At 44.4% G+C, this 281692-nt stretch overlaps 24 protein-coding genes and 1 long non-coding RNA gene across 47 annotated transcripts; 15 read left to right on the top strand and 10 right to left on the bottom strand.

Moving 5' to 3' along the window:
* Nucleotides 1-349: 349 nt before the first annotated feature.
* Nucleotides 350-5991, top strand: LOC106750175 (frizzled-7). The gene is made up of 3 exons (XM_014630312.1): nt 350-2455; nt 2512-2891; nt 3066-5991. Exons 1-3 carry the CDS (start codon nt 1626-1628, stop codon nt 3602-3604), a joined length of 1749 nt encoding a protein of 582 aa, XP_014485798.1. The 5' UTR covers nt 350-1625; the 3' UTR covers nt 3605-5991.
* An 11-nt stretch (nt 5992-6002) lies between these two features.
* On the bottom strand, nt 6003-10552 carry LOC106750176. 2 transcript variants are annotated; one of them, XM_014630314.1, is made up of 4 exons: nt 10125-10552; nt 8425-8880; nt 7804-8011; nt 6003-6659 (listed from the first exon to the last, which is right to left on the bottom strand). In XM_014630314.1, exons 1-4 carry the CDS (start codon nt 10186-10188, stop codon nt 6401-6403), a joined length of 987 nt encoding a protein of 328 aa, XP_014485800.1. In that variant the 5' UTR covers nt 10189-10552; the 3' UTR covers nt 6003-6400. The 2 variants fall into 2 exon arrangements, with proteins under 2 accessions (XP_014485800.1, XP_014485799.1); XM_014630313.1 differs by having other exon boundaries at nt 7741-8011.
* A 106-nt stretch (nt 10553-10658) lies between these two features.
* On the top strand, nt 10659-12695 carry LOC106750177 (INO80 complex subunit B). The gene is made up of 6 exons (XM_014630315.1): nt 10659-10870; nt 10962-11127; nt 11208-11394; nt 11773-12006; nt 12095-12267; nt 12370-12695. The coding sequence occupies exons 1-6, from the start codon at nt 10825-10827 to the stop codon at nt 12500-12502; spliced, it is 939 nt and encodes a 312-aa protein (XP_014485801.1). The 5' UTR covers nt 10659-10824; the 3' UTR covers nt 12503-12695.
* Nucleotides 12696-12787: 92 nt separating this feature from the next.
* On the top strand, nt 12788-24469 carry LOC106750168. Its single transcript, XM_014630304.1, has 12 exons — nt 12788-13368; nt 13914-14016; nt 14563-14674; nt 15214-15424; nt 16321-16493; nt 16729-16906; nt 18389-18792; nt 19470-19866; nt 22854-23240; nt 23454-23675; nt 23977-24195; nt 24269-24469. The coding sequence occupies exons 1-12, from the start codon at nt 13293-13295 to the stop codon at nt 24436-24438; spliced, it is 2652 nt and encodes an 883-aa protein (XP_014485790.1). The 5' UTR covers nt 12788-13292; the 3' UTR covers nt 24439-24469.
* Nucleotides 24470-24573: 104 nt separating this feature from the next.
* On the bottom strand, nt 24574-25574 carry LOC106750180 (intraflagellar transport protein 20 homolog). 2 transcript variants are annotated; one of them, XM_014630317.1, is made up of 3 exons: nt 25359-25571; nt 25046-25200; nt 24574-24962 (listed from the first exon to the last, which is right to left on the bottom strand). In XM_014630317.1, the coding sequence occupies exons 1-3, from the start codon at nt 25480-25482 to the stop codon at nt 24849-24851; spliced, it is 393 nt and encodes a 130-aa protein (XP_014485803.1). In that variant the 5' UTR covers nt 25483-25571; the 3' UTR covers nt 24574-24848. The 2 variants fall into 2 exon arrangements, with proteins under 2 accessions (XP_014485803.1, XP_014485804.1); XM_014630318.1 differs by having other exon boundaries at nt 24870-24978; nt 25359-25574.
* A 272-nt stretch (nt 25575-25846) lies between these two features.
* LOC106750179 (BTB/POZ domain-containing adapter for CUL3-mediated RhoA degradation protein 3) lies at nt 25847-28355 on the top strand. Its single transcript, XM_014630316.1, has 4 exons — nt 25847-26452; nt 26641-26953; nt 27213-27411; nt 27484-28355. The coding sequence occupies exons 1-4, from the start codon at nt 26290-26292 to the stop codon at nt 27685-27687; spliced, it is 879 nt and encodes a 292-aa protein (XP_014485802.1). The 5' UTR covers nt 25847-26289; the 3' UTR covers nt 27688-28355.
* Nucleotides 28356-29765: 1410 nt separating this feature from the next.
* On the bottom strand, nt 29766-38388 carry LOC106750181 (probable protein phosphatase 2C 11). 2 transcript variants are annotated; one of them, XR_001374921.1, is made up of 7 exons: nt 38156-38388; nt 37249-37525; nt 36252-37098; nt 36057-36174; nt 35498-35953; nt 32860-33152; nt 29766-32775 (listed from the first exon to the last, which is right to left on the bottom strand). XR_001374921.1 is itself a non-coding variant. In XM_014630320.1 (6 exons), the coding sequence occupies exons 1-6, from the start codon at nt 38264-38266 to the stop codon at nt 32919-32921; spliced, it is 2043 nt and encodes a 680-aa protein (XP_014485806.1). In that variant the 5' UTR covers nt 38267-38388; the 3' UTR covers nt 29766-32918. The 2 variants fall into 2 exon arrangements, 1 of the variants encoding a protein (XP_014485806.1); XM_014630320.1 differs by having other exon boundaries at nt 29766-33152.
* Nucleotides 38389-38977: 589 nt separating this feature from the next.
* Nucleotides 38978-70632, top strand: LOC106750173 (heparan sulfate glucosamine 3-O-sulfotransferase 5). The gene is made up of 5 exons (XM_014630310.1): nt 38978-39248; nt 52646-52740; nt 65526-65619; nt 68629-68842; nt 69029-70632. The coding sequence occupies exons 3-5, from the start codon at nt 65561-65563 to the stop codon at nt 69890-69892; spliced, it is 1137 nt and encodes a 378-aa protein (XP_014485796.1). The 5' UTR covers nt 38978-39248; nt 52646-52740; nt 65526-65560; the 3' UTR covers nt 69893-70632.
* A 21567-nt stretch (nt 70633-92199) lies between these two features.
* LOC106750182 (rotatin) lies at nt 92200-105383 on the top strand. The gene is made up of 29 exons (XM_014630321.1): nt 92200-92245; nt 92335-92519; nt 92713-92883; nt 92952-93094; nt 93210-93468; nt 93552-93710; nt 93927-94031; nt 94107-94628; nt 94716-95174; nt 95285-95494; nt 95581-95787; nt 96211-96384; nt 96453-96588; nt 96687-96911; nt 97014-97275; nt 97388-97563; nt 98055-98300; nt 98443-98666; nt 98960-99247; nt 99691-99928; nt 100016-100184; nt 101280-101476; nt 101548-102284; nt 102925-103129; nt 103283-103494; nt 103864-104004; nt 104058-104187; nt 104288-104554; nt 104712-105383. The coding sequence occupies exons 1-29, from the start codon at nt 92200-92202 to the stop codon at nt 104774-104776; spliced, it is 6558 nt and encodes a 2185-aa protein (XP_014485807.1). The 3' UTR covers nt 104777-105383.
* Nucleotides 105384-106639: 1256 nt separating this feature from the next.
* LOC106750185 lies at nt 106640-112212 on the bottom strand. Its single transcript, XR_001374922.1, has 2 exons — nt 111013-112212; nt 106640-108145 (listed from the first exon to the last, which is right to left on the bottom strand). It is a non-coding gene; the product is annotated as an uncharacterized LOC106750185 (long non-coding RNA).
* Nucleotides 112213-117669: 5457 nt separating this feature from the next.
* On the top strand, nt 117670-126204 carry LOC106750184 (inositol-trisphosphate 3-kinase A). 2 transcript variants are annotated; one of them, XM_014630325.1, is made up of 5 exons: nt 117670-118428; nt 123858-124184; nt 124387-124595; nt 124663-125134; nt 125429-126204. In XM_014630325.1, exons 1-5 carry the CDS (start codon nt 118309-118311, stop codon nt 125630-125632), a joined length of 1332 nt encoding a protein of 443 aa, XP_014485811.1. In that variant the 5' UTR covers nt 117670-118308; the 3' UTR covers nt 125633-126204. The 2 variants fall into 2 exon arrangements, with proteins under 2 accessions (XP_014485811.1, XP_014485812.1); XM_014630326.1 differs by having other exon boundaries at nt 118296-118428; nt 123842-124184.
* A 2745-nt stretch (nt 126205-128949) lies between these two features.
* LOC106750183 lies at nt 128950-167861 on the top strand. 3 transcript variants are annotated; one of them, XM_014630324.1, is made up of 7 exons: nt 128950-129848; nt 158715-158827; nt 160274-160422; nt 161322-161511; nt 162035-162333; nt 162817-162982; nt 165269-167861. In XM_014630324.1, exons 1-7 carry the CDS (start codon nt 129773-129775, stop codon nt 166547-166549), a joined length of 2274 nt encoding a protein of 757 aa, XP_014485810.1. In that variant the 5' UTR covers nt 128950-129772; the 3' UTR covers nt 166550-167861. The 3 variants fall into 3 exon arrangements, with proteins under 3 accessions (XP_014485810.1, XP_014485809.1, XP_014485808.1); XM_014630323.1 differs by lacking the exon at nt 128950-129848 and adding an exon at nt 137261-137848; XM_014630322.1 differs by lacking the exon at nt 128950-129848 and adding an exon at nt 157429-157830.
* Nucleotides 167862-168953: 1092 nt separating this feature from the next.
* Nucleotides 168954-172266, bottom strand: LOC106750193 (polymerase delta-interacting protein 3-like). 2 transcript variants are annotated; one of them, XM_014630343.1, is made up of 7 exons: nt 172103-172266; nt 171254-171672; nt 170631-170845; nt 170441-170496; nt 170114-170285; nt 169842-170050; nt 168954-169545 (listed from the first exon to the last, which is right to left on the bottom strand). In XM_014630343.1, the coding sequence occupies exons 1-7, from the start codon at nt 172174-172176 to the stop codon at nt 169467-169469; spliced, it is 1224 nt and encodes a 407-aa protein (XP_014485829.1). In that variant the 5' UTR covers nt 172177-172266; the 3' UTR covers nt 168954-169466. The 2 variants fall into 2 exon arrangements, with proteins under 2 accessions (XP_014485829.1, XP_014485828.1); XM_014630342.1 differs by having other exon boundaries at nt 170114-170333.
* A 1859-nt stretch (nt 172267-174125) lies between these two features.
* On the top strand, nt 174126-176508 carry LOC106750196 (F-box/LRR-repeat protein 3-like). The gene is made up of 4 exons (XM_014630345.1): nt 174126-174434; nt 174882-175101; nt 175396-175647; nt 176010-176508. Exons 1-4 carry the CDS (start codon nt 174245-174247, stop codon nt 176179-176181), a joined length of 834 nt encoding a protein of 277 aa, XP_014485831.1. The 5' UTR covers nt 174126-174244; the 3' UTR covers nt 176182-176508.
* An 18-nt stretch (nt 176509-176526) lies between these two features.
* LOC106750194 (transmembrane protein 185A) lies at nt 176527-179427 on the bottom strand. The gene is made up of 7 exons (XM_014630344.1): nt 178886-179427; nt 178398-178743; nt 178003-178302; nt 177757-177880; nt 177355-177580; nt 177147-177228; nt 176527-177043 (listed from the first exon to the last, which is right to left on the bottom strand). The coding sequence occupies exons 1-5, from the start codon at nt 178921-178923 to the stop codon at nt 177369-177371; spliced, it is 1020 nt and encodes a 339-aa protein (XP_014485830.1). The 5' UTR covers nt 178924-179427; the 3' UTR covers nt 176527-177043; nt 177147-177228; nt 177355-177368.
* A 334-nt stretch (nt 179428-179761) lies between these two features.
* LOC106750187 (40S ribosomal protein S3a) lies at nt 179762-181646 on the top strand. The gene is made up of 5 exons (XM_014630331.1): nt 179762-179870; nt 180283-180386; nt 180537-180859; nt 181124-181285; nt 181439-181646. The coding sequence occupies exons 1-5, from the start codon at nt 179809-179811 to the stop codon at nt 181589-181591; spliced, it is 804 nt and encodes a 267-aa protein (XP_014485817.1). The 5' UTR covers nt 179762-179808; the 3' UTR covers nt 181592-181646.
* A 100-nt stretch (nt 181647-181746) lies between these two features.
* LOC106750186 (putative fatty acyl-CoA reductase CG5065) lies at nt 181747-190871 on the bottom strand. Of its 3 annotated transcripts, none has more exons than XM_014630328.1 (9): nt 190747-190871; nt 187458-187701; nt 184853-185016; nt 184567-184702; nt 184148-184347; nt 183227-183479; nt 182953-183143; nt 182310-182567; nt 181747-182227 (listed from the first exon to the last, which is right to left on the bottom strand). In XM_014630328.1, the coding sequence occupies exons 2-9, from the start codon at nt 187674-187676 to the stop codon at nt 182053-182055; spliced, it is 1596 nt and encodes a 531-aa protein (XP_014485814.1). In that variant the 5' UTR covers nt 187677-187701; nt 190747-190871; the 3' UTR covers nt 181747-182052. The 3 variants fall into 3 exon arrangements, with proteins under 3 accessions (XP_014485814.1, XP_014485816.1, XP_014485815.1); XM_014630330.1 differs by lacking the exon at nt 190747-190871 and adding an exon at nt 190602-190646; XM_014630329.1 differs by lacking the exon at nt 190747-190871 and having other exon boundaries at nt 187458-189511.
* Nucleotides 190872-194039: 3168 nt separating this feature from the next.
* On the bottom strand, nt 194040-206709 carry LOC106750169. The gene is made up of 15 exons (XM_014630305.1): nt 206049-206709; nt 205699-205748; nt 205181-205391; nt 204771-205022; nt 204019-204268; nt 203741-203933; nt 203380-203619; nt 203047-203304; nt 202819-202954; nt 200088-200321; nt 197352-197591; nt 196329-196593; nt 195944-196246; nt 195410-195617; nt 194040-195316 (listed from the first exon to the last, which is right to left on the bottom strand). Coding segments are annotated over exons 2-15 (3084 nt in total). The 5' UTR covers nt 205701-205748; nt 206049-206709; the 3' UTR covers nt 194040-195024.
* Nucleotides 206710-208294: 1585 nt separating this feature from the next.
* LOC106750189 (putative fatty acyl-CoA reductase CG8306) lies at nt 208295-212091 on the bottom strand. Of its 2 annotated transcripts, XM_014630337.1 has the most exons (9): nt 211989-212052; nt 211099-211185; nt 210630-210846; nt 210260-210511; nt 209594-209843; nt 209316-209508; nt 208963-209202; nt 208630-208887; nt 208295-208537 (listed from the first exon to the last, which is right to left on the bottom strand). In XM_014630337.1, the coding sequence occupies exons 3-9, from the start codon at nt 210819-210821 to the stop codon at nt 208399-208401; spliced, it is 1524 nt and encodes a 507-aa protein (XP_014485823.1). In that variant the 5' UTR covers nt 210822-210846; nt 211099-211185; nt 211989-212052; the 3' UTR covers nt 208295-208398. The 2 variants fall into 2 exon arrangements, with proteins under 2 accessions (XP_014485823.1, XP_014485822.1); XM_014630336.1 differs by lacking the exon at nt 211099-211185 and having other exon boundaries at nt 211989-212091.
* Nucleotides 212092-216809: 4718 nt separating this feature from the next.
* LOC106750188 (putative fatty acyl-CoA reductase CG5065) lies at nt 216810-235545 on the top strand. Of its 4 annotated transcripts, none has more exons than XM_014630333.1 (9): nt 216811-216970; nt 222632-222861; nt 230654-230903; nt 231143-231213; nt 231328-231549; nt 231664-231912; nt 232738-233087; nt 233350-233946; nt 235041-235545. In XM_014630333.1, the coding sequence occupies exons 5-9, from the start codon at nt 231337-231339 to the stop codon at nt 235180-235182; spliced, it is 1551 nt and encodes a 516-aa protein (XP_014485819.1). In that variant the 5' UTR covers nt 216811-216970; nt 222632-222861; nt 230654-230903; nt 231143-231213; nt 231328-231336; the 3' UTR covers nt 235183-235545. The 4 variants fall into 4 exon arrangements, with proteins under 4 accessions (XP_014485821.1, XP_014485819.1, XP_014485820.1 ...); XM_014630334.1 differs by having other exon boundaries at nt 222638-222861; XM_014630332.1 differs by lacking the exon at nt 222632-222861.
* A 3238-nt stretch (nt 235546-238783) lies between these two features.
* LOC106750201 lies at nt 238784-245309 on the top strand. Of its 6 annotated transcripts, XM_014630359.1 has the most exons (6): nt 238924-238999; nt 239775-240177; nt 240675-241159; nt 242151-242428; nt 242528-242878; nt 242970-245309. In XM_014630359.1, the coding sequence occupies exons 2-6, from the start codon at nt 240167-240169 to the stop codon at nt 243624-243626; spliced, it is 1782 nt and encodes a 593-aa protein (XP_014485845.1). In that variant the 5' UTR covers nt 238924-238999; nt 239775-240166; the 3' UTR covers nt 243627-245309. The 6 variants fall into 6 exon arrangements, with proteins under 6 accessions (XP_014485847.1, XP_014485845.1, XP_014485843.1 ...); XM_014630361.1 differs by lacking the exon at nt 239775-240177 and having other exon boundaries at nt 238784-238999; XM_014630357.1 differs by lacking the exons at nt 238924-238999; nt 239775-240177 and adding an exon at nt 239182-239443.
* A 452-nt stretch (nt 245310-245761) lies between these two features.
* On the top strand, nt 245762-248357 carry LOC106750200 (CUE domain-containing protein 2). Of its 4 annotated transcripts, XM_014630356.1 has the most exons (5): nt 245893-245969; nt 246673-246764; nt 247173-247509; nt 247591-247764; nt 247867-248357. In XM_014630356.1, the coding sequence occupies exons 1-5, from the start codon at nt 245955-245957 to the stop codon at nt 248125-248127; spliced, it is 879 nt and encodes a 292-aa protein (XP_014485842.1). In that variant the 5' UTR covers nt 245893-245954; the 3' UTR covers nt 248128-248357. The 4 variants fall into 4 exon arrangements, with proteins under 4 accessions (XP_014485840.1, XP_014485842.1, XP_014485839.1 ...); XM_014630354.1 differs by having other exon boundaries at nt 245762-245897; nt 247173-247764; XM_014630353.1 differs by having other exon boundaries at nt 247173-247764.
* Nucleotides 248358-251377: 3020 nt separating this feature from the next.
* On the bottom strand, nt 251378-256590 carry LOC106750191 (chromatin-remodeling complex ATPase chain Iswi). The gene is made up of 2 exons (XM_014630338.1): nt 253129-256590; nt 251378-253061 (listed from the first exon to the last, which is right to left on the bottom strand). Exons 1-2 carry the CDS (start codon nt 256155-256157, stop codon nt 252905-252907), a joined length of 3186 nt encoding a protein of 1061 aa, XP_014485824.1. The 5' UTR covers nt 256158-256590; the 3' UTR covers nt 251378-252904.
* Nucleotides 256591-257363: 773 nt separating this feature from the next.
* On the top strand, nt 257364-265387 carry LOC106750192 (probable cytochrome P450 301a1, mitochondrial). 2 transcript variants are annotated; one of them, XM_014630339.1, is made up of 10 exons: nt 257364-257586; nt 260423-260848; nt 261220-261336; nt 261854-261930; nt 262158-262359; nt 262929-263091; nt 263615-263784; nt 264098-264176; nt 264592-264795; nt 265040-265387. In XM_014630339.1, the coding sequence occupies exons 1-10, from the start codon at nt 257495-257497 to the stop codon at nt 265145-265147; spliced, it is 1638 nt and encodes a 545-aa protein (XP_014485825.1). In that variant the 5' UTR covers nt 257364-257494; the 3' UTR covers nt 265148-265387. The 2 variants fall into 2 exon arrangements, with proteins under 2 accessions (XP_014485825.1, XP_014485827.1); XM_014630341.1 differs by lacking the exon at nt 257364-257586 and adding an exon at nt 257986-258129.
* An 813-nt stretch (nt 265388-266200) lies between these two features.
* On the top strand, nt 266201-269036 carry LOC106750202 (nuclear RNA export factor 1-like). The gene has a single exon (XM_014630364.1). The coding sequence runs from the start codon at nt 266367-266369 to the stop codon at nt 267951-267953; it is 1587 nt and encodes a 528-aa protein (XP_014485850.1). The 5' UTR covers nt 266201-266366; the 3' UTR covers nt 267954-269036.
* The last annotated feature ends 12656 nt before the right edge of the window (nt 269037-281692 follow it).

The raw sequence follows: 281692 nt of genomic DNA on the forward strand, positions 1-281692 counted from the left end.
TCAGTGTGTGGAAAGGAATGATTTTGTCCCACTGCTATCTAGTGAAGTATATACGTCACAAAAATATTGAGTACTATTAAGGCCCTTATATGAGAAAGAAATGCAAAGACTGTAAAATAGAGGGAGATAGAGAGAGAGAGAGAGAGATGATAATTTTTTTGTAGTGAATATTCATTTATTACAACTGATTTGCCGATATACACAAGATAATGGCGTTTAAAATATCTTTAATATAATAATCGATATGAAAATATTAATAATATAAAAAATTGTATCTCGTCCCATCAAGCGCTCTGCATTGATCGATATTTATCAGTCAAATCTTACATTTAAGACCATCTTAAGTTTATCTTCAGATGTTCCACGGTTCATTTCATTGGCTACGAAGCATCTATAGATAAACTTAAAATTTATCTGTAAAATCCAATTATGAATACCGGCCACTATATTTACGTACGAGTCTGTAAAGGCTCGTGACAGATTGTGACGTGTGTTAACGCACAAGGGACCGATGGAATAAAATCGTCTAAGACATCCTCAGATTGTGTCCATTTCTATAGTGATATCGGAAATTTCAAATTATATTTATTATTTAAATTGCATTATTTATTAATTATTTATATTAAATTTCATATTATTTCTGAATACTCGTGCATCATGACTATTGCATGATTATTCTGCGAATAGATCAAGCTCCAAAGCAGCATGATGTACGAATATTCAGGATGGGCAGAATGCTCTTCAAACATCGATGTTCGCTCATTGAGGATGATATTGCATCTAGAGAAAATATTAGGGACTCTAGAAATTCTCTATCCGACCAATCGGCACATTCGTAATCTAGTAAGCTAGATAAAATAATAAATAAAGCAGAAACCGTCGATTACCAGCGCGAGTTTTGATTGGCTGCTGCTTTTCTGCCATGATGTGAATTCTGCCTTAATCTTCGGCTCTAAGCACTGACATTGTAACATAAATTTCAGCAAAAAACGTTCCCAACATTAGCAAATATCGCAATTTCAAAAGTTGTTATTATGAAAACGCCTTTTATCAGGAACTATATTAGATCTGATCGCTCAGGTCGAAAGAGTAAAAGCTTACCACACCTGTATTCATCTAATCAACGATTTAAAATCGCTGTCAGTCTCAAATATCACCCGCTCTGTCTAGCTAATGCAGAAATCACTAACTTCCCGATTATTACGGTTAAACAAATGACAGGACTGGAAGTTTTCATTATTATTCATCGATTATCCTCATGAAAATTAGCCGAAGTTCCTCAAGCTCGTGAAAGAAATTGAATTTGAAATGCCGCATTCGAGCGATCCTTTCGCAGGGATGAAACGTCGACCGATGCTCAATCGAGCATCGGCCCATTCGGGCGGCCAATCAACGCCTAATCAGCAGGGAGATGATAGCGCGGCCACCATAACTGTTTACACCGCCTGCTCGCTTTGGCGAGCGCCTCCGTCATCCGTCGTTATCATCCGCACCACCACCACCGCCGCCGTCGCTCTCTCCTTCACCTCCGTCGCGCTGTACGCATCGAAAATGAACGGCCGACGCTGGTGACGCACGCGGATTGAGTCGTGCTCGCGGAGAAGGGAAGCTAGGACACACGCAGGATGCTGTGGACCACAGCGATCGGAGTCCTGTCGAGCGTGCTGGCCGTCACGGCCACTCTGCACTCCACCGCCATGGACGGCGGCGGTGGCGATCCGCTCGCTCATCACGGCCGCTGCGAGCCCATCACCATTAACCTCTGCATGAACATCCCGTACAACGAGACCATAATGCCGAATCTCATGAATCACCAGAAGCAGGAGGACGCCGGCGCTGAGGTGCATCAGTACGCGCCGCTGGTCAAGATGAAGTGCAGCCCGGATCTGCGTTTCTTCCTGTGCACCGTCTATGCGCCGGTCTGCACCATCATCGAGAAGGCGATACCGCCGTGCCGGTCGTTGTGCGAGAGCGCGCGTTCCGGCTGCGAGGGCCTGATGAACACGTTCGGCTTCGCCTGGCCGGAGGCCCTCGACTGCTCCAAGATGCCGGAAAACGGCGGTCCCGATCTCTGCGTCGGGACCAATGACACGTCGACTCAGACGGAGTCTGCCGGTCCGGCCTATCCGCCGCCTCGTATGCCGGTGGCGGAGTTCCAGCCGTCCTGGAACGAAGGATCCAAGTCATATGGCGCTGCCGCCGGTGGCTTTGCCTTAGGCGCCAGGGACTTTGGCTTCGTCTGTCCGGTTCAGTTCAAGGTTCCCCACGGGCTGGGTTATTCGCTGAAGGTCGGCAACAAGGTGGAACCTGATTGCGGAGCGCCCTGCGACGGTATGTTCTTCACCGACAGGGAAAAAAGGTTCTCCAGAATATGGGTGGGCACCTGGGCCTCCATCTGCGCAGCCTCGTGCTTCTTCACTTTTCTGACGTTTCTCATAGACACGGATAGATTCAGGTGAGATTGTCACCTTTCTGTTCGTCGCGTATTTGCTAAAAACCGTTGAATCCTAGGTATCCTGAGAGGCCCATCATCTTCTTGTCGGTGTGTTACCTGATGGTATCGTTGGCTTACGTGGTCGGATGGGCGGCTGGCAACTCCATATCGTGCAGAGAGCCCTTCCCACCGCCTATGGGGATACGCATACAGATGGCGTCGACGATAACTCAGGGTACCAAGTACGAGCTGTGCACCGTGCTCTTCATGGTCCTCTATTTCTTCGGCATGGCCTCGAGTATCTGGTGGGTCATCCTCACCCTCACGTGGTTCCTGGCAGCCGGCCTGAAATGGGGGCACGAGGCGATCGAAACGAACTCGCAGTACTTCCACTTGGCCGCCTGGGCTGCACCAGCCGTAAAGACCGTCACTATCTTAGCTATGGGAAAAGTGGAAGGTGAGGAGATCAAGTTTGTATTGTTCGAGAGATTGTAAGGAAATGAAAGAAAACGTTTGCTTACTATACATTGAACAAGAAGAACTTTGAGATATTTGTTTCTTGAGGATGTGAGTTTAATGAAAGTAGGATTATTAAATCCAGACATTACACAGGAAGGATTTTTGTCCACAGGTGACACACTGTCGGGCGTGTGTTACGTCGGTCTCTGGAACGTGGAAGCGCTGCGAGGCTTCGTATTGGCGCCGTTGTGCGTCTACCTTTTCCTGGGCACCCTGTTCCTGATGGCCGGCTTCGTGTCGCTTTTTCGCATACGCACGGTCATGAAGCACGACGGCACGAAGACGGACAAGCTGGAGAAACTGATGATACGCATCGGCATCTTCTCCGTGCTCTACATCGTGCCCGCCATGATCGTAATCGCCTGCCTCTTCTACGAGCAGACGTATTTCGATCAGTGGATGCTTACGTGGAATATGGAGATATGCTCGCGACCGGGACTGCAATCCCTCTACTCCCTGCCGTGTCCGGTGGGAGAACGTACGCGCGATCTCGGCTACAGGCCCGAATTCGAGGTATTCATGATCAAGTACCTAATGGCGATGATTGTCGGTATCACCAGCAGCTTCTGGGTGTGGTCCAAGAAGACGCTTACCAGTTGGAAGCAGTTCTTCCATCACATACAAGGACGCCGAAACGAGGCCTATGTTTAGTAATCCCCCCTTCGATAAGCTTACTATGGCTGATGTATGTAGGAACTGCCAATCTTGAATCTCTTCGGGGGAGGATTTCAGCGTTTCTCTACGTTTTAAGGCCTCTGCTGTGGCGTGTGGTGCCGCAAAGAGATAACGAAAATGATAATCGTTCGACTTTGCGCAGAATAACAGTACTGGCGCGTTGTGTCCCTCCGTAATCCTCCTGCGTAGATCTTTGCGATTATAAGTATTTGCGAGACAAAGAGGGAGGAGAATTCTCTTGACGCTAAAAGTACGCTCGGGATGACATCTCGCGAGCCTACTTACGATATTATTATTATTGAGATGTGTATATTTAACGAGATGACTGCGTTATTAGCAGCAGAAGTTCCCCCTCCCCCGCGCGCCTTCCAGGGACACGTTCTTCCATCCGAAGAACATCTAGTCTTTATTCTTTTTTTATCACGACTTATGAGCGAAAATTCGAATCGACACCGCGCTTTACGCTGATGGAAAAGTCGACGGATTTCAATTGTCTTTACATTTGCGGTCTCTGAAATTCCGGGGAACTCCTGCTTTATCGATGGCAATCGTCGTCGAATGCTGCAATATTTCATTATTACGTTACGTTCGTCGTTTTTCTTGTACGTACGTAATCAAAAGCACGTATCGATAATGCTGTGCCAAAATGAATTTCTCCGATTTTCGGAGCCGAACGCATGTGATATATGCGAATCTGTGTAAAAATATCTCTGGGGGAGACTGTGAGTACTCGAAATGTGTGTCGATCAGTTCGAAAGTATTATTAGACGATGTTTGTTCGTTGTTAAGTAACGTTCGTTTATCTCGTCCGTCGTTACGAGCTCTCGACTCTATTTTACGTTTAAGTTGAATATGCTCAAACGACCGTCGTCAACACATACACACGAGCCGCGAGTGTCCAAAGTTCGTGAAATAACCGATATCCAAGGACGTTTAACGCATTCTGCGCCGGATCAATTTCATGCGACTCGATATCTACGCCGCACGATACGTCGGTGGCGAATCCACGAGACGACGACGAGATTTTTGATGAAATTTTACTTGCGTCTTACCGTGTAAGTCACCGTATAAAACGGGTAACATTGAATGTTTATAGATGCATCTGACAAATACATCTATAACATTGATTATTCAAACGTTTCCCTGACGGAATAGAATTTTATCAGACGTCATCGCAAATCAAGTCGCGAGTGAGTTCGACTTTTGTAAGCTCAAATCTAAGAACGCTTAATAAGTTGATCGTAACGATCGATCCCTGCTCTACGTTATTTTCCACCGTCGAATTCTCCCGTTCTCTAATTTTCATCGATTACGCAGAACTGAATTCTATTACGCTTAATGTTTTTTTTTTTTTGAGGCGCATTTAGAAGACGCGTAAAAAACAATAATACTCAGGCGAAGAGACTCTCTGACGGTTCTCCGTTCAGCTTCTTTTTACATCTACTCATTAAGAGCCCCTTTTGCTAAGGACTGTCAATTCTTTTTCACCGCGGTGACAACGGGTCTACTGCTGTAATAATAATACGACAGTATTTCCGCCTCCCGACGGAATCTCAGCGAGATTGTAAAACTTGAACCCGTAAGAAGTGTAATACCTTTTAGATTAACAAACTGTATATAATTATATATGTTTTTTTTTTTTTAATTCTTTACTCTCTCTATGTATTATAATATATTTTTAAAGAATTTTGTACATATATATGCGACGCGTGCGCGTCGCCATGAAGGTGTACGACAGCGTCACACATTTCCTACGCGCGATTTAAAACGATTATGCGAACAAACCGTGAATTCGTCCATCGAAACTGCCGAGCTTTTGTGTACGTCGTGCAAAAAAAAATTCGCTCTGCGAATAATACGTGTATAATTAGACATAAAAGCATATATAGTGTGTGTGTATATATATATATATATATATATATATCGAATGTGTATATATATATATATATATATACATCACGGTACACGCACGTAACATACGAATACTTCACAAGAACATCAACGAGAAATATTGCAATTGCATCTTTTTAGCGTTTCCAATATTGACTTTTGTTTCAGTCGTTCGGCTTTCATTCGATGAATGAAACTCCAAAAATATGATCTTACAAATATGTAACTTTAACATGCAATCTGCAATATTTCGTATGTATCGTGCGTGCACGTGTAATTTATAATAGAAAGCTCCTGCAAAAGAAACGAAAGTGCAAGACGGTTCTTTTGGGAAATTTCGATTTTGCATCTGGAATGCTTTTATGAGTGCCGTCAAACTTGAATATTATCGTGCGAGAAATATATTACGTGACGATATGTAAATTATGATCGCTATATTCTTTATATAATAAATGAGGTGCATATGTAAAGAAGCTTTCTCGTGCTCTTTTAACATATTTTTTTATTTACAGGTAACGATCTTACAAAAAATATCGATAACGCCCGAATATTCATGTAAATTCGTGTATCTCTTCACACTCGCTCAATCGTGCAATGATGCGTGTACGACGTATGAATTCAAATTTAACAAATGAAACGGGAAAAAAATAGATCTCCTCTGTTTCAACTTGATAGTACTCAAATGGTGACAAGATTTGCAAACTTCACGAACTACCAATTCGATTTGAATTTGTAAAAAATACGCGGCTAATTACAAGCGATCTCGTAGAAAAATCACATTCGTGTTATTTACTATTATAACACCGATATAAACTAAATATAAACACCAGTTACCGGTTAGATAAATTTTCTCCTCGCAGCGACATTCGTGGTTTTTTGATGTTATGTTTTGTAGCGAGAACAGCCGTAGGAACGACTAGAGCTCGAAGATGTCGGTCGTTTCGGTATTTTGAGCAAGCCAATTCTCCTCAGATACTTCACGAGCAGCGGTGTTACTGCCAGGGTTATCGATATACGAACAGGCGCGAGTATTTTGTGCACGGTGTATGCTATGACGAAATCCGTCGACACTTTTATTATTTTGTCCACCTCCTCGCTGCCGCCTGTAATTTTTCGCGCGAACGACATCACGTCTACTCCGCTGAAATCAAAAACAAGCGAACATCTTCGAGATGCTTTTCTGAAAAACTGAACAATAAAAATTAAATGATCAATAGCATCTATATGATCATAAAACTAATCTACACAGGGTGTCTCATTTTAATGGAAACAGTGAAATATCTTGAAAACAATTGATAAAAAATGGTTTGGACAAAAGTTGTAGGGTTTTGAGAGGGCTATAAATTGATGACCTCAATTTCGTCATCAATAATTCAAAATCAACATCATTCTTTTAAATAGAACTGTATAGTTTTTTTTTTTAACACAAATCGATTTCTGTTTATTTTACGTATAAAAATACCAGGATGAGATCATCAAAAAGTGAGTACTTTTCAAAGTATTTCACTTTTTATTCCGATAGTTTTCAGCACAAGATATGAGATATGTCTCGTAAAGTATTCGCCTTATTAACATTTTTGTACGTAGAATGACAGGTAGAATCGATCACTGTGAGCAAACATAGAAGAAACTTTTGAGAAAATTCATTGCATACGACGAAGCGAACCTACGAACATAGCGCAGTAGATGGTCAGACAGTTGTCAAGATTGTGTATGTAATTTTGACATGTACATGTCTAATTTTGTCAGCTGTCTGACCTCTGTGCATATTCGTGAATCACAGGTTCGCTTCGTCATATTTTTCGTGCGTTCCGAATATGCAAAAAAAGAACTGTTGCGACCGATTATGCAACAAAGTTAAGATCACCAACTTACGCCCCCCCCCCCCAAAACCCTACAACTTTTGTCCGAATTTTTTTTTGTCAACTGCTTCGTTCTCAAAATTTTCATCTCCAAAATGGGACATTCTGTATGATAAAAATGAATAAGAGACGAAAGAGAAGTCAGATATTTTATCCTGCAAGTCGTACCATGAAGAGTACAGAAAATGTTAAAGGGAAGATGCGCGAGAAGCAGAGTACAAGGAGTGCTCCAGAGGTCGCCCACTCCGAGGCATTTGGAATCCACTTTGTCTTCCGGAAAAGATCTCTCTCTTTCTCTCATTCGGTCGAATGTCCAGAAAGTGGGCGATTTCTGGATCGTCCCGGACACGGCAGACTAACCTAACGACCACCATGTAGCAAGCACCGAGGCTTATCAACGAGATAGTTATATGAAAGACGAACATGGTGACTCCGTAATCCCTTAGCATTAGTCGGAATCTGTCCCGCTTCGACACTGCGAGCTTTGACGCCTGCGTCTGGTCCTTCACGCCATCCTTGAGCGTTTTGGACGCGTCGGTCGAGTATGTCACCCTGATGGTGTACCGCACCGGCCCATGTGTCGTTCGCAAAAGCTGCCTCATTATGGAAATGTTAATTGCAGAACCTGAACCTGAACGGCAACACAATTCCACCATGTGAGTCTCCAATGCCCTAGTCACGGTTCGCTCGGTTTCTAACGTTATCGCTTCGGATGTAACTGAGTTTCTTTGAGTCCTAGATGAGGAGCACAGGAATCGTCAGATTGTTGTTAGTTACAAGAACGCAAATATCCGAAGATCTCAATGTCGAGTTTACTAGCAATGTGTGTTCATATATAAGGTGAGTCCAGTAGGAAAAAAGGACGAGTGAATAAGTTAAAAAAAAGAAAGTGACTCATTTTTAGAGAGAAGAAAATTCGGAATCCACTTAGAGGTACGTCCCTTTCTATCGGATCCACCTTGCTCGCTCTTTCCTTCCGATATTTCGAGAAAGAATGAAAGCACCTCTACCCAGAGAGAGAGAGAAAGCAAAAGCGGCTCTTACACGACTCCGGACGCAGGTTGCGGTAGTGGGATCTCTGCATGTCCTCGGCGATGTACTTGCCGCCGCGGGTCCACTGACCGCCGGGCATGTTGAGATGGGTGGACCTCAGCACCCACGCGTGCGTGCCGCGCGAGCGATACGGCTTGGGCACGTTGGTCTGCATCGTGCCGCAGAGACTGACCGCGCCGAAGCAGTCGTACGAGTCCACGTGACCGTTGTCGTGGATCTTGGGGTAGCCGGTGGCGTTCGCGACCGCCAGGCCGCCGTTCTCGCTGTACAGGGCGATGTCGCGCGCCCGTTCCGGTGTGAAGCGGCCCGTCTCGTTGGCGAATATGTCGCGCATGTTGCTCGGCAGGTCCAGCTGCGGCGGCTCCGGGTAACGACGCACGCTCGTCACATGCAGCTGCTCGCGATGAATCGCCGCCGGAGTCGCGCGCTGCATCTCCAGAGCCATCGCTGGAATTTGCAATGGACGGATTGGAAAACGACGCGAGTGAATATCATTTCTCTGACCCGCGAAGTCGCACGAAGAAGGAAACTGACCAATCTAATATAGAATTCTTCCTCCGCACGGATCATGATTGGAGTTTGCTTTGACCTTTATGATGCAAAAATGTTATTAGAATGATAAAGCTATTAAACGATATAGGATGAACCATATGATAGCACAAGATATCTCAAAATCATCCAGAGTGCGTTCAGGATAATCTTAGGATGTTTTGTGAAATCTTGATATATTTCCAAAACTGATAGTCGTCAGAATATATTTGTACTAAATTTACATCTGCCTTATATGATTTATTCTATGTATTATATACATATAGGATTATTATGTAATTTGAATGTCACCGCTCAATGTACATCTTGAAGAGACATAAGAGCTTGATAAGATAAAATATTTCAATAATAATTAAAGCAACAATTGTGGTAGTGTAATTATTAAAAGTAATCATTTCTATTTTGGATATATACATATCTGTTATAGAGAAAGCTAAGAAAGCAATATATACTATCTTAGTTGCCAATGCTGCTACAATGCAAAATAAATTTTTGTGGTTCCAAAAACAATATGTAAATGCGATTTTATCGTACTTTATCACACTTTGCTAATTGAGTAATCAAGTAATCACACGTATATATTTATCAATTTAATTCCTGATCTTTTTAGACACTCCCTTACAAACAAAATTCCGTTATGAACTTTGCTGCTCAAATTATGGATCTTTCAAAGTAGACCTCAAATACATATCGTAATCTAAATATTCTTCAGAAAAATATGCAATTAATTCTACAAGAAGAATTTGTGAAGCAAATAATGAGCACAAGGTAAGAGACAGAAAAAAAACACATTTAGACAAGCATTCGGATCTTATATTTAAGACTATCTAAGTTCATCTTCAGACGCTTCGTAGCCAATAAAATTAACAGCTTAGCATCTGAAAATGAACTTAAATATAAGATTCGACTACGAATACCGGCATTAGTTTTTCTAACTACTTGTTTCTTCAAACATTTGAAGTGTAATAATCGAAATACATAAAATAGACAATATAAATAGATAATTGTAGTTTACTAAGACACAGAATGTTGTGTTTAACAACGATATTTGATATACAATATCAAATAATAATACCTAATACACGGATATAAATTAAAATTTAAATAAAATGTCGAGGTATATTTGCAAAAATAATTCATACCTGCTCGTGAGGCGCGAGTCAGAGCGTTCATCACATCTAAAGCGTTAATTCTCGACAATGCCATGGTCGAATCTGTCCGATGTGCTATGCACTAAGAATCACCAATGACAAGATCGAATAAATTGGAGATGCCAGACACGTAACCTTCGTCTGCCAGCTGGTCACAACTGCTACAACCTCGAACATGTACGCGATTGGAAAGAAAACGTGAAGCTGCAACTTTGAGCAGCAAGTTGTCAGACAGGCAGAGTGCTTTACGCGCATGCGCGCGTCGGAGGTAGCTCGATGAAGTATTCACATCGATAATAAAGATTCAGACAGTGACAATGTGTGTTTAGATTATGCGTATGAAAAAAACGGTACAGTAATCGTCGACTGATCAATCAAATTGAAACGAATTTGCTAGACGTAAAAAAAAAGCAACCAATAGCACTCTCGCCCTGCCTAGCGTCATCTAGCGGTGCTGCACCGAGAATTAATCGAAATACTTGTAATCGAGAAGATAATCGACTTGCATTTCGATTATCGACCAAAATTCAATTGACAACCTAACCTCCTCGTGTTCTTCTTCCGATGCAATAGTTTTACTTATATTTATACAATAACGATCTTGATCGTAAATATTATAATACGTGTTACAACAATATTCATTGTTAAAGTAATTATCAGATTTGACGGCTCTCTCTCTCTCTCTAATACGATGGGCAAGTCGAAAGACGTAAGCACAGAAGAGGAAATAAATTTAGGTAAATTTCTACACGATGTATTATTATTATTTGTGAACAATATAATTTATTCTCTGTGACTCTCTATATTGAAGAAATATATGTGTATCAGATACGAGCGATGTCCCGCCGCAGAAGAAACACAAGAAGCACAAGCATAAAAAGCACAAGAAGAAGAAGCTCATGCATGATGACAGCGATAATTTTGCCGATATCTCAGCTGATGTCGATAGGAAGAAAAGTTTTAGAATAAAAGTGAAGAAAGAAGATGAGAGGAGGTATCGTGTGAAGCAAATAGAAATTATTCAAAGTTCCCAAATTCTTATCATGTTTATCTTATTAATATTGATATTTATAGTAATATAGACAAACGAGAAAAAATATTAAAAGCATGCAGTTTAAATACACCTACAACAAGTACCGCGCCTTCTCCAAAAGCAACCACAAAGAAGAAAATTCCCAAAGGTAACAAGGGCAGAGATAGTGGCACCAGCAGTGAAGAAGAAAGATGGCTGGATGCTATTGAATCTGGTAAACTTGAAGAGGTATTTCGCTTGCATAGCCCAAGTATAAAAACTATTATCTGTGTCTTACACCATACCTACATGAACATACTTTGTTAACACTTTGACGGCTGTATTTAAGGCAAAAAATTTTAGCTAAATGTCAGCGAGATGAACCATTTGATTGGACCATATCTAAAGAGAAGAACGTCCTCCTTGTACATAAATCCGTAAATCTATCTATACATCCTTCATAATCCTCCATAATATTGCATAGTTAAATAAACGGTTGTTATCGACAAGTATTTTTGTTACAAAGCGGCAACCAATGACAGAAAGAATTCAAACATGTATGACAACAACCGTCAAGATGTTAGCTATAATAGAACGTAACGAGTTTATCTGAACATTTCTCCTCAGGTTGACGATGAATTAAAGAAAATTAAGCCAAAGGATCCCAAACTGATGACAGCTCGACAGAGAGCAATGTTTGAGAGGAAGACTGACACGGAGCCGAATCAAAGTGTCGAGCAGCTGATGTCATTACCGACTGGTTATAAGGAAAAAGTCATGACTGCGGAAGCTATACAGAAAGCCGCTTTGAAGTCTCTGAAACGAAAACAATTAGCTGATGAAAAGAGGGAGAAGGATAAGGTACACATTGCTTGTGGTTAAGTTTGAATTAACTAAACTTCTATAGCCAGTTAAGGGACAAAAGATGAATACGTTTCTCGAATTGTAGAAAAAGACAATGGAGAGACTGCTTAAGAAGCAAGAATCCAAAGCGTCCAAAGTCATCAGCAAAGGAAGATTGTCGAGGCGGCAAGTGCCATTGGTCACTTATCGTTTGACAATCGAGGGGAGTTCTATATCACTACCACCTGGTGAGGATTTCCCGCTTCGTTCTGCCAAGGAGTAAGTATAATAAAATTACATCTTCTCTGATGTTGATTTAACCCTAGTGATTATACAGAAACAGAAATTTTACTTATGAATCTTTATTTCTTCTTGCTTTAGAAGAAGTCCACCAAAGCAAATTCTCTGTGGCGTTGATCAATGCAAACAGCCAAAAAAATACACTTGTTCGAAAACCGGAGTACCGTTATGCAGTTTAGAATGTTATAAAGCCAATCTTCTTCTAGCGACTTGATGTAAACGGTATCTCAAGGCTGTATCTCAATATGATTTTATATCAGGATGAATAGACGACAAATTATATCGCGATACAGCCGAATGGTACGATAGATTAGAAATACATCGATAATAAATGTACATATTTATATGCGAATGTCATCTTTTCGATCTTCAAAATCTTGCAAATATAGCCTGCCAAATCATCATGATCTAATTGAGTCCTCTGTACAATGTACATTTAATAATCGATGAACAGAAACGATACACGTGTGTATGCGGCAGAGTCTTCGCACAGAAAGGCGATTATCGTTAAACAATCGCCAGCTGTCTTTCGCGCCTTAGATATCGCCGACTCTCGCTTTCCACAGCCGAGTGAATTTCTCAGAGAGCTTCGCTCGGCCACACGTTAGTGCCGGCGTCAGTCAAGCGGAACGTGTTTTTTTTTTAAATTTCCAAAAGAAGAAATTATCTCGCGCGAGTCGCTCGTGCAAACTCGCGCGATGGGAAGCAACATGGACGCCGACAAACAACAGTTTTGTTCCAATTTTCTGCGATGGTTTCGGCGAAAAATGGCGGCGCGCGGACGGAAGGTGGGAAGAAACGAGTAAAGGAACTGGCCTTTCTCCGCTTGCGTGATACTTCGCGTCTAGTCTAGCCTAGGCCTTGCTTTCACCCACTCGTAACCTCTAAATAGCGGGCCGTTCTGACCGTTCGCCGCGGAGCGTTCACTTCCTGGTCGTCGATCGCTCGCGAACCTATGTACGTGCACGCGCCCGACACCAACCCAGGAATTCTGGGCATCCAGCATGTCGAGCCTCTGCAGTTTCCTAACATTCGTATTCCTCTCCTGTTGGATCTCGGATCTATGTCGCGGAACGTTCGGTGAGTGAAACATCCCTTTTTTTTTTTCTTTTTACCACGAACGTGTTTTATCTTCGGAGGAGGAGACCGAGAGATCGTTTTTAATCTCGCAAATCGAGAAGTTATAATTCAACAGTGCTTAACAATCGGCGGTATCCCCAGGTAGAAGACATTTTTTAAAAGACGTCTGAAAAAAAGAATAGAACGCCCTTTAAATACCTTTAAGACATCTCTTGGCCGCCTGGGATGTTTATAAAAAGTAGAAGAATAAGAAATTGAAATGTAAGGAGAATAATCGATTGGTTTTTTTCTCGGTCTCCCTTCATATAAACGTATGCCGTACTGCCCATTCTAGATTTTGCTCATGTTTTTGTCGTCGACGATATGTCGATCGGTCTCATTGAAATTGTGGAATTTTTGGCGATCCGTCCGTTGCGTTCCGTTATTCGGCGGTTTCGACGATGCCGCCGCGAGCTTTGTTGAATGACGAAACGCTTATTACGTAGCTTCTAAGTATCGCCTATTTGTGTGTGGCTTAAACATTCCTTTTAACTTTCATAAAACAGATGACGATGATCACGAGTGCGCGCGTCCTTGTTCCGACGAGCGATCTTCGCGAAAGACATGCATCTACAACTTCTTCGTTACGGAAACGCAAAGCGCGCCGAGGTGAGGCGATGGCGATATATATATATATATATGTATGTACACGCTGCAACGGTAAAACCGTTCCTTTTATTTTACTTGTAAATTAGCGGATTCAGAGACACGTGTCAGCGTGAGCAAAAACATTCGGTTGAGTCGAAGCTCGCACTGAACGAGTTACGATTCGCGAATGGAATTTATCGCGAATATGAATTCGTTCGACAAACGACATTTTACAGCTCCCATAAAATTCTGCTTTCGCGTCGGTATGCGTCTGATTTTCTACCTCGGGCGCCGAAGCGAATTGTTGTTGTTCAGCAACAACTTCCTGAAAATTCGAGAACTAAATTCTAACGGTTAATCACGACCGACATCTTGGGAGCATCACCTGACGTGTTTCGAATACCTGAAATCATCGCCGAGAGCGCCGCCTACATAACTATAGGACTCACTATAAATCAAAGTAGACAGCGGACATCGTTAGATGCGAACATATCACCGCCGCACTTTTTCTCACCACGGCGTATTGACCATTCAATGTCAACGTTGCGTTCTTTTGCGATTTAATAGTTTTTGCAAAGGATCCGAGGACAAGGACGAGATTTCCATTTGCGCGAGAAATCGCAGCGCAAGATGGAGCCGTTTGGCGATCAACGGAAAGAGCCCGGGGCCGGCTGTACAAGTAAATATCCGCAGGAATTTCCTCGCGTAACATATTCGCCGGATAAATAAAATCAAAATAAATAATGTGAAAATAGAAAGTTACTTTATCGCGCACGCGATTGAACGATAATAACGAGCCGGTCTAGTTGCCGATCGTACATTTGCATGTATTATTTCTTGAAATAATCTCGCATAATGACCAAGGTAATTATAATTACCATTAATCGCTTCTCTTGATCACAATCGACATCGACGATCGATGGAATTAGCTGGGAGAGAAAGCGTTACGATTTATCAAAGAATATTTCTACAAATCATATGTATATATATATATATATATATATATATATTTTTTTAAAAGCTTAAAAAACCGGTTTTTTCCATTTTTTCGGAATCTGTGGCAGATTTTACAAACAAATTGAATTTTTCCAAAGGCATTTTTCTATCCTTGGATCGATAGAAATCGAGAAAATTTGCGGAAAAATAGGAAAAATTTCCAGGGTTTCTCCTCTCCGAGCTCTCTGAAAAGCACATGGTGACGTATCTTTCTGCGAGCAGGTTTGCCTGGGCGACACAATCGAGGTGGTCGTGCACAACAACCTGGGGAGCGACGAATTGGCCGTCCATTGGCACGGGATCCGGCAGAAAGGCTTCAACTATATGGACGGTGTGCCCATGATAACACAGTGCCCTATCTTACCCTTCAGCGGTTTCCGCTACAGGATAAATCCGGAAAGCGCGGGGACGCATTTCTATCACGCTCACTCAGGTACGCGAATAATCCCGAGTAACTTTGAGCAAATACGTCTCGCGTCTGCACGGACGAACGGATTCGAAGCTATTGATTCGTGAGTTTTTTAAACTCACGAATCTTTCGGCCGATAGATACGATTTGTCGATCGCTCTCCCGTCGTCGTAGACGACTCTTATCTGCGTAGGCGCGAAAATTTCACAGGTGAATAACAATAATCGAAAGTCTCATTTACGGATTACATCGGAGTCGCGAGTAAAAAGCGGTGTCAAGAGTTGCAGGGAAAACGCTCTCTCTCTCTCTCTCTCTCTCTCTCTCGAGCGCGTTCGCGCGGTTTCGAGCGCTTACAATCGACTCGCCCGAATTTGACTCCGGTCTACGCCGTAGAACGTCGTTCTGTCCCCGGCGCTCGCATCAAGAAAAGCAAGATCAATAATGTCCGTGGTCTCGAAAGAGGAGGAACCAGCGCGTTTTCCCGTTTCTCGACTCTCTGGTACCGCCGCCGTGTGATCGAGCTTCTCTCGCCACGTTTCATCGCGCTCGTGAAATCGTCCTCCTCGTTGGAATCGTGGCACGGATTCACCGACGAATCGTCCGAAATATGAGGTGTCGGTTTTCGCGCGTCGGCGATGCGTCGTCCTGCCTGCGTGTGCCCGCGCGAGAGAGACCGGAAATCGCTCGATCAGTTCGCACCTTCGATCCGGTGAACGGTACGTGACTGGTGTGTCCGGTTCTTCCCGTGGTATCTTTTCCTTGGCGAGAGAGAGAGAGGGACGAGTCGATACCGTGGAGCGCATCCCGAAGGACGACGCCCCGGGACGACGCGTAGTTCGCGCGGCTACGCCGGCAGCCCTCGAACGAACCAGCTCTCCGAGAACGAGAAAAATAAAGCTACGGGGGGGGGGGGGCATTAGTCTCGCAACAGGGCGACGGGGTGTACGGGTCGTTGACAGTTCGAGGACCACAAGATGACCCCGGTCTGGAAAGGATACTTGTACTGTCATCAAGGCCGGCAACTTCGCTGATACGACGACAGTCCCGCCTGCTGTATCCACCTACACCGGGCGAGCTCCTCGTAAACGGCCAGGTACCAACTGCTCTCTCTCTCTCTCTCTGCCATTATCTGCTACCCGTCTCTCGGGGAAAGCCTCGCTCTCTCTCTCTCTCTCTCTTTCTCACTCAGCCGGAAAAACGTATCGCGAGGATAATCGCGGCGTGTACACTCGAGCTGCACTCGATAACGCCGTGGAATTGAAATAAGAATATGTAGGCGGGAACCTCGGAGAAGAGCTATATATATATCCTGGATGTATTTTTTGCAGGCACAGGAATTAACGTTGCGGGTGAAACATGGGCAGCGCTATTTGCTGCGTCTCGTCAACGCCAATGCACACGATTGTCCCGTGTTGCTGTCCTTCCACGGGCACTCGCTGCGAGTATCGGCCGCCGATGGCAACCCTGTGCAATCGATGACGGGCACGCATGTCGTTTTATTTCCAGGTACGTTTCACACCCCGCCGTTTTTCCATCCATCCACCACCACCGTCGCCGCTTCCGAGCGCGCGCTTTTGTATCGTTGGGCGTATAAATCGATATAAGTGTTGCGCGTGTGTGTTTTTGTTTCGCCGCCGCTTTTGTTGCTCGTCGTTGATATCCGTTGCGGCTCGCCGAACAGAAATTGCGCCTCGAAAAATCTCGAGGAACCAGACCCGTTCCTGAATTTGTTCTCGATTGGCGAGAATCAATTCGAAAGGTCCGGTATATTTTGCGTATATTGTACGTGCCAGATTAATCGATCGTTCCCGACAATTCCCGATGAATACTTTCTTCATCGAATCAAGTGCTACCCTTTACATCGGAGTATATACGGTGGTACCATTTTATAGTGAACTCGGGTGTGGTTGTTCCGCAGACGGTGCGATAATGAAATAGCGTCGATTACGCTTACGTGACGTGAAATCAAGCCCCACGCTTCGGTCGGCTTCCTGCCGAATTAATTATTGCGAAAAACGCATGAAATGGGCACGATGCGCGGCATCGGCGCCTAACACGAGACAAAGGCGTGTTCCGTGCGCGAGAAGAGGAAGGAGAAGAGAGGCGAAGGGAGAGACCGATGCATCGGGCCGGTGCATGCACCTTCGCCACGCGTTGCTGATTCCGATCAATCTCTCCCGCACATATTCTCCAGCGCGACTACACACTCCCGTTTCAAACGAGAGAGAGAGAGAGTTTACCTAAACGCGTTCCACTGTGCGCACAGGAAGATAGATTTAAAAACGCATATCGGTCCCTGATCCTCCCCGGTACGTTTCGCCGACTTCTCGATTTAAATGCCGCTAACGCGAGTCTCATCGATTTACAGCTAGTCGCGGAAAGATCGGAGAGAGAGAGAGAGAGAGAGCAGAAAAAACGAAATAGATACGCGTCGAGAGAGCTGCGGAACACATTTCGGCGGGAACTCCTCGTCATACAGGATTGCGTTATAAGAAGAGAGAGAGAGAGAGAGAGAAATGAAGCGTTCTCAATAATTCGACTCAACCTTGACGCGTCGGTGCTCTTAACGCTCAACGGAGCGGACAAAGAAAGATCTCTCGATCCGGAGAGGAGAGGAGAAGAGAGGGCGATCCTCTCTCTCCCTCACAACAGCACGCTCGGTGCGCTCGACAACGTGGCGGAGGAGGCGGACGGGCGTCACGTTCGCGCAGACTCGGCCGTCTTCGGCCGCGCTCTCGCCGGGGTTTCCGCAAAGGGAAATAAAGAAAGGAAGGTGGCCAAGCGCGCGCGAGAGCCCCGCGCAAAAATCATTAAAACGCGTGCTCGTTTCGCGGCTGCGGCTTTCGTTGGCTCCGGGTCGCGATTTATTAGCGGTAGACGCGCCCGCCGACGAGAGAGAGAGACCGCGCGCGCTCCGGCCGCGACGCGTCGCGCGCGAGGCGACGCGCTGCCGTGCCGAGCGTCGTCGCCGCGAGGGAAAACCGTGAGGAAACCTCGTCGCCTCGTACATGTACAGCCACGGGCTGTGGGACGGCCTGGGCACTAGTGGGACGCGCGTCGGCATGGAGTGGACCCGCGACAAGACCCTGGAGCTGCTGCGCGAGTACCAGCAGCGGCGCGTCCTCTGGGACTGGAACGCCCGCGGCTACCGGGACCGCGCCAAGCGCAAACGGGCGATCCAGGAGCTCGCCGAGATCCTCTGCTGCAACACCCTCGAGGTGGAGAAGAAGATCACGAATCTCAAGTGCCAATACTCGCGGGAGGTGCACAAGATTCAGAACAGCCGGGACGCCGCGACCGGCCCGGACGACGTCTACGTCTCAAAGTGGTTCGCCTTCAAGGCCATGCAGTTCCTACAGTTCGGCTCGCGCAGATACAGCAAGCGGAAGAAGGTAGGCAGGAGGAGGAGTGTTATTTTCCGACGAGCGAGAGAGACTCCCCGAACGTTCTTATTGATTATTTTCTCATTTTCACACACACTTTCTTTCGTTTCCTCAATTTCGATTTCGAGCAGGGAAGTGTCGCCCTTGAGCCGGTCAGTCGTTCGTCGAGGATGAATTGTCGGCTGACGGAGACGACTTCCCCGATGCTCCGCTCGATCTTCCTCCGGAAAATCATACACACGCGTTCTTTCGAAGAGAGCTCTCGAACGGACGATGGCTCAACGATGGGGCAAGGTAAAACGCCCCATCGATTCCTTTGTACATGCACGATCGCGTCGCCGATCGAGATAAATATTTCGTTGGCTCGTGGCGACGCGACTTCCGGCTGGAGGCTCGAGTCGATATTTATCTGTGCCCGACTCGATCTGTAGCTTCCTTTTGTCCCCTTTGCCCTCGAACTGTGTCGTAACGGAACGTCGCGATTCTCTCGGCGACGAGAGACAAATATGCGTGAAAGTTCCTTCCTCGGCGCGTGAGATTGGCCGAGTCGTGCGAACGGTGCGCGATTTGAGTAATCGCGAGAAGCTGTGAGAGAGAAGTATATCTCTTCTCTGTCGCTGTCTCGCGTTGTTAAAACGAGAGAACGCGAGATTCCTGATCGAGCCTGATATCCCCCTTTTGCACAGAAAGTCGAGGTGTCGAAGCTGCAAGAGGAGTACATTGTCAGCGACATCGATCCGGAGAGCATTACGTTCATCGACAGCAACGAGGAGACGAACGGCTCCGGCACCGGCTCCTTCAACGCCTCGCTCAGCGAGGACGCTGAGGAGTCCTCGTCGTCGAGCCTGAAGGCGATGGAGTTGTACAACGGCTGTACCCTGCCGTGCAGCCCGCCCAACGAGGGGACGAAGCTCGAGGCCGACGAGAAGGAGCGGAAAAAGACGAAGGAGGAGTTCGCCAAGTTCGGCGAGAGCATCGCCGTGCAGCTCGCCGAGATCCCCGACTCGTACTCGAGGTCGGTCGCCAAGCTCAGGATCAATCAGATCCTCTTCGAGGCGGAGATCGGGGTGTACGCGCAAACGCGCCGCTAATCCCCTGCTTGGCCCACGGAAAAGAAAGAGAGACCACCACACCTACTATCCTCGATTCATCGTTCTAACACTTCGCAGCTACGGATTGAGGAGGAGAGTGAGAAGGCTCGGCGGGCTCGTTTTCCGCGTCGTTGCGAGACCCGTCGAAATAAATGTCGTACGATCTATGTGTTCCCCATACCCCCATTCGTTCCGCTTCCAAGCGCGTTTTCCGATAGTGAAAGATCGTTGTTTCTAATTGTCGCGCAAATATTCTTAGGAGGAGGAGGAGGTTTTGCGTGACCGTCAACACGGGAAGCCCATCCGACGATTTCCGATCGAGATTGTAAATCATAGATACCGTAGGTATTGAGCGGATCAATCTCCCGAATTCTGATAACGGAATTCTAATGAAGACTGAATCGATGATGAAGACTGTAGGCGATGCTGCTCCGAGACGAAGAGAAAAACACGCGTCTTTGTAAATGTTTGAACACGTCGAATAGGTCGACCTGTTTTACTTTCGAGGTTAATATCACTACACTTATCGCGTCACTTTTCGCGGGGAAATGAAAAAAAGCGTTAATATCGGTGTGATAAATCGTAAAGGACGACTCGCGCCAAATATCGAATTAAACTGATCGACGAGTGATGTGATAAGAGAATGTTCTCCTCCTGGCTGAGGCAGTATTTTTCGTTAGTTAATTATTGATTGGATAATTGGGGAAATTTAATTAGTAATCGGGATACAGGGTCGATCGGAAGGGAGTCGAAGTGGGGAGAAACTGTTTGTAAGGTCTAATGAATTCGTGAGCGACAACATTGTTACATTCTCGCAAGTGTATTCGCACCGATAACCGGCGCTCAGCTCTTACATGCCTATCTATATTCTTTCTTTATTTAATTAAAGAGAATTGCCGACGGCAAAATTTTAAATCGTCGATCAGCTCAATCGGTGGAAGTCGTCCTCGGTGTCCGTCGCCAATGTTTCCAATTAGACAATCGATCGTCCGTTGTGGCTCGATAATTCCCATTAATGCGGAACGTCTTTCGGCACGTAAGGAACTGTCGCGTATTTTTCCGACTTTTCGAAGAGTGAGACACGTGAACGCGAATTGACGTTTCGTGATGTTTCGTTTGTAAATCGTGTCGACTGGTTGCTTCCGACTTCCTGCGCGCGGGAAAAGAGAAATTCCGTTGGTGAATTTTTCCCGCCGGACCAGACGGCGAGCTCGGGGACCGGAAGATTCCCGCGTGAAATCGATCGTGGTATCTTCGTCCTCGATCGTTTTCTCGTCTCGTGTTAACAAAATACGCGCAATTGGTTGAATGCAAAGTGAGAATACGGTGTCTCTATACCGAGAGAAAAAAAGCGGACAAAATCAGCCTCGAGTACGAGAAAATATTGTGTCCACTGAACAAATTGACGCGTCGAGTTTGAATACAGTTGTCGTTGAATCAATTAACGACTCTTTATAGCAGCGACTGTACAATTTGTTCAATGGACTAAGCGTTGTGCTTGAAAACATAGTCCGTTCAAGCGAAATTTCTTCATTGATCGTATCACTTTTTTTCCCCTCAGTGTACGACCATCGTTTGATGCCATTCGGCACGTCACTTGTGTGTCGAGCAATCTTGCGCATCGCATTTTCATCGTGGCGAAGGTTAGCTGATCGGACAGCTTACTTTTGTCATTCTCGCTATGCTTTCAGATACACAGAGAAAAGGGTTTCTTTAGATCCAGTATTTCTATTTATTTGACTAAAATTGGTTTCATAAAAACAACGTATATTTACACGAAATATTGTTTGAGTGAAAATGTTATTGTCTCATTCAAAGAAACTCTATTATTTAACGCTGTTATTTGAAATAATATCTTTTAACCAAATAAAATATTATTTGGTTAGAATAAGTATGTAAGATGAAATGAATAATTTCTTTATAAGAAAATTATCTTTCGTTTCAAACAAATCTTTTATTTAAGATAAAGATACATATTCAGCGACAGTCACTTCCCGCAGTCATCGAATTTCCGCCTGTTCAGCCGCGATCTCTTCTTCCGCGCGGAAACAAAAGAAGAACGTACTACAATCCTCGATATCACTTTCTCTCACGTTCTAGATAAATAAATAAGTAGTTTTACGCCTTCGTTAGCGCTAAGGTCTTAAGTGTCCCGAGCCGAGGACACATAAACACAAGCAGCGGTGATTACAGGTTCAGGATAGTTTGTAATGCAGTTTTACTCCGATAAACGAGATCATCTAAATACGAATTACTATTATTAGCGGATATTAAACTTACGAGAGTCTCCTTTCGATACCGTTTCTATCGACGTTTTGTTATTTCGGGACCCCCTCCCCCCCATGAGTGCTCGCGCGAAACGAAGAACGAGAATTAAACATGAGCTCACGTAGCGTCCGTCGGCTCGAGTTTATTAAAAATATCAGTGGTGTGTATGCGTGTGTGCATATGCGTCGCGAAAACATTTAGTATTCGGTGGTAAGCGAGACTACGAAACTGAGCAGAGTAAATCCAACGTGCACGTTGAGGGAATTCATCGAAGTGTTGTACATTCAGTGTAATTTGATCGGGTCAGCCGAAAGACGATTATTTTGCGGTTTGGCGCCCATGTTAGTTTCCTTTCCTCGAGAGAGAAAGAATCCGGTAGCATCTTTCGCTGTAATTATTTCGATATATTTTATGTAAACTTTTATTATTATATATACGTTGAACTTTGTACACTTTTGTTCAATAAAAATTCTAGCGTTAACGTTACGCTCGTCGAGAATCGCTCGTCCGGTGTCTCTCAGACCTGCCATGCTTTGCCGGTATTTACTTGCAGATAGATAAAATGTAGAAATACGTATATAAGGATACCGTCCAAACAACTGGACGGTTTTTACCGCGACGAATTGCAGCCGTCAAATTGTTAAGAGAGTCGAATAATTGAGGGAATCGTGGAGAATCGATGTATGAATCACTGGTTGAATTTCTTTTCAGGCGAGAGACTCGACGGCGTTCTTGCGGCGGACCAGGCGATCGGCAAGTATGCGCTTGATGTACAGGGTCTCCGGGATTGCCGGGATATGCGTCACGAGACGTACATCTTTTACGAAGACGCGGCAACGGACTCGTACGCGTTAAGGGCCGCGAAAAACTTGGACGAGCGGGAACTTGAGATCGCCGAGAGCGGCCATCGCTGTCACAGAATATCGAAAAGTATCATTTGTTCGTTGGACCTGAGAAGCGCAAAGTTGTCGCAGCTAAAGGAGAAGGCGGACCAGACCGTCTACGTGCCCTTCGACACGAACACCTTCTCATTCACGGACGAGATGACAGATTATTCATACAACTTTTACATGTCGAGATACTATCCGGCCTACTTGAGTAAGACAATCCTTTCTATGTTGTCCTTTTCTGTCACGATAAGTGTATTCCATTCAAAACAGCCGGGCATACTTTAATCCCTCGTATATGCAGAATCGAACTATGTTAATTCTCTCACATTGATAATAAATTATTCGCTAATAATAATCGTATCTCTCCATCACTAGAATGTTTGTTTTCGCGATTGAGAAAATGTCAAGCATCCTGTTTCAGGCTTGGAGAAAGGCGCGGTGAAGATACCGCAGATCAACAGCATGTCTTTCAAGTATCCTTCGTCACCGATACTGTCGCAACCGGAAGACACCGTGAAGAAGTCCGTATGCAATCTCGACGAACGCTCTGACGAGTGCACCGACACGCCGTTGTTCTGCGAATGTTTGCAGCTGATTCAAGTCCCGTCGCGAAAAACGGTCGAGGTGGTGCTGATAGACGAAGGTAATTACTGAGAAGTTGAGTCGCTTCCTTTCTGTTGGCTTTGTTTCGGAGACTGTAGTAGATCTGTAGAAGCTTCCCAGTCAGAGACATTCAAAATGTCTTACTTACAGTTTATGACTATTATAATCGCGCCTAGAACAATCCGCTTCGTTCATTCCGTAATATTTGTATAACGTCTAATACATTATCGCTAAACTGTTCTGAAAATTAAGCATCCCTGCAATGTATTCGATTCCATCACTGTACTTCGCAACAGAATTACCACTTATAATTTTACACAGACGTATTTCTCTTCTGGCAGGTTTTGGTGGCAACGTGTCGCACACGTTTCACTTACACGGTTACAACGCTAGCATCGTGGGCCGGGAGAGTTTCGAGCAGCCAGTTACCAAAAACGACGTCGTATCCTTGGACAGTGAAGGGAGGATACACCGTAATCTCGTGAATCCGGTGCAAAAGGACACCTTCGTCGTGCCAAACAAGGGCTACGTCATCCTTCGTTTCTACACCGACAATTTAGGCGAGGATTCCTGTTAACTGTTATCGGACAATATCGAATATGGTTGACAATAACGATTTTTTTCCCCCAATAGGGTATTGGTTGTGGGAGGCAAGAAGCACTGCTGTATATCCTCAACTGTTCGGACCTGGAATGCAATTCCTGATGAGAGTCGGACTCCATCGGAATCTGCCGCCTGTACCGATCGACTTTCCTAATTGCGGGAGTAACAAGGGCATGGATCTGCTGTTTGAAAATACTTAATACCTATCTATGTTTAATGCAACATAATAAGTTACACTGAAATACTGCCACTGATTATACCAAATTGTTGTTGTTGTTAAATTAGGCTATTTTCTCTCCTGTTCTTCCTCATGTTCTCAAGAAACATCAGAATGATATTGACAAGGGACTGTGTATTTATAGTTAATTAATTTTGACTTAAAAAAAAATATGTATGTGCCACTCGTCAGTCGAAGAATAATACAGACAAAATCCTCCGTTGAGAAAAGCTGAGACTAAAGAATACATATGTCGCTTTTTAATTCCAATCCAAGTGTTTGCAGGTCAATGTCAATTACTTATAGATGGAATTTGTTAAATATTACGTGTCGATAAACTCATACAATCGTAAATTAATGACAAGGAGAAAATTGAGAAGCAGAATGTTACAATTAATTCACTGATAAATGTTCAATGGTTTCTAATTGCTCCATTTCAATCTTTTTTAAAGACTCGTATTGTATCCGTAGTCGTTCTAATTCCACGGACTTTTCCAAAATTAACGCCTGTAACAAGAATCAACTGAAATTGATCGATGTCAACAGGTATATATACACGTGTCACAGTTCCTTTCAGATTATCTCAGAACCTGCATTTGCTGCTTTTGGGACTCCCTTTGCTTGGCGACGGAACGTAATAGATTCCGTGCACCGATAGTTTTCATTTTTTCCTTCTCTACTTCTCGCGCCAGAGTATCCAATATTTTGATAAAGTCGTCCGAATTTTTCTCAAAATCCGTGATCTCTGCAAAATTTCCTATCGTTGTAACTCACACACAGGTTCTCAAGCGAAATGATATTTACAGCGAGAGCGCGATTTTTTTGTTAAATCAATCGTTTCGGAGCCGTGCGTTTATTTTGCATATGATTCTTCACACAAGGAACATAATTAATATGACTTACTCGAAACGAAATTCTCACATTCCTCCTTCAGTTTATTCGTTTGATTAGCCGTTTCCGGCTCTAGAACGCGTATTTTGCTTAAATCATCAATGTAAATGCCATATTTTGCCAACGAGTCGGACATTTTGTTAAGTCGCCACTAATGAACACAACCATGATTATTGGGAAAGTTGCAATTGAATTTCACCCAAGTTTTATTAGACGGAAAGCACGCCCGACCAGACTTTGAGTCATACTACTTGAGAAAGTACGGCCGGCTTTATCGTTCAGTCATATCACGTCCTCGTTAAGTATAGTGACGACTCGTAGCGGAGACTAAATTACAGAAATAACGGGTTTACGGCATCATTAGACCCGGAATCTCCGCCACTATACGTAAGGAGAAACTGGGTCGCGATATATCGACTAAACGACTTCTATTTCTCAAGTAGTACGACACAAGGGCTGGTCAGGCGTAATTTGACAGTTGTCAGATCGCGCATGATCGTCAATTAGGATTGAGATTGGATTGCAATTTAACGAATCAGAGGGAAATTCACCAAATTTAAGTTAAACTCACTCCGATTGGTGAAATCTCAATCTGAATCCTAATCCGTAGTGCGACAAGGGCCTCTTGAAATTGGTCGAGCGAGGGCGCAGACGTGGTGGGCACTTTCGCGGTGGCTGTCATTCGGCGCATCCGCCGTTAGTTCGCTGCGCCCGAGGTAGATCGCAATCAGCAGCGGATGCGGGAAATGGAGCGAGATGGTAGCACGTTAGAATGCGCGTCCTGTTCCGATGTCAGCGGACATAAGTGAGAGCGGTTCATCGACGCGACACTCGGCAGCCCCGCACATCGTCGTTTCGTCGCGGCCTCGGTAGTCCGTCGGTCACACGCTGCACCCGATTGCGCGATCGATACTCCCTCCTCGCTCGCTCCGGATCGTCCGTAATGTCGGGTGACCACAAGACGGTGATCAAGTATCCCTCGGAGTACGTGAAACTGAACATCGGTGGCTCGCTTCACTACACCACCATAGGCACCCTGCAAAAACATGACACGATGCTGCGCGCGATGTTCAGCGGGCGCATGGAAGTGCTCACCGATTCCGAAGGTGAATCACGATGGCGGGGATCGTCGCGAGTTTCGTAACAACGCGTTTCGTTCGAACGATGACTCGGAAATTTAACGATTCGAATCACTTTATCTCTCGGAGCTCGTACGATTCGATATCTCGTTTATCTCGGTGCGTACGATTTGATACTGTGTCGTGTCCACTCATCGCATCTCCTCCTCCCGTAGGTTGGATACTGATCGATCGCTGCGGCAAGCACTTCGGGACGATTCTGAATTTCCTGCGTGACGGCTCGGTCCCTCTTCCGGACAGCTCGAAGGAAATGGCGGAGCTGCTCGCCGAGGCCAAGTACTATTGCATCAGCGAGCTGGCCGAGTCCTGCGAGCAGGCGCTTCAACGGAAGGAGCGCGAAGCGGAGCCCATCTGCAGGGTTCCCCTCATCACCTCTCAGAAGGAGGAGCAGTTGCTCATAAGCAACACCACCAAGCCTGTGGTCAAGCTACTCATTAACAGGCACAACAATAAATATTCCTATACAAGGTGATATTGAACGTTGTTTTCAATAGCTTAACTCATATTTCACAATATTCATTTCGGAGAATATTATTGGGGGATATGATAGTTTCAAGTGAGTAAGAGTGGTCAACAATTTCTTTCAGAAATATTTCTTACGTGGAAATAATTTGCAGTTGTAGCGAGAGCGATGAAACTTAGCCGGCGTAATTAGCGATTAGTATTTCTAACAAATCTTTTCCGCCGAAGAAATCGTGCTGATACAAACATGCTGATACCTCTGTAGCACATCGGACGATAATCTGCTGAAGAACATCGAGCTGTTCGACAAGATGTCGCTTAGATTCAGCGGTAGGGTGTTATTCATCAAGGACGTGATCGGCTCCAGCGAGATCTGCTGTTGGACATTCTACGGACACGGCCGTAAGGTGGCCGAAGTTTGCTGTCACTCGATCGTATACACAACCGATAAGAAGCATACAAAGGTAAACATCGCGCGTTTAGTCATCGGTCGTCGTCGATCTTAGTGATTTTAGTGACACGTCTCCCTCCTTCAGGTTGAATTCCCGGAGGCTCGGATATACGAGGAAACGTTGAACATTTTGCTGTACGAGCACCGGAACGGCCCGGATCAGGAGCTGATGCAGGCGACGTCGTCGCGCGGCGCGGTCGGCAGCGCCCTGCCGTGTACATCCGACGAGGAAGAGGGCGAGCGTTCAGGCCTGGCTCGCCTCCGCTCCAACAAACAGAATACCAACTGACACACTCTTGTCAGTGGCAATCCGTCGCATCCCGCGATCCTTAGCGTCGTTCGCTCTTTTAAGATACGAGTCCATATAAAGTAAGACGAAACTCCAGAGACTGGGTGTAACAACGCTCCAGCAGCCTCGGCTGAATCTTCTTTCCCCTTTACCCCGTACGGCTATCTCTTACATCACACACACACCATACAATTCATACACCCTGTTCCAGTAATTTAACATGTAACGCAAGACGGAATGACAAATTCGTGTGTCTTTGAATTTCCTTTCCGCCACTGTTTCTTCCTATAACGAGTGTGTTTGTGTAAACGTGCAAATATAAGAATGGCATCTTGATATCATTCTCGTGAATCATGAAGAGAATGTAAGTGCGTCACGCGCTCGCTGTTCATGTGCCAAATCGTTATTAGATCCAAAAAAAAAGGAAAAAAAACGAGAATAAGCCAATACACACATATATATATATGTTGCCATTCTGCGTGACTGATGATAAAATTATTTATACTCTATAACAACTTTTAAGCAGTCATTTAGATTAATCAAATTGTTATGAAAAGGTTTTTGTGCAAAACTAGGACTGTGTTGTTACCTGTTGTAAGTATTATTATATTGTAAGTATTATTATTTTATTATTTTAATATTCTCATTTCTCATTGTCATCATCGTTGTCGTCGTCATTACTTTTATTATTACTATTATTATTATTATTATTATTATTATTATTATTGCCCTTATGTTTATTAGTTATTGTCGTTTATTATTCTTATAAATATCGTTGCGACAAATTCATCGCGTTCACTTACACAATACCTTTTCTTACAAATTTGTATAAATTTGATATCTCAATAAATCACTAAGGTTACACGTTTATTCGCTTATATTTTTCTAATATTGTCTCCGAACTCTCTGTTAACCTGCTTAAAGGATGATGTGGAGTAAACACTGCCAGTAAAGCAACATCTCAAAAGCTATCGTCAATTGGAAGCATAATTCCGAGGGATGTTTCTTGAACGCGCGACTTTGTTATTTCGAATCGAATTGTAAATATACTGATATGTACGTTACAATTATTTCCCCGACTCCTTGATCGAGTATACTTGGTACGATATATCTAATCTTTTGAATAAACGAGCTTATACTTTTTCCACTAATACACCGAGTCATTTGGAACGTAATTTTCTTTCAACCGTTGTCGCAATTCCCGTGCTTCTTGCAATGATAATTATTTTCTCCTTAACGACTTTCACTTACGCGACGAAATCCTTTCGAATGGCAATCAAAACCAGAGCGCTTTCATAGTAGACTCGAATCGATTCGATCTATTGATCGTAATTATGATAATGGAGATGCCACAGAGTCCCCTTTTTATTTTGTAATAGAATATAATGGAGATAATATAGATAATAGTGGTAAGTTCGTTCAGTCGTTCAAACATGTTAGAAGATAAGCGATCGTTGGTGGAGTGCGCAACAACTACAGACTTTTGAATGTTGGCTATACATACACGTATATATTTTCATCGTTGAGAACGTTACGATTCGTAATTCTACGAAGGGACCATGTGTATTGCGTTACATATCTACGACTGTTACATTGTAGAATGTCTTCATTTGTGTCTACTTTGTGTCACACACACACACACACACACACACATATATATATATATATATATATATACCGGTAGTCAAATTTACAAGAATTATATATCTTAATCATACATTCGTCGTATTTACAAGTAAATGCTGAGATAAAGGACAACTTGGGTTTTCTATAATTTCATGTAGCATAATATTCGTCTGATGAAGCGATGAATATTTAATTAATATATTGACAATTGGCCAAATTTGAAATATATTAGAATGTCCCGTGTTTCGGACAGAGTTTGTAAAATTATGTATATACATACATACATATATATATATATATGATTGAATCGAATATATATCTATGTTGAGTAAAATGATCGGGTTGTGAGTTTCCCTACCTTTGCGATCTCGGGAGAAGAGAAGAATTGAACGATAGAGAGTGAAAAAGAGAGAGAGAAAGAGAGAATGAGAGAATGAGAGTGAACATCAAGGTTGATTCGAGCGACATGTATATTATGAAACAAGATATTATTATACATAGGTGTATGACGGAGTTTGCAGCTAAAGACAGGGTGTTTGGGCGCAAACCTTTTCTTCTTGAGACGGAGTCGAATGTACATACACACGTGTTGCGGAGGAGGCTGTCAACCCCTGAATTGGAAAGGCACATCAGTTCATTCCGAGTGATACCAGATATCACGCCTAGTATCGTTAAAACGCTACTGATCACACCTTGCGAACGGTATTTACACACACACACACACATACAAGTATCGTAATTGCGCGTTCAACCAGAAGTTCGTTCTTCTAACCGAAGTTACCGTCTAATTACCAGCTGCGAGATTACACACGCGAGTATCGACGAGCCATATTTATATATATATCATAGCGGAAAGTCTCACGGATATCGCAAAGATGTCACAGCTGATCAAACCGGGTCCTAGCGTTTCAGTTTCAGTTCCCAAGTCAATCTCGTGTATCGATTTTCGTGCTTTTCAACTCTACACGTATTGAAATTTTCTTATGTATGATTTTGTTTTTTGTCGTGTTATGTGTGTGTGCGTGTATGTATATATTACAATTTCGAATGATCGAATTTTAGAATCGCAAAACAAGTATTGTGATTAGCGTCGGACAACATCAGTTGCTCGATAAAAATTCAATCGAACCGGCGTGTAATTGTATGTCAGACCAAAATATTACAAAGCTGGTTCCTTAAACACACATACACACGTTTTTTCATATTTACGTTACGGACAAGTACAAAGTGAGCAATATTACGCGCAAACGAGTGAATCGGAAGGCAAGAACATCTTTCATTTAACTACCGCAACGAGAGCCCGCTCACAAAGAGAACCTCATCGTTTTTCCAGCACAGCTGCATAAACCGTCGGTTTACTCCAAAGTACAACATGCTCCGCCTGCGTTTGTTCACCACGAGTATCTCCATTTCGTAACGTCGCAAAATATTTCATGCGTTCGGTTCAAATAGAGAAAATTCCGCGACTCTTCGTAATATCATAAGTAATTCCGCTAATTAATTGATATCCAAGTACCAAATATTGTAATAATAATATCTTGAGTTTGTAGCAAAATTTCTTCGCGATACCTTTGCTATTTCCCTGAAGAGCTACAGAGAGAAGAAGAGAATGTGTGGCCATACTGTGTATGTGTGTGTGTGCGCGCGCGTGTGTATCTATACAGGTATATATAAATTTACAAAAACATATTTTCGACATTTACGCAAGTTTCCGAAGAAATTTGGATCGTTCCGAAATCGACATAGGGCCCGATATGGCTTGACGCCACTTCGAGAGAAAGAGAGAGTCCTTTTTTCTCGTGTTTCCTTCCTCCCTCAACGTCGTTGGTAATATAACATCACAAATTGGTAACGCGTCATACAGTTGCCTTCGTATTACATAGTATAGTATTCGAACATCTTAAAACTATTCGCACACCCGTCATCCATTCAACACCGCTATATTATACCCAGGGATTCAAAAATAAATTCTATTTCGTAAAAATAAGAGAGATAGTGTGTATTGAATTACAAATATAAAGTCCTATAAGTCTACATTTATAAATATATGTACATTTATATACTATGTAATCTAAAAAACTCAAGAAATATATTCTTTGTAAGTGTAGCTGGAGCAAATGGGATGATACATGGAGTAGTTGATAGTAATTATCATTATTATTGAACTGAAAAAATATCGAGAGATTAGCGCATTTATGATTAACGTGACTGTGTCACGTTGTAGCTTCGAACAAATGACACAACGATACGAACGTAATCAATGATTGCATCCAGACGGGTCACTAATAAACGAAATGCAGAAGTTCTCTCTTCTTGATTAAAATAAAAAACGCATTGCACTCTTTAATTATATCAATATCTGAATCATTTTATTCGCCTTCAGTTCTCACAATTCGAAAAGTACTGCGATACTTTATAGTCCGAAAATACTATTAACTTAGAGAACCGAATAAGGAGCGAGAGAGAGAGAAAGAGAGAGAGAGAGAGAGAGAGAGAGAGAAAGGACAAGGATCGGGTGCGTACGGATAATAAACGGAAATCAAATTCAAAGGTAAGAAAAAAAAGGCAAATGGTGTGGACTTGAATTAATGTTATTACTCACATAAGCTTGTCAGTATCATTGCGTCATTGGTATAAAATTCACTTCGATCGACAAATGAATATATGAGACGTATGAGAACTAAAAGTGAAAGAGTAGAAACTACCAGTTTTACAACAACGCATAAAGTTCTACGAGAAAAATTTATACATTTACATTAAATCGTACGTTATTACTTATATCGTATGTGTATTCTCATAAATGTAGTACTCGCGTAAATGCTTCCGAAGAGGTGGGGGAGGGGGGAGGGTATACAAAAAAATAAAAACAACAACGGACGACGTGAAATCAAAGCTGCTTGTAGTTCCGTCAGAATCTCGAGCGTGTGTGTGTATTATTGCTGACTTGCTGAAGCTTGCGAACGACAAAATGTATTAGCCCGTTGTGTTGAACGTTTTCTCCGACACATACATTCACACACACACACACACACACACACACACACACACACACACACACACACACACATATATATATATATATATATATATATAACTAAACATTTTCATCAGACGATCTTTTAATACTTCACACATTCGTACATGTGGCGACACACACAAATGCCGGAGACACGCATGTAGATCTTCGAAGGAGGAGAAGAAGAAACGAATTTCTCTCCGTATGCGCGACGCATACCGCTTTCACGCACGCACGCACGCACGCACGCACGCACGCACACACACACACACACACACACAAAAGCACGGTGTCGTTCACGACAGGTAATTGAAAAAATCGCTTGCGTGTCCGTTTGCGAGAAAGATATCCGTATCATCCTCATGTGCTCCAAATCGATTTCAGTCATCTGCCATCAACGGTCAGCACTAACAACCTTACATCAGCGTTATATTTTCCGCGCACACCTATGTGTGTTAAACCGCGTGTAAGCGCCGTCGTGTTAAAGATTCGCGCCGTGTAATAGCGGCTAATTTGACATTTAAACTCACATTCGTCCGCTTAATCGTCCGGCGACTATCGCTCGATGACGCGAGATGTTACCCTTGCTTCATATAGCTGCCTCGGTCTTGGGGCGTTTGCACGGATTCATCGGGTTCTCATCCGCGGTACACTCGTTGTTCTCGCCGGCCGGCGAGACCGATCGCTTCCTCGCGGCGACCGTATCGTCGCTCTTAGCATCCTCGGCCACCTTCGGCAATCTGAACTGAACTATCACGGCGGTCATGTTGTCGCAGCCCGTCCCATCGCCAAGAGTGTCCGGTGCGAGGCAATGATCGAACAGCTGTGACACAAGTTGAATTTTTAGCGATAGGAAGAATCACGAGATCATATGAGAACATAAATGTATGTAACTTCAAAATCGCTTCTCGCTGTGATCAATAGTGCCAAAATCCCTTCGATTTCGATTCTGACAAAGCGAAATGAGGCTCGGCGAAATGTAGGAAAAGCGTTATTCCCATGTTGACTTATGCATCGTTTTTACCAACGTTATGAATTGAAAGGGGCGAAACGAGTTTGATGAGAAATCAATAAAACTTACATCACGTTACATACGGTGAAATATTATCTAACTTCATAAATAAATTGACCACCGTTCGAGAACTGAGATTTGCAGCTAAAGTTAACACCGTTTGAGAACTGAGATTTATAGTTAACACCTTTTACATGTGTCCTTTCCTAAGGTGTTATTTGTAATTTCTATCTTTAATGCCTTTCAAACTAAAGATACGGTTTTGATGAAAAATTCCTATGATATTAAAGATATGCAGACATTGTGTTATTAATATTAATATGCAGACGCTGTACAAAGTGGTCCCGATATCACATTATTCTGAAATGGGAATGACGAGATAAGTGCTGCGGCGAACGATTCGGACATGACGAAATTTATGAGTCACGCGTCGTACAGTTGATTCGTCAAAATCCGGGCTTCTTCTGCATCGGTATTTGCGATATTGTCATGTATCGCTATTGTCTTTGGACGTGTGGCTGCCGGTCCGAGAAAAGAGCATGCTTTTTGGATCGCTGCAAGCCAGAGGTCTACACGATCGTGGATTCCGCTCTGAGCGGCTGTGAGTTCGCGCGAATCTGCTGCCCAGGAGTCTTAATGTCCGTTCGCGGAATGATGCCGCAATTTAACATTCTCCCCGCGTGAAATAAGGATATATGCGCGTGACCACGTATAGAACGGATCACTACGACGTCGACTCTCTTTGAACGATAGTTCGCACAATCGGCGGTAATGCGACATGACGGAACTCGCCCCGTCACGTCTGACGAAGACGATGTCGCGACGCATACATTATCTTTCGGACATACCAGCCGTCTTCGGGGGACAGTCTACAATGTCGTTAAACGCGTTCCGCACGCAACGAAACCGGCAATTCCCGACACATCGACTTGACCGTCGCAACACTTTCGAAACCAGCGTCGGTTTTTTTTTCATGCGAACGAAACTATTCTCGTTCACTCCGATTTAATAGATAACGTGGCTCGCAGCCGCCACGTTGTCCTCGCAGGGTATTGGATGTATTCGGAATTTGATCGGCGACACGATCGGATGTAGTCGATTGCACAGCGACGCGTCGTTGGGGTCACAGTATTCAATTTCGCGATCAAACTCTCGAGGTATTTGCCGAGTGTCTACACTGGCACTGAATTTTTAAACTCATCAGTTTTTTGCTCCAATTTACGAACGAAGGTATTGATTTCTTGCGCGAAATCGTTAATTTTTTTCACTTTATCGCGACACGCGGATCCATTTCGAGGAACATGGCCGCGCATTCTTCCAATTTGCGACGCGCTATTGCACAGCCGGTCGGTCGGCCTCGCGACCAGCAAACGCTTGGGACGGGGCAAGGCGAACGTGGAGTAGCGTTGGCCATCCTGAGCCTGAAAATTTCTAATCCGTTATGCGCGCGGTCACGTAATATATATAGCTCCATTTTATCGCGCTCGTCGACGCAATCAGAGCTTCCACCGTTCCTTATCGCTTCGAGCACGGTCGTTACGTATCGCGCGCGTTTTGAGATAAGACAGACGCGCGATAAATGCGACGTGCCTGATCGAATAATGACTGGCGCTTTGACCCGCGCCTCGTCAGTCGCTAGGCCGTCCGTGAGTTTCCAACCAGATCGCTGTGTACCCAACATTCTTACGGAGACCCGAAAGGGCTACGAACCCTGGACACAGCGGCGCAAGTAGACCACGCGTACGCATGATGGAACTTGCAGCAACTCGTAGATTCTTCGTCAGAAGGATGTGATCTCGGGACCAACTTTGTATATCAAATATCGTATCCGCATGTAACTCATTGCGCAACCGTGATGGTGGATTTCTCGCACGGTTCATATCTATTGATCATAGCAGACTCCGATTTGTTAATTACGACGTGATTAGTCTAAATTGAGCAATCGGGATTCGCTGTGGGTAATCGTAACGTGGTAAAAAAACAGGACATTGCAAAAAAAAAAGAAGAAAAAAAAACATAAATCCAAATATCTCTTTGATGACTTTTTTTAAAGAATCTTCCAAAGTGAAAAGGGATTTTTTCCTTTAGAAAAGTAGTTTCGAAAACAATAAAAAAAGAATAAAAACATCTTAAAGGAAGGAGCATTAAAGACGCACCTCTTCGCAGATCTTGGACAGGTTCTCGTAGTTCTGCGATAAGCGAGAGCGCACGAACTGGACGACGCTCTGACTGGACATGAAGTTCCAGATACCGTCGCACGCGAGCACCATGAACTCGTCCCTCTCGGGCTCGATCGTCACTTGCCTCACGTCCGGCAGCGCGGAAATCATTTGTTCCTGGGGCGGCAACACCACGTTCTGTTTGTACGCGTGATCGCCGAGCGCCCGGGAGAGATTCAGACCGCCGTTTACCCTGCCGTCGCTCGTCACCTCTCCGCCCGCTTTAACTATACGCTCCATTTCCGGCTCGTCCTCGGGCTTGTGGTCCAGACTGAGCTCGACAGCTTGGCCGTCTCTGCAGAGAACACAGCGGGAGTCACCGGCGTTCGCCACGTATAGTTCGTTTCCCTTGAGTATCGCCACCACGGCCGTGCATCCGCTGTCGGCGCCGGGCTACGAAAAGAGGCATCGAATGAAGAGAAATGGCTGTATCTCGCGAGTTTTTACGGAGACAAGTTTTGACAAGTTTGTCGCGGGGAATCGATATTACATATACCTTCTCTGTGTTCGTCATGAAGTCGTCGGCTTCGTCGTCGGAGTCCTCGTCCATGCCCTCTTCCCCCTCGATCTCGTCGTCGTCGCTCTCGTCCTCATCGACATCTTCCGTGTCGTCGCTGCGAAACAAAGTAGATCTCAGTTCCATCCACGCGAATATCGATCAAACGGTGATTACGCAGTGTAAATTGCTTACCTCTCGGGAACGCCGTCGAACGTCTCGTCGTTCTCATCGTCGTCATCGTCATCCTCCTCGGAATCGTCGTGATGCTTCTTCAGCAGACTTTGGTAGAGATCCACCGATTGGATTCTTCTCCGTCCGCTGCTGGTTATCCGCTCCTGCTGGCCGGCGTCCCCGTTCTCCACGGGTGTACAGGAACTGCTGGACACATTGTCACCGCCGCCTTTACTACTGTCCGCGTCCTCGATCCTCTTGGTCTCAGCGCCGTTCACGCCGTCCGTCGGCTCTGCCGCCGGCTTGACGCACGCTGACGTCTTGCTGAGACTCGACACTTCCTCCTTCACGTCCCCCGAACTGTCGGGCATGTCCATAGACTTGGCGGGCTCCAGGTCCGCGGTCGAGCCGACCGGTGTGGACGCGTGAGAATTGCCGTTACTCGTCGTCGAGTCCAGCACCTGTTCGGCCTCATTGCTCGCCGGACAGTCGTCGGTATCCTTACGCTCCACCGTGCTGGACGAACCGCACGGCTGACTGGAACTACTCACGTCCGTCTCGTCGTTCGTATTCCAGGGAGCGGTGACCAGGCTCGACTCGGCGGCGGATGACAGTGGCGGCGGCGGCGGTGGTAAGAGGAACGACGGTGAGGACGAACAGCCAGCGCCGGACGACGAACAGCCCGGCTTCTCCCGTCCTCTTCGGCCGCGCAGATACGGGCTCGCGAGGCAGGTGCGTTTGCATTTCTCGCTTCCCTTCGGACTTTTCACGTGAGAATTCGAGATCTCCGATTGCTGATACTTGGCCATCACCTGCTCCAACGGCATCTCAGCCTCCATACACAGATTACGAACATTCTCCTCCTCATCTGTACGCAACGTAACGCACCAAGACAGGTTTATTAAGAGTTTGCACACGAGACTAAGCGACGTGAACAAAGTAGAGCTCGCTAACTGTGCGACCTTTACGAGGGTATAACCAGTAACAATGCATATCTCTAATAGTGAGAGAAACCCACCGGATTCGTTCGAGTCACCCTCGTTCTTGTCCGATCCGGCACCTGCGAGTTCTTTCAGCATATTCACCACTTCGGGTTTCGTTAGAGTAGCGTCGAAACCCAAGAAGGCGTCTATCAGAGCTTGTGCCACGTCACCTCTCTTGTAAGCTTCGGTCTGCTTGATGAATTCCGGTAGATTGCGTGCGCAATACGTCGCCACTTCGTGACCCCCGTGGCCGTCGTATACGGCGAATAACGAGGCATCGTCGTCAAAATTTATGCAACAGTTGTGTGCATCCTACGAACAAACCAAGAATCTGAATTCTCAACGATCGCTTCGTTCTCGAACCTACCTAGGAGGCTCTTGGATTAAGGAAAATCTGAGTTTATCAAATGATTAAGTTTGCCTCATCTCGTTAGCGATGACAGATTTCACAAGACACTGCAATTACTATGCACGTAAAGCTTGTCTCAACAATGGAATAAATATTGACATTCTGTAATATGTATATAGAGAAAACAACACACTATAGGTACAATTGTATATTGTATGTACATATATATGAGGTATAGTACATATATATATAAATATATATATATATAACAGGCACGCACGCACCAGAGAGACATTACCGACCAAAATAATAGTCGCTGTGAAATATCGGCCAATTTGTCGCGAATATCTCGTTCGGTTGGTAAATAAATATTGGTTAACGCGGCCGGCGAAGGCGAACAGTCGCGGGACTCACGGGCGTCGTCGGTCGCTCGCCGTTCAGAGCGCGTCGACGAGGGTGTGCTCGTCGTTCCGATAGCCGGTCGACGACGAAGCGCGAAAAGCGTGGACCGGCGGGTCGCGCGGCCGAGATGCGGGTTCGCCGATGACGCGGTAAAAGCGCGCGCGCTCGCTCACTCGCGACTTCCCGCTTACCTCCTGACTGATGCGCCAGCCCTGCATAGAACTCGCGCCGTACGCGACGTTCTTGCCCACCTCGTCGCTCGAGATCTTCTTGGTAATCGGCTCCGACAAGTACGCTCCCATCTTTCGAGGTACCGGCTGCCCGCGGCGTCCGCGTAGTATAAATCCGCAATATTCCGCCACAAAACAGAAATTCACAAGCGCGGTGCGTGTAGCGACTTACTAGCCTCTCATGACCGGTTTGGCTTTCTGTTTTCCAGCGCGCCGCTGGCGCCAGCTGGGCCGCCGAGCGGCCGACGCGAGGGCGCATGCGCGCCGGCCGTGCTTTCGCGCCAAACCTAAGAGGACGTGCGCATGTAAGCTGCCGGCGGTTCGCGCATTCCCCTCTTCGAAAGTGTCTATAGTCAATGCACTTGCCGGAATTTTTCACACATATTTCATATTAATATATTATTATACGTTTATAAGATATATTTTGACGGTCGGATACTCAGGTATTCGGATATCTTCTAGATACTTCCATGACGTACTTCGCCATGCGAGTTGCCTACGTGAAACAAATCCGCGCGGACAACGCAATACAAGTTATTCGTGTTGAAATTAATCGTAAAATCTACGGCCTGCAATCCTGAGAACATGGAATGCTCACCGAAGCACGTTGGGCGTTGGAAAATTTCGCGCCTGTGGACGTCCGGCAGATGTCGCGCGCAATCGCGAGCTTGGTGGGAGGCAGTGCGCGCCAGGACAAGCGCGAGCCTGTTACGGACGGCTCGTCAGTTGTTCGGCGAAGCTCGGAGAGGTTAGGTCGGGCCGCGTTCCTCGGTGAACGTTCGGGGCTCCGAAACGCCGCGACGACGACGATCGACGCCGAAAACGGATATACACGCCTCGGAATCACGGCGATCGCGCCACGCTTCGCTCGGCTGAGAATCTCCCTCGCTGGCGAGTGTCCTCCGCTCCGGGGGTGACTCTCGTCGCGCGCGGCCTCATCGGAGGAGGAGGGGGTTAGTGTCATCGTCCGACTCCTATCATCGCAGCCGTCCATATATCGCCATCGTGTCTGTCATCAGCGGCCCAAGGAAGCCAGCATCGGCCCGACCAAGAGGTATGTGAGCACTTTGTCACTCGCGCGACGTTCGCTGTGAAGAGAGAGAAAGAGAGCTCGTCTTCGAGATGTTCGATATGGCGTTGGTGGGAGGGGGTTGGCTATCGTAGTACGCACGCACCGCGCTAATTCGGGGCGATTAACGTGTGTCGCGCGGAGGAGAGTCTCTGTGAGATGAGCCTGATGAGTGCAGCGGAGACGTAACCTCGCGGCCGGCGTGTCGTCGTCTTCCGACCAACGGGTTCTCCATCGTATATCGATCTCTTGAGAAGCGGCATCCCCCATGTCCGCGAATTTTCACAGACGATCATAAACACGCTGTCCAGCGCGTGATGTTATCCCTTGTTTATGAGACATTCGCCGTGCGAGAACGATCGACGAAATTCTCGTCAATTCGAAGTTTTCGCGCCAATTGATCTGTTTTTTTTTTCAGCCGAACTGGCTGTGTCAATTCGAAAAATTTACGCACACTGAGAAGCGTGAGAATCGCGTATGTACGCTTCGTATTCTTCACACTCTCGTGTGCGTGTAAATTTCGTGAACCAATTCAGCTGAGAAGAACAGACCTCTTGTGGCTGCGCTAAAAAATTTACATACATGCGCTTCTCAGTGTGCGTAGATTTCTCGAACCGGCCAATTCAGATAAAAAGGAACAAATTATACGGCGCAAATTCTCCTTCGACGCGGCGTACACATCGCTGCGACGATCGTTGCGATTCGTGCGAGGTATTAAGCGAAACGAAATGAATATATCTCCTTACAGCGAGTATATGTTTGCAATTAAACTCTTTCCCGAGCGTTTATATCCGTTATCACGCGAAGCGGTTAGCAAGCTATTTAACTATCGCGTATCTCCGTTCCGTAGAGCGACGTGTCTGACTCGGCACGCCGTCGTCCACTGCCGCCGCTCCGAAAGTCTGTTTCCACTACTGTGCAAACGGTCGTTGATCTCTAATCGTGCAAAATACCGCCTCGCTCGGGCTTCTCCTATTTGCGGTGAAGAAGAACCTCCACCCCTCTCTTCCCCTCTCGTGTGTAGCGTAAGGTCTATAATTCGTGAGATCCGGGATGAAATTCCGCTTGTGATTCTACGCGCGCGGAAAACATTCGTGAATTTATCGGCACGCATGCACGTGCGTTCCTGCACGACCTGTAATAATAATTAATAGTAATGTCCGTACACAATCTCTGATAATACCGTCGAGCAATCCCCACGACTCTCTCTACGCGCGCGTTCTCCCACAGGGGGATGGACCTGTGTCTCGAATTTTGTCGCTCGAATTCTGCATTATCGCCTTAAGAGTGAATTTAAGGAGACTGGAAGAAGAGCGCTACTCTTTGCACTTTGGGGAAAAAAAAAGGATCGTGACGAGCCAATAAACGCGTTCTCCTCGCGAGGGAAGCAGAATTTCCAGTTCCTGCCAACTAAATTCGGCTCTTAGGGCGAAAAATTCCCTTCGATTAAAATGTGCTCGATTCAAGTTGCGTTAATTCAACCAATCTTTGCAATACTTAGCGATATTTGCAACGGTTATTGGCGAGTAATTGCACGGTAACTGTTCCTAATCTCATCTCTCTCGAGTACAACGCTCGTCGTCGTTTATCCGATCGATGTCTCAAGGTGACGCGAGCATTCGCGGTAGATAGATAATTCGAGGACATCTGGGAATGAATTAAGTCGTACGAAATAAGACGTAAATTGCGCGGATGCACATAGCGTGCTGCGCGCGCCGCGAAAGATCCGTTCAATTTGTTCGCGCGTCGTTCCCCTCCCTCCCGCGACAAGTTGCGTTTATAGCAGGACGATGGCAAGTCTCCAAATGCGAGGCAAGATGAGCGTACACAAGCTTTACACGACGTCGGTTTTAATTATCCACCGATTTGATCCGCGCACCTGCAAGTCATTATTCGCTCTGTGCAAGCTGTTGCATGCCGTGGCCCACGTATTCGGATCGATAAAGTGCGTCCAGAGATACGTCGAGGAAAAACAATACGACGTTTTGTTTTCTTCCTTCTAAAGTCTTGTTGATGATATAAAATGTATGCGCGTATAATGCAAACCAGCTTTACAAACTCACCTCACCTCCTGTAACCTTGACGTATATCCATAGAGGTCGCCCTCCCGACTTTTCTAACCATTGACGGCTGTTGTTCATTAAAAAGTTATCAACAGAAGAAGTTTTATTAATAAGACGTAGTTTTCCTGGAATTATCGTGCATATCCAAGGGGAAAACATGCGGTTACGTACGAATATCTTTCCGAGTAACGTTTTAACTGTCGCTCATTCATTAAATACGTTTATTATAAAGTTACTAACAAAAGATCTTTCATAAGTAGGACGTATATTCTTCTTGACACCGTACAGATAGAATTTCTATAAACAACTTATGTGAAAAGTTACCTCCTCACTTCTTTCTGACCATCTTAAACAAACAAGCGAGAGAAACGATCGGTTAGCTTCAACTATATTCTGTGGGATGATATTTCACAGCAAAGTTCAGATGTCGGTTCGGTCGATTCACAGAACAGCCTAATCCCACATGTCTCGCGTGGTAGGTTCGATAACAGAGAATAGAAATTGGCACAAGATTCAGAGTGATTTGAAAAATTCAAGACTCACGCTGCAAAATAGCATTCACGATCGAATAAATTACTCATCGCTGACAGTTTTAACGTTTTTCCTCTGTGTTATCGGTAACGGATCTTCCGAGATTGTTTTTGCTCGCGTAAACGCTTGGAAAGCAAAGCGCCGCCCGGTGTTTACAAGACTCCTGCAAATCGCAGTAACGACGTGTTGACTCGCATCAACTCTTTTTTTTCCTCGAGGACGGAATCGGTGGAAACAACGCGGACATACGACCGATTTAGAATTTCGCCGTATTCAGAAACGGGAATAGAAGAGATCCGGTTGTCCAATATGAGAAAATAATTCGGAATTGTAGAACCACTGATATTTACGGACGTTTGACCTTTGCTATTCTTCCCGCTGGCTTTCCCGCCCGCCTTCAGAAGCATTAATTAACGGTTGGCACTTTAATAGGTATGAAGCTCCGCGTCGCGAGCTCCCCATGTTATTACAGTATCGTCTCGCAAATCATGTAAACTAGCTTTATTGTTCCGCTGTGCGCGCGAGCTTCGCGTATCGCGAAAATTGCACGGTTGCTGTGTCGCGCGCGCGCCGTGTTCGCAAAATTAATCAAACCTATTTGCGCGAATATGTTTTTCCCCGCATTTATTATACGCGAAACACAACGAGCCGCAACGACGACGACGCCGCTGTCAGCGGTGGCTCGGATATTGATAAAAATATGCGCGCGCAATCGAATTGCGAATTAATCTCGACAAACACGAAAGTTTGAATTGCATTCGCGTTTTCCTATTAAAATCCCATTCGTTATTTGTTATTTTATCAGGCCCATTATTATTTCGACGAATTTGCATCGCGTGCGCGCATTGGTTCCGCGCGATTGTTAAGCTAAACATACACTTTGTCGCCGTACGAAAATCCCCGCATCTGTAATTCCTTGTGTTTTATTTCGCGAAGAATTGTAATACTCGTAGTGTTGTTCGTGAGAATGATTAATTAAGTCTCCGTGTCACGCGACACGGAGAGAAGAGAGAGGAGGTTTAAAATTCGGTACAGCCTGGCGTTCGTGAAAATATTCAACGAGCTCGCGTAAGACACGAAATCCGCTTTCCTACAACATCCGCTTCCTACAAAATTCGCAAACTAAAAACGATCCGCTTCGAACGTCCGATCCACACATACACACACGTGAAGCCTCACGTTGCGTGAGCTTCGCTATTGTCACGAAGCTTGCTGTGAACTATAAACGATGTAAGGACACGGTACCGTTCCTACCTTCGTCCTCCTGATCCTCCGAAAGCCCTGGGATCTGCAGGAACAGACGAAAGGTCAATAAGAAGAGCAGTTAGCACGAATATTCAAACCACGCGGAAGATAATATGTTTTGACAGCGTGACAACGCACGTCGAACGATTTCCAGGTGGAAATCCATACTTCCTGCCTCCTGTGTAATTATTTCCTTTTCCAATTACTTAATTGCGCGTTTCCTTCTTCAATATTCGATGCGTACGTTATCGCACTTTCAAAACATAATTACTCTCATAGTTTGAATATTCTCCCTGATAACCGCGAGCGGGTTTTAAGCCCGTATTAATGATTCTTGCTCGAGACTTGTCCTACGTGAAACACTCAGATTCGAATTTAGAGCTAGATCTGAGTTTTTTTTCAATTAAACCTCTTACGATGCACGCAACATTACACTTGCAATTGCGATATTAAATCGTCAAATTCAGATCTAATTCTGGATTTACATCAGAGTATCTCACTTGAGACGAGTTTCAAATAACGACTATTAATACGAGCCCTATTGATTTTTCGTTTTTTTTTTCCCCCGGTCATACACATTTATTGGAGAGATACTTTGTTCTGGAATCGAAAGTTTTAGATGGCTCCACATTGGGCTGTACTTTAAAAACTGGAAGGATCGAGACACACGTTTGAAAAAATGTATCTCTTCAATTCGCTAAAATTGGTTCCGGGATCTTCGAAATGTACGGTAAAAGAGAGAGAGAGAGAGAGAGAGCTTGGTCGAAACAGAGGTCGAAAAAAAGGGGTTAATGCTTTCCTGAGCGCTCGCAACGTCGTCGTATACGCTGTACGTCCGCGTCGTTTATAAAGCGGGCGGGATAAAAGGTTTAAAGAGGACGGTCGCCAAGTATCGAGGAATATTTAAACTTGGGACGCGGGGCTTTTTCGAAGGGCGTCAGCCTCCGAAGTTACCGGTACGTGACGCGCGATCGTGACGATATAAAAGTAACTTGCTTCCAATCGAGCATGGGGACACGCTCTCTCCCTCTCTCTCGTGATCCTCTGGCGCTTCCGTCCAGTGTATACACGTGCGTGTACGAAGTTGTAAGGCCCGGGCTTTTCCCCCTACCCCATCTCTTCTTCGTCCTACTCCTCATCTTCCTTTTTTGCCTCAACGCTGAAAAGAGAAGATTCCGTAAATCACGTCTCGTTACGCGCACTGAAATTATTTAGCAATATTCAATAACTGACGGTGTGCGAGAGAGAGAGAAAGCGATCGTTATCGCGGCGCAACATTGAATATTAAAGCCGTTATCCTTTGTGAACAGTCTATAATTTGGAATTCAGCGGGATGAGATTCAATTCTGCCGAATACCGCCGATAGTCTCGCGTGAAACCTTCGAAAAGGAGGAAAGAAAGCGCCGCCTTCTTCTTCGGGTTTCCTACGGGAACATTTAGCGCTATTTCATGAACTCGGCGCGTTCTACTTTTACACGTAATAAGATACCGTCTCTCTCTTGGAGCATTGTACATTTCTCGCTTCGTTACCGGCAATTTCCTCCTCGCGGCGGCGGCGACGCGCGCTGCGAATCGCGAATCGGCGCACGTCGCGCGAGCACACCGTGATTCAGCTACCAGAATCAATTTTTAACGCACAGTTCGCCTCCTTCCTCCCTTCTTCTCCTCCCATCTTTTTAGTCCTGGATTTTCCTCTCGCGCGGCGTGAAAGATATCCTCAACGTGTACGGAACACTGAGTCGCCGAATGTAGCTTTAACGATAGGCGGAAAAAGAAATCGCGTGCGAGGGAGGGAGAGAGAATCTTATCGGGTCGAAACGTATTCGAGGCAGCGGCGAATCGTTTAATCGAGCCCCCGACATATTTACCGCACCTGCCGACAGACTCGTCGCTCGATCGACCGCGTTTTTCCGTCATGTCACACGTCACGTCGCAGCGGCAACGCGCGTTTCCGATCGCTGCGTTGCGATCAGGTCAGTTTGCGGGCTTTGCAGCTTAACGTACGACGGGATTGCCGCTTGGCTGCTGCCACTACGTGGTCTATAAATGACCGTTTATTCGATAATTCGGACTTTATACGGCGATCAAAACGAACCTGACGGCTGTTGCGGAGGAAAAGCGTCGAAAGCGACGTTATCGTATTGTTTTTGCACTTTAAAGCCTTGTCGGCGTAAAATTGAAATTCACGCGCACGAACCAGAAGCTCTTCTCTATCAAAATATATGATGGTCTGGCGAAAATTATCACATGTTTCTTTGCAAAAATTTGTCTGAAACGAAAGATAATTTTCTCATAAAAAAATCATTCCTTTCATTTTACATATTCATTGTAACCAAATGATATTTTATTCGTTTAAAAGATATAATTTCAAATAACAGCGTTCTTTCTGCTAAATAATAGAGGTTTCCTGAATGAAACAATAAAATTCTTAATCAAACAAATAATATTTCGCACAAATATACGTTGTTTCTACGAAATAAATTTCGGTGAAATAAGTAGAAATATTAAATCTAAAGAAACCTTTTCTCTCTGTGTGCTATGCATAGAAGACAGAGTTCGTGTACTATCCGACAGGGTTTAACACATACTTCACGGCCGATAAACATGGGTAAATATCGGTTTACCATACTTACGTCGCACGTTTTGACGCTCTTCCCCCGTAAGCCGATGCCGAATTCAGCGTGTCGTATCGTCAGCCACGAACGGCATTTACGAATATATGACGCCCGTAGTGAGAGAGAGAGAGAGGGGGAGAGAGCAACCTGTTGTGCCGTCTCATCGGATAATCCACCGGGACAGCTTTTTACGCGTTCGCACTTATCGTTTCTTTACGCGTTGAGCGCCGAGCCGACAGCGGAATGCATCGTTGATCGGCCGCAAGTGCCTGTGTGTACTCTCCGGCTCTTCGTTTTCGTTAATGATATATTTATTACCTCCCCTATTGCAGTCGGGCGGGCGCGACCTTTCTTAAAAGCTTCGCGTGCGAAACGTGATAGCACCGTCGATTAGCATAATTTTTGTCAAGAAAGAAGTGCCGGCCTCCGTCGGACGGCGAGAATGACCCAATTTCGTTCTCGGGCTCGGAGATAAAAATATCTACTAGCGCGGCGGCGTTCACCTTCTCGCGCGCGACGTCGCTCTTGGAAAATGCACAGTAATCGCCGTAATAGATTTTTGATAGACGGATAGAAATAAGGTTTCTCGATAAAAAGGACGGAGAGAGAGAGAGTGGCACGGAAACGCGCGGAACGCGAACGCCATTGCACTCTCTGTCGCGATGAATTATTTATGGATTTATATTGCGAGACACGAGTCTTACAGCTAACGCGAGCGAGCGTTCTTCGCGATAACGTACGTCTCGCCGGGCGTTGCTGAAATCGCCGAGTAACTTGGACGAAACGACTTGCCAGTACAGGACGAGCTCCCCGGGCGCCGTTTGTTCAAGCAAACACGATGCATCCGTTTCCTATACCGGGGACACTATCGTAACACCTGACCGCGCGCCGCTCGAATGCGCTGAGAAATGGCGGGATTAAGATCGCGCAGTTTGTCTTTGGTCTCCTCGTCGGCGTCTTACGGACGCGAACTTTCGCAGAAGTTTCACTGCATAAGTCGAATTGACAATAGTCGTCGCACCAAATCCCCTTCCCTCCTCTCTGAGTTCTTTCGCGTTCTTCGTCTTATGGTCGTCTGTTTTTTCTTGTCTTTATTGATCCTACACGGCCAGTTGAGGGACCTCTGAGAACTGCAGAGTATTATTTAGGGTTACTAGAGGGTATCATTATTTTGAGACGTCAAAATCATTGTGTTCAGGATAAAACCTGAATTCTCTGTCGTTTGAAAAACCCGACCCGACACGATGTCTCAATGCGGATTTCAATAGTCCGTTGTTGCCCTTAATTTCTTTAACTCGTTAAATGTTGGTAAACCGCTCGGCCCGGGCCTCTCCAGTGATCCTTGTCGAGACACCATGTATCCGTATAGAGGCTGTATGCGGGGTGGATCATGTCTACGCCGTCAACAGCAAGAGATGGATCCGTACATCTCTTCGCCCTCTCGCCGCACGAAGTCAACCCTGGATTTTCCCTTAGCTCTTCTGTAGACCCTTAAATACATCTTCAAATATCTCTCAGCCAGTGAAATAACCTGTGAATCACCCGTGTGGATTTCATTGGCTAAGAAATTTTTGAAGATGATTTAGAATTACTTTAAGTAGGAACAGACTATGAATAAGTCTCTAGTACACACTCAGTGCGTTCAGTCGAATTCGCCCGACGATACGTCGTAACAACATATCATTGATTTATGAATCCTCTCTTCTACCCCCTCTCTCTCTCTCGCCTCCTCCCCCGGGAAAGCCGGCTGTGCTTAAATCCAGCACGAGTGTCTTCTTATCTCGAGGAGATAAATTTTCTCTTCTTTTTTTATCTCGAATTTTACCGACGATTTTTCCGTCGCAGCTGTCTCACGGAAACCGTCGATTCTCGCCTGAGTCATCGCGAATTTATCCCTCTTTTTTTTCTTTTTTTACTTTTTCTTCTTATTTTCTTTTTTCTCTCGTTTTTGTTCGCGGAACGCGCGATACTCTCTTCATCCTTGAGATTGACTCCGACCCGAGCTTTGCCCCGTCAATTCTCTCGTTACGTAAATTTATCTAGGCGTCGTCTCGCGGCGAGATTGGATGTAACAGAAGGTGTGGAAACAGATGGTGAGAGAGAGAGAGAGAGAGTGGAGAAACGGTTTCGGTGAGCGCAGAGCAACGTCTTTATCAAGCCCTCGGCGTTTCCGTAGAAATTCCAGAAGCGTACGTAATTCGCGGCAAGCCCTGACGTAAAGGGTCGAGGTATGACGAATAATTCAGCGATACCGCGCCGAGCAATTTGTCTGCCATTGTGTGGCACTCCTTCTACGATGGATCCTCCGCGCGTGACTTTATACCTTAATAGTCTCACTCCGCAGCCTACTTACGGTACGCGAGCACTTCAGTATCGCAATGTTTGTCGGCCAATTAGCGACGAATAAGTCGACTTATGGTGTTCTTCCGGCTTACCCGCGTCTCTCATCATACCTTTCGCGTTAAAACCTGCCCCTCCTTGCGTTTATTCGCGATCATCCCCTTTGAAGGCGCCGGAGCGTCAAGGAGATGCCAAAGTCGATGACGAACTCGATAAAGCATCGGTAGAGAGATCCTCATCGTAATATTATGTTACATAAATATTGATACGATCACGTTATATGTTTCTTATATGATCAGTCATTAAAAATCGCGATGTTTTTTTTTTCGACGAGTTTCGCCACATATTTGATATTTAATAGGAAAATGTATCTCTTGCTTATCTCTTATCCGGAGTTGTCGACAGACGGCGATAGATTTTTGGGGGCGGCTATCGAGCCCGCCGAGGATCTTCGTCCGGATCTTCGAGTTTCGTCAACATAAAGCGTGAGAAACGATGACGTTGCGACGGACACGAAGAGAGACGCTCTTCCTTTGGTCGTTCCCCCCTCCGGAGTGATTCCGTTAGCTGAATTTCCGTCTACGTTGCGTTGTTCCGTCTCGTTTTAGATCTCGCAAATCGTTTCGAATCGCCCAGTGCTGGACGCCTCGAGGAAAGTTCTCTTCGCAGTTTCCCCTCTCAGAATTGCGAGACGGAGAGAAAAGGCGCGCGCCCGCGTGATCGTTCGCGGACGCAAAAATTATTACGACGAGAGAGAGACGTTATTTATCGCGCGGAAGTCGCGAAGAAAAATAATCGCGGATGTCTCTTCGCCTTCGCGCTGGAGCGTTCTCGGCGCAAGTAGATGTCGCGCATCGCAAGAAAAGAGAGAGAGAGCAGGCGTTTCTTCTTTACCCAATCCATTAAACTCGATATCTGGGCTCGCTGTATACGCGACAAAGGCAAAAGGGATCGAGAAGCCGGAGAATAAAAGAGAAACAGGCGGAGAGAAGAAAAGCAGCCCGAGGCACAGTTTCGCAGCGCGTGCGTGCGCGCGGAATCATTGCCTCGTAAAAGGGAAAAAGCCCCCGGACGATGAAACATCAGGGGGTACGGCGGGTAAAATATGACGTGATATCTCTCATCGGAGGGAAAACTGCCCGCGGCGTAATCCTCCTCTCGTGCTGCGTTGAGATAACACACCGTGGAAGTCGCGAAAGTCGCTTCTATCTAGTGATCCTTCGCAAACGCTCGTCGATCCCCTCTCCTTCTTCTCCTCTCCCTCGTCATCGATTCTATTTCCCATCTCCTGGAAACGATCGCTCTCGCAAAACTCCCAGCTGCTACGAGTATGACGAAACGTAAGGAAAGGATATCTTCCCTGGTGCAGAGGACGTCGCGTGAGCGCAACGACATCGACAATGGTAACGACGTCGTCAACAGCGGACACGCGAAATTATGCGATTACCACAGACTCCGTCGCGTGTCGCGATCAAATGTTTTATTGCGGTGTCTACGGAGGGCTGCGATAATTGCGCGATTACGCGCGCCGTCTGCTGTTGATCAATCACGAAGGAGCCGGCCGGGAGTTTAGCGGGCTTGTAAATAACGTCCCGTTACGGCGCGCGTCGTAACTAACTAACCGACCAACGCGAACGCGACGCGTCGTTTTTCATTCCGCTCCAACACACTGAGGGCCGGAAGCGTATCTCGTATTTTTCTCACCTGCGCCACGCGGAGAGAGACGCGCGCGTTGTCGCCCGGATTAACGATATTAGCGCAGTTCTCGTCGGCCGTAAAAGAAGGCGCAAAAGTGAGCCTCGTTTTTATCGTCTCATTGGATTCTCCCCGCCGAGACCTTTCCAACGATATATCGCACTTGTGGTCTGAATAAGATGATCGGCCGAAAAGTCACGCTAATCGTGGCACCGACTTTTCGGCCGCTTTCAATCACCTATTTCAGGTGTGAGAGTGTTTCATATCGTTGGATACGAAGGTCTCTGCGAGGAAAATCTAATGAGACGACAAAAACGCTTTTGCTTCAGATCCGAGGGTACTTCTGTGTTTCATTTGCTCGCGCATCGTTGTCACTTTGAATTCAGGTATGCTGGTGCGGGTCACCTCGAGACGACATTCTTATCAGCCAGAAAGTTACTATCGATCACTGCGGCGGCGTCGACATCGCTCGTATTTCACGCACCACGCGATACAACGATTTTGTACGCGCGACCGCCGCGTGACGCGGCCAGTTTGCGATTAAATTCGCGTGACAACGATCGAGGCCATTAATTTTCAATCGACCCGGCCCTAACTGATTACACATTAATCGGACCAATTTATTAATCACACCAAGCGTCCAAGGATAACGGCGGAACGGAAGGGGAAATCCATTCTTGGATGAGTTACGAGCCGATCGCTCTCGCGGTATTTATGCTAATTCGCGTATCGTATCGCCGCGGAGGTGGCGGAGATTAAACGCGCGTTCTACTTTGTGGGTGACACGTGGCAGCGGCGGCGAAGTATACACGATAATGGCGATACGCGGGCTAATGACGGAACGATAAATAATCTCGGGCGCTGCGGTGAGAGAGGGATAATGGAGCCGATATCGTAAGAATTCGAAAAAAATTAATCGTTGCACGAAACAACGATTTCGTGTGGAGCGCGCTCTTTCGGACCGGAGAAATTCCGCGGACCTTCCGCCATCTCCCTCATCTCCTCGCCGGGGTTTCTCCTCCGTTCCAATTTCCTCGGAAAATGTTTTTCCTCGCGCCGTGACTCGAAGCCGCGAACGGGGACGACTTGAAAATTGTAAGAACGTCTCGCGCTAAGAACGGGCTCGCCCGTCCGTCCGCCGTAAGAAATGTCGGAGGAAGACTTCTCTCCGCCGACATTTTCCTCGTACATACGCTTCTTTGCCGTGAGCGCTTCCGACGAGCGGCTTCGAGGGGGCCGGTTCGTTGCGCCGTGACGATAACTGATTCGTATCTCCCGCGAAACTTCTTTACATTCGAAGGAGAAAAAGCACCAACGAACATTATACTTGGACGGTATTCGTTGGTAACCAATTAGGGGAAGAATTGAAAAATCGGCGAATCGGTTCGAGAAAAAAATTTGATAAATAATAAGGCAGTTATTAATTGCTTATATTTAAATTATCAATAACATGTTGGAATTCCATCATGTTATTAATCATTTAAATATAAGCAATTGACAACCGCTTTATTGTTTGGCTCTTATTGTCGAATTTTTTCCTAGTTAACGATAACTAGGGAAAGATAGAACGGTCGCAGAACCGTATCGTGGCTGTTGTAACGATACACTAAACATTTATGTAGGTCTCCCGCTTCGATCCGTTTTCGAATACTGGTTTAAAACGTTCGGCGTATATCCGTTCAGAAACGCCTGATGGGAACCGTTTCGATATAACTAAACGTTTAATCGTTTAAACGGATTCTATGATACGTATACACGTGTATATATTTGCCAACGATACAAATAACTGCTCGACTACGAGCATGACTCGTGCGAAGAAAAAACGCGGTGTAATGTTATTGGCGATTGTCTTCCTTACCTCTAACGATCGTCAGAAAGGGGCAACGAGACTAACGTTTCTCTTCCTTCGTGTGAATTTGAAGCTGATAAACGGATATATATATTTTCAAAAACTTCGCGTAATTGCGATTGCTTCATTATGCGCGTATCTGTAAACATGTATGCAAAATATACGTTTGAACATTTTCTAGTGTGAACGAAGTAATAAACTAATTCATATCCTCTCATTAAAATGGTAACTGACTGGATACAGTAAATCGACATGTCCATGTTTCTCGGTTGTAAAGTACCGAACTCTGTCGAACGGAACATGAATTTCGCTTACTGTGTGTACGATAGTTGGAGCTGAAGTGGCAGTTTCTGTTTGCAGGGTGCGTCCGTTGTTGTTATTATTACTGTCGTTTAAGTTTTCGTTTCGTTGTGAAGTTTTGCTTGAGCTATCGTTCTTGCGAAGATTAAAGTAACAAATCAGCGGTGAGTAATTTATTTGGCAATGGTTTGCAGGATGAGTTTTGAACTTCTTAAATCACTTCGGATCTTGCACCAATTTCTGTGTTCTGTCGCTGAATTACGCGAAAAATGTTTGGGTTAAGAGTTGTTTTGTAAACTAACCATATCACCGCGTTTATTGATCTTTGAAGCGATATTCCTGAACCTTGCTATGAAATATCAACGGAACCAGTTGAAACTATCGGTGACTGATTTTCTACTGTTTCTCTTGTTTGTTTGCTTGAGACAGTCGGAAAGAAGGAGACAGGGAATCTCTTTTCACATAATAAAGGAGCAATATACATTATACGAATTTTTTCAGTTTTGAAAAATACATAAAATTAACATATAAGAATATCAAATATTACTATAAATTATAAACTCCCCACCACTGTGTTTTCTAACGAAATGGCCAGTAATTCTGAAATTCCTCTTACAATGTCAGTATATTAGTCTTTAATATTATAACAGTTTTTTAATATTTTTATATGTATAAATATTTGTTATAGTTATTCTTATATTTGGTTGAAACCCCTGCAAAAGGTCAATTTTCGCGCTGTTGCAGAATTCGCCGTGTCCTCGGCGTCGACATGATGCGCGGGTTGTGAACTTCCGTCTTCGATGCGAGGGGACCTCTTGAGTTAGACGCGGCACAAAAAGGTAAGCGGGTGAAATCCTTGTTCAGGAGCGACGAGGATCAAAGTATCGACGCGCGACATTAACGCGAACGACAATGGACCATTTGAGAGAAATCACGTCCGTCGATTATTCCGTCCGCGCCTGGCCTTCGAACGATCGAGGGACGAGGGAAAAGAACAAAAACGAGGCATGTATGCGGGCGCACGCGAGACAATGTACGTGTCCGCCACCGGCGGAATAATTCAAAGAGCCTTCGAAACGTCCCGGCGGCGATGCAACACGGTGGTGACGTATATCGATTCGAATCCGCCGAACCGCGAGAGATTCCCCGCTCCCGCGTCGTGTTCGACGACTCTCTTTGGAGAGACGAGACCCTTTTCCCCCCGCTTGTTCGTGGTCCTCGTAATTGTCGGGTATCGATTAGCGGGTAAAACGAATAAACGAGAAATTATACTCGAGGCGCGCGAGAGAACCGCGCGGCTCTTACCGCGGTAAGGTTTACCGGATTGAGTTCGCCCGTTTGTCCGGCTCGACCGCAGACGTCGAACGGCTTTTCTCTCGTTACTTATACTTAATTAAGACGTTTCTCTCGAGCGAGAGTCTCTTCTCGTGTTTTCCCGCTGGTTGCGGCTTCCCACTCGGCAAAGACGGTGACGAGTCATCTTCGTCGTCGTCGTCTCTCGCGAACGAAAAGATGATGATCGCAGCGCGACGACTCTTAACTGCGATCTTAATTAGAGGTGATCGTTCATTCGAAAGCGTCGACAATTAAGCGCCGATGACGATGACAGAATTTAGATTTCCGCGTGAGGTAACGGCTGGTTGGTGAGGAGGAGGACGTCGTTTGTATCGTTAATGACGACGATGAAAAGTTTCGACGCGACGTCGCAACTGAAGATAAAGAAAGAGAGAGGAGGAGAGATGCGAGAGAAACAGGATCGCACGATCGGAAACGCTGGGGGAAATCCGGGCACGCGACACATCGGCGTTTTCGAGGATAAACAGAGCCCCGTAATAGGATATCGAGCGGTGGAGGGTCTATCTTCTTACCGGAAGCGAGGAACACTTCTGTCGCGCGGTGAGCTACAACAGGCGGGAGAGGCTATGTATCGTTGATCTAATTTCAGATTATTGTACCCTCGCCTGATCGTTATCCGGGAGTAAGGGAGCGCGCCCCCTTTAATTCGACCGTTAGATAAAACGTGAAATAGCACAGGACGAGACCGATCGTGTCCAAGATCCCCTTAACGAGACCGAACGTCGTCCAAAAATGCGAAGCCGCCGCCGGGCTCGCGCGCCGTTCATCAACGACGGAAGCTCGCGTGTTCGCTCCCGCTCTCTCTCTCTCTCTCTCTCTCGTCACAGCGGCGGCACACCGGCTAATTGAATAATTGCTAAATATGAGACAACGTTGCTGCTTTTTTCTCAGCTGTTTACCAGAGAGAGAGAGAGAGAGAGAGTGGCTCATGAATATTTCAGTAGCGCCGACCGGAGTCTCTGAACGCGGAAATAAGAGGACCGGGAGAGAGAGAGACAACGAGAAGCGCGCATTTCTGCAATAAAAGGAGAATTAAATGCGCTTCTCTTTTTTCCACGAAACAAATGGTACGTGCGGAAGCACGCGTTTCTCTTCCACGGTGCATCATCTACGACGAAAGATTCTCAAAGAAAACGCCACTCCGCCGCCACGCGCACGCGGAACTCGCTCGCGGTCGGTACGGTTTCTTACAGCTCTGCTATACGTATATTCTTCTCCCTCTTTTTTTCTTTCCTACCAAGCGCACACACGCGGAATGTACCAAATACGAAATGTATCACACAAAATAGTATATCACACGGCAGCAGAAAATTTAATTTAAAACTAATTACACGTCATTTAGATTTATCCGATTCGCGATGGGGAATATTACAAGAAAATCTCAAGACGCTGTTTCATCAAAGAGTATCGGAGTAATCATTTTACTTGGATCAAGTGAATATTACTCGAACGGTGACGCTTTTTTCTCGATGTAACTCGGTTGCTAGAATTGGAATGTAACATCAAAAGCCGTTTCTTATATCTGTGATATACGTAAATAGTGCCAATCTTGACTTCAATTAATTATTCTCCGCTTCGGTACAGTCAGTCTTTTTCTAATTTCACACATATGTAGGTCGTGTTCCGATTAATATGTTGTTAAAATTTAAAGAGGTTTTTAAGAAAATATATTTACGGGCCAATTGTCGTAATATGTAACGCGTTCGTTGAGACCGAACATTAGTAACATGTGTGTATGTAAGAGTAAAAAAGAGAGAGACTCGTCGATGTGTAAAATTAAACGCGTGGGTGTGGGAAGTACGTTTCGTCGCAATGGAAGAGACTCGAGAGAGAGAGGGAGAGAGCGGACGCGTATCGGAAATATCACGGCTTCTCTGCGGCGTTCTTCCGCGGCGCAACTCATCGCTCCGATAAAGTCGATCGCTCCGTTGCGGCCGTTCGTGTGGGCGTCATTTGTAGGTGGGTTTCCGTGGGGTACATTGACCTATTGGCTTGACCCTGCACCAACTCGATGTCGCTCTCTCCGTTATATTTTTTCGCTCCTTTCTTTTCCTCTTTTTTTCGTCCGCTCGACCGCCCACGTGATTTCCCGGCTGGACGTATCTTGTTTCCTTCGTCGAATCCGCGCGCTCTTTTTCGTTCCTTCGCAACCCTCGAAATCGAAACTACGAAACGCCACATCGATATCGCGCTCGATAATGAAAACGAAGGTGCGCGCGCGCAGGATGGCGAGTAATAAAAGGAGCGGAAAAAGAAAAACAAAGATTAATAGAGAAGGAGAGAGAAAAAAGCGCACACACGCGAACGGCGCGTGCGACGGCGACCACTGCTTTTAGCTTTTAACTCTCGAGCGCTTAAGCTCGCCCGTTTAACGATACTCCGATTAATTAATCACGCTCGCAACGAGCTAAGTGAGCGAACGCGTTATAGTTTCATTATGCATCCTGTCTGCGAGTCATCCTCGCGGGGAGTAGATTTTCGTGGGACAATATTAAACGAGCAAGTTGCAAAATGGCCGGGAGAAGTTGAGCCGGTAGCTGAATGGATTAAAGCGCTACTACGGCCGCGCGCGCGATATCCTTTCTTTGGAATCTTCCCCCTCTTCCCTTCTTTCTTTCTCCTTCAACCTTGTGCCGAACTTTTCGTGATTGTTAAAGTATTAACTCACTTTTGAAGCGACTTTACCTTTGCGTAATTTTTTCCCGTCGGCGACGGTGATCTCTTTCTCTGCTCCCCTTTCCCTCTCTCTCTTTCGCGCGCGCACGCTTCCTCCGTTGAATAATTAACTTGATTTACGCTCCTGTACGGAAGATAATATCAAGCAGCGGAGGGCGATAACGTCGTGACAATGATGTTTCCGCTCGTCGCCGTTTCTCTCACAACTTCTATCGGGCCGAGAAATGAATTTTCATTCGGGAGGAGTCATCGGGGTGAGCTCCGATGAGCTCTCGCCGCCTCTACCCTCGTCGAAGATACTCCATATACTCCTCTCGTTGTTTCCGAAATTGTCTCCACAGTACGTGTTCTCCAGGTTCCACCACGGGCGCGTTCCGAAACCAAAAAAAGAAACATGAAAGGCAGAATTTTAGCCATACGCGTGTTCTTCTCGGGCATTTCTAACCCCCGCTTGGAAATACGATGGCCGGCGTATGTACAATGCACGTGTATGTGCGCGCGTACCGAAAGATGCGTCGTGCGAATTTTCGGGTCGATCTGCCGTAGCTGACACACTTCCCTTCCCTCTCTTGCCCTATTTTCTCCCCCGTTTCTCTCGCGCGTGAAACTGGCGGCAAAACGAGTTTGACTCGCGAGCAACGCTGCTTTCAGGGGACGACGAGCGCGAGATTGTGTGCGCGGGGGAAACGACGTTGCTCGCAAACGGACGTGTTAACAAAAGGTGGTGTACGGTAAGCGAGGTGTGTGTGCGACACACGATTTGTGCTCGCGGTGTCGAACGCGCCGCCACCGCGAGAGCGGTAATTTTGTCATCGCCGCTTCGTGAAGGACGCAACTCTTCTCTGCGCGCAACGTCGATCTCTAAATTGATTTTCCTCCTCCTCTCTCGAGACATCTGTCACCTTTAATGCCGCGTCGTCTTGCACTCGAGACGATTTCACTTCCTTTCAACGTGTGCGCCGGGCTAATTTCACGTGGTAATTCCGACGCTACTCTGACGCGCTCTCAAGGATAATTTGCGTCTACTTACAGACGGCCTGTAGACTGATGAAAACTTAATTTCACGATATTAAATAAAATCTTTCACAAATTATCGGAACTTCCTTCACGCTTGAAAACCACGTAGCTATTCTGTCAACAATAAATTGCCGGGTATTTCACTTTTAATTACTCCTAAACGAATACGGATAAAAACGAGCATCTTATTAAAAGTAACAAGTAATATCGTTTCCGTGATTAAATCTCTCTTCGATGGGAACGGTTGCCGCTATTAACAGATTTTCGCAGCGAAATTTTACCGACTTGCAGCGCTATACTTACAGCTATGATCACCAATGGACTGCTTCTCAGCGATAATACACTGATTGCACTTTGGAGAGTTCTACCTTCGTTCTACCGTTCTACCGTCGTTTACGTCAATCGTGCACTTCCCGGGGCTGCACATAAATTATCAAACAGACGCTTGCAAGTTCAGCTGCAGTAGATATGTATTAGATATAGTACCTATACATCTAACAGCAGCGGAACATTTCTAACTGAACGACGATTAGCTGCACCAACAGGATCTTTTTTCTTCCTGTAAGAGTTGCATGTTCCGCATGCGTGGGAGCCTTCGCGAAACAATCGAAATCAATTCTCGCACCGGGCGCTCACGTACGTACGTTCGCAATCTCTCGCGAAACAGCCACGAGACGGCGCAAATTCAGCTGGTGACCGGTAAAATACACCTGACGTCGTAAAACGGCAGGGGAGAAGAAAAAGACAAGAAACGGATTGTAAAGAACACGCCGCGGGAGAATTTAACACACGGGGCCTCGCCCTCCGATCGCCGTAAAGCACGATGATAAAACTAACCATTCCGCCGATTCCCCGGGGAGGAAACGATAGAGTCCGGATCTCCAAGTCGATTTCGCAATGCTCGCACTACGTCTTATTTAGCCGCGGATAGAGACACACGCGGTTATCCGAGCGAGATGCATTAACGTTTTATCGTGCCGTAATGCACCGGCGCGCTGCAAATTGCAACCTAACTCGCTCCGTGTTGCATTAAATTTGGAAAGTGAGAGGCTTACTCTCGAACGCTCCGAAGCGGCGGCTGGTTATCAGTGTCATCGAGAGAAGGCGCGAACGGACGGACAAAAGGACGACGCCGGAATTTGCGCCGAATTATTATATACACACGCGTCGTGGCTTCGCACGTAACCTACTCTCTCATAGGCACTACGCCCACGCGTCGCCGGAAGGACACGTGAACTTTTGACCCGACGACCCGAGACTTTAGCTTTAGCAATATTCATAAATTCATAAACGCAGCTCGGTTGGCGTGGTGCTCGGCCAACGAATTTACCGGGAACGGAGCACGACGATGTCCGACTTTGTTCGCTTTAGCTCCCCCCTCGCAATGAATATTTACTCACGCTCTTTCGCCGCCGTTTTTCGGAAATTACGGGGAATTAATTAAAGGGCCGTGTAAACGACGATGTCAGCCGAGCGGAGCGCAACACCGTGCGTGTGTGCGATTTACTCTTTTCCCTTCTCTCTCTCTTTATTTTTCCCAAATATTCGCGCGAGAGCGGTAACAACAACGAAATAACGACGAATTCGTTGCGCCACTCGCGAGCTTTCGCATCGCGCTCGTCGTCGTCACGGACGATTGGGCTACAATATTCCAAGCAATTGCCGTCTCGTTTTGAGTAACCGGCGACGAACAATGGCGGAAACTCCCGGGCGGGCGAAGCGCAGTTAATCGAATATCTGCGAGCGAATGGGATTTAAGGCGACCTGTCTTAGTTAGCCCGGTTAACGAGGTGGGGACTCAAAAAAAAATCAATTGCCTCTCGCCAGCCGTCGTTTACAGCGGTAAATGCGTTAATTCGCACGCGCACACCACCCACACACTAGGCCGGTAGTTGGCGGTTTGGATAAGCGAAGGCCGTCGTTTACGGGATTACTCGGGTTAATCCGCGTCGTCCTGTGCGTTTATCGTCGCGTCCACGACACGCGCTCGCGCCTGTCTGATCAATAAGCGACCGTTACTACTCGCAGCGAGCGAGTAGTTCACTCATTCATTCGTTACGCACTCATGACTCGGTTACGCTTATCTACGCGCCGAACTACGAGACACCACTGTAAACCAGAGCAAGAAGAGAGAGAGATACGAGCTCGGAAACCCTGCAGCATAGAACATTTCTTGCGATCTGATTGGGAGATTCAATTCGATCTCTCAAAATAGTTAATATGATATATTCTGGTTGGGGAATTTATGCAGGTTCTGGTTAGAAGTGTAATGTTTTAAATATATGATCCTAAGTGGGAAACGCAAACAGATCGTTCTATTTGGCCCTCCTCGGTGTTGTTCCAAAGAAGTTTCCCAGTTTTCCTAGTTTCCATTTTATATTACGAAATTGAATGAAACGTGCGAGACACTTTAAATATTTACATTTTACAAGTACACACACACACACACGTATATATACGCTACGCGTGCGTGCTTTATTGAGCGTAATAACATTAAAAATATAACCAGGGTTGACCGGAATATTTTGGTAAGTGGAACAAATCATAGTAAATTCCGGTTTTTATCGTCTCGAACTTTGTAACTAAACTGGTCAAAACTATGAAAAGGAGAAACTAGTATGTAACAATAAAATAAATTTATGATTTATGTGAAAAGATATTTTTGCGTTAAATAGCAAATCATACTAATTGTTATGATTTGAAGAGAAACGAAGCCAATATAATAATAAAGTCTTTTAATTTAAATTGATGTGTGATGGAATATTTTTAAAACAAAAGCTTTAGAAATATGAAAGTTAAAATTTATATTAAGCTGAATTTTATATTAAGCTATATTTTATATTAGTTTTTAATAAGAAAAACAATAGTAACAAAATTAAAAACTATTACCAATATAGATCTGGTTCGCGTTTACGTTTATTTTATTAACCTTATTACACTTTTGAAAATGCCGGTTAAATCGTAGAGCTTTTGTGTTATACTGATGTTTCCACAAGCAATACATTTCTGCTTATTGACATTATCAGTAGAATAGGACACAAAGATCCACACAGTGTCTTCTTTCTAATGCAATTTTTCAAATTATTTAGATTAACTGACTACTTTATCAGTAAACGACAAACGTATAATAATTATTTTAACATAGTTGCGCGTGAAAAGATTCACAGGAAGTATGAATACATACATAGTCGCGTACTTTTCATTTATTTTTTACAGATTCTTACGTATCATAACTAAGGTTGTAAAGTACTTTGAGCTGCCTGTGAATTAGAATATTGATAACAATTGGTAATCGTAACCTATATCGAAAACCAGCTTTGGCTATTTTAATCGGAATCTACACTGTATATATGAGAAAATGTCTTATACGGCCCGCAGCAGCGGTGCCATCGTCGAGTTTGACTCGGCATCTCCGCGTTTATACTCAGCGCAGGCACAGTTCTTTAACACATTCCGCGCCGAGAAAGATCATCTCGAAGTATATTTCGGAGTCGTCGCGACCCTCCGGCAATCGATACTCGCGAGAAACCGTCAGTCGATGAACGTCAACGTTGTTCAACACGCCTGCACGTCCGCCAGGTAGATGTACACGCAGGCACGCGTGCCTCCGGTCAATGTTTCTCGCGCGGTCGGTTACTCGTTTTAAGAAGAAAAGCGAGGTCAGGTCGATCAGACCGGTCGAGACCTTGACTCACTGGCCGCACTCAACGGCGAGTGCGCACGCGTTCTCTCTCTCTCTCTCTCTCTCCCTGGCGGTCCGGTGGCAATAAGCCAGGACCAGAAAGGGGGTAGAACGCTACTACTGGCCGCCCACCGCTCTACTATTACTACTACGTTTCCGCTCGCCGCCCCCGCGAGATCGCGTCCGTACGCCTACGTTATACTCCTCTCTCTCTCTCACGTGCCCGATTCTCCTACGCAACCGATTAATGAACGCGTCACGAGGCCTGCGCCCGATACCGACGTCACACGCCCGACGCCTGACCCGCTGCGTGAGGTAAGGTCAAGAGATAAGGGTGGTGTCGCGAGATCTTGAATTCGTAATAATTTTTTCGCTAAAAATTAAAGGTTCAAGAGAGGAGTCGATATTGTCAAAGTAGGTTTTTATTAGTCTGATAAGATAAACTCAGTAAGCGCCAAACTATCCTTTAAGAGCATCGAAGTGGCATCCAAACTCGGGGACGGTCCATTTAATCCGCTCGCGGGGAATTGCTAACCGTTCTGTTTTTAGCACACAGCGTAGCGTTATGTGTACGAGGCCGTCAGCCAATGCCGGTGCCGCCATTAGTATGCATAACCGATCTCTCTTTCTTTCATTTTCTTTCATTCTCCTTTATTTCTTGCTTCCTCCTGCGCGTATTCTGTTTCGTACGGCCCGAATAACGAGAGCCCGTGGCTCGAATATCACTCGCTCACTCGCCGTTAACCCATCGTCGTCGTCGGGGGTGAGTTCGTCGCGTCATCGGCCATTAGCGAAATCGACTGCGCGAATTAGATATCGAGCGCAATTGAGCCTCGGATAAATTCGTAATGAAGGAAAGCCGCTATGTGACTGGCAACGCGCGCTATATATCTCTCGCCGTAACGGCTTGCTTTTACGGCGCTCGTGTTATGAATAATTATGTAATTTGCGGGATGATGCCGGGAGATTCTACCGCGGAGTATATCGATCATACGTCACGTGCCGATATCCCCAGCCTCGCTCGCGCGCGCTGAAATTACGGCCAATTTGGAGATTTCATTTTCTCGTTTGATGTAACGCGAACACGTTGCGTGTCCGCGTATATAAAATAAAGCGATAACGGCGCGTGATATCCGATCGATACGTGTTTGTCCGGACACACGGTCGGGTCATTTTTCGACGCAAGAGGACGGGGGTGGGAGCGCGCTGATTGCTCGTCGTTCATTATTCACGAAGCGCGCGAGTCCCTTGAACGTTGCTGTTATTTATACGTTGTTTATGTGGCCGGATATACTAAATAACCGAATGACCACACACAGGTAATGTGGAAAAGGTCAAAGGATGCACCACGGGGGAGGGTAACGGAGCGCGTCTCTGTCCTTGAAAAGACCGAGAGGTATTCTAGTTGCAACGGCACCCTTTCTAAAGTTTTCAAGCGCGAGCTGTATCTAACCCCGCGCAAATTACCATAATCGGGTTTGCAGCATCGATTATGCGGCCGGAGCTTCGTTTCATGCTACCTTCGAATTCACGTCTGCGAGTGTGTGTGTGTAACCTTCTACGCCGAATGCGATCTACCCGGGTTAAATTAAGGGCACATTGTCGCGCGAGGTAACCGCTAAATGTATGAAAAAAAAAATATATATATATATATTAGTGGTTATTTATTGGTTGATACATTCACTGGATATTTTACCGGCACGATAAACAACCGGGAAGGGAGCGTGAAGGGTCCATAGATTTCAAACTCTTAGAAAAGAGCCGGACAAGTTCAAGGTCCGACCTGTGTGTCGAGAGCGCGACCAAAATCCGTTTGACCTCCGTGTACAGCCGCACAACGGAAATGTGTCACGATGAAGAGCACTCGATGATGAAATCGGAAACTGTGTCGAGCGTCTCGGATAAGAAAGGACGGAGGGAGAAAAGGGAATGAAGAGCGGGCGGATTCCGGGGAATCCGCGTCGAATTTGATGGAGTCCCTCGTTAGCTTTCAGGCGGAAATCAGTTAAGACGTGGACGAGATCGAATTTTTCTCCAGAAACTCTCTTCTTTTCTTTCATTTCGGCACGTGGCGAAAATACGCACGGCGTTGCGGCCGACTTTGTGCTTGCGTTTACGAAACTCCAGGTCAACACACAGATAACGTTTATCTATAATAGAACGCGCCTTCTCCTTTGAACTGACAAATGGTGCCTTATCTCTCGGTGCGATAGCGGTCTCTTCATTGGTCCACGCGAATAATTCGACTCTTCGATAAGGGAAAGTAAAGTTCGGGCGCGAATCTTCTCCTCGCCGCCGTTATTTAAGCGTCTCGTCGTCTCCGCTTATTATCCTTGCTGTCTTATCTGGCCGCGTTGAATTTGCGAGCGAGAATCCTCTAACCCTTGGCCGATCCGAAACGGCAACCTGAATGTATCTTCTCTGGTGAGCGTTTTCTAACGAGACGCTCGCGACACGCGGTGTCGATGCGCCCTCTCTCTCTCTCGCAGCCGCGATCTGTCAAATTCTCGCGACACACTTGGAAGTTTCCGGGAAAGTATCGATCCGTTGCGAACTTTTACCGTTTTCGCGTGCTTCGAGCACATCGACTGGCGAAGCAGTCGTTAAAGCAGCGGCGGTAGCCCTCGAAAACGATTCTCGCGCGGACGCCACCGGGGGAATCATGCGATCCGCGCGATGGAATTTGCATTTTTCGACCTCTGAGTCAGCGCGGTTACGCGGAAGGAGAAACGAACGGAGTTCGTTGAAACGACGACGACGACGCTTCAAGTGACGACCCTTCGTTTCCAGCAACTCGGGAGACGACGATGGAGAAGGAAGAACCGCTTCTCCTCGCGTTTTCCTGCCGCGCATCCCCTTCGGACGATCCGCGGTTGATTTTCATTTAAACGGACGGAAAAGGAAGATAAGAGACCGGCGGTGGCGAGGGAGAAAATTATCTCCCCGCCTTGCGCTCTCCTTAGAGACAATCGCGAGACGTTTATGTTTTGAATTTTTAATAGTCTCCTTATCATCTCTCGTGCGTCTTATGCATAAAATTACTCTTACTCGCCCGCCCGGTGAGAGCTGCTTGTCGAAAAGGCAGCAGCTTCCGAACACAGAGAGAGGGGAGAGATGTGCGCTGCAATTTCCCGTAGAACTCTAATCGGCGATTCCACCCGAATTTACTTCCCACGCTCGCTCGGAGGGTCGATGTTACGCAAGCGGAAGACCGCCTCGGGGGTTACATCACAACCTCCTTCTGCTTCGTCCGGAGTCACCTCCGAGCTTCCGGGCATTCGATATATCGATTTTGTCCAATCCTGACGCGACGCCTGTCCTTGTTATTTCGTGCAACGGTCAGACGGTCGTCAGACCTGACGTGGATGAAAATAGGCAGGCGGCGTTTAAAGCTCACGTTTAAACGAATCGACAGCGGGTCGCCGCCGAGTCCGCGAGGGTCGATCGATCCCGGCGCGCGTTCCTCGCGATGACGCGAGGATTCAAGGTCGCCGCCGGAAAATTCGACCTCGGCGTCGCTCCGTCGTTATTTTATTTATCCCGTTTTCGCCATTCTTCCGTGCAGCGCGGTTTTGACGGATCGCGGGCGAACACGAGTGACGTGTGCGCGCGGATGGTCGTTTTTCTTTTTTTTCTTCGTCCTTAAGTGCTACTTTGCGATACGCATCGTCGAGAGAGGCGTAACGTCGCTGCGCGAGAAACGCTTGCTGTAGATGAATCGGATGGATACGCGTGTTTTCAGAGGAGCTCGCCCGCGAAAACAAAAAGCGCCGAATGCGCCCGATAAGAATAGCTGTTTCGCGGAAATGCCATTTTTGCCTATTTACGAGACAGATAGAGGAAGAGAGAACGAAATACACGGGACGGCAATCGATACGCGAAGGAAGAGAGGAGGCGGGGAGACGTTTATTAAAGTTCCAGTTTTCCGTCCGTCTAGGAGGCTGGAGTGTACGTGTACAGCGTATTGACTGGGCCGATATCGATGATTACGTAACAAACATGATGGTAATTTAACGCCGTCGTGGACGAGTAGTAGTAGTCGATATTACTCGCGGCACGATTTCAAGGTAGACGCGCATCCGCAGCACATCCACGGTGCTTTTAATACAGCACGTGGGGACGGACAGTTTAGAACGAGAAAAGTTGCGGTTCCACCGGGTGATTCTATTTACGCCTCTATGCAAGTTTCCGAGTCGCGCAACTGGGTCGTCGAGCGGAATCTCTTGAAAGGCGTTTGATTTCCCATAGTGCGCGCGCTCTCGCATTTTCTTCCCCCGTCACCTTTTCTCGCTCTCTACCGCTCTCATACAGAAACTGTATTATTACTTTATGCGATACGATCGGTGTAACGGGCGTAAAACGGCGAATTATCGCATCGGTGTAATAACGCCACTTAAAATGCTTAATTATTGTACACGGGTAGTTACAGCGCGCAGGGTTTAATGTGAGTTTAAGTGCACACATATTTTTTACTCTCGTAATACTTCAGACAGAATTAACAAATAATTATTCATAATCCCGTTTCTGGTTTCATATCTGTGCCATCTTTTGGCATTTTGAATTTGCAAACATCTGACTTTCATCGTTTTGTGAAGAGGGTCCAAATATTTATATTTATAGAATTATAAAATGGAAACGTTCCATTTTTAATGTAAATAGAAGATATTTTTTGAGATTTATTTATAAAAAATAAATTTATTTTATAATCGTTTATTAACTATATTTTCTCAGTAAGATAAAAATAAGTATATCAATTTAAGTAAATATACGTGTCATAGATATTAAGACTCACCGAGTAAATATTTTTTGTTTTTCAGATATTTTTTATTTCGTTATATTTAGGTTCAGGCTTGATGATTTCCTTAACGATACACAGTATTTGCGCTGTTTCAGGAACTGCGACAATGTGAACGTACAAGCGCACGCAAATGCCCAACAAGGCGCGGCCTCATCAAGAGTGGTCTCCCCAATCCCCCATAGATGTCTTGTGAGTACCGATTCGGATCGCTGGTGCGATCTGCACGCGAACGCACGCGATAATATATTTCGAAATACCGACCGGTAGATTATATTTTGTATTCTGCAATTTCTTTGGAACTTCGGAACTTAAAATTGTATTATTTTTATTTAGATATATATCTTGCTCTCGGGAAAAGTAGTTTTTATAATAAAAACTTCTTTGTCTTATTGCAAAAGCAAGAATATATCGAGGCAGGAGTCTAGATCAATGGTAAGGGCAGACGCCCGGCAAGCGAAAGGTCTCGGGTTTGAGTCCCGGTCCAGCAACTCCGGCTTCCGGATTTCCCTCCGACTCTTATAATAGCCAGGTCTTATATTTAAGATCATCTTAAGTTTAGATCCTCAGATACTATACGGCTCGCTTCACTGGCTACAAAGCAAATCTGAGGATGAACTTAAGAGTCTTAAATATAAGACTTGATTTATATTACGAAGTAAAAGCATTCATATTATTGGAAGAAGATAAAAATTTTATTCAAATATTTACTAAAAAAGAATTACGAATTACTCAAAATAACACATTCATTTTTTTGCAGTGAAGCGTAGAAAATGTCACCTATGTACGATTAGACAATTTTAATCGCTTATAATTTAAAAATTATTGCAGTCTCGCCATTTTTATACTTGAACATTCATTTTAGAATGTCCCAAAGAATCTGTCACGTTGAGGACATACGATGGTTCTGGAGTACTTTATACTCATAAAAAAGACTGAAGAGAGAGAGAGACTTTCTACTCAGAAAAAAGACTGGTTGGATTAACGTGACGTAAATGAGCAAGGCGAATATACTTTGGTTAAAGGAAATAGAATTTCCGATTCCAAGAAGCAAATTTAGTTCGCAAGAGGTAGAAATTCTGTTTTTTTTTTTCTCGAACGAAAACGCGCTTGGCTCGTTCACAGCGATGTTAATTGAACGAATCTTCTTTTTCTTTCTGTGTAACCGCGCGTTGATACGCCACGCCAATAATGAATAAATAGCAGATCGTCTCTCGATAGTCACGGGCGCGCGGGACTATCCCGGTAGAGGAGCGCAACGACGTGGAAGGCAACTCTGGAAATTGCAATTTGTTCGGATAACACGGGCCGCGTGTTTCCCACGGAAACACCTCGGCCTGCCGCGCCGTGCCGCACCAAGCCACGCCGCAACGGCGGCACAAAGCAAATTTTAGCTGGAAAACTTGCGCATTAAATGGCTCCCGTTTGTGCCGAGCAACCGACCGTCCGACCAATTCGAACGTTGTCCCACAGCAATCCCCAAGTGGGAGCAGGTCTCGTTAAAGATACAATATTAAAGTCAACCGGGGATACGCGCACCGAGTCACTTTGTCGCATTAAGTGCCTATTTACAGATAAAAAAGTGAGAGAGAGAGAGAGAGAGAGAGAGAGCGTTTTTAATCCTGGAATATAAATCCTAACCTTACATCGTGGAGATATGTAGTGATTGTAAAAAAGAAAATTCGAAGACTTTTTAATGTGACATATATATGTATATATATATATAAATTTTTATGTAAAGCTTAGAAAAGTATTTCCAAAAGTATTTGCCTTTACAATGAATAAAACATCTTATTTATTTTTCATAAAATATTTGTATACTTATATTTTTATACAATTTTTATACTACTAAATATATATATATATATATTTCAAAGATGTTACATAGGAGAAAACTGATAGGGTGAGAAACCAAGGTGAGAGGGGTAGGTTGATAAAAAATATCTATTTTCTCGGAGACGCATGTTAGTATTCTAGATTGAAATATATCATCTGCGCTGTAGTGCACGTGACTTTTCATGAGATCTTCTCGCGGCGGGCGGGGGAAAATGGAATGCGAAGTTCGTCAAGAAAATTCACTAATTGCGACTACGGGTAACGATTGAAGGGCCGAATGGTGGAAGGGAGGCCGAGATAGGCACGGCGCGCGCGAAACCGATGAGGAGGGGGTTGCGTATCGCCGGCGAGAACGTTAGGAGAAGTCATTACGCCGGAATACAGCCGCATCAAATTTAGATTACGCTCTGTCTCAGGGGTACTGACCTTTCTGCATCATTTATAGCGGATCGATCTTACACTCGCTCTCTTCCTCCCTTTCTTCACCCCATCCTGCTTCGTCATCGTTTCGGGAGTTCGTTAGCTATTCCGAGCTTAAGAGCTCTCTCGACTGCGAGTTTCGTCACCCGCGAATCCCGATTCGTCCGTGAGCGACGGTCTCTCATCTCTCTCCCTCCCTTCTTCGCGCGGCGAGATCTTTATTCGCCGCGAGGACACGCAATTTACATTGCGCCTGTTGCGCTAACGTTGCAAACCTCATCTTACATGATGATGAAAGAGCCTCGCCGACAAACGCGAGTTGGCGCGAAAGTTTTGCAGTATGGCGACGTCAACGTCTGCTTTCGCGATGTGTCTTTAATTTTAACGACGCGTCCAACGACCGGACACGAGAACTCGTGATGTACTTACACGCTATGTAAATATCTGACGTGCGATATATCTTATGAGATAGTTGGAGCTTAATCGCCCCGATGAGAGCGTTACTTTTTGCCGACGGACGGCATGCGGGTTGATGATTTATCGCTGTTGGCGAGAGGTGAGAGTACGAAGAGAAAGAGAAAGATAGAGAAAATGGTAACGCGAACGACTTCGTCCGGGAAAAGCTCGTCGTGGTCGCTTAAATCCGAAATTTTTGAGCCCGCATTGAATGGGGGAGAAAAGGAAATTAGCAGACGCGGCATTGACAGCCTCGTTCGCGTCTGTCACGCGATAGCGGCGATAAATTTGTGCCGACAATTTCGCTCGTCTCGTGTAAGTCAGCTTGCGTGATTATCGATCGCGAGCCCGGCGCGGTGATTGTTTAGAGTGGGAATGATCTCGCGCGCGCGGCGGAGGAGTCAATCTTACGTTTTGCCGAATTTTTTCACTTTCGATACAATGCGCCTTTGGTTCGGGGAGAAAGGTAAATAAATGCTCTTGTTGCAGATGGATGCCTCGCTCCGCCATGAGGCCGGCCGAGGGTGACGCGTCGGATTGCATCCTGGTGGTCGGCGTGTCCCGGCCGAAGGTGGCCGCCGCTTTCTTGTCGGTCGCCCTGTTGTCTCTCTTCCTCACTTTTCACATGCTTTACGACAGCGCGGTTTACAGCCTGCACGCGGTCTCCGCCGTCGAAGGACGCACCGTCGAGCTCGTCTCCCAAGTATGCTTTCGCGTCACGACAAAAATTTGCCACTAACGACAGAGGAGAAGCATCATCAAATCTGCGAGCAGAAAGCGTATTATCATTGTGTACACAGGACAGTGACTTCTTCATTCGTTGATAAATTTTGACGCTTCTTCTTCTCTGCTCACGTTGCCCGACGACACTATCCGATCGACGTCGCAGGTACGTGCGACGCCGCCCCTGCTCTTCACCAACAAGGTCCACTTCCCGCGCACGAATCGCCATCTACCCCAGGCGATCATAATCGGCGTGCGCAAATGCGGCACGCGTGCCCTGCTGGAGATGCTGTTCCTCCATCCGCAGATACAGAAGGCGGCCGGCGAGGTGCACTTCTTCGACCGCGACGACAACTACGGCAAGGGTCTGGAGTGGTACCGGCGTAAGATGCCGTACTCCTTCAAGGGGCAGATCACCATCGAGAAGAGCCCGAGCTACTTCGTCACTCCGGAGGTGCCCGAGCGGATCCGCGCGATGAACAGTAGCGTCAAGCTGCTGCTGATCGTGCGCGAGCCCGTCACCAGGGCGATCTCGGATTACACCCAGCTGCGTACGCACGCGGCCACCGCGTCCACCTTGTTGACCAATGGCACGCCGCAGCAAGTGGCGCGCAGTTTCGAAGAGCTGGTGATGCGACCGGATGGCAGCATCAACGAGTCCTACAGGCCGGTCGCCATCTCCCTCTACCACACCTACATGCACCGCTGGCTGGAGGTGTTCTCGCGCGAACAGATCCTTATAGTGAACGGCGACCAGCTGATCGAGGACCCGGTGCCGCAGCTGCGACGTATCGAGAACTTCCTCGGGCTGGAGCCGCGCATCGGCAGGCACAACTTCTACTTTAACCACACCAAGGGTTTCTACTGCCTGAGGAACGAGACGTCGGAGAAGTGTCTGAGGGAGAGCAAGGGTAGACGTCACCCGCGCGTCAGTCCGATGGTCGTGACCAAGCTGAGGAAGTTCTTCAACGAGCACAATCAACGCTTCTACGAGCTGGTTGGCGAGGACCTCGGCTGGCCGGAGGAATAACCATCGTGGTGAGTCCGTTCGCCTCCACCTCCTGGCGCAGCCACTGTGGGATCAAACGCCGACAGACACCGGCGAGGATAAGTAGCTCTTTATCATAGATTATCGATTTATTTACTCTCGACGGCGTCGAGATCCCCGTGAGGAGGTTCTCGTTAACAGCGCGTCTCGTTGATCAAACGTGTTGGACAAAAGTATACAGAGACACGCACACATTCTCACGTACACATACACGCATACAAGTTACAGTAACGCCGGCCAAAATAAGATGGGGGTCCGCGCCGTTTCGGACCCGCGCGCGCGTATCCCCACGACGCGCGGATCATCACGTTGTTGGTCCGTGGACTTTACATATCAATTTTACATATCGATAGTTTACATATCAAATAGGTTAACTAGTTGGTACGACAAAGATTGAATATTTTTATAATCCACATTGGAAGTTGTTATATCGCTTACGTCGTTAAGGATATATATATATATATATATTACGTAACGCGGAGAGGAGGAGGCACTCTCTCTCTCTCGCGCACAATCGTAGACACGATCGCACGCACGACTCACGATCCCCGTCGTACACATAAATAAGCACTCGCTGTAACGCCGATGATTGGTTTCCTCCTCTTGCTCCGAGGGGAAGAAGGTATCGAAATTTATGTTATGCGATCCCTCTGAGCTCCCTTTTCTTCGTGCGCCTCGCATGAAGAAAAGTGCACGACGAGCTTCCCTCCGCTGTTCTCTGAGTATCGGCGCAAGCGTTCCACATGAACAGGGAGAGGAAGAGAGAAGTAGGGTGAAATCCGACCAACCGCGAATAAACTCGTCAACGGCGGTGTAGAACGGAAGACACAGGCTTGCCGCGGCTTTATCGCGGGAGCCTTTATAATCGATTATTTTCTAAATACCGCCGGGGAGCTGACTCTTTTATATATAAATTCTATCGCGGAGGAGAGAGAGAGAAAGAGGATCGGCGCAACGCAGCGCAGGTGGCGAGCGCGAGAGAGCGCGCGCGTTCAAAAATTCATGTCGGCAGCATGGTACGTGTTCTCGTGGATTATGGAAAGGCTCGTTAATTATTGCGCGAGCGATTAATGATTCAGCGTCCGACGACGACGACGTTGGGGGCGACGAACGTCGCGCGGCGGGAGTTAATTAATGCTCCTTCGGTTCGCGCTCGTCGTCGCGGGAAGCGTCGAAAATCGGCGTCAACGGTGATCGTTACTTCTTCTTCTCTCTCTCTTTCTCTCTCTCGTTTTTTCTCGACGATCCCGACGATTTTCAACGAGAATCTCGAGAATCTGGCACGCGTACGATCGCCGTCGAAAAGGGGATTATAACGTGGACTGAGAACACCATGAGGACGGAAAGGAGATTAAAGAGACGACGAGAGAGAGAGGAAACAAGAAGGGCGTCGACGACGAGTTCTTCTCTCGTGAGCATCCGGCGTAAGCCATAAATAATCCGCTTTACGGCGCAAGTGAGTCGTGCATGCGGCTGTAAAGTGCAGTCGGTGCGCGTTAATTCCCGCGCGATAAATACCGGCTCGGTCGGCTCGCTGCGTTTCAGCGGGGACCCCTCGTGAAACGGAATAACCGAAGCGATTTCCTGGGCGGCCGGAGTGTGTGCGTCAGTTTTCCTCTCTTCCGCGGCTACACGAGTTCGATATCTCTGAAAACTGCGAGTGAGGCCGAGCGAGTCGTAGGTTGCGATCTGAAGAAAACAACGCGGAAAGTTCTCGGGAGGGGGGAGAGCTGAGCAGTGGAAATCTTCTTTGTTCTGGATTTCGAGGCGGAGCTCGACCGGACCCGTTCGGGTTTTCCCCGTTGACACACGGTACTGGACGGAACATGCGGCAAGATTTCTTTGATCTTTCGGGTTTAACGGAAAGGGAGAAGTGAATATATAAACACGGATCTTTCTATTGTCTTTACTTTGGTTGACTTTTGTCTAACAGTAGGAGAAGAGTAACGTATTCTTACAAGTTGTATATATCTTTTGATCGTTCCTTTTAAGGTCAAAAGATTTTACCCAATTTACCCCGGGATGAACAAGTTTTTTATTTAAAAAATTTTTAATTTCATTTTCTCAATCAAGCTCATTCCGAAATCTGCAAATTCAGAATTCATACGAAATGAATATTATATTAATCTGTTCGAGCTCGATACTCAAAAAATAATCGTTCTTTAAAAAATAAATGTTGCTTCTTATTCTTTCATACAACGATTTTATATCTTTAATTGTTTTTAAAATAAAAACTTTGATATGAAACGAATTAAAATTTGCTCAGAATATTTTTAATTGAAAGAATAGAAAACAATGGTTAACTGTATACCGGCAAACTTTTAAATTTGACTTGTGACCTGACTGCATGTCAGTTGAAGATTGCGGAAAGGCAAACCGTTTGGCTAAAGTGGGCCATTGTAATACTTTCTTGCTGAGTGGTTATCGACTTAAAGGAATTTTTCTAACAATAAATATTTCACTTAAGAAATAATAGACTTACCATTTACAGTCAGACATACAAAATCTTTGCGTGAAAAAATAATCATTTCTTGAGGATTGAATTTCAACAGATTTATGATATCGATTTTGTATGCGCAACACTGTAAACGTCGCGCCCCAAACTGAAATTATTACACATACGTAGTAATTAATTAATTCTTAAAAACGATTTCTACTTTACTTATGCAATGTATTTATCGTGCAAAAAAAATATATAAATTTTTAAGCTCTCGTGGTTTCCGTCTGCGTGAATCGCTATTATCCGCACATCTTCTCGTCTCTTTCTACGTCCGTTGATACCATTTTTGATGTTCTATGTTCCGTCTAGTATTGCGCATCAATGATTTTCCCGATCGATGCGCTCTTCATTTGAAAAATTACTTGCTCGCGCCATTAATTAGCCACGCGATCACACCGGGGTCAGGAAGTTAACGCAGGCTAGACCTTAGCGACGATAATTTCGAGCGATCCGAGAGCTTCTCAAAGAGGCGTTTCCTCGCCGTTCGTCTACCTTTCCACGCGCCTCAGCTTTGATCTTGAGGCTTCAGCTCTCGAGGACTCGTCTGTACTTTCGCGTAAGTTGCAATTTCCCCGAGAGCAAGCCTCGATTCCCCGTAAGATGGTTCGCAGTATATAGTTTGCGGCGGCGGCGGCGTTCGGCACACATAAGTCCCTCGCGATTGATCCTCCGCCGGCAACGTGCAATGTAGTACCTTCCGTCAGCAACACGGGGCTTTGAATGCCGGTTTTTACACGGAGCTGTGTAAAAATCTGAACAAAATTCTCGTAAACGCCTATGGAACACTTTAACAACGGAGTTTTTGCTATCATAGAAGTCAGAAGATTATATTCTATTTATTTCCAATAAATTAAAATGGAAGCGAACATATTGAAAAAACGTAATTTCAAAGGGGGTATAAACATATATCCTAACTTATCTTAGGAAACGAACGGCTGAATATTCGCGTCCTTATACACACATAATCTCATTTAATTTATTTTTCTCAGTTTTCCGTTCTACACGTCGAATATCGGAACGCAGCTGATGATTGTTGGTTGCGTTTCGACTCTAATATACGACGTATTGTTGAACAGGCCTTAGGAGGGAACCCCGGTTATCTTGTAACTCGTAATCGACTGTGCCTTGAAAGCTGCATATCGCCGATTAGAGGATTAACACCAGAGAGGAAAAGAGGGGATCGGTTTTTCTCCGGGCATCTTCGGGCGATTTCGACGTGAGAGAATTTTCGCTCATCGATTACGGATTACGCAACGTACGGAGCGCGGAGAAGGGAGGGGGGAAATTAATTTCGCCGGAGTCGATCTTCGCCCCACGAGAAACATGCCCCTCGTCGATCCCGCGGGCGAATGTCGGATTTCACCTTGAATCGTGACGAGGCGAGTTTTATTCGGCGCGCGTCATCCTCTTCCCTCTCGATTTCGTCGGAGCGCACGCAACAAAAACGCACGTACCGTTCGGTACTTCTTCCTCGCGACAGGATCGAAAGGACGACCTCTCCCCGCACCCAATTAAGACCTTCCTTGGGAGGAAAGTCACGGCTCGATAAGCTGGAGGAGAGCGCGCGCGCGCTCGGTCACGTTATAGAGCCTTTCGCACACCCGGGGTTATTTAAACAGCTGGGGAAACGATGAACTCCGCATTCTAACGAGCGACTCTCGTCTCATTTTTCTATCCGAATTCTCACCCAGACCTCAGCAATTAATCGTGTAATTTTCAAGGAGAACTGACGAGGTCCTTCGAGTTTGAGAATTAACGCGGACGAATGTTTCGCATTCCACGCTCACGATTGTAATAATCGGCAGTGTGAGCGATTCGAGAGAAAGAAAGAGAGAGAATAGAAGTCCACCCCCGGCTCGTGACCCTAATAAATGACACCCCCGTCGAAACGTCTGTCTGCTGTAACATATCGTTAAAATTACGTCGCGAAAAAATATCATCTCCAGTCGGCGCAAGATAAATATTGTTCCTCTCCATCTCTCGCCGCGCGGGTTAAAAGTTGGATCCTCTGCGCGGGCGCGCGCGATACTCTCTCTCCCCCCGGTTCTTCGGCCGTTCACCCCGACTTTAGCGGAGTTAACACACCCCCTTTTTCCCTCTCGGTGAGTGCGATTTTTCTCTCTCCGTTTCCCTCCCTCCTTCCCTCTTTCTCCCTCTCTCTCCTCCGCTCACACTTTTTTTCTCACCCGTTCGTTTTTTCCTTTCGACGTTCGGCCGATCTACGGGGATTCCGCGCGCGGTCCTTTCATTCGCGCGATGTTTGCGAACGTCGAAACAAATATTTCTAACCGGCCGGAGTTAGCGCGGAAGCCCCTTGTAAATACGCCGCTTTATCCGTGCGCGCTTGCGCTCACGCGTTTTCGATTGAAATATAACGGCGAGAACGGCAACAGCTGTGATAGAGAGCGATATCGGCGTAGTATCGAAAACGGTGGGCACACTTATTCGTCACGCGTACCCGTAGAATCCAAAACGGCGGTGCCTGTCGTCGTTCCGCTGATGTAATACACATACACACGTATGCGCACAAAGCGGGACCGGGCAGAAATTGAATCGAGCTCTTCCCGAAACAGCTGGCGGAGCCGCGCGAAACGACTCTTCATCCCCCTCTCTCTCTCCGACTGATCGATATTGCTCGCCATTCACGCGGACATCCGGCGAGAAATGCACGCAGATCCGGCGGATCCCTCCTGTCCTTTTCGTCTCTATTACGGATGCACCCTCCCCGGCACGGCGGCCCCGAGATGAATATGTATTTTCCGCCAAGCACTCGAGCGCGCCACGCGAAAGTACTGAAATTGATAGAGAGAGAGAGAGAGCGGAGATCCTGAGCCCTCCCCGAGTGTTCCCAACCTATTCTTCCGCTCTTATATACCGAATAACGACGATCCCGAACGCGGACCTTCCCCGGGTTATCTTGCGCGGAAAGAACGACCGTCGATCGTTGAGGATCCTTCCTCTTTTTCAAACGTCTCCCTTTTACTTTTCGTTTACGTCTTCTCCATTAATATCGCAACGTACGCGAACAAAGAAGTGTCCCGAACACGCAAAGAGAGAGAGATAAGAGGAGAAGGAGACACGCTTCTTTTCGCGTGTGATGAATATGCATTTTATGCAAAACGTATCCGCACTTGCCAACTTAAGTCGAGGAATAAGAGGAGTGCGCGCGATGCTTCGACAGTGAGGGAAGCTTCCATCTAACGATCTTTCTTTTTCTCTTTCTTTCTCTCTCTCTCTATCTCTTTTTTTCCTCGAGAAAGGGAAAGAAAAGGGAATAAAGGAATCCTGCGAATTTAGCGGACGCGGATTCGTCTAATTACACGTCCTCGAGTATTCAGGGTCTGGGTGGAAGGGGGGGGGCAATCGACCTCGTGAAATTGAAGAAAATATGGTTGCGCTGCGCGACGACGACGACGGCGGAGCTGGGTCGGCCTTCCTCGAGGCGATTTTACAGCGCATCGACTTATCGAGTATCTAAGCGCGTTACTACGCGGCGCGCGATAAAATTCAAGATCGATTCCTACCAACATCCCCCCCCCCCCCNTAATCGCACGTGTATTACTATGCGATGCGGCCGACAGTGGGTGGCGGCGGCGGGAGTTACTTCGGCGGTCTCGGGGGATAATAATAACGCGGTAATCAACCGTCGAGAGAAGTTCAGTGGGATGGAGAGAGGCGGTTTAATAATGCACGCGAGACACTCCCGAGATCTATACTCGCGTCGAACAGGGCGGCGGGCGAAATTGAATTTCGGTCTCGACAACATGTGGAGGTGTGCGAGGGAGGTCGCGGCATCTGATTGCGATTCAATGTGGGGTTTATTTCGGCGGTGGTCGAGCGACGGATTTCGCCATTCCTTTTCGTCGGGGAACTCATTCCGACGGAGAGGAGCGGAGGAATAGGTTGCACGCATGGAAAGAGTATCCACGCGAGAAATTTTGGGGGTAACTTTCTTATCGCGCGATTGCTTAGCTTGTTAAACGAATATTGTTCTTAGCAACAACATTGGCCCCGCGCGCATATTTTCCGCTGCGCGGAAGTAAAAAACGGTAACGGGGAACAACGGGGCGCGAGTATATACGAGGGCCGGGAGAGCGGCGGAGAGCGGCCGGGGAAAAAGCGAAAAAGCGTGAAAACACGGCTGTTACTCCGCGAAAAATCTAATTAATTGTTCCGCGCGAATTTTTTTTTTGTTTTTGGATTCAGGAAGCTCGGGGAAATTTTTCGACGCCTCCCGCCAGCCCGAAAGCGCGAGCGGACACGAAAGTCATTCATTTGGGGTGTTTCAGCGCGTGACAGCGATCGCCGGAAGTCGCATTACCCTAACAAAACGAGCATTCGGACTTCGTTATAATTCGGATTTTCGCGCTCGGCCGCAACATTCTCGAGAGCGTTCCATCGTTTTTTTTTTTTCATCATCATATTAGCGCTCCGTGAATAAATCAATATGAGCGCGCGAACGGGGTCGCTTCTCTCCCCGAGATGTCTGTCCTCCCCTACGCAACGTGGAGGAGGCATTCACAATTCAGACGTGTTATCAGAGATATCGAATGACATTGTTAGTATTGTTGCCAGAAGTATCGATTTGCATCGACATCGTTATACTCGCAAATCGCGAGGAAAAAAACTCACACTCACCCTCAAGTGAGGTTCTCAAAGATATCGACGCACACATTCGAATCCACGGAGGGCGGCAAGGAGGGGGGAGNTGATGAGAATAACCAAAGATATTAAACGGAAGAGAGGCTATCGCGCGAATCGTCGCAAGCATTCTCGCGTTCGACGCTAGTCATTAAAAGGAAGAAACGACGTATCATAAGGATTTGTCGCAAATATTCGCGATAATTTCGGTTCCTCCTGAAATATGTTGTCAAATATAAGATAAATAAGATTCTAGGAAAAACCACGTATTTTTTTATATGTGTGTCTATCTTGAGACATAACTTGCCCCAATCCCCTGAAATTGTTTAAATATCGTGATATTTATGGTCATTTTAATGGACTTTTGATGCTTTTGCAATACAAATTTTTGGTTGACTTGAGCAAATAGGTCAACACTAGACCCAAATATGTCATTTTATTCTTATGATACAATCAATAAATGTGGCGAAGATTTCCCAAGATGAGAAATAATTATTTGTGTCGCGTATGAATGCGTAGTCGATGATATATACTACGTGACATGTTCTACAATTCTCAATTTTCGTTCAGACAGTAAGCGACCATTTTCTGAAGCAGATTTTTGATTGAAATCTGTTTTGATCGGAATTGGAAATTTCGAGCCTTTCGATAAGAGATTTCATTTTCTTGAGAAAATTCTCGTTTGTTTGCCGTAAGTCAGTAAAATCTTCCAGTGTTTTTCTGATGATAAACTTGGTATTTCTTTCTCAGTATGATATAATGGAATTTTTTAATCTCGATATCCGAATAAAAGATGAATTGTTTTTCCCTTCACTCCGTACTTCATCATCTTTAATTACTTCAAAACTATACGACTGGCAAAGTTCTTCATAATTAGATATTTCTTCTGTTGTTTCAAGTTCATTATAATGAAAGATATCCAACAATAACTTTTGTGTTTTCTTTCAATTCTTTTTTCACTCATCTTTCTGAAATTTTTTTTACGGAAAAATGATAGCGAGGCAGGCCTTTGAAACTGAGCACATTTATTTATATAGATCTGAAGTATATTGTGACGTTGCAGCGCCGCTGCCGTCTCTCCGCGCGTCACAAAACGCGAAATTATTGTCGCGGACGGGGAAGCCACCAGAAGGCGTCGTCACTGATCTCTAGGAGAGGGCCAAATTATTGACCTTAAGGCCTAGTTTTAAGACTCTTTTTATCTTTATAATTGGCGTCTACCGAACCTACGAGAGGATTGTCGCGCGCGCGACGACTGGCCACGCGGGAGCGTCACCGAGCGCGTCGACTGCTATCGCTTGGAAAGGCACGCATGTGACTTTTATACAAATGCTGTATAAAAGAGTTATATTTCTTTTGAAGTTTTATAATATATATATATATATATATATACATATATATTCAACAAGATATTAAATCAAGGCGAGATTTCAATGCACAATTGCAAAGTCGCAATAATTACGATGAAAACTTTCATTCAAAACTTTTTCAATATCTCTTGCCTTCAGCGACGTTCACCGAAAGCCGAATTCACCAAATTAGCTTTGAAGGATAATGAGGGGGTTGTTTCATCCTTCGAAACTTAAATTGACCATATTAAAAAGAAATACGATCTCTTAGATTTTTATATTCGGCGACACAAACGAGCAGAAAAAAAAATATATATATATATATAATCTGTTTCGGGGACGGTTATGACAAAAACACTTTGTTAGACTTTGACATTTGACAACACATTTCACAAAAGGAACGAATCGAATTATTTTCGGGGACACCTGTGACACGTTAGTAAGCATAGAATAAAAAACGCTCGTTGGATCTCGAACGTTGGTGCTTCGACGGATCCTTGGATCATTCGATCCTCTCGAATTCTCCGAGTTCTCCGTTCAAATGGACCGTCGACGAGTCGTCCACGGACGAATCGAATCGCGTTCTTCCGCGTTGCGCTCGCCACATCACCGATTTGCCCTCGTCGTGCGTGCAATTTCGCGAAATCACACGCCCTTTCGACTGACTTGATTGGTATAATTTTTGGGGCAATTTTCGAAAACCCAGTTGACGAACCAATCGCCGAGACGCACACTCGGGAGATCGAAGAAATATCGTGATTGGGAGTGAAAAGTACAAGAGGACGCGAGAGGCGGGAGCGACAACTTCTCAATGTAACGGCGGAAATCCGAAAGGCCGAGAGAGAGAGAGAGAGCGGCGTGGAGGAGTCTATGAAAAGAAGCAGGACGTGTGTGTGCTCTTGGTGAATCTCTGGGACACAATGTGTGCACGCGCGAAGCTCACTCACTCTGTTCTTTCTTATCGGCTTTCGCGAGTCAACCGGCGGCGGTAACCCCACGGAATATCTCAACGAGAGCCAAGTGTCCTGCCCTGTACAGATTCGTCCTCTTTCTTCCCTTCACCGTTCGTATCTGCGCGCCCCACAGAGGAAAGCGCTGATTTATTTAAAAGACGAAGCCGTCGCGCGACTACGACCGTCCCCGGCAAGAAAGTTGTGTTCGGTGCTCCTATTTCCATTCTCCGCCTCACGCCGTGTATCCGTCGACATTTATTTATTTATTTTCTTCCTCTCTCTCTCTCTCTCTCTCTCTCCAAAATACCAGGATCCTCGTTTCCCGTGACACTCGCGCGTGATCATCGTCTCGATTTAGGAACGTGTTAATTGAATTTCGTCCACTCTCTCCATGTGCGATAATTTGGGTCGCGGAAGGGATGAACATCTCGCGTATTTTATCTGATAAATTAATTCCTCTTGTTATCAATGTCCTTCGTAACCTTACATAACTCTCCGTTTCTTGTTGTTTCTTATCAAGAGAGAAGGAAACGCGAAGCCACATCAATCGAATCGTTTAATTCTCGGTCTGCTATCCGCGACCGAAGATGATTAAAAGCCATGCGCGCTGTGTCTATGGAATATTCTTCCCGAGATTTCTCCCGTGTATCTGATAGCCGCCGGTGATAGTAACTGCTGCGAGCAGCAGCGAAAACGTATATGATCCTCCGAGAAAATACCGCCGATCAAAAACAAATGGCGGGAAGAATAATGCATGTGCGCCTTTGTTCGCCGCCGCTTCCGCTGTCTATATAAACGCGAGATTCCGCGTTTCACAACGATACCGCGAAACAACGTGGCGAGCGCAATCGAACGAGATATCAAATATTTTATATCGCGCTGCTGGCGCCATTTGAGCTCCTTTGACGACTCAAAGCCGCCGGATTATCAGCATTGATTCCCCCCGATTGTTCGATTTCTAAAAGTTTCAGCACGCTCCCAGCTCTTTTTCTCGAACCTCTGGGAAGCTGCACGCGGTAGACAAGATACTTGATATCGCTCGGCCTGCGCGCGCGAGAGGAACCTGCGGAATTGGAGGCGCGCAAATCGTTTCGCTCGGCGCAGACCAACTGCCTGTCACCGTTCGCTGGAACTCGTGCGGATCGAGTTATAAGTTTGGCTGCGATATTTTATAAATCATTCTATTACACACACAAATATATATATATATACTCAGAGATATGCGGGCGAACGTGCTGTTATGTTAAGAGAAATCAGAGATCACATCGTGCCGGGTTATCTTTCCGTAATGTTAAATTAGCGAAGCGCATATTCGTCTTTTTTCTCGTTCGACCACGAGAGTCCCCTGTAATTGAATATCCACCGCGGTGCGTGTGTACGGGATCTGTTTCTATAGTGATAAACAAATTTGACCGGGCCGGTTAGATATCGGTCGAATTCATTAGCGCGACGAATGAGGGATGGCGGAGAGGGAGAGAGAGAAGGAAAGTAAGGGGGAAGGGAGTGGAGCCTCTTGTCGACGAAAAGATAATCAAGAGGTACGCGAAGGGACAAATGAGATAGATAGACGGGGGGAGTTAGAGATAACTGTTTGCGTTGTTTTACTTTACTAGATGTGTGTGAGGAACGATGCGAGAAACGTTCCCGAAATATTTGCCCAAGTGTCAAGAGCGAGCGTGTTGCGCGCCGCTGATGAGAGGCGAGTACGAATAGACGTAAGACACACACCTAGAATAATTACAAAACCGTAGCTATAAGCGTTAAGCAATAAGCCACGCTGGATTAAAAAGAAAAGAAAAAAAAGACGATACATATCAACAATTGCCTGCACCGGTGTACACGGTGTCGTTTTCAGCGACACACGTGCGCTGGAATTAAGCGAAAAACAAAAAGAAGGACATACGAAAAAAAGCGAGGTGTCGGCGCGCGCGGCGCACCGAAAACGATCGAGAAGCGATTACGTAAGATTACAGAGCGACATGAATGTATTACGCCGATTGTGCGCGTGCGATTCGCGATAATGCGATTATCCATACGTATATGTATGTGTATACGTGTGTGGTGTGTATGTATATTTTCCGATTTCACGGGGACGTAGCGACCGAAATTTGGGAAATGCTCAATCGAGCGCCACGCGAACAATGTTACAGCGTAATCGAGCCGGATACTTGACAAACATTTGCAAAACGTGTTTCCACATTGATTCGCAACGGATATTTTTCCTCGTACATTGCGAAAAGGAAAAAAAGGGGAAAAATCAGGAGATCTCTGTGGGTTGAAAATTTCCGATAGTGTTTTCGCATTAAAAATACAGAACGCAGAGCTCGTCGTTTTCCGGCGAGGATATTTTTTCCGGACAAACGCCTCGGAATTCGTCGGATCGAAACAACAGTGTCAGACCCGGGTCGAAATTTTATTTCTGCCAATTTTAAGTCGTACTCGAAGAACAGACAAAGAATCTCGAGGTATAACTCTTTATAGACTTTGCATACTGTTACTTATCGCCGTTTTACTGAAAAAGACTTGTGAAAAGGAACATTCGCAAAAATTACGTAATATATATAATAATATTCGATTATTTCAGCGATCTGTCCTCATTTAATCCCTTTTCATTCTTAATTTCGACAAATCATTTATGTTCATCGTACGTGATTCGCCCAATTGCAGCTAAAGATGAAGATTAGAATCCACACCGAAAAAAAAATATCTAGTATAATGTTTACTTGGTTTACACATATAATACTCGACTTGAATAAAAAGTAAATTTATACTTAAGTAAATATCACGTGAGGACCCATCAAAGAAATGTTCGTTTGTTCTTAGGTATTTTTTTTCTCGGTATACCGCAAAGCCGATGTTTATAACCCGTTATCGTTCGATAAGTAATCGTAACTTTACGAATCTATGATTAATTGTTAACTTGTAGTAGTTATTTCCGCGAGAAATATTGACAGTCGAATTGACGATCCATGAATGTGAATTTGTAATTAGCGCGCGGAATATCGTAGATGGTCACCGGTGATCGACACTGTGATACCCGCGTTTTGTTCAATTACGTATAAAACGTATCGGATAATTAATTGGATATGAAAAATCAATTATATAGTCAATGGAAGAGCCAATGAAACGGGGTAAAAGATACATGCGTCTTGAATGACATTTATTTTATATAACATTTACCGCGTATGGGATAACATTTGTGCAATTATTATAACGTATCTTTGATAATTTAATCATCCGCTAAAATTTCATGCGATCCGCGGGATCAACGAGGTGATAAGCGTGTTAATTATGCCCTCAATCAAGGATTACAAGTAATTTACGATTACGATTATGACAGTCCAGAAGTCTCACACTGCTTTGTTCCTCTAACAATGCTCTAATAGAAAGCGAATTTCATCTTGAGTTCGTTCCTCTTCGTTTCACGTTCGTTTAGCTCCGTTATTGTCAAATCCAAATTTGAAAGCTTGTTGATATTTACGTTACTGCTATTTTCTACTTTACGGTCCCCTCTCTCCTTTCTCTTTACTCCATTTGAATATATCCAAATCTTATCGCAATTTCTAATTTCTAACACACGTCGCGATGAAAAGATTATAATACAAAATTATAAAAATGGAAAGTACTACTTGTCTATTAACTCTCTATTATTTACCCACGTTAATTAATATTCGTTCATCGCATATTCTATTTATGCAATTGAATAAGTTACACGATTAATGCATTGATTATTGAAATCAAGATTGAATGTTACATGCGGGTAGCGCAATTGATACAATCAAATATTAAATAATACGTGAATAAATACTTCCTCAAAAGCCTCAATATTAGGAAAACGTATATAACCGTAGTGTATGTAACCGATTGTGGCGCTAACGTGAGACAATAGCCTGTACAGTATATATTGTACCTCGATAGGTTCCCCGATAATCCTTCGAGTCCGGCGATATTTGCGGGATTAATGTGAAACTAAAATTTCGACTCGTGTATCCCAAATGGTACTACGTGCGTCGATATGTATCGACCGGATGGGCCATTATTCAAAAGTCGGTGAGGTTTGCGTTTGCGCGCGCGAATCGTTGCGAGAGGAGAGCGCGAATTAATAGATCGCGCGGAAACATTGATCGTCGCGCCGCCTCGTTCAAAAAAACTGTCGCTGCCGGAGAAACGCGAAAAAATAGGAGAGCGCAAAAAGAAAAAATAGAAATGGGGGAGGAGGAGTCGTCGTTTGCGAGAGAGGAGACGAGGCCACTTGGCGCACGACAACCATGTCCGTCTCGCGGCCGCATTTTCCCTCCGGAGGGAGAGTAACCTCCGGCGGAATACAAAAGGCTTTTGTGCGGTGACCCGGCGAAAATCGCTCGCCTAATCGGCCGAGGGTTGATTCGATAAAACGCGGAAACGGTGCGCGCGCGTTGCGACATTTTTCGCGAACTGTGATCTCGCGATTCGGAAAAATACACTTTTGAGAGACAGCGCGCACTGAGTCGCACGCGCAATCGTCTTTTACCGGGAAGGAGCAGACCGATGATCCTATCTCCACCGGGTCCTTTATCTGCCTTAAAAGTCGTTTCTCGATCGTCGTGGGGGGAGGGGGAAGGGGGCGGTGCGCGATGACGAGCCGCCTCGAGATCGCATCAAACTAACGCTATAGTTCAAAACAAGTACATATCACTAGTTGTTAACACGGCGCATCGTATATACAGATAGATTTATAATAACGATATTAATACAATTAATTTATTATACATTTACCGTACGTCTTATATAAATATATTATTATTATATATATACGCATATGTATATGTATAATATACATGTGAATTGATATATTGTATGTATACATACGAGATCTATATACATACATGTGTGTACACACCGTACATATACACAAGTTAGCGCGTAAGTTTTAATATTAAAAGGAAAACAAATATAAAGAGAGAGAGAGAGAGAGAATGAGAGAATGCGAGAGAGTAAGAGAGAGTGTGTGAGAGAAGCGCGAGAGAGACGTAACGTAACTGGACGGTCATTCTCGTCGCGAATATTCCGGCTTTATGTAGCACGGAAGCACGAACAAAAGCTAACTATTCCATCGACTTCGACGGAAGTCGATCGAAACCGGACAGTATTTTAAATGAGTATATAGATAGTCATTAGTCACGTATGTATATTGTATAACGTTTAACGTTCGAGATTATCGTTTCAGTCAGATCCTTTACCTTTGACTTACTTCGTTTTACGACATGACTTTTCGTGTGTTTCTTGTTTTTCTTTTTTTTTTCCATTTCTTCCCTTCCTTCTTTTTCCGTCCGAAGTAGCTGCGAACAGTTGAAGACTATAAACGCGGGCCACTCAAAGAGTCCACAAAGGACGATCGGCAACCGATGAATCTGATTTCGTTTCTTCTTCTTCTTCTTCTTCTCGCGCGCGCTAATTAAAGTTACCGTGATCAGCCGTTCGGCCGATTCACGATTTCGCTAGTAATCAAAAGAAGAAATCCCCCAAAGTTCCACGTCATTTGTTTAATTGTCGTAGACGTAGGAACCCCGAGCGTTCTGAGTAAGCACGACTAACTGCGCTTCCACGATTGAATTTCTACGACGATGGTGTTTATTGTTGACGAGTCTCAGCGACGAGTGTTACGCATATATATATTTATTATATACACGTGTTGTTGTTGATTTGACGCCAAATAGTTCCTCGTTTTAATTGATTGTCGGTAAGGCGACTCTTCCTCTCGTCGACTTTGCTCTAGATCGAATGTGAACACGAAACACATTAAAATCACGCACATACACACACAACACATACACATCCACTCAATCTCAACCAAAAAAAATTATCGTTATTGATGTCTACGATATAGATTGTTAAATCAAGGGACGAGGTGACGTGCCGATTTTCTCGACGGTTGTCGTCACCCTCGGACCGATTTGTAATTAACGTCTAACGATACTCACATTATTTTTTTCGTAATAGCGTATACCGTGTATGTGTTACCCGTCGTGATCACCTTTCATCTTCCTCCCTCCCTCCCCCCCCCTCCGCGTACTTCCTCTTTCTCCGAGGGGAGGTTCTCTTCCCCTCTTTCCTCGATAGGGAACTTTAAAGACGAATTGTCGTGTCGCTTTTCACTCTCTCGTACCTTTTAACGGGCCGCTGCCGCTCTCATTAGAGCTCAGCCGTGCGCCCGAATTAATTAATCCCCTAATACGTTAATAATATACTTGGTCCGATTGTTTAACTGCATATATCTAAAAGAATCTAAAGTCGAAATTCTAGCCGTTGTTGTCTGTGCGATTGTTGATAAGACCATTCTAAAACTTCGCTTCGTCGGATAGCACACTTGCGAAATCTCGTCCCGTTGCTGTCTTTAATCCGCTCGCCCCCCTGCGCGGCGGCGACGGGCTGTTCAGCTTCATTTATTAGAACTTCGCGCTCGCGCGAGAAATGTTGGATTCAGCGGGGAGATTAATCATTGGCAAAGGAGGATAAGGAAAAATCTATAAATAAAAGGATAGAGCGCGCGCGTGCTAAGCTACCTCTCTTTCTCTCCCTCTGTCAGAGATAAATTAAAGAAAAAGAGAGAAAGAGAGAGGGAGTGAAACAGTGTTTGTATATCCGACGAGTAATCGGGGATCGACGGATAAACGATTAATCGTCACGTCGAGACAGGGAAATCAAACCGATAATGTTGTTGATCATCGAGATCGACGACGCGATTGAGTTTTCAGCCTCGGAGTTTTTATTCCCGGGCCGAGATTTCGCAGTCGTAGTCGAATTAACCCCTTCCGCTCGCGTGACATCGTGCGATTATCGGGCGACAATTATGCACCATGCGACATGTGTGATCGAAAGACAGTCGCACTGAGCTGCATCTCGCTCATCGTCTCGATAACGCATGTTTTGCACGGGAGAGAACGGCTCTCGGTGTTACGAGGCTATGTGTCCTTCGGCTCGCTAAGCTCAAATAATTCAATGTATATGATATGCACGGTTGATAAACGCAGATCGGGATTGATGGGGCGAGAGAGAGAGAGAGAGAGTGAGTTATGAAGAAATAATAACTGTGTTATATATATAGTAACCGAATCGCGAGGTCGGGTCTCGCCCGACGGGGCGAATCGCGACAAAGAATTTTAACGTAACGTTATCGAGAAGGGGAGTGCAGAGAGAGTTATTCTAGATCTGTATTTATACATACGGGTGTTACATGAGAGGAGAGAGAAAAAGAAAGAAAGAGAAAGAGAATTCGTAGAATTAGAACATGTAGCGTTAAATAGGTAGATGAATTGTTGCGATTTGCATAATTTTACGTCCTTTACATTCCTTTTTATATCGAGAATCGATGAAGGAGCCTCGTTTATACCGAGAGAGAGAGACGCGATATCTATTAATAATACGCTCATTGTCCTGTCGGAAGGGGTTAAAGGGATCAAAGAGCTCGTAGCTTAACCACATATGTGTACACACGACACACACGTTTGTACACACACACACACACAACCTACACGCTTCTATCTCACGTTTCTATGCACGTTGGTGTAAATCGCGGACGGACGCGTTATTAGGGCGCTGAAACGAGACCTGCGGCATTTTCTCGACCGATGTAGCAGTTGACGCCTAGTCCGTTACTTTCAGTAGCGCACCGATAAGCGCGACTATCTCGGTCTATTATGGTATCCCTTTTCCCTTTTGAAATAGAAAAAAAAATAGAAAAAACGAAGAGAGAAGGGATATAAATCGGAAGACCGCGTGGAGATTTCGTTCCATCGATCTCTGGAATTTCGGTACCGCGTCTCGAAGACACGAAAGATGGTCCTTCAGCCGCCTCAGAAAAGAAAAAAGAAAGAAACCAAAAAACACGCGACGGGAATATTCGTATACGCGCGCGTTAAGCCATAAATTGCATTTCCCGTTACCGGATACTTGATCTTCCTTCCGTTGTTTTTCCTTTTCCCCCCTTCAATTGGGATCGTGGAAATTATTCGCCGTGAAATGAAGATCGAGCGGCAAGAATTTTCTGAAGAAACATCTTAACGGTTAAGATAGATACGGCGACGGTGTGTCGCGCGGATTTCGTTCTCGACAGCACGGGACGATCCGAAAAGCAATGGGGACGGCGGAGAAAGAGAGAACCGAGGTAATTGACGAATTACCGTTCGTTCATCGCCACCACGACCAAAGCAACCACGTCGGGTAAACTGAAAGCAATAATTCTCATGCGTTTAAGAAAAATCGACCTCTGCGACCTCTCGGCTGTGAGCTCTCGCGAGAAGCGCGCTTGGAACGTGCGATTGTGCGAAAAAAAAGGAAAAAGAAGTGTTACGTTAAAGATTGTCTGGAAACGAAGGAAAAACAAAGTGTGAGAGAAGAGAGAGAGTGTGTATGTGAGAGAGAGAGAGAGAGAGAGAGAGAGCTTCGTCTAGTCGAGAGTGAGCGAGCAAACATCGAGATATGTATACGTGTATTCGTGTAAATCGTCGTCAGGAAGCGTCAGAAAGAGATGTAATCGATTTCTGATAACATGATGCAGACGTGCATCACTAAAAAATACAACGTGTATCGCAGTTACAGCGCGATCAACGCCCACGCGATCCGCCCGCCTGCTCGCACTCGTTCGTTCGTTCTCTCTGGAAGCACCCAAAGGGATCTGTCCGTCGAATAGTCGATAATAATATCAAATAGTAAGGCAGAGGGAGGAGAGAGCATCATCTCTCGCGTTCTCGCGGGCGCGCGGATAATTTCAGATAATAAAAAGATAAAGGGCGATATCACGGAGCTGGCCGTGCTCACGTTTCGCGCGCAGTTATGTGATAATCGCGTAATTGCGCGAGAAGCGTGCGAACAGCGCGCGCGTCGCGATCGTCCCATTTTGACGACTTATTTCTGACCTGAAGTCGAGTCGTAAATCACGGTTTTTACGGCAGTTTTCGCTAATTAGCGCACCCGTTCGCGCGTGAACGGGGCGAATCGCGGGAGCGTGATTTGCCGATCGCGTTGAATGCATTTATTATCGTTTAGCGACATTAGGAACGCGACACGCTTTCATTGTAATGTCTCGAAAGCCGGTGGCAGGAGGTCTCGATTGTGTATCTTGAAATATAGTGAGAATCGCTGAAGTGAGCTCCCGTTCGATCGGCTTGACTTTCGCGACAAAGTGTAAATGCGACGCACGTCTCGCGTAAAATCGTTCGATAAAGTAATTTCGTGCACAGAGAGAGCGAGAAAAGGGTTTCTTCAAATTTAGCGTTTCTATTCATTCGACTATGATTTGTTTCACAGAAACAACATATATGAAATATATAATTTGTTCGAGTAAAAATTGTATTGTCTCATTCAAGAAAACCCGACTGGTTAACGGAAAGAACGCTATTGTTCGAAATAATATCGGATAAAATATCATTTGGTCGCGATAAATATGTAAAATGAAAGGAATAACTTCTTTGCAACGAAGATACACAATCGACATCCCCCGGTGGAGGAATTTCGTTTAATCACGTCGAATGTCAAGTCGAGAGATAATCGGCATAACTATCGACACAATGCCGACTTGTTCGAACACTTGCGGGGATGATTAGTATGTCTACTGTGCGTACCGTGCGTGAGGCCGATTAGCCGCGCGCGCGCGGCTCTGATGCGTCATCACGCGCGTGTTAATTTCACAATTTACGATTATTTCGTTGTTCCCACATACACACACACAGGTCGATGCACGTCCGTCGTACAGTCCGTGCTCGTGCTTCTGCATCCCCGCCCGCGCGAACGGAAAACTGTCGATTGTGTCTGCGCGTTCGAGCTCGCCCGGACGATTTATAATTTTCGCGGCGAAATTCAGCGCGGAAATTCAGCGCGGACTTTTGCGTAGCTCTCGTAGCTTCACGTTTTGCGCAACGCAGAAAATTTATCCGGAGTGTTGCGTACAGCGTGCGTATGTATATATATATATATATATATGCCCGGGGAAAAAAAAGATCGTACATGAAATTTGCCCATGTATGACCATGTATAATCAAACATGTCCATATCGAAAAAAACACTGTTGTTTGCAAATTATATGCAAACACAAGCAAAGTAAGTGCTTCCGGCTACCTGTGCTTCTGACAGCACGTGATATCGACGTTTAATTAAATTACATCATTTTTTTCGTATAGACATGTATGATCATATATGTAACCACATATACACGGGCCAAAATTCATATATGATTTTATATAATTATGTATAATCATATATAATCACTTTTCCCCGGGTGTATGCATACATATGTCGTACACGTGAAACCCCACCGGGCGACGTTCTTTTTTCTTCTCGTTTTGCCTGCGACAAAGCTTCGAGCTTCACAGAGGCACACACACACACTCATACAGTATTCCGGTATATATATCCGGAAGGATACCGAACCCGATGATTCGCGAAGCAGTCGATTGTGGTGCTAAAGGAGAAAACGGGATTACCAACGACTCGATTATTAATCTTAAATCTTTTGTATGTTTATATGCAGTTAAATGACGACGATGTTTGCGACAATTACGTAATTCAGTGTTGTAAAATTAATAATCCGATTGTAATACCTTACACACCTACCTACACACGTACCTCGTTAGCGAAAAGCATGTGCTTCGAATTATTATCCTTGTAATTTCGTAAGATGATTAAACGGACCTTGGAAAATCTTCAAGCCTTTTCGCTGCTTCGCTGTCGATCTTTGAACCTGTACGCATCGTACCACTCTCTCCTATATGTTCTTATGTTATTTTTAACATTCGGTGACAATATAAAAGTTCACTGTCGAACATTCATCCGGACTTCGCATCGAAATACAAAACGAATATCTTCGTTACTTAATTTTCGTGCTATTTTTCCCGGGCCGTGAAAAATACCGTGGAAATTCAGCGGGCTGTATCTTCTGTAAAAATAATAGCGATAAAGTGGTACGAGAAACATTTTGCAGCGCGAGGTCTCTAGTTCTCAGATATTTTTATGTGAATACGACGTTTATTTATTTTTCACGGCGTTACACGAATAAAAATCGAAATCCGTCAAATACTGAAATCTATGATGAAATTTGAGATGTGCCGCTTAAAGAAAGAATCATACACAACTGTCACTGACATGATTTGAACGCGTAAATATTTCCCTTTCATTTGCGTATATGCAGACTATGGTGCAATTTTTTCCATCAAGTTGTTAAATATTTAAACGAAAACCGCTCTTTTGGCTTTGGTCGGTCACGAAACGGCGCACGACATTTATTACACAATGAATATAATTTTCAAAGTTTCATTTTTAACACACATTTATTATATTTTTATAAAAATATGTTTTTAATGTAAGCACTTGACTGGAAGAAAAAGTTGAAAAATTGTTTCTCATTTATTTCCAAGTATCTTGACAAAAAACCATAATAATATTGTAACACTACAACGCGAAAACTAAAGATTGCAAGTTCTAAGATGTTTCTCGAAACATTTCAATAGTGTTATTTTTGTTAGGTTTTATTTTAAAATGAACGTCTATCCAGTTGAATCGTATTATCTGAAAAAAATAAAGACTCACCTGATTTGTTATGTTATACTGCGACTTCGTTTTTCTTTTCATTTGGTATAAAGTGTAGAAAAAGTGTATAAGGACTAAGTCTATCCGACTCTACTACGACTTTGAATCTTAAGTAAAATCGGTGGCGACTCGTAGCGGAGATCTCGGAACTAATAAACATTACGGGTCTTCGATCGAAAAGAGTCGAAAGAAGTGCAGACGCTTTTAGCCGAGAATCGAACCTTGTCGAAAGACGGAACAAGTTTCTTCTCGGCATGGCTAGATGGCCGCCTAGTGTAGTAGTGACTCGTAGCGGAGATTCTGGAACAAAATTACGGAAATAACGGGTCTAATAAACCCGTTATTTTCTGCTCAGAAGTGACGGGTTTACGGAATTCTTAAACCCGTTATTTCCGTAATTTAGTTCCAGAATCTCCACTACGAGTCGCCACTATACTTAACGAGAAAATGAGGTCGTGATATGACTAAACGATGGAGTCAGACGTACTTCTATTTCTCAAGTAGTATGACTCAAGGGCTAGTCAGATGTACTTTCCATTGTATTAAAACAGGCGAAATTCAACAGGCTGTAACTTTTGCAATAATGATGCTATCGAGATCGCTCAAGAAGCACTTTAAAACTCGAAGTCTTTAGTTTTTAATCACATTAGCTATATTAACACATTAACGGCGGGCGATATTTTGTGTGATCATAAAAACTTTAAGGTACAGTCGAGCTAAATTGTTTTACTACGACTCCCGCCTTTAAGCCGCAGTCGAGCTAAATCGTAGTACTACGACTCCCGCCCTTAATGTGTTAATATTGTCGTTAATTTTTGTCAAGAAATTTCGTTAAACGAAAAATGGCGACCGTTCAATTTCAAACTTCGTCTTTCAATTGAGCTTTCAGAACGAAAAATTATTTGATTCAGGCGAAAACGTAATACAGGCGTTTTAAAGAGAAAACTTTACACTTTTTACGTATTTGTTAACGGGTCATCGATGAGATAAGAATAAAAACCACTAGTCCTACAGGATTTAGCCAGGTGAGAAATTTTTCTATTTAATAACCTCCTGTCGGTAAATTTTGCGCCGTACCGTCGCAGATGATAACCGCAGCAAAAGCAGATCAGACCCCATTTTTCACGCACCACAAGTTCACCCAAGTCCAGCGATCTTTATCCTCTCCTCATCGGTGTTTCTACGGGGAGAGCTTTAAAATGGCGCTGCCTCTGAATTTGGCGGTTAAATATTCAAAGCCGGCTGTCATCTAACCTGCAATAATCGTGTGAGCTACGATTGTTTACGATGTTGGGTGCCGCTGGAATAACGTCCGTACATGTTGAGAAATTGGGTGCGTACAGAGACACTAGCAAGTAATTTATTATTTACAAAAATATTGACGCTGTCATGCTTATTTTCTTACATACATATTGCTTTCAGGTCACACTATCGATGAAATACGACTACGCGCCTTGGACAATATTATCTCCAAGTACGATTTCGGTTTCGGATGCGACTGCGATGCCGTGAAGAAAGAGATAATTCTGCGGCTCTTCAACTGGTTTTCCTTCGAGACCGCTCCGCAGCCAGAAAAAGTGCTAGATTTATTGTTGAGACTGATGAAGGTACTTGAACTGTTTCATTCGTATCAGTACAAATTCCTGGATAGTAGATTGTGTAATTTAATGAGAACTTAATATATTTTTTATTAATCATTAATTAACACCTGGCTAAGCAATGTCAATGTCTGACCTCATCTGATCGATATCTACTCTCACATCTTGTGGTATTTTTACTAACGCTGATTTCTATTTTCAGACAGATACTAAAAGTTACTTGAATGCATTTGGAAAATTAAGGTTCCAAAATGAGCTTCACGAATTAAGAAGGAAGATCTCGTCCGAGTGGCACGCAAAGTTGAACAAAATTGAAGAAACCGTTCTACGTCTAGGAAACAGTGAGACGGACGAATCGAATACATATGTCAAGGTATATAAATTTTCATGTGTTATCACTACTTGTATAGGGAGAAGGAGATAATTACAGTTGTGTTCCAGGATTTTACGGCATCTTTGGAACTTGAGAGAGACAGGTATAAGACGCGAACACAAAATCGTAGCAAATATAAAAATACGGGTTATGAGAGGGAGAATTACGAAGAGTTATCTGGCACGTACCATCTACCGTCAATTTTGGATAAGTAAGTATATCAAAACAGATATACAACCAAAAAATATCCTATATTTACGTTTTTCGTTTCGATAGAATATCATATAAATTAATATACATACATCGTTTGTGCTTGTTATACATAGTACGATACCGTTTGACACAACATTGGAACACGAGAGCGATGCTCCGGTTTCCAAGACAACGGAAGGTGGCATCAAGTGGCTGATGATGCCGTGGCAGCCGCTGGTCACGTCGGACAAGGGAGTGCTCACCGCCGTCGAAGAGGCTCTCAATAATAACGTCGACACCAATCTCATATTACACACGTGTCAGTTCATAACGAACGTTATGATGCAGGACTTCCCGGCGGAGGTTTTTCTGCAACGACCGGCGATAATCACCGTAAGTGTTTTACTTTAATCAATTTAACGTTTCGTACGATACGTGGTGTGCTGACGGAATACGTGATTGAGATGATATTACAGATACTCCACGGTCTCCTTAAATCGAGCGTCAGTGTGTCAGAAACTAAGGTCGCATGCGTGGTTCCGACCGTATTGAAGACCTTGCGTAAACTCACCCGTTCATTGAGGTTCCGCATTTACTATTACTGTGAACCTTGCGTGGCAAATAAGAAGCAAAAGGTAAGTGAAAGTAACGATAAGTTTTAATCAATAACAGGATCAAGAACGTGGTCTACAAGTCTAGAATTAAGGGTAAGAAATCACAGTCGGTTATTCTCTTTACGTTCGAATATGTTTGGTCGATCTCTTATTCTCAGGAACATATTCCATTGCAGGCTGCGTTGAAGGTCCTTACTTCCCCCTATTTCTGCTTGATAATTTTCATCATTTACCTAGTTACTAGCTAGTAAACTGGATGGCAACGTCTACGCGTCTTCGGAAGCGGGAGACGGTCCCGACGGTGGTGTGCCCGAAGCCAACTACCAAGCGTATCAGTCGGCGGTGAGTTCCGTCTATCGATCCGTTTCACTTCGCACTTCCGATTATTCTTTCACGATTACGTCTCGCTTGTTCCAGGGGACCAGCGACCGGAGTCAAAGCATCAGCGAGAACATCGACGACTCGGTGCTGCAGCTGCAGCAGATGCTGCTGCCTGTTTACTGCGTGGAGTCCCTGAAGCTGGTGCTCTCGCAGTTGAGCGTGCCGGTCGACCCCAGCTATCCTCTGCGGAACGTCAAGTATGTGATGGATCTGACCCACGAGCTGGTGCAACTGTTGATCATTTGCGTGATGCCGAACATCTGGCTGTGGAACGACGGCACGGCCTTGAGAATAAACGACGACCTGAGGACGCTGCTTCGTTTAATGGGAGAACTGATGGAATACTTCGCGAGCTGCAGCAACGTGGACCACTTGAGGATAACGTACCTGCATCTCATCGCCGTCACCATGAGATTGCTCAGCAGCATCGTGCCGTTGGAACTGGCGGACGCCGTTATACCGGACACTCTGAAAGTGTCGATAACGAACGCTGTAATGGATGCGCCGATATACCTGTTGCATCCTGCGCTGCACTCCATGTCTCTAGAATATGCCCGCGTGAGTGACCGGTTATCCGGTTTCGCGCGTTCGCTCTATCCTCTCTCTTTCTCTCCAACTACTTGATGCAATCTTCTTCACTTGCAGCAATTTCAAGGCGCCAACGAGCTGGCGTCGGTGAAGCTGTTCGACGAAACTAAAATCGTGACGAAGTCCGTGCAGGCGTCCATTTCCATATTGAAAGGATCGTCGGAGCGATCGCCTTCGGAAACGTTAAGAGTGTTGTACGCAGCGAAACAGAGTTTGCCTTACCACAAAAATTTATCGGTCGTTAAGACGGCCGTCAAGTTTCTGCAAGATCTGCCGAGATACCGCCTGAACTGCGAGGACCGCGCGCTGGCGACGAAACTGACACTGTACTTGCTGGCGAATGCGGACTCGGACGTTCAACGTGCGACCTACGTCGAGTGTCACGCTCTGGTCGAGAGTATCCTGGGAGTTGAATATAACAGGGAGAAACTGTCGTGGGAGAACCTGACGTTCCTGCTCGAGCCGGGTGTCCTGACGGAAATTGTCTCGCACGGCGCGACGAGCGAAGACTGCGAGGTAAACGAAAATGTTTAATCGCTCAAAGTACGTTTTCAAAAAGAAAACGAAGTTGTATATATAGTGGACAAGATCTTGGCCGGGAGATTTGCTTGATTTTGCACTCGCAGATAAATGAGATGTCGAGAGACATCCTGGTGCTCGTGCTGAAGGGAAGAATGCAGATGGGCGAAGCCGGCTGGCTGAAGACCTTGGAAGTCCTCGTTCCTGTGTTGCATCTTTTACAGTGTCACGCCGATACGTTCACACCCTTAGGTCAGTGTGTGACCAAAATGTTCGATCCTGATGTTTCCAATGATATACAGCTACCGTTTATTGAGGTAACTTGAGGATTTATCGAGGTAATTTCACCTCGTAATCTCTTTTTTTTTATTTCTTGCCTGCTGTACAAGCTCCTCAATTTTAGGTGTTGAAGGGCAATTTGAGATTTCTCTACGCGTCGGACGGCGACATTCGAGAGGAAGCGTTATGCCGGTTAATTTGGCTCCTGGGCAAAGAAAAGGATTCCGTCCAGAAATTGCCGCGTTTGTCATCCTTACATGGCTTGCCTCTTAATTCGCTCTGCATATTCGAACGTAGAAACTTCTTCAAGCGATCAGAAGGCAATTATCAGGTTACACGTTTTATATTTCAAATATTTAAAAGTCTCATATATGAGACTTACTAATAATTGTATATAGTATAACATATAATGTCGATATTATATGCTACAAGATCAAGTTGTTCCATTTGAGAAATTAGTCGCATTTGCAATTTTTTAGAAGCGACGACATCTACGACATGACTGATCGGAATCATATGTCCCCTCTCGAACCAAACAACTTTTGTCTGAAGTATTTTTTCCTACAATCAAAAGTAAAAAACAAAAATAAAAAAGTTTCTTGGAGTGATAGATTAAAATGGGACACCCTGTATATATTATATACAACCCTTTATACTTAAAATTCTATTTTTTTTTTCATTTTCCCCAGCCTTTATTCCTTTAGAAATATACGTGTCATTAGAAATGTTACTCAAAGGAATATTTCCTTTGCAGAGGAGCAATATGTTATCGGTGTTGGAAATGCTGAACGAGCCGAGCGTAGATCCAAAGATACGGAGATCCGCGTTAGTGCAAATTAGTGTGATGCTTTCCGATACATCGTTGCACAAATTGTTCATCGATCAAGGCGGATTATCCCTGGTTTTGGATATTTTCAGTCGAGCCCTGGTAAGGTGTGCTACCACTGCGAAAGCAATTAAGTTTCTTACTTGACTTCAAGACGGTATTATTTGTAGGTGGAGAAGGATTACGTGAATTATCCGGATTCTGTGATACCGATAATCGGCATATTAAAGCAACTCGCCTTTTTCGAGTGCTCGGTACGATACGAACTGTCTATTCAGATCGACATTCTCTTCAATATCATAAGAAGTATGTGTACTTCATTGTATCTTTGCTGCAAATACTAAAATCAACATTTCAAAACGATCTAATGTTCTTTGTTTATTGGAAACTCATTGTATTTACAGGTCTCTTCCTGTTCCCAAACAACGAATACGTGAAATCTGACGGCGCGCAACTGCTGTGCCTGATTCTGTACAACGAGTACGTTGTGAAAGTCAACGGGAAGGACACGGAGAACGGCGTTACTTCGCACATCTCGCTGCCCCGTATCGTTCTGACGAACATGAAACTGCCGTTCGCCTGCAGATCCCATTGGAAGACCAGTATACACAGGCGATCCAACATGTCGTGTGAGTAACTTTTCGACTGCATTCGTGATAAAGGTGTCCCGATCGGAAGCTGCGAAATCGGCAATTCAAACGAAGCGTCTGTCTTTTCATTTTGTTTCACAGTACTTCACGGCAGCGATCCGGTAGCGCTGACTTTTATCCGACAGTATTGGGCGTGGGAGTGGAACGACGGCGCGGACATGTTGTGGAAATCTTTCGAGGACGCGGACGACCCCGAAATCGCGCGGAAACTGATGATCCTCGAGAGCGATTTTCTCTCCTTGCGCCACAGCTTCCTTCAGTACTGCTGCCAGCAGCAGCTCTACAACATCCAAAACTCCACTACGCACTATAACGTGATATGTGCGTTAGATTACCTCACGATGTAAGCTTTCATTATTATTGTTGATGATTATCGTTACTACTAACGTTACTGTTATTAACGTTCATTGATTCATCCGTTCAAACCAATTGGTCTTATTATCGGCCTGTTTTAGGTACCTGAGATTTTACAAAGCGGTCGCACGCGACGACGAGAAAGACGTCGACTCGTTGCCATGGCAGCAGACGTTCGAACGATTTCTGTCTTCGCATCCCTCGAGTAAAGAGGATTGCGACCTGTTCGTGGATGTTCTGATCTTTTTACAATTGTACCTAAATGTCGCGAAGAGCGGTAAGATGATCTCATCAGAGATCAAGGGGATAAAGAACTCCCGTTTTCCTCGCCGCAGCCATCTTGATTAATGAGGACGTCAGAAACGATAAATCGTATGTTTAAAGCGGGATTTACAATGAGAATTTGAACTCTAAGCCTTAAAAAATTTACCGATCACAGTCGTATATGAGAATAATCGGTTGTAATTAGTCAATTTCTTAATGTTTAGAGTTTAAATTCTCATTGTAAACCCCGCTTAAGATTCTTGCGAAGCGCGTTGATAGAAAATAATATGACCATAAATATAATGATATAACTTATGATAGACTCGCTAAATATCCCGAGAACTTTCACATTTCGCGAGAATTTTGGAGTGTATATTTTCTCGCTTCTGGTGTCGTTAGACAAGACAACTGCAATATGGGACCGATGAGAGCCTTAAGATATATTTCGTTTCTTCGGCAAGAAATATAATAAGAGGACGCTAAATTCTTCTCCGATGTTCGCAGGGAAAAGCTCGTGGGTTGGTAATATCATGAAAAACATGACGAGGTCATTGGCGGATCTGTTTAAGAATTTGGAAATTGACAATCAAGACGTACACCAGTCGATACTGAAATTAGTGCGCACGTGTTCGGCGACCGAGAAGTCGGACGACAAGTCCAACGACGAGCTCAAGACTACGTGGATCCGATTCGTAGAGTTCGTCGTTTCGACGTTGTGCTTCGGCGACCAGCAACATTTCTACAATCTCGGTTGGTATCCGTTCTCGAATCCCTACTGTTTGAACGCCAATAATATATCGGTCCTCACGTTTATTTACACGTCCAATTGTGAGAAGAATTATGGCGCCCGAATTATCCTTTCTTTTTTCTTTTCTTTCTCTCTTCATTATAGCCTATCTTGATTGGTTGCTAACATGTTTGACGTATTTGATCGGACAGTGCGAGTGGAAAAATCATAGGAACCTATTGGTATCTCTTTGCAACACCCTCATAGAATTGATTATATCGTTTCATGGCGCCGGCACGGTCAGTTTCATGGGTCTGTCGATAACGAGGAACTCGATAATATGTCTCAATCACTCGTTACACCAGATGCAGGTGAATTTTAACAAAAGCGTAAGTACTTCTCAATTGTATCAAGTGTCTTGGTATGTGTTATTATTAGGGGTCCTCATAAGTAACATCGCTTTTTGATACTTGTACAAAATTTTATTTTACTTAACATTTAGTTCTTTCACAAATCTCACAATAAACACACTAAATGTCAATAATTTAATTAATATATAGATTATGTAATAATAAATCAAGGACAAGGTGGCGACATTTAATCAATATGAAATGAACGACATTACCGATACCATTCGTCATTACGATCGTCCTCAATGCGAATTTCTGTCGAATGGTTGCAGTCGTGGATAGTGTTTTGGTACGAAGAAGGCCGATCGTTGAACTGGTTGCCCATGCTGTGGCAAAACCGGGACCCGTTGGTTCGCGCCTCGGCCTTTCAGTTATTGGCGGGCCTGATGAGTACACTGCACATCGCGTCGCAACTTCTCAACGCGATCGCGATGGCCCCGAGCGATCTCTGCCACACGTTGCTCCAATGCATCACAAACCGCGAGGAGTCCTGCTTGGTGAGGGAACAAGCGTGCATCGCGTTCTGCAACATGCTGAAGAACTCCGTGGCCTTCCAATGTGTAAGCGAACACATTGTCCGCTCGGACAACGTCGAACGACGTCAGAAGCGAGAAAACCTTTGCCCGAAATTCTTGCAGTATACGATGATATAAAAAGATATATCTTTAAAATAGTACTTGCGATTGAGCATATTTGTAAAATATGTAGCAAACTTTCCTTTTGCTTTAACAATCGACGCATGGCTGTAAAGTTAACAGAGTCGTGAGGAAAGAAAGATCGTCGCGTTAATTTCATTTTTATTTATTGATCGTTCGAGTGAAAGTTCTCGGGATATTTCACAAATGCGCTCGATCGATCGCATATGTCGATCTTCGTCCTTTCACTTCAACGTTCATCTTGCAAGAATTCTGGATCCTCATGCGTTTCCTCGTTTCCGACGTCATCAAGTAAGACGAGGATTGCAATCACGAGAGATGACAGAGGACGATCTCTTTACGCGCAGGAGGACTCTTTGCAAGCGCAGGCTATCCTGATATACGTCGAGCAGTGCAACACCTATCACGAAGTCAGCGTTCTCTGCGCCAATGTCTACACGTTGACCACGTTGGACGCCGAGCAGTCCGACTGTCAGGGGAACGACGGCAAGGCAACCTCCGTGCGAAGCGTGCAATCTGGTTGCATTTCGCTGGTACCGCGCATCGTGTCCCATCTGTACAATTGTCAGGACGAATTGCAGCCCTGTAATTACCACGTCGTTCCATTTGTACGCCTGTATTTTTCCGAATTATTATACATTTGCGCAATTGACCCATCCCGTTGTCTTTCAGTTTCCGTCCGGGACTCGGAGATAACGGACGTGGACGCTTGTATGCAGCTTATCGCGACGCCCTCGCTCATTGCAACCGCTTGCGCCCTGTTGAACAACTTGATATTCGTCGGACAGCACGAGGTAGTCGCGCAAATCTACGAACATTCCATCGATAAATATTTATTCGGGTATGTGTATTACGTACATATTTATGATAATTGTCCAGGGTTGGGTAAGTTAATTATGCAAAATCATGTGTACATGTGTATGTTATGTGCGTAAATAACATTTTCATTGGTGGATGAATCTCGTGTGAAATAGCGAAAAGATAATTTGTTATAATAAAATGTCGATCATTTATCGATTGTTTCGCGTTCAGGCGTTCATACAGAAGAAAAAAAAAATACTAGCGCTCAAAGAAACGAAAAAAAATCTGCTGGCATTTATCATTTTTTTCATTCTCTGCTGTAAAGCAGCTCGTAGTGACTATAAAATATTGAGAGTATCACGCCTGATTTTGATCTGGGAGTTCACACTTATTCCTTAAGATTTCCTGTGCGATGAAACGGACTTCCAAATAGTTAATCTACCTATATCGATCCATTTTAAATGTTTGATTGCTTTTAACCCGCGAGGGGCGGATCCGATTTGACGCCAAAACAAGCTGAAGGAATTATTTTCTGCCGGAACGCTAGAATCCTTCCCTCTTCAGCACCTTCGCGCGTCACCCTTATCCGCGTATCGTGAGCACGTATATATTCCTAGAATCACGTGTACGAGAATTTCCGACCGGTTTTTGCCGGTCGGGAAAACCACGTGGCATTTCTCGTGAATTAATGTATCATTTCAATACTCGGAATAAGAACGTAATTACCTGTAAATTATAGTGTAATTACCTGTAAAAATGTCATATCTACCTTACATGCTGAAGTAAACAACTGATGTATGATAAGAACAAAACTGATATTTTTCTCGAATTTAAATGAGCAAGAATCATTTATTCTTTATACAACCCGCCAAACATTCGCGGCCCTCCGAACGTGTTGTTTGACACACGTTCGCGCTACGTTCAACGTCACATGTGCGCGGCATTGATAATTTTTCTTATTACTATATCCACTTGAGCAAACTAAAGTTTCTTGCATAAGAACGAATACAACGCGGTCTGCCAGGCGAGTTCCGCAAATAAATCGTGGTAGAGAACACGTTATATACACCTATAATCTGCAAAGAATCTTATTTTACTTGTGATACATTACCTTTCTCACCCCGTCTCGTCGAAGGTGTCTGGCTGAGATACCCAAAGATGTCGGAAGCCGGCGGAGCTTGAGCCACTACTCCGACACGCTGGAAATGTACATTAACATCTGCACGGTCCTCACCAACTGCATCACTCACAGCAACCAGTACACAGCCGTGGTTCTCTTCTCCGCGGACTCGCTTTACACCTTGTTTTGTCTTCTCGACGTCGATCTCTACCGTACGTATCGCCAGCTCACTCGGTTAGTCCTAAAACGATATCTTCCAATTCGTTGGTTGATCAATCGGTAGAGTCAACCGAGCCGCGGCTGGTGCACCTGCGCAACCGGCTGTGGACAGAGATCTACAACTTCGTGGCCGTGCTCTCATTGACCGAAGACCAGCACTTGGAGGCCGTCCAGGGCGCCCTGGAACTGTGCGGCGCTGACACGGTGATGGCTTCCGTATGCTTCGCGATCCAGGACTCGACGACGGATCTCCGAATGAGTGCCATCGGTTGCCTCGCTTTTCTGCTGTCGCAGGAGATTCAGAAAGATCCCCTGGGACGAGGCAGCGTCTCCCTGCGAACGGCGATGGACGACAGCAGCGCGAGGTGGCGCGTCCTCACGGAGGACGCCGAGGACGACGGCATCCTGCGCGACGTGATCTCGAGCGTGAACAAATTGTCGATAAGGGACGCGAGCGTGCACTCGAAAAAGCCGAACGAAAGCGAGAAGGACTCGAGAAGGCCGGACGACAAGGCGGCCGACAGGCGAGAACAGGCCACGATAGGAGGTGAATTGTGCGAGCTTCTGCTGCACCTCTTCATCGCGCACAGTTACGCCAAGTCCAAGAAGAGTTGCCAGCAATCGGAGGACAAGGATCTCATCGTGGGCGCTCTGACCAACCTGCTGTGCGTGTCGCAGGAAGCGAAGCGCACGGCGCTGCGGGGCAATCTGCCCGAGACCGCGCTGATGATCCTGAAGGAGCAGTACGTCAAGCTGAATCTCCAGCCGTTCGAACTTTACAAGAAGCAAGCGGAAAAAAAGGTATATCCGGGGTTTTCCCCGGACTTTCGTGCATATGCATCTCGCGTATAACGGAATTTCCATTGTGGTTTCCCGCGCAATTGCCGTAGCGAAAGAACTGTGTGTTTTCTTCAACGATGTGTAAACACATAGAGCATTCTTCGCTCACCGAGCGAAGCGACAGTTGGAAGCGGAGTGAGAAAGCTGTGTTGATTCTGTTTTCTCACTCTGAGTGCGGTCACTGGTGTGTTCCGAAACGTTCTCTCTTCGGGAGAAATTTTATTCCGGTGGTTGTTCCAAACGTTTTTACAAGCTATTGGTCCTGTCTTCTGAGATTTTGGAACGACCTCTGAATAAACTTTTTCTCTGAAAAAAAAAAATATTTCGGAACATAAGCTTAAAGCTATCAAATATTGTGTGTAAAGTGACTAAAATTAAAAGAAAATAATAAATTATCAGAATTGAAAGAGATAATAATAATTATCAAACTAAAAAGGATAATTAAAAAATAATATAAAAATATATAGATAAAAATGATTTTAAAAAATAAGTAAAATCGTAAATTTTTTATCTGGATGCACAGTATCGATATTTATAATATTTCATATTGATAAATAATTATTAAAATGCACATATCGTTGATTCTCGTCTACCCCGACAGACTCATCCTCTGTTGCACGACATGAACTGCATCTTCATGCTTCTCATGAACTTCATGTACGGAGATACGCGCGTCAAGGAGAGCCTGACGAAGGAGGGTTTAGCGGACGTGGTGCACAAGTTGTGGGCTTGGGTTGCGTTGGATAAAACGGTATCAACGTCCGCCTTGAAACTGCTGGCGACGTTCACGACGAAATGTACTCTTGGTAAGCTCGGCTGACTTAGAACAGAAATCGATCCGACCTTAAGTCGAGTTCAAACTTCCCTCAGACAAAGGTTTAAACTCGGGTCAGAGTTCAGTCGACGTTAGTGAAACTACCGGCAATTGACTGGACGAACTCTCCGTCCGACTTTTTCAGCCGCGCAATCTTTAACGTTAACGACGATATTGCCGGGAAGCGGACTGAGGAAGACGCCGAACACGCTAGCGTTGATACACGTTGTCATGCAGGTGACGTGCAAAGAAATCGACAGAGCCGGCCAGCTCTTCGACAATCACAAGATGCACTTCGCCTTCCATATCCTGCGAAACGCGGTGCATGTGCACGAGTGTAGAGTCTGCATCTCAAAGGTATAATCATTGTGTCCGTTTTGTTTTTCATATGTCTTATACAGGATAAATGTGAGATTTCTACGCCGCAATCACATCTTGATTAATGACATCAAAAGCGAGAAAATATATGCTCTTGCGGAACACGCAGAAGGACACGTCCGTAAAATGATACTTGTGATCGATTAAGTACATCTGTTGAATAATCTGAGAACTTTTCTTTTATTATAACAATAAATCAGTACATAATCATCGTGGAAATTAACGTGATAGAATCACGAGGAAAGATAAGTTAGAAAGAAAGGTCTCGTGTCGTGTTAATTTATTGACTCTCCCGACGAATACGCGCCGTTCCTATAATTATCGGATCGATCGTTGGTTCCCGCGCAGAGTAATCTCCTTCAATTCTTCACCAAAATACATCCCGCCGTGACGAAGCGAGCGAGACCGTGGCCACTGGTGGAGACGTATTGCCTGGAATTCCTGATAGACTTCACTTATTACGAGGAGGGACAGTTGTGTGTGCCGAAGGTAAAGTATGGGCGCGCGTTAATTCCTTAATAAATACGTTAGCGATATTTCAGGCCGTCGACGCATTGGACGTGTTGATCAACTTGGCGAGGTGTTCCTCGTCGTCGAGCAAAGTCCTCGCTGTATCGATACTACGCAATTTGTCGTTCAACATGACGAATAGGCCGCGGCTTCTTAGTTCAGGTGAGCAAACCGGTGCAATTGTATCGAGATGCGATGATAACACGTGCGACGACGCCACGTGACGCCACTTCGCATTCTTCCATCGACTTTTTTCCCACAGTGGACTTCATCAATCTGCTCCACGACATTTTCAAGAACGGCTCGCCCTGCGAGGTCAACCTGGCCGGCTCCATGCTGTGGTCCCTGATCAGCAACAATCAGAAGGGGAAGCTGATCGCGCGGAGCGCCGGCTTCTCGCACAGCATACGGGAGGCTCTCGGTAGATTCACGCTGGTGAGCGTCGACATTACCAAACAGCAGCGGGAACTAGTCAAGGTTTTGCAATACGTACTCACTATCCTCAGCCCGGCCGAAGCGAAAAACAGCGGTACGACCTAGAGCCGACCGACCGACCACGAATGTTGTATATAAATTCTCTCCGACCGACCGGGTTATATATATAGCCGGTGTGCGTAACATGTGTGATGTAATACTCCACACGCACGCACGCATACACACATGATTGATATTAATATATTTTGCAGAGACGTTGAATATATATATATATATATATATATTCGTACGACGTCGATCGTTCGCGACTGAATAAGATAATAGACCTCCCTCGCCATACGCGAGCGCGCGCTCCTCGGATTTCATTTGCAGGCGTTCGACGATTGAAGATAATGCGACTTAATTTCTGCGATGAGCGAAGCGCGAGCGAGCAACACTCTCCCGGTGCGCTGCGAACATTCCGCAGAGACCTGTTCGCGTATCGCTCGTGGATCCGAGAATCCGATCTCACTCGCGCCCGATATTGCGCAAGCAAAGGTTCGGACATAATGAAGAGAATGAGGGAACAAGGAGTTAAATGTGAGGAATTGGAAATTAAATTTCGATATATGGGGTCTATTCTGTATTTTCAATTCACGAGAAAGGAATAAGGAACTAAGATTAAGGGCGTTTTAAGCGGAGTCTACAGTGAGAATTTAAAGCGTAAGAAATTGACCGATCATAAGTGATTTTTCCCTTTATACTTCGCCTCTGTGATTGGTCAGTTTCTTTTAAGCCTTAAATTCTGATTGCAGATCCCGCTTTATTTCTTATAATCTTTAAGGCGCATAGAAATTGACCGATGGTTAAATTTCAAAAATATCCAATGATCATCGATATTCGAGTGAAAGTCAGTTCCGTTCAATTGATAATCATCAAGAGAATAATAGTTCCGTTCAATTGATAATCATCAAGAGAATAATATTAGCGTTGACAGTAGAGATTCATTGGAAAATAGTAGAAGAAAAAAGAAGAATAGTAAGGGAAAACGGTGATCTCGGTTTTATAGTTTCCTATTCTTATTCTCTGTTCCGTGTTTTCAGCTATAGCTTATTTCTAATATCTTTTTCCTAATTCCCCATATTGAATTCCTCCCGGTGTACTGCGAACGATAATATTCCTCGCAGAGGGCAGAATCCTCGGGAGAATTCAATTTTCTCGCACACGAGAGTCGCTTGATATTCATTCCCCTCGATTTCTCGAGAGACAAATTCCTCCTCAGCGAATTATCATCTCACGCGCGGCTCCGATCTTGGAGGCGTGTTCACCGGCTGCACGACGTCGGCCGTTGCATAATGCCGCAGCGTTGCAACACCATTGTGCCATCTGCTGTTAACGCCGTCGGCATTGTTGCGCCGAAGAAGCCATTTGTTCTTTCCTCTCGAGCATTCCTCGGCCGCTCTAAAACCTCGGACGTTCCGTCTGCGACCGGGAGAAGGTCGCGCAGACGGCACGCGGATGATCTTTCGGGAGGCACAATATCCTTCTCCCGGGTGAGGAGTGGTCGGCTGCGTGAGTCGGCATTACATTAGCAAGCCAACAATCGCGTGACGCGTGAAATCTTGTTGCCAAGTCGAGGAATGAGAGACGCGGAAGATCAAACACACGACGATGAGCGGCCCGTGAGATAAGAAGCCCCCTATTTGGCGCTTGGGAGCTCGCAATTGTGAGCGTCACGGTACAGCGATCTGCATTCACGGCTCGTCAAACGTATATAATCGGTCCTTTCCCGGCGAACCAGCTACCGCCTTTTTTTACCTTTAGAGCGCGAAACGATATCTCATCTAAGGAACGAAGCGCGCAACGTTCTTCGGCTAATTGTAAGGAGAAAGAAGGGAGTCGATTGTGTGCGACGACTTTTTTCATCCCATCTGACGAATAAATACGCGCGACTGGCTGGTGCACGTAAAGCGAGAATCCCTTCACCGTTTAATGCCGTTCAAATTACCTGTCGAGCAATCGCACATATATTGCATTTCCATTATAGTGAGAGAATTGTCCGATCACGGGAGAGCTTACTTGTGTAATTCTCGCTATGTTCCGAGATATACAATCGACCTCTCCGCCGAGTCTATTATCGAGAATGCGGATATATGCACCTATTAAGCAGCTAAATGGCTGCGTTCAAAAAACACAAGCGATTAGTCAATGATTTATTGGTTTTTACTGTTAAATCCATAAATTTAGGCCGATTGAACAAATTACTCGACCGTTGTACAACCGTTATGTTTCCCGAACGCAGCCAGTGTTGGCGGAAGATTCGATCAGATCGTACCGTAACAGCCATCTGTATTAGACGTTAAGCTTGTGTTTTGTCGATAGAACCTGCTGACATAACTCGACAGCGGGTCGGCGGCAGAAACCAAGCGGGATTTGTAGCATATCTCATTTCAGTATAAATAGCGACGATACGACAGATCATGTCCGGTCTCTATCGCTAATCATCGTCATGATGTTCTGCTGGCAAGCTATCGGCAAAATCGACAAGCAGACACGCGCGAGTTCTGCAGACTCGGCGAGCATCTCTAGATCCGGTATTCACAGTCGAATCTTATTATACAAGACCGTCTTAAGTTCACGGATGCTATACGACTCATCAGTTACGAAGCATCTGGAGATGAACTCAGATATAAGATTCGAGTGTGAATACCCCGTCGTTGAGAGGAAAAACACGCCACCCTGCGGAGGAGTCGCTCGAGCAAGCGACTTTTAGGTCAGCAAGTACCACGGCGGTATGTACTGGCTGAAGAAAGAAAGCGTCGTCGCATGCGGCGGCGACGACGACATTGACCCAATTAAGAAGTGATAAGAAGCAAAGGATACGCTCTACCGTCGCGTGTGAACGTGCACTATCACGCAGGACTGGAACTAGGTTGGCGCAAGGTCCTTGCTGACGTACCGCGATATGTATATGCATGAAGTTCGTTCTCTCCGTCCTTTCGTCGTCGCGAAATGCCGCGGGTATTTGAAAACCGCGCTCGCTCGCTCACTCGCGAGCGAGCGGAGAAATGCCGGAGAAGCGGACACGAAGAAGTGACAACGAGAGAGAGAGAGGGGCTCGTTGAAAAATCGAAACGCTTAAAAAGGCTTAACACGCCTCGCGTACGAGAGCGTGGTGCGTTCTAATTATAGCCGAGACCTCTCTCGCGCGAATCGCGTCGCCATATGGAGAGCACGAATCGAGCGAGCGGACGGAGAGGAGAGAGAGAGCGAAAAGGGTTAAACGGGAGAGGCTTCGTCGTCGTGGCCAGCGTGGCGCTTCCCGTGGCCGATTGGCATTCAGCGGATCGGCCGGTCCACTGTGGCCATTAATTGCCCATTATATCGTAACGTGGGTGGGCCGCGGAGTGCATACCCACTTCTCTCTCTTTCCGCCTCTCCTCCGGTGTCCTCCGGACACAGCGATGGGAACGACGCTCGGCCGTCGATTTTCCCGAGGCGGCGCTTTCCACCCGAACGATTTTTCCTCCCGAAAGCTCCCCACGGACCTCCTCCTCTAGGAGGGCAGATATTCCGCGGAAATATACGCGCAGCCTTCGTTCCCCATCGCCGACGTCCTCCCCTCGAAAAGGCGAAATCGAAACCTGTTTTCCCGCGCAGTTCCGCCCGTCGTTCTCAAGGCTCGTCGGCTCGGTCCCATCGCTAGCTGTAAACACACACACGGAGAGGCATAGATTTAATGGAATGGTGGAGCGGCGGCGGTAGTCGTCGTCCATCGCGTGTATATTGTGTTCCAGCGGGCGCGCTCACGTGACACTCGGATAGATTTGCGTCAATGGTGACCTCCGCGCGCTCGCTCCGCGGCCACGCATACCGCGCGCGCCGCCTTGCCCCGTGCACGCGTACGCGCGTGGGACCGTACGGCCGCGGTCGAATGAGAGAGAAAGAGAGAGGCGAACGGAGACAAGGCTGGGCTCGTTTTCGACTCTCTTCCTCCGCCTCGCCGGCAATTTTTCGGCGTTAGAACACCGGTCTCCTTGTAAGCTAGCAGATCTCTTCATCGTTTGAGATCGTCGTCAAGTTCGGATTGTTACATTGTGTAGATGCCTAACAGCCAGTGAAACGACCCGTGCGGCATCCGAAGATGATTTTGAGGCGGCCCTTGAAATATATGGCCGATGTTCACGGTCGGGTCGATTCAGATGCTACACGGGTTGTTTCATCGCCTGCGAAGATGAACTCGAGATGAAGACGAACTGCATAAGCCCCTACAATAGATATTTTAAGCCATAAGCCTTAAGAAATTGACCAATCACAGTTAGTTATTCCCGTCACATTCAACTGTGATCGGTCAATTTCATAAAGCTTAAAGCACCTATTGCAGACCGGGACTAAAGGGAGCGGCAAAGTTTCAGGTCGTTCCTTGAGCCATTGAGGTGAATTGAAATGTTCATGAGACGTCGGGGAAGAAATCGACAAATCGGAAGAGTCACATCCGAAGGAAAGCCTTAAGCCATGAGAAACTGACCAGTCACAATCGATGGTTCTCCTCGACATTATTCGACTATAAATAGCTAATGTCTTACGACCTGAAGCTTGCTATTGTGAACATCATTTAACCCGAAAACCCGAGACCAAATTAAATGAACTTGACTGGAGCGATCTTAAATACATCTGACAGAATATTGTTCCCGTGAATACCGGCCGTTTACGAGCGTATCGGCGCCGACTGGGCGTTAGAATCTGTCGTCGCGTCCGTCGAACCTGAGAAACGCGAAATCGCGAAGCTCAAAAATTTCCACGTTCGACAGCGTGGTCTGTTTGTCGTGCCGGTTCGTTAGCGTTTTCGCGCGAGCCACTGTTCCTACGCTGACGCACGAATTTCGAGCCGAGGATTCCGCTGGCAAGAGAGTAGTCGGGTCTCTTGATCGTATTGCCACGCACGTATCCGCGCTTATCGTCGTTCGGGTCGCTTGCGAAAAATTATGCGGGATAAAGGGCGAAAGAGAGAGGGAGAGCATCTATTGTCGTCGTAGGGCATGTCTTCTAATGCACCATCACGATTTCAATCTAATCGGCAATTAACTCAATGAAGTTGACCGATCAGTTCAGCTAATTGGCCAATGCGATTGATCAATTCCGTTAAGTTAATCATCGATTAGATTTAGATCATAACGGTAGAAACGGGCATAAGGATGAAAAAGTAATCGTATACATATTTTAAGCCTGTTCGTTTTAGCTGAACTGGAAGTGCTGCAGTAGAATTTCGTTCCTTTTTCTCTTCAGTGCTAGATTATATACTTGTTTCATTCGAAAGGCAAAAAATATAATCCAGTCCGGCTGAAACGAGGAAACCTATTAATTTGCGAGATGATAGTTGACGTTACAAAATTGAGAAAGGAATGATTAGCTAATAATGAGAGATTTATAATTAGGATTGATTAGGTGGCAAATTTACATAGAAGAGAGATGATCAACATATGCTAAATATATAGCAGTCTCGTAGAGCGAAAATGAATAGCAAAAAGAGGCTGATGGTTTGAATATGAGTCAAGTATTTTTCGAAATGAGAAATTGTCATAAAATTGAATAGAATTCAGTAATATGTGTGAGAGAGAAGGGCAGAATATTGTTGAGAAAAATAAGGGAAATAATGTACGTCGACGTCAATGGATATAATTGTCGAATGGGCGCGGGCGATCGCCGTCCTTTATTCCGTGCGAACGATGCGTCACGTGTACATATGTGCAGTGTCTAAAGTCGCATATCACAGAGAGAGAGAGAGAGAGGGGACAGAATTGATATCGTCTGCCGATTACCCGCTCGGTCGTTTCTATACATGGTGCGTAAATAATATTGCAAATAACTCGCACGCGTTACATTGTCCGCATCGCGTCTCTCTATGCTTTTGCGATTGCGAGCAGAACGCTGGCTTATTGTTATTATTATTATTCTCGCGTGCGTATGCGCGTCGTCCGCCGAGATTCACCCGAGATCTCCGATCAGCCTGCGGCCGATGTAGCCCGGGAATCCGACTGGGTATAATCAGCGATTGTAAATTCAACGGACACCGGGATCCCTACCGGGCAACCTGTTCCGATCCGGCGCCGAGCTTTATTTTTAAACGTCTTCGATGCAATACGATCCGTCTTCCCCCTTCTCTCATTAAATTGCTAATCGCGCACGAAGATGTTAACGGCTCGTAGAAATAACAAGAGAGAGAGAGAGAGAGAGAGAGAGAGAGAGAGAGATGTACGTGGGAATTGTGAAACTGACGACGTTGTCCGCATTGACGCGCGGTCGTTTGTCAAAAAATCTGCTCACCCCGGGTACGTCGTTGTTGAGGCCTATTTTCGCGCGTAAGCAAAGGGGAACATCGCAATCGTGCGTTGCAGCAGTTTTCCGTCGCGCGGACGCAATTAGATAACGAAGTGAGAGGAAGCGAAGGCAGGAAAGAAGATAAATTCACCCATCACGCGATAAAACAACTCTATCGAGACGAGCGAGAAGGTACTGCGTATTTTACGGTTGGCCGCGACTTCCGGCGAGCGGTAGTCGCAAATTACGAATTACCTCATCATATTTTTCCGATATGAACGTGTACGACGAACAAGTAGACACATATCGAACTAATCCATCAGCGTCATCGGGTCAGCAACATAAACTCGAATCGGTAATTATTGTTGCAGTTAATTATGAAACAGTCGTCATCGGATGTTCGCGCGATGTCCTTTTCTGAAAAAATACGCCGTTCGCTAGATTAGATTTTACTGAATCTGCAAATTACCTTGCTGTAGGGACAAATTAGTAAATGTAGGAGAACACTATTTTCTTCTAACGACCAATTAACATGTCCTAAGGGGAAAAATGTACTCGGCAGAATATTTTTTATCCTCTATTTTATGTCCTTTGTAGCGCGAAACGGTGCCTCGATACGGTGCGATACGGCATATAACTCGGCCAAGTCTTTACGAAACATTTTGAAAAAATGTATATTTTTTTAATTAAGTGTTTATAAAAATGTTCTCCTAAGACTTCAATTTCATCGGAATTACAGTTTTCTCTAAAAAAAAAAAAAAATCCTAAATTTATCTCATTTCTTAGCACCAGGATACCCCCTTAAGCAGACCAGTATCGATAAATGATTCTTCTCTCAAGATCGATATTTAATATTCGTCATCTTTCCGTTTTTTTCGTGTGCGTTTATAATCGAAGATCGATTTTGATAGTGACTGGCTACTGATAAGTGATAATTCACCAGCTTATCAAACTCTCTTGCGAGGTGTCACCACGCATGGACACAGGCAACAGGTTTGTGCCAAATTTTCACCTAATGTTTGCTTAATTTATTATCTACACATTTTTCAGACGGTCCTGAATTTGCTCAGTAAGATTAAGATCTCCATTTTCAAATATCTCGCACCATATTCGTATGAAATAATTCATACGGGAAAAAGATGCTACTGAAGCTGCTGAAATGATACAACGCACACGGAAAAGATAACGCGATAACATTCTACGTGATATCGCACCTTTTCCGTGTGCAATATATATCATTTTAGAAGCTCAAATCACAATCGGTTATTCTCCTTACATTCCACTGTGATTGGTCAATATCTTAAGGCTTAAAAACTTCACCTATTATAAACCGGAACTTCGAGTTTCTCAGTTGAATCGCACAACATACGCGTTATATTTGCAATATTTGCACAATTTCACTGAAAAACATTTTGAATCAAGTATGAGTATCCCACCTGAGTTTCAAGTAACATTATCATTATTAATATAGACTATGGATTTTCAGAGTTTCTCTCGGATCTCTTCCCTATATTTTATTATTCAAAGGAGTTCGACGATCGCTTCACTTCGGACCTCCACTTTCGCTCTCGAAGCCGCGTCGAATCCTTCGTCGTTTACGCTTTCGTCGATGCCGCTAAAGGAAGAAGAATGCTTCAGCAGGATCGGTCGAAGACTTTATTTGAAGCTTCGGTGCAACATTCGTGACACAAGACACACATTTGCCGGCACGCTTGTCGGACATTGTTATCATCATTGTCGGTAGCAACGTGCGCGTGGGCGCGCGTACGTCCAAGGGCGAAGAGCCGAGCGGCGAAATCGCGCTCGATTAACGTTAAGAGGAAGCAGTCTCGTTAAAGATGCTTTGTTAAATTACCTGGACGAACGTCGGCTCGGAGGAAAGTTGCGGGAAGTGTCAGCGCGGTCACCATCGTTACGCACGTCACGCCGTCAAGCTTTCGCTCGTCAACTTGCCTATGTGTGTATACATTATGCGATAGTTGAACGTATATACACATACACACACACAGTCAGCAGATTAAAGGTCGCAACACTTTTTTCGCCGGCTTTCGCAATGAATTTTATATTCAATAAGAAAATGCATCTTCTGAGTATTGCTAAATAAACAGATTCTTCTATTGAATGCGTTGCGAAATTTATCGAAAAAGAAAAAATATTACAACTTTTAATCTGTCAATTATGTATGTGTGTATATGGAAAAAAAGCTCTCAGTTTCTGTAACTGAATAAGAGCTAGATAAAAATTCGGCGACAAGAAGCGATATCTCTGTTATCACGACTGAAAGTGTTCGTGTGAACATTCAGCTGAGAACAACCGAACACTCGATTAAAATAACTGAAAGCAATTGACCGAGCATAGTCAGTCACAAAAAGATTGCAGTACTTTTTTCCGATAAATTTCGCAACGCATCTCGTTTCCAATAGGAAAATATTTCTCTTGAGAATTACTGAAAGACAAATTTTCTTATTGTGTACGAGATGTGTTCCTAAGCTTATCAAAAAAGTTTCAAACTTTTTGCGGCCATACAACTAAATTCCTCTCCTAGAAATTTTTCATATCTGGTTCACAGGCAATGAAACATTCAGTCACACCGATGGAATTGTTTTTTCCCGGATATGGGGAAAAAAATGTCAGTTCCTGCGACTGAATAGAGACCGAATGAAAACTCGCTAACAAGAAATATTTCTGTTATCGCGAAAATGTTGCTGTGTACATTCAGCTGCATCGAAACTCGATCGAGACAGGATTATGAGGGGTGAGAGCGATTGACCGAGCAGAAATCCCTCCTACAGAACAATCTTTCTGTTCCTACAGCCGCGTTTTCGTCTAATTCGACAAAAAATTCGTTAGGTACACTACAGCGGGGAGTTGTTTTTTTTTTCCGTGCATCAACTCCGATAGCGAGTGCCACAGCGGCCGGACACACGTGTTTCATTGTGTATTCTCTCACGGAGAGAAACGAGTGCGAGAGAGCGACATATATATTTTTAATAACGACGTCACTGCCGATCATTCTATTTTTAACGGTCCTTTTTCATTTTCAAGCAGTCGTCGCGGCATGCACAACGACGTCTGTAATGAGCAAATTTTCCGTATCGGGTGACGCCAATAGGCTCGTAAACACCGATATGGATGCATGGCGACGCAGTGTTTTGAACTATCGCTACCGCGCGATACCTTGCGTGGACGAAACTCGCGCGCGCGCCAGATTATTCTCGCGTCACACGAATCGCGCTGACGGACGAATTCAAATATTTCAGGTGGCTCTCACGAAAATCACGATAGTGTCTTATTGACACTAGAAACGTTATCAAGACGTAATTGTCATTTGATGTCACCTTGTTACTCAGAGAATTTCCTCGTCATTTTGACGTCATCGATATTTCGTTATCGTCATTTTCTATTCTATGTCCTAAATCTCTGTCCAATTAATTTTACGTTTATTTTATTAATTGTTAGGAGTACTTTACAAGTGTGCTGAATCGATAACAAAATGTCATTTTGTAGATATATCTTCTTACTTGAACGTTTATATCGCAAGAATTCTCGGCACGCGTTTTCTAACTTCTGACGTCATCAAACAAGATGACTGCAGCGTGAAACGAAAGAGCCTTAAGACTCCAGACGCAAGACAATTATCGTGTTACTTAAGACAAAGACTTAAGGCATGGTTGTCTGATAAGTCGAGCATTCTATTAAGGTCCTCAGCAGAATGGTTGACTTATGTAATTTTAAGATTCCATTTGATTTTATGATCCAAGTCTTTATTTAAATTATCATTTATTTATTTATTTTTATTATACGATGCGGTTTGTCATCGACCAAAACGGCTCTCTAATTTGAAAATACAAGACAGTCATTGTGCGTTATTTAAAAACGAAGACTCAAGGCATAAAACACTCGTCTTAAACCGATAAGTCAGCCATTCTGCTAAGGGGCGAGAGGGAGCCTAAGACCCTAAAATCTCACTACATTTAGTGTAAATCTAGCTTTGGTATCATCTCGATGTGTTCCTCGTAGAGACGCGCGAAGACACGCAAGATTGTACATCAGTCAAACGGTGACAGGCGCACCTCAGGCGTTCTCGTTGCGATGTATATTTCGCGGTCGATCACCCCTGCCGGTTTCCCGCAAGTCGGCGCAGCTGACGATAAAAGCGATCGTCACGTTTTCCGCGACGCCGGGAATAAGAATCAGCCCGTGTTCATCCTGGCGAAAATGGAGAAGCGCAAGCTGGCGCGTCGGCGCACCGTGTGCGCCCGCGGATTTTCATCAGAAACGACGTCCGTGCACTCATTCAATTCGAATGCTCGCGTGCTCGACGCGGTTCCTGGAACGCGATATTGTAACGTCGCTTCGAGGAAGGTCGTTTGAATCACGAATTTCATCGTCGATGCGCGATCTCGGGGAAGCGGATGAACGAAAGGAGGAGGCTACTTGACACATGTCACCCACGTGTCTGCTCTCCCGAATTAACCGGCGAAATCGACGCGCGCGCGTGTGTCTCAGCCTCACGGAGAAAAAAAGTTTACTTGAATTAGCGTGACAATGAACGAATTAAGAGGCGTTTTAAGAGGGTGGAAGGAAACAGAATTTCTTTCTATGAAGCGAATCCGAGCCTTAAAGTTCCTCCGTGCTCGTCGCAGCCACTTTGTTTGATTGTTATGACGATCGAACAATTAATAAACAATTGTAAAGTTAGATCTATCCTTTTTCGAAATGCACTAGCTTGTACTAGTTCTGTTTTCCTTTTTCTTCCACCAAATCTTAACTGTACTTATCTGTCACTTTTTATGTTCTATAAGTGTATGCTCCCATACAACACGAGTAAATCCTGAGAATGTTCCACGAATATCGTAGAAGTATATCGCATATATTCTCAGAATATTCGAGATATATGCCAAATGTACGGAGAACATACTGAAAATATACGTAACATACTGAGAATATCATGCCCTAAAAGCTTCTGTATCCTGAGAATGTTGTAGGGATGTTCTTAGTATGTTGCGTGTATTCGCAGTATATAAGAATAATATATACGAGTGTTATCATGTCTGGGCTAGTTCAGTGAAAAAGAACAGACTTATTGTAACGCAATCGTGAGGACAAATAAATTAAGAAGGAAGATTGCATGTCGTGTTAATTTTATGGTTATTTCCTGATAAAGTTGGAGCAAGAAAAAGAGATTCGGAGTACTTTATAAGCCGGATAGAAATTTAAATTAAAATGGAAGTTGAAAAAGACTCTGCTCAATCTTTCCCCACTTCTACCTGCACAGAAATGTAACCGCTCGTACAATTTAAGGTCAGTTTAGTAAATCTATCTAACTAGGCCCCGACCGGGCCTTATGAACCACAGGCCTTGTTAGCGGCATCCAGGTCAGTGTCTATTCACGAAATCCCGTTCAGAATTTGGCCTTTCTGGGCCAACGAAGACAGGCCTACTTTAGGGCATGCCTACCTAGGGTCGCTACAAAGTGGGACACGTCAATTAATCCCGTGAAATAAGCCTTACATTTTCCAAGTAAATTTTTCAGATTTTTTTTCCTCAATGCGCCGTCACGGTTCAAGTGTAATCAACTCGACGGAATTAACCAATCGTATCGATCAGTTCAGCAAATCGAGCAATGCGATTGGTCAGTTCCGTTGATCACCGGTGAAACCGTGACAGTAAAAACGGAGCGGATTCGAGCGAACTTCTTTCTCCGCGCCGCCGAGGCGTTTCTCTCGCTCGCTTGTGACGTGGAAGTGGCGCGCGCGCGTTTCTAATTTCCGAAAATTGAGCGAAGCGACCGTAAAAACCGGCCGCGGATAGCCGACTTTCTCCCCGATAATGCGTGCGCGACTTACGTCAACGCGCGTATCGAAAGCACCACCGATGACCGGAATTGCGCGCGCGCGAGATAGCGAAACATTAATCAGCGCAGCCGAGGAATCGAACAACGAGCGGCCCGGTGGACGAGGCCCACTTTCAGACGCGATTCACGATGATTCCGCACGTGGCGGAAGCGGCTCCCGCGAACGGTTCTTTCCCGAAAAGAGAAAAAGAAAGGAAGAACGAAAGAAAGAAGAAACCGAATGTGGGACACGCCGCCCGTTCCGTTTCACGCTTCCGCGCACGTCTCTCCTAATAGGATCTGTCCTGATTCACTGCGAATCGCGGAACCGGAAGTGAGTCAGCGACGCACTCGATCTCCGACACGCGGATTCCGAAAAGCCATCGGTCCTCACGGGCGATAAATTGATTTGCGTCAAATCTACCAAGCGAGAATATCCGGTACACACCATCGATTCATTCGTCCGTCGGACATTCTGCGGAGGGCTGATTCATCGCACGGGGGGGAGAAACGGGTTGGCTTTTCAAGGGAATAACAAATAACGCGACGGCGGGCGCGTAGAATCGACGCGGCTCGACGCAACGTTTTTGAAAACGCGCGCATGTACAGCGACAACCGGGGTAGGGGGTAACCTCCTCTCTCCCTCTCTCTGGCGCGCGAATCGCCATTCCAGTTGCAATCTAAATTCGCGACAGATAACGGTATCAACGGCGCCTTTAATTGAAAGCGGATTGACGTAAACGCGCGCGCACAATTACGTCGATCAGTTATTACCGAACAAGATAGAGAGGAGCCAATCGACCGCTGTTCCGAACGTGCAAAAAATATGCAGGTACTTTTTTTTCTCCCGAAACCGAAGAGAGGGACGACAGGCAGCGGGCGCACTCACGGTCGAGCGCGCGAAAAAAGGGGGCTATTTATCTCGCAAAGAGAGAGAGAGAGCCTCTCCTAACCGCAAATTGCCGACGACTTACGCTCCGTTGCGTACCCGACGGGCTTGGTGGCCCCCCGGATCTCGGGGGTAGGGAGAAAACTCACCGATAAAACTACATTCGCCGTCTCTGGTCGCTCAGTGTCGCTCGGTTGTACACGGACGCATCGCGCGGTGACGTAGCGGCGACGACGTACGGTAGAGAGGAACGTCGTCCCGTTGCATAGCGCGCGCGCGCGCACAACAGTGAAGTTGCACGCAGAAGCCGTTCGAACGAGAGAGAGCGAGCGAGCTGACGTTGGCGTGGTGCGGCGAGAGGAGGAGGAAACGACGGCACAAAACGAGCGAGAAAGAAAGATATGAGGCCGTGTTGGCGGAAGAGAGACGCGGCAAGCACGGAGCCGCGGTGAGCGGAAGGATAGGAGTCGGTCGGTACGAAGGCGACAGCGCTATAACGGAAGTGAGAGAAGAAACGACGCGACCGACGAAGTACGGGGGAAGAAGAGCGCAACGCCTCGTGACCAATCGGTGCGCGTCTCGCGTCAACGGTACGCGGACTGCGCGGCGCCCCATTCGTCAACTCTGTAGCTCCTGCGCCGGTCGGCTCGCCCGGCAGAGGTTAGGTTTGACGCACGGCAGCGAACGGTCCTTCGTTCGTCTTTGCGTGTCCACGCGCGCGAGAGAGGGAGAGAGATAAGTGCCGTTTCTCTCTCTATCTTTCTCTTGCCGCACCGAGTAGTCGCGCGTGCATCGACATTGTGTGTTGCTCGCTACAAACGGATGAATGATGTCAAGCAGCGTGTGCCACGCGCCTCTGCCAGCACGAATGGAAGCGTTCACCACGAGGTTCTGTCTGCGTGCGGTCGACCAATATGAGCGGCTTCTGCAGACTCGCTTCAACAAGGTACGCGCAACCATCCACCCACCCGCTCATCCGCCACGGCCGGATAGCGGGTCTCTCGCGCCGGACTTCACTTATCTGCGTGAGCTCGCATTTCTCTCGCGCTTTTCCTGAAAGGCGTCAATGCCGAGGACGCTTTTCAGGACGACAATCGGCGAGAAGGAAATGAGAGGGAGAGAAGCACTTACGGTGCGCGGAAATTTCGGTCCGTTCTTTTTAGCCGAACTGGCTGCGTGTGAAGCGCGCGTGTATGTGCGAGATTATATTATCGTGCTGCAGTGTGTTAATTTCTCAAACTAGCGCGGCCACAATTCAGGTGTAAAGAACGGATCGACTACGTAATTCGGCGACGTTACAAACGACATCGTCGTCGTCGCGACGGCGAACGACGGCGGAATGGAATGCGAAATATGTGTAAATATTAATATAAACGAAAGTCACGCACGCACACACGCGCGTGCGTGTACGCTACATACACACGCAGCTGTGTGTATTTACTTTAGATTCGTGCGACGGTAACGCTCAAGTATCGTTTAACGAGCTTCTCGTCGGGGAACCGCCACCCTTTCCTTGACGCTCAACCGGGTAACTCCTATCCGGGCCGCGACGGAGGAGAAGTCAAGGCTCAAGTGTGCCATGCCTGCGATCGGAATAATTCTCAACCTACCCGGTTTCCAACGGAAGATCATTGACCCGCTGCATACGCACCCCACTTAGCGCTACGCTACGCGTCCATGATTCTATCTCATTCCATGCCGAACGTGCATCTATCGTAGACCTGTTCTTTTCAGTCGCGCGCGCGCGTTAACGTTAGTCCACAATAGGTGTAGTAAGCGTTTTGCGCCTCGAGCGATGTGTACGTAAAGTTTGGTCCACAATGTGCTCTTTGCGTCGCTTGTTTCTTACTCACTGTCTCTCTTCCGTAAGAACTTCTGTTTACTTATGAAAAAGAAATAACAAGACGCAAGGAGTATATTGTAGATCAGGCTTAATTCCTGACGAAAGGTGTTTTCCGCGCTGTCAAGGGTCGCAGTAACGCTTGAATCTTGAAGGAATTGTGACGTCCGGCAGTGCTGGAAGCGCTTTTCACTAGAAATTACGTTATGATTTAGTGCAAAAGGTTATTTTACACCTGTCGTGGATCCGGACTGGCATAATTTATGACAGAAAACGTTTCTCACGTCGCTAAAAATTGCAATGGCACTTGGAGTCTTGTGAATTACGACGCCTGATGACGTTTGAAGTGTTTTTTGCTGGGAGTAACGTTACAATTAAGTGCCTAGAGCTAAAGGCTAAAGGTTTACTTACTTCGTTCATAATCTCGCTTTGAAACGTAAGCAGTAACCAAATTGACCAACCACGGTCGTTCATTAGAAAGATAATCGATCGTGGTTGGTTAATTTGTATATTGCTTACGTCTTAGAGCAAGATTGTGAAAAAGGGGTTATAGAATCCGGACTTACGTCCTCGTTCTAGAAACGAAACGAATGTATATCTGTTCGAAAATTTCATACGGCCGCACGGGCGAGAGAAGCAAAATTGGAATGAGGTGCGATGCTGAGAGAAACAGATTCTATGAATACAAGATCTCCGTTCCTTTCAGCTAAAGCGAGTTGCATTTTTAGCCCTTATAGTCCGAATAAGTTCGTGTAAGTCTTTAGCCTTTTGCTCTGAGCAATTAGATGTAATGTAATATTTGACGAAAGGCGTTGCCAAAAGTCGTGATAGCGCTTAAATCTTAGGAACTGTGGCGTCTAGAAACGCTTATTGCTGGAAACTACGATATACTGAAAGAAAAAAAAGTGCTGCATTCAAGTAAATATTTGCTCAGATCCGTATCAGACTATGGATTATAGATTACAATCAGACCAATCAGGTGATCTGATCATATCTTGCTTTTTATTTATCTGATTATAATCCTTAATCCATGGTCTGATACAGCTCTAAGGAGTATTGGAATAATTATTTTACTTAGATTCAGTAATATTACTTGGATGTAACTGAAAGAAAAAAAAGCGCCACGTTCAAGCGATATTTACTTAGTCCAAGTAAAATAACTACTCCAATACACTTTAACAAATATTTCTTTGGATCTAGCGCTTCGAGCAAAAAGTTTTTACTGCGCCTGTAAATATAGAAACAGCCTAAAGCAGGATCTGCAATGAGAATTTAAAGCGTAAGCCTTAAGAAATTAACCGATTGCAGTCGAATATGAGGAGAATAATCGACTGTGATTGGTCATTTTCTTAAGACTTACGCCGTAAATTCTCATCGTAGATTCCGCTTTACAGTTACACAAGTACATAATTTTGCGTTGAAGAGAAAAGGAACCAAGTTGCCGATGCAACTGCTGGTTAAACTGAAAAAAAAAAAAAAGATAGGCGTCTGCAAACTGAAAAACGAGTTTGGTTGGATTTATTTGACAATGGACGATAGAATTTTCTATTATGAGAACCAAATTTAATTTGTGAAAACCAGGAATTCTGTTTTCTTCAACTGAAACGCGTTTGGTCGTCCATTGTTAAACAGAGATCCGACCAAACTCATTTTCAACATTTTTCAGTGCGGGAGACAAAAAGATATCTCAAGATACGTATCGACGCGAGATGACCATAATCGCGCGGACGCATAATCGGCAAGTAAACAGCTTAATTCTTTTTGCGTAACACACGTGTCTCTCGCGCGCGCGTATAATTTTCACGACGAGAGAGAGAGACGCAAGTCGGTGCAACAGGAGGTCGTTCGAGTCTCTCAGTAACGTATCTGGTCATTCTTTCTCGCGACTTTCCAACTTCGCTTTCCTCCTCCTTCCTCAGGATCCTTGCGAATTCGCCGCGTCCTTTCCAACGTTTATCTCACAATCTTATCTTACGATATCGGAAAAGGCGGATGCACACGATCGTCGAGTGGAGGATATAAATAACACTCCCGAGCGGAGTAACTAATCGTGATACGACGGCAGGACCTTGATACAGGAGGATACGTGTGAAAAATAACGAGAGATTTTCCTGTTACGATGCACGCGCCATCACCACCCACTATTATCATCACCACCACCGGTTATGCAGTGTAGTCGTCGTTTCGACGATGTCTCAAGCTCATCAATAATAATAAGCGCTTGCCGCGCGCGTGCCGCGGATTTGTTTTCGACGTGACGTAAAAAGAAAAAAGAAAACAGGATGAGAGGAACGCGCAACCGACTATTAACATGCCATCATTACCAGTAATAATTAATTAGGATTCAGTTACCATTTCCTGAGCATATTTCATCCATCAAATGAGACAACAAAATAACAAATTAGTCACACACACACTCTCTCTCTCTCTCTCTCTCTTCGTCTCTTAAGATTCGACAATTTCATGAGACGACGTCGTTCGTCTCGCCGGAGGGGGGATTAAACGCACGCGCAACCTAGTTCCAGCGAGACTTCCTCGGCGATGCCTTACAATTTCGCGGAGCGATACGCGACTGTGCGAGATCGCTCGAGGCGCACGGTGACACAGTTTTAAGCGCGGATACACTTGTTACTGAGCCGCCGCCGGTGTGTGTGCGAATTTCATTTCACTCGCACGAGCGCGTCAGAAATCGCCGGGATATTCGCGAGAAGAGAGAAAAAAATACGAGTCGTCGTGCGAATCTGAAATAAATCTAGAATAATACGTGCGCGCGTAGGCAACGAGATACTTTTCCGCGCGCGCGACACCACTCGTAGTTCCTCGCGAAAAATTCGTTGCACCTGATTCATGCATCGTACACATCGTCTCTCTGCAGCCTCGGGAAATTTCAAGTACTCGTGTCCAATCTCGCTCACGGATGAATGGACAAGCCGTCTCGGTCGCGCAACGACGCGAAACAAAACGACCACTTGCGTCCCGCGCACGCAGGGCGCAACGCGCGATCCGCGCAATTAACATTCATTAACGCGCTTGTTTTTCTTTCTGAAAAATGTAGCCGTGTAACTTTAGCTATTCATAGGTGTGTACTCGCCCAAGCCGCATTTTTACATTAATTTTTTCTGCCGTCGGTCGCCGCTTCGTGTTTTGCAGTTGAAATCGTGGGAGAGAAAGAGAGAGGAAGATCGGCGACAGAGATCATTTTTCGTTTTTACAATCGACGCAATTTCCTGCGCTGATTCCTTCGTCGGGAGACGTTGAACCCTCTCGCGGGCTCGTCCAATTAGCGAGTATGAATAATGCGACGTTATCTCGATTATCGATAGAAAAGCCTCGATGCCGCCCCACGGCGATCGCGCGCGCGCGCGGTTACAATCGGCCCTGCGGCGACAACGCGCTGCAATTCGAATAAAAGTGACTGACGTCAATAGGCAACGTGAAACGCGGACCGTATTTACGAATACGGATCGCGCTTCGACACTCTTTCCGCGTTCTATCGAGATACACACCGACTTTAAACCGATCGAGCGTGTGTGTTTTTTCTCCGCTTCTTGCCCCCGACCGTAATAATGAGATCCGCGGATAAGTGGTGCGCGACTGGCGCTCGTCGGTTTTATGGTGGGCGACGACATTCTTTGCGCGATTTACTTAGCTTAACACTAAAACTACCGATGATTAACGTGTACACCTTTCTATACCGGAGCAGTTTAAATAAGATTTTTGAAAAAAAAATACATAATGCGAGTTGTTGTTAGCTGTGCAATGTTATATATTCGAATGCGTACTTTATATATTAACGTCTGAAAAATTAGATAGTTAACGATCTCGCAATTTCTTTATGATATTTCCACAAGTCTTTTTTTGTTTTTCATTAAAACGTAAGAGTAATTTGATCACTAGAGTTATATATAAACATGATATCGGGAGCCGTTTCGTACCTGCGATACCTGTGTAAATAGTGCTAACTTTGACTTGAATCATCTCAGCTTCGGCTAATCTTTTTCTAATTTTACACGTATATATATCGTGTGTTTCGATTAATACGCTGTCGAAATGTGATAAGATACCGAAAGAAAACAAATTTACAGACCAACCACCTTAATTCGTTTCACGAGCCGCTGCTCGCGCCGATATATACGGCCAATACTGAACGGAGGCCGAAATCACGGCCAAATAACGCGCGGACCTTGCCGCGCGCGCGCGGAGATTAAAATGAACAGCGTATCGCGAAATCGAGCGTCGTCGTCCGCTTCGTCGGTCGGCCGAGCGAACGAGCGTTAACGACGCGCGAATAATAATAAACAGCCTTCGCGCGAGAAAGTAAAGTGGCATGCGACTCCGAAGATCCTTCTCTCGCGACGAGACGGCTATTGTTTCATCACGGGCGAAAAAACGCCGCCCCTTCGTCGTTCGTCACGGTGGTGTCGTGTCGATTTCCCAGTTCTGGATGACTAAAATTTCGCCCCCCCTCCCTCCCCCCGACGTGTAACGAACTATCTCGGTTGGATTAAATTCTTAGTAGGCTTCTCTGGTTGCAGCCCTCGAGCAAGGAGCAAACCCGATTGAGCAATCATGACTCGGCGGCGGGCGGCAAGGAGCACCGTCGCCAGAAGGATGGGTCCACCAGCAGCAGCAGCAACAACGGTAGCAGCAGCAACACCTACAGTGCCTTCCGTCAATGGCGACGGAGCACCTCGATGGGCTCCCACAACAGCCGGTCCAACAGCACCGGCTCCAGGGCGTCCCACTCGCTCGCCAAGTTGCCGAACGACCCAGCCACCATACGAAAGCTCGAGCAATTCCCCTTGGTCTTGTCGGACACGACGATGCCAGACGAGGACCTGTCGCTCAAGTTCCTCGCACTGGTACGCGCGGAGCTCCCGTCTCGTCGCTCTTGTGTGCTCACGCTTGTCCCTTCCTGTTGATGGAGAAGTAAAATTCTTTAAGAGCCAAGTCGCGATGTTATAAAAAATTATTATGAAATTATTGGAAGAAGAACGGAGCCAACGAAAGAAATCCTCCGGTTCTTGCCGATGTTCGCGTTGATGTCGCGTTGTGGTGTTGCAGAACGCCTTGGATCTGACGGCGCCGGCCAGCGACGTCCTCCTGAAAAATCGACTGAAGTCTTGGTTCCAGTTGTCCGGACACCCGGACGGCTTCGCTCCCGCCGGACCCGGCACGGTCTGGAAGAGGAGAACGGGCGGCGTTGAGAATACAGAGCGCGTCGTTTACGAGACTCTAAGCAAGGACGAAGAGTTGCGCGATTGTATTCCGAGGTAACTTCCTCTCTGTTACGACGACGACGTAGAGAGAGCGTCGCTGATCCGTGCCGTTCTTTCGCAGATATTACCGGGAGGTCGAATACAAGGGCGACACGTTCATTGAGCTGCAGGATCTGCTGTTCGGCTTCAACGATCCCCACGTGATGGACATCAAGATGGGTACGCGGACTTTCCTCGAGTCCGAGGTGTCCAAGACCACCGCCAGGCCGGATCTCTATCAGAAGATGATAACCGTCGATCCGGGCGCGCCTACCCAGCTGGAGCACGAGCAGCGCGCCGTAACCAAGTTACGCTACATGCAGTTCCGCGAGCAGCAAAGTTCGACCTGCAGCCACGGTTTCCGCATCGAGGCGATGAAACTGCCGGGCGCGCCGCCGATCACCGATCTTAAGAAGGTCAAGTCGCACTCGGAGGTGCTCGATACCATCAGGCAGTTTCTCGGCAGGCGCGAGGACACGCGCGGCAAGATCCTCGCGCGTCTCCGGAATCTGCGGACCAAGATCGAGGAGTCCAAGTATTTCGAGACCCACGAGGTATATGATTCACTTGCTTTCTGCACTGAGAGAAAGGCGATAATCATTACCGCCTGAAATGTCATCGAGGATAAGAGATGGAGATGCGCGGACGATATCGCGCGAAAATTCCTTCATCCTCTCTTATCTAGTGTCGTTAGTCAAATATGTTTTCTTTTCCGAGGATATTCAAAGTGGTAATAATTAATGCCCTACTCCGTGGTCTCTCGCATATAATTTGAATCTTTGCTCATTTTCTTAGAGTATGTTTTGTGTGTTCGATCATACGCTCATATCACGTGTTTTATCATTCAGGTAATTGGCAGTAGTATATTTATGATCTACGACAGCGAGAAGGTCGGCGTCTGGCTGATAGATTTTGCGAAGACACGAGAAGTGCCGGACGGACGGAAACTCACGCACAGGCGTCCTTGGGAGGAGGGCAACCACGAGGAGGGTTTTCTATTCGGATTGGACAATTTAATTTCGACGATGGAAGAAGTCTGCCTCTACTTGTGAAAAGCTTCCGGACGAGGCGGAATTTCAATTTCCCCGTGCTATAATTAACATGTTTACTCTACATGTACATTTTTAACGAGTGAAGAAAAGTATTTGTGCTTCATCATTTCTGCCAAATACATAAGTGATATTCAACTTGAGGCGACACGACACTTCAACGAGAGAAGAGGATCCTGTGCAAAAAGCACATTGTCGTCGATGGCAAAATAGTGGCGTATCGCGGTACTCGTTTCAACTCATCTTGAATATCTCTTCTGATCCTGTCGCAGAAGATATCGACATTCTCATCATTCTTATTTATGTCATCGATATGTATCTATTTACGTGTATATTGGTATTTAACATGGAAGACTGCTTTCTATTGCATTTTACGCGCATTTTTATAAGAGACACACATCTCTAGACGGAGTTTGCGACACGCATTACTAAACGTGTGATGCAAATGTGTAATGTACAAAATGTAGCATTTAAGGTAACGAGTAAATGATCTAACGTGTGTAAGCTAAGTGGAAACTTATTTATGAGGAGTGCTTACAGTCGAATAATAACGTTCTTACATTTTTTAAAGAGTACTCGCGTCTTCAGTTGCTTCGCGTTTCATTTTGTAGTAATAAATAAATAGTCCTCATATTTGTGCGGATGAATTATTTTATCTTGAGTGCTGTAACTTATCCTTCCATTACATGAAGTTCATCTGAATATACAATATATATATATATATATATATGTAACGAAAGCTTTAAAAACATGACAAGAAATCACGTTTCATTATCACGTTTGATCCGCAAATGTATGGGAAATTACATAAAATATTTGTCAAAAGCGTAATATATTGTGACGAATACAACGTTCCACATTTTGGCAATTTTAACATTCATGTAGTTTGCAGATGTAAGTTAACGATATTAGTGATGAAATTTTACGTACATCGTACTTTCCCATATTAACTAAATGAGAAAAAGAAAGATCGAGAGAAATTTGTCACACTGACAAGCGTAATTGATCACTTAAGAAGGAAGTAGAAAGCGCGGGCAACCAAAGTGGACGCTCATTGGTCGGTCGTTATTGCTGAGTGTAATCAAGATTCACTCCGAGATCGATAATTATCAAAATTGAAAGCTCATGCTTACAAGTTATTGCGAGAGACCCAATTACGCATACGGAGCGAGACATGATCAAGGCTGTCGTGACGCGTCTTGACAAATTATCCATCGACATGTAAGAATATCCGAACCGAACATGTACTGTTAATTTATGCAAGAGGGGTGTGCCAATTTGCGATAATTTACGGCACTTCGGACTGATTCTCATTATCTGGATAGTGGCAGACGTAGATCTGTCAATCCTTCGTCAAAATATTCTTCGGTACTTTTGCATCGAAATATTCATAGCATCCGTCACTATCATCTCTAGTCGCAGTTACACAGTAACAAACATTCCTAAAAAGAATGTTTTAACAGACGGTGCCAATCCGCGAGAAATCAGACATCAGAGATCTGTATATATTATAGATTTATTATATATCTATTATATATTTTTTCATTATATTGTACTTTTAAGTTTTTTTATTATTTTTTTAATCTATTTCGCACCACCTAGCATCGACATAATAGCGTTAGTATTGCAATATAATTAGCTTCCTAATATTTTCTGACCGTACGTATTTTTCTCTAGACATGGATCATTTGAGTGGCACGCGCGCACTATTGCGCACTCTTAGACTACAGCGATGGGACTTTACATTCCTTTGTTTTTTGTTTTAAAAACATTATTACAAAAATATTACGAAAGCTTAATCTTCATCCCCAAATTAAGAGATGTAGAAGAAAAAAATATCATGAAACTCATGAATCAAAGTGCGTATTAAACAGAAAACAGTGCATCAGGAATTGAAAATTATTTAACTTTGACATCAAATTCATATTCTTTGACATCGAAAACATAAAATTAGTGTTTTATGTTTTCGATGTCAAGGAATACGACAAGGATAGAATGACTCGTCAGCGCTGATCAGCGTTAATAGTGCGCTTCCTCCCAACGCACCCAATAAAACGTCATATATCGCTGTCGGATGCCAGAATGCAGTCGATGAGGAGAACCCACTTTGGAAAAATAAATTCTCTTATTGGACGATCGGGTACATTCCGACATCCGACTGTGACGTGCGACATATTGTAGAACGGGTCTTATGGAACGGACACTTGCGCACTATTACCGGCGCGCATGCCGCTCGAGTGACTCACACGTGACACATAAATGACACGTTATGTAAATTCGTTATGTAAAATGTTATATAAATATTCAATTTGCCTATTTAACATTTTATATGTGCAAATATGCACACAATTATTAAATACAACTACTAAAAATATAATGTAGGTCATATAGTGAGCGACTTTCAATTGAAACTTAAAAACCTAAATAATAAACGTGTTAACATAGAGCCGTCACAGAGACGGATTATTGTTTCGACACATTTTCTGCATTGCAGTGCCTACACACAGAAAAATATCTACTGCATTCGAATAAATATTATACTTGTTGCAAGTGTTTCATAAGTTTATTTATCCGCAAGCATAAGTTCATCACAAACATTAAATTTATTTAAGGTATATTCTGAATTCTAGTGAGTTAACACACTTCAATCAAGAATAATAAATTAAAATACTAACACTGAAACTTTTTGGTTTATTCATTCCAATCAGTCAAATGAAACTTCTCTTCGATAAGGTTCATAATATTTTTTAAAAAAGAACAAATTCTTCTTTAGAATAAATGTTAACGAGCTTTTCTAAAATTTGTAATAATATATATTTTGATAATGTTATCAAGAAAACATTCTTTGTCCAAAATAACCATTACTTAAAAAGAAAAAAATAAACCGAATAATTGCTCTTTTCTTCGTAGTATAATAATATTTTTCTCTGTGTACTTCTTTGAATAATCAATAATGCGTATGATTAGGAAATATTAATATTTTTATTATCTTACATATATATTAAAATTATTATGCCGGTCTGTGTATATGAAATAGAATAGATAACCTTAAGATAAGAATATTTTATCTTTCGGTTTTATTAACGGTTCGTCGGCAATTGCAAACAGAATGGTTTTTTAATTTAAGACACAAGACAGTCATTGTGCGTTATTTAAAGATAAAGGCTTAAGGCATAAAACATTGTCTTAAACCGATAAAGGCCGGTCTACAATAGGAGTTTCGAGCTTTAAGAAATTGACCAATCACAGTCGAATGTGAAGAGAACGATCAACTGTGAATGGTCAATTCCTTAAAGCTTAAAATTTAAAACGCCTATTGTAGACCACTAAGTCGGTAATTCTGCCAAGGTTCTAATTTGCCACAAAGATTCTGTTACCTTGTCGCTGTACGCAGTTATTTCGTGATGCATTTCGTCTGCGCGGAGATCTATAACGATCGAATAGATAGTTGAAAGTTAGAGAACGCTGCTGCACTCGACTGCACGGCTCGTGCCTAACTTCAGAGTCCGCCTCGCGAGCGAAATGGCGGCGGAGAGCGCGCGAGTTTACATACGTTGATATGCGGCGAGCGGCGGGGAGCCACTCTTGTGAAAATAAACAACGCGAGGTCTGTGCGTAACGGCGCGAATAGCGATACAGAGAAAGAAGATACGCGAACGACGAAGAAACGCGACCGGCGGCAGTGGCGGAACGATCGCGTGTGGAACGTCGAGCGAGGTAAACGATGGTTACGATTGAGCCCCATGTGTGCCCGAGCCGGTGGTGTCCGCGCGCGTCGCCTCGAACCGGTGCAATTCTCGCCCGATAATGCCCGCACGTCGCGTCCCCGCCGCGCGACGTTCTTCCACGTTCTCGCAGACCGTGCTGGACACCCGCGCGACACCACACGTCGCCGTCGCTTAGATCGTCGCGCGATCTCTCGCGTGAAATCGGCGGAGATTCCTCCTCCCCCCTCCCCCTACGAAATTATCGTGTACAGACACGCGCGCGCGGGAACGAACGAGAGAGCACGCGGGAGGCGAAGGGGTTGCGAGAATCTCTCGCGAGGACTCGACGAAACGGAATACCGGGCGGATAATTAGGAAGTTCCTACTGATCGGAGGGAGACGAGACCAGAGGATATCCTCTCCTCCAGCCGCCACCATGGCGACTTCCCGGGACCTGGAGAACGACTGGTCCATGCTCTGGCAGTACAACACCGACTACTGGACTTACGCCGGTGAGTGCTCCCGATCCGTAATAAGGGCGAGAAGTTTACGTTACGCCTGTTCAAGGTAAAACCAAAGTCTGGCCGTGCATCTATCTGCTTTTTTAACCCTTTCGTCCTGAATGGGTTACACGTATGTACCGCCAATGTTTCAAAACACTTAAAAGCTAGATTGTGTCATTTGGCATTAAATTAGCTAATATTTTATCATGAAGAGATTACTTACATTCAGAGACGAAAGGGTTGAATAGAATAAATAAATAAGTATGTATATAAGGTAGACCAATCGGGTCAACGTAAGCTGAGAGACAGTTGTCGTTAACCTTTTGTTTCGAACGAGGGGTAGGGGGAGGGGAGAGCGCGGAAGCACGATGAAACAGCTCGTTTGAGGCTAAAAACAACCGTCTCGAAGCTTATGTTGATCCGACTTGACCTGTGATTTAAATCACCTTGGTCTTCCCAGGTTCTCTGTTAATATATATTGTATATTAATATTAATTTTTAACTGCTATTCTATGTTGAAAGTATAAATGTATTTGAGGACCAAACAATAGGAACGTGCCGAGTAAAGCACGCGTCCTAAACATAAATACTTTTGTCTAGCGATACTCGTGAAAAATAGCGTAATCGACCGCGCAACGGTCCGTGTGACATTTTGCGAGCCCACGAAAATATCGTTGAGCAACATAAATTTGACTCATCCATAAACATATACAAACAGATAGACACGTATGCTTTGACGGGGAGGATAAGGAGAGGACGGAAACGCGGAGAGATACGATAAAGATATACACGTAGTGTATACACAAGTCCTGCCCTAAGGGTTATTTCAGGAACTAATAAGAGTCAAAGATCGCGCCAATAGTGCGCGAAATTCCGCGTAAACACGACACGCGTTCGCTGGATTTCCCTTTACTTTCCGCGAACGAGAGGAGGAGGCCGATGAAAGTTGGCGCTCAGAGTGAGGAGGATAGGCGATATCGGTCGAAAATGTTGTTTATTACGCGCGCGTAACCTAACGTAACGCCTTACACGCCTTTACTCGACGTGGACACGCGGAACGCGCGCGCGCGCTGCCTTCGGACTTTCTTCCCTCGCGCAGAACTATGCCGCGCGCGATTACGTAAAGCCGCCTGTTATTAGCGCCCGAGATCTTCCCGCATCGACAATTCCCATTTTCGCGCGCGAAAGCGAACATTCTTTCCCCGTTGGCGATTTCAATTTCCCAGCAGCGCTGCTCTTTGTCGCTCGACCGTTTGACATCGCAAACCCCTTCGGAAACGCAACTGCTCCGCGAAACCTTGCCGACCCGTTTCTCTTCCATCCACCACCGCCAGTGAAGACGACGAATTCCCGGCCTATTCGGTCGCGGCAGGTTGAACGACAGCGATATTCAGGCCTAGCTCGCTAACGAATAGCGACATTGCCTCGTCTTAGATTCATCGAAATCCACGCACCGTTGATACTTTCTAATCGACCGGCCGAATTGCGTTTCGCGGATCGTTACTTACGCTCGGGAACACCGGTGATCGATCGTCCGTTTCGAACGGACAGAATTCGGAGTTTCTCGGTCGACGAGCGTAGACGTTCGATGCCACGGCGAGAAAATCCCGATAGACGAGAGTGAACTCTGGTAGAAATGCGAGACCGGTCGACTCGAGTCAGAAACTAGTAGTTAGCCGATACAGAATTGCGTTCGCGCAGAGAAGACAAATTTATATATATTTACGAAACTAAGTTATTTGGTTGCGATAATGAAATGTTCGGTCGACAAATATTCACCAAATTTTAGTAGTCGTTAACGAATCCTTTTTCCAGTGTAGACGACGCAAAGTGCTCGTCGCCCTTTCCGCCATTCTTTTCACTCGATGTCGCATACAAATTGTCAAAGCTCTTCCACGATCGATTAGTCTCTCGTACCTATCGAAAAGTGCGACCCGGCGGTTGGATAACGGTGAAGTGGAAACCCGCGCTTTTCACCGATCAGCGGAATCGGGAGAGACTGTCCGCGGCGATTTTCTCGTAGCTCTGGAGGAAAAGATCTCAGTCACGAAAGGTCGTCGGGGTGAGAGATGAGCGCGCGGGTAAAAGCTCGCTCGCGGTTTGCGCGGCTCACCTGGGGGACAGATCAGATCGCGTCTTGGCGGCGATCACCGTGAAATCGCCGTGATCATTTTCTAACCGCAGAAACGGAAGACCGACTTTTCCGCGACTCTCGCCGCCGGCAATCGACGCGATAATCATTCATTTATACGGCGGCCAGAGATATCGAAACGAAATGGAAATGCGCGACGAATCCTCGGATTCTTATCGGCGAGATACACGTGTAATACGTATATAGTATATTCCGATATTCCTTTCTCTCGGTGAGCATGAAACGCATTTTCCTTTTGGATGCCTTGCAAACTCACTCGTCGGGCGTGGCAATTTTGACTCATCCGATACATGTTCGTATGTACGTCGAGTAGTTTCCGTTAATTGGTTCTTTGGTATCCGACAAAAGGGCACCGCGTAATTTCGCGAGAAACGGACAGACAGACCGAGTTCTCGCCGGTGCAGCAGCGATCGCGCTCGTTTCGCGATCCCGATCGTCCGCTGTTATTCGCTGAGAGAACGCGATCGGGAAGAAGGGATCGCGGCACGACGGCATTAGGCCAGAATAGTAATTTCCCGCTAATAACGGGAAGTGATACGTATCTTCGCGAAGACGAAGTCACGTTTGTTCTTCTCGTATCTGGGAAGGAGGAGGAGGAGGAGGAGAGAATCTTTCTCCGAGGCGCGGAATCTCGGAAGGATCGCGAAAGCGGAGTATTCTCTCTCGAGATACGAGGATACTCGCCGGTGAGAAGCGTAGCTCGCGTTGTCCGCATCGTGAAAGATTACATATATCATCAGTACGGCTTGCAAATCGAGCACGAGAAAATACGATAATATCCCGAGACGGTTCATACCGTGATAATCGCAGCGATAGACTCGAATTTTGAGGCCCCGGCTGGACTCCCTTCCTGCTGCGTTGCAGCATTAAGAGATAAGCCCCGCGAATGTGTAATCATGTCTCTTTAGTAGAAGCCGGTAAATATCGGTTAGGAAGAATTTATCTTGTCACGGGGATGGAAAATGTAACGAATACGTGAGATAACCTTATCGGTCGATTGGAAACCCGCTACAGCCGACTGGAAGGAACGTTCATAATACCTCTCTCTCTCTCTCTCTCTCTTGTACTCGGTGAAATTAGGCTAGGATAACAATTTGGACTTTCGAGGCGCGATGGTATAGGCGATGTGCAGTGACGGCTGGGTGACCATGCCAATTACGGATCATCCTACCGAGGCTGACTGTAATTAGAAGAATTCGCCTTTCTCCTTCCGTCGATGCGCGCGAGCAAGATCATCTCGAGAAAAAAAATAGCGAACTGTTTTTCGCGACTGTACTGAGAAGCCATTTAGTTGAATCAAATAATTCTTGTTTGTGATTTTAAATTTCGATTCGTTTATCCAGTAAAAATATTTTATAAAACTAAATTCTGATATTCTCTTAAGCTTTTTTCGGGAATCTCCGAAACACACACGTCGCATTATCTCTCGCTGATAATCGCACGGATCGGTTTAATACGTGATTAACGACGAGACGATGATAATGATGTAACGACTTACGTGCGACTTAACCGCACGGCCGTTGGACTCGTAAATAAGAAATCTCGCTCGCAGCTGCACACGGCTATTATCGTCGCTGATTGAACGTTCGTCGGTTCTTCAAATTATAAACCACGTTCGCCAAGGCGAAGTCAGCGAATGCGTCGCTCTTGCGACAACAATCTTGTGACGGCATTGCAAGCGGTAGAGAAGACTCGCTTTTAAACGGGTTGTCTCATTGAGTTTGACACCTTGAACCGATACCTCGCACGCTACTCTGTGCGACTTTTCACAGCAGGCGCGGCAGGTATAAATACGCGATTATGTATTAACGTAGAGTCGCGACGGAGGAGGATCGCGGAACCGGTTTTCTCATAGGAGAACAATTAATTACCGTCCGATGAGTGTAGTGTTGGACGGCGTTTCGGATAAGAACGTTCGAAAGATTCGCGATGAGCATCTCGGTGCTGAGGTTCTTCGCGAGTGAGCATCGCGCAAGCGAGGAGAGAGGAAACGATCCTTAATTATTTATAGGCCGTGCAGTTAATCACCCCCGATAACCCGCGAGAGATACCCGGCTTATCTCTTTTTCCTTTTTTTTCTTTTTTTTTTGAAGCAGGTTCGGTTACAGCTGGTGCGTGTGTACCGTTACAAACATGTAACGTAAAATTACACCTATCTACCTGCCTATCTATCCACCGCGCGACAGCATGTTTCTTGCAGCTTTGGAAAGTCGATCTCGACGCATTACCGATCGACCCCGGGTAGGATCTACCCTTTCTTCGGTGATCGTTGCTCGACTGTTCGATCTGATCTTTCGATGATTCTCTGGAGAGGAATTATCATTCTTAGATTTTATTATTATTCTTTGTGCTTGGATTTTATCGTATCCTGCGTTGGGAGAATTGTAAAAATTCAGATCAAGATACGTTACTGCCTATTGTCTGAGAAATGCACGCCTTCCAAAGGCCGATAAGAAGCAATTCACGCGTCGGTCGGAAATGTGCCCAGATGTGCGCAGAGATGGATAGAAGTTCACGGAATATTCATATTAAAGCATCCGTGCAGAATTATGAAAAATAATGTCATTAAAACCGTAATAGCTATTGAAATTTCAAACGCGATATCGGAAGCCGTTTTCATACCTGCGATGCATTTAAATAGCGCCAGCTTTGGCCACTCAGTGATCTCACACGGAGGAAACGAATTTCTGCTGGAACAGCAAATTCCTTGTTAATATAGTGACAGCAACAAAATTTGTTACACGGGAAAAATAATTTTGCCGTTGCAGCGAAACGTCATTGCTACAGCAATAAAATTTATTTGGCGTAATCAAGTTATTTTGCTGTCCTTATATCCAGCAAATAGCAATTAATACTCTCGATAAATCTTTCTGCTGTCCAGACTTTTTTGCTGTCTAAACAAATTTTATCTTGCCGTCACTATATTGACAAACATTTTGCTGTTCTGATAAAATTAGTTTTCTCGGTGTGTGCGAGTATATCGGAGATCAAGGAGCTTCAGTCAGACTGGTGGCAAAAATATTTAGGGGAATTAGAAATATGACGGGATGCGGCGTGTTCGTGCCGGTGTGACAAGACACTTCTCTTCCCGTTCGGCATAACGGGATAGGTGAATTACTTCACGTATCAGCCCAGTTAAAACGAATGTATATGTGTATGAATGCATGCGCAAAATGTGCGACGCGGCGGTGCCGATTCGAATAATGAAGTGCAAGAACTAACGTACGGCTGTCGATGTCACGATGAGAAGCCGATTCGTTAAGTTATTCCCGACACACTTCAATACCATTGAAAGTACGCTGTCTCTCTCTCTCTCTCTCTGCGTGTCGCTGCGTAATATTCCGCAGTGCACTGCAAGGCACGATGAATTTACAATGCATAGCGCGGAAAAAGCGATCGGAAATTCTCGTCGAGAACACCGATACGTGTCGGCTCTTCGAGTTGTGCCGTAGATTTTAAGATTATGCTTGCACAGATAATTTACGCACCGTCTGCGTGATGTTTACATGTTTAATAAGAACGATTACGATGCATAATACTTATTTTCCTATTTCGTTAGTGTGAAATGAAATTCACCAATCCACTATTGATTTTTTGGGGGATATCGTAAAATATAAAAATTATACCGTTCACGTTTAAGGGGTCTTTCTCATTCAGGGGCCTAGAAATTGACTGTTTTTGGAAGTGGATTGTGAAGAAACTATGCAACATTGAAATAAAATTTTTTGTTTATTTGCATCATCATACATATCATGTCGAGGCTTGTTGCTTCTCTCTGCGAGCCGTTCCATCTTCTTTCTGCTTCTCTGACGAAAATTTTGCAGCATCTCGGAGCCGGTTTTGATCCCTTCTTTAAGCGAATGTTTCTATTTGTGGCCCGATTTTTACACCCATAGTCATCATTATCTTCAGAATAGCATTATATCCTTCATTGAAGACACTCGCAGGAATAAATGCTCGCCAATTCTACAACTTTTCAACCCATATATTTACTCTTAGGAACCGTTTGCGGAAATAGTTGCGTAGTGCAGCCAAAGTTTACTTCATTTCGATCCGCCCAACTTATTCTAAGAATCTCGACACAGCAGATTAGAAACCGGTCTCTTGAATGAACATAATACACTTGGCTGTCAGCTACCTGCTCGGCCCTCCGCCACCTGCTCGATTTTTATTCTTCGCAACGTTTCAGAAAATGTCCATTATTTCAAAATCATATTTTTTTTCTTTTTCAAAACCGCTTTAGAAGTTAATCCTACAGACATGTAGGATTTAAAAAATTCAATAACGAGAAAATTGATTGTTTACCCTTGCAGTGAGAAAGATTCCTTGAATCAAATAATTTTTCCAATTTTCAATATTTAAATTAAATTAGATATAATTCACTTTACGCGGATATTTAAAATGTCTGTATAGTGATATAAAAGGTGTGATAATCATTGCAATATTTGGATGAAAAATATAACAGAAATACTGTGATATATTTTACCGCGCGGGATTACATATCGTTTACATTGTCCACGCGTATACAACTATTGTATTTTATACGTTTAAATTCCGTTGACTGGCGGAGTCTTATAATTTTGTATCGCAAGCTGCATAACTGCTGCCGGTGGTGGTAGTAGTAACAGCCAAGCGGTACGCGGCGATATTACGCAATGCGACGTGTAGAGCGCGGGAGAGCGAAGAAACGTAGGCCTACATAAATTATGACCGAAGGCGCATGATATTTCGTTCGTTATGTATCGTGTGAAGCACCGGTAAAAACAATGACAACACCGGGCTTTCTCCCGGTTCTCGCGCCGATTACCGCCCTCCTGCCGAATCGCCGTCGCGGAACGACGCGGAATAATTCGCGCGAACGGAGCTGGTCGCTCTCGAGCAGCCGCAACACACGCGAGCGTATCGACGTATTAATTAATTATGCGGGCTGCCATAACGGGACGATATACAAAGGTGGCGACGCGTTCACCTACATTTTATTCCGCCTCCGCGTTGCTTCCGCGAGCGAGTGGTTCCTTATCACGCCGTCGATATTTCCTAGACGAAAAAAGAACTAATCGCTCCGATCCTCTCCTTCGGAGAACGCTCTGATCATCGAGATCCTCTGAGCGAGACGTCGCTTATTGATCACAGCGATATGAGCATCAATGACCGCGCGACGACGGTCCAACAATCGACCCTGCCCTCCACGGACCGGCGCGCGAGGCGGTGGACTCGATGGCGCAGACGCCGCGTCGACGACGGCGGCGGCGGCGGCTTGGCGGCGGCGGCAGTAGCGTTATTGATCGCTACTCGTCGGCCGTCGCTCGCTGTTCGGACGGCCTCGCGCTAGTAGCGGTGGTGGCGGTCAGCCGGAGTGACAACGCGGCGCGGAGCGGCCGACCGAGAGCTGTCAAGCGTCGTCGTATCGGTCGGTAGTGCGTGCGTGCGAAAGAGAGTCCTGCGGAAGGAGGAGATTCCCGACGGAGTCGTCGTCGTCGTCGACGGAGTGGCAGGTGGAATCGGGAGAGAAAGTGACGGAGTCGGCCGCCCATGGCTGGCGGCCCCTCACGCCAGGGGCTCCCCGAGGTTCTCCCGTGAGAGAGGCCCGCTCGGCTGCGCTCGTGCCGCGCCGTGAGCGCGCGCAGCGCTCATTGGCTCCGCCGGGGCCGTGTAGCGAGCGCGCGCCAATAAAGCGCGCGGGCCAGGCGGCCCTCCTCCGTCCTCGGTGGACTCGTCGCTGGACCGCTCGAGACTTCCGGGGGAAGACGACCAGCCGCGGCTATCGCCGAGATGAGTCTGCTGTCCTCCTCCATCGGCGGCGGCGGCGGTGTCCGCTTCCAAGCGGACGAGGACGCCGACCACAACATGCTCCAGGGTAAATCTCGATTATCTTGCTATCTTTTCTCTTCCCGTCCTTCTCCCTCACTCTTTTTTTGTCGACTCGCGCGCGCATACGTCGCGAGATCAATGTTATCGTCGATGTGTTTTCACGTCAATGTTGAATTTTTCATCAGGCGACAAACAAGAACGCCGATGATAAACATCGGCGATTCTCGAGGAACCCCCGCTCCTCTCGGTGTCAAGGCCGCAGCTGCGAGGCTACGCGCAGGTGCAATGAGCGCCGAAATTACCGAGAAAGAATCGTCGTTTTCGAGGTCGAGACGCCCGACAGAGAATCGATGAAGCTCTGCGCTAGTCGTCGCGCGTGTCATGACAATCGAAACGTACGGCGCGTTGATTCGCCGCGTTAAGTTTTCGGACGGAAGAAGCTGCGTCGGCGTTCGTTACGACGGTCGTAGGTAAAAGCGACGAATTTTTTCTCTTGGAAATATCTCCGCTCACCGACCATCCCCCTCCCTCCCCCGTCTGTCACGCGCTTCGGCCGACGTCGGGAATTATCATCTCCGTTTTACAAAGAACAGGGAGAGAGAGAGAGATCGACGTCTCTCGCGGTCGAGACGGGGATGACTCATCGATTTGTCGCACACAATACGAACACCCGTTGTTGCGTCGTTCACGCTGCGAGCGGAGAGGAGCATCCTCCTCCTTGGTGTTGATGCGGTCCACCACGGAGGAATTCCGCCTGGCGCCCATGATTGCATCTTCAACGGAGCGTCTCGAATGCCCCCGATGGAGGAGACGAAGGCTCGAAGGGTTAGCGAGCCGATATCTTCGGCGCGCACCGTCGTTTTAATCCCGACGCTCATCGGTATCGCGAGTAGCTTCTTATTCATTTAAACAAATAAAGAAAACTCTTAGAAACATGAGAGAGAGAGACGTTCGGATAGTGTACGACTTCATGCGGAATAACTCGCTCGTAGCCCGCTATCGTTTGCACATTGACTCTTGAACCTGCGATTAATCGCGGCGCCTCGGCGGGAGGAGATAGAGAGGGGGGAGATCGCTCTTGAGAAGGAGGAGAGGTGCGTGCAATAAGCGGCAGTAACGCGCGATTAAATTTTATCACCGTGCCGAGCGCGACCTTACCGTTATTTTCGTCGACGGCGTTCCTATCGGGCGATTCGCGTGATAGAACCGCCGCCGCCGGATAAGTTACATCCGTCCGATTGGAATTAACGAGACTCGCTTCGAAACGACTCTCCGCTACATTTCTTTCCGCGCGCCTCCGTGTGCGGTATCGGCCGCTCGTTTGTAATTATCCTTCGCTCTCTCTCGGCATCGTTGCGTGGACGGCGAAGACTTTATACGATATCAGCGTGAGACGACGGGGATATATTGGTCGTCGAGCGGTTTAAACGCTGAATATGCGCGACCGGGGATTATCGCGTGCTCGCCTCACTCACGCGAGAAACGCGCGAGTTTTATGGATATTGATCGACGGCGGTATTTTAGATCGCGGAGTCTGCGCGCCTCCTCGTCGCTCTCGCGGATGCTCATCAGCTGCGCGCACCGCGTGTGAAAAATAGCTGAGCTTCAATTTCATTCGCGAAGGAAAGCGACGGCGATATCGAGGGGAATTATCGGGAGAGACCGTGCGTGCATGCGTGCGTGCGAAACCGTGCACGCAGCCGGCGGCAAACTCCCGGTCCGAGGGGCTCTAAGCCCCGGAACTTTCAGAAACGCGAAAGCAGGGCCCCGGGCTGTGATCGATCGAAGCGCGAAATGAGAGCTCGGAAGGAAGGTCGGTTGAATTCATCGGTAACAATGGATAAACCGAATGCGTTGTTGGTTGGAGGAAATCGGAGGATTTCCGGTTCTTACGAATCAAATTTGATTCTTGGAAAGATCGGTTGTGTTAACGCGATAATGAACGAGTCAAACGCGTGTCGAAAGAGACCAAATTTCTGGTTTTTACTGGTGCCAAATTTGGTTGTCAGAAAAAAAGATTGGTCGTGACTGACCTGACACAATGAACGAATCTCGTTTTCGTCGAGGGAAACGAAGGTTTTCCGCTTCTTACGAGCCGAAATTTGATTGTGTCAGAAGCAGAAATTCATTCCTTGATGCAAAGTTCATCAGTCGGAGTACCGCCGGGTGCTTCTCTCGCCGTTCATTCATTTACGCGGGCACACTATTAAGCGATTAACGAGTCGTGCGAGCGCGGGGCAAAAATAAATAAATAAAGGTGTCCGATGATATATGCAAACTACTCGCGCCATTGCCGGTCGCGTTCTGGTTACGTTTCTTTTCTTTCGCGGCATGGCTAATACCGCGCTGGAAAGGAAACGACGGTTGCGCATATTTATGATCCACGCTCGGGGCACTCGCGCATACCGCTCGGGGCTACGCCGCAAAAAAAAATGGGAGCGTATGTGGGGCGCAAATAATAATACAGGCGGCCGACTTGAGCACTCGCGGCGGCGACAGACAATTAATCGACAATTACGCGCCGGAAAAATCGCCAATTGGCAGCTGCAGCGGACAGAGCGTTCTCTCCCTCCCTCCGACTGAACTTGAACCTGTCGACGGCTCTCGGGGCCGGCTCGTCGGGGGAGTAAAAGCGGACGCGAAAGTAACCCGTGATGATCGCGTCGACTCCTTGATATCGTTCGAAGGGGTTAAAATCGCCCCTCCTTCGCCGGCGAGCGAAACCCCTGTGTAGGTTGCCATGAAAACACCCTCTCGACTTTTTTCCATGCGCATCATAGCGGGTACATATATCGATCGTTCGCCTTAATGCGCCGTTTCTAGCCCGAGGCTCTACCTACCTAGGCTAGCACGACGGTGACGAGCGCTCGCTAAACGCTGCGTTAAAAAAAACCTCGGAAAACACCGGCTTGGTATACTGACCCGGCTGTTCGTTCCACGAGGCGGGGTTTATATTTAGACTAACGATCACAATCGCGCGCGCCGGATAATCTCGAGCCACGAGAGCAACGTACGCCTGGTGGGAGATAATAACACCGCGCGGGGGGAGTAAACTCCGCGCGCGAGATCGAAATTTAATACGCAGCCGAGATCGATCGACGTGTTCGATTGTTCTTTGAACTTTTGCACAGTCACACGATCTCGCCGCGCCACGTCGATAATCATTTTGACGTCAGGAGCCTTCCATTCTCGAAGAATAGTCCGAGACGGCTCTCTCGAGATATCTAATCGAAGTTTAGAAACAAAGGGTCTGTGTGATAGCACGTACGATTTTTTTCGATCAAGTGTGCGGGAAAGAACGCTGCTGTATCAAGTAGAATTGCTCAACAGCGTCGCAAATCTTCCTGATTCAATAGCAATATCGCTATAACTGACACTTGAGTTATTGAAACGATGTATGATACATTAGATTCAATAATATCGCTGCCGAATCGAGAAGTTTCAATTAGCCGTTGATCGATTCTATTGTGGCATTTTTTGTTTCATGTACGATTTGGATCTGGAATAGGTCGCCTCGCGAGCGACCACTGGCACGTCGTGGAAATTCAATGAATAATATATCGGGCGTACCAAAGTAATGAAATAGATACCTCAGACCTTCTCTCCGTCAATAACTGACTGGCCGCACAGACGATTCCATTGTTGCTTCGACAGCACCGTGAAACAATCTCGAGACACGAGAAAGGAAACGAGACTTTCTCGTCGGCCATAATCAAACTGTCATACACGCTTATTGCCGGTAAATGCGATCTCCTGCCGATCTGTACATCACTCCGATGAACGACACACGATATCTTCGCCAGGGGCCTCGTTTCGGACGCATAAGTGAACGCTAAATGTGTCTTGTGATTCCAACACACTGAAAGAAAAATATCTGCTATTTGTAACTATGATACCGTAGCCTGGCAATAGAATAATAGTCAGGAGAACCATTTCTTTAATAAGTGCTGTTCCTCGTAATGGATCGTAACGTTATGTTAGGGCTTTTATTTCAACGTGTGCCTTCAATTTAGGCGAGATACATGGTTAACAGTGTAGTCAATTAGAGAGAGAGAGAGAAAGGTTCCAGGTTTCGTAGTATATTCGAAAATCGCAGAGTGGAATTCCTGCCGTGGACTTCTAGTCTACTACCTGTGATTTCATTATTTCCTCTCATGATTATTCATCAGTTTCCAAAGGTGTTCACACGATCGGAAGCGAAAGGATCACACGCACCGGCCGCACCAGTCACCTTGTGGGGAAACGCAACTACGTTTCCAGTCTCCGTTATCGATTATCTCTCTTTTATTGGCGCTAATCGTCGACACGTTTCCTGATTAACCGCGACCCCGGTATTTAACACCGTTCCGTTTAAGCCGCACGCCGCCGTCGTTTGATGTTTTCATCAAGACCGGTCCCCGGTGTACCGGTATTCCCCGTTCCGTTCCCATGGTGAAAGCCGCCTTGATAAGAATGGTTTCGCCCCGGCAAAAGAGTACAGTCCGGGTAGTATCGTATCTTTTTTGCCCGACGCTTTTCGAGTTCGCGGCCCCAGCGTTATCGAACGTCGCCGCGCGAGTCCTTTCACCGTAGAAAGTACTTGTAAAATTCTGTGTTCTCGTCGCGTGCGTTCCGATCGCGCGATCGATTAATTCGAATGACATTGATACAGATGTTAATAATGATTTATAACTTTCATGGCTATACCTTGCTTCGTGAAAACGGGAGGTGATGATCTAGTTTCGCGGAAAGTGCGTCATCCAACGTCGATCAAAATCGCCGCCACACTTCCGAACGCGACAGCCGCGGAAGAGCGAAAGAGAGAACAGAGCGGCATATCTATTGTGCGTCGGATGCCGCTGTTGCGTACACACACGCACGAGTGCGTGCGCGCAGAAATTCAGCCGATGATACTCGACAAAAAAAAACATTCCAACCGCAGATTTGCGTTTCGCGGAAGGAGCGAAAGCGCGGCGTGCGTTTGAAAAAGATGAGCGAGCTATCCGTTCCGCCATATCCGCGCTTTCGACCAGCCGTCTTCGTGCATAAAAATTTCAAACGAGATAGAGGACGTTTTCGGAGATACCGGTTCGTATCCGCACGCAGAGCCGGTCTAAACGCGCGTTATCGAAATCAGAGAGAGTTCCAGGCTGCGCGGGGGGAGGGGGGAAAGCTGAACATCAACATCGGTTCACGGACTTTCCAACGCGACACGTCGCGCAGCTTCCCTCGCGGCCGAACTGCTGCACCGTGTTGTCTATATCCGCGGCATTAATTTCATCAACGGGCCAACGTGGCCACTTTCCGTAGGAACGAAGCGTTGATCGGTCGGTCGATTGAGTTTTCCCGGGCGACAAAAGTGGCCGAACGATGTTTATCTAATCACGAAGAAAGTCCCCGGGACTTGATTCGAATATAATTATCGCTCCGGGGCCTCTCTCTTTCCCGTGCCGCGGGTGATGGGGGGTGACTACGACTTCGAACTTTTTGCCGTATACGCGCGCGCACCTGTTCTCTTCCTGTTTCGCTAAGAGAGAGAGAGAGATTTCGTACGACTCGCGAGGTGACGCCGCTTCGGCATCTGCGGATACACGTGGAAATGCAACGCGCGATTTAACCCCGCGATAGAATCCGCTCGGCACGAATTCGATCGAACAGTCTGCCGCTGCCCGGCGCCGCGCGATCGCGTGGCCGCTAACGGTACAAGGTGCAGCGCGCGCTCCGCGTGATGACCGAGAGAGGCTTTCGCGAGAAAGAGAGAGAGGGATGCTGCCTATTCTCGCGTAGAGATGCAAGCGAGCCTTTGTGACCCGGAACGGAAAGGCCGGTTCTGGCCGGCGCTCTCGAGCTCTCTCATCCGGATTATCAAACACCCGAGGCGTACTATATTGTAGTTAAGAATTAGCCGATTTGACGATCCAAATGCTATTAATCGGATCCAGATTTTTCCGTGAAATTTTACCGTCGAATTTTAACGCTATTTCGATCATTCCTGAGTAGCGTAGCACGGCTTGCACCTACTTAAATGGTCTACAATGGCCATAATGATACCTATTTTGACGATACTAACACACTTATTAACTTTTCCTTCTTTTGAATTTCTTTAATTCCACAGATTTAATCATCATGCTACCTTGACCTGTTCTGACGCTAAAACAGAACGGAAACGGAAGCTTAAGACTTCAAGATAGATCAAGATAGAATCAAAATAGCAGTAAATTATGTTTATTTATTTATAATGGGTTATTTCTGTCACCCTCGTTAATAATAAATAAATAAATCGGTTGTGTCATTAAAATTGAAATTAAACTTGTTTTGCTATTTTTTAGCTTCTACTATGTTGTAGAATTGAAGGTTTAACACAGAGCACTCTTTCTCTCTCATCTCTCGTCTCGCGTGCGGCAATTTTATTCACGTTACTCTCGCGGTAACGTAACCGTTACGATGCGGAACGTAAAACGCTTAACGCGTGTTCCCGATAATGCGGCGAGGGAGGTCGAGTCTAGTTTGCGCGAGCGGAGGAGACAGGCCCGTGAAGGTAGAAAGTCAGGTGCAATGCAGGTGCAACGCGACGGGAACTGCGGCGCGTTGATTGGCGCATAAAATTGATGGTATCCGTCGTTATAGCCGTCTCCCTCGGCGTGATAAGCGCGATATCCGACGAGGAGGATACTCCGCTTCTCTTCGCGTTGACTATTATCCCTCGCGTGAGAATTATTATACGGCAATAATTCCGCCGTGTTCACGCCCGGCTCGCGTGTTCCCCACCATCCAACCAACTATCTCGCATCGATCTCACCGTCGAGGAGGATTTTTCCTCACCCCTCGACCGCGCGACCCCTCGTTCCGCGGTACACATCCTCTCGTTGGAAAACGAATCGCCGGGACTCGGCGCGACCCGAATACTCGCACACTTCCGTTAACCCGCGGCGATGCGGTCCTTAACCTGGCGTCCACGGAGACGGATTTCGGACTTGAAGTGAAAACAAAGCAATTGAACAATCTTCATACCGGCTCGCGGACCTATGTAACGACAGTGCCGTTGGCGTTGCGTGCACGTTTGTTTATTTTTCGATCGGATATGACCGGACATATTTCTCAGTGCAGGTACAACGTACGGTTGAGAAAAGTTGCCGAATAGGATTACCAAAAGGTGACTGAAAATTAACGTTCGGCAAAATGTACGTAATAATTCGGCTCTTCCAGTTATCAGACTAATTACTACACGTAGAGCTCGGTTATCAGAATTGCGATAACTTCACCTTGCGTAATTAGCTTCCTCCGTAATCTTATTCAGTCTTACACGTTAGAAAGCATTGTTTCGCGAAGAAGTCCCCGTGTCTCGTTAAACTGCCAAAGAGCAGTTTGTGTCTTGAAAAACAAAAAATAAGAAAGGAAAGGAAAAAGAAGAAGGAAAGTACAGTTGTTACATTTTCATGACTCCGACAATGCAATTAATTTCCTTCGCAGTGCTCGGAAATTAATCTAACACATCTAAAAAAATATTATACCGTCTGATTGATTCAAGCCGGTGAAAATTGTCCGGTTTCTGTGACTAGCGACTAGTTCTTCCTGAACATTTTCGGGTGAACGAACCTAAATCCCTCGTGATCGCTGCTGTCGGCATCGACTGCCGTGTGTCATTCACTCGGCGAGATGTAGGCGCGCGCATTTTTTTTCGCCGCGCGACCCTCGAGTTGAACAGGCATACGCGTTCACTGGGTGAGCGTACGGTATGCGGCATATGCATGCGGTACACCTCGTTCGCGCATACCTGCCTTCCTGCAGTTCTTTGGGTGTGTATCCTGCCCGCACGCACGCCAAGATCCCGAGGAACGTAAGATTTACCGCCGCGCAATGATACATACTCGTGCAAAGAGAAGAAAAAGGCGAGACCGCCCTCTCTCGCCGGGAACGGAGTCAGCGTGTTTCCATCGCCGTGCGTGCATGCGTACACACACACAACGTCGCGTGTTACGTCAGCGCGAAAAGCTGAATGTAGAACGAAAATCGCGTAACGCGAAGGTCACGCTCGGCGTATTCGCGCGCGCGCGCGATCGCCACGCAACAAACGAAAAGCACGCGGCGGCGGTTCTCGTCGCGGAACGGTAAGAACGCGCGGTATAAATCACAGACTCGATATATATGTTTTCTTTCTTCTTCTTTTCATCGGTCGTTTTACTGTCCGTGATGATCCGACGAGGATCTGGATTATCGAACATCCGAGGCGTGACTTGTACGATTACGGATTGGCCGATTTGACGATTAAAGAGAACGAAATTCGACTTAGGATGAATCTCTCGTGCTAGATAGGTAGATAGCGAACCAGATCGCGATGAATCTTCTTTCTTTTTTTTTCTTTCTCTTGCGCGCGGTCGTGGTCTCCAGAACGACGTTGTCCCGCTCGCGCGTCCCTCTCGCCGTTGTTCAGCGAAAAAAAATTCAGGCTGATGTATACCCGCGGAATGGTAACGCTTTCTCGCCTCCTCGCGCGTGGAAAACCAAAGCAATTTTCGTGCGCGCGTGCGGGCGCGCTAAAGAGAGAGAGAGAGAGAGAGAGAGAACAATTTACATTTCCGGACGATGTTTAACGCCGCGCCGGTTTCTCGCCTCTTTCTTTCTCGTCACGCACGATATCGTCGTAATTAGGGACGGGCGTTACTTAACCCTTTACCAGTCGCGACGCGGATCCAATCGCTCTCCACTCGAGAAAGAATCGTGGATGCGAGCTGCAGTTACAACTTACGAAGGATAAATCTCATTCCACTGCTGAAAAAGAACGATTGCTCGGTTTGGTTTCCTTATGCTTCTGCTTATGTATGATTGTTTTATTTTCAGAGTACGGAGATCTAAAACAATATCCTGATTTCTGTTGCATCAGCTTGAATTTATTTACGTCTTACACGTTTACGGTTACGGCGATTCGCGGGTGAAAGCCTTAAGGGCCGTCTACATCGCGACACTGCGTAGTAGGGAGAGTTTTTCCAGCGGAATAAAGCCTAACACCGGGAGCAGAAGTGGATCGTTCCCATTTCCTGCTCGCTAAACCGCCTTACTACCAGCCGATCCTTACTTATTACCCTAATCCTTACTACCGCTTACTTCCAGCGTAGACGGCCCTTTAACCCCTTTCGACACGACGCGCCGCGGCGATCGCCAAGTCACGCGGTGCGTCGTCCCACGCAGATTCGCGCGGATTTTTGTGAAAGTAAAAGACCGGCCGAGAGAGGAGGAGAACTCGGACTGAACGCGAGCTCGCGCGCATGACAGGAATGCACGGCTGGAAAATCACGTTTGGCACACTGACTCGATTTTACGCGCCATCGCGCGAACGCTCGACCTCCCCCGACGGCGATATCGTTCCTCCCCGAGATAGAACGTGCCGTTCTTGCGTATCCCGGCGCAACGATGGAAAATGTGAAGAAGAGACACCGGGAGGTAGAGAGAGAAAAAAAGAGCCGAGGAGGAGAGATAGTATGAGAGAGGAAATAAGGAACAAAAGGGGAGAAGAAAAGAAGAGAAGAGGCAATCGCGATCTCTCGAGACGCTCGTTATATCCCGGTGTATTATTTACCTGCGATCGCGTCACGTGTCGTGGGAAGATGTCTGTCGTGCGAAAAAAACGCGCGCGCCGCTAACGAGACTTCTCTCCTGGCGTCGTCGTCGTCGTCGTCGTTGTGAAGACACTCGGTCGACCTCCGATCAAGATTATGCGGAGGCTCTCGCGTAAATGCGATCGTAAGTTTGCACCCGCTACACCCTTTTTTCCCCTCTGAGGGAATTCTTCCTTCGCCGTCGTTAAGTACACTGTTGTACAATATTTCAGGAATCGACTCTTTAGGCTATTTCGTGAAGAAACGAACATATGTTCGTACGAACCTTTCTTCCTAAAATGATCTTCTCAAAGATCAATTCTCGAAATATTGGACGGTATTTAAGGAATATACCCTGTATATTTGTTTACTTATTACGAAAGCACATGAAATTTCTCGTCTCTCTCTCTCTCTCTAAATCATTTTCCTCCGTGCATATTCAGTCAGTATTCCTGAAATAAGTTGAAGTTACACGGCAGTATCTCGCCGTGGAATCTGCGCGGCGCGTAGGAGGACCTGCGAGGACTGTGCGCGCTTATCAAACTGGATATCCGTCCGTTACGATGTGAAGCAGCCAGGTTAATTAGCGCGCACGCTCGGATGTTGATGTTCTGACGGACGTGGGGTATCGAGTTAGCATATTCGCAACAGCACATACTCATCTCATCGCTCATAATCCAGCGATTATATTCTATGACGACCGAATAATCTTAATCGCGCAGCGCGTCCCGTAATGTTGCCCTCGTGGCCCAACGTGGGTAACCTTCTTTCTCATTTTTTTATACGCTCAAGAACGCACGTTTACACGTAGCACGTTAGCATATCGGCATTTCGATGTGCCGCTTAAGAAAGAGCGGGACAACCACGAGATGTACATCTACACACATGTTACATCTGCAGGCTGTGTCTCCGTTCCGAGGTTCTATCTCCTACTTTCTGCAGACTCGTGTGTGCCGAAGTAGGCAACGGCGTGAGTCCGATTCCACCTGGCTTCGCGTCTGAAAACCTCGGATCGCAGGAAGTACACAGAGAAAAAGGTTTAGATGTTAGATTTAGTATTTCTATTTATCTTACTAAAATTTGTTTCGTGGAAACAACATATACCTATATGAAACATTATTCGTTTGAGTAAAAATTGTATTGTCTCATTCAAGAAAACTCTATTATTTGACAGAAAGAACACTGTTGTTTGAAATAATATCTTTTCTTAATATCATAAAATATTATTTGGTTACGATAAATGTGTGAAATGAAACAAATAATTTTTTCCGCGCGTCGTAAGAATTCATTTTGCGGAATAAAGTCGATATTCATTCTTTCCTTCAGCAAGCTTGCAATTCTCTCTCTTTCTCTCTCTCTCACAATCTTCCTTCCGCCATTTTTACGAGGCCCGGAACTTTTCACAGGATATGCGCAACATTAACACGCGGTCGTTCCTCAGCTCGCCGGTCGACCTTTCGTTTCTTCTGTCTCTTTATTACCAGAACTACAATCTCAAGTACAGGCATTTGAACGTTTCCAGAATTATTTGAGATGCTATCAAGCGACACGTACAGAAATATATGAGCGCTTCTTTCGATATTGTGCGATGAAACTGTGGAACGGACTATCACATCAAGAACGCGCAACGCTCGTAACATAAGAGAATTTAAGGCTGCAAGTACAAATGAACCCCCGGCCATATTCTGACTCTTTCTTCCGCAGTATAGTTGTCGTGTTAACCATCGTACAATATTAATAATCATTACTGGAGGATCGGTAATGTCTCAGTATTGGAAATCTATCATTCTTTTCTACTTTTACAATACTGGAAATTACGGCCTTTCGGGTCTTGGCTCAGTGCTATCCATAGATGTAATATATTTAGATCGAGTGTTGGGTGGGGGGGATCAAAGTACACGTAGAAAAGGATGTTGCGCTCTGTGTCCTTGGCGTTCTTTTTCGTTTGCGCATAGACCGTGCGAGCGTGAAAGAACGCAAGGGACGCGAACAGATCGCATCCTTTTCTACGTGCACCTCGAGCCCCGCTCCTCCAAATAAAAGCAAACTTTCAGTCCGGATATATTATGCCTATGGTGCTATAGTTCCGGTACTTCACCGGTTTCAAATCGGTATTAGCATTTAGAGTTGTTCACTTCAGATAAAAGCCGGCATTGGAACCGGTATGTAGAACCTCGCCAATGGTTATTTCCCACTAAGGTCTCTTTTACAGCTTACTTTTAAAGCAAGAAGCACACACGATAGCCCAGTTAGATTAAACACAGGAGCGGTGATTTTAGTTGAGAATGATCAATTAATTTTTACTTCCTACAATTTGCAACTTAGCCTTTCTCCGGCGTCATATGACGCACTTACGTTCTATTGTTTCTGTTTTGCCTTCAACACACGTCAAATTCTACTTATTTGATGTTACGCCTTGCTCTCTCTCTCTCTCTCTCTCTCTCTCTCTCTCTCTCTCTCTCTCTCTCTCTTTTTGTCTATGATATTACTCCGCAATTTTAACAGACACTTCTGTATGTATTTCTTATGATCTTATGATTTATTCTCGTAAATTTTTCCAGTTCAAACCATAATAATAATATTGTGGAGACACAGAGAAAAAGACTCTGTTCCTGCAACTGAATAGGGAATAGATGAAAACTCGGCGATAAGAAATGAAAACCCAATCACAGGTGATCTCTCTCGATGATATCTCTGTTACAGCGACTGAGAACACTTATGTGAATACTCAGCTGCGTTAAAACTCGATTCAGACCGCTAAGCGATTAACTGAGTAGAAACCTGCTAAAGGAATCTTTCTGTTCCTACAATCGAGTTTCTCTCGATGCCCAGATAACGGAAAATTCAATTTATATGGAATAATCAGCTTAGTTGAACTTAGCTGAAGTGAACAAACCGGACGTATTTTTAATTATAAGTTAAATTCGATTCTTACAATCAGAAATTTCTGTCTTCTCTAAAAACAAAACGCGTTTGGCTTGTCCATTTTCAGATAAATTCAACCAAACTGTTTTTTCCATGTATACCGAAAAATGAGTTTCGCGGTCAGGTAGATTCAACCAAACTCGTTTTTCAGTATATACACGGCAAAAAAAAATTTCTTTGCTATACACGGAAAAAACAGAAGTTTGCTTGAATTTACCCGAAATGTGTAAATCAAGCACGTTTTGATCGGAGGAAACAAAATTCCCGGTTCTCGCAGGACAAATTCGTTCGCAATTTTTGCTGCGCTCGAAGGGAATCTTCCTAGTGGCACCTAATTGTATAATCGCTCTATCTGTCTCTTCGAGAAAATACGAGTCCTTGCCCTCTCGGCTCTCATCGCATCGACGAATCGACAAAGCGTTATTTTGTCCGCCTTAATGACTTCATCGTCGTCGTCTCGGACGGAATCGGCGGTTCTCACGACGGCGTCTCGTTAATTGCGCCAAACACATCGTCCGGGGAGTATCGGCCTCTCCCGAGGAGAATCTCCGCACGTGGGTTATTTCTATTTAATTCGCGACATCGACAATGTCGGTTGGCGTCCGTGAAGGAAAAAGGAACAACGTGAAATCGCCGCGCGGTGTGAAAATCCGTGCAAAAAAACCGCGACAGTTCCGTTCGCTTTCGTCGCTCGCTCGCTCGTCGAGACGCGGGAGACGACTTTTTCCTTAATTAAGTTTGACGAAGGCGAAGCAGGTAGGCAATAATAGCGGCACGACCGGCAACGGTACGGCCTTGAGGAGGAGATGATGACGGGATGACGGGGATCGATCCGACAGATCGGAAGATATGAAGCTTCCGTTCGTCTCTTTGCGGCTCTCGCGATATAAACGAGGTTACCGTCACGGCACGGTAACTCGGTAACTGTAAACGCATGCGAGAAATCATTAATATCGGCAATATCAACAAAGTCCCTGTCGACGGGGGGGTAGATTAATCGTTCGGCAGATGACAATTGCATGCGGCGGTTGCGACCTAACCGACGACGACGGTATATACGGATAATTATCCGACGAGTGCAAAGTAGTCAAGGCCGTCGTTCTTTCGGTGAACGAAAGTACACACCGGGGGTACTTTCACCCCGCTTCCTGTCGCTCGTTCGCACATTGTCGGTGCGATGCCTCCTCTCATCCGGTATCCTTTTTATCGAGTCATGCTCTTTCCGAGCCGAGAAACGCAACTCGAGCGAATTCTCGGTGTCGGCCGAGTGTTGCGTACGAATCGCATGGATCAACCATCGAAATCGGTGCTGTCAATTTCGAACTAGCTCGGCACTTTTTTGGGGGATTACTTGGATGCACGAGTGACTGAATATACGGTTAATTTCGGACGCTATATTATAGACAGAAATATATCTAAAAAATAAGAAATATTTATTCGCGTTATATTAAAGTGTACGAAAGGAAGTGCTATAAAACATTTCTACAGAAAGGCATGATGTCGGATATTTAAGCCAAGTGAAAATTCGTACAAATTTGTGTTATAACAGCTTTGTTTATGTTGACACTATATGCATCTATCGACTTTATTTATATATATAATTGTAATAGAAGTTAAAGAAGCATATATTACTCCTTTTTAGAAGTAGCTCTCGTTATCGTTACTCGTTATGCATTGTATGTAAAAGTAACTCGTTGCTGTTGCTCCGTTGCTCATCATTAACGGTGACAACGGTTACAAGTAACGCGTTTTATTTCTCAATCCTGTAATCATACGTTCACACACAAATATATAAACGTAAAGAAACTTAAGAAAGATCTTGAAACGAGACGCGCGCTCGCGTTATATTAATTTTTCGATCGCGCTTCCGCAAACTGCCGCCTTCAGCAGTTCGCCAGTGCTCTCGTGTGACGGAGAGAAGTCGTCGAGTATCCCGCGACTGTTTCCTGAGGGCTGAAATTCAAGTCAGAGTGCAGGCGGAAAGTCTGTGGTTAGACGAGGCAACACGAGGCCAAGCGTATTCTCGCGCCTGTATTGAGTTTCCACCGCCGCGCGGGTTTCCGCAGCTACCAGCAGTTCGCGCGACAAACTTGCGTCCCGCAATGCCCGGGTCGCATTTCGCACATTCGACTTCGTTCGATGATCAATTGTTTCCCGGCTGAATAATAGATATCTTCGATAAGATGCGATCGGTAGATATACGACCGATTAATCCGCGATCAACCAGTTGAGTGCCGCGTCACTCGCGTATCCGGGTAAACATTTCTTATTTTCTAGATATTTCTCCCCTCGGTATATTCTCATATCTCGAGGATACTCAGATATTCAAGATGTTATATCTCAACAGATTTCACGGGTGTTTTCGCCGTCGAAGGGGTCAATCGATGCGTGCGCGCAAAATGGCCGTCGCCCTTAGCGAACGTCGTTCGCTCGCTCGCTCGCTCTCGCGAGGATCACCCGGAAGGAAAAACGTCGACGTTGATCGAGGAGTGGGCGTGAATCGGCGACGTGCAAAACCGGCAACCCTCCGCGCGTCTCGTCGCTGACGAAGAGACGCGCGATATGCGTGTGTATACACTCCGGTACACTTTCTTCCTTGAGCGCTTTCATCGACACCGTAAAGCCCGGCGGCGTACATTCTGCAGGTCGCCCGCATATTTTACGTTCAACGCGAGACAATGATGGGAACCACGTGGCCCGTCGTGTGTTTTAACTGGCCGCGGCTTAAACTGCAGTTAAACCGGGATGAAGAAAAAAAACCGAGCCGGGAGAGGAAGGGGCAGAAAATATCCCGAGTGAGAGGCCTCGCATCGCCGTCGATTCAACGAGGACAGAGTGTCACGCGAGACCTTCTCTCCGCCTACGCGTGCTACTATCAGGCTGATACGCGAGTAAAAAAATTTCCGAAAAACTAATTATTAGACAGGAACTGGGCAGATTTTATATTTTTTAGGCCTCGTTAGATATTAATTATTGAACGCGAATATCCTTCATAAATTGAAACATTCTAGCGACAAACCGGACGCCATTTTCGACAAAAAGTCGTGGATGTCTAGAACTCGAAGGATTCTGAATCGTTCACAAACCTGTTTCCCGATCGATTAAAATCCCTCTTCGAGAGCCTCCCCCTCCCCCTGGGAGTCGAAAACCCGAGACGCGCGCACGCTCTGTAAAATCGAGCGCCCCGTTTTCCCACACTCCGTTGTGTGATTTACGGTTACGGCGTTACATCTCGCGCGCGAGCCGTCGATATTACCGCAGGGCGTGGTACGTGCAGCTAATAGTCCGCTTTAACTGAAATTGCCGACACGTAGGCGGCGGCGTCAGGATTTATCATCGTGTATATAACGATTCGAACGCGGCGGCGAAAAAAAGTCGCAGGCGCAAAAGAAAACGCTCCAGTTTGAGCCGAGCGAGAACGGATCTCAGAGCGGAAGAGGAAGGGGGCGGCCGATCGTCGTGATATTTCGACTGGATTGACCCGGCGACCCCGACACGTCGGAATAGAATCGAAGCCTCTCTCGCCGGATACTTTCTCCCGGCGAGTGTTCCGGCGAGAAACGTTATTAATCTCTTCATCGACTGAACGCGCGCGCGCGGGAGGGGCCGGCTTGAGCGGGAAAAGGCGAAAAAGGCGGCCCATTGTTATCGGGATTTTAGCGGTGCGCAGGTGCACCGGCTTGACCTTTCCGAGGCCCGACGTATCGGTTCGCACGGCATGTCGCTGACTTCGGCTCGCGCGAATCGACGAGGCGAGGGATGGCCGATTCCAAGTCCACACTCGGAGTATGGATTCCGTAATTGACATGCGTGTAAATGATCACGCGTATCTTGACGGTCGTTTAAACTGAAGCTTTTCAATTAACCCCTTCAATTAACTCCCAAGCGCTCCGTTGTTTATAACTGGTTCATCTATATCGAGAGACAAAAATGGCTAATCTTATTAAAATCATAGCTATTCTCGGCTATATTTTCTTGTTGTTCTAATAATAACATTATTACTTACTTATGTGTGATTGTTATTATTACTGAATAACATGTTACCATTCATGTTCGGGACATATGAACTTTTTTGTTTGAAATAAAGTAAAAACATCGCTCGATTTCCATTTCGCTTCGGAAGACTGCGAAACGTCTCGCGGGACCGTCGTCGTCGCCGCTCTTCCTCGTCGGTGGGAGCGAGGAAACCGAAAATGCCGGCGGAATTGCGTCCCATCCATCCATGCCAGAAAAACTCGCAGGACGACAGTAGAACCGGCATTAAATACCGTTGCGTAATCCCATTCGTTATGTACCGACGTGAAATAACTTTCACTGCAAACAAATCGGCAACGTATTATCCCGTGGGTCCGTCTTTGGCAGGGGACGGTCCGAGGGTTAGCAGGCTGATATTTACGCCGCCGCCGCGAATCGAGTCCTCAGATCGAGTCACGCTGGATAATGAAGTCCGCGCGGTAATGACGAGGAAGACGAACACTCGTTATTCGCTTCTGCCGTGACCCCGCGAACTCGATTCGAGACGAGCTGTGCCGGTTTCACGTCACACAACTAGGAGAACCTTCGTGCTTCGCCGAGTGGCAAAGCGCGACAGATCCTCGATTTTCGCCATTTTCCGTCCGACACATTTTTCCAAGGGTTTAATTAATCGGGCCGTTCGAGAAGCTCGGATTTTTCGACGAAGGATTCAAGGCCGATATTATTATATTTGTTGAACGTAGCTCTATTCAGTAATGTGTCAGGCAGTTTTTTTCGTTGGCAGAAGTTTCATTGGAAGAAATGAAAAGTTCCAGCTGTGTTTGACTGATGAGAGTATCGGTTTTGAGTTTTTCGCAGAAGTCACATTTTTCCAAGGGTTAATAGAACATCCTCTCCTTCGACCAAAACGCGTTTCGATTCGTTCGTCGTCACGATGGAGATTCAAATGATCAATCAATCTTTTTTTCTCCGTGTTCGTTTCGCATTCCCGTCGCTGATATATACGCTGACATAGTTTTTTCAAGGATTAACAGAACACAAGGATTGACTAAACCTTGTCTACATGTCGCGTCGCACGGATGGTTTACCGTCGGCTGTGTCATTACGTCGGCGTAACGGTGAGCCAGCGCGAAAGGGTAGAATTTGATTTGTGGCTCGTCGATCGTTACGGCTGTCCGCGATATACACGGCACGATAATGCCGTGATTACACGAGTAATGAGGGTACTAGGTCGGTTCCCGACGGTTTTTTCGGAAGTCGGCTTGCAGCGAAAGTCCGCGGTATCGCACTCGGATTCCTCGGGAGCGATAGTAGCTCCGTCCGGGGGAGGAGAAGGGAGAAGCGCGCGCATGAATAATTAGGTATTTGAGGGCCATAACCGGTCATTTCAGTCGGCAAGTCGACTCGATCGAAAAGACACACGGGGAAAACAAGTTTTGCTGTTCCAGCAAATGCTTGTCGATATTGTAACGGCACCAAAAATTGTTTAGACAGCACAAAATTTGGACAGCAGAAAGATTTGTTAAAAGTATCAATTGTTATTCGCTGGATGTATGGACAATTAATACTTTTAACAAATCTTTCTGCTGTCCAAACCAATTTTTCTCGGCGTCACTATATTGACAAACGTTCGCTGTTCCAGCGAAAAATTGGTTTCTTTTTCCGTACGCATTCTCTCTCTCTCTCTCTCGTGTATCGCGAGAGCGTGCATTTGCCGAGCGTCGCATTCCGCCATTACACTCCACAAGTGGATCAAGGTCCCCCGGTGGAACTATCAACGTAACGTAACTAACGACAACATTAATACGCAACGGCGGCGCGTCTTAATCGCCATCATCCACGATCGAGGTAGAACCGCGCACTCTAATTAATTAATATTACATGCCTGAAAACGAATGGGAAAGGAGAGGATGACAACTGGAATCTCGGTTGCGGGATGCGCGCGCGTCATCCTCGATCATCATCATCCTTCGAGCCACTTCCGTCGGGGGTCTCGGTTGTCGACGTTTCCTCTCTCCTCCCGCGATAAGGGATCCCGATTATCGCGGAAACGTGAAATTCTCGGCACGTGAACAGATTTTTTTTTGTTTTCGAGCCGCTCACTCGTTCGCTCATGTCAGATCACCCTTCCCTCTGTCAACCTACAGCCCCCATTTCTCTCCGTGGGAAGGCTGCGCGACGATAGACTCGGAAGTGGGACACCTTCTCTTATGAGCGTTAGAGCATCCCGCGAAGACGGAGACGAGAGCCCCACGTAGAGAAGAGACAGAAGGGAAAGGAAGAGAAGCCCGGAGTGAGAGTACCTGTGCTCGCGCGTGCTAACGCGCTAAGAGGCGCATCTCACCCTCACATCGAGAGAAGGGGAGGGATTTTTACCCATCCGGTCAAGCGAATATGCATCGATACTCCTCTGCTTTCGTTCGCTGACCAGTACCGATTACAGCAAGTCGATGGTTGCGACGAACATAATTATTTTTGGGAACAATGATATTCTTTTTTTTTTTTATTTTAACCACGAAAATAGCAATGGGGAACATGCACGTAAAGTTATCGTCATTAATACTATGGTAACATTTACCAGAAAAATAGTTCTCTCGACTATTTTTATGGTTAAAATGGAAAGAAAGGATACTATTGTCCCCGAAAATAACTATATTTTTCTCTCAGTGCATGCCCGACCGAACACAAGTGTCATTTTGTGAAAACATGTCCTTTTAATTTGCCAAAAGTCTTGCAGGAGTTTCGACCTTGCGTTTTCTCGTTCCGACGCCATCCACGTGCAGAAATCTCGGACCCCTTGTTTCTCGCCCGGTAATCCTTCTGGGAAGACCGGACGACTAATAAATCCCAGCCGATCGTCGATCGTCGTCACCCTTGTGATACGATCACTTTTCGCGCGGTTTCCGGAATCTTCGGGGAACGAACCTCGTTCGCGATCGTTTCGGCACCGATGCTCCTTCTGCCGGAGGCCAGTAAGCCTGAAATTACGCCGCTCAGGGGTTATCGCACAGACCGTCCGAAATTCGGGACCGCTCCTGGAAAGTGACTCCGGTACAGCTAGGTGGGACACCCGGTGCCGGCGACGGTGCCGGGGAGAGACGGAGATCAAGAGGAACGTTGCAGAGCAGCAGGGGCCCCGGAGAGAGAGAACGACGGGGATGGGGGGAGACGCGCGAAGAGAAGGAGGGAGTTGGATTACCGCTCGCGCGACGGGCGCACGACGACGACGACGACGTTTGGGTCGGCTACCTAGCGATCCGCAGAAGACCGGCCGCCTCCGAAGGAACCGGTTGTGGTCGATAAACCCGTCCTGACTCCTGGCCGAGAGAACGCAGCGATCTCTGCTAATCGCCGGCGCGACATTTAAAGCTTCTCCGGTGCTGGTGGTGGTGGTGGTGCTCGAAGAGGTCGACGAGGAGGAGGACGACGACGACGACCCATCCACACACCATGAGCGGGCGGAGCGTGGACGTTGTCTGGGACCCGCAGACACAGATGAACTCTCTGGACGGCTGGGATTATTCCATCGAGCTCGCGTGTCTTCAAGGTCCCGAAGGTACGGGAGGAAGGCGGATCTGTAGCGACTCCGGGATAATTAACGACCGTGACAACCAAGTGGCCACGGATCGGTGGATAGTGCGATCATCCGAACATTGCACGGACGCAGTGAAATTGTCCCATTGCGAGCGAGAAGGGCGCATCTCCTCGGCACAGCTCCGAGTCGTGGAGAACGCAATTGTCGTCGTCGCTCGGACGAGAATGAATCGTGCGGTGATGATGTGTCCCGAATGGTGGAACTCGGATGAGCCAAAGTGATAATATCAGGAGGGGCAAGAGGAGAGGACGTAATCGGCGATCGCTAACTAAGAGAGCACCTTTCGCACTTCCCTCTCGATAAAAAAAAAAACGAAAAAAAACTCTATGTTTACCGACTTCTGCGCGCGCGAGTTCTCCTCGATCTTGAATCCACTACCGCCTCGACGCGGCGACGCTTCCCCGCGTCGCGTCCGTCGCTGCGCGCGAGTTAACGCATCCTTGAACATGGATCCCCGCGAGCTTCTCTTCTTCTCTCGGTTCGCCGTGAAACCGAGCAAACGGTAGCTCCCGGTCGTTTGCCACACCACCAAGGTCCTTGGCCCTAGCCGGTGTCAGAAGGGAGTGCCGCGCTGCGAACCGGAGCGTCGTCCCAATGCCTCGGAAAGCAACGACCTGTAGCGCGCGTATAGTCTCCGCGCACTTCTTCCCTCTTTCCCCTCGCCTCCTTCGCGTTCGTTTGTCCGTCTCTCGCGACGCACCGGTTCGATTCAACGCGAGATTTCGATAGATTGAAGTAAGAGTGATAATCGGTACGAGAGAATACGCTTCGTATGATTTGTACGAAGATAGGGGGAAGAAAAAAAATGCCCGTGTAACAAATATGGCTCTCTGCGTTCTGTGCAGATCTGCAATTGGCGGCGGAACTCGGCAAGACTCTGTTGGAACGGAACAAGGAGCTGGAGAACATCATCAAGCTGCACCAATCCACCGTGGAGGAACAGGCGCAGGAAATCGAGGTTACTATGTTACATATCTTGTGATACCTTTTGGATTTGCATGAAAATTTTGGATTTTTCGGCTGAGGAGCGAGACTTTTTCCCTTTTCCGTGCATGCGTTTTTTTTTTCTTTACTTCGCGTAAACAATGCACGCGAGAAACGGTGAAAGATTATCTAAAACGGAGTGTTTTCACGTTTTTTCATTGATTCAAGATTATTAACGAGATAAAGATACAAGCGTCTCGTCGCTCACCGGAAAATCCGAAATCACTTGTTTCACACACGACCCACACGGGGAGAACAAGTTTCGTTGGAACAGCAAATCGTTTGTTAAAATGGTGACAGTAGAGAAATGTGTTACACGGATAAAATAATTTTGCTATCGCAAAGCAAAACGTCGTTGCGACAGCGATAAGATTTAATTGGCGTAATCAGATTATTTTGCTGTCCATATATCTGGCAAATAGCAATTAATGCTTTTAACACATCTTCCCGCTAACCAAACAAACTTATTTTGCCGTCACTATATTAACAAACAATTTGCTGTTCTAACAAGATCTTCCTCTCCCGTGCAGTGTCTTTGTATCTTGCAATAATCCGATGAAATTCTCGCGAATCATCGACGCGGGACAGCTTGAATATTGATAATTATCCTGGTAGTAGTAGTAATCGCTCGATTGGCGTTATCCCGATAATTTCATTATCATCGCGCGGAGAAAAATATCGCCTGTAAATTAACGTGATGATGAACAAACCGAATGTTTGCCTTGAAGACGATGGGATTTCTTGCGAACGAAATTCGTTCGTAAGAACCAGAAACCCCTTCAACCAAAACACGTTCAGCGTTTGTTCATTGTCGCATGTTAATTCTACCGATCCTTCTTTTCTGTCTAGTTTCTACACACAAAAAATATCACTTTGAGACTCACATTCTCATGTATATGAGCAAAAATATATAATATAGTTGAAGATAAAATCTTGCTCTTACATAAATAAAATCCCATGTAGTACCGGCAGAAAATATATATTCATGTTATTCAAGAATAATTTTTGTGAATTGAGAGGAAGAAATATTAAATGGAAAAGAGAAAAGGATATTCAAACTGACTGACAATTCTTAGGCCCGTTTCATAAAAGTTATCCTTGAATAACAAAAATATGACATTTCAAATGGAACCATAACCGATTTATTCATGTGCGAGCAAGTTTTATTTTCATATCAGATTTATATATTCTTGCTTATACATGAGAAAATACAAGTGTTGAATTTGGATATTTTTAATCTCTTTCCCGTACGCGATATCTTTACGTAACGCGCGACATTGAATAAACGATGGCCAACGTGTTGTTGCATTGTAAAGAAATTAGCATCGCAATAATCGCGACGCGATGAAGTACACTCAAAGCTCACTGCTCGTAATCCGCGCGGTCCGACGAATAAGCGCACGTGTCGTTCATTCCGCAGTACATGAAAAAGCAGACCGCCGCGCTGAGGGAGGTGAACAACTCACGGCTGAAGATCTACGAGCAGCTGGAGGTCAGCGTGCAAGATCTGGAACGCGCGAATCATCGCCTGGTGATCGAGAACACGAGCGACAAGAAACTGATCAAAAGGTAAACGCGGCGCCACGTTCCTCCTCCCCTCGTCTCTCGCGGAGACGTTCCGGGGAACGTCCGCTCTTTCGGCGCGATGCTTTCGTATTCGTGCATTCGTTCGTGGGAGGAAACGACGGAAACACCCGTTCGAGATATATCGGCTCGATGCGGAAAAGTTCGTCCCGTTTTTTCACTCTCCAAATAAGTACGTAGAAACCAATGGTGGATATTCTTTCTGTATCCAATCTTTTTCTTTGTCAATTATTCTCGAACAACATATAATAACATACAGAATTATATAGAATTTCTTCGTATATGAGAGCAAGTTTTATCTTCATTCAAGATTATATATTCTCATTCACACGTGAGAAGAACACAAATTGATACTAATCTTTTTCGACCCCGCGCGGCCGTGGAGATTCTCGGATTTCCCAGCGGAGAACCGATTACTATAAAACGGGACGAACTCTGAAATCGCCCGCTGCAAGACCCGATGTTCCATCACGTACGTTTCGCGGGAAACGTTTGCAGAACGTTAGAGCACCGAGAGAGTTCAGTTATTACATCTCTCATTAGCTTCGTGTCGGCCGTGTGAACCGTTTCGTTCTGCGCGCGAGCTCACCTTTCTAAATTCATAATTCATTATCGCCCCGGCACAATTAGAGTTTATGGAAAGTAGTTATTCGGTATTATTCTCCCCTCCCTCCTCCCCCGCCGTATGTAACACCTGGACCTAATCTGCTGATGCGATCGGCCGCGATAACAAGCCTATCTCGTTATTGTTAACCGTACCGTTGCCGACGGATCGACGTACTTGATGCGTTGCGCCGCGATCTGTGTGTTTCGCAATAATTGCACTAATAATCCCGCAACGATCTTTGCCCGCCCTCCCGCCCCCCCGACGCGTCCCGACGCAGCCAATGCATGACCATCGAAAGTTTGGAAGTGAAGTGCGAGGAGCTGCAGAAGAAGATCGACGAGTTGACGCAGCAACGCGAGGCTCTCCTGCGACAGCAGCAGCAAGCCGCCAGTCCGTCCCGGAACAACGCGCAACAGCAGGACAGCGGTTGGAAGGCCTCGGTTACGCAAGGTGGCAGCGTACAGCAGGTGAACACGCTGATAATTTTATCACGATGTGACGCGCATGCCTCGTTCATCCGATTCTTGCGACACGGTCGACGTGTCCTCCTTCAGGCCGCCGTCATTGAGGGAGAAAACGATGGCCAATTTCGCGAAAATTATACGCTCATTTTTCTTACCAACTGCGCCTCTTTGTTGTCCCAGCGGAAGAGTAGTAGCTTTACGTGTAGGGTATTATGTAAGATTATCATCGCTTACGCTCATATACGGTGACATTTACCGCGAAAATGGTGATCTTGTTAGAATTATAATCATTTCCGGCGCCAACTGCATCTTCTTGTCGTTCTAACGAAACAGTAGATATATATATATATAATAATTATTATTATTATCAGCACAAATAGTTTATTATGGAAATGATTACCCCCGATTATAATTTGTCCACTGTGAACAATCATGGTCGTAAATACCAAACTACTTTTCGCTCAGTGTGCACTTCATGACCCAGAGAATTAACTCGACCGCGCGCGCTTTCTCCTTTCTTCATCAGAGAGCTGCCCCAGGTTCGCCGAAGTCCTTCCAGGAGACAACAACGGATACTAGCGTCCGGCAGGCCACGACAATGAGCAGCGTGGCGAGCGACGAGGAAATGAACGAACTGCTGAGGCAACTGCAGGACGCTCGTAGTCAGAGGGTCAGGGAGCAGATGAAGGTGTCTGAACTCAGTCAGCAGCTGACGAGCCTGTTGCAGGAGAACAGCGCGCTGGAAGAACAGTTAACGGTGTGGCGTAACAAAGCGCAAGACGTGAAGAATCTCCAGGACGAGATCAGTACTCTGGAGGAGGTCAGGTACGTGTAAGAAGTTCGCCTTCCTCTTACTCCTCTGTGTATTTTTTTTCTTCCTCTCTCTCTCTATTTCTCTTTTCGAACGTAGATAACTCGTTTTATACGCGTCGATCGAAAAATTCCACAGTCAACTCCGCGGAAGCAGATTTTGCGCAGTGTCTGCTGTAAATTTCGCCGGCGGCAAAAATACAATATGGATTCGCCGACAGAGTAGGACGGCGGATTGACGGCTCGGGAATCGTAGTAGAATCTTCGTCAATCTTCCACGATGATTTAAATATATTTAAATAGATAGAAAACGCGCGCTCGGAGATCCATTCGCATTCGCGTCGGCGTACGGAAATGGACATCGGTGGTGAAACTGCGCTCCGTAATTCCGTTCCGATTTCCGTAAGGCGCGAAATTCGCCGTCGATCGTCGTCGTCGATTCGCGTGTCGATCGAATCCCGACGACCGAGTGACGAGGAATGAAATCTCTTTTCGCAGACGAGGTCAGTTGTGCGGGCGTTGCCTGCGCGGCATGGACACGAGGACGCACGATGAGCTCTCGATCATGCTGGACCAGGAGGAGTACGACGACATCAGCATGGCCGAGTCGCTGATCGGCGAGAACAATCAGCGGGACTCCGAGCCGATAATAGCGCAGCAGCAGGTATTCCCCTCCCTCCCTCCCTCCTTTCTTCCGATGAACGCGCGCAATGTTCGGTCCGGTGCGCATTCTTTTGCAAGCCGCTGGTCAAGTTTTAGTCAAATTGCGCCGTCTAGTCGACTAGTTTACGTCTGTGTCTGCACGAATCGAGTCTTGCTGTTTCCTTTTTTTTCTTTCGTTCTGCTCGAGTTGCTTTTGCAACGTGGTCGCTTCTCTCTCTTTCTCTCTCTCTCTCTCTCTCTCGGAGATCAATCGTGCCTCGCGAGAGGAACGACGAATCCCCGAACGCGCGCACGAGCCGGCTCGCATACATACACATACACACACACACACACACTGTGTAATCACTCTTTTATCTGCCTTAGGAAACGACAAAGTTTGCAAAAGCTTCCAAGCCAAAGACCGAACGTAAACGGTGTAGTTCGCTGTTGCGGAGGATATTCACTTGTATGTGGAAAGTGCCGTTGTTGTTGTCGTTTTATTTTCTCGGCGCAGTCGGCCGGAGAATCCGTTGCGCCCTCCCGATAGCGCTCGCTCCCTTATACCGAATACCGTTGCTCAACTTCCGGAAAGTCTTGCTGCCTGTGCTGCGTCAGAAGCTAAAGATGCTTTAGTCCCTCCCGGAGGCGGCTCTCTGCATGCTTCGCGCGCGGCGTGTCGCGATCGTCTTCGCTTTAATCCAGCATGCTGTACGTGACGAGATGCGCAGATTTTTATTAACCAGGGGTGGCGATGTGGTTCTCTCTTCACGGGGGGGTTGGGGGGGGTACGCAGAAAAATATGTTGTTGAGGATTATTAATCTTTGTTACACGGATCTTGGTTCTTCTTCTTTTTTTTCTGTCGTTTGCCTATTAGTATATATATATATATATGTGTGTGTGTGTATATATATATATATATATATATATATATATATATATANTACATATACGTAGTTGATACGAGTAGTGTTATTGTTTTTCTCTTTTAATCCGATGATATTGATTCGTTTTATCTATATGATTTATCGTCATTTTTATTCACGCGCGTAAAAATTAACGACCGATCATGGAACTACGACATTGTGTACATATCGCGAGTAAAGAAACGGATTTAGAAAAATTAGTGGTGTTGGAGCGAGTTGCTCGAATCTCGCGGCTCCGCGCGCGCTTATCTCATATTATAGCGGGGCGCATTGTCGTGGCAAATTTAATCGATGGATGCATCCAAAGAATACTGCGCCGATGAGTCGAGAGCACGATGTTACGGTAGATGTAAATACTTGTGTGCTTCTATAAATCGCCGCTGTTCCGTACATTATTATTATTTACATAGTCGTCGTCGTCGCTCGAATTGAGCGTTCATTTAAGCATGAAAGCTGAGAGCCCTTGTGATTTCGCAAATTACTCTGTGTCTAGTCGAATTATTCTCTCTTTGTCCGAATTTACTTTGTACCAATGTAAGTGCCAGATTTATAAGATCCCAAATAAAACACGTTTTCTCACGGAAATCTCTTGTTGTGCAGTTTTTGACATCCTATAAATCTGGCTCGGCTCCTCCCGCCCGTCTGCTTCCAGCTGTGTGCACAACGTGTCTGCGCAACGTCTCGTGCATACCATAATACACTAACACGATCACTAACGATTAACTAATATAACGCAAGCATTATACATATATGTATCAAGCCCAGGTACGCAGAGAAAAAGACCTTTCCTTAGATTTAATATTTCTATTTATCTGACTGAAGTTTGTTTCGCAGAAACAACATATACGAAATATTATTCGCTCGAGTGAAAATTTTATCGTCTCATTCGAGAAAACTCTATTATTTGACCGAAAGAACGCTGTGCCTTTATAAGAAAATTATCTTTCGTCTTAGACAAATTTTTTATTTAAGATAAAGATACATATTCGTTGAATAGTCGTGTTTACTGGATGCGGTAAGACTGATTAAATCTGAAGAAATCTTTTTCTCAGTTTCGGCACCAAGTCGCGGGGGTAACTCTGGTTGGGAAAATTCAAGAGAGGGCCGAGAGATCGCTTTCCTCGTACAAATGAATTTCCCCGATCGATCGCAAGACGGAAGAGAAAAGAGAATTGAATTGAAGACAAACTAGAATATAGAACACTCACATCACGTACACACGCACGCACGCACACGGCGATAACACGCCGGTGTACTTTTTCCATTCATAGAATCCAAGAACACGTAAACGCTGCGAGAAATCGGCGCTGGTGCGCAAAAAAAAAAAACACGACGCATTGCACGGTAGCCAATTTGCACACACGTTAATTGCCTGCCCACACAGGAGACGGCAGGCGGCAAGAGCGAAGGTACGAACGACGAGCTGAACAGCGCCAACCCGTACCGGGTCCTGGTGGAGAAGTATCAGGCCTTGCTGGAGGTGCAGCGACACTGTCAGCCCCGTCGCAGGGACGCCGCCGCGCCGTGCATGTCGTTGCAGGAGGAGCTCGAGATGTCCGGGGAGTTCAACAACTTCTGCCCCGTCGCCGCCTCCGGCGGCACGGAGGCGACGGCGGAGGTCGCGGAGGAGTCGGCGGGCAAGAGCGCGGGGCGCGCCGCCAAGGCGGAGGTCGCCGTCGTCCCGCCCGGCAAGAAGAGCTTCTCGGCCACGCCGACGGCGGACTTCTCCGAGGCGGAGACCTCGTCCTCCGGTTTCTCGGACGAGACGAGCAACAAGGCGACCCAGACCGACGGCAGGCCGGGCTCCTTCCTCTGCTCGATCGCCGACGGCGAGGACTGCAAGTTCAGCATATACGACGACAACAGCCCGTTCGAGAGCAGATTCCGCAAGACGCCCGAGTACCGGCAGCTCTTCAGCGAGATCTTCAGCGTGCTGAAGCGGGCGGCCGAGGCGAAGGACGAGGGTGAGAAGCTGCCGCTGCTGGACGAGTCGACGACGACGAGCGACGGGCCGGCGATTCAGGAGGATCCGCACAGCGAGACCGCGACCGACGACAATCAGAGCGTAATGTCTTCCGTCGTGTCGTCCGTCGTCTCGGAGCCGGTGTTCCGGGTGCAACCCGCCAGCCCGGCCAACAACAAGCACGAGAACAAGCCTAAAACAGCGAACCCGTCGTCACAGACGGCGGCCCATCACGGGCTCGACTACCTGTCCATCAACGTGCACGTCCGCAAGAAGCCCTCCGTGAGGAAGAACGCCGCGAAGAAGGCGGCGCACTGCAACGACCGGCCGACGACGCCGGACGTCGTCCCCACGACTAACCCGAAATTCGTGCCGCCTCGGGCGAACGGTCGCCGAAGGTACAAGCCGTTCAACGCCGCCGCCGTCGCCGATCAGGACGCGGCCGGCGGAATGTGGAACGGCCAGCACCACGTGTACTCGCGCTTCAGGGACAGGAGGCAGCAACACGGCTACGGGCGGGGCGCGAACGAGCAGCAGCAGCAACAGCGCAACAACTATAGCGAATACGGCGGCGAGTACAAGCCTAGCACCGCGTCGGAGGAGGTGGCCCGACTGAAGCGCCTGGAGATGTCCTACGCGGAGGTGCTCCGCACGCCGAACAAGCCCAAAGCCAACAATCACCATCACCATCGCAGGAGCTAAGTCGGCCACTTGGGAGGAAGCAGCTGACCTCGCGTCGACGTTCGTTGTCGGTACCGATAGAGGATCCTGCCAGTATTCGGGTTCCACAGTGAGAATTCAACCAAGCTCTGAGCCTTGAGATCGTTCTCTTCACGTTCGACTGTGATTCGTCCAGAGGCTCGGACCTTCAATTCTCATTCTGCTCTTTTACACAGATACTCTCAGTGAAAACAATTGGTGTGAGAACTCGTGATCTTGTATATAAGTAAAAATGTATGATCTCTCGTGCGAAGGTAAAAATTGCTCTCTCGAAGAGAGCGGAAGAATGGAGATATTGTTCCGCGAGAAATGTCATGTTTTCGTTGTTTGAAGATAAGTTTTATGAATCGAGAGGGAAAGATATCGGACACGAAGAAGAACGATATTTACGATTCTTCAGGACATCGTTCTTTCTGTTCGACATTTTTCCTCTCCATTCGTGAGAATTATATATATATATATATATATATATATATATAATTAATTATATATATATATATATTCTTGAATAGCACCGTGGAATTTCTTCGCGTGGGAGCAAGTTTGTCTTCGTATATTTTATAGATTATATATTCTTGCTTAATATCAGAATGTGAGTTTCGAATCGATACGAATTTCTTTCCCGTATATTGGCAGCGGATATCGGAACGCGGCCACGGGCACGATCGCTCCACGGGCGTTAGACATACACACACGAACACACACATAATACACGCACACATACAGCGAATAAGTAAAGCAGTGAAATTCAGTATTGTTTCGTACTTGTTGTAAATAATCGACGACGTGCAGCGGCACGACACAGGCGCTGGTCGCTGCCGAACGATCGTAGCTTTTCGATCCCGGGCGACTCTCGTACTTTGTCACTCTTCCCTTTCTTCTCCTTGCTCCTTTTCCATTTTCCTCTTCTGCCCGCTCATCGGACTTGGGAGCTGACGCGCTTCGATCAGCGAGCCTGAGCCATGCCGCTGCATGATGGTGCATCCCCCCCGCCCCATCCCGTCACGTAGTCGTTACGGAGAAGAGGAGAAACTTATTTATGTGCCATTTATTCTCCGTGTCAAAATACGAACTTCCGTCTCTCCGAAACTCGTACTACTACCACTCCTCGATTAACATACGCCTACTACCCCCCTGCACCCCCCCTCCCCTTCTCGCGGGGGTGTGAGTGACTCGTAGTGCATGTCGGCAGCAGCATGCGTGGTGTGTATTAGCTTTTGTATTTTGTAGGTATGAATATTGTGATCATGTTTTATGTATAAATAAATAAATTCTTTATCGTAATATCTCGGAATCGCGCCCATTTTCTCTCGCTCTCTGCGTCCTCACTCGCCGGGGAGGGGCTGCGCTGCCGGGACGCTGCGGACGGAGCGGATTTGCCGTTGGAGAACCGACTCACGCTCGCGTGAGAGAAATATAAAGAAGTGTAGGATAAATAATAGATAAATAATAAATATAAAGATAAAAAAAGGGAGTAAGAAAATAGATAAATAAGAAATATAAAGAAGTATAAAATGAATAATGGATAAATAATGATATATAATAATATAAATATACGATTGGTAATATAAGTATAAAGAAACATAAAAGAAGAGAGATGCTTAATTAAGTGATTAAGTTTCCCGGTCCGTCGCCCGCAATCATGTTGTCTGATGACGCTGGAAGCGATGAAAACGTATGGCCGAAATTCTCGCCAAGGAATGTGCCTATAAAACGATACTTTCAATCGATCGAGCACATTTTTTAAATATCCCGAAAACTTTCCTTTCGCTTCCTCCCCGAAGCAATGAATGAATAACTGTGAAATTAGCATCGAACTTTCCTTTTCAGCCTGTTTCTCCTCACGATTCCGTCACATTGACTACGGCTGCGTATTAATCGTTAAAAGGTTGTTTATTGTTAATACAATTAACGCTAAATCAGACGACTATTAAAATAAAAGAAAATTTCTCGGAATATTATTTAACAAATATGCTCGATCGTTCGTGAGCATTATTTTACGGCCACGTATCTTTTTGGTTCGGCGTGAGAATTCTGGACACACGTTTCCTCGCTTCCCATGTCATCGATCAAAACGACTGTGAGACCGAAGACTTGAAACTACACTCGCACACTCGCAGATTGTATTCGCAATCTGTGTACGTTCGCTTAAGAGCTGAGATCGTGTACGCCTGGAGGAGACATCGACGGGAGTCGCTGAACGAACGCTTTATTTCGATATATTAAATGTACAAGAAGCAATTTTTGCACCCGGCGATCATACACAATTTCGATCGCTTCTTTAGCACAGGTTTCTCTCTAGATTTCAACATATATCGGGGGGGGAGAGAGAGAGAGAGAGAGAGAGGAAGGGAGAGAGAGAGAGAGAGAGAGAGAGTCGGTTGGGTAAGGTTGTGCATACAGTTGCATAAATGTATACAATTTATTATTGTTACGAAAGGAAACGTTTACATCATACGCCTGAGATAACGAAGCAACAATTGAAGAAATACATAAAAGATGTTGAAGGAAAGAAACGTTCCTAAAAAATAATGACAGTCTAATACGCGAGCGTTCTAGTGTTGGTCGATCCACACAGAACGTACTGGCTGCGTTTCATTATAGAATGAAGTATAGTTAAATGGTACAATTTTATTGATGCAATTGCGATTAAAGTTTGGAGATCCGGGGGGGACGCGTAAGCGTCACACGCGACGCAAACAGCCGTCGTTGCGTTCCCCGTCGCCCCGAGTCAAGTTTTGCCTATATTCTCTCTGTTTCGTAAATTTCTTTTTAAACCTATAATGCGTGCGTGTGTGTGTGTGTGTGTGTGTGTGTGTGTAGGGGAGGTCCATTAGATATACATGACGTTCTTTTTATTTAAATCAGTATTGATTTATATCCGAAGAGGTGCGCACGATTAAGAATCGTCGAATAACGCGCGATGCACCGCTCCTAAACTCGGTTGTACATAACTCGAGCTGACACTGCGCCTCGATCTGCAGAGAAGATTATCATGATGTGAAGAGAGAGAAAGAGAGAGGAACTTGGCTACTTCTAACACAGGTGACTTGATATATATCTACAATGGGCAGTAGATATTTACAAGAAGAATAAGAAATTAACCAATCATATTCGAACGTGATTGGTCAATTTCTTACTTCTCACGGACATACTCCCACCGTCCATTGTAGGCTACGCTTTATAAAATCTACGGTAGAATCCTGAATATCACCAATTCATCATCACTTTCATCGTAGCGTACTGAAGAAAAAAGAAGAACTTGGTTGCTTACTCCGTGAGAGGACGAACGGCCGGCCCGGTTGGATTATTCTTCGGCCGTGGATTAACGAGAAGGCATTTCATAGGATGGCCGTCCAGCTGCCGATTGTGGTAAGTCTCGACCGCCTTGGTCGCGTCCTTCAGAGTCTTGTAGATCACCTCCGCCGTGCCTGGACGCACTAATCTCGACACGAGCAGCTCCCCGACGTCTTCGAACAGCTCCTAAAAGGCGAGCGAGCAAGAGAGAGGACGCGTGGAGATCGCCTCTTCGTATCGCGGAATTACCTTGATATCCTCTTGCGTGACGTTCGCTTGCAAGTTAGACACTACGATTCGATAGCCCGCCGGTTGCGCCGATGAACCGGAGCTCGTCTTTGGCCGGGAGAGAACACCCATGGTTCTCGACTTGTTGGGAGACGAGTCCAGGCGCGACTTGATCCCTACATCCCGCAGGCTTCTGGAATCATAATACTTGGAGTCCGTCGTCTCTTCGGCTAAGATCGTTCTGCAAGCAGGAGCGAAGAGACGCGGGTCATTCGACCGGCCAATATTCCTTTACTTCCGCGACGATACACTTCGCTCGGTAAAAAAAACTTGCCCGCGAATTATTACCTCGATTTGGTACCGAAGCTCCAGTCTTCCTTGTATGGAGGTGAAGCGGTTTTTCTCTACAACGGAAGAGAGCGGTGAATATACAGAACGAGATCGGCCCGAGAAGAGACCGCGAGAAAGAGTACAGCGTGTGTGTGAAAAGATCTCGCCCGATAGAGGGATTTATTTACTTAGCACGAAAATTACCAACCATTGAAGGCATTATTTTGTAATCTCTCTGTCTCTCTCGCTCCCTCTCTATGTCGGACTTCCGGGGCGAAATTCTGATTACGTTACTGCTCGCCGGCTTCACCCAGGTGTAAGGAGAACTCGGCTTGATATTGAACACAGGAGGTGGGGGCGGTGGGGTCGGAGCGTATTCGTTACTTACAGTTCTCCTCAATGAAGGAGACTCCATTGAATAATCTGAAAACAGAAGCCAACCGTAAGTGATCGATATTCTATCAAGACTTATCTGATCTACGCATCCATGCGTTCCCAAAAATGATTTCGCACAGTAGACGAATACACGTCGACATTCGTCAGGAAAAAAAAAAGGAACGAATAAATACGAAAAGAACGTAAAGAAGTATTCCACATTCTCGAGATTTGCTCGCAGATACTCGTGAAAAATGTCTCTCGTATTTTAACTTAAGCTATACCCGACGTTGGTTAAAATTAGAAGAAAAGACAACGTAATTATATCTCTGCGCGAATTTGAATATCCGAGCGTGAAAAACAGTCGTCTTTGTGGTAAGAAGAAATATTTGCACGCATGTAAACAGACCTTCAGCATCGCACCTCTCTCTCTCTCTCTCTTTGCGGTTCACATACCGTCATTGTAATCTATGTTCATATCGCCCAAGTAATGCGGCTCGGACATGGGAGGCGGCCTGTAGCTCACCACTACCTGTGGTATGTAATTGTTCGACACGTTCGGCGGCATTGTTACGTGCGACATCGCAGCTGGTGCTTTGTTGGTCGACAACGAAAGCCTGCCGTTTCTGCCGGTCTTGCGCGATATCCCCGGTAGCTGAGCGTCTATCTTCTTGTACTGGGACGCGCGGATCTTGTCCAACTTGAGCCTGGCATCACTTTGCTTCGCTATCTCCGCTAGTTTGTCCCTGGCGTCGGTCAGTTTCTCCCGGTTCTTCTGGATTATCTTGAACCGCGCGTCTGTTACCATGTGCGAGCCGCCGCGTCCTCTTATAAAGCCGTTTGCCCGTGCCCCTCTGCCGACGCCCCTGCGGATCCTGCGAGAGATCACACGTAGAAGTTAACAAACAGGACACTCGCCGAATCTCCCTCAGCTTTCGTTTCTCCGTTCGCTGACGGCGAAACATCGACGCTGCATTTTGCAAATCTGATTGCCTTTCAAACTATCAACGAAATATTCAAAGGGGGCGAGGATCCTCGTCCCGTGTCACCCGCGATATCCGTGATTGATCCCTCGAGTAGAATCAATTTCCGACGATCTCGGCGACGAGATCGTCGCGAGTAAGACGGGCCGAGAGAGAGATTTTCTCTCTACAAAACGATCTTAATATACTGACGTGACAAAATTTTCCCTGTCGTAGGAAAAGGATGGAAAGATCGCGAGGGGTTATGGTACTCTCGGACGCGAGAATAACGTTAACGCGGGGGTCCGGTCGGCTGTTCGGTCGAAACCTCGTTAAGTCTTACCCTCCTCTGCCTCGCATTCCTGGTGACTTGGACTTTTTAATTATGTCATCTAAACTTAGGCCCATATCAGCCATACCGTGACAATCTGCCTGCGCGGCCGCGCGGATACACACCGAAGCAGATCGAAATGTTGTAATTTCAGGTTACGGTTACCGTGCAACGACTTTGCGTATGTCGCAGGCGTCGCTTGATGGACTCCGCTGTCTCACGGTAGTCATTTCCGAGTCCGTGAGTGTCCTATCTAGCTACACTGCTACACCGTGTATACACCGTGTGATTCAGTCGCGATACTTTCTCGATGAGTTGCGAAACAGACGGAAATATTGCAGGACACGTCAAATTAACGACAACATTAATATAGCTAATGTAGTTAAGAACTAGAGACTTCAAGCTTTAAAGTGCTTTTTGAACGATCTCGTTAGCATTATTGCGAAAGTTACAACCTTTTGAATTTCGCTTACATGGATTTTATTACAATGGAATGCCTGGTCAGCCTTTGAGTCATACTACTTAAAAAAATAAAAGTATGCCTGACTCCATCGTTTAGTCATATCACGACCTCAGTTTCTCGTTAAGTATAGTGGCGACTCGTAGCGGAGACTCTGAAACTAAATTACGGAAATAACGGGTCTAATAATTCCATAAACCCGTTATTTCTGTTTAGAAATAACTTCTGTTTCGGTTTAGAAATAACGGGTTTGCGGAATTATCAGGCTCGTTATTTCTAAACAGAAATTCCGAACAGAACAAAATATATTAGCTATATTAATGTTATCGTTAATTTTCGTCAAGATATTTCGAATTAAACGAAAAATGGCGACCGTTCAATCTCAAACTTTGTCTTTCAGTTGAGTTTTCTGAGCGAAAAAAGATTTGATTCGAAAATGTGATACAGGCGTTTTAAAGAGAAAACTTTAAACTTTTTACGTATTTGTTAATGAATGTTATACATACGCAATCAAAAGTCGAATAGATGTTATTCACTAAAAACGTTGAATAACTTAGTGTGGAAAGAAATTAATTGCATCGCAATCTGCAGGTGTGTAAAATAATCTTGCAATATCCCGTTTATTCATCCTTAATAGTGTTTCTTCGATGGCAACACTACAAGGAATCTGTATGACCCCAGGTAAAGAGAATTGCCGCTAAGGTAAGGCACGTATGCCATCGACGTTCTAACGTAGTCAAACGACATGCAGAAGATATCACGCACGCATGAAAGGCGCACGTGACTTGCAACGGCACGTGAGTTTGGTGGCACGTGTATGGTCAGTGAAAGGAACGAGTTTATAATAAAAAAAAAAAGCAAGTAAATAGTCGTCGATGCTATTTAAAATGAAGGAAGGATATTGTGGTCTGAGAAACTTTGTTGTTTCGTTGCGAACTGAAGAAGGAAGAAGAGGGAAAAGTAAAGAGAAGCGAAAGTCTTTTCACTTTCTTAAAAAGCATCGCTCCATAAGCGCGTAATATTATTTATTATTAAGTAATATTTCTAGACATATTAATAAATAGATGGTTATATATGTCCCGTTATTGTGTCTGAGCCCTTTGAAAGATTTGGGTTTAAAAGCCAGCACTTCGGTCGTAGCAAGGTGGGAGTCGATGGCGCGCACTAGTGTCAGACATCTTCCCCGAGAGCAGAGGAACTTGCGTTACTTTCCCTCGCCAAACAAGTCGCTCATTCCTTCGCGATGTTACCGGTATGCGACGGGCACATGTGAGGCTGCACATGATTCCATCGAGTCTCTCGAAGTCCTTGACCCTTTTTCGCGCGACTTTTACTCAACATCGCATGTACCCTCGCGTGTCTGGCCCAGTCCCCACTTCCGAGGGAGCTCCTTTCGCTTTTTCCCGGCGCCCACCGCCTCGGACGGACCGGTCGTTTTACGGAACGACCATGGTCGTCAATAGAAGAGCGAAAGGACACAAAAGGATACCGCTAACGGTTTCTCGAAATCATCTTGCGAATATTCCCGTGGCGCGAAGTTTCACACACACACACACACACACACACACACACACACACACACACACACACACACGTCATCATCGTCGGTGCCTCTCGCGCGAAATCGAATTACGTCGTCGGTGAAGTGACGAGGTGGTCGGAATCCGAGGATTATCTCAGGAACGTCCGCAGCGATGAACACGGCAGGACTCGTCGTGTTCCCTCACGAGGTCGACGATGAGCGATTTAGATCCACGGTGATGATTTCCAAGAATGCGACACGGAAAGAAGAGCAACGTCTCAACGACGAAGAGGAGCAGGAGAAGAGCTCCAGGACGTTGCATCTTCTACAAGTCAAAGGATCTCCCCGGCTGTCGCCCGAAGGTTTCTCACTCGACGCATTCGCTATCGGTGGCACGCACGTGCGAAGCATTTCATATCTCTCTTATCTCTAATCTCTCTGGAGATTACGTGCATCGCACGTGTATGCGCGACACGTTATGCAAAATACTTCAATCAATTGTTCGGGATGTTTTGTGTGTATAAGTGCAAATATGTACGCTATACTAACACGAGTGGAATTTCGCTGAAATGTTGCACGCAACGTTTGAAAAATAAGAAAGCCCGTTTCCCGTGTATTTGTGTGTGAAAAGGGTGTTTTTCGTTTTCCATCACCAATTTTGAGTTATTAATTAAAAATGGCCGCGTACGAAAGATTCCCTTAACTAAAAAATTTGCGTCTCGCTTGCAAAATAGTAAAGGATTTTTCGTTCAAAGTGACCTAATCTACAAGTATATGGCAATTGTTGCATCTAATGCGATGTGTTTCAGGCGTCTTCGCTCTGGCTGACTATTGCCGATGTCTCCGCGAGTTATCTCTGTCGTATTCTTTACTGAGCGACGAGCTGCTCTTAGCGCTATGCTCGGCGAAACAGATTCACTTGAAGACCTTGCGAATAGAGGCGCACCCGGAAACGAGGCCTTTTCCACGAGTTAGCGAGAGAGCGTGGTCCGCGTTCTCAAGTCGCCTACCCAACATGAATCTCGTGCTGTAAGTGGAAAAGTAACCCGGTAGCGATGTGGACATAATCGACGGAAACGAACCCTATAAACGCGTAAAGTTCCTTGAAGAATATTATATGAATATTATTAAAATATTAAAATAATATTCTTGGCATATTATAAAAATGTCCTTAGAATATTAAAAAAAAAAAATATATATATATATATAAATAAGATATGCCCAGAGAATATTACTTAATATTAAGTAATATTACGCGGTTATAGGAAAGACGCGGTAACGCGGTGGAGACCGGCTGTTAATTTTCCTTCCTCATCTCGCCAGATTATCTTACATGACTGACGATGACGACGACGATCAGAAATCGTTGTTCATGTCGCACGTGCCGGTGACGCATCTCCACCTGGGCGACGTGCCGTCGCAAGCGACGATCTCGCGGATCAGCGAGCAATGTACGCGACTGGTGGAGCTGGTGATCGCCGCTTACAGCTCCGGTCCGATCGACAGCTTCTTGATCTCGATAGCCAAGAACTGCGCGCAGCTCAGTGCCGTTGGTATCGGCGATTGCGAAGTTACGTACGTACTTACGCACATAAATGATTCCTGAAATTCTTAGGACACAATGAAGGAAATATGAAGGGATTAAATATTTACGAATTCGAAATAAGATATTAGAAATAAGCTATTGTTTAAGGCATTATAAAAGGAATAAAAAATAAAAACATTTTAAAGATCACTACTTTATATATAATAATATTATAGTTGAAGAGGGTTATGTTCCGATATTCATTTCCAATATTCAAAACCTGATATTACTGCAGATTTTCCGTACAGACAGTGAATATCGGAAACGTAGCCTTTTTCAATTAGTACAGCCAGTTCGGGAATCCAAAAACAAATCCAACTGACCACTACACCTTCGTCTTCGTTTCCTACAGCTGTTCCGGGCTGGTGAGATTCGTCACGCTCTGCGCACATCGTCTTCAGGCGCTCTATGTGGCGGAAACGTCGTTGATAGAAGACGCTGAATTCGACATCGGCAAGATCTCGGCGAACGTGTCATCGCTCCTAGGTCGTACGTGGATGCCGGAATACGTGCCGTTATGGTGAGAATTCCCTAAGAAGATGTGTGAAGAAGTGTGTCGATCGCGCAAGAGAACTCGCAATATGCAAACGAAATACATCGAGAAGATAGCATTCACGACGTACTGTTCCGTTTCTTCGCAGATTACCCCTTACAAGTTACAAAAATGTTTGTAACATTCCGTAATGATAAACCATAGTTAAGCCTTTAAATACGAAACATTCGGATCGTTATAACACAAAATCTCGAAAAGATGGTATATATATGAATACATTATGCTATATATATACATCTCAATATGTATCATATGCATTGTGATATTGCTCCAAATGTCGAGTAATAGTATTGTAGAAATTAATTGATCGTTGCTGTTGATACCAAAAAATAGAAACTTTATTAGATTATAATAGTACTTTTGTTTTATATAGATATATATATATACATACATACGCCGTGAATATGTATGTATATGCATGCATGTATATAAAATAACAATGTTACTAGTATTCGTTTGCCGCTATACGGTAGACCCATATAATATTCAATATTCATGATATCATATATATATATATACATACATATATATATATATATATATATATATAATATACACGTAATGTTATTGTGATATATAACAGTCTGTACAATTATTTCTACATTTTGTAACATAATAAATGATCGGGCATTCAATATTACGATGTCCAGCAACGTTTTAACAGCAACATCGCTCGTCTAGATATTATGTCCATTTTCTTTTTCGCCGTTTTTCTCCTCCACTCCCTATGTTTTTCCCGTTTCAACGACACTAGTTTAGAGATGCGAGGTGCTCAGTCTTGTATCCCAACTGGCATATATATTCATATAATTCCATTCTTTGCTTAATAAGGCCTAAGATAAAGCAGAGCAGCCAATATACAAACAATACGCCAAGTGTACTTTCCTTATGTTTAAACATCTATTTATTTAATATAGTAACTATTTAGACAGTTACCTGCTTATTTTATACAAGATATACGGCTTCTGTATAAACCAATTGTGTTGAAAATAACACTTGTAAAATATCCGAGCAAACCCTACAAAATATCAGAGACACGCGAAACATAACGGAAGAATTTCAGTCCAATTCACTTTGTTATATGAGCTTTTTATTGAGAAAAAAAAGAAAAAAAATGAGAGTAATAAATTCCCAAGGCAAATACCTGCTTCGAACCAATCAGTCAGGCATGTCTATAGAGATTATAGGCACAACAGGTTTCATTAGGTCGATTTTCTTAATGAGCTTTTCGCCTTTCTCCGAAATCATTGGCTCAGATGGTGGTTGATCTCGCTCGTCTCTCGGCTGATACGAAATATTACCATATTCTTGAAGCAACGGGCATAAGCCTAGCAGAAAGTGACAAAAGTCCTTCCTGATACCAAACCACCCTAAGCAAAGATCACATTGGTTCTATACATGCTAATTAAGATTCATAATAAAAAAATATCTCTTTCAAATGATGTATAAAAATAATATACAACTATACTGAGACGATAAACTGCATATATATGTATATATATTATCTTGGAATATTATAAATGTAATTCAAAAGAGTATTCCTTACATCTATTGCCACCCTTTGCACCAAAGGACATAAAAATAAGGGTCATGTGTGACACAAGCAGCGGCATCGCTACCGTTGTGTAATTCAATGAAATATCTCCATCCAATTTATTTGCCAGCAGTACCTACGGCAGAATTACAAATTATTAAGTAATTAATGATACGATACAGTGAGAAGATCAAATTGCAAATTAATCGGAGATCGTGATTTTTATTGAGAAAAGCGCAGACAAGAGAGTTGCAATACCTGAAACACTAAAATGGGAACAACGAGAAACGTGTACGCCAACGCCGAATTCAACGAGGTTCGCCTCTGTCGGGCGTTAATTTGCGGCGTTCTCAGTAAAACAGCGGCAAATACTATCGCATATAAAACAGCCACCAAGGATAAACAAAGGAGCGCCCACAGCGGCACAAATACAACCTCCCAGCTCCATGTTATAAAACCATCCAATCTCAATGCCAGAAAAATAAATTGCAACACATTCACCGCGCAGAACAGTTCAAGCTCGAACGATCGATCGTGCTTTACAGCCCAGATGCAGACCTAAATCATAAAGAGAACGATTGTCAGAATAGAAAAGTACTTGTACAATAATCAGGAATTATCGATAGAGTTACAATCGTTAAGACGTTACTCACAGCGATTGATACTATTGAGATAAATATCAAAGGTATGAATACGAGTATCCACAAGTGTCTCTCGGATTCTAACTTGTCGCACACCAACAGCTCGAACATCAGCAGAATCAGGTGTAACGCCAAGGTGATCAGCATCGCCTTATAATGCACATAAGCGTCTCCCTCTAATCTCGCATGCGGATGCCTCCACCAGACGTAGCTTCCTATTATAGCGCCCAAAATAACCATACCCTTCCAGAACCATATCGGGCCGAATATCGACCAGTAACTCCATTCTATGAAGCCGTCCAATCGAAGCGCGAACAGAGATGTGAATATCATCAAGCATGAATGTACCAGAAATTTGCTGAAATTTAAGTTAACGCACATTATTCACACGCTTTTTTACTTGAATCATAAGTGGCATATCGCTGTGGGGAGCAGCCAGTTGTGAAGTTGTGTCGGGGTGACCGATGTTCTGCATCGTCAGATAAACACGCAAGAATTACCTTGGATTGAAGTCTTGGAAAAGCGTTTGCAAATTCATAATTGTTAGGTTATGTAGGCCAATCAGTGGAAGAGAACCTTTCGATGAGCGGTCGAGTGGAAATACATGCTATGGTAAACACGCGATTTCATTTACCGCACAGAGACTATTATGGAAGAGCGCAAGCGGCAGCGGCGGCTCGTACATTTGTGTTCGGGAAAAAAAATAAGCGACGACCCATTAGAAAAGCAAAATTTCCGAACATACTGAAGTCACCTAACAGTCATCGGTTCCTTCTGGCTCTCCCCCACCCCGCGCTCTTATTCCCTCTCTTTCCCAGGTGTTTTTCATCCTTTTCTCCTTCGTCGTTCGCTGCTTGTGTTCGAAAACTCGCGTTCATTCGACAATTAAACAGGTCAATCGGAATAATGAATCCTATCGGATTAGCAAATAATCGAATATCGAACGGATCAGGGAAAGTTATTACGAAGAAAATAACAGAATGCTGAATGTAGGACGGCCGATTGTTCCAACTTCTTGGTAAGATTCACACGACGGTCGCCCATTGAACAGACCAATCAACAATAGCCATTGATGTTCACCTAAGGTGCTTTTGCAAAGAGAATTTCTAGAGTCGGCCAATGGCTGCGTTTAGTAGAAAAAATATGGGGCATTAGGCCCATATCACACTATGAATTAAGATTGAGATTGAATTGAAATCTGACCAATCAAATTTAACTAAAATTTAATTTAGTGAAATTTGCACTGATTGGTCAAATTTCGATTTAATCTCAATCCCCAATCCGTAATCTAACATGGGCTTTACGGCTTCTACACACGGGACGCGGCAAGCGTTTTCTCATACTGTGTGCGGAAGCCCTAAGAAGCGAGCACTTCCTCAGCCATCACACTGCCTGGTTTCTTTTCGCTTGCCACTCTGGAACCATGGCGGTAGGCAAGAATAAGGGACTTTCGAAAGGCGGTAAAAAGGGAGTGAAGAAGAAGATGTAAGTGAGACATATTGCGTTTGAAATATCGCTAAATACTAGATATTCGCGAAAAATAAGTCTTCGACTTGTCGTTTTGCGCGATGCCTTTGGTTATGTTGGATGCTCGCGTGCCGACACCAACATTACATATATACCGCTAGATAAGTTTTAATTTTTGTATATTTTAAAACATTGTCCCTGAAAACAACAAGATGATTTAACTACCCGACGTCTTTTAAATATTTCCTTCTGACGTACTTTAACATTCCTCGAGTGAACGTAAAAGAATCACTTTTAGGTCAGATAACACATGGTGAAACAGAGAGTTGTGAAATATACATTAGAAATCTTGAATGTTTCACTCCCACAACGATTAGTTTCATCGTTAGTACATTTCATTTTATGTTTCATCTCGTGTGTATTGTTTCAGTGTGGATCCTTTCACACGCAAAGACTGGTACGATGTGAAGGCACCTTCTATGTTTGCCAACCGTCAGGTGGGCAAAACTCTGGTCAACAGGACTCAGGGCACCAGTAAGAACTTTTCTCATCAAATTTCCATATATCTGATAAAATCATGATCTTTTCTTGCCATATAAGATAGTTTTTCTTTGTTTTGTATTCCCGGTTGCTTCCTCCTGCTTTGTTTAACGATGTATACAGAATAAACTTCAATCTCGACAGAAATCGCATCGGAGGGCCTGAAGTTTCGAGTATTCGAGGTATCACTCGCTGATCTTCAGAGTGACCAGGACGCAGAGAGGTCCTTCCGTAAATTCAGACTGATCGCCGAGGATGTCCAAGGTAGGAATGTCTTGACCAATTTCCACGGGATGGACCTGACAACCGATAAGCTTAGATCGATGGTGAAAAAGTGGCAGACCCTGATAGAAGCTAATGTGGACGTTAAAACTACGGATGGCTATTTATTACGAGTTTTCTGCATCGGTTTCACGAATAAAGATCAGCTGAGCACGAGGAAGACGTGTTACGCTCAGCACGCGCAGGTTTGTACCTGGCTCTGTTCATGTGTGTCGCGCAGCTTTGTACATCTGTTACGGTCTTTACTGTGGCAAGATGAGAAACGTTGCGTATATCAATGCAGTCACTTACCACACTACTTTACGTACAAGTAAGTGGTGATAAAAGAACTTGCTACAGATCATATAATATTTATTTTATTATTATTAAGTATTCTATCATATTCACTCGATCAATTTGTATGACTTTAATTCTTTTTGTCGTATCGTATAACATGTAACTGAATTTAGGTCAAGAAAATCAGACAAAAGATGGTTGAAACCATCACCGAGGACGTAACCAAGACCGACCTCAAAGGTGTAGTGAGTAAGTTGCTTCCTGATGCCACAGCCAAGGACATCGAAAAAGCATCGCAGGGAATTTATCCTCTGCATGACGTTTACATCCGTAAAGTGAGTGTAATACATTCATTGGTTACTTAAGATACACAATTATATATAATTCATTTTTTTTCCAAGAAGATAATTAGTGAACCTAATTTCCGTTTATTCTTACGAACGTCAATGAACTGCAGCGAATTTTAAAATGTAATTTTCAAAAATCAGGTGAAAGTTTTGAAGAAACCTCGTTTCGAACTCAGCAAACTGCTGGAGTTGCACGGGGACGGAGGCGGTAACAAGAGCGAAGAAGTCGGGGAAAGCGGCTCCAAGATCGACAGGCCGGAGGGTTATGAGCCACCGGTACAGGAATCCGTCTAAGAAAATTCTTGGAAAAAATAAAAGCAACACTTTATCGTGTAAATAAATTAGTAAACCTTCCGCTCATTTTATTTATATTTAATTTTTTATTTATATAATTTTCGTACAGAGTTATACAACGTATATATAGAGAGACACTGACATGTCTCTTGGAGTAATTAAGTGGTAGAACCATTGATAATTTAATTCACTTGAACGATCTCTATGATCGTCAGTAAAAACAAAAAAAGAATCTTGGTCTAACGATATATTAACACTAAAACTACCGAAAAAATGACCGATTCGCAATTTTTTTTTTTTTTTCTTATAAAAGTTGCTCCAATTTCTAATGGCGCATTCTCCTAGATTAACCTGCGTAATTTTTGTCACAATGTGTAAACGAATAAATATTTTTTTTCCAAAAATATTCAAACCGCTTCGGTGGAAAGGTCTGTGCACGTTGATCGTCGGTAGTTTTAGTGTTAAAGAAATTGTACCGCGGCAGAGGATTCAAGTGAGAGGAATTGTTGAAACTTTTTTACAACGTATGTCGCACTGTCGGCGACTATCGTTCTGGTGAAATCGCTGCAATTCGCCAGCATGTAAAACAGAAACAGGAAAAACAAGGTTTTCACGATCACGTCCACCCAGTACATGCTGCGGAAGAAGAAGAAGAAGATGAAATTATTGAACTGTCGTGATCACAGGCCGGTGTTTTTACGAAATATTTCAAACTCACATTCTCAAATGTCGACGAGCAGCCGGCAGTGTTTCCGGAGGCTCGTTTAAAATGAAAATCCTGGCGGATCGAATGCAAGTCTCGAAGTACGCGTCTATATCCATGTCGTCGCCGTGCAATTGATACTTCTCGAATTCCAGACTGTTCAGCTTTTGTCTCAGATCGATGACATACGAATTGTCGAAGTCCCACTGATTGTTTGCATAGTATTCGAAAACCTCAAATCCCTTTAGTATACGGCGATGCACACGGCACATGCTGCGTATGAATAATGAATTGTAGAATCCACATTATATTTCCAATAGCCTTCAATAGCCCCGATCAATATTATCAGACGCACTTTGATTTCTTAACAGAATATAGACTAGGAAGGGAAGAAAAACTATTAATTTTATATTTATATTGATTAGAATAATCTTACGAGATTTTTAGCCTTGAGTTGAGTTCAAGTAACACTCGTATCGATATAGATTTAATCAAATCAAGGCTAAAAGTCTCCCAAGAAGATTATAATATTTTTGCTTACATATGAGAATATCTATTTTTGATTTAAAACTAATTTCTTTCCGCGTTGAATCGGTCGAATATTGTTTTTTTCCATCTAGAATGTGTGGGAAAATAGTGAGAAAGAACTGAGACTTACATAGGCTTGTAGCCGGCTAGAAAAATAATAGTGTCAATGAAATAAGCAGGTATCAGGTGAAATAGCAAAATGCAAATGTTATGCAGGAGTCGCGATTTCTTCATACTACCGCCCGGATACCAGACGACTCCGTTCAGCGGCACTCGCTGGGTGATTTTTCGACCTCGTTCTATTATCTCCGCCCAAGAAATCTGCAAAGGAAAGATTTATCCCATTTTACATCGACCTCGTTTTCACGGAGAAATCATCACGCATCAGGGCATAGTTCGCGTACTTGGAATTCGCTACTGCTCGTGAGATTATAGACTCGTTTCTCATGATCCTTGAAATAAAGATAATTCCATGTTGCTACGAGAATAGCGTTAATGGCGATGTCGACTGGCAGGTAATCGGCGTATGTGTTTTGATCGCAATACATCGTCCTGATTACTCCTTTCCCGGCGCCGATTAACAGACCGGTAGGCCCGTTGATGTTGTCCGTCCAACCGGGCACCGGTTCCTTCCACACGGGAATAATGATGCTTGGCCTAAAACGAGTATCATTTTAATGAGTTGGAAATATTTGACTTGGCAGCTAATCCAGACATAGCATAGGAATATTCTATAAATATACACTACGAATATTTGTTACGAATATTTTTATATCCACAGAATGTATTGAAAACATGTTACGTGTTTATAGCACGTTTTCAATATACATTTGAATAACACAATATAAACGTTATGTGAATGATGAATTGAATTGTGCATGGAATATTTTATTAAATGTTGTAGGCAATGTATAGGGAGGTCCTGAGACTCAGACACGTGAGAGACACGTTCTCACGTTTGTACACGTGGATCTTGCAAGAGAATGGTCCGATCTGACGCGCACTGATTTCACTGAAACTCCAATTACAGTTACAGTACAAAATCTACTTATCCCCGATCAGTAAATAGTCGAGTGGTACGGCGCAACTCAAGCGTTTGCGAGACATTTGCACGGTAAAGTTTCTCGCATTACATAAGACCGCTTTTCTATCATGTTAATATACGAATTTCTGGTTACGGTATGTTCTACAACGGTATTCTCCGTAACTATATCCGTATCGGATATTCTGAAATTAAACATCATTCGTGTTTTAATTTATAGAATATTTTATGCTATCTGGGAATGCCCGGAAGATTGGGGCGCGAAGGCAGCCCTCGTTGATACCTTAAAATTATCGACGGGATGTGCGGAAAGGATTCTTCAATGAGACCTTCCGCTAAGGCTTTCGTGAAGGCGTACGTATTGGGATACGATCCCAGGATCTTGTCTGTCATGGCTTCGACCAAGTCGTCATCCATCCACTCCACGCACTTGATCACGTTGTGGGGATCGGTGGGCGGAGGATACGTGCGCTGGCCCAAAATCTACCCAGAGACACCGGCCATTCTTAATTTGTCAGGTTTTTCTTTTCGAGCAACTTGCATGCAAATGTGCTGCTTATGTAAAAATCCCGCCAGGATCTTTCTGGGGACTCCCTTGTAGAAACGTTTATGGCGCGAGGATCATTATTTTGAAAAAGAAAAAAAGCGGACAAATCTCGAGACAAATGTGACGCACAGATGATATGCAATGATTGTACTTACTTTTTCATCGAGATGGCAATAGGCCGTGCTGATGTAAGCGAACAGAACTAAATGTTTCATCTCCTTGGCCAGCTCTACCATCAGTTTCGTGCCGCGTGTATTCATAAGCACGGCTTTTTTCAGCATCTCGTCAAATCTGCAAAACAATCTGTTATTAAATCTGACGCGAGATAAACGATCTCTCTCTCTCTCTCTTTCTGTCTTCCTTTTTGTCTATCAAGAAACGGACGCGATTATTGGCGTATTTAAAAAAACATTTCTCCTTCTTGGTCTGGTCAAAACTCACCTGACCGTAGCCGCCGCGTGATACACGATGTTGACGTTCTCGCACAGCATCATTCTGTCCTCCGGAGATATCCCGAGTTCTGGTAGCATCATATCTCCGTTGACGACCGTTACTGCCTCCTTAAGTGCCGCCAGTCCTCTTTGAGCCTTGACTTTCTCGAAAAGCTGAACAACAGTTACAATTCGCCGAATCGTTGATTCATCCGTGTTGGATTATTGTGTTAGCAAACGCGATACACTCACGTCATATTACGCGTAAACAGAGTAATAATTCTTAAGTCAAATTAGAATACAAAGAAGCAGAAGAAAATACGGTTGACAAAGGTCAGTAGAAAAAACGGAGATATACTTCATCATCTACCACCAGCTTTGATACTAGTAGTTCCCCTTGTCTAATTTTCTTTCTTCTCTCTGTTTCTTCTGCTTTTTATAAAATAATAAACGAGATTAGCAACAGAACTTGGATCGATCCCGACGGATTATTATAGCTACCGCTATATTTTCCCGTTAATATGATTCAACAACTTTAAGACAGGTTTTCAGATCGATGCAAACATATTTTTTTTTTATAAAACACACGTTGTTGTCGCGAGGAAGAAATTGTGTCTTCAATCAGTTTTCGATAAAGTGGCATAATTTGTTACTTGTATTTGCATGATTTGTTGTTCGAAAACAAGGCCATACACGTTAATTCTCGTAAAAAAGAGTAGGAGTCGTAGGTGTCATAATTCCAAGAGACGTTTATTTATCATATTATTTTTATATTTTTGAAAAATATACTCTTGCTTATTGTGTATTTATGACTTTCTCGTGTCCTTTCCTTGTTTTAATTAAACAAAATGCAATTTACATATTTTGCTCACTCGTAACCCTACCTTTTCTTACGAAAGTTAATTGTCTCTAATTTAAGGAGATTATGAGGTCTTTAGTTCAGAAGATTTTAAAAATAGAAATGCAAAATCTCAAAGACCACGTATAACAAGTGTCAACTTTAGTTGCAAATATCTCAGCGTGCGAATAGTCAATTTTCTTCTAATTGTACGAGCAGTTAGCACAATATTTCAATATGTACAGTGCAAGTTTCATAGAATTCTCATAAAATTCATGTCGCCTTAAAACCTCGTTAAATAACTCGACTGTAGTCGATAAGGATTGTTCGAATCAGGAATAACCCGCATACGTACGGACATTCTCGGGAAAAGAAATGGTCATATAAGAAATTTGGCCATATATGACTACATATAATCATATATGTCCACAAACGAAAAAGTATAATCATATACAATTATATATAATCGTATATAATGATTTTTTCCCAGGTTGAATCATATCGAGTCCAAACTTCTTCGGAACACAATCCTTTCAGTCCGGACGGACACCAGAAACGAGGAAGTTCCGCATTTTGATAACAATTTATGCGTATCTCTGGGACATGCACGCACACAATACATGCTCATGCATACATATGCAAACACGTACACACGCGCGCACGCACACACACATATACGTGCACGGACACACGCACATATCGTGTCGCGCATGACGTAGCGTATTTACCATGTTACGTTAGAATTCGTAAGACATGACATAACACGGCACGAAATCCGGACTTTCACCGGCTCGGTCTAAGAAACGACATTAATAATCACCCGTGTCCCACTATATTTCCGACGAGGCCTTGACTTCATTTCTTTTTTTTTCTTCCTCTCTTTTTTTTTTTTAATCTCTTCAAGACCTGTCGCACGCCACGTGGTTGGTGATCCGGTTGATATACCTTTCACCGGATGTATTGCTTTTATCCCGGGGAGGAGGAGGTGCACTCGAAGTGCACGAAGAAACGCGTTGTCGGACCCTATGTACCTGTTGTTGCGGCATCGCGGCGTGCGTTATCGTCGCCGGGGAGCAACAATGTTGCAACTTGCAAAGTCATACCTTCTACATACGGAGGGGGGGGGGGGACTAGTTACTTTCTCTTTTTCACGCACCCGTCGAGAGATCGGGACGATACTGCTCGAGCCCATTGAATGCAAACTCCGGGGTGAACTTGCGCTCGCGTTCGGTTCAGCTTCGGCTCTTTCTTTTCCTCAAGAAAAGTTTCTTCGAGGAACGTGTCTTCTCGCCCGAGTATTCAATTATAATAACCGATAGATTATAAACACTTCGTAGATTCCATCGTTTCATTCCATCGTTTCATCATCTCGCGGTAAAACAGAACAAATTGCTTATCTCGTACAGGCCTGTATTTTTTCGCATACGCTAGTTTCACGCAGGAACTTCGCTCCTTTCCTTTCTTTAACTCAATAACTTGAACTTATTTCACTTTAAAGCGCGATCTAATTCAGCCGAAAGGACCTGTTTCAAGTATGCACGCATGGACGGGCACACGAGAATCGTAAGTGCATACACACGCGCGCATATTTCGAATGCTTCGACCTGGGAAAGGAAAGATCATGTATGAAATTTGCCCGTATATGACTATATATAATCATATATGCAACCACATATACGGGTGAAATTCATATATGATTTTATATAATCATATATATACATATATAATCATTTTTTCGACTCGGTCTTCCGAAAACATTATCAACGGGTGATCTTACCGGGGAATTGAATATTTCTTCCAGTCGCTGTTTAGCATTCTTCCCCTTTTTTGGCCTCACGAGCAGGTAGATATGCGCTATGTCAGGCAAGGATCGCAGCAACTTTTCTATGAGGACCTTCCCTAAGAAACCCGTGCCACCCGTTATCATGATCTTGCGTCCGACGAAAGTCTCCACTATCCTGTCCGTTATCTCGTCGGGTTTGCTTGTCTGCTCCATCGTTTCCCACAAGAGAGTTCTTCACCTGCAACGCACAGTTTTGACGAATATCAGGTAACAACCAAGAATGTGTTCCACGTTTGCTCGCAACGATCCATATTGCCAGCCGTCCCACTAAACGCCCAGGCGTTTACCGATTATATTATTGTAATTAGCCTCGTGGCTAATTCTATACGAGGCTACTTTTATAACGTTTATAATTATTATTAGTTAGTTATTTATAGTAGATTATAGTTTTGTAACGTTTTGTAACTTTTGTAACATTTATAACACTTGCACCGAGGAAGTGGATTGGCGGGAGCGTTTGGTGAATTTTATCCGGACTTTTTACAATTTGAGTAAACTCGAAGACAAAGTTAATATCTAATCTAAAAAAGGCTGTCCAATTCATAGTATACAACGGGAAACTGCACAGAAAAAAGGTCCGGTTTTATATTAATCAGAAAAGGAACGACCGGATGCGTTTTGGTTGGAGAAAACAGAATTTCTGATTGCAAAAACCGGAAATTCCGTTTCCTTCGATCAGAATACATTTAGTTCTTTTTTTCCAATTGATGCAACCAGGTTTTTTCCCGTATACGATCAATTTGTATACGATCTTGTATTCTCGTAAGACACGTTTCTATTTTTCTTGTCCCTTCTTTTTATTCTTCTTAGTCAGAGGTTGAGTTCAGAATCACCGATCGATGACTACTTCCTACTTCATAGAGACAATTTGCATTTCTTAAATAATAATATGATGAGATGAACAAATTCACGATTCTCGAGAATTGCAATTTACCAGCTGTAACAACACGTTAGTAGAACGAATACCCGCGAGCGTTACGTGAGCGTGACATCGTTGCGAGAAGCGTGCGTAGCAGAACGCGCCCGATGTATCGTCGTCGATGCGAGAAATACGCATGGAACAGGGAAATCGACTTGATCCGAGAACTGTATCTTGTTTAAGCAGAGGAGAAAAAAAAAGAACGATTACAAGAACGAGATCACAAGTTGCGAAACGGGCAATAATTCAGAACTCTGAACACGCATGCAATACACAACACAATATGTTTGCACAACAGCAGCGCCGATGAATACAATAGCCCGGCGTTAGAACAATTCATCATTATACGACTAGATAGACGCAAGCGGAAACAATGACTGATAAAAATTTTCAATTGACGTTAGATCGCCATTCAAGTCACATGTCAAATTGTGTTGAACCTTCGAAATATCGCGGACGGAAAGAGAGATGTCTGCTGGGTTGAATTTGCTATCCGACAACGAACCAGACACGGTTTTGTTCGGAAGAAAACAGAATTTCTGGTCACGAGGACTCCGCTTCTTAAAAAACAGAAATTCCGAAAGGCTTGTTCGTTCATGTCAGATTAATCCAACCAAACGTTTCCCATACAGATGTTCATTCATCCTAGAGACGTCCAGAATATTCGAATATTCCTGGGACGTTTTTTGAACATTTGTACTGTATGGATTATTTCCGTATATACGTACGAGAATTTTTTTCTTCCAGTATGCTACGTTCAAGTAACATTTATCTAATCTGAATAAAATAAACTACTCCAATATTCCTTAGAAAATATTTACTCGAACGTAGCGATTTTTTTCAGTGTATATTTTCGCGACGGTAGTAAACGAAATTTCCTTTATCTCGGTCCATTATTATTGTGATTTTTCAGGAAGTTCCTTCTTTCACCAATTAACTCGCGACAGTCCGACAGTGTTCAGTTCTCAGCGATAGCTTAACTCCGAAGTGTTCTATTTTCAAAGGATTAAATACTTCTGAGATAATATAAATTTGTGAAAGACGTTTTAAAGACATCTGAAAGATCATCTAAGAATTGTATGTTCTTTGAACTATTTAAGACATTTCTTTCAGAAACTTGTACTATCTGGCTTCTAACTTTCAGATAATATCGAACAAAACAACTGAGGCTTTTCAGATATTCATTTATGCCAACGTATATGTAAATCATATGCATGCAGAAATATTTGCAATGCAATCGATTCTATTAATTATAAAAAAAATTGTTATTATAGACACAAAAAATATATTTACATATAACATCTTATATAACATCTTTTATAAAAACAATTGATCAAAATGCGTTAATTACAAAAGTGACTTGGCCGTATTCAACGAAAATACAACAGGATTCTCGTTCGGTCGATTGTAAATTGCAAAACGATACTGAATTTTTGGTAATAAGAATCATAATTTTGGTCGTGAGAGCCAGAAATTCCGTTTTTTTTCAACCAGAACGCATCTGGTTGTTCCCTTTTTAGTTAACGCAGATTTTTCCCACGTGCCAATTTGCATAACCTTGTATTCTTGAACGTAAACTACATTTCTGTTTTTTTCATTTATTGATGTCCAAGTCCTTATGATGATTTTTATTTTCATTCATATCATTACAATAAATTGTAATTATGTAAATCGTAATTGTTGCGATACTCTTCAAGAAGAGGCATGTATATTTGGTTCCAATACGACTCTAATCTGACTACTTTGCGGAAAACACTGACACGGAATGATAAGTGAAACGGAGGTTAATCGAGAGTGAATTTCGGTAAAATTTTCAGCTTGACATTTCCTTCATCGGGGTATGCCTGGCGAAATAAGCCGGTGATTAACACACCTGCGACATCGCGGTACAAGGCGTAGGAATTTCCTGGAGAGAATCAACAATTCATTATATACATATCACCGTTAACATCTAACGCGGCCACGAGCCACGCGCGAACTCGAGAGAGAGATTCTTCCACGAGCGTGCTCATCATCATCTGCGCGCGGATCACTTTACGATATAGCCGCGCTATCATTTTTACCGCACGTCATCACATTTCTAACGGCCGTCGAAATCGCTTAATGAACACCGGTGTGTGTCGATACACACACACACACACCCACCCACACACACATACCGTCCGTATCGTGCACGTATGTACTCGCGCGATTTTCACGCTCCCGCGTTTGTAACCCGCGATCGTTCAAATGAGATTCAAAGACACGAAGAACGCGCGGACATAGATACAGGCAGATCCTGCACTTCGTAGCATCAACACTTACCGCGGTAAAATGGAAAACGGTCGCCGGGCACTGGCGGGCACTGAATGGCACGACGTGGGTACCGTGCGCGTAGGTAACCGCTCGGGTTCGCCGGACAGTCGTCTCTTCGCTTGCTCGGACGGCGATCCGGTAGTAGTAGACCGAGAAAGTTCGCCAATATAACTTGATGCTTCCTGCGTTCATTGGTTCATTCTCATAGCGAATCGCGTTTTACCTGCGAACGTAAACTTACGTAAGCGCGCGCGCGTGCGCGTGCAAGCGCGACGTGTTACCCGCTACTACTCGCGTTACACGCTAAACGAATTCTTGTTTTATTGTAGCGGGTTTCGACAAGGTGGCCTCCACGAAATCCGTCGTTGCCTACGCGCATTACTCGCTTAGAGGCGCTCTGGACGACCTACGAGTGAGCGCGAAGACAATTCCTGAGCGGAGACTCGGGACGGTCGAGATTTCTCGATTTCTTCTACGTTTCTCTGAGACCGACGACAATAGTGCCTCCTCGCGTAAAAACGCACATTTCGCGAAGATGCATCGAGAGAAAAATTGTTATTTTACGGGGACAACAGGATCCTTTTTTTTTATCTTAATCGCGCAAAGAAAAAGGTTCCTTTAGATTTAGTATTTCTGTTTACTTATAAAATTGATCAAGTTTGAAGAAATCTTGTTTTCACAGTGCGCAAAAATAATAGTAGCATGCACTGTCAAGTTATTATCACTGACACTATATGATAACACACTAGAGAAATAGTTCTCTCGACCATTTTTGTGGTTGAAAATGAAAAAAAGATATTCCTGTCCCCGAAAATAACTATATTTTTCTCTCTCAGTATGTGTTTCGTCTTGTCTTTTGCCGGTATTTTCATCGGCGCAGTCGGTGGCGGTTATTCCGACGACACGGTTCTGGATTGGGCGGTTGCGACGTCTCTTGTTCTTTCCTGGAAGAAAGTCACGGATATATATACCTGTGTATATGCGTAAGTGTGCGAGTAAAAAAAACGCGATGCTAGAAAAAGAAAATGCTGAAACGACTTACGGGCAGACGTTAAACTTTAAAATAAGATCACATTCGCGTCCGCAGGTGCCTTCCGTTCGCCTATCAAGATCTCTTCTTTGCATTCCAGCCTCGTCGCACACAATTCCTTCCGGCAAATAATAAGCAATCGCATATCTCCAGTATAATTATCCGAAATTCCCATCTTATCCAGTGAATATCCTTAGACAATCTAATATAATATTAATGATCACCGTCGTGATTTATCGTAATTAACGTCCAGCAGAGAAATACTTAAACATATCACATTCCGCTTTTGAATCGCTCGTCATCCATTCAATTTGCAGAAGTTCCGAAAAAGGGCAATTACTTTTGAAAGATTACCGAATTTTATTAGAACGACGAAGATGCAAAGCAGCAGTTGTTTTTTTTTCTCTTTTTTTTATTTTGCGCACGTTTCAACAAAGCGAAGAGAAACACTGCCGCAAATAAAGGATTTCTCTCTCTGGGCGTCTCTACCGTCAAAACGAGATCTCCTTTCTCCCGTTCTCTTTTTCTCTTTCACCTCAAATAGTAATTCTTTTTTTATTTAACGTGAACACCATTGATGGTATTGTTTTAACGATGTCCAAATATATGACGCAGTCTTTCTTTCGTAACTACGTCTATCTTCCTTTCTCTCTCTCCGCTCCGCTCTCACTATCACCATTTTAATAACGATGTATGTAAAATCATGACGAAAGTCCTTTTACGTGCGCGGCAACGTTACCGGTAATAAATGCTATTTATTTATGTTACGACTCGTGCCGTTTTCCTCATGACGAGCAAACATGCGTGAAAAGAGAAAAGCAGTTTGCAACATGAGTGTGCAAACTCGTTGAAAAATATCGCAAAATCACATTTGTTCAACAAATTATTGGCATGTTATTAGAATATAATAAAGTCATTCTGTAAAATCATGCCGTATTCTGCGTAGAAAATTCATCCGCGATTATATGCAAACTCGTAGATGACTTTAACTTATATCTAGAACATATTTTTATCGACAAATGCTACGTTGAAAAAGTTTCACGGAACGTTAGACGTGGCGCGATAAATACGTGACGATATTCTGAGCGCAATCTTTTATTGCAATTTTGAGATGAAGAATGTCGGTCTTCCTTTAAAGGATGTATTTTAAGCGAAAATGTTATTTTGACGCCATATTTATGGTACATTTAAACGTTACCTACTAAATATGAGCACATTTGGTGACATTTTAATATTTAATGGCAGCATACTGGGCTTTTATTTCAAAGTTTCGATAAAAATGTTTCGCTCAGAATATCGTTATATTTATCAAATATAGGTATTTATCACTTGAGGCATATTTGATAGCACACTTATCGATAAAAGAAAGTTCAGAATATGGGCCTTCATCTTTTATTCGAATACTGGCGCTTTCTTAGCGTCTCTAAGGAAAAGAGGAAGTTACAAAAAGCTGAAGGGAATTTATGGAAAAGTACGAAAGAATAGGAAGAGAAACGCTTCAATTATTCCACTTTGGGATTCTATCTCGTCTTTCTAAAGTTTATCCGGCTAGCAACGTGTACTTGGTGATCTTGTTCGGCTAACAAAGCGTTTTTATAATGCCAAGAATCAATTTTATTATACGAAAGATATAACAAAATATAAAACCTGAAATAAGAATTTTACAGCTGAAATACAAAAGTGCGCATTAATGAAGTTGCCTGACTGATTCCTTAAATCGTGCAACTTCGTACTTCAATCAGAGTAACTTAGAGAGAAAAAGAATCGCTCTAACGAAACAGACGTGTTTTCTTCTAATACTCGTCTCGACTCGGAGAAAGTACTCCGCTGAACTTTACTGAACCATGAGGCTCATTAAATCTTCGTTGCATCTGCCGTAGCGTTAATCGACTGGTCATAATCTTACATGACTGAGTAACCTTAATCGCGATTTTTAATAAAGGAATCGATGTTTTCAGAAATTTCAAAAGCTCTAATCACGTTTATAGAAAAATGGATTGAGAGAGAACGAAATTGACAAAAATTGACACAACACATCGATATCAATCGTTCAAATGACGAGTTTGCAAGTGAAAATCGAGTTAAATATGAAATATTAGACACTTCACTGCAATTCTAACTGATTTTTAATAATTATCACTGTAATTATAATCAGTATAGCGTATAATTCTAGGATATTTTATATATATATACTATAATATAATTAGAGTATAATGTGCTTTTACAGAAATTTAACACTAGTAAGTTAGTGATTAATTATTTATTTTGTTATTAAAATATTAAAAGTACCGTTGTCAGTAATTTTTAGTGATTTCATTACAGAGCTCATAGTGGTTATAAATATTTTAGTGTTTAAAATTACAAAGTGATTAACGACCCTTATAGAAAAATATTAGTGGTTGATCAGTAATGAATTATTCTTATTGTTAGTGAATTATTGTTGCGCAACATTTTTTTAACTAGCTAATAATTTTTAGCACTTAGATTATAAACTTACTCATATTTCAGATTGATTCAATAATGTTTCATATCAGTAATTAGCATCTCTAGCAGCAGTAGATCTCAGGATATATTATAAACTTGTATGCGGCGTTCCATTTCTTTCATCGAATATTATAAATATATTCTGGAGATAACATAAACATTTTTAGTAAAATTAAAACTTTCGATAACAAGGACGAGAGATGTAAAAATTAAAATGGCACTTTCTTTATTTAAATAAAATGATCCCTCTAATATTAGTTTGTTCTCGCATCTTTGCATCAACATAATTTTGCTGCAAATAACATTCTGATTATTATGATTCCTCATTCCTGCGATATTTAACTGCAATGATTAAGCACTGGTCAATAATAAATAATTACTGAAGTACACCGGCGGTATTTGATCACTGCAAATTTCTTAATAATTTTCGGTGTTAAATTTCTGTAAGATGTGCACATGTAACGATAGTACTGATATATTGGCACATTTCTTCATTGGCAAATTACGTCAGTGTGTATGTGCGTGTGTGTGTATATGTGTATGACCGTCCTCATCCCGCTGTTTAAATACGCGCGGAATATAGCACAGGGTCATCGAGAGAGTGAGTCTGGGAAAGTCAGAAAGATTCGGCAGAAACACGTTTTCGGACTCGACAATTCCTACCCTCCTCCGTTTCCCCCTTCCCAACTCTCTATTCCTCTTTGCTTTTGGACCTGATAAGTGGTAAGATAATACAAAGTTTCATTCTCTCTCTCTCTCTCTCTCTCTCTCATTTATTCGATTAGCATCGCTATGGTGGACTTAGCGGATATCATCCAGGTGTACATTATCCAAACAACGAGACATCCGAATAGCACTTTAAGCAGCCAATCGGCGAAATATAGGTACATGAGGACTCGTCTCGCACGTGGTAGCGTCGAGGGATCGTCCTTTAGGCAGTATCGCCTTGTACCTAAGATGTACGCCAGGATATACTCGTCCCAACGGATAACGTTCGTGTCCATGTAAAACGTCTCTTTATCCGCGGGGCATAGTCGGTGTTGCAGGTCACGCAGATTGTCGTTACTACGGACAACAGTTCTCTCAGCAGAGCTCGAAAAAGCGTAGCAAGCTTTAACGAGCTGAAACTCCAAAAAAAAAAAGAAAAAAGAATCTCACCGGAACGTCCATTGTTTCGTGGTGTAATACTGGAGCACCCTCAGACCGGACTTTATCCTGGCCTGCACCCGCACGAGGAAAGGTTTGTTGCCGGTGATGATCAGTCCAATGTCCAGCAGGTAGGCGGGTATGAGATGCAATAGCACGACGACAAGCCAATGGCGGATCCTCGAGGAGGTGAGTCCTCCGCCAGGGTACCAGAGCGGCTCTACAAAGGAGATTACTCTATAAGTGTCTAACGTTTCCTAGAATATTGTATGAATATTACTAAATATTAAAATAATATTCTTATAATATTCTAAGAATGTTGTGTAATATCTGTTTAATATTACAGGAATATTCTCTATTGATGTTACACGTCCTACACTTCACATAATATTCCGGGCATGTTACAAAAATGTTCTTAGAATAAAAAAAAATATAAAATAATAATATAGAGAGAAATATATAAATAGAAAAAAATCGCCGAGTGTGATGTACTATAATGTCCGTGCAGCGGTTTAAGCGAATTAATTGAAAAAGGATTTGCCTTACGCGAAAACGGATTGGCGAGCATGTGCTTCTTGCCGGTTTCCAAAGCGTGGTTCCAAGAAATGAGGTTCTCCTCGTTCACGGTGACGTTCAGGAACAACGGCTCGACGGGCTTCTTCATGCCGACCTGCCAGCCCAGCGCGATCGTCGCGTTGACGGCCATGTCGCAGGGGATCATATTGATCATATAGTTCGAATTGCAGAGCATTGATCGTATGACTCCTTTTCCGGCGCCGATCATCAGCCCGGTCGGTCCTTGCAGATTATCCACCCAGCCGGGCGCCGGTTCCTTCCATGACGCCACCACTGGCAATAATCATCACAACGAGAGAGAGAGTGGGTATCGATAATGTCACATTACAGGGAAGAGAGAAGTCACCCTCTTTACCTATCGACGGCCGAATGACCCCTGCCGGTAATCCACATCTCGACACCACGTCCTCGCAGAGCGCCTTGCTGAAGGCGTACGTGTTCGGCTGATCGCCCAGCAATTCCGGTGTCATTATCTCCAGTATTTCATTCGTCATCGTGTTGACCGTCTGAATGATGCTTTCAGGCGCGACGGTGGTTTGGTAAGCGCGTTCCTCCAGCACCGGTTCGCCGCATTGGCAGAAGGATGTCGAAACATGGATGAATGATTCGAGAAGGGGCATCTGGAAAGGTAATGCATGCTGCTGCATTACGTTACATCTCTCGCGACCTATCTCTCGGATCTCGTCGAGCAAAGAGTGAACTCTTGTATTCTTGACATTTTGTCTTCGAGCCGGGAGACGTTTCATGTCTTTTTCTTTTTCCCCAAACCGGCCTTGCGGAAAATGTGACTATGTCGATCATCATTCTCCGCGAATGTTGCCACTCGTTATTGACGAATTTTAACGCATATACATACCGCGTCATGTCCCTATAAGCGCGTAATATTCCTAGAATATTATATTAATATTATTAAGTATTAAAATAATATTCTTATAATACTCTAAGGATGATATATCAAATTTTTTAGTATTCCAGGGATATTCTCTATTGATGTTGTATGTCCACGTCACATAATATTCTCGGCATATTATTCAAAATGTTCTTAGAATATTAAAAAACAATATATATATATTGTTTATTAGAACATATATATATATATATATGTGTGTAATAAAAATAATATATATATAGATATATAATTTTTTAAATACGAAACGTATCTTTACGAAATGTTACTTAATATCAAATAATATTACGCGCTTATAGGGGCCTATATCGACACATTATATTCGTTAGTCGTTAGAACGTTTATTTATCTGAACTAATTTCTCCTATCTATATAATTTTCGCTATTATCGCCAAACTATTCTTTCGAACGTATTTTATCTTCTTCCTCTTTTTCTCAATAGGGAGAGAGGGAAAGCTTGTGACCGTTTACCTGTTTCGCGAACGCTACAATATTCATGGTGCCCACGAGGTTCGTCCTGATGGCGGTTTTCAATGGCAGATCAAACTTGACGTCGGCGGCCATGTGAAAGACGACGGAGACCTGAGCCGTGAGGAGTTCCTTGTCCGCGTCGGACAGAGAGATTTCCTGCGCGGCGGTGTCGCCGGCCACCGCCGTCAGTTTCTTCAGCCGCTCCGGATATTCTTCCCGCAGTCTCCTGAACGGCTCTTGCTGCAAGCAGAATTTCCCCGTCGTGGTCGCGGCAACAATTCGCGAGGCTGGCTCGCGCGCGATCAGGTTTGACGGGCGATGCCGTCGCCCGCGGCACAACGTTCGCGCGCGCGCTTTCACTTCAGTTTCATTTAAAATCGTTTAGCATGTTTCCCGTGCGTGTATTAGCGGTCCATTAGCGGAACGCGATCGATCGCGTCGGAAAACACTGTCGTTTTTCCCGATTCCGCGATTGACGCACGCGACACATGCTATCGCGAATCAACTTGAGATCGCGGCGAACAGAACGCACGGGCGTGAAGGAAAGAAAAAGGGAAAAACGAACGGCCTTCAACGTGACTCTGCGACTCTGCGGACAGAAAAAGAATCCCTTGCGAAATATCTTCGCGACGGAGGAGCTCCCGAAGATAGAAATGATGTAATAAATCGCAAATTTCTGACGGTATGATCGGTGCCAAGGTGATTTACGACGTGCGGAAGAAAGAGACGATTGCACAGCACATACATAGTGTGTGATACGTCCCGTTCGCGTCGTAATCGTAATTTCCGTTCGAAATCCGACGATACGCGCAAAGACGAAGGACGTTTCGTGGGCGGGCTCAATTGGAAAAAGCTGTGTGAAAAGTGGCGCACAGCGACGAAGATGCGCCGAGGAAAATTCACGCGCGCGCGATTCTTCTTTCTACTCCCCTACACACGATAGTTTGAAAGTAACTCGAAAGTTCTTGGCCGAAACACTGAATCTTAATGGAAATGTGATGATTTTTCATACATGGTGTGCTCGGACACGACATCCGCGTGGGCGCGAATGGTAGAGGACTTTTTGATTCACTTCAATCCATTTTACGCCATCACGAAATTCGCGAATGTTTTTCCAAGACACTTTATATATACAGAAAGTGTCTAATGAAGAAACAAATGTAAAAGTTCAAAATATACAGGAAATGTCTTCTAATGGAGACAAGTAACTATTAGCGGGTGATTCAGCGTTTATATTTTTCTTTTCAGATAAATACTCGAAATAATCCGATTTTTTTACGAATGCTTTCTTCTAAACGTCTCATATCTCTTGTTACAATATTCTTGAATAATTTCACATAATTTTTAGTCGAGTAGTTTTGTTTTCTGATTCTTTTTAAACCTCGTACGGAATTAGAACCTCATATGGACGATAGAACACGTTATACGGATCTGAAAGAGAACATTTTTTTGTCTAATACAACATAATTCAAGGTTAGCTTTAAGATCATGCTAAAGATTCATCTTGAATCATGTTATACTGGACAAAAACACTTTCAAATGGTCCATTAACAGCGGAATAAGTTAAGCTAATTATGTTATACGACGTTTATCCTGTATATATAATACAATAATCATTAATTAATATAATATAATATGTAGTGCAATTTTGATAGCATAATAGATATGACTAAGGATCACCTTTGAGTTTAAAGCTTACTTTTGAATAATATTTTTAATATCATATTTACCGATAAATGATAAAACAATAGTAAATGATAGCACGATTCATGTTTATTTAAATATATGACATCACAGGACAGCATCGTATCAATTTGAGGTGAGACTTAAAAAGAATGAGTTTTGACTAAGAAATGTAGCTTAGGCCGCTGTGCGAACGTTAGGAAAAGCTTGGCATACAAGGTAACGTTTGCCGATTGCCACACAAGCGGAATTCGTTGTTGCTACAAGTGAAGAATCGTCAGTCTAATCGTCCTTTTTAAGAAATCTTCGAGACGAAAGAGGTTTCACCGAAGGTGTCGGCTGTCGCAACCACCCGTACGCTGTTGCTTGAATGCAGTTTCTATAAACTTTAATGAACTGAACACACGATACACACCGGATGAGAGGCAGCAACATTACCACCTATGCGTGTTGCAATCTGTGAATAATAATGTGTGCACTATTTTTAACCACATGTTACGAAAGCTGCATGCGCAGATAGGGAAGGAGAGAGAGAGAGAGAAAGAGAGAGAGAGAGAGAGAGGGAGGGGGAGGGAGGGAGAGGATGTGGGCGGAGAGAAAATTATTAGAAATAATAAATTTCAACTTCCGAGAAAATAAGTGCAACATATTGCAAAGTGTCGGGTAAGGTGTGTTGCGTATTTCGAAAAAATAACCGCAACACGTTTGTCAGGTAAAGCGTATTGCTTCATCATTGGCTCAAGCTATTTTAACGATAGCGCATTCAAAGGTGATCGTAATACGAACCCGTTATTATTATTTTTATTACTCAACGCACCGATAAGCGCCCCGCACATTCGCGGCCTCTTTCACGATCTACGTCGGACGTGAAATATTCCTTACCGATATTTATTCATAGGTAATTAAATTCACATGAATAAATATACGAGAGATATTTGTCGCATTATTGATTATTAAACGCGTGATATCCGTTGACGTCGTTGATAAACCGCACTCGAGTGTCTCGATTCTCATTTCCCCGGCATAAATGATCGAACTTGAAAGAAACGATACCTGCAGCATGAGATGCAACCTTGTTTGCGAATCGACGCCTTTCTTCTTCCTTATTATCAAATAAACATTGCCTACGTCGGGACAGCTCAGTAGCAATTTCGAGATTAGAACCTTCCCCATAAATCCGGTGCCTCCGGTGATGAGAACGTTTCTCTTGGAGAACCAATCGGCTATCGATAATTCCGGAGCCATTCTCGGGGGAGGACTGAAAAAATATACCGAGCGAAATATTTGCTTTTACAATCTTGAAGCTTAAGCTGAACACTCGCGCTGGAGCTACACTTTGTCTTGTCCGTCGATGTTGTTGCGATGTGAAATTACAATTGCACGAAGGATTATCAGATCACCAACTCATCGCGCACACTGAATTTGGTTTTCTTTTTTCTTTGCGTGTACCGTACTTGAAATTGAAGTTTTACGAGCGTCGGTTCAGTGTTCGAAATTCCGGGACCGTACACCAAAAAGTACAACGAGAAGCGAGGTAGACCGAAAGTTGAAATAACGATCGCACACACCACTACCCTCTCAGTCTCCAAATTCAAGTTCGAAAAATAGAATTGATCAGAACCGGAGCAGCTCGACGTTACATGCGTAGAGAAGAAAGTGAGATTCTGTCGCCTTCCATATCGCTTCAATCGATAGCACGGACTGAACGCAAATACGCGGTGGACTCCGACTTTATCCCTTTTACACGACTGACCGCCACACGATCATTTCTTCGCGTCTTTGTCCCGCACGATGCGGCGAACGAAATGTGTGACGGAGATTGCAGACTTTCAGGGTCTCACATTCCCTCTCATTCTCCTGCTATGCTCCTTCGTCCCCGCTGTAGTGGCGGGATCGAGTCACATTGGTATATGAATCTTTGCGGCATCGGTAATAAGGAAAATTCGTCGTCATTGCATCAGTGTAAAATTTCACACATGGTTAATTTTGTTTCGTGGTTTCGCAAGGTTTTGAAAGAGCCAAAAGTGGAATGTCCCCGAGTACCTTAAGTCAGTTAGTTATAACCTATTTACCTGTTGATTGAACATTTCATATATCGACGTCAAACACATATCTAAAAGAAAGAGAGAGGAAGGGGAGTGCAGATGATGCAAATGTTTCAATCCTATTGTTCAAAGATTTTTACATGCACACGGGACGAAGTGTTCTCGAAATCGGGCCTCATTGATCAGATGTAATATTATCAGCTAAATATTCGAAGGATATTTCCTTTCGACAATGATCGATCTGAGAGGTAGTAAGCTTAAAATATAAAATATTTCGCTTCATTACAAACTATCTGTTCCTCTTTCTTTCTCTCTTTCTTTCTCATTCTCTATAATTTTATATATGTATGTATGTATACACTAAATTTTTTCTTTAGAGAACGAACGATATTACACGTAACGCGAACGTGAGCTGGATTCGAGTCGAGATCCGGATTCGTGGCGTCGCTACTCGTCGTCTACATAAAAAGAACAATGAACAACCACCATCTCGGGACTTTCTGACGATTCAACGACCTTGCGGCTCCTCACAATACGTTATAGAATTAGATCCTACAGGTTTTCGGGATGAAATTTAAATACGAGTGAAATAATACCAGAAATAATCAATTAATACATGTCCATAACATCCTATCTAAATACAGGATATTCTATAAATATCCTATTAAAATACGAATAATCTTAATTCCAGCAAATTTGGATATATCCTATAAATATATATAAAATATTACGTAAAATATACATAAAATATAGTTAATATACATATTTATAGTTAATATTTATATTTATAGTAAACAACATATTTTGCAACATTTATGTGCAAATTATATCCGCATTTATATGCAAATTACTCGAAAGCAATTAATCAATAAGAATGACCGATTTCGAGTAAATTTAAGATCAAAGAATTATCCTCTGCCGACAGTACGATTCCGACAACGCGATCAGATATATGATCACGTTGAATGAATATAAATGTCCTGCTGATTTTGAAATATCGTCGCTCAGGTAACACAGTAATATTATGTGAAAGTCCTATAAATACAACAATTACGAATATTTAATATATTCATAAAATATAGTCTTATAAATATAACTATTACGAATATTTAGTATATTCATAAAATATACTAAAAAACATTTTGTTATACATTCGAGGTCTTGGAGTTAAAAAACTCATGCTCTCATGCGTGCACCCGATTTCAGTTTCTAATTAAATAAATTATAGGCCAGTATTCATAGTTTAAGATCGTCGTAAGTTCATCTTTAGATGCATTGTATGCAAATACATGCCAGTGAAACAATCCGTACAGCGCCTAAGAACTCAAGACAATCTTAAATATAAGATCTGACTATGAATACCGCCTATAGTGTATATATGTGTCCTATAAACGTCTCATATTCCTAGTTGTTCAAGGTCATTTCCAGGCCAAATTAATTTTTTTAAATAGTTTTTTTTTCATATAGTTTTTTTTTTTTTTTTACACAAATCGATTCCTCTGTCCATTGTACATTGCACGTATAAAAGTATTAAGGCAAGGTGATCTAAATACTTTTCGAATACACATACTTTTCGAGTTATTTTATTTTTTATTCTGATATCTTTCAGTACAAGATACAACAATATCTCATAAAGTATTCCTTTCCCGATATTATCACCTTAAAATGAAATACCCCGTATATATTTACGTTTGTATATTTATATATAATGCATATTTAAATATATCGCATTACACTTATATTTGATCGAAAAGCAGATAAATTATCGGTACAATGAAAGCAGTTTTTGTCCATGTTGTGGTAAAAGAGACCTTAACCAGCCACCAAATCAAACCAAGCAGAGTAGCTTGTAAGCCTAGGTGAGCAACCATCAATCTACAAACATAAACGTATTTATTAATGCTGTGTTAGTAATAATTAACAACTACCAATCAATTAAGAACTTTTGTACAACGAAATATACTTACATTTTATCTTTGGAACGTGCCTTCGGTAAAGATTCGGGAGACTCCTTACTCAGATATATTCGAATACCTTGTATTAAATCGTAGAAATAATCTATCCAAATCAACGACCTGATGTCCAAAGTGAAAAATTTCTTGTCATCCGGAAACAACGATTCGTGCAGTTGCAACATACGTAGATTATCAAATTTCCATTCATTGGAAATAAATCTTTCAAGAAGCCGTACTGATCTGTTAACGTTCGTGTGCAGGCGAACTAAACTGAAAAAATAGAAAGGATGTTATTAGAAAACTTTTGAAGTATTTTATACGGGAGCGGCATGGGTAGAAACTTACATTGGACGATCTCCGTATAATTTTATGATTGTGTCCAAGATGTACGCCGGTATAAAATGAAGAAAAATGGCCGAAATTCTGAATGATAACAACGACGATGAAAACTTGAAACCCGGATACCACACGGCACTTTTTAACGGATATTTATGCAACAAAACATTAACTTCTTTCCGCACCTCAATCCACCGGAGTGGATTGCACGTGCTTGATGTGCAATGGTATATCTTTAATCCTTTATCGCTGAAAATATATATTATTTTTCAGGAATCTTAAATATTAGAATCAAACGAATGCTTATAAGCAAAGCATACGCTTTTCTTACAACAAGAAAAAAGCAAAAAATATTTTTTCTTAGAATTACCTATCACGATCGACGGCATACGCGGCGACGATAAGGCTGTTTATTACTACATCTACTGGAATGCAATCGTAAGTAAAATGTTCTACAATTGGTAATCTCCTTATTACACCTTTGCTGATACCCATTAAGAAGCCTTGCAGCCCATTTTTCGATATTGTCCATCCCGGAATAGGTTCTTTCCATATTCCTGATACTAGATGTACAAAATTAAATCTTAAGTCCAATAATGGAAAATATAATTGTTGGATAAGTAACACAAATGTAAAAAAAAAACTCACTCATTGAAGGTCGCACGATAACCGCTGGTAATCCTCCATTTGCTACTTCATGTTCGGCTAAATGCTTGGTGAACGTATAAAAATTCGCATGGTTTTTCAGTATCTCCGGTGTTCGTGCTTCCAAGGCAGCAACATCTAATTCATTGACTAATTTTATAATTTCATTCGCATCAGCTGGCGCAGGATACAATATTTCATTAACATTTTGCTGCTCAATATTGACATATGCACTAGAAACATGAACCAATACCTATATATAAAAAAATACAATATTAGACAAAATTTAATAAGAAAATATGAAAATTAGTTTACTTATAAGTTGTATGATTGCAAATTAAATCTTATTTAGAAGTTGCTCTATAAAATTTTCCAAAATGTCTATGTAAAATATCAATATGCAACTTTTAGATGTACGTAGTATTCCATTTTAATTGTCCCGAGTGAATATCTCGAAAAAATATGAAAGATACTGAGATATGTTTTAGATAAAAGTCGTAGGATTTGAAAGGAGACATTAAAATGGGACATCTTATATATGTGAGCCAAGAAAGACTACGCTGCTGAGACTTTGAAAAATGCTAACGTACGACGATAAAAAGTAACGTCATGAATATAATTTCTCGCTCCAATGAGTAGTTTTGTCGCTGGTAATTGTTTAAACTTTACATATATAGTATATTTGCATATCTCAACTTTCTTATAGATTTGCACGGATTGATCGTTCTTGAACAATGAACAAAATACCAATTTACTTTAAGATCATTAATTTCTCGACACAGTTGAATAATTCTTCGAGTTCCCAATAAATTGATATTCGTCGTGGTTTTCAAATCAGCTTCAAAATCAAGCGTGGCGGCTGCATGAAAGACAACTTGCACTGTATTAATTAAAGTTTCACGATCTTCCGGAGATAATCCTAGATTTTCTTCGCCAACATCCCCGGTGACTGCGATTAGTTTCCTGAACAAGTCAGCTTGCTCCTTCTCTCGTAACATATTAAAAATCTACACATGGAAAATTACAATATAAGAGACGCATCGTGTGAGAAAACACATAAACAAATTATGATACGAAGACTATGTGTTTACATGACTATGTGTTTACATATATATTCTATGGTATAGTCTAGTGTACTCTAGCGTTAATTAATCACTTTTCTCACCGAATTTTGCGTCAACTCTATCAATCTTTCTGCGATATTTTTCCCCTTTTTCGGACGCATTAGCAGATAAATATTTTTAATGCCGGGACAGCATCTCAGCAGTTTTTCTATTAAGCAAACTCCAACAAAACCGGTGCCGCCGGTAATAAATATGCTTTTTGCACTGTAGAAATCCGTTACACGCGATGCCATTGTTTCTGGTTTTTTTATCCTTAACAGATCGTAAACCTTGCTATGTCATCTTTCAGATTACAAAAGATATACAAAAGATATTTCAACCTTAAACATCAACAGTACGACTTTTTGGTACAAACAAAATGTGATGTAAATATTATTGTCACGTTATTAAAACATAAAACAAAATACTTTTTTCAAAAAACGGTTAAAAAAGGAGCCAAGTGCACACGAATAACCGTTTTCTTTAAATATAAAAAAATTGTTTCCGAGAGAACGTTATTATATTAAATTAAATTTATTATATTAAACATTAATTCTGAGTTATTCCAATTTAATCTTACATTCACAAAAAATGATATTAAGAGGTTAACGCCTAGTGAAAATGAACGTCCTAAAACAAAAAAATTAGAACCTTCTAAAGACGCCCTAAATTTAAAAAATTATATTGTATATATATATATAATTTAATAAAAATATGTACAAGAAGAGCAATTTTAAAGAACTGGAACCGAAATAAATTGTAATTTAAACAGTACTTTCATTAACCGAGAAACTAAAACTGAAATCAGAACCGAAGCCGGAATCGTTATTAAATATCTTAACGAACCGATAACGGTATATTACCGAGCCAATATTTTCGTCTGATTCTTTATAATACATAAAACATGTAAAATGATGTAAAATTATTTACCTGAATTAAGAGAAGTAATTGTAACGATAAGTGCGAACGCAAGCGGCGCGGAAGTCAGTTGTCATGCAACTGCGGGCTCTATGTTGCTTCTCTCTGTGCTTAGGCGAACACTATGATGCTTCTCTCTGTGCTTAGGCGAACTCTATGATGCTTCTCTCTATGCTTAGGTAGTTACATTATTATTCGTGTTCACCTTTGTAACATTACGTAGTTTCTGCAAGTCAACATCAATTCTAACGCAAAAAGAATGATGCCACGGTTGACAAGTTCAGGATATTTCCCGAAAGATATTTTTAATGTCAAGACAGCATCTCAGCAGTTTTTCTATTAAGCAAACTCCAATAAAACCAGTGCCGCCGGTACTGAGATATTTTTGCAATGAGCGAAGATCACTTGGAAAAAGAATTATTATTCATACTTCTACTATTTGTTTGTCAAACGTATAACGCATTCGCAATACGCGTCAATAGGTTTACTTGTCGAGGAAAACTAAATTTCAAGCCGATATATTCATAATTAATATTGGTACTTATATTTAAAATCGTGTTGAGTTCATCTTCAACATAATCCACCAAAATATCGCTACACTTGGAAATTCTTATTCGATCATTAACAACGCTAATCATGGCTAGGAAAAGGATAGGACCCGCTATAGAGTAAAAATCACAAAGGGATTCATTATGAGATGAGAAGATGCAAAAAATAAAATAACAGTAATTTTTCATTTAAACCAAATTATTTAATATTAGTTTGTTTTATCTTGCTTGTTTGTATCAATATAATTTAGTTGTATATGATATTTTGTAATTGTATATGCATATAAAATTATATATTATATACATAAAGATGGCCGAATTGTCCGTTCTTATCTAAATAGTTTTACTCGTAAACATAGCACAGAACAGAACCAAGAAATCGTGCGCATAGCACGGAACAGAATCAAAAAGCTGTGGATACTGGTTTCGCAGTTCGTATAAAAACACTTCAAAATAAAATAACAGCTTTATCGCGGCCATGACTACTTTCAGGCCTTTCTCTGGTATATGTATACGTATACATATTGCGTGATGTACGCTGCATCTTTTAATTAGAGTTACTTATGTCATTTTCAACTTCTTGAGAGTTACTTATGTCATTTTCTACTTCTTGAGAGTTACTTATGTCACTTTCAACTTCTTGCGTATATGGTTTAGGACAGAAAATCATATAATTATTTTATTGAAATTGTTATAATATTATTATTAATATTCTTGAAATTGTTATAATATTATTATTATTAATATTATTAATAACGAAAAAAATAAAATTAGTCAAACAGAAAGCGGCAACCGTCTTACTAAAATATTAAGTGTCATTGCGAAAAGACTAGGCATTGTATTGTGAGCATTGCTATATATATATATATATATATATATATGTGTATGTATGTATGTATGTATGTATGTATGTATGTGTGCAGAGTTTATCACTATTATAGACCACTAAAATATAAAATATTTATCCACTTATTTGTAATCTTCTGGCAGCTACTATATTGGTACTTATTACAAGAAATGACTACTTACCTATTAGTGGTACAATTTTTTGAGAGAGAAGGACAAGCCAATATTGGTATAATAAGCAGCAATTGGATGACACCAAGTAAGCGAAAATGCTTTTGTTAAAAACTGCAGTAGTTAGTAAGTTTTTATTTTTATTACTACATCATATGCGGGATTGAGAAATGTATACTAACTAATTGCAAAATATATTGGAGATACCGTGAAAATCTGCTATTCAGATGTAACCGACCGCGACGTGGAGGAATTGTGAAGATATGGTTAAAGCACGCACCGCAACGTTTTAAAACTTTGCAAAACAAGATTGTCACTAATAACTAATAAGCTATTACCTTTGTTTCTGATATTTATAACGGGAAGATATACACAACGCGATAACACACATCCACTCACATTGGCCGGTGCCTACAGTCTTTCCGCTGGATCACCGATTAGAACATTTTATATTAAATTAGCCAATTATCTATATAGGCTATCGGAACCCGCCGATCTATAATAATGTGCTGTGAATATCACGTCCAAAAACATAACGTTTAATTTGTTAAATATTAAGAATTATATTGAAGTATATAACGTCGCCTGAAGAAATGCTTTCCTGAGATTAATCGTTTTACGTTATTTACTTCTGATAATTAGTATTAATATGTTTAATAAGAAACAAAAATAGTTTTACAATATATTTAATATCTTCCTCTACTACATACAAATAACGTATCAAAAAATGATATATATATATTAAGCCATAAATTTTATTATATATATATGTTTAATGTATATTTAAATATATCACCTTATAATTGGTCGAAAAGCAGATAAATTATCGGTACAATTAAACCAGTTTTTGTCCATGTTGTGGTAAAAGAGACCTTAACCAGCCACCAAATCAAACCAAGCAGAGTAGCTTGTAAGCCTAGGTGAGCAACCATCAATCTACAAACATAAACGTATTTATTAATGCTGTGTTAGTAATAATTAACAACTACCAATCAATTAAGAACTTTTGTACAACGAAATATACTTACATTTTATCTTTGGAACGTGCCTTCGGTAAAGATTTCGGAGATTCCTTATTCAGGTACATTCGAACCCCTTGCGTTAAATTGCAAAAATAATCTACCCAAACCAACGACTTGATGTCCAAGGTGAAAAATTCTTTGTCATCCGGAGACAACGATTCGTTCAATTGCAACATATGTGGATTATTGAATTTCCACTCATTAAAGATAAATCTTTCAAGACGCCCTAATGATTTGCTGACGTTTGTGTGCAGGCGAACTAAACTGGAAAAAATAGAAAAGATATTGGGGTTTAGTAAAAAATTTTCGAAATATTTTATACGAGACATGGAAACTTACATTGGACGGCCTCCGCATAATTTTGTAATTGTGTCCAAGATGTACGCCGGTATAAAATGAAAAAAAATGGCGGAGATTCTGAATAATAAGAGCGACGGTAAAAACTTTAAATGTGGGTACCACACGGCACTTTTTAACGGATATTTGTGCAAAAAGATGTTAATTTCTTTCTGCACCTCAATCCACCGGAATGGATTGCACGTGCTTGATGTGCAATGGTATATCTTTAATCCTTTATCGCTGAAAATATATAAGTTATTTTTCAGGAATCTTAGATATTAGAATCAAACGAACGCTTATACGCAAAGCATATGCTTTTCTTACAATAAAAAGAAGCAAAAAAATAGAATTACCTATCACGATCGACGGCATACGCTGCGACGATAAGGCTATTTACTACAACATCTACTGGAATGTAATCGTAAATAAGACGTTCTGCAACTGGCAATCTCCTTACAATACCTTTACTGGCGCCCATTAAAAAGCCCTGCGGCCCATTTTTCGATATTGTCCATCCCTGGACAGGCTCTTTCCATGCTGCTGTTACTAGATGTACAAAATTAAATCTTAAGTCCAATAATGGAAAATATAATTGTTGGATAAGTAACACAAATGTAAAAAAAAAACTCACTCATTGAAGGTCGCACGATAACCGCTGGTAATCCTCCATTTGCTACTTCATGTTCGGCCAAATGCTTTGTGAATGTATAAGGATTAGGATGGCTCTTCAATATCTCCGATGTTTTTGCTTCCAGAGCAGCGATATCTAATTCATTAACTAATTTGATGATTGCATTTGCATCAGCTGGCGCGGGATACAATATTTCATCAACATTTTGTAGCTTGGAATTAACATATGCGCTAGAAATATGCACCAACGCCTAAACAGTAGATATTAAAAACGCAATATTAAAAATAAGTTTGATACGAAAATGTAAAGATAAATTTAACCATAAGTTACACGGTCACAAAATAAATCTTGTTTAAAAGCTGCCACAGATAATTTTTCAAAATATCTATGTGTGTGTGTGTGTGTGTGTGTGTGTATGAAATATCAGTGTGACTTTTAGGTGTATATGTGAATCAACAAATTGTGTCAATGAGACTTTTGTTTATTAGACATATGCCAATGTACGAAGACAAAATCTATGCACTTATTCATAAATTCATTACATCAATAAGTTGCCTTCGTTGTCCATAATTGCGTAATCTTCACGTGTACATTTGCATATCTCAAAATTCCCCTTGACTCGTATAGGTCTGCTATTATTAAACAAAAAACAAAATACCAATTTACTTTAAAATCATTAATTTCTCGGCACAGTTGAATGATCCTTCGAGTTCCCAATAAATTGATATTCGTCGTGGTTTTCAAATCAGCTTCAAAATCAAGCGTGGCGGCTGCATGAAAGACAACTTGCACTGTATTAATTAAAGTTTCACGATCTTCTAGAGATAATCCTAGATTTTCTTCGCCAACATCCCCGGTGACTGCGATTAGTTTCTTGAACAAATCAGTTTGCTTTTCCTCTCGTAACCTGTTGAAAACCTATATAGAGGAAATTACGAAATATGAGTTATGTACTGTACAACAACATAAATTATGGATATGATTAGACCGTATAATTATATATATATTAGTTTCGATTAACTAGTAAAAAACTTACCGAATTTTGTGTCAACTCTGTCAATCTTTCTGCGATGTCTTTCTGCTTCTTCGGGCGTATCAGCAAGTAAATATTTTTAATGTCAGGACAGGATCTCAGCAGTTTTTCTATCAAGCAGATTCCAACGAAACCGGTACCGCCAGTAATAAATATGTTTTTTTCATTATAGAAATCCATTACAGGCGATGCCATTTTTATAACCGGTTTTCTACCGGATCTGAAAAAAAAATGGATTATCTTTCGTCGCCTTTCAAATTATAGAATCAATCGTGATAATATTTTCGATTTTTGTTTTATCTCAGTATATAGTAAAAATGTCTTCTCTTGATATTTCAAGGCGAAAAATGTTTTTGAACGTGTTATTGATTACTGGGTCTCAGAAAGCACATGTTAGTTGTACAACGTAAGGTGTAATAACCTATTATACGAGTAGATATTTCAAAAATGTGTATGAAAGTAATTGTATCACCTGTCATCTCTTATTTAAAATCGTCTTTAGTTCATCTTTAGATGCTGTGCGGATCGTTTTGTCGACTATGGAATATCTGAAGGTGAACTTTTAACACGAATAAAATATAATATCACATATATCATAATTTCTTTTGGACTTGCATAGCAAAAAATTTCAAAAAATATAAATGGAATTCGTTCGCGAAGAAACTGTCAGGATTTGAAGCAATAACGACACGACTGAATTTCGTGACTAAAGTTCGAGACGCCCAAAAGAATATAAATCAATCAACTAACATTTTATTACAATATACACTTAACATTTTAATACAATAATTTATTAATACGTATAATTGCAATCAGAAATCATCTAGACGATCATTTTAAGATCCTCGAGCTGATTGGTTGACTCGCTTTGTCGTTTTCGCATTCATTCATTCACCCGAGCCAAACTTACGACAGAGATTGTACGATGCTTTTGCAATTGGCTGTATTCCGAAATATGCAGAAGATGGCTGAAAATCTACAGTTCACGTCACGTGTGCTATGGATTTTCAATACTGTCAGTACTTCGAGCACATTTTTCGGAATGTAATTATAATTTAACTACGAATTTTATTGATTACGAGTCACTTTCTTACTAACCGGCTTTTCGAGTTACAACATATGTTTACCACACGCAGGTTTCACTTGACGTTCACAACGAGCGTCAAAAGTTCTATCTTCGTTTTTCGCTTGATGTTAAATAAAGATAAAATATCGGCGCATGTGTCATTGCAAGCTCGGTTAAGTGAAGAATCCGATTCCACATATCACTCGAGTTTAATGATAATTGCCCAAGAGATATGAACAAATTACATTTCTGTATCCCCCGTGTAACACGTGAAGTATGCGGAACGAAATATTTACCTGAACTACGAAAGTAGCTGGAACAACGTAACACGAGAGCGAGCGATGCGGAAGTCGGTTTGCGACTGTGAGCGCTGCGATGCTCCTCTTTCCCCACTTAGGCACACATACATACCATCGCCCTTCTTCGACACGAAGCTTCCTTTCCTCTTTCGCACTACTGCGCAATCTCTGCAAACCAACTCCGCCACCACGACAACGCAGAAAAATTATGTCATGCCTGGAATATGAGAAAATTCACGACACTTCTCTCGAGATATATTTGCGAAGTGAGTGAAAACTGCATAAAGAGAGAAATTACTCGTAAGGTAACGCGGTCTCAGTTATGGATCGAGTCCCAATTTCGGATCAAATTTAATTCATTAATTTAATATGTTAAAAAAATACACATATATAATGAAAGCAAGGGGAAATATTTTTTTATATATTTCAGTTCACATATATAGAGATGAATATTAAAAAAAATATAAAATATTACAATAACATTAAATAATACTGTTTTTTTAATATTTTTAGGAGTGAACATATCACATGGCGGACATGGTACAGCATCTGAAAATGAACCAAAGACGGTCTCGAACACGAGATCCCAAGCAGTATATTTTATACACGTCTTTGAAACGTACATATAGCAAACGTTATAAAACGTTACGTTATAAAAACACGTACTACCTGGGATTTAACAAAAAAAAAAAAATCGCAGGACTTTGTCCACTTCCGCGCGGAAACTCTTCCCGCGTGATTTAACAAAAAATATTTAAAACACTTTTTTTGCCTGGAAATATATAAAAAATACTATAATTTTATTTGACTTTGAGCATAAACATGCTGTTGCGTGTTATATAAATACATAGCAAGAAATCTCGACGTCAGCATGAAAAATTTAACATAAAAAACAGAATATTTACTCGTATCCACATTCCAAGTTGTATGCGGGTTGATTTCACCTCGCGCCTCAGAAATATCCTTACTAAGCGTGCAATATCATTGCCGTGCAGGTGTACGATATGCGTGAAAACAAAGAGGGGGAGTCGATTTTGGCACACGGCAGCATGCTTTTCATATCATCGAGATACGCTGAGCTATGACTCAGGTGATTTTTAACTCGTGCGAGTTAACGTTCTTGCGTCACTATGTGCCGCTTGTGCAAATTCGAAACGTAAACTTTCTGTTTTGTTTGACAATCGCAGATGTTCGTGCAGTTCTTGTTTGCTTACTTTTCTGTAACACATATGCGCTACTTTGTTCCATCGCGAAGGAAGCAAAAAGGCGCATTTACGAATGTCAGTCAAATATATTTGCATCTCACGCTACGCGTTTGCGCGTTTCTATCGTTCAAAATGTTATGAAACTCGTATTTTGATTACGTGTCTCACGTATTTTCATGACTTATACCGTACGATCGAATGATCGAAATAAACAGCCTTGATTGTATTCGAGGAAACACTTTCCATTTAATAGCGGAGAATTGAGCTGCTTTCGCAATGAAAACAGCGTGGTAACGGAGTAGCGTGAAACGATTGCGGCAATGTCATGTTGTTCGATTCATCACGCGGAAGAGGACAAAGTTCTGCGATTTACGAACTCTAAGTCCGTCACATTCCTCAAGCCGATAAAATTGCCGAACGCTTTTCAGTTTTCCAGTTCTCACAAGACGTACTATTGTTTTTCTTTTTTTAAATATCGGGTGTCCGCTACAACAGCAAATACTACAACAACAAAAACTATTCAATAAATGAAAATTATTTCTTCTTAAATCGCACTTACAAGGTCATTTGAGAATTTTTTTCCCAAAAACTCTCCTTTCCTTCTGATAATAAATTCAGTTCAAACTCAAATTATCCTATAGTATCCTATTGTGCAAAAGGATTTTTAATCTTGTACAGCCGATAACGAATATAATGCTAATGATTTTGCAAAAAAACCGGACGATTCCAGGATCCCCTTAATTAAACAAGCCTTTATACATGGCCATTTTCGATAATTAACAACTCTTACTTTGTATGTTATTTGCAAAATGGTAAAGAATTTTTCCGCTTATCTCAATTCATTCGTGAAGTTTTTTCATGTTGATCTGGGAGACGCTGTATAAAAGTCATGTAGATAATAATTTAAAAGTTATGACAATAAGAAAAGAATGCATTCTAGTATTCGAATTCAGTAATATCTGCTGGTCGATAATGTCGGTGTTTGCCAAGTCGGTCGAGTATTTTTTTTATTTCGAAATCCAGTCGGTGACGTCAATTAACAATAATTTTTGATTAGTCACAGCTCTAAAAGATAATTATACAACGCTCACATCATCGACCTTTACTTTTGATCATTCGGTATACATTTATCGTGCGCAATAGAAACTCAAAAGGAAGGGAAAGCGTAATAATAAAATACTTTTATTACATCAATCTGATGGTATGATTGTTTTTGCACTTCAAACTTCAAAATGCTTCTTGAACGATCTCGAAAGCATCGTTATTGCGAAAATTACAGCCTGTTGAATTTCGTCTGTTTATTACAATGAAAACTATGCCTGACCAGCCCTCGAGTCATACTACTTGAAAAATAGAAGTACGGCTGACTCCATCGTATAGTCATATCACGACTTCAGTTTCTCATTAAATATAGTGACGACACGTAGCGGAGACTCTGGAACTAAATTATGGAAATAACAGGTCTAATAATTCTGTACACCCGTTATTTTTGTTCAGTATTCTGCTTAGAAATAATAGGTTTACGGAATTATTAGACCCGTTATTTTCGTAATTTAGTTCCAGAGTCTCCGCTACTAGTCACCACTATACTTAACGAGAAACTCAGGTCGTGATATGACTGAACAATGAAGTCAGACATACTTTTATTTCTCAAGTAGCATGACTCAAGGTTTGGTCAGGCATACTTTCCATTGTAATGAAACATAGGCGAAATTCGACAGGCTGTAACTTTCGCAATAATGATGCTATCGAGATCGTTCAAAAAGCACTTTAAAGCTTGAAGTATTTAGTTTTTAACCACATTGGCTATATTAATGTTGTTGTTAATTTTCGTCAAGATATTTCGAGTTAAACGAAAAATGGCAACCGCTCAATCTCAAGCCTCGTCTTTCAGTTAAGTTTTCAGAACGAAACATTATTTGAAGTCGAGTCGAAAATGTGATACAGGCGTTTTAAAGAGAAAACTTTAAACTTTTTGTGTATTTGTTAACGAATGTTGTACGTACTTTTGGTTTGCTGGAAAACATTGCAAGTTAAACTCGAACGTATTTAACTACAGCACAACTTCGTCGCGCGAGACAGTCGAGCGCATCGTGCAACTCGATTAATCGAATGATATGAAGCAGCCAGGGAGATAGACAACGATAGCTCAGGTATTCGATGGAAAACTCGGAAACGATGTTTTAAGTAAAAAATATCGGCCAGAGTATTTGTACCGTCTCTGAGAACAGGTGTTAATATTTGACGATAAATATCGGTGTACGTTTGTTTGCAAAGTTAAGTTAGACCACGTGATAACTACATATGAAAAGTATGCGGTGGATGTGAACTTACCTGGAAATATGACTCTGCTAATAGAACTTGTTTATTCAATCGCGACTCGGGAAAAAAAGATCATATATGTAAAATTTGCTCGTATATAATTATATATAATCATGGATGTCCGCAACGAGAAAATGCTGCTGTTTATACATTATATGCAAATGCAATCGAGATAAATGCTTCGGGCTACTTGCGATTTCCAGACAGCACGTAATATCGACATTTAATCAAATGACATAACTTACTTTTTTCGTATAATTATATATAATCATATATAATCATTTTTTCCCGGGCTCGAGTTTATTTCTTTTAAAAGTTCCTCGGTATTCCAGATGCGAAGTACGTTCTTCACCTTTGCATGCTTTGGAGCGGCGTTCTTTACTGAAAATTCCGAATATAACGAGAATTCGACGATGTCCGTTCGTCTATCCGAAAACGCCTCCGCAAACGCGTGCAAGCGCGTTGACACAGAAAGCTACCCGTGGAAGAACGCGACGATTATTCTGAGGTCTCTTGATTCTTCAAATTACAACCTAGTTCGAGTTGGGAAGACCTTCGATCGAAAAATCGCGGAAGCGCGTATGACGACAACGACGATGCTCACTTAGCGAGTACTTCTCAGATCCTCCCCACACAGCGTGTCCATTTAGTTGTTAACCTATAAGTACGTAATATTATTTAATATTATTGTAATATTATATATTTTTTGAATATTCAACTCTATGTATATATATAATATACATAATTGTAGTTTCTTTATTCCAAATGTGTGTATTGCAATACTAATTGTTTTACTATATAAATAAAGTTAAAAATAAAGTTTTATTATATAAATAAAACTAAATAAATTATCGAAATAATTTTGTGTAAAAATGTGTATCATACTAAACAAATTACATACACACACATATATGTTTCGTGGTTCCGCGAGACGCGCTCCGCTCTTGAGTCTCGCGCAGCCCAGTGCGCTAATTCAGCAACTTCAAACGGCTCTCGTTCAAAAGCTATCCTTCGAACGAGATTTTTTGGTTAACGAAAAGTCGTCTCCTCGTTCAGTTCACCGAGAATCTCTCGGTGCACTCCGCATGCGCTCATCCCAGTACACCCTGTACATTTACAGAAAGGGCGAAACGGCACAGCAGATGCGACACGCGCAGGGCGAGCGCTCGGCGAGCGGGAGGGAGAGAGAGAGAGAGAGAGAGAGAGGAAGAAAGAGTAAGAGAGAGAAGGAAATAGAGAGCAGTGATTTCCCGCGCGCAGCAGTTGGCCGGCCTGCGGGTATTTGGCAGTTCAGCGAAGATGGCGGACTCGGTTGGCATGCGACGGATATTGGCTGTGAGGCGGCGAGGACGCGAGAATTCGGCGATTCTGTGCTGAAGTGGATACTGCCAGCGTCGGTGGTGATCAGCGTGGGCATCGCGCGACGAAGCAGGTGGCCCCGCGATCGCGTAGGTAAGTGCGACATTGATTCTTTCCGCGATATACGAGGCGATGCCGATGCGGAAAGGAGTCGCCGCCGCAGCAGCCGCCGCCGCTAGCCGCGCCTATTACCGTATGCGACTACTTCGCACCCTCTGTGCCTTCCTCCGTCGCTTTATTTCCGTTTCGCAATCTCGAGACCGTTCTCCCACTCTCTCGCTCGCACGAGCAAGTGTCCGTCGCTCCCGTCGGTTAATCCGTCCGACTTCTCGCCCGACGCAACCCTTTCACCACCTCGATGTGAGAGAGAGAGAGAGAGCGAGCTTTCGGCGGTGGTACAGCGAAGGACAGAGCGGGGTAGTGGTGTTTTGAAAAATCGACCAAGGCTGTGCGAACCGTCCCGCGTTCGGTCCTTCTCTCTTCGGCCAGCCGTGGGCCCCCGGAGGCCGGTGCATGTCATCCCAGGTTCACGAGCATCTCTTGCGGTTCTCCTCCGCGGTCTCTCGCTCATCGCAACGGGAACGTGGTGGTGCCGTGGAGCGAGCGAGCTGGTTGCTGACCGCGCCTCCTCGCCGGCGCCGCGCTCGGGTGAAACAGCCTCCTCGCGCCGGGACCCGGAGCACGGATACGCCTCGCTCTTGCTCCGCCGGTTCGTCCCTTCTCTCACCGAGCCCTCTCGTCGGCGGCCTCGAGCTTTTCGTCTTCAGTCCTCGTTTCTCGCCGTCGAAGCTGGCGAGTCGGGACGTCTGTTGTTCTCAGCCGCGCCTCCTGTGCGTCCCTCTTCCCCTCGTCGTCGTCGACGTCGATCCTCTCTCTCTCTCTCTCTCTCTCGGCGATACGCGATATATGTGTGTATACATTGATGTATACATTGCTCAATGTATTGCTCAATGCATATTTTGCTCAAGTACACGGGAAGAATACACAGCGCGCGCGCGCGCAGTTGACAAGAACAGAGTCCTCGATCGCGCCGATCGGGCCGTCCCGGTGCAAATTACCGATGCGTCGGGGATGTGTCAGGGTATGTTCCGCGACGTGCCATCCGCGTCTCGCATCGTTCCCTCCCTGCCTTTGCGTAGTAGGAGAAAAAGAATTAGTCTCAAATCAAGAATAAATATTCTCATATACGTATAAGCGAAAATGTCGTAATCTCCTTGGAAGATTTCTAGTCTTTTGAATTGAATTCAAGTGATACCCGCGTAAATATAAATTCAGTCAAGTCGAGACTGAAAAAAGCTCCCTGAGAAGATTACGATATTCTTGTTTATATATGAGAATAACTATTCTTGATTTAAGACTCATTTTCTTTCCCGTGTAGCGGGAGGACTTTCCGGGCTTCCCCGTGATTTCTCCGCTACTTCCGCGACACACCGTGCAACTCGGAAACGCGGAAAACGGCGAGTTCGGCGCGATATACTTCGAGTGCTTCCTTCTTACGGGTTGCAACCTTCCTCCTCCCCCTCTCCTACTGCCGACGCCGGGTCGTTTGCGATTTTATGGTTTGTTAGGTTTTCCCTCTTTTTTTTTTCTTCCTTTTGTCTCTCTCCTTTTTTTCTTTTAATCTCACATCGGTAAGTCCGCGGAGAAACCTGATCGATATACGGCGTGTCACTTCCGTGTATGCCTCCATTAGCGAGTCGACAGAGAGAGAGAGAGAGAGGCGAAAACTCGCAACTTGCACATGTAACTCTTTTTTTCTTCCTCGCTTTTTCTCTCTTTCGCTTGCCTTGCTTGCAGTAAATTTCGATCTCTTTGTCCCTGACATGTGTCCGATTCATGCTTGGTCGGATATTAGTGACATTTACGAGCCGATTCGCAGTACCTTCGAGCGCACTGCGTTGGTTGCATCTCGTTGCAGTGGTTGCCGCACCGTCTCGCTGTCGCAATTCTCCTTTTCCCTCGTGCGTCGAATTCTTGACGTTGGCACATTTGCAAATTTACGGTCTACGCGAAATATCACAGACTTTGCATTAGTTTCTGCGCATATTTACTCAGTTTGTTAAACAAATCTTTAATTCTTTATATTCGCACGTACACAATGTGTCGCAATCATAACCGGAAATCTGAATAATGGCTCGAAAAACAATTTGCGACACTTTACGCAGACTATTTCGCATTCCTAATTGAAAAATGGATATCTATTTTGATATGTTTCGTTACGTTTGCCAGATGAAGAGGATATATTTCCATTGCCATTCGTGTGTCGTGTTTTTCTTCTATTTTGTTAACGCAATACACATAAAATGGTTTATAGTAAAACTGAGTGCGCTTAACAATTCAAATTCACGTTTGTATTGCCAGTGCATAGAAAGAAAGAAACATTTCTCATGAGTTGGCTAATTTCATTTATACCACTTCTAAAACTATCCATTCGAAATATCATGAGATATAACACGAAAGCTCCCCACCTTGTTTGCCCCGTTGTGTGTAAATGTTGCGAAAGCGCACGTTTTATTCTGGAGTTAGCGAAGCGCAAGAAAATTTTACCAGGTTACCTTTCGTCGCGAGCTTAAGTCGTTCGATTGAACGATTCCGCCGCTTTAAAATAATGAAATCGCATGATATAGCGAATAACTCCGCGGATAATCCGATAAACTCGCATGATTAACCTTTAACGCTCCGCTCCGCTACGGAGACATTCGTTGTTTGTTCCGTAACTCAACAATATGAGTCAAGTTATTGCTTTTTTAAGAAAATCAAATAAGTGGTTGCGCAAACTTTCTGAAAAATGGAAATATCTATTATAAATTCATATATTTTATATAAAACTGTACAACATAATAAAAATGAAAAAACACTGGTGCATTTACAATATCGAAAAAATGCGCGGAATGTAAAAAGTTAATAACGCGCAATCATTGCTATATTTAAAATGTTCGCGGAGTTTAATATATTCGACACGACGCCGAGAAGATTAACATTTTTCCTCGTGTCCATTGTTTATGTTGGTTAATATTTAAAATATATGTTGGTTGAGACCTTCCGGGTTATTGAACATATAAACGGATACGTATACTGAGAAAAAGATTTCTTCAGATTTAATCAAGTTTATCACATTTAAACAAATTTCATCATTGTCATGCTCCAGAGAAACTAATATTTCGATTAATAAGTTTCGATTGTTAGACTTTCCAACGGATATGTATCTTTATTTTAAATAAAACATTTGTTTGAAACGAAAGATAATTTTCTTAAGTATTAAAAAAAATTGTGTCTAGCGTCGGAAGCTAAGATATTCGCAACTAAAGATAACACCTTTTACACCGTTTTTAACCTTCTAACGACAAGATGGATTTTCAGAACGTATCCAGTAAGGTTTGGCCTATACTCTGTTTTATTCATTTTTCATTTAATCAATGTACAAAATGAATAAAAAAAGTAAATAACGTGAATCTTTTGATTTAAATGATTAAGCTGATTTTAAATAACTGCAATAAAACGAAAAACACTTAATGATTAATTGCCCCTAAAATAATTTCTAAGTACTAGAAGTGTAAATTGCCTCAATTTCAAGGTATTTAATATTTATGTTTATGACAATTTTATGTTTATGATAATTAATATATAATTTTTAAATTAATAAGGATTAATTAAATTAATATAATTATATATTATGAAATGATTGAAAAAGCATTGCAGTTCAATATGATAATCGGGCTTAGCTGTCAAAAGAAAAGTTAACACTAAAACATCTCCTCTGCATTGAAATTGTCGATTTCATCATTGCCGTTGGATAAAATATTGTTATCCATACTTTTGAGTAGGTTTCATCTGGATTCTTATCCAAATCTTCGTCAGAATCTTATCGACATCTTTGTTCTTGGGATCTATTTAAGAGTAATAAATCGTGTTTTCCATTCCATGATTAGAAAGAGAAGATAAAGTGAGAATAAAGTGAACTTAATTTTAAAAAATCTATGACTTTAATAGTAAGGTAGGTTTATGTAGGATCCGCTATTGGAGGAATCCCGACATAAACAAGAATTAGGACATCCTGTCACTCACCCGAACGACCTTCAACGATAAGACAAACTAGAGAACGAATGGAAAATATGTTAGCCGAGACCACGTGACCTTAAATGAGACAGACTGTAAAATAAACGAGCATCCGTAGGGTCGCATCCGACCCCAACTTTGTTGGTAGAAGGTTGACATCGCCACGGTTGAAAATTTTCTCTACGACTACCGTAAAATCGTCTCTTGCGGTCTCATGTGTGCTATACCATTCCTTAGATGTAGAGTCACACGATGAGCTTTATATATAAAGTTAACCTAGTAGAGAGCGTTGCATCAACACATCAAGCGGTATGTCGGAATTGCCGCTGCAAAAGCACTTCTGTCAGAGAGCGAGCCTTTCTTTTATTCGAACAATCAATGAACAGCCGCAAAATTTGACACAGAGCCAGTCATTTTAACCTCTTTTCTCACGATTTTATCAATGTTAATTTTACGACTATTTATCGTTTTAAACAAGGACAGTTGCAGCGACTACTCAAGAACCTTAATAGTAAAAAGTTTCAAGGGAATAATGTAGCACACATGATATAATTGAATTTTTTCCTCTTATTATCAACGTTACATACATACGACAACAGATTGCACAAATAAGATAGTAACATTATTTGCCGCCCGGAAACATGATTTTAGACGAGTATTTATTTTCCTACGCAACCTTTCTTTTCAATTCTGCTCATAAACATAATCATAAGAAACACATTTTTTGCCTCGGTATTTGGCCTTTACGATTCTCGAATCTCCAAAGGTCTCGAGTTAGACAAGAAATTTGAGAAAAGGCTGTAATGTACGTGGCATAAAATTTAATCAACGATTGACAGGTGAATTTGATTAACTCCTTGACATAAAATGACGTCAGGGAGACGTCGTTCATTTTATGTGCCATTCTAGACTTTGACGTCTTCGAGATGTCAAGAACTGTCTCCGGCGGACGCCGTGCAATATATTATTAGATTATTCAATTGTTTCACTTGTGTGTCGACTCTGTTTTGTTTAGAATGTTCAAGATATTCCCTCCTTATCAACAGTACCAATAACAAAATCGCATCGGCAAACCAATAAATCAGAAAGAAGTACATTGAAAGCAGTATTCAGTATAGCAGTGATCTCGCACGGCGAATGCCATACTATATATTTTAATTTTTGTAAAAATTAGAAATAATCCTTGTAACATGTCTGAGTCGAATGTATTGTATGAAAATGGCGATTGGCAGTATAAAAAAGTTCTGCTTCTAAACTTGCACATAACTGTCCATTGAGCAAAATTAATTAGTATTCTTCGGACGCATCAAATTCCATTTTATTTGTATGTCAAAGGATTAAGCACGTAAAAACAACTTCGTTGACCTCTGCACGTTTGAAAGATAGTTTGAGGCGTTTGATGTTTTGTCGACTGATCTAAGTTTCGCGTCGCCCGAGTTAGATCGCGACAACAATCGGTTTATCTCGCAATTAGAAAGGCGATCTTGATCACGGGGCTTCCATTCTTTCTTGTCACTCTTGCCCGACAAAAGGATATGGAAAAAGTCTTTCGCACGCATACGCGATAGGATCGGGTCATGTAACGCGTGTATCGCGATGAGGTGTACGGTTCGCGCGATCGCGGAGAGCTCGTAGAGTGGGAGAGAGAGAACGCTCCGTTCTCTATCAGGCCGGCCAGGTATAAGGAACTTGCGTTAGTTGCAGGTGGGCTCAGTACATGTTTCGTTTCACGAAGGAAGTCGATTCATCGCGCCTTATCATCGCCAGCCGACCGAGTAACAGAGAAAGAGAGAGAGAGAGAGAGAGCATTCCTGCGAGTTAGCAGATACGCGCTCATCACGCCGTCGTTTCGATCGACGAGCCGTCTTTTCGTAATTTTGTTCGTTCGACAAACTGAAGATACAAACGCGTGAGATGCGGTCGCCGAGGTAAGCGAGAAGAACTCTGTTCGAGAGATAGACAATTGATATTTGCGTTTGTGAATCGCGGGCACACGGCGACTGGCGCATTTCGCTCTCCGCGACGAATCGAAAATCGGCGAATGAGAATTTCGGCGGGCGCGAAACTTCGAATGCGCGGATTTGAAGCGTGAATGGAGTTTCTCAGTTTTATCTCGCTCATTCGCGCCGGAGCATTTCGGTTCGCCTGATTGGGATTCGTAAAAGATCACGTGTGATTTGCCTCTCTTGATTGCAGAGTCGATAATATAGTTATAGTTGGGTGTTTTTTTTCTGGACCAGCGGTCGTTTAACCATGTTTAACGCACGTAGTACATTCGAACCATGAGACTCACCATATCTTCCGAGTATCTTCCCAACTGTTATAACATTTTACGAATTGCTAATGTACACGTTTGAGATCGCTAATAAGGCGTAAGATAAAGTCGTATAAATGAATTTTTCGTTTGCCAAGTCTGTTACGGACGACTGATTAATCTTCCTCACGTTGCTTCATGCATATATTTAATTTTTTTCGAGTGGAGAAGAAAGCAAGTATAAAGTAATTTGGGGTAAATTCTTCTGCGTGCGCGTTACACGAGTGGAGAAGAAAGCAACTATAAAGTAATTTGGGGTAAATTCTTCTGCGTGCGCGTTACACGCGTGCCCTGTGTGTGTGTGTGTGTGTGTATGTGTTGATCGATAATGACCAAGTATAATCAAGAATAAATACGCGAACGTGTGCAATTGCTTGTTGCGAAAAAACTCACATCTTCGAATACATAATTCAACGTAAGCTACAATCATTATTTATTCTCTCTGTATTTTCTCGATTTATTATTGCTCATGAGTTTTCTCCTCTTCTTACTTACTACCGTCCGAGTTCTTAAATATATTTACATTCCGAAGGGATGTGTTATTACACAGAATGTGTATTTTAATATTTCGAAGTTATCTCAGAGGGATTTATTTATAGTCGGAAGAGAAACGTAAAATCAAGTTACTCATACGTGTGCACTCGGCCGTGGAACAGGTTGCACCAAGTTTTTTCTTACATACTCCGAATATACAAGAAATACTCAGGATATACAAGAAATATGATGAAGCGAATCCGTAATTTATGAACATTCAGGCATATTTTTACGACATATCTTGTTGTCTTATTATAATATTTGCTTCATCTATACTTGTAAGTAAAAATAACGCAAATCGTAAATAAATTAATACGTGGCTATGAAATTTACATTACCTTTAGTCATCCACAAAAGAATATGTTTATCTGAATCTCGTTGCATCTAATTGAAAAATAAATGTTACGTTTATGTGTCCGCGGATGTTGATGCAATCGCTTCTAATCGCCTTAAATATATACAAATAGCGAAACGTAGTTTTAACACGTATCTTTCTTCTCTATTTTCCTACACAATCTTATTTATATTCGCAACGAAAATACGCGCAAAATTACTCTATTAAAATATCTCTTTGTTATATCATATTTAAAGAGTTTGTTCTCCTCCGTAAATTATTTTTTCCTCGTGCTTCATATATGAAACTCAATTTCGCATTTTATTCTCGATTCTTTCATATTTGCATAATATATTCCTATATTTCTTACGTATATAGAATGTGTTTAATTTGTATCAAGTAAAATAATCAATTACATTTGCAGAATCATGTCGTATGTGCATACGATTAATAAACGGTATACCGGAATATCGGTTTCCAGTATCTTCATATACATAAATGCAGATCACGACATATTGAATATATCTTACAATCCGATTAACGCATTAGAAACGCATTAGAAAAAGGAGGGAAAAAACCTAAACAATCACACTGCAGATCCTAATCTGTTATTTTGCATGCATAAACATTTAAAAATGACAGATATGAAGCTCTTTTTACATGTTTCTTCAATTTTTCAATTTAAAACGTTAAATCGTGTTAAATTATAAGCCTTAACCTAATAAGCCTTAATAAATAAGCGTTAACCTTTTTACTTTGCGAACGCGTTACACTTCCGACATACACTTCTCTTACAGTTTCCTATACTTGAGATGGCGTTTTCGAACGGTGATAAGATATATATAAACGTTATACGATATATAAACTGTTCTCGGAAGTCGCGAGAGTGTCGGTCTCTCGGAGTGATACGCGCTGGAAGTGCCGATTCGTCGCGCTAATCGCAACGATCACTTCGATCGCGATCACTTTTTTCGCCGGTATCGATGTCAAACAGCGTAAGAATTTCTTGTCACGCTTCTCCGGCCGCGCTCCGACGCGGTGACGCGCGCGTTTCGGAAGTCAATGTCCCGCTAACACACTTTGAACGCCAATTGCACGCCAGTGCATGTCGGATGGCGTGTATGTGCTATTGGCCGCTATGACAGCCGAGCCACGTCGCCGTCTTACCATCGCCGCCGACTCCAGATGCATTTCACGAAAAAAAAAAAAAAATATATATATATATATATATCCGGAATACGAATTTGATGAGCCCCGGTGTCGCGTCCAATTCGCATCCGGACGTTCCGGCAACTGCTTTAGGTACGTTAACGGGTTAACGTCGCGCCGACGATTCGACTCTTCTTGTGTGCGATTGCGTGAATAAAATTCGAGATTTCGAGGGCGAGCCGCGCAACACAAATTGCGAAATAATTTCGGGATTAAAACGAGTTAAGCCCGTCACACACATTGGACATTATACAAGCTAGACTCCGCGTCACGACAGCGGCGCGACGAGAACCGACAATTAGCTCTTATGAGACTAAGAAATATACAGGGTGTCTGACGCGACTCGTATGTCTGCTGGTGTGCAAGAATAGACGACTCGCGAACCTGGACGCGAAAGTCTTCCCTTCGTTATTGCAAACAATCGCGATAATTATTGTGAGATGTTAATTGAAAGAGATTGACGAATTGCGGAACGAGCTCTGTAAGATAATCTGAAGAGACATCCCAGGCAGCGAATTTCCAAAAGACGTCTGAAAACAACTTGCTCTTCGGACATCTTTGAAACGTCTTTTAGAAATTTCTGCTTTGTCTGGAATGTACTCGCACATTATCGAGAGAAAAAGGATGCTACATTCAGATACATATTTGCCAAGGTATATTAAAGTAATTATTTCAGGGACGAATCCATCATCGTACTACTTAAGATATTATTTTCAAGATTGTTTATATTGTTTATATCACACAGAAAACACAATGCAATTCTCTCGAGTTTTGGTTATTTTGTTTTTCATTGCACATTTATTTCTTATATTTATCCCACTGGATTGCATTTATATTCAATAATTACGGAAAAAAACAATGACAAGGTATAATTTAAGTGACCGGTACGAATTAAGCAACTCTTCTTTACTTAGCTCAGATAAATATTACTTGGATGTGGCATACCGAAGAAAAGAATTGTGCTACATTCAAATAACATTTATTCGATCCAAGCAAAATAATTACTTCAATACCCCTTAGCAAAGATTTATTTTAACGCAGCACTTTTTTCATTCGATTCATGTTGACATTTCTCTACACTCCATCTTGGATCACACGCTTGCATTCGTTATTGCCGGATTAAGAAACAACCTCGAGACGTATTTCTTCAGATTGTCTGAGTTCGTCCCACCGTATCATACGCACTCATTCGTCAATTATCTTCAATTAATATCTCAATAATTATCGCGGTTGTTTGCAGAATGATAAAGGAATTTTTGTTTTGTTTTTAACTTCTACCTGTACACGAACGTATATAGACGTTACGTCAAGCATTCTTTGTACATAAATATGGTATAAGAGCTAAAACAGATCTTCCAAAAAGAAAACATGATTATTAGGATGTGCAATCTGAAATATACTGAAAGAAGTTGTGCTAAATTTAAGTAAACATTTGCTAAAATGTATTGGAGCAATTATTTTCCTTGAACTAAGTGAATATCACTTGAACGTAGCCCAGAATGTAGAAAGAAAAAAGTGCTACATTCAACTAATATTTACTTGGCGATTAAACAATTTTCTCCGATTAGTTTAATCGATCGATTAAATGTCAACCGTGATTGGTTATTTCTGGTCGATTCCGTTTAATAACAAATGCGATTGGTCAATCCCAATAGAATAATCAGCCGATTGAGTTAATTCAGATTAAATTAACCGGAGGTTGTAAAACTGGCTCTTCATCTAAGCGAAATAATTATTCCGTTATTCCGTAGCAAATATTTATTTGAACGTGCAGCATTTTTTTTTTCTTCCGATGTAGATAGTGACGAAAAGGGCTAAGATTGATCTGTACACTGAGAAAAAGATTTCTTCAGATTTAATAAATTTTATTCAAACATATTTCATCATTGGCACGCTCCAAAGAGACTGTTGTTTCGATTAACAAGCACAATCGTTAGACTTCTCAACGAATGTGTACGAATCTTCATCTTAAATAAAAAATTCGTTTGCGAAACGAAAGATAATTTTCCTATAAAGAAATTATTTGCGCTTCGTTTCTCATATTTCATTATCGTAAAAATAATATTTTACTCGGTTAAGAGATATTATTTCAAATAGCAGCGTTCTTTCTGTTAAAAGATCGAGTTTTCTTGATTGAGACGGTAATATTTTTCAACTCAATCAAATAACATTCGTACGTGCAATCATAGATGGGTGGTGCATGCAGTCGGTAGGTGACTGATAAGTACTTGAAACTCGGTCGAATCTATTCGAGTTATCGGCGACTGAGTTGCGCGTGCAGACAGGTTCTCCCTGCTCGAAAGCTTTCTAAGATACAGGTTGCGCGTTTCGAGACACAGATCAATTCTGAAATAAGATGCCGCGGCGTAACAGAGTTCCTTCGAAGTGTGCCGATCCTTCGGTCTCTCTTTTCCTAATGAACGAAGCAGTCAAACGAAAGGGGCGAAATCTATAATTCCCCAACTACGGAAGCCGTACTATCTCGCCGCTGTAGCTGCAGCGGTCGGTGCGATATGTAACAGGCACCAGAGAGCCTCTCTCCGCGAGCTTCTTCGTCCTCCGCTACGGAACGAACGAGCGTGTGCAGATTTTCGTTCTTGTGAACTTGTTGAAAATGCGTTACGACGTCCGAGGTGCGGTCGGTTTATCAAAGAGAGTTCGTGGGCGTTTAAGAGAATTCCAAGTTCCCAAGATCACCGAAATCTATATCGTGCGAGAAAGGACGAGAAGGACGATTATTCTTTCTTCCTGTTGTGTACTGGGGAAACAAGGAGCGGAATAAGGAGGAGGAAGACGAGGGAAGGAGAGAGAGAGAGAGAGTGACGGCCGAAAGGGAGAGAAAAAGCAGCGAAAGATGAAGTGAGTGAGGGGGTGAGGTCGGATCGGTGCTTTCACGGTCGTTGCGGTCGCGATCACGGTCACGATCTCGCGATCTCGCGCACTCCTTCCTCCCCCTCGTTGTATCCGCACATAACGGGTCTTCATGTAACGGGCTGTGCCGACGGTTTCTCCCGGCAGTTGCGTCGCTCCGCTTCGAGGCCAGGACGGTGACCTAGAAGCCTCGTCGTCGTCGTATGTACTCGCGTATCCGTTTCTCTCTAATACAAGCGGCCGATCTAACGCGACGACCGAAGATCGTCGTCCTCGGAAAGATTTACCGGCCTCTTAGTCTTTCTCGCTTTCTCTCTCTCTCTCTCTCTCTCGCGTCAGGATCGCGATAGCAGGGCAGCTTTCGAAAGGCGACTTCGGGTGAATTTTTCGCGGGGCGGGCGTTCGCCTAACGCGCCTTTCATGTCGCGCACTTTCTCGCGATTTCGCGTGCACCGGGAGCGCACGCCGCTTTTTCGACACGAGTGTATCCGAGGCGAGTTCTGGAAGTTGGTTTTTCCAGTTTTTCCTCGCGTGTTTCTTGCGCAATGCGCTGTTGAAACGCGCTATCGCAAAATTGGGCCACCGGCGAAACGCGCGAAGCAAAAGCACAGGATCGCGATTTCTTCATCGCGGCGCGAAATGTTTAACCGGACTGCCTGCGTACAGTTACGACACCATGTGATTGGTAAAAGAAAATAATCACGACATTCCTCAGCCGTCGCAGGCGCAAGTTGTCATTATCGGTCCGCACGGTGGTAATCCGAAAACGAAAGGTGTTTTACAGTCGTGGCGTAACGGGGAGGTCGAAGTCGCTCCGAGGGAGCAAATAGGAAAAAAAACGCCGAAAGAAATCGAACACCGGCACGCTATGTTGCTGGCGTGCTACTGCGTGATTTGTACGGCCGAGGATTGGATGTATTTTACGCGTAAAATGAAATAGCCCGCGTGTAAAAAGAAGACCACGCGGTTCTAAGAAGAGGATCTACGTGTAGACTAATTATGTATAATAATATATCATCTGTGCGTAGGCTATGATGTATAAACCGTTATGGAAAGACTCGACTTCTTTTTACATCTCTAAATAAGTCTTATTTCTATATTTCATCCCTATTCAAAGCTCACGGATAAATCTGAACGATAACATATGTGAATACGGTATTCATCAATATTCATTGTAAAAAAAAAGATATCGTCGGCTCTGAAAATAACCATATTTTCCTCTCAGTGCGGTGCAACTTCGCACGTGACTATTCTGTAACACCCTGTACATACGCATAGATCGATCAAAGCTCTACAGTCGGTGATCTTATTTTTCGGCGTCTCGTTCTCCGCCATCAATCCGACCACCGAGGTCGATCGGCATGTCATTCGACTGGAAGAAAAGAAAGATACACTCTCCCGTCATGTGCCGTGAACTATACTTGTTTCTACAGTGTTTCGTGAGAACGTTTGAACGACAATTATGTAAATGTCGCATTGTGAATCCGCTAAGTAACACGCTGGCAAATCGCTTGTAATTATCTGCACGAGTAGCGCGCGATATCGACTGCGAGGAAATCGCGGGTCAGAAATAGATTTTCCCGTATCGTATAACTCTTCCTCGAGCTTAGCTCCTTTATCGTGCTCGCCTTACCGTTAACACTTGTTCTCCGATTTTTTAGCCGCGAATCTCGCGCGTTCGATTTCCGATAAAATTGATGATAGACGGCAACGGCCATGCCGGATGATAACATCGCGCGTCGCGTTGATACTTCGCGATGAGATTATGCGACGTGATAACGAGTATTCCTCCGCCACTTTCGATGTACACGTGCATATATATCGCTCCGTTCGCAATCTTTGAAGGTCAACGATTTGATTTTGTCCACGAGCTCGTTCTTTTCGAACACCCTCGTAACCCTCTTACGGTACGTTAGAGCGCACCGCTCGCTCGCAAATCGGCCGACAAGGCGCGCTTACGCCCTTTCGTGACAGACGATTATCGATCTCCTATCTGTTCTCTCTCTTATTACAACCACCGCTCGGGAAGCAGCGAGACCGTATCCGGCGAGTATGCACGTTCGATATATTTATAATTACGTCGCGTTGCGTAATCTGTCTGTTTGACGATGAGCGGTCGCGTCCTCGCGTGAAAAATGCAATCGCAAGCAAAGCATGGGAGTGTTGGAAAAAAAACTAGTTTTGCAAGTGCACACGTCTCAATGCAAACAGAGTGACGTTTGAGAAAGTCAAATAATGTATTTTAAAGACGTACCAATCACAAACGTCATCGTTACGTCATCATGTTTTTGCCAGGGGGTTAACATCAATATAATTGGGTTGACTTACGTTTAAAAAGAGAGAAAAAGAGCGAGGGGAAAAATTGTGCTTTTGCGCCATGTATAAACTTCGTCGTCGAACAATAGCATGTAACAAGGAATCATTTACAGGATACTTCGTTCTTTTTTGTGTTCCACAGATTTGTAACTACAAAGGACGCGAAATGAATCCGACGGGCACTGGATTTGATCGTAGCAAGTCGCTCGAGAGATCACAGCACGACGTACACGACGTATGCAAAAAAGGGACGTCGCGTAGCTCATCGCAGACGTTGCATCCTCGTCTCTGAGAGCTCTTCTGCACATCATCTCTCAGACATATATCCGATAAAATAGAAGTGATTTGCTAGAAGAATAAATTAATTGGACCGAAAGAGACAAGTATAGCAGGTAGCTAGCATATCGGCCGGTATAAAGAGTGATCACCTTTTTTTCTGAATTTCTTCACACTTTTGTCATATTAAATTCTCTCTCTCTCTCTCTCTCTCTCTCTCTCATTTCTGTTATGTTAAATTATCACTTTTAACACATCGAATTATGATAATTGAATTGCCATTTCTGTCATATCAAAGAAAAGATACTTCTTTGATATTTACGATAGAAACGTTTGTAATTTACATTTCGCTAAGGGCAACGAAAAGGACTAAAGTTTGAGAATATAAGCTTGACCGAACGAGCGATCGTGCAGCACACACAACAGGTGAGAGATCTGAGAATAACTTTTATTTTTTCCCCCACCATCTAATATTTCTTAACCTCGCCCGGTGTTGGAATGCTAAAGCACGACCTCAAACGACCCACGTGTCATCCACAGATCATTAAAATGGCTACGATGTCTAGCAGCGAGTACATGTCCGTAAGGGAGTTCTACCGGGACAGGTCGATTTTTATAACCGGCGGCACCGGCTTCATGGGCAAAGTCCTTGTGGAGAAACTGCTGCGATCGTGTCCGGACATCAAGAACATCTACCTTTTGATGAGACCTAAGAAAAGCCAGGACGTGCAGCAGAGGTTGCAGGAACTGTTAGATGCACCGGTGACGATCTCTCTCTCTCTCTCTCTCTCTCTCTTCGTCGCTATTTTAACAATATCGCTTCGCTTTCGTGGAAAAACGCTCACGCTCATGCTCCCTCTTTTCTTTTTTCGACAGCTATTTGAGAAATTACGGCGGGATTCGCCGGGCGAGCTCTCGAAGATCATTCCCGTGGCCGGTGACGTCACGGAACCGGATCTGGGCATCTCGGAGACCGATCAGAACACGTTGATACGTTCCGTGTCGGTGGTCTTTCACTCGGCGGCTACCGTGAAATTCGACGAGGCTCTGAAACTCTCGGTCACCATAAACATGTTGGGCACCAAACGATTGGTCCAACTGTGCCACCGGATGCACAACGTCGAGGTAAGGCAACGTCTCTCTCTCCCATAAAGAAAAGAAAAAAAAGAGAAAAACGTGCTTGCTCGGGCGGTGTAGCCCGAACAAACCGCCCGCCGTAGAGCCAAGATACTTGCTTTGCAATCGCAGATCTTAGATCTAAATCTCGGCTAATCGGGGATGCTTTCCGTATCCCGGGATCCCCCGGGTTTTGACGACTCTTCACGATAACTTACAGCGTCTTCCTTACGAAAGGTTGTTTGACGCCCTTCATCGCATCCTCGAGAGAAAACGCTCCTCGAGAGAAAGAGAGAGAGAGAGAGAGTGCGCTTTCGAAATGCTTCGTTTGCTCGTTTGTTCGTTGGCGTACGTCTCATCGATTTTTAATTAGCCGACAGCTAGTCCCACAGTTTCCGCTTAATAGCGAAAATACGTTCGATTGGTCGGTCAATTACTGCAAATCCCGAAGGTAAATAGAGCCGGCTTATGTGCAAGTGTGTTTGTCCTGTGCACCTTTATACTATAAACGCGCGATCTTGCCTCAAACGTCTAACGGCACTCAATCGATCAATCGGTCGGCCGACGATCCTTCCTTTTTCGTACAATCAATACGCGGATCCGTGCAGCATACATGTCTATCACCTATATGCATCTTTACACTTAGTAGCTGTCACTAGGAGCGCACGACACGCCGATTGGCACACGGCGATTGGCGCGAGCCGCGAGTGTGTGCTGGCGAGCACGATCGCAATGTATATTTATCTCTCTTCTCCCACGATATGTGATGACAATGACAGAAAGAAAAAAAATCCGTGACAAAGGCGAGACACACACACCACCTTCGCGTTGCAGGCGCTCGTACACGTCTCGACGGCGTATTGCAATTGCGACCGGAACGACGTGGCCGAGGAGATTTATCCTCTGGGCAAGGAGCCCGAACAGGTGATCGCACTGACGAAATGGATGGACGATAAGATGGTCGAGGATCTTACGCCGAGTCTGATCGCCGGCCGACCGAACACGTACACGTTTACCAAAGCACTGACCGAGCGGATGCTCCAGAGGGAGAAGGGTTCCTTGCCGATAGCAATCGTCAGGCCGTCGATCGTGTTGTCGTCGTACAGAGAACCGGTCGCCGGTTGGGTGGACAATTGCAACGGGCCTACCGGTATCATCGCCGCCGCCGGCAAGGGTTTCTTCAGGTACGGTCTTCTTCTGTGAATCTTCGCGCGCTCGAATGCTCCTTAATGATCTTTCCGCTGCGTACGCGTCTCTGTGGCCTGGTATTACTGGACGCACTTTGATCCTTTGATAGAATGCAGGTTAGGAGGAGAAGAAAAGCTACCGATTTTTATTCTTACTCGATCAGAATGATTTTCATTCTGAAGGAAAAAAGTTGATCCTCCTCCCCCTCGCCGGGATGAATAAATCAGCCTAGTGTAAATGGAATTCTCGCTTCCGCAGGAACATGCTGTGCCATGAAAACATGGTGGCCGACCTGGTGCCAGTCGACATGGTGATCAATCTGATGATCTGCGCGGCATGGAGAACCGCCACCCACCGCACCGACACCATCTCCATCTATAACTGTTGCACCGGCCAGCAAAATCCCATCACGTGGAAGCATTTTATCGAGCTGTCGTTCAAATACAGCCGGCTGCACCCGATGAATGACTTGGTCTGGTATCCGGGCGGGCGTTGCCACTATTCCGTCATCCTGCATAAATTGTGCGTGACGCTCGAGCACACGCTACCGGCGCACATTCTAGATATCTTCGCACGGCTCAAAGGCACGCGGCCCGTGATGGTACGCCTGCAAACGAAACTCTACAAGGCCACCAAGTGCTTGCAGTATTTCAGCACGCACCAGTGGAACTTCCGAGACGACAACGTGCGACGATTGGGCGAGCAACTCAGTCCAGAGGACCGGGAGATATTTATGTTCGACGTCAAGCAAATCGACTGGACGTCGTACTTGGAGCATTACATACTGGGAATACGACAGTTCATCCTTAAGGAGAGTCCGGACACACTGCCAGCCGCCCGTTCACACATCACGAGGTTAGAACATCTCAATTCTCTCTCTCTTTCTCTTTTCAATATATGGCCTTAGAGAAGCGTCCTAAAAATGTCCACAGGACGTGTGTGGGCTCCTACAATGCTTTAACCGTTTTAGTGCCAGGGTTTTTTTAAAAATCCGTGTCGGATTGTGCCATGCAGCGCGATAGCGCTTCGTTCATTTATCCGCGAGTAATGCCGATCGACGCGATCGCGCTGCTCTTTTTTTTTCGTCGAAATATGCTCGCGCTTCATTTCATCGGTTATATCAGAAACGTTATACTAAACACTCAAAAGTTTGCGAAATTACGTTTTACACAGATGAGTTTTACAAGTTAAACGATTAAACTGAGCAGAAAAGTCATGTACTATTTCGCAATAATTAATGAGGAATTAATTGTTATAAATATTAATATTATTAATATTATATAAATATTAATATCATTAGTATTAATATTTATAACAATTAATTCCTCACTAATCAATTCCTCATTAATTATTGCGAAATAGTACATGACTTTTCTGCTCAGTTTAATCGTTTAACCTGTAAAACTCATCTGTGTAAAACGCATAATTTAAAAGTTTCAGAAAAAAATTCATTTCCCCCTCCAATTTTTTCACGGATTTCTTTGGTTTTTGCTTTCCAAGGGTACGGAAATTCGTTTAAAACAATTCCCATGTGTTCGGTTGAACCTGCCACATTTGCTTTTTTCCGCAAAGAAAATAAAAAAACAAAAAAAAATCCGTAGAAAAATGGGAGAAAACGGTTTCTCCCCCGAAACTTTAAAACTATAATCAAAAATTATCAAACATCCTGTATATGTTCATGTGTATAACATGGGCGGAAGAATGTACTTATTTTTGTCTTGTACATCATAAATTTAATTGATACATAGATTATGTAATAATAAATCACGTCCACGAACAAGGTGGCGATGTTTATTCAATCTAAAAGAAACGACGTTACTTATATGGATATCCCGCACTATATTTCTCTGTTCTCTTCTTTTCCTCCGTTTCTCCTTTCCACCTACACCCATCTCGCTCTGTTCTTCGGAACTCTGACTCACCGTCTCGGTGATTATCGTCTGTTGCAGACTGTACTGGCTCCACAGAGCCGTGCAATTCGGGATGCTGTTAATAATGCTACGCGTCCTGTTGTTACGCAGTCCGGTGACGCGAGGGGCCTTCTTCTCGCTGCTGTCCATCGTACTTCGCATGTGCCGCATGATTGTTTGACGGCTGAGAGCCATTCCGGTCGACGATCGCGATCAATTCACCACGAAGCGGCCGCTACCTAAGGAGCGTTATTTAAAGGTGCGATTTGTTCTACGACCTCGTTGCTCAGCCACCCCGGTAAAGCGCTACCTTCACATCCATCGATTGGCCTTCTCGATGTTGCTATCCGTTAACGACGAGTAAGAAGTAATGAACGCCAGCTGCACATACAGGTGCGGTACTCTCTCTCTCTCGAGGAGAGGCGTTGGTTCACCGATTCGGTTTCAACGGGAAAATTCCGCAAGCGCATAAATATCGCCCCCGAAATATTAAACGTATATATATATATATATATATATATATGTGTATATATATATATATATANGTTATACTTCTTGTTGCCCCATGATTTAAAAAAGGGAAAATGAGACCCGTCTTACGGAATCGATCGAGAGTTGTCGTGTGTCAAGTTATATATATATATATATATATACATATATATATATATTACATACATATATATAGAAGCGATGTGATCGTCATTGCGTGTTTCATTACGCTAGAGAATAAAGATAAAGGGCGCGCGCACATCGCCGCAATTGTTCCGTTTAGCGTCATCGTATTGTACATCGATACTTTGCACAACGTCAATTTCTAACAGATAGAAGCAGCCAGGTTGTCACACACACACACACACAACACACAGAGTACGCGCGACGTTGCTGATGCGAGCACCGGTATGTTAGTCTAGCTAGCTCGGTTTTTCCCCGGCAATGTAACAACGCTCGCTAAATAGTAACCTCACCATCCTCGCAGCACGACGAAGCATCCGAGTATCCGTCGTGCCTTTATATTGTCGGTATCTGACATCCCTTTCTTTTTACTCTGTGACGTAAGATACCTAGATAGATATTTTGCTACGACCGCACGACGACTCACATAGTTAACTCACAGGCGTAACAGAGGCGACGATTGCTACGATTTAGAGATAAACACGATAGGAAGAGAAGAAAGGAGGAAGGAGGGGGGAGGGGGGAGAGAAGCCGCCGCGATCACGTAGAACGGTTATATCATAATAGGCGCACGTTAGCGTTAGAACGAAGTACGATTACCACCGTATACAGCGTTTTTTTGATAAACTGCCACTGCTGCGCGGAAATTTTAGCCACGTTTAAAAACCGTGTCTCGTCCGGAGAACAACGAGAGAGAGAACGGAAAAACGGGGCGCGTAAGAGAAAAAAAAAAGATAGAAAGAGAAAATCTTCCCTTGTTGCAAACTGCTCTCGAAGAGCTAACGCGCTACGTTACAGACTACTACAATTAATGAAATATCTCTATGTATCTTACACGCGTAAAATCGTTGTCACAGGATCAGTGTGCGACGAATTTTGAAGGCGTTGGCAATGGTCCGCCGCGACGAGTGGAACGATCGCCCGAGAGACCGGTCAGCCGATCGATCCGCTCCGTGGAGAGAGAGAAGCTACGTGGATGCGGATAAACCAAAGTCGGATAACAAAATTTCCTCGAGTCGCCGAGATTCATGTACATAAAATAAAAAACGAAAAAAAAACAATTCATCGTGATCGGTTGAGATGCGCGCGCGTTACTACGCCGCGTACGAAGACACGCAAAAAAACGTCGACTTCACGTTCCATCCTATGACATATCGTTGAATCATTATAGAAAAAGATACGAGAGAGAGAGAGAGAGAGAGAGAGAGACGATGATTACGCATCGCGCTTTTGCCGATGCCTTCAAGATGACGATCATATTTATGCTTCGTGTATTATTATTTATTCAGCGTATTCTTGCGTAAACGAAATATTTCACTGCTGCGCGCAGAATGATTTTTTTTATTATTCATCCAAAAAATCGGAGCGGGCTTCCCCTTGTGTTCTCTTCTTGCGGTCGTTGAGAGACGAACTCCGCTCGTCGGATCTGTTGGGAACGTGAGAGCATTCTACTCGAGAGAATAGATAAGCATGAAACGGGAGATAAATCCCACGTTAAAATAAATTAACAACGCGAAAGAACGACAAATAATTCTAATTTTTGCGCCATTTAATGAGAGAGGGGTAGCGCTACGAAGGTCACCATCTGCTAGTCTCATCTGTATTGTTACTCGGTCACACACAGTGCATACAAAAACAATATTTAATATATAATTAATTTAATTAATATTATACTATGTGCTACTACAAATTACATTAAAAACGATGAACCATTATGGGAACGAGTGTTTTTAGTGTATCTTCCTCTTCAATGTCCTATGGAGCCTTATGCCGTTTATTTTTATGTTAATTTATTGATTTATTCTTCTCAAGGAATTTAACTAATTTTGATATATAAAGACTAATAAAAATTAATAATTAAGATTGTAAAAGCCTCGAAGTGGAATCATATCGCGCCAGATAACCACTGGCTAATATAAAAATAGGTAATATAAAATGTGTACAATTTATTTCAAATAGAAATAACATATGTTCACATACTATTTCACTTTATCTCAATTAATTTATATTTCCCTTTCATACGATCATTTAATAATTACTTAGTGATTATTTTCAGCTTTGGTTTTCAAAACACTTTTTAAGGAAACTTGGAAGAAAAAAAATAAGTTTAAACGCATATAATTTTTTTCCCCTTTTAGACCTCGCGTTTCTCTTTTTCCGAGAAATCATGTCAGTGCATCGTTACCAGGTGAAAATAACACTGCCGAAAAACCTTCCGTACGTTACGCAAGATGAAACAAATTACAGAGATGATGGACCAATATTCGTATATCCTATCATTCATCGCTCACAATAGTCAGCGATAGTTACCTCGATATTATCGCAGAGCGCGTTTCTCCCGATCAGATTACCTGCTGTGTTCAGCTGCATCATGTCGCGCTATCTACACTTGGAACAAAGTGGACATACATTTAGCGTTCGGCGGAGGGTGAAGACTCGAAAAGACGAGAACCACATGCGAGGAATGGTTGGTTGAAGACAGATCTACGCGTCTCTTCTTCAGAGCCGAGTCGGTCGCGCGATCTCGCGCAAGTTCACGAACTTAACCTAACCTCACACCGAGCCGACCCAACTCGACCCGAACAAACCGACGATTGCCGCGCGCGCTGTCGACTCTCTCCGATCGATCGGAATTGCGCGCGCGTCGCCAGTGAGCGGATAACTTCAGGCCGGTTAGTAAGTCTCCAGGCGCGCGAGAGAGAGAGCGAGAGAGAGATAGAGATGCCGAGCGCAGCGCGCGCACGCCGATAGCAACGCGACGGTCGACACACGGCACGGATAATATGCGTCGACGACCGGCGACGCCGTCGCACATGCGCGCCCCGACGCGCCCCTGTTCGTTCCACCGATTTCGATTTTAGTCACTCCCGGGTTCGGCTTCGGAGAAAATCGCAACCGCGTGCCGCCGACGCCGCCGCGTAGTAGCTACGGGTGGGCCGCCACCCAAAATTTCGGTATCGCGCACGATCTCTCTCTCTCACTCACTCACACACACACACATACACACAAAGGCCTCTCGCGATCCTGACGCCGGCCGAGGCAGAGGGTGGCGCGTCGACGATGATCCTCATCTTGTGACTTTTCAGCGAGATAGATATATTCGTAAAGAACGCCGTGAGAGAAGAGGGAGAGAGAGGTGGACAAAGAAGGAAAGAAAGAGAGAGAGGGAGCAGACAACACGGACGAACACGCGCGATCGTCGATTTCCACGTACCTACGACGATATCGCGCTCCTCATTCGCTATCCATTGCCGTCGAGCCGCGCCGGGAGAGATCGATCCGATCGTGCCTCGATTATCTCGGCGATTAAGAGAGGTACTCGGGAGGTAAGAATCTCGCGCGCGCGCGACGATCGTGGGGGGCAACAACGCGATGCAGCGCGGCGCGACATGACGCTCAGCCAAGCCACGAGCTGTGTCTCTCTTTCTCTCTCGAAAGAGAGAGAGACGGGCCGAGAATCGATCGGGAGAGCAGTGCGTCGCGAGCGATATTCGTTTACAGCGCCGATCGCCGCGCGTGAGAGAGAGAGAGAATATCGACGTAGCGCGTGTTTCTCTCTCTCTCTCTGCTCGCGCAGAGAGCACGGCTCGTTCGATGGCGAACGTCGTCGTCGTCGGATATCACATTCCCTCCGATCGGGGGAGGATCCGCTTCCACGGCTAGCGTGGCTCAATGTGTCGCGTGCCCTCCTCCTCGTTGCCGCTTTATAGCCGGTCGCTGCAACGCCTTCCGCGAGGAACGGCCAACACCGTGGCGTACGCGCGGACCGAGTGGGTTGCGAGAAACGCGCGCAGAGAAAGAGAGAGAGAGAGAGAGAGAGAATATATGTGTATGCATGTGGTAGCTGTGTGTAAGAGAAAGAGCGGGAACGAGCAAACGAACGCAAGGGCAGCGTTTTGCGAGGATCGCGATTTTCGAGCCGTCCGCTGGGAACGATCACAATTTCGCGTCGATACGCATCGAAAAAAATCGCTCGTCACCCACCTCTGTCGCTAAATCGCGCGGTCCTACGCACACGCGCGATAAAACGCGGAAGAGAAAGAGAAAAAGAAAGAGAGAGAGGGAGAAGCAGATCTGTTCCTTTTGCACTTTCTCCCTTAGGAGTAGAGGAAGGGCGAAAACGAGCGTCGAAGGGAGAAGGAACAACGCAGTTTCAGTGCAGCACTGGCGTGCACCGAAAACGACAGGTCTAAAGAGAGAGAGAGAGGGAGTGAGAAAAGTGGCGCGTGCAGAGCGGAGCGAATGCGAGCCAGTGACGTAGCGAGAATCGCACGCTCATTGGTTTTTCTCTATTCTCAATGTACTCGGAATATTGTTGTTTTTACGGTTTGTGGTGCGCCGAGCACGTGCCTTCTTTTGGTGTTGACATTTAAGTCGAGGAACGGCTGGACGAGGACGGACGGGCACTTGATTTCAGCCTCGCGTCCCCGGGCTGTGCCGTTTCCTAACCTCCTCGCTAACGTTTCTGGAAAACGGGTGATTTCAGCGTCTGAATGCAAACGAGGTACATCCGAGACGACGACACCGTGCGTGAACTCGTGCGCGTGAAACTCCCCTGTAGGCCTTCCGCTGGTGAAAAAAAACTTGTCGCGTTAACCTGTCGTTGTCGTCGTCCCGGCGCGATGTTTCGGCATCGAATCTCACAATGGTTTCTCTCTCTCTCTCTCTCTCTCTACCCATCCTTCCTCCCTCTTTCTCGATGTCGGGCTAGCGGAGACGCGCGCGCGGTTTCTATAAAAAGCGCCGACGATAATCGCGTCGTTCGGGCGATCAAGTATGCGTGCAGTGTCGTAGCCACGCGGCGACGGGCCCGCGGAACTTGCCGTCCAACGCTTTTCCGTAGAGAAACCACGACGACGACAACGATGCTTCCCGCGATCCCGCGTCACCGAAATTCCGGCAGAATCGCGGCGTGGGGGCGGGTTTGTTTTTCACTCGCCGAAACGTGAACGACGATTCGACGTTCCTTTTTCAGACGTAACACGTTTTGTGTTTCCGCAGACAATACCCGGTCGACTCGTGTCGTGACCCAATAGGGGCCAAGCACATCGTCATCGTGACGGCCTCCACGGACGATATCAAGGAGGACTTCGTGATGAAGCAGGAACCGGAAGACGAGGAAGACTGTTATCTCGACGACGACTCGATGCCGGCATCCTCGCCACCGCCGCCGCCGACGGCGCGCACACATTCGTCGACCCTGCTACCGACGCAGTCGTCCTCCTCGTCGTCGTCGTCGTCGGCAGGTAGACACGGCGTCCACCGCGTGCGTTCCCACACCGGCAGCCTGCGCGCCATGGCGAATCCGAGCGCAGTATGGGCGCACTTCGACCTCTGCGCCAACGATCCCCTGCGCGCACAGTGCCGTATCTGTGGGGCGGTTGTGGTCCGGGGCGGTGCGAACCCGCGTCAGTGCGGCACGACGAATCTCCACCGGCATCTGCGAGTGCATCACGGCGGCAGGTTGATCGGCAGGCGATATCACGGTGATGATCGACATTGCGATTTCACGCACGCATTTTACGCACGTGCTCTTCCTCCTCCTCTTTTTCTGTCTTATGTATGGATTTTGGATTCGAGATCCAGAATTTCGAATTTAGCCCTATGCGTATATTCAAACGTTCGAGGAATCGCTCCTTTAAGAGCGTGTGCGTGTGTGTGTGTAATAATTTTACTCGAAGGCCCGTATTCTGAATATACTTACAACGATGTTAGCGCTCTAACGAGTCAACTTATTGGTAGTTCTGAATAAGTATCTTGCTGCGAAAACCTGTAATTATCGATTTTCCCTGTTACAAAGTATTGTTATCACGTTTACGATATAAGCGATACTAAAAATGCTCGTATGTCTTGTTGGTGTATTAACATCGTAAGCGCATTCCGAATACGTGCCGAAAAGTCGTATATTTCCTTCGGCTACTTAATAATGAGCGAACGTTTCTTGTCAACTTCCGTAGATATTGTTGTAACTATTTCTTCGGATCTTATATCGGATCGGTCGGAAAGTTGGATTCGATCTTTGAATGTCAGCCTTGGTTCAATGGGAAGGAATTATCCACATTTGTTCACAGTACCAGCGCCGGGAAAAGGAAGATCATACATGAAGTTTGCTTACATATGACTGTATATGATCATATATGTCCATGATGAAAAAATACTGTTTACAAATAACATGTAAATACAATTGAAGTAAATGCTTCTGTAGCTACTTGTGCTTCTGACAGCGTGTGATATCGATATTTAATTAAATGACGTAACATAATATTTTTCGTATGGACACATACGATCGTATATGTAATCACATATATGAGCGAAATTCATGTACGGTTTTACATAATTATACATAATCATATATAATAATTTTTTCACCGTTAGTGAATGGAACACGGAGCTTACAGGTCCTGCATGCAAGAACTTACGCGGCACCGGCAACTGAAGTCAGCCCTGACTGAGACGCTTTTGTTTATCTGTTTGTAGTGATGCAGTCAACCTCTCAAGGGAATGCGGCCGCTAAGACTATAAGGATAGCACAGTCTTTGGTGAGACCGCAGTTTCGCAATATCGCGCCAGCACCGTTGTCTCAGCAGCAGCAGCAGCCGCAGCAACAGCAGCAGCAACAACCGCGGCAAACGAAGACTCTTGTATTGAAGACTATTCCGTTGAAGGTGAAGCAGGTCGCACCTACGACTATCAAGATGCCATCACGGCAGAGCAGTGGATTGCCGCACAACATTGTGCACCAACAACCCACGGAAGTACGTAGATTCCACGTAAAACGTTATATTTCCCCTTATTGCGATTACGTGTTAACACGATGTTCCACCGAACTTGTATCTTCCTACATCATTTTTCAGGTTTGCTTGAGGTGGAACAGTTATCACAGTAATATGCAGAACAGCTTCCCGTCGCTGCTGGACGCGGAACAGTTTGTCGATGTGACCTTAGCGTGCGAGGGACGTTCTCTCAAGTGTCACAAGATGATCCTGTCCTCTTGCAGCGACTACCTGGCGGATTTGCTGCGGGAGAACCCGTGCCAACATCCCATTATCTTGATGAAAGATCTGAAGTTCTGGGAAGTGGAGGCGCTGGTTAAGTTCATGTATCGCGGAGAGGTCAATGTTGCCCACGATAAGCTGCCGCAGTTATTGAACGCCGCCGAGGCGTTGCAAGTAAAAGGATTGGCCGGTCCGAGTCCATCGTCCCAAGTAAATCAATTGATGCAACTTATTATAATTGAATCTAAATACACACACACACACAGTGAGTAAAAATTCGCTCGTATTGTTTCGCCGACAGAGCACAAAGCCACCGCTACTCATACCTCAGTCGAAGCCATTGCCGTCGCAACCTGTAGTTCCTAGAGGCATTACGGAATCCAAAGAGAACAAGGCGTCACCTTCGGGAGGTGGAGTGTCCACGCCTTCTAGTCCTAAGCGCGCACAGAAGCGGCAACAGTCCGAACCCTTAGAACCAAGGCCTTTTACCAAAATACGTTTGCAGCGGCCCGTTACGCCGTTGTCGCCGTGTCCTACCGTGAAAATGGAGCCCCTGGACATACCCCTCAGCCCGACCGAGTTATTCTCCGAGGGCAACGAGGACGCGGTAACACCGTCCCCGGATCTGGACAACCTCATGAGCCTGCACGAGGAGGACGACGATCCAGGCGGCGAGGAGATGAACGACGAGGTCGGGAGATTACATTTTTGCGAACTGCCAGCTCCGCCGGACTTGAACGACAGCGAGGACCAAATGGAATTTGTACCAACCGACTTCCTCGAACAGCAGCAGCAAGAGGAGGAGATTCTCGAGGAGGCAGAATCGAGTTGCAATAAGGATAACGATAGCAGTGGTAGTAAAAAGGATTCTCCCGATTATACGTCCGCCGACGAGGCCGGGGAAGATGACGCGGCGGCGAGCGAAACGCAGCCGTCGAAGGAGAAGAAAGTGACATAGTAAGATACAGGATACTTTTCAGACGTAACGATCGTATGGAACTGCATGACGACAATTAATTTAAGTGCGAGTTAACGTATAAGAGATAACCGTGATCTGGCTTCTCGAGATTTTCACGATTTTGAGAGTACATATTCTTTACGGTGACGAGCGGCCGCACAAACACCATGGGAACGAACATGTGTGTGTGTGTGTGTGTGTGTGTGTGTGTATATGCGCGAGATTCTATTGTCGTTCGAGAGAGTTTCATGAAATCAACGTAGATTCTCTTTTCGTTTTTCAACGTGCACGAAATAGAGAAATATCGTGTTAGATATTACCGTAAAAATATGTGCAGATCGTTCTTATGCATCGGCCATCATATATACCTTAACATTATGTACATTTAGGATTACTTCAGAGGCACGTAGGCTATGCATCCATTGGATACGTCGAGAATATTTCTCAAAGTTATACGGTTAGCGGTGGCTCTGTGACTAACATTAAGTTTGTTGTTGAAGAGAGCCATCAACCTCGTAACTGAAAGGAATATTTTCAACACATCTAACAGAATGCACCTATAAAAGTATATTGGGCACTGCTAAAAGGCCGCTCTTGTAGAAGACCTCTTGTAGGAGACTTGATTAAAACGATCTGTGCCACAGGCGATTTTTCTTCAAAACTTTTATAAGGAGCAACCCTTCTCTGTATATATGTAACTCTATGGATAAGGTTGAAGTTATTAAGAAATTCTAATGAACTATACTTACATTGGTCTGCGCTTGAGGGAATCTGACCCGGGAAGCGGTGAATAAATTGTACTTTAATATTAACGATAAGTGTTAAGGCATATATAATGTCTGATGATTCCGACGGAATATTCATTTCGCGTTAACGGAAGCATAAAATTACAGTTTTGATGAAAATATAATTAATAATGGAGAAGATGATCGGTACGATTAGTGGCAATAGCGACTATAATTAAACCGAAATTGTTTCTATCACAATGTGAAGGGGAGGCTGAATTCTATTCATGCAACTGTGTAAATAATGCGTACGAAACACGAAGAGATCGTTATTTTTGGAATGTATGTATTGAGTATACTCGAGAACGTTTGCCGTTTTATCTTCAGTCTTGTCGTCGTCAATCAGGTTTTCGATAAGGGACTTCCTATTTTTATTAATGTACAGCATTTGACAAGCCTTGAGAGAAAAAGGTGTATGATATGTTAGAAATATTTCTCCGCTAGTCCAGTGCATCTTTTTTTCTTTTCATCGCGTACGTATTTATTTCAACATCTATGTGTGCTAACTTCCTATATACATATATATATATATATATATATATACGATACGACATCCGATATAGAGACAAGGCATTTATAAGAATTAATAGTACCGCTCGATATTATATCGAAGTACGTATATTCGTTCAGTCGTAAGTGGATGCGATGAAGATTTTACTTTGTATGAGGGAAAATTCGAATTTTAGACTTTAGAGTTGTCTTGTAACTTATTTCGTCTATAAAGAAAAAAGTCGAATGTATCGTGCGTATCAATTAATTGTGAATTGTAATTATTTGCTGTCTTGAATGCGAACGAGCGACATGCCTGTTGTTGTGTAAAACCGTGCGTGATTGGAATATAGTGTGTAAATTGTAATGTATGCAGATACATTCACAAATAAACAGATATTGTAACTTACATCGTTACGAATATACGCCTAGCGCGCGTGTTCGAGGACGTAAGTCTGGAACTAAAATTTCAGCAGGGTCCGCAATGAGAATGTAACCCTTAAGAAATTGACCAATCGCATCCGATTATTCTCCTCATATTCGACTGTGATTGGTCAATTTCTAAGGCTGCAAACACCTCGTATAGACCGAAACTTATGAATTCGAACTAATGTAGCGCGTTATCGCCGACTCGAATTCAAAAGCATTGAACTCTACGTTTTTCGTGAAAATCGAATTACTTATCAACATTATCGAGTTATCATTAAACGAAGCAACGAGCGGAAAAGATATCGAGTGCGCGAGAATTTCTCTATCTCGCGGTATACGTATTTCCGCGACACCCGATTGTTGTACCAGCCATGTATAAACAACAAATAGCAACGGGAGGTTCACACGTGAGGCGCTAGGCGGCGCCAGGCGGCTCGCGTGCGTCCGCCCCTCCCGTCGCTCCGAACTGTCAAATCGACGAGCGTTGTTTGTATACGAGATCGATCTCGGGGGTTCGGCGTCGATCGCAACCCGAGGATCTCGATCGTGGAACAGCCGAATTAGCCAGGTCAGATTACGATAGCGGTGATCGCGTCCTCCCCCCGCCCCCCAGTTCCTCTGCGCGATGCCGCCCTCGGGGGTGAGAAGTGCTTGCATGGGACGACGACCGGCCCGCCGCATCACCGTGCCTGCGTCACCGTGATCCCCGGGACTTGTGTTAACCCTCGCTCCTTTTTTCTCTCTCTCTCTTCTCTCTCTCTCTTTCACTTTCCTCGAGAAATCTCCTCTACCTCCCTCTCTCTCCTCACCTGTCCTACCTGTTCTTATAGCCGAGCGAATATGATATCCTTAGTCGCCGCCGGCGATCGACCGTCCGGGCTGAAAAATCAGCCCCCTGGCTGAATCGCTCGCGCTCTTCCTCTCCCTCCTCGAAGGAGGGTTAACGTATCGTCTTTTTCGCGAGTTCTCCGCGTTCGGGCCGCGCAAGGGCCGCGAGGGAGACCTGCTGCCCTCTTGTTTCCCTTAACCTATATTAAAGGATCAATGAGTGAACGCCACCGTTGTGCACGTTCGCGCGAACGCACGTCTGCTGCTCGTCGGATCGCGCGCGCGAGACGGTGAGAGAGAGAGAGAGAAAAGCGTTGGGGCGAGAGCGAAGCAATCCGCGTCACGCCGCGAACGATCTCGCGGGCGGCGCGATTTCGGCAAGTGCGAGAAAGAGAGAGAGAGAGAGGGAGCGCGCGCGCGGTGTTCGGCGGGCCCGAACATTGTTGTCGATACTCCCCTGAAAATCTATCTCCTGGACAGGTGATAACGAAGTCTTAACGATCTCACGATTGCAGATGATGAGTCGTACGATGGACGAGAAGGAGGAACTGGTAAAGAAGGCCTTATTTAGTTTCGTTAGGAAGCAGGTGCCCACTGCACAGTTGAGGTACATAGACACACACACACAGACCTCTTTTCTTTTTCTCGTGTCCGGGAAAGCGGTGAGAAGAGCTCCGAGAACTCTGTTAATCTCTTTGACATCCTAGTCCTAGTTTATAATAAGTATTTTGAGCTTTAAGCCTTGAAAAATTGACCAGTCACACGGTTAATTATTCCCTTCACATTCGATCTCAAGCGGGGTCTGCAATGAGAATTTAAGGCATATGACTTAAGAAACTCATAATTGGTTTATCTTCGTTAATTCGACTGTGATGCGTCAATTTCTCAAGGCTTACAGCTTAAAGCATCTATGGTAGACCAGGACTTGGAGAACCGCTGCGAGATGAGAATATCAATGTAACCAATGATGGACCACTCTTTATTATTCATTCACACGGTCAATCTTGCCTTTCAGCTTAATAGACGACATTGTGCTCAGCTATGTAGTGAGTATGGTGGAAGAGAGCGCGCTGGAGGAGAATCTGGACGTGGACGGACTGTGCGAGATGGTGTCAGCCTGCCTGCCAGAGTTCTCCACCATCGAGAAGGAGGCCGTGTCGAAGTGGCTGCTGGACGTGGAGAGTAAATTGAGACAGGGTAGCAAGGAGAATGAGAGTTGTCAGCCGCACGATCCTCTGAGTCACATCAGCTTGACCGCTCTCTTGCCGGCCGGTGCGCAGAGAATGCGAGTCCATCATCTGTCGGAGACCAGCGACGCCGGCAGCGACTCAAGCGGGGAGTACTTCTCGGAGGTAAAGAGAACGCTTGACGACCGAGTCGACGCACCACCGGTCGCCTCCCTCGCTAACGACAATTCCCCGTTGTCGTCCCAGGAGTCCTCTTGGCACCAGGTGGCCCTGCTGCAAGAGATGTTTCCGGGCGCGAGCCCCGCCGAGGCCAGGCACTGCTTAGCGGTCGCCGGCGGCGACATAGCGAAAGCCGCGCAGCTTGCGCTGCATCGTCAGGAGGCCGGCCAGAGTATCGTGAGCAACCTTACGTTTCTAACGGTGAGTCGTCGTCGTCCTCCTCCGTTTTCCCAATAATATTCCTTCCGTTGTTTCGCGCCGAGTCAACGTGTATTGAACGACGGTCTCGATTTTTGTTTCCAGCCGAACGGCCGCAACAAGGCCAGGGTGAACGACGAGGAGCTCAAGTCCCGCATCATAGCGCGGTACAGTTACGTCGACAGGGACGACGACTGCCGCGAGCATCGTCCGGTCGCGCCGAAAACCGAGCCGAAGAAGCTGGTGCGCTACCTCGACAATAAGATCGTGAGCGTGAAGGGCGAACGTTACACGGAAGTGCGACGGGGCGGCGAGGACGAGGACGGTAACGAAGGCGGCAGGAAGAGGGGCCACTGCCGTCCGTAACCAGTCCCTCTGCCTCCACCCCCCGATCCACCCCCCTGGAGGCACTTGATTTTCGATTGAAAACCTTCGAACCTATTAGATATTTTCCATCTCACTTATATAAGGGACAAAAAACGCATAGGCGAGATATTCGAATTTCAACAGCAACATCAACAGGCATTACCACATTCTCCCCCTTACTTGACGTCTGATTTCACGTTTTGACGCAGCCTGCGCGCAACTCCCCCCCCCCCCCCNAATCTCTTCTATCACGTAGTCGTTAATTTCTTCATTATTCGCGACACGGCAGGTTAGTGATAGAGTTTTGTACGTTATCCGTGTTAATGTATGTGTGTGCGCGGTTAAACGTTCAACGGACGTCCGGCGATTCATTTTCCCGACATGGATTGTCCGATCGAGCGTACAATGGCCGTCGAGTTAGTCCAGATGGTCTGCGTTCGCAATTGGAACGCAGGTGGGATCGGAACGCAAATCGAGCGGCTAATGTCGCGTTATATATTGTCATTGATTGAATATTTATCGCAGACGCAGAATAGCTTATCAGAAGACTCGAAGGAAACTTTTCTTTTTCTAGTGTGTTTTAGTACGACCAACATCGATCGATTGTTTTTACGATGTTAAGGCACCTTGTCGAACGTGCTGCTCTTTTGTTAGAAATATTTATCCGAGTCGTTATTAATTTGACATTATCGAGATTCTACAAAAGAATTACGCGCACTTGGTTTCAGTGTATATTTTGAACGGTTCTTTTCTCTTCGGCGCGGTTCGTGTTGAACGCAACCGACGCAGGTCCGAGGAGGGAAATCCCGCCGATCAATTCCGAAAACCAGGGACGCGTCGACCGCATTTCGGGGAAACGGAGTGTTCGAACTTGTCTTGAAACCGAGCGTACATATACACTTGACTTTAGGAAGGACGTTTGTTTTTGAGTTGTTATGTAAAAATATTTTGCATAAATGTTTTATTATTTAAACAAGCTGGCTATTGTAAACTCGGCATTTGACTTAATATCCATTCCTCTTACTCTACACCCGATAATAGTCATATATAATTGTATCTCCGCGTCAGGTTTATTTATTTTATACATATACAAAACTTATAAATGAAAGAATACTCTATCTCCCTTTTTTTTTCTTTCATTATATGTATAGCGCTGAATAGAATTACTCGGTAGCATCCTTACTTTGTAAATGAAGAGCGCTTTTAATCGCCGATCATCATCTTGTATACTTTCAGAGAGTCGAAGTTGCTTCACCTGTATGTAATAATGCGGATTTTGCAAAGGATATTTTTTATTTTTTCTCTTTTTTTGCGCCTGCATTAAATAGCGGTGAGTGAGCACTAGCGAATGAGAAGTGATTTATGAGGATATATTTGAAAATGTATTTAGTCATATATCTATATATATATCTATATCTATATATATATATATATATATATATAGAGAGAGAGAGAGAGAGAGAGAGAGAGAGCAGCATTGTCATCTAACAAACTACACTTTTTTCAACCGCACTACAGTGAACTGTACTATATACTAGATACGATAAAAACGAGAATTTTTATCCGCACATCTATTCAGAAATTCAAAAATAATTGTTCCACCAATGACCGTAAGAGTCGATATATATTACCTTTGTAATGTAAGACGCCGGAAAGAGAGAAAGGGGGAGAGAGAGAGAGAGAGAGAGAGAGAGAGAAAGCATTGCCGCGAAATAACAAACGAACAGGTAGAAACACGAGAGAAAGAGAGCGATCACCGTTTGTCGAATAATCAAAAAAAAAAAAACAACCGGGAAACAAATATAGATTGTAAAAATATGAGGCGGCAAATGCAGCCCGCATATTTGTATGTCGGATGAGAGCATACAAGTGCCGTGACATCGCCAGAGAGAGAGAGAGAGAGAGAGACGATTGCAAAAAATTGTAGATTTCAAGTAATATATTGTAGTATACGTACTTAGAGGACGAACGCGGAAATACCCATTAGATTCTTTAGGCGGGATAAAGTCTGCTTACAAGTGCGCGCGCCATACGATTCACCAGTATTACTACTCTTATTGCTGCCACCGCAGAGTTCGGAAATCTGTAGCGCAAACTTAACTCATTAAAGCGTTTAGAGAGAGAGAGAGAGAGAGACCATATATGTATAGAGAGGATAAGGTCGATACTTATTTCAGAATCCATATCTCAACGATGCTCACGTTCGAACCGTGGAATTGTGATTACTCCGAACGCTATGTTACTACGTCCAGTCCGGCGCGATTCGAACCAAAATGTCTGTTCGCTCCGTATACGTATATATGTATACATATAGTTTATACATTATGTATATATATATATATACATATATGTGTACATATATCGAAAATTTCCCGTTTCTTTAATGTTATAAATATAGTTTTCTAACAATCGCACTTTTATCGTCGAGGGAGCGGCACCACCCTTTGGAAAGAGGACAATGTGTAAAGTATTAAGGGACAGTTTGTAAAATAATTTACTCGACAGCTGCGTAAGTTCGAGCACTCGCGATTTCACACCGTTTCCTGCGTTTCCTCGATTCCCCTTTATCCCGTTGTTTCGAAATTTGCATGTTACAACCCGCAACCCGTCGTCAGTTTTTCGGCGATAATTGAACTCATTTAACGTATGGGTGTAACACAATAATACAGATACAAATAGTCTTGTAGCGGGCCGAGGGCCGAGGGCATAGATCATTATAGATTCCACGGGTCATGCTGCTATTGATAATCGTGACACTCACTGTGTGGATTTGACGCGTTTGTGCTGAAAAACTAAAGGTACTCCACTGGCGGGACAGAAAGTCGAGGAGACGTGGGCGAGATAGAATAGCCGATGAAAAATGGAAGACAGAAGTGGAAGAACGAATCACGTGGATTACGCTTTAGTTTCACACGGATCCCCCCTCCTTGTGCGCCTTTCTTCTTCTGTGCAGCGTATCAGCACATTCGGCAGGCACCATCCATTCTCAGCTCGTTAACTTGTGTGATGTGAAAGTTGTGCGAAAGTAAGCCATAATGATTGTAATTATAATTGTATACTTGCCTTTTAATATATATATATATATATATATATATATATNCAATTAAAAGTACTGACAACATGAATTCTTTCTTTGTCAATCGGTTCATCACCAGCGACCAGCAATACATATAAAACCACGCGAATATACTTGCTTAGAAATTATAGACGACACACGGTGAACGAAGTGAAATAACGCAATACCCCCACGTCCGTGATAAGATTTATTTTATTATCGAAGATTTCGAACGGTCTTTCCCCGCAGAATGAATTCTTTTTTTCTTTTGTGTGTGTGTGTGCGCGCGCGCTCGCTTGCGCGCGTGTGTGCATACGCGTGTAAACTTAAATATGAAAATTAATCTAAGTATACATCTCTCTCGCAGCGTTTTGGATTTGACATATATTCATTAAGCGCCATTCTGTGATGTCGAAGTAGAAATCTTCATCTTCGTTATTCGGCAATTTTCCGCGTTATTTTCCGGAGAGTAATCTTCTCAAACATATAATATTCATTTAAACGTAACACACATACACGCCTGACGGTGAACCAATGACTTACCGATTATTATTATTATTTACCGTACCGATAATACATCTCGAGATTCCTCCATCAACGAATCAAATGTTATACAACATACGACGTAATTATGTGTGCCGCACTAAAAAAAATTAGCGTATAAGATTCGAACAGAAATCATACATATTACATACACACACACACAGACACACACACACATATATATATCTAACTCTAAGCTCATCGAATAAAAAGAAGATGAAGGAGGAGAGGGGTTTTTCAACTCGTCGATAACGGAAACAACTTACAAAGGCTCGATAGAGATCCGAAGAAATAAATAGCATCCTTTCAGTTACTCGTCTGGTCATCCTGGCATCATCATCATCGTCGGTCAACACTGAGCACACAGGAAAAGACACATACACACTCTCTCTTACAACGCTGCTAATTCTATTTTCACGTTTCTCGCGGGAAAAATGTTAATTGTCTGATCGACACTCTGCTTTCCGCGGCACTAAACACGAGAGATAGATCTAGCCTGGATCTACTTACGCCCAATACACACGTTGGATACACACACACACACACACACACATGGTATGTATCTCTTTCTCTCTAATGGACTAATCACACGATAAATTACCTAAAAACAATTCGTCGTTACAAATTTGTGTTAAACAATTCGGTGGACCCTGACGAACTCGGCGATGGTTGAGTCTGAGAATTGTGTTTGTGTGTATATATATATATGTGTGTCTCGCTAGGATGAATTATGAAGTGATTGTATACGGAAAAGGTAATTTCACCGGCACGACGAATCGTTAGTTACTACAAGGACAACAAGACAGATCTGTAAAAAAATAATTTTGTAGCAAAACCGTTGTTGTTACATCGATAAAATTTCGTTGGCGCAACTAGATCACTTTGCTGCCTATATAAAAGATGTCCGAAAAAAATATACACACACTGAACGATCACAAAGTGAGTGTTCATCGGCGAATTTTCACTTTCAATGATGTAAAAGAATCTACGGATACAAGTGATCTTTCTTCCAGTCAACGTCTGTCTTTAAACTAACCGGGCACTGCGGATAAGCTGTTAAAGCGTGTATACATTTTTCTGGGACGTCCTTATATATAAGCAGCAAACAGTAATGAACACTCTTGACAAATCTTCTCGCTGTCCGTATTATTTTCGTTGTCCCTATAACTAACTAACTAATCAGCTGCGCCAGCAGGATCTTCCCCTCCGTGCGGGAGTCGCGAAGAGTCGGTGTTTAGCAAAATCGAGGCGCGCGCGCGCATGTGGAAAAGAGCGTTCCCGCGGATCCATCCTTCGGTTATCGTCGGTGAGTGGCAGCCGCGCGCCAAAGAGAGTCCTTGGGAATAAAAAAGAAAGAAGAGGGGTAAAAAGAGAGTGTCCGAGGAGGAGGGGCTGTATTTTACTTCTTCTTTTTCCGCGGTTTGTCCTGAGGCGCCGGTAGATTCTCCTGCTTCCGCTTGGACGTCGGCTTCGCGCCTATGCTGCCGCCCTTCTTCCTCCTCTCCTGCCTCTCCCGTTCCTCCAGCTCCTGATTCTCCCGCTCGATCAGGGTGATGAGGGTGTTGCAGCGACGCTGGAGCTCGAGGGCGGTGCGCGACTTGACGAACCAGTCGAAGCGGAACTGGGGCGCCGACCTGACCGTAGCGCGCAGCTCCTCGTACACGTTCTCCTTGTCGAAGCCGAGTTTGTGCAGCATGCAGACGAGGAAGCGGTCCTCCTCCTCCGTGTAATTCTTCCCCTTGTTCGTGCCGTAGGCTATCCTGAGTTGGTGGAAGGGCGCGCGGTACCGCGCCATCTTCGCGTCCAGGGCCTTCTTGATGCCGGCGCGCCTCTGTATCTTCGCCTCGCCCCGCTCGATCTGCGCCATCACGCGGTCGATGTCCTGGAGCTCGTGGCAGCGCTCCCAGAAGACGGCCGAGTACTCCATCACCTCCTCCGGGGTTTTCCCCTCGACCTCCTTCGCGATGTTCTCGATGTCGTCGCGGCCGTACTTCTCGTTCGCCTTGATGAACTGATTGAAGTCCCGCTTCGTCCAGTTGGTGAAGCCCTGGAGGAGCAGCTTCTCCTTCTCGGCGACCTCGTCGTCGGTGAGCGGCTGGGCGTCGTCGATCTTGCGCTGCTCCTCCTTCTGGATCCGCGCGGCGTCCGAACCGAGCTCCGGGTTCTTCGGCACCTTGTAGCCCACCGTTTGCCGGAAATAGTAGATCTCCTGGTCGAGCAGCTCGAAGAGACGCGGCGGGAAGAATTGGAAGTCCTGGACGATCGGCTGCTTCGGCGGCCTCGGGGCCTTCGGCGCCTTCGGCTCCGAGACGCGGAGCGCCTCGCGGAAGTACGCGTCGACCGCGTAATTGGCCTTGCGCTCGCGCTTGGGCGGCTCTATCCAGTTGCCGAGGCCGAGTATCTTCTGCTTCTCGCGGTAATCCTCGCCCTCGAACTGGTAGACCGAGTCCGTGGGCGCGTCGACGGTGAAGTTGCGGAGGGACGACTCGCCGAGACTCTCGAGCTTCTGCTTCATCTCCTCCGTCTTCGCCTCGCCCTTCTGCAGTATCGTGTCGATGTCCTCGTCGGTGATGGCGCTGTCCTTCGAGGCGAACACCTCGTTCGCACCGTGCCTGATCATGTTCAGCATCTCGTCCTTGTTCAGGGCGGTCTGCTTCGCGTCGACCAGCCGTCCCTGCTGGATCACCAGTTTGTCCAGCCGCAGCTTCACCTCCGCCCGCTCCACGATCTTCTCTTCCACCGTGTTCTCCGTGATGAACCTGAAGACGCGCACCTGCTTCTGCTGGCCGATACGGTGGGCGCGATCCATCGCCTGCAGGTCCATCTGCGGGTTCCAGTCGGAGTCGTATATGATGACGACGTCGGCGGTGGCGAGATTGATGCCGAGTCCGCCGGCGCGGGTCGACAGCATGAAGATGAACTTCTCGCTGCCGGGCGCGTTGTACTCGTTGATCTGCCGCTGCCGGTCCTCGTGGGCGGTGTTGCCGTCCAATCGGCAGTACTGGAAACCGCGCCAGTGGCAGTAGTCCTCGAGGATGTCCAGCATCCTGGTCATCTGGCTGAACACCAGCACGCGGGACTCCTGCTGCTGCAGCTTCGGCAGCAGCTTGTCGAGTATCACCATTTTCCCACAGTTGTAGACCAGGTGCTCGTCTGTGGTGTACGGCGGCCCGGGCTCCGCCCCGTCGAACAGGTACGGATGGTTGCAGCACTTGCGCAGCTGCATCAGGATGTTCTGCAGTCTCATCTTCTCGATCTTGCCGGCGCCGTTCACGATGTCGATGTCCTTCATCAGCACCTTCGTGTACCACTCCCTCTGCATCTTGCTCAGACCGATGTAAACCTTGATCTCCTTCTTCGGCTTCAGTCCTTTCTCCACCTCCGACTTGAGACGCCTGAGCAGGAACGGCCTCAGCACCGCGTGCAGCCTCTCGACCAGGGAGTTGTCGCCCAAGAAGCTGTTCGTGTTGAACCAGGAGTCGAAGTCGTCCGAACTGTTGAACACGTCCGGCAGTAGGAAGTTCAGGAGGGACCACAGCTCATGGAGGTTGTTCTGCAGCGGCGTGCCGGTCAGCAGCAGCCGATTCGCCGTTTTGAACTCTCTCAGTATCTCCGACAGCTTGGACTTCTCGTTCTTGATCCTGTGCGCCTCGTCTATTACCATGTAGCGCCAGTTGAACTTCTTGAACACCGACTTCTCCTTTATCACCATCTCGTAGGACGTCACGCACACGTCCCACTCGCCCGGCATCATCACGTCCCTGATGAAGGTGTTCCTGGTCTCCGCGTCGCCGATCAGGCAGACCGCCCTCAGCGTGGGACACCACTTCTTGAACTCGTTCATCCAGTTGGCCAGCGTTGACTTCGGCACGATCACGATGTGAGGACCGGGAATGTTTCGGAAGTGCTTCATGTAGCCCAGCAGAGAGATGGTCTGCAGCGTCTTGCCGAGGCCCATCTCGTCCGCCAGGATGCCGTTTATACCGTTCTCGTAGAGCGATATCATCCAGTTCAGCCCGCGTATCTGGTAGTCCCGCAGCTCGCCCGACTTGATGTAGTGCGGCGACGACTCGAAGCGCGTGGTGGGCGCCACGCTGGCGTTGCTCTCCGCCAGCAGCTCTTCGTCCTCCTCCTGCTCGGTCTTGCGGTGTCTGTGATCGCCCGGGTCCGACTTCGGATTCTCCGGCTGCTTCCTCGGCCTGCCGGCTTTGATCTTCAGCGGACTGCCGGCCTTGTCCTTCTGATTGTTCGTCATGAAGTGCGAGAATATCTCGGTCTGCTTCAACAGATAATCGAAACGCTTACTGCGGTCCGTCTCCAGCTTCGTTTCGAAATCCCCGCCCCTCGACGACGTCGTCTCCGCCGAGGAGCCGTTCGAGTTGTCACCCGTATCACCGGTGTCCGCGTTCTCGTCCGGCTTCGACATCCTCATGGATATTTCGCACACGCTCTTCCCTAAAACCGAGCCGACTTCACCGACCTCACCGACCGATCGCGTCTTTTTACGGTAATTCAGCGTTAATTATCGGTAATTATCGTCCCGCTTGTCGCCAAGAACACATCTCACGCGCCGCATCAAACACCGCTCCGTACCGCCATATTGCAAAGGATGGCGCTAGACGTTGCGGCCTGTTCCCTTTAGCCGCGTTGCTCAACTGTTCCGATAAGTTGCGATGAAATTACACGGCGCGTGATAGAAGTAACCAATCAGCGCCACTCCGTTCTTTTCTGTCACGCAAGTTTTACACGCCGATTGATTGCCCTTTTGACGCACTCTCTGTTCCGCAGTTCTATCACGCATCTTTAAATTCCATTCTTACAGCCTGTTGAATTTCGCCCATGTTTTATTACAACGGAAAGTACGTCTGACCAGACCTTGAATCATACTGTTTGAGAAATAGAAATACGGCCGACTCCATCGTTTAGTCATATCACGATCTCAGTTTCTCGTTAAGTATAGTGGCGGCTCGTAGCGGAGACTCTGGTACTAAATTACAGAAATAACGGGTCTAATAATTCCGTAAACCCGTTATTTCTGTTCGGAATTTCTGTTTAGAAATAACGAGTTCACGGAATTATTAGACCCGTTATTTCTGTAATTTAGTACCAGAGTCTCCGCTACGAGCCGCCACTATACTTAACGAGAAACTGAGATCGTGATATGACTAAACGATGGAGTCGGCCGTATTTCTATTTCTTCTTTTATAATTTGTAAACAACAGTGTTTTTTCGTTGCGGACATACATGATTATATACGGCCATATATGGGCAAATTTCATACATGATTTTCCTTTTCCCGGAGTTTTACTTCCAGTGAGCAAAAATATCCGAAAGACATAAAGACGTTCGAAAGACACCTACAGGATTTAAGACGTCTTTTAGACATCTTACAGCGTCTGTCGGAGTTATACGCTCACTTAATTTATTTATACAGGATTCTTCAGATTTATTCAAATAACGTCGTTCAGCTAGGCCGCGCTTACTCCGTTCCTCATTGGCCGTGTTCCACATAGGAGTCCACCCGAGTAGAGTTTGGTAGCGCAGACCAAGTGGGGAACGCTTACCGATCTCGTCTCACGACTTTCTTCCTCACTCGCGAAGTGCGTCATTTTCAGTAACGGTTCATCCATGAGGACGAAGCGACAGCGCCGGGCAATTGTCTTTTGTTATCTTACGGTGTCAGGCCGGAAATTCCCTGGCTCGTCGTCGCGCGATAGATATTCGTCAGGTATAGAAAGATAGAAAGAAAAGTGAAAATTTCGCCCTTCGATGATGTTGCGCTTCAGCGTAAGGTGCGCTCATGTGGCTGCGAAGAGAGGGTTGATCCCCGGAATTAACTCCTGCAAATCCATCCCTCACAGGTAACAAATGGAAAAGGGGGTGACAAGGAGTGGTTTTTCGCTTATTTCTTCCACGGGCATTTTCCCGCTCGGCGGAAGTGGAATGTGCGTCGCGTGAGAAAATGCCTGGCTTGACTTTCCGCGATGATTTCGTTCAAATCGCGTTTCAAGTCGAAACATCTCAGAACGAATGTCCAAGAAATGTCTCAAAGATCTGATCTAAGAGACGTTCTATTTTTTTTTTTTATATATCTTTCGGACGTTTTTAAAAGATCTTTTAAAAATTTGTCCTACCTAGGATACCACTTGAGTCAATAATCGAACGAAATTCGGATCAAGTAGAAGTCTGTGAACCCGACGTTCCTGTGCAAACAATGCCGATTAAGAGCGCAAATTGATGTATCGCGATAATATATCCGTCATTTCATGGACGTTTCGGTCTTAACGTTTCAAGGCCCTTCTCGGTGGAAGCAGTGGGTGTTAATTGAGAAGTAATGCGTGTCAATTATCAATACTTTTGAACGGGAAAAGACAAAGCAAGAACAAGCGAGAGATGATGTCAAGGTAATATATATAAGAAAACAAGTTTGCCGTCCAGTTATATCTCAGGGTCAGCAACTTATTATTAACCACACAAGAGCAATTATTGCGCAAATCGAATAAAGAACACGGATCAAGATAATATCTGAAAGTATAAATCGATTATCTCTTCTCGCTAAGAATGTCAATGACAAAATTAACTTGTTTATGTTATTTTATATTACTGTTTTTCTTCACACGTGTCATTACCAACTACTTGAACCTGAAGTACGTCTTAAGGAATTATAATATAATGTATAATATGTGCATCACAATAATGTCCTTTTATGCTAATAATATTTTTACAGCACACTTTATCCGAGGGATGTCCTGTGGATGTCTTTAGAGGACGTCCCTTGGAGGTTTTTGTTGTATGGAATAGGTAGTAGCTTACTTCTTCTTTTTTTACTTTTTTTCCTTTCTTCGTTACTTCATTTGCCGAACATTGCCGAATATTGTAAAGAGATATTTCTCGTAAATAAATAGATAAATAAATAACACCAAAATACTCAGCTTCGCGATGCATTCGTTTCGTAATTGTGAATACGATAAAAGGCAGGCGCCTTATTCCCGCATCGCTTGTTATCCATGTGTAAGTAATGATGAAATTCTTAATGAATAAATTATCGCAATACGATAGTTTATGCTTTTAACTGATGTTGATTGCACTAAAATATCCGTGTATGGGCTCTTATTTATCTGAATTTCGTTGAATATTGATTGAATATTAGCAGGGTTATTCAGTTTTTTTTTTTTATACTACTTTGATACGATCGCGATCAGCAACTATCTTCTTTTTAGCGTCCCCCTTCTTTCAATTTAATCTGTCTTGCGCGTCTATCTGCTATAATATCTTTAAACTTTTTAAATTGAGAACGCGAACGTCTTTTCGGTTCAAATCTAACCACCAAGTGAGGAAAAAGATGAATTTTATCAACAATATTTTTAATTTTATCACCATTTTTCGTTATAATTTTTCTTAATTCGATTCTTCGTTGTATTCTCGGTACAGAAAAATAGCACCTTCATGGTGGAAGGATGCACTGATTGTCCCGAAAGCGTCAATATATGGTAAAATCTTGCGACGTCATTCGTTATTGCTAGTGATCGGAACAATTGTCTGAATCTTTACGCTTTCTCTTTGCAGTTAGAGTATAGAGTCACGCTCGGTACTTTCGTGCTGGTGTACTCTCACTGTTCTACTTTAGAATTTCCCAAACTGTTTAGGATAGATTGGATTAATAAATAAAGCGACAAATTTAGTGTCTGAACCAAAGGCAACTCTTACGAATATATATCAATAACATGTAATATTTTCATCTTCCTGTATTGAAATAAAGGGACCGAAAGTCCTCAAGTTAAAAATCGAGATAGTAGAGGAATTCATAAGTAAATGAAAGCGTTATATCGGGCACGACGATTGAATTAAAATAATATATTCGGGAATGAGAGATTCAAATCTCTTACGTTTGCAATTTCTTTTCGAGTTTCTCCGAAAAAGATTGGCAATTGGAAATTAAAATCAAGCCATTCGCTGGCGACTCAACTATCGATATCGTTTCAGTCGTTTTGCGTGGATTGCGAATTAAGCTGACGAAATCGTATTTCTCGGGACTATATCGGACTATTATTCGTTTATTCGCAGAAGACCCATTTCGAATTATTGTGCGATGACCCGGTGAAAGTAGAAACTTGAATATTGACTAGAATATTGCAGTAACAACGCCGCAATACTTTAAGTTCACAGATGATCGACGGTTGCAACGCACGCGATCTACGAGATTAATGACGCTTGATAATTTTTCTAAAGTTTTTTCTCTATTTAAAAATCAGGAAGCTGGTCCGATTTCGTCGGTAATGTAAATTTAAACGGACTACCTATCTAAGCGAAATTTCGTTTGATTCTACCGCTTTCTTTTTCTCGGTGTGCACTTTCCTTCAAATTTCATCAATTTCGTTGCATCCAAACAAATTTCATCATTGGCCTGCTCGAAAACGAAAGATAATTTTCTTACAAAGAAATGATTTCTCTCATTTTACATTTATTTATCGTGACCAAATAATATTTTATTCGGCCAAAAGATATTATTTCATAAACAATAGCGTTCTTTCTGCCGAATAACGGAGTTTTCTCGAATGGGACAATAAAATTTGCACTTGAACAGATAACATTTCGTATATATTGTTTCCGTGAAACGGAATCTCAGTCAGATAAATGGAAATACCGAATCCAGGGAAAGCCTTTTTCTCGACGTGCGTGTTGTATCATCATTTGCAGGACTAACTCGCGGTTGCACACCGCCGGAATCCGACTGTTCTGCAACGACGCGATCGTATCCGAATGTCCTCACGCGACGCAAAGTGTCGCATCCCCGCGTGTTAAATCGTACGACGAGGTGCCGGGCCCGCGGCCGATACCGATCCTCGGCAACGCTTGGCGACTGTTGCCGCTGATCGGCCAGTACCAGATTTCGGACGTCGCGCGTATCTCGCAGATGTTTTACGACGAGTACGGCAAGATCGTGCGACTGGGCGGACTGATGGGTCGGCCGGACCTGCTCTTCGTCTACGACGCCGACGAAATCGAAAAGGTGTATCGGCAGGAGGGACCCACGCCTTTCAGGCCCGCTATGCCCTGCCTGGTGCACTACAAGAGCGTCGTGCGCAAGGACTTCTTCGGCGAGCTACCCGGGGTCGTCGGTGTGTGAGTATTTTCCCGTGACGTTGCTCGACATTTCCCCGACGAATGCGGATTGATCTGAAGTCGAAGAAAGAAGAGAAAAAGAAGGAAGTTAAGGAGGGAAGTAGCAAGCTGAATCGAAACTTTTACGGTAGCTTTTTTTAATTTTAATCCTTCCAGGCCCAATGGGCATAATAATGTCCATTAACTTTGGGCCCTCTCCAAACTCTGTCCGTTCAAATCATATTATATCAGCTGGGAATTATAATCACGTCTGAAAATAAACCGAGATTTTTCGAGGATGTAATTATACCGACACGTCCTTCGTCCGTTGATCCAATTACGCGATTACTTCGAAACTGATTCCCGTGCGCTGATCGTTTCTTTTACGCCAGACACGGCGAGCCTTGGAAGGAGTTTCGTACGCGCATTCAAAAGCCCGTCCTTCAGCCGCAGACCGTAAGGAAATATATAACGCCTATCGAAGTGGTTACAGGGGATTTCATTAAAAGGTGAGCGCCGACGCGACACGTCAAAGAGAACGTTTCGTAATCATCGTGAGATACTTAGCGGTCTATTCTAAAAGTTAATCGGAGAGAAAGTTTTAATACGAGAAAGTCAAGATTGTAGGGACCCTCGAGTTGCAAAATTCACGCTACGAGCGTACGTGTGCAGGATCGGATTATCGGAATATATATTATGGTTAATAATTCCAAGTTTTGCGTGTTGTTTGCAAGACAGTGAAGGACCTTTTCATTCACCTCAATCCGTTCTGCGTCCTCACGAAATTTGCAAATGTTGTCCTGAAACATTCTGTATATTTATATAATAACCATCAATCAATCGACTCTAGTCGCCTGAGGCTATGAAACCACCGCGATCTTGACATTACTGTATTAGCACTTTCGCATTGCAGTTAACCTTCGGAATACGCCACTCAAATATTTGACGATGGTTTGTTTGAGAATGCCAGCCAGGTATGCGACGTGAGATTCTTACTGATCACACGGCATTGCCGGTATGTTGCAGAATGGAGGAAATCAAAGCGGACGACGGAGAATTGCCGGCCGATTTCGACAACGAGATACATAAATGGGCTCTTGAATGTTAGTACTTGTTTCATGTAAAACACCACGTACACAATCTGAGAGAAAAAAAATACCTAAAAATAAAATATATTTGTACATTGGACTATAATAAGAGATAAAAAAATTTGTTACACACACACACACACACACACATATAAAAATGCTTCAAAGGACTTATTTTTATTAAAAAAGGAGGTGTTTACAATTGTTTACGAATTGTATGTTTTGATGTTTCACGCGTGCAGGTATAGGTCGGGTCGCGCTGGACGTTCGACTCGGATGTTTAGGCGGCACTTTGCCGCCGGATTCTGAACCACAGAAGATCATCGACGTCGCTAAGTTCGCGCTGAGGAATGTGGCTGCGCTCGAGCTCAAAGCTCCTTATTGGAGATACATTCCGACGCCCCTCTGGAGCCGTTATGTGCGCAACATGAATTACTTTGTCGAGTATGTTTACCGAAAAGAAATGAGACGCTAGACTTCTTTGTAAGAAGATAGACTCATTGAAGAGGAGCAGTAAGAAAAGTGAGAAGTATCAATGGACGTTCCAATTTTCTAATACACGTTCGAAGCACGCGATTGTATCAATGTATTTACGTTGGACTTTCCTCCATTCTTATCGAATTCTCTCAATTCTTGACGAGACACGAGATCGGGAAGTGAAACAAGTGAATATCTCGTTTAGAGTTTAAACATGTGAAAGCGCGTTCTTCGTCCCTATATTCGGTATTTAGATCATTAAGCGCGCAATTTCATCTAATCACGGCGTTGGAAAGCGATGAGGAACCGAACGAATGGTTTAAAATTCAAATCGTTATTTCCAATTTAAATTCGAAACTTTGAACTCTCCTTTCGCAGACATTGGATATATTTGAAGTTTCGCGGGGATAAATTTTTATCACGATTTGCCTCGTGCTGCATATCATAAATAATATGTCATTCTTGAAACATAATTACCATACCCATTCTTGAATATGAACATAAATAATTTTCTAAATTTAGATATCTAATCTTAGGATATGCATGAAATACATCGACGCTGCGATACTTCGACTTAAGAACAAGAAAGCTGTGGACGAGAGCGACCTGTCGCTGGTGGAGAGAATTTTAGCCAAGGAAACGAACCCTAAGATGGCTTATATCTTCGCCCTCGACTTGATACTGGTCGGCATTGATACGGCAAGTTGCGCACAGTTATATAAATTATATCTCCTAAATTCTCTAATTACACAACTATACTCGCGATAACTAACGGTTTAAAATTCATCGGCGATCGATTCACGCAGCTCGACTAATATCAATTGTCACTGCCTGGTTAACTGGCTGAAATTTTTCGACTTTTGGTTACGGCCACATAATGACTGCAAATTAGTGAAAGTATGAAAGTGCGTCGTCTCGAGCGAATGCACTTTTGTTAGGCAACCGAGATGTGTATGCGGGCGTGCGTGCCGTGTAAATGTTTGAAGAGTACTGCCATTACAAAATCGAGCCGACATAATGTGTGCGTGTGTGTGCGTGTGTGTGTGTGTGCCTGCGTTTGCGGTCATAACGATCGTCGAGATTGCACGTCGAACAAATTGAAGTGCGTTGAATCGATATACGATCATTATTCTTTTCACTTTTCCAATTGAAATGAGACATATCGCGTTTCCTATGAAACGAATTGCGTGATGAAGTGAATTTTATATAACGTATATTGCAGATATCGATGGCGGTGTGCTCGATATTGTACCAACTAGCGACTAGACCGGAAGAGCAGGAGAAGATATATCGGGAATTGCTGCAAATATTGCCAGATCCCTCCGTCCCTCTTACAACGAGACATTTGGAACAAGCTGTCTACATGAAGGCTTTCATCCGCGAAGTATTCAGGTAATACTAATGAGTATTCAAGTCACAGTAATGGCAGATATTCACGCAAATTGGATATTCTAGTAGTTAAAAAAACCATCAATGTGTATTTGTATGCACATCAGCTTAGACTAGTAATAGATAATTACATCGTTTAATACATTTTTATATATTTTTAATATTATTTTATATATTTAATATATACATTTTAATATATACGTATATTTTAATATATATATATATTAAAATTTATTACCTAAAGTATCGCCACTCAATTTATTTTATTATATATATATATATATATATATATATANTGTTAAATTTTATGTTGCAGAGTTTATTCCACTGTTATTGGAAACGGCAGGACGTTACAGAACGACACAGTCATTTGTGGCTACAAAATCCCCAAAGGCGTACGTTTCTTTCTCAGCATAATATTTTTCGCCGCTTACGACACACCCGTTTACATAATAACCGTCTCAATATGCTCAGCACGCAAAATTGGCAAGTGAAACTACTTGCAAATGAGACGCTGTTTTTAACATCTCAGTCTTAACGTTATATCTCTTACATTTGCTTGTAGTTAAAATTTGTCGCGGTACTTGTCTAATTCTAACTCTCGTATTTTGCTCTCAAACAAACTCGATCTTCTAAATAACGTTCCCTTTCGTCTCTTCTGAAGTTATTTTTACGCAAAATATTTGACACGCAACACAGAATCTAATTTAACAATAATTTAACAATAATGATACGTGACTCGACTTAATGTAAATTAATTTTTATATGCGTCTATCGGGTGATCAATAATAATTACATGCATAATCTTAGGTTCAAGTTGTGTTTCCTACGCTTGTCACCGGAAATATGGAAGAATACGTGGCAGACGCGAAGATATTCAAACCTGCGAGGTGGCTGAAAGAAGCCAGTAACGAAAAATTACATCCGTTCGCATCACTGCCATACGGTTATGGGGCACGAATGTGCTTGGGCAGAAGATTCGCGGATCTCGAAATGCAGGTTTTGCTGGCGAAGGTGCGTACTTGTTTTAAGAAACGTCACTTATCTATCCGGCCTCCTTATAAATTATAAATTTTATAATTTTATAATTTGCTAATTTATTTAAATATTCATGTAAATAATACAAACTTATAAATATATTTATGATATATAAATTTATTTTACCTATAAAATGATGAATTACCTTACGAAATGTTAATTAAAGATTGGAATAGTGGACATCGCGATTGTTATAAGAGTAATAATGTTGTTGTTGCAGCTTCTCAGATTGTATAAGCTTGAGTACCACCATAAGCCCCTGAAGTATAAGGTCACGTTTATGTACGCACCTGACGGGGAACTCAAGTTTAAATTAATAAAAAGATAGTCCTTCAATAAAATATGTATATGATGCCGCAGAGTAAAGTAGAGCTTAAGCGATTCATTGGAGCAAAGATACATCTGCGAGACACCAGATTGATATTTTGTCAAATATTTTAATTTACGATAATTACCTTCTCTTCTTTTTAAAATAAGCCCGTACTTATCTTCACTCATTTTATTATTTTAATAGACACAGTTTGTATACACACACGCGCGCGCGCGCAAATTCTGCGTTATAATTGAAATATTCCAGCAAACACCAACTAACAAAATATCGATGTTATAATTTCTCACTCAATGATATAATTATTACATAAATTAATGTTAATGTAATGTAACACGCGCATTATATTACATTAACATTCTTGCACGAGAAATTGTAACACTGATATTATGTTACTTAATGTTAGTTAATTTAAAAAAAAATTAAAATTATGTCGGTAAGTTATTGTTTGCTGGTTATTTTTATATTTCTCGGAAAAGAATAAAAGGCTTGTGTATTACAGATATATGTAAGTGTCCAGTTATAAAAGAGACGTGTTATCAAATATTTTCAAAAGTATCAAAATATATTAGAATTTGTTAAAAGTACTAGAATTTCCAGTAATTGTGATTTATTTTTATCCGACTAACAACTCTGTTCGAAAAAAGGCACATTACGTCTCGAATATATCGAAGCGTTGAAGTCTCTTCACAGTTTAATTATGACTGCGTTCCGATAAAAAAGCAATCGATGTTTGAAAAATATCAATGTTCGCTTATTCAGGATGCGTCATACGAGCTTGTCGGATGTGCTAATTGGTTGTCGGATAGAGAATTTCTAGAGTCCCTAATATTTTCTCCAAAATATAATAATCGAAATACTTAAAAGATTGGAATCGATTCCAAACAATAAATAATCCATGATAGGTGCCCCGAACTAAATTTTAAAAGCTATCGAAGTAGGAATCGGTCTAATCTTAAAGCATATCGAAAAGGTAATCGATTCTCTAACGAGATCAGAGTCGAATATCGATACCCACTTCGATAGCTATATCGATAAGCCGAGAGAGTTAACCTGAAATTGACAAACATAAACAGCAGACTATTGCAGACAGCAATTCTAGTATTCTGCTGGATCAAAATCGAATTATGTGAGAAGTGTGAAGGAATAGATAAAACAACAAGTTTGAGGTATTTTCGAGGAAGTTCCGAGGAAGGTCGAGAGACAACAATAGCGCACGATGAATCAGGTGAAGCAAGAAAACTTATCGAATGTACCGGTAATTATTCCTATCGAGCTGGATTCTTCGATGGCGATAAAGTTAAGTATGAGCACGAAAATGAGCAGGGGGAAATCGCTGATGACTCGCGCTGATATATGGCACCAAGTCAGGATCATCAGAGGCAAGCACTACGACAAAGAGCTCGTTCTGAAGAGTATCCTGAAGACCGTGGAGCCGGCTGATTTTATACCGGTGAAGTATCAAATATGCGGGGAGGACGCGTTCTTCATAGTGAGAAATTGCGGTCCCGCCCTTGAGAAGTTATGCAAAACTAGCCTGATCATCAAAAACGTCAAAGGCGACGCGCTGATTCTCATAATTACCCTGGGATACGCTTCCACGCGTGATCTGAAGGTTGACATACGGCCCTTCCTGCGGGCCGCTCTGAACAAAAGGTACAGTCCGAACGAGAAGATGCTGAATCTCGAGAACTTTCATACGGATCCGAACATAGCCGAGACCGCCTACTGCCCGTTGTCCCAGCTGAGAATCTCCAATCACGTTCTGAATCTGGCTAAAACCGCCGTAGCGACCTTCGAGCGCCTGAATTTGCAGCATAACGAGCTGTTCAACATATCGGCTATAGAGAATTCGAACTTGACGGCCATCAAGTATCTGGATCTTAGGCATAACAATCTGTTGAACATGTGCGCTTTGGCCCCCTTGAGGAAACTGACCGTCACGAAGCTCTGGCTGGACGGTAATCCCCTCTGCGAGAACTACTCGACCATCAGGCAGTACATAGATTCCGCGAAGAAATATTGCCCGCAGCTACGGGAGCTCGATGGGGTGTGTATCGTGTCGAGGATGCCCCTCATATTCAAGGACTACTTCGGGGACGACAGGAAGCGGCAGCTCGTGCGGAAGTTCGCACTTCACTTCTTCAATCTGTACGACCAGCCCGACAGGTCGGTCCTGAGGGGGCTCTACCACAAGGACGCGGTTTACTCAATGAGCTTCACCGTACCCAACACCGTCGCCGCCAAGACGAACCTTCAGCAATACACGGCGCAGAACAGAAACTTGATGAAGCGGACTCCGAAGAAGATCACGACCTTCTACCAAGGTCAAGAGGAGATTCTAGCGGGTCACGCCAAGCTGCCCAGGAGCTATCACGACAGGAGCTCCTTCAAGTACGACGTTCTGTACGACGACGAGAAATATCTGGTGATGTGCATCTCCGGGCTGTTCAAGAAGCTGAGCTTAGGTATAAACGTGCTCTCGTTCAGCCGAACGTTTGTGTTGTCGGCCGACGCGGATCACGAGTATCACATCCTGAACGATCAGTACCACATCGACATGGCGCCCGAGAAGATCACGCCCGACAAGATCAAGGCCAAGGCCTCGTACGACATCACGCCGATCTGCTTCAGCCCGAGCGAAAAGTCCGTGCTGGCGATTCGGATGGAGCAGATCACCACGTTGAACAGGGAGTACAGTGAGAACTACCTGTCGGACGCCGGGTGGGACTTGAGGCAGGCGTTGACGAACTTCATGAAGGACTACAAGTCCCTCTCGATACCGGAGCACGCGTTCTACAAGTAGATCTCAGGCGTTACCGCGCCTCGGTCCCTTTTCTGTAAATACCTTCTATGTAAATTGTAAATGGTAGGAATTGAAGTCGACTTGTACTGATCGAGAGATCAGATATCTGAAATGTAAAGAGAAACGTTCATTTACTGGCGGATTTACTGATAACATATTGTACCGCTGTACGTATTTTCTCACCGACAAGGGAAGGCCGACTGCCTCAGCTGCTTCAGTTTTCGATTCTCTGTGCAGAAATGTTGCGGGCGAAGTCAATCAACATATTCTGCAAGTTACAGCCTCTGTCTTAGCGTTAAGAAAACATTTTGGCCATGCGTAGCGTTACCAAAGTCAGGCCAAGGTTGGTCTAATTTTTTTTCTAACGGGAACCTCTATTTTTTTTTATTATATTACCTTGTTCTACCGATTAATTTGAGCATCTTTTGTCCGAGACCTTTTTTTCCAGCGACCGCGAAATTTGCGTTAATTCGCGATCGTGCTGTTAATCAATGCGATTTCATCTTCCACGACGACGCGATATTTGCGCACGCCGATAGCATCTGGACGTCGGGTGACGTCTATAAGGTGATATTACTCGCATGGCATTTAAAAGCGGCGGCCTCCGGGATGGACGGGAACGACGCTCGGTGATTTCATCCAAAGGTTATGCACTCAAGGACCGCGCAGTTGCGTCGCGCGCGCGTACGTTGATGTGAATGAAACGTGAATTTGCGAAGGTATCGCCGACATTTTTCCGTTCTTACTCTTTCCGAGCACACGCACACGGCGTCGTCGGCGTGAAGAAGAGGAGAATAAGACCTTCGGGACTTGGTGTGCGCTCGATCGAGCAAATCACGAACGCGGATCTGTCGTTACGACTCTTGCTGTCGAGTCCCTTCGCGCTCCGCGATTATTTTCCCCGTCATTTCTGTTTGTTTCTTTTTTTTTTTTCATTTCCAATCGGACTCATGTCTGCAGGACATTTCTATTTCCGTTACAATTTACATTGGAAACTTACTTCTTATAAGTTTGTATAATATTTCATGTAACACCGTATATTTATAGAGGATATAAGATTATTATATTATATATATTAGATTAAATTATTATATTATATATAAGAGGTATTAAGAAGAAAAATGGCCGGTCTCATTGTAAATTACAATTATTGTCGACGTATCAGCCATATTTCTTCTTCGCTCTAACAAAGAACTATAAATAGTTGTACGCAAATGAAGTCATTAACAATAAAATTATAGCTGCATTTTTTAAAAGAGAATAGAGGTTTCCTGGCTGCAGTTATTTCCATTGTGTAATTATAGTAATAAGCACGAAATATTTTTCTCAGTTGACTGTCGTTGATATGCAAATAATAATTGTTTCGCAAAGTCGGTTAAAATAGAATGCGCGAGGTAAGCTCGGCGAGATCGTCGATAATTTATCCGTGACAATTTAGATAACACGATATGTAACGACAATAACCTGACCTGAAATACATGAAAATCATAATTTCGCGATCGCGATTTTTACACACGATGTTAAAGCAGGTCCCGAACGTAACACGCGCTCTCAAATTGCGTCATTCTCGCGGGAGAAAAATGCGGTAATAACACGGCGGTTAAATAAACAATCATGGCATAGTTCACGATGCGTTCGATCGTATCTCTCGCTCCCTCCCCCATTGCGCAACACTCGTCACACTTCCGGATCGTCAAGGACCGAGAACACCTCCATTCGCGTGCGAATGAAAGAAAAGAAAACACTTAACAATAATACGGTTACGCGATTGTCGGACGCGCCGATCGGCGCTCAAGTCGGCGGTTCTCAACGTGTATCACAGATAATCGGGATATTTTCCTGCGCTGAGAGAAAGATGTCTAAGAAATAAAAGATATCTACTCGGTGAATACAATAATAACGTATTTATTTAAATCTAAGTATGTCCTTTTAAATGAAACAAACAATAGCCTTTATGTGAAATTACAGATTTAAGAAATTGCGTATTTTCTCCCTCGTTTGAAAGAAAAGTTTTTCTCGGTGTAAAAATATGTTTATTAGTATAAGTAAACATATTATTAGTACTCCGGAATAAGTATTTTTTATTTTTCATTCTTTTCTTTTCGGTATATAAGACGAAACGTTGAATGTGAATATCGACTCAGTGGAAAAAGTTTCTCATTTCTCAGATATAAATTAAAAAAAGCGGAGTTCATGTAGTCTCTCGAAGTATCTCGGTAATTTTTTCGAATGAAGCCAACAGTAATATTGTCTCGGTATTTGTCTTTAAACATTCACAGAGATCTCTTCATTTTTCTTAACATTCTACGAGTCGGAATTGAATACCGGCCTGAGACTTGCGCCGACCTGACATCTTCGAAAAGGCCATTCAGGCTCTTTCGAACAACGGTGTTTACGAAGAGCCGGCGAGCTCAGGAAGAGCCCATCGGCGAAGAAAAGTTGAGCAACTTTGGACTAGACGGTTACTAACAATTACGGGAGTCGGGGGTACATACAACGCATAGGTAGCGACATAATAAAATGATTGTTGCCTACTGTGAGACTCTCTCGGCGGCCTCCCACGCGTCGGAAGAGCTGTCGCCTCCGTAAAAATAGGAAACCGCGCGCTTCTTCCAGAACCAATTATCCCTTGCACCCAATTAGAAACTTCCTTCGATAGTCCGACGCTTCCTGTATCTCGGGAGACGAGAATATCGACACAAGACACGACATCGGCGCGACTTTTAGCCGCTTTTCTTCGCGACAAATAGCTATATACTAATAATCGCGTGATCCGCCGTTCGAAAGTGAAACGGAGTCAACCTTTTCCTTGTATTTTTCGCAAAGGCTCTTGTAGGTCCTTTTTTACTTAAATTAAAAGCGATATTTTTCTATTCGTCGTTACCGTTTGCCTCGCGACGCCCGCGAGGCAAACGGCTCTTTCGAGAGGAGCGAATGCGTCGGATGTGTCAAAATGTGGGTCAGGGTACTCGCGGGCGAAAGAGGAACAATGATGACGAAGAAGATGGCCCATTGAGACATCTGGCCCGCGCCGCTCATAAGAGTCTCATACGAAGAAGAATACGTACCGACCGGCGCGATGTAACGTATTCAAAGATGACCGTAGCCGATAACCCGTTAGAGAAAGTCATATCATCGCGGAGGTACTATGCAAATTTCGTCGCTCGGTCGCTCCCCCCTCGAAGAGGACGGGCGAAAATGAAGAGAGAGAGGAAGAGAGACGGCAACGAGTTGCGCTCGCGGGATCCTCTCGCGCGATTGCAATGCGGCTCTAATTGAGAGCGACACGTCCCGCAAAAAAGGGGGGAATTAATGGAAAATCGAATTGGAGCGCGCGATGCGCGTTGTGAAGTGCGAGAAACGCGCTCACGATTAAATAATACGATATCCAGGTGGTGCTTCTCGCTCGCTCGGCGATGCTAACGAGCGGAGAAAAGCGTGTAAGTACGCACGGTTTCACGCACGACGGTGACCCGACGAAGGAAATCGAACTGGCACGACGACCGGATGACCTCCCCCCCCCCCCCNCGCGCGTGAGACGCGCGCGATCGCTTCCCGCGTCGAAATTTCGGCCCCGAACGAAACTTGAGTTTTCATATTACACTGAGAAAACGATTTTGTTTCTGAATGCAATCAATTTGACTTAAACGGATTTATCAGTCAAAATAGTCCAAACAGATCAATTTTTGATTCAACTATAATCGTTTTCTCCAGGCCGGAGTTTATAATCGGATCTTGTATCGAAGACCGTCCTAAATTTGTTCAGAAAGCTTCGTAAGAAAATAAATTTGCGGACCGGCTATTTTAAGAGCGCCGAAGTGCCGCTCTGGAGTATCGTTCGAATTATCGTGGAGGATCGAAGGGATCGGATTACGATTAGAAAGCGCCGCGACAGAGGGAGAAAAAGAGAGAGAAAGAGAGAACAATTTGTTTAATCGAGCAATTAATCAGAGGCTTACGCAAGCCTTATCACGGACAACGCGGATGTTTTATAATTACATCGCATTTCCTATAACTTCCCATATCTGCTTCATGCATAATGCATGCTGTAAAAAATTTTTATACGAGAAGCTTGATATCTTCGTATCAAGAGAGACGAAATATCCGATTCTTTCGTTGTAAATCACCCGCCGCGGGATCGAGCCGCGCGCGGTTACCACGACGGTTGAATTGTTGCGGCGCGCTATGATGAAAAAATACTCTCGGCGAAAATGAAACTCCGGCAGTATTCCGTCCCTCCTCAGGATATCCTTGCGCCATATTCAAGGACAGTAGCGAGTTCGTAACGCGAGTTCGGTCTAGCGATTTCGCGATCGCGACACTCCTGAGAGAAGTCTTTATGTTGTCTCTATTATGAGTTATGGTATTAAAAAAAGCAGAGAAAGAGAGAGACGACCTTGGAGCTGGAAGTATGAACGAAGGTTCATAGAAATAAAATCCTTTTTACGGTGGATAAAATCCGTTGCGTAGAGAAATCCGTCGAATGACGGAACGCGAGCCGCCTTCTCCCTGGTTCTAAACGAAATTATCGCGAAGTGACGAAATCGCCCGAAAGGGTCTCCCCGGTAACGTTCACAGACCGGACTGATTCCCACGAATGACGTTATAATGGCTTTTACGAAAGCGGAAAAATCCGTTCTTTCGGCTTTCGGGAATGAGCGGCGCCGAATGCGCCGCTTTATCGGAGAGAAATACGCGCGAACTCGCAGAGAAAAATACTCGCGCGTACTTAGTTCAGGTATTTCTACATAATACATAAATATGCGTATGCAAGAAAGCACTAGTGAATAAATTAATAATCTAAATCAAATCAGTCGGTCGGTCAAAATTATTCATTCACGATTTATAGTGAGAATTTAAAGAAGCGAGCGCTTGATTATCGATACTTCGTCGACGTTATTGTTCACGCGTGGAAAGAATTATTCGCAATCATCGTCATTCGGCTCTCATTGTGCGAGTCGATCGATCTTGGGCAAATATACGCGAGTAAAATCGATCCAGCCAGATAGATGCGCGGAGGAACGACGTTGCGTCGCTGGCTCTCTCGCGAAAGGAAACCGTCGAAGACGAACGCTCGCTCCGGTGATCTCTTCTTGAGCGGACGAACGGAACCAGAGTCCGATCGAGAGCAATTGCGCAAGACGGATTTTCGCAACAACAGACTCGTTCCGCATTCATGCGAACGTTCGTGCCACGGAGGAGCAGCGATTTGCGCGGAGCGAAAATGCATTTGCACGATTTGCGCGTCTGTATGCGCGTTCGCGCATGGGATTTCGCGCGAATGATTAATTAAAAAAGGGCAAGCTTGCGTTATATTTTCCCGTTAATGAGTGCACGCGCGCCTGCTCATTTCCCCGCAATTAAGTGCTAAAAGAGACAGGCTGAAAGAGAGAAAGAGAGAGAGAGAGAGAAGGCGAAGGCTGCTCTTCCTGCCCGCCTTCGAATTACCTAATCATCCAAATTTGTAAATACACGTTAAGTGAGAAAAAAGTATCTACAAAACAAGAATATATATTTTCGTGAGATTTTTCAGAATTCATTCGACGTAACACCGTTTTCGCCGAAACGTTCCTCCCTTCGGAGCTTTCGAATTTTCGCCTAGCCGGAATTCACCCCGCTCTCCCCTTCCCCCGGCAAATTTGGAGCGCCCGCGACGATCTGCCTTCAATCTTTTAATCTCCTCGATTCCCGACGCTGTCTCGCTGCCTTATACTCGTTTCTCTCTTAAAGACTGCTTCGTCTGAACGCTTCGCGATCGTGTAAGGATTTACTTTCGTGGCATTGTTTTCCACGGGGACTAATTAGCCCGTGCTTCTCTCTCCCACCCTGGCCTCAAGCCGCCTGCAGATCTCGTCGCGAAAATCTCTCACGGGAGGTTGCGCATATATGTTACCTTCTCAGTTTCTCCGTTTTTCTCTCTCTTGCTCTCTCTCTCTCTCTCTCTCTCTCTCTCTCGCTCTTCCCCTTTGATCATCTTCGCTGAGATTGAATATGAGCAACACGGGGAAGATGTGTATACAAATATGACGAAATCACCGTAAAGTTGATGACACGCGCAAACATGAGATCTATCTTTCTCTCTCTGTCTTCCTATTTCGTCGTCGCGACATCTCGGAAATCCATATGTCGCGTTAAGTGTCGAAAGTCGCGAGATGATCATAAATTAAACCGGTTCTCAGCCAACGGTTGGAATGAAAATGTTCTCATAACCGGAGGGAAGAGTCGCGGAAAATGAGGATGCAGGAGGTCGACGGGTCGACGCGACTGACCGCGAGTGTTCCGACATTCCATACACACACACAGAAGAATATTTATCATTTTATTGCTAAGAAAAGCGATTACTCAACTTACTTTCCTTTTCTTTTAAGTAATGGTTATGTTCAAGGAAGAATATTTTCCCGACTATAGTCTTAAAATATGCTCATAATGTTATATTATCACATATATATCATCATATATTGAAAAACAGAATTTATCCCCTCTTCCAAGAATATTACAGAACTCAATCGGCTTAAAAGTTAGATCCGATTAGTTGCTCACGATGAACTTGCGATTTATTTGAGGATATGACAAAACTGATGAAATACTTGACGCAAAAAACATTTACTCGGATATAGTGTTCATTTTTCCGCCCGTGCCCACACAGTTTTTCACACAGGTTTCCGGAGAGGTCTCCGGAAGGAGGGGAGGGAGGGGATGGAAGAGAAGAAGGAACTCCGTTTCGAGCTGGCCTAAAATTTTCGGGAAGATGGCTCGCGCGAACGTGCATGTGGGAACCGGCGCTTGTATAATCGCAAACCGGCACTTCCACGTTTCACGAGGAGCTCCGGAGGAGCCTCGCGTATCACGCACACGTAAGAATCCCCGCGCGGCTTCGCACGTGCGTTTATGCAACATTGCGAGCGGCGCTGTGTTGTGGCGCGCGCGCGCGGCTGTGCGTGTGTGTGTTTGTCTGACGTGCCCGAGGGCATCCCGCGACACCGCGATGAGTGAAAGTTATGCCGTCTCTAGGACCCGTATGCAGCATCGGCATGACCTGCGATTATAAATCGTCGTCTCCCGCGTCACGGTAGCCGCACGGCGGCGAGCAAAAACCTCCAATTGTTTCCAGCGCGTTAAGGAGCGAGCGCGGAATTTTCTCGCGTTCTTTCCTGCGAAGGAGATTCAGCTTCGCAGTGCGGCGAGGTCGTCGGACTCGTTCGGAGGATTTCGGAAGGAAATTTCGGGAAGAACCGACAATATTTAATGAGACAAATATCTTTTTTGTACATAAATTCGTGCGTTTGGCTTTATAGAATTTTATTCGAATTTTGGGCAAGTGTCTTCTCACTTCTGACATCGTTAGATAGGGACGCTTGCAAGGAAGGATCGGGAGTCTTAAGATTAAGTTGATGCATCGTTGAGGGAAGAGGCGAGGATGAATCTACTCGTCTCGCTCGGGGCGGAAAAGAGGAGGCTCGTTATCGAAGACCGACGTTCCTCGCAGAGATTTCTTCGCGAGAGACACGATTTATCGCACGCAACGTACACGCGGAATTAATGCGATTCCCCTCGCTGCGAGGGGGACAGATCGCTCCTGCGTCTCTTCTGCGCGAGGAAGAGACACGGGGGAAGAATTAATCGTGCGTGCGTTCCAGCTCCCCCCGAAACGCAAGACACATTTGCATCGTCGCGACTGTCGACGAATCATCATCGCCGACGATGGCCGCGGAAAATTCCCCGGGCATCGCAACGGGAATTCGGTGTTCACGGGCCGAGTTGGAAAGGCGTGCGCGAGCAGGAAATGAGGTGGTACGGTCGTCACTTTGGACTATCAAACGGGGATCCTGAGTTATATAAGTGAGAGGTGCGCGCGTATCGCGGTGATGAGTGGATAATTTTCTTTTTCACACGGAGTTGCGCCGGCGTATGCACAGTATGTCACAATAATAACGTGCCGGCCAACCCGTACTTCACCCCGTCGTAATTAAGACCACGGGTGCTTGATTTACCGCAAATACGTTAATTACACCCGGGACGGGAAGATCAGGACCGTCCCCCTCGCAAATACGTAAGCGAATCCCTTTGTTTAAATATAACAGTGCACGAGGAGCCGGGGGAGGATTCCGGGTTTTATTTCATTCCTTTTTCCTCTTCACCGTAGCAAAGTTATGTCCCGGAGTTTCTACGTCAATCAAACTTTCGACTGGGATATTTCGGGGTACCGAAGTCGTTGATAGAAAGAATGTTAAAGAGGCGTTTTCCTTACGTAACGTATGTAACGACGCAGGCTCTCGGCCGCCACCGGCTCAATGAAGATTTGCGCGGTCAATTTTGAGATCTCGAAACCACCTTGCCGATGAAAAGATGTAATTTCTCTCTCGTCCGTCGAGTTTTTAGATTTCAGCTTGTCCTTCCGCTTTCGCAACACTCGTGGACTTGAAATCAATCTCTCAAAGTCGAAGGATCGAGGAGAACTTAAACGAATCAAAGATCTCATGATTTACGACGCGGTTAGAGCTGTTACGGGCGATTTAACTATCAATCGCGTACCGATCGTCTTAATTAGCTGTAGTTGCCGCTTCGAGCGTTGTCGAGCGCTCTTCTTGACGTGCGCACAATATTGCAGCTGAACAGAAGCGGAAGTACGTGTACAGCTGTATCTCGCTACGCTTAGCGATGAAAAAGCGCAAGTATTTTGAAGTTTCAGCGTATTATTGATGATAACGTCAGATGTACCATATTGGTGATGAAGGAGAGAGAGAGAGAGAAAGAGAAAACGAGTGAAAATTATAATTTCAACCACGATGATCGAGAGATCGAACGTTGATCAGTGGAAGCGGGCTACCTTTAATGGATTATCTGGAACATCTGTCGTGCATCAAATTACCCGATGCGTGTCCTAACATCGCTAAACAACTCGCGGCGTCTCATTAATTTCCATCCAATTAATCCCGCCGTAAAACCCAAACGTCATCTTGCGTGACAGAAAGGAACGCAAAAAACTCCGAAAGGCCCAATAACTGCGACGCAAAAGAGAAAACCAAAAAAAAAAAGAGAGAGAGAGAGAAAATCAAGAAATTGCTCGGATGCTCGAGGATGCCACGGCCGGCTTCGTAAAGGAGGAACGATTCGAAGCCCATAAACGAGGTCGAAGCGAGCGCGCGCGAGTCACCGCGCAGAGGAGAGCGATTTTCAGGACGATCGAATGCCGGGACGATCGTGTTCGACTCCGGAGAGCGTCTCGTCTCTCCGTACGGCCTTTGCTTTCACTTTCTCACGTGGTAGAGATGAGCAGGCACCCCCTCCCCTCTCTCTCTCTCTCTCTGCTCCCCACCGTGTACCACCGTCGTCGCGGGGCTGAATTATTTACGAGCCGCCGTTTAATCCGGTGATTGTGCCGAGGGCGCCGAAGAGCGGCCGAGGAACGACGCTCCGACTTTATTTATTTCCCAAAGAGCGTCAAAGTAGCGACAAAATTTCTATTCCGGAGAACATCATCGGAGGAGGAATTTTCGGAGGGGTTTCAGTCTGTGATTGAAAAATACGTGATACGCGAGTATCATCATTGATTGAATCATGAAATTAATCGATTCACTTTCCCCGATTATTGAGACGTATCGGCGTGTATACGCGCACGTTTTGTTACATAACGAATGTCACGGATGTCATAGCTGGAAAGAATCGATTCGCTCGACCGTAATATTGCGCGTAATTTATTCAATGCGCTCGTCTCTCCGACAGGAAAGTAAAATTTCCACGCGGTCTCTTTCGGTGCCTCCCCCCTTTCCCCTCGAAGAAACGGCATTTCAGACAATTATCCCGCAGGATTACCCGGCGCTCTGTCGTATCTCTAACGAGGTTTACGACGAGAAAATTGGCAGCGCTCGTAAAGCCGTTTCCTATTTCTTCCACCCGTCGTCTTAATGGCGAGGCGGATAACGACAGTGCACTTTGAATACGTTCGCGTTAACATTTAGCAACCTTTCTTGCCTTCACATCGCCGCCAAAAGAACGCCCGGCCGACGTCCAAGGAAGTCGCTGTTAATTCACGACGTCCGCCGTTAAATAAATCGCCGTGCTTTTGCAGTATCGCAGCTATGCATTTCCTTCCACGTTTGCACATTCGAATTTACTCAGATTGCAATTTGTTTAAATAATAATATCTGCTTCCGTAATGATAGCTTTGTAATAATAGCTATCAGTTTCCATACCGGAAACGTGATTTGCGCGATCGAGTGAATCATTTGATCTTTCGAGTGTGCTACGAGTATGATAACGCTTCTCAAGGCCCTCATCGCGCATTTTGCGAAGGCTACGTATGTGTGAGATAAGAAACAAACTAAAACGGTATTAAAGGTATTGAAAATAACCTTTAACATTATTATTCTCTCGTAAGGAACGATCATTCGCCGCCGACATCTCCTCTCCTCGCGCAGCTCTCATCGACTGCAAATTAATTCTTACCTATGTAAAATATTTTGAACTCTTTATGCGAAATATTAAGAAAAAATACGTTATTAACACTGTGTATAAACAACAATAACATAGCTCTTGCATTACACTTTTCGCCTTTTATCGATCGCCTTATTTCGTTTTCCCAAATTGAATCTCGGCCGGTTGCGCGAGAAGCTCGACGTGTCGTCGCGAGAAGAATCGCTGCGATATTATCGGCGAGCTCGCGCAGTTCGCCGCGGAAACGCACGCACGCACGCGCGTCGGCGGACGTTCCCGTGGCGAAAAAATCTCTGCACGCTTTCACTATCGCGAATCGAAGTGCGTGACAGAAGGGGACGGCCGAGCGGCTTCGGAAAACGGAGAAAAAAGACAAGAAACGGGGAACTTGGTTCGTTTATTGGCCGTATCTCAAGGCTGAAGACCGGCGGAAGACGCGCACCGGATCGGCCGCGCGGATGCGCGCCTGACGGAAGTCAGATGTACTCGCATACGCTTAGCACCTTTCTGCATCCGCTTAAGTAAGAAGGGAACCTTGCGGCGAACACCTTGTTCGAGAGCTTGGTCGACAATATTGAAACACGGCGGCGGTCACAGTTCGCGCGCGAACGGAAGCGCTCGTGTCTGTCTGTCTCGTTTTGCGCAACGTGTGTATTTTTAGAGGAGAAAGGTATCGAGAATCGTAATACAATCGCGGCTGAAAAACGTACGAACAAAGCGGATAAGAAGAAGTCTCTCCGCTGGTGTGACTGGCGAATTTTCCGTTGCCCGGAGACCGGACAAAAACTCAGTCGCAGGAAAGATTCCCGTAGGAGGTTCCCCCTTGGCCAATCGCTCGCACTCCTCCCTAACCGTGTTCTTTTTAATGCTGCTAAATGTTCACACGAATATTCCCAGTCGTGGTTTTCATTTCCTCCGTTATGGAAATTTCATACTGAGAATTACCATGAAATATGCAGCGATTAAATGCTAACAGCATTTCAGTAATTATTTGGCAGTAATTATTTAAATTATTCGATGCTCAATCATTGCTAAAAAAAACTGCGGGAATGAGTTACTGTAATTATGTAAAATATTGTTTGCAGCAAAATTATGTTGATACAAACGAGATGAAACAAACTGATATTGGGTCATTTTATCTGAATAAAAAAAAGTGCCAATTTGTTTCCTGCGTCTTCTCACCTCACAATGCGTCCCTTCGTGACTTCGATCGTGCAGCGGTCACTCACTCTTTTCTTAGACACGGTCGCTTTATCTTAATAATCGAACAGGAACTTTTGATTGATAACAAAGACGCCGCCACTGGAGTTGCAGCCCGCGGAAGCATCTCAGCCAGCGACGTCTCGTCGCTGGAAAAATGGTTCATCGAGACCTTCGACCTTCCTCGCTTTCTCCGCGAGGAGCACGCCGACGGGCGCAGGCAAGAATCGTCACGCTCTTTGAAATTCGCCGGTGATTCAATATATCGGCGTAAAGCCTGACCTTTAAATGGTACAAGCCGCGGTCGAGCCGCGGACTTTAATAATTACCAGTGAAAACGTGCGAGAAGGTCGCCGAGCTGTACGAAGACGATCGTGTTCGCTCGTTCGTTTGTTCGCTCGTCTTAATTACTCTCGGAGAGCAATCCCGCATGCCTAATGAGGTAGGGATTCACCGTTCCTCGGCGACGGGACGGCGACGGCTCTCACGTGTAAAATCACCCCCGGCGGGCGAACAACCGCGTCAGCCGCCAAATGCAACCTCGATCGCGCTCCCGGAGCAATTCGGATAAATTCTCGCGATGGAAATTGATACGGAAGTCCGCGCGTTGCGTACCACGAGCAGTCTCACGGTTATCCGGACTGAGGTTTCGCTGTATGCGAAACTATTTCCACGATATGACGTACGGTGGAATAGCTCCCGAGGCGATTTCTCAACTCCGGCCTCGGTCGAATCCATGCATCCATGTGTGACGTATCATCGCTGCGAATACCAGCGTTGTACGGCTCAAGATATTTGCGTAAATAAACACGGGAGTTTCGATAAAGGAGTAAGATATCCGCGAGGATTTCTTCGGATATCATGGAATTCCGTCGATTGAAACAAATTTGTATTTTGGCATAGAACAAGGAAAAGGATGTTCGATTCAACAAACAGAATTGTTCGGCTTCAAACGATCAATACATTTACGTCAAATAATAATTTTCTTCTGTATCTTCATCCAAAGATGTTTCTTGAAAGAGGTAACGCTATGTTAGAAAAATATTAAAGGACTTCTTTGTTTCAACGGAACGATATTTAATATATAACTAAACAAAATTTTTCATTGGAAGCGAGATATCATTCCCTCTAAACGATACTGTTTTTTTTTACTTTCAATCAAACAAAATGATGCCCGATATTAAATTATGTTGTTTGTATATTAAACAAACCCAAAAGTCAAGCAAACACGTATAATCTAACATCTAAATCCGAAGAAACCTTTCCCTCCGTGTGTGAGCTTGCGTAATTTTGAAGACCCGCGAATGCCGAGATTCCGCGAGAGGCCCTTCGAACGCTCACGAGGATAATCGAGGTGAGAGGCGGATTCTCTAGGACGTAATCGAACGCGAATTCGATCGTCGTTATCGCCGTTCCGATTATCGTGATTGAGCCGATTACAAAGAATCCTTCCGTGTATGTCGTTCGCTTTTATCCAACGCGAAATCACCTCCTCGCTCGCGGTACCTCGCACACAGGCGTCTCTTGGATTCACCGGAGGTGTACTTTACGCCCACTCTCTCGCACGACGAGGATTGCCTGTAGGTGCAAATATCGCTCCATCTACGAGCGAACCGAGAGACAACTTTCGCCCTCCAAGGCTGAGAAGATTCCTCGCGACGAGCTCATCGTGACGCGCGTAATAAAGACGGACCGGCGGACGGACGGTCATTGAAAAACATAATACTCTCGACTCGTTAATTACCCGTTACTAGGTACGTACGATAGTGTCGAAACGAGCCTCTAATGGGTAATGGATATATCGCGCGTTAGAGCGAAAAGTGAAATTAAGCGAACACGGCCCGGGATTAATGCCCACAAAACACGCTCGAGTAACTCGCTCGTTACGCGCGCTCCGACGTTCTCAATGAATGCGACGACGAGTCTTCGAGAGGGAGAAAGAGAGAGAGAAATATATATATATATATTTAAAATTAATTTATTCGCGCTGCGATTAATCAGGAGGTCTGTGTGTGTACATGTGTATGTGTATGTGTGTGTGACTTTACATAGATGTTCACGTAATATATCAAGTGTACACGTACTCAGCGAGCAAAATCAACCAA

The sequence above is a fragment of the Dinoponera quadriceps genome, unplaced genomic scaffold (assembly GCF_001313825.1).
Source record: "Dinoponera quadriceps isolate SergipeBrazil2010 unplaced genomic scaffold, ASM131382v1 scaffold5109, whole genome shotgun sequence".
NCBI classification, from domain to species: domain Eukaryota; kingdom Metazoa; phylum Arthropoda; class Insecta; order Hymenoptera; family Formicidae; genus Dinoponera; species Dinoponera quadriceps.

Coding starts and splice junctions, on each gene's coding strand:
- LOC106750192 (XM_014630339.1), top strand. CDS start 257,495: ATGATGTTGCGCTTCAGCGTAAGGTGCGCTCATGTGGCTGCGAAGAGA. Junction 260,849..261,219: donor CTACCCGGGGTCGTCGGTGT/GTGAGTATTTTC, acceptor CTTTTACGCCAG/ACACGGCGAGCCTTGGAAGG. Junction 261,931..262,157: donor ACATAAATGGGCTCTTGAAT/GTTAGTACTTGT, acceptor TCACGCGTGCAG/GTATAGGTCGGGTCGCGCTG.
- LOC106750191 (XM_014630338.1), bottom strand. CDS start 256,157: ATGAGGATGTCGAAGCCGGACGAGAACGCGGACACCGGTGATACGGGT. Junction 253,062..253,128: donor AAACCGCGGAAAAAGAAGAA/GTAAAATACAGC, acceptor TTTATTCCCAAG/GACTCTCTTTGGCGCGCGGC.
- LOC106750201 (XM_014630357.1), top strand. CDS start 239,346: ATGTGTCGCGTGCCCTCCTCCTCGTTGCCGCTTTATAGCCGGTCGCTG. Junction 239,444..240,674: donor GTGGCGTACGCGCGGACCGA/GTGGGTTGCGAG, acceptor GTGTTTCCGCAG/ACAATACCCGGTCGACTCGT. Junction 242,429..242,527: donor TGCACCAACAACCCACGGAA/GTACGTAGATTC, acceptor ATCATTTTTCAG/GTTTGCTTGAGGTGGAACAG.
- LOC106750175 (XM_014630312.1), top strand. CDS start 1,626: ATGCTGTGGACCACAGCGATCGGAGTCCTGTCGAGCGTGCTGGCCGTC. Junction 2,456..2,511: donor ATAGACACGGATAGATTCAG/GTGAGATTGTCA, acceptor GTTGAATCCTAG/GTATCCTGAGAGGCCCATCA. Junction 2,892..3,065: donor AGCTATGGGAAAAGTGGAAG/GTGAGGAGATCA, acceptor TTTTGTCCACAG/GTGACACACTGTCGGGCGTG.
- LOC106750186 (XM_014630328.1), bottom strand. CDS start 187,676: ATGGAGCAGACAAGCAAACCCGACGAGATAACGGACAGGATAGTGGAG. Junction 184,703..184,852: donor CACGCGGCGGCTACGGTCAG/GTGAGTTTTGAC, acceptor ATTGTTTTGCAG/ATTTGACGAGATGCTGAAAA. Junction 183,144..183,226: donor CGAGCAGTAGCGAATTCCAA/GTACGCGAACTA, acceptor TTTCCTTTGCAG/ATTTCTTGGGCGGAGATAAT.
- LOC106750177 (XM_014630315.1), top strand. CDS start 10,825: ATGGGCAAGTCGAAAGACGTAAGCACAGAAGAGGAAATAAATTTAG. Junction 10,871..10,961: donor AGAAGAGGAAATAAATTTAG/GTAAATTTCTAC, acceptor TATGTGTATCAG/ATACGAGCGATGTCCCGCCG. Junction 12,007..12,094: donor AAAAGAGGGAGAAGGATAAG/GTACACATTGCT, acceptor CTCGAATTGTAG/AAAAAGACAATGGAGAGACT.
- LOC106750194 (XM_014630344.1), bottom strand. CDS start 178,923: ATGAATTTGCAAACGCTTTTCCAAGACTTCAATCCAAG. Junction 178,303..178,397: donor TCTCAATAGTATCAATCGCT/GTGAGTAACGTC, acceptor TTTATGATTTAG/GTCTGCATCTGGGCTGTAAA. Junction 177,881..178,002: donor TTCCCATTTTAGTGTTTCAG/GTATTGCAACTC, acceptor ATTCTGCCGTAG/GTACTGCTGGCAAATAAATT.
- LOC106750176 (XM_014630313.1), bottom strand. CDS start 10,188: ATGGCATTGTCGAGAATTAACGCTTTAGATGTGATGAACGCTCTGACT. Junction 8,881..10,124: donor GACTCGCGCCTCACGAGCAG/GTATGAATTATT, acceptor TGCAAATTCCAG/CGATGGCTCTGGAGATGCAG. Junction 8,012..8,424: donor CAACCTGCGTCCGGAGTCGT/GTAAGAGCCGCT, acceptor GTTGCCGTTCAG/GTTCAGGTTCTGCAATTAAC.
- LOC106750180 (XM_014630317.1), bottom strand. CDS start 25,482: ATGTCCGACTCGTTGGCAAAATATGGCATTTACATTGATGATTTAAGC. Junction 25,201..25,358: donor ATGTGAGAATTTCGTTTCGA/GTAAGTCATATT, acceptor GAAATTTTGCAG/AGATCACGGATTTTGAGAAA. Junction 24,963..25,045: donor CCCAAAAGCAGCAAATGCAG/GTTCTGAGATAA, acceptor TTCTTGTTACAG/GCGTTAATTTTGGAAAAGTC.
- LOC106750179 (XM_014630316.1), top strand. CDS start 26,290: ATGTCGGGTGACCACAAGACGGTGATCAAGTATCCCTCGGAGTACGTG. Junction 26,453..26,640: donor AGTGCTCACCGATTCCGAAG/GTGAATCACGAT, acceptor CTCCTCCCGTAG/GTTGGATACTGATCGATCGC. Junction 26,954..27,212: donor AATAAATATTCCTATACAAG/GTGATATTGAAC, acceptor ATACCTCTGTAG/CACATCGGACGATAATCTGC.
- LOC106750189 (XM_014630336.1), bottom strand. CDS start 210,821: ATGGCATCGCCTGTAATGGATTTCTATAATGAAAAAAACATATTTATT. Junction 209,844..210,259: donor GAGAAATTAATGATTTTAAA/GTAAATTGGTAT, acceptor TCTACTGTTTAG/GCGTTGGTGCATATTTCTAG. Junction 208,538..208,629: donor GCACGTTCCAAAGATAAAAT/GTAAGTATATTT, acceptor TTATGTTTGTAG/ATTGATGGTTGCTCACCTAG.
- LOC106750168 (XM_014630304.1), top strand. CDS start 13,293: ATGTCGAGCCTCTGCAGTTTCCTAACATTCGTATTCCTCTCCTGTTGG. Junction 16,907..18,388: donor GCATGTCGTTTTATTTCCAG/GTACGTTTCACA, acceptor GAAAACCGTGAG/GAAACCTCGTCGCCTCGTAC. Junction 23,676..23,976: donor GGTGGTGCTGATAGACGAAG/GTAATTACTGAG, acceptor CTCTTCTGGCAG/GTTTTGGTGGCAACGTGTCG.
- LOC106750202 (XM_014630364.1), top strand. CDS start 266,367: ATGAATCAGGTGAAGCAAGAAAACTTATCGAATGTACCGGTAATTATT.
- LOC106750181 (XM_014630320.1), bottom strand. CDS start 38,266: ATGGGAGCGTACTTGTCGGAGCCGATTACCAAGAAGATCTCGAGCGAC. Junction 37,526..38,155: donor GCTGGCGCATCAGTCAGGAG/GTAAGCGGGAAG, acceptor GTTTGTTCGTAG/GATGCACACAACTGTTGCAT. Junction 35,954..36,056: donor TCATGACGAACACAGAGAAG/GTATATGTAATA, acceptor CTCTTTTCGTAG/CCCGGCGCCGACAGCGGATG.
- LOC106750184 (XM_014630325.1), top strand. CDS start 118,309: ATGATGTCAAGCAGCGTGTGCCACGCGCCTCTGCCAGCACGAATGGAA. Junction 124,185..124,386: donor CGCTCAAGTTCCTCGCACTG/GTACGCGCGGAG, acceptor GTGGTGTTGCAG/AACGCCTTGGATCTGACGGC. Junction 124,596..124,662: donor TTGCGCGATTGTATTCCGAG/GTAACTTCCTCT, acceptor GTTCTTTCGCAG/ATATTACCGGGAGGTCGAAT.
- LOC106750169 (XM_014630305.1), bottom strand. Junction 202,955..203,046: donor GCACGTTCCAAAGATAAAAT/GTAAGTATATTT, acceptor TTATGTTTGTAG/ATTGATGGTTGCTCACCTAG. Junction 195,618..195,943: donor GCTCGCCAATCCGTTTTCGC/GTAAGGCAAATC, acceptor TCTCCTTTGTAG/AGCCGCTCTGGTACCCTGGC.
- LOC106750173 (XM_014630310.1), top strand. CDS start 65,561: ATGCCCAACAAGGCGCGGCCTCATCAAGAGTGGTCTCCCCAATCCCCC. Junction 65,620..68,628: donor CAATCCCCCATAGATGTCTT/GTGAGTACCGAT, acceptor CTCTTGTTGCAG/ATGGATGCCTCGCTCCGCCA. Junction 68,843..69,028: donor CCGTCGAGCTCGTCTCCCAA/GTATGCTTTCGC, acceptor TCGACGTCGCAG/GTACGTGCGACGCCGCCCCT.
- LOC106750187 (XM_014630331.1), top strand. CDS start 179,809: ATGGCGGTAGGCAAGAATAAGGGACTTTCGAAAGGCGGTAAAAAGGGA. Junction 180,860..181,123: donor GTTACGCTCAGCACGCGCAG/GTTTGTACCTGG, acceptor AACTGAATTTAG/GTCAAGAAAATCAGACAAAA. Junction 181,286..181,438: donor ATGACGTTTACATCCGTAAA/GTGAGTGTAATA, acceptor TTCAAAAATCAG/GTGAAAGTTTTGAAGAAACC.
- LOC106750193 (XM_014630342.1), bottom strand. CDS start 172,176: ATGGCTGATATGGGCCTAAGTTTAGATGACATAATTAAAAAGTCCAAG. Junction 171,673..172,102: donor GGAATGCGAGGCAGAGGAGG/GTAAGACTTAAC, acceptor GATCTCTCGCAG/GATCCGCAGGGGCGTCGGCA. Junction 170,497..170,630: donor ACAAAATAATGCCTTCAATG/GTTGGTAATTTT, acceptor CTTCCGTTGTAG/AGAAAAACCGCTTCACCTCC.
- LOC106750200 (XM_014630353.1), top strand. Junction 246,765..247,172: donor GTGCCCACTGCACAGTTGAG/GTACATAGACAC, acceptor CTTGCCTTTCAG/CTTAATAGACGACATTGTGC. Junction 247,765..247,866: donor GCAACCTTACGTTTCTAACG/GTGAGTCGTCGT, acceptor TTTTGTTTCCAG/CCGAACGGCCGCAACAAGGC.
- LOC106750182 (XM_014630321.1), top strand. CDS start 92,200: ATGTTGGGTGCCGCTGGAATAACGTCCGTACATGTTGAGAAATTGG. Junction 96,912..97,013: donor CAGGCGATCCAACATGTCGT/GTGAGTAACTTT, acceptor TTTGTTTCACAG/TACTTCACGGCAGCGATCCG. Junction 98,667..98,959: donor AGGTGAATTTTAACAAAAGC/GTAAGTACTTCT, acceptor GAATGGTTGCAG/TCGTGGATAGTGTTTTGGTA.
- LOC106750196 (XM_014630345.1), top strand. CDS start 174,245: ATGAACACGGCAGGACTCGTCGTGTTCCCTCACGAGGTCGACGATGAG. Junction 174,435..174,881: donor TCCCCGGCTGTCGCCCGAAG/GTTTCTCACTCG, acceptor GATGTGTTTCAG/GCGTCTTCGCTCTGGCTGAC. Junction 175,648..176,009: donor ATCGGCGATTGCGAAGTTAC/GTACGTACTTAC, acceptor CGTTTCCTACAG/CTGTTCCGGGCTGGTGAGAT.
- LOC106750183 (XM_014630322.1), top strand. CDS start 157,725: ATGAGCGGGCGGAGCGTGGACGTTGTCTGGGACCCGCAGACACAGATG. Junction 157,831..158,714: donor GTGTCTTCAAGGTCCCGAAG/GTACGGGAGGAA, acceptor CGTTCTGTGCAG/ATCTGCAATTGGCGGCGGAA. Junction 158,828..160,273: donor AACAGGCGCAGGAAATCGAG/GTTACTATGTTA, acceptor TTCATTCCGCAG/TACATGAAAAAGCAGACCGC.
- LOC106750188 (XM_014630335.1), top strand. CDS start 231,337: ATGGCTACGATGTCTAGCAGCGAGTACATGTCCGTAAGGGAGTTCTAC. Junction 231,913..232,737: donor ACCGGATGCACAACGTCGAG/GTAAGGCAACGT, acceptor TTCGCGTTGCAG/GCGCTCGTACACGTCTCGAC. Junction 233,088..233,349: donor GCCGGCAAGGGTTTCTTCAG/GTACGGTCTTCT, acceptor TCGCTTCCGCAG/GAACATGCTGTGCCATGAAA.